Source organism: Perognathus longimembris, chromosome 2, assembly GCF_023159225.1.
Source record: "Perognathus longimembris pacificus isolate PPM17 chromosome 2, ASM2315922v1, whole genome shotgun sequence".
Classification (NCBI taxonomy): domain Eukaryota; kingdom Metazoa; phylum Chordata; class Mammalia; order Rodentia; family Heteromyidae; genus Perognathus; species Perognathus longimembris.
Window position 1 is genome coordinate 37,569,124 of NC_063162.1, and position 271,307 is coordinate 37,840,430.

Consider the following 271,307-nt stretch of genomic DNA (forward strand, 5'->3'; position numbering starts at 1 on the left):
TCTCCATACTGCTTTCCAGAGTGGGTGAACAAGTTAACATTCCCACCAACAATGAAGTAGGGTTCCCTTTTGGCCACATCCCCTCCAGCATTTGTTACTGTTAGTTTTCCTGATAATGGACATTCTTACTGGGGTGATGTGGAATCTCAATGTTGTTTTGATTTGCATTTCTTTTATGGCCAGTGACGTAGAGCACTTTTTGATGTGTCTCTTGTCCATTCTCATTTCCTCTTCAGAGAAGTCTCTTTTTAAGTCTTTAGCCCACTTGTTGAGTGGGCTGTTGGTTCTTTGAGGTTTTGTTTTGGAGGAATTTAATTTTTTTATTTTTGCATATATTTTAGATATGAGGCCTTTGTCCGTTGTATGGCTGGCTAAGATCTTTTCCCAATCTGTGGGCTTTCTGTTTATCTTGCAAGCTATGTCCTTTGCCCTGAGGAAGCTCTGCAGTTTGATGCAGTCCCATTTGTCCATACTTTCTTTGATTTGTTCCATTTCTGGGCCTTTGTTAAGAAAGTTCCATCCTGTGCTAAGGAGCCCAAGTGTTTCTCCTACTCCTTCTTTTAGTGTTTTCAGGGTATCTGTTTTATTTTGAGGTCTTTGATCCATTTCGAATTGATTTTGGTGCAGGGTGATATATAAGGATCTAGTTTTAGTTTGTTGCATGTGTTGAACCAGTTTTTCCAGCACTATTTGTTAAAGAGGCTATCTTTCTTCCATCCTATTTTTTTTAGCTCCTTTATCAAAGATTAAGTAGGCATAGTTCTGTGGGTTCATTTCTGGGTCTTCAATTCTGTTCCATTGGTTCAGGCCTGTTCCGGTGCCAATACCAAGCTGTTTTTACTACTATAGCTTTATAATACAGCTTGAAGTTGGGTATTGTAATTCCTCTAGCATTGTTCTTTCTGTGCTTAGGATTGTTTTTGCTCTTTGGGGTCATTTAGTGTTCCATATGGATTACGGGGTTGTGTCCTCTATTTCATTAAAAAATGGTGTTGGGATATTAATGGGTATTGCATTGAATTTGTAGAGAGCCTTTGGTAATATTGCCATTTTGACAATATTAATCCTCCCAATCCAGGAGCCTGGGAGTTTTTTTTTCCATTTCCTTGTATCTAAAGACTCTTTCACTCTTAAGCTCACTGACCCACTCAACTTCACATGGCTGTACTGACCACTTCCTTCTTGAGAGTTTCAGTATCTTGACTTTTGAAACAATTCTTGCTCATGGTTCTTCATGCTCCCTGTTTCTTTGCTACCTTCTTTGTGAGATCTTCTGCCCATACTTAAAGTGTATACCCAGGGTTACATCCAAACCTTGATGTTTTCCTTCATATTCTTCTCCTGTAGGGTGAAGAAGACTCTCTACTATCTGTTTTTCTAGCCCTGAGATTCAGACACATATACGCAGTTACATAAATACCCAATACACATATTGGAGACAACACAGTCTTAAGATTACAGCTTGTTAAATTTGGAAAGGGAACACAGTAGTGTAGGTAGAACCACATCAAGAAATAGTATATTATAGCTGGATTTGGTGAGAAATATTTATAATTCCAGCTACATAGAGGATGGAGGTCAGGAGGTTAACAATCTAAGGCTACTCCTGGGCAAAACCATAAGACTCGATCTGAAAAATAACTAAAGCAAAAAGGGACATAACTATAGCTCAAGTGTAGTGTGTCTGTCTAACAAATGAATCCCTGATTTCAAACCCCATATTCATTTTTAGTTATTATTCTCTTACTCTAAAAGTAATACTATCTTAAGTTCTAATAACATTGATTACTTTCATTTGTTTTTAAATGTCTTGTGAATGGAATCATACAATGTATTTGTGTCTGGCTTCTTTAGCACAATATTATATTTTTGAGATTATCCATGTTGTTTAGCATGATCATTCACATAAATTTGATATTTATACTATTATATATAAGTATACTATTATACAAATAAACTACAAATTATGTTTGTAGTTTACTGGTAGAATTTTTGGTTATTTTGTTCATGTATAGTAAGCTAATATGTATAGTAAGGCTATAATTTCGTTGTTATGTCCATGTTTTTGTTTCTAAAAGAACACATTTTGTTAGCTATGCAACTAAGTAGGGTTGTTAGGTTAAAGTTACGCACAAATTTACTTTCATACACATACCTAAACAGTTTTCCAAAGTACTATTTCAATTTACACTTCTAGTAGTAGCATATGAGAGTTTTAAATTTTCCATTCTTACCTACAATTGATATTATCAGTTTTTTTTTCTATTTTAACTATGTAAGCACATGTGTGAATGTATTTGCAACTTCCTAGGGACCAATCAGTAAATATATTTGAATTCTCATTTTCATTATGTTGGTACCATCATTGACTCTGTCAAAACTACAAATCTGGATATCAAATTTAGCTCCCCTCTTTCTTTACACTCACATAGTAATTATGCCACATAATTATCCAATCTCTTAGCTTATTACCACCAACTTCTACAAAAACCCTTATTCACAGCCTTATTATTTCTCAATTTTTCTTAAGTGAATTCTTCTTCTCTTTGCCCACAGTAAATTATCCACAAGCCTTCAACCAAATCTGCCATGTTTAGCCATCCCCCCAGTTCTCACCTGTTTGCACAGATTAAACTAGGACTCATAGAATAGTGTGTACGACCTGACAGCACCTGGCTCCCACCTTCCCATTTGGCATTATCACTCATCATTTTCTGCCACCGGCTTCACAGTTTAGCAATGCCAAGTTTTTGTGTTAGTGCTTCTTTTCCTGCAGAAGTATTGCTTTATCCAATTCCTTACTCCAGACTCTGCCCCACACAACCTGCATTGCTCTTGAAAGTCTCAATTTACACTAAGTCAAGGAAATGATTGCCAAACCTTAAGGTATTTCCTCCCCACAGGATATTTTTATTTTAATAGTAGGTGAAATACCAGACCCTGAGCTAGAATTTCTAACATTTATGTGTACATAAACAATACAACATTGCCCCATGAAACTTGTAGTCAATGCATAGAAACAGCCCATTAAAATTAAAATTCTTGAATACATTTCAGAAATAATAAATCTGTTTACTTATGCAAATCCTTACATTAAATTACATTTCAAATTGATCAAAAGTTTGAATACAAAAATAACATGTGTGCTGTAAGAAAATACCTTTTAAAATAATGTTATGGTAGAAAAAAGCCTTTCTCAACATTAAAGTAAAACTATAAGAGGAAATATGAAGAAGTTTAATTCCATAGAAAAATGTCAAAATATGAATGTAAAAATATCAGTTTAAACATGGTTGAAAAGTAAGGGTAATAAACAAGGTAACGCGCGCTAATTTTTTTGTGTTTGGTATTGTCCGCTAAAATTGCTATTGTCTTTGTAGTAACGACGTGACACTTTTGCAAAACATAAAATGAAAATACTTCAGTGGATAATCTTATCCTGGAGCTATTAACAATCATGATAAATATTGACAAAATGTGCAATATTCATTTTTAGAGAGAGAAGTAAATATTCCATTGATATTTATTTTTTAATAATTAAATTTTATTGACAAGGTGATATACAGAGGGGATACAGTTACATAATAAGGTAGTGAGTACATTTCTTGTCATATTTGTTACACTCTGACTTATTTTTCTTTTTTTTTCTTTTCAAACTGATGTACAGAGAGGTTATAGTTTCATACGTTAGGCATTAGATACATTTCTTTTAGTGTTTGTTACCATTGATATTTAAACATTGTTTATGGTATAGAACATTTAAAAATTAATATACTATAACATACATTTGAGTGTTTATAAAGAGGCAGAGATCTCAAAGGCCATGTGCATTCTAGCACTCTAGCCTTTTTCCTCTTTCAAATACATTTGCATCTCTAGTGACTGTCACATGGTAGATGTTCAATAACTATTTGAAGATGAAAATGACTCCCAAAGAATGCAGGCAGGATGAAAGAATAAAAATATATTTTTTGCCAAAATGTTTACAACATATGATGGATTTGGGAGTTCTTTTTACTGTTAATATTGTAGTACTTTTGTTTCTTTTATTTTTTCCTTCATGGAGCATGCAATTAGAAAAACAGTAATAAAGTTATTTTTAATAAATAGAAAACTTTATACGTGGAGGTGCATTGGCCAGATTTTGAGAGCTGTGAGAGGTTACTGAGTAGTATGAGACTGAGGAGAAAGGACATTCATATGATCAATGGGCAAGAACTGGCTGCTATTTCAGTGGCAGTTTTAGGGCTCTCTTGCCAGTGAGAAGGTAATAATTTCATCTTCAGATTAAAAATAGTAGACCAGGGGCTGGGAATATGGCCAAGTGGTACAGTGCTTACCTCGTATACATGAAGCCTTGGGTTCTATTCCTCAGCACCCCATACATAGAAAAAGCCAGAAGTGGCACTGTAGCTAGAGACAGTGTTCACGCCCTGAGTTCATGCCCCAGGACTGGCAGGCAAAAGAAAAGAGAGAGAGACTAAATATGGCTGGTGGTGCCTAAATTCTGAAAGGCAGCTTTCCTCTGCCAAAGAAGCATGAAGAAAATCCCATTGCAGTCATCTCTTAGAGGACCTTCCTTGGTATTAGAGTGATTATGGTATTTGCATTGTTGACCTAAATTAATGAGTCTTCTATGCCCTCTGTTCCCTCTCTCTGGCCTCCTCACACAACATTTCCAATTTTTCCCTCAGTCACTGATTTTCATCTTGTGGTGTCCTAGGCATATGATCCAGCTCTCGTTTCTGCACTAGACAAAAAGAAAAATGCCTGGCTGCCAGAAGAGGAAACAGGATGCTAAAGTGCCTGGTTTGTCCTACATAAAGTGCTTCTGTCTGGATCTTCTCCCAGAATTCTTAGGAGAACAAGCTGCCGCCATTGGAGATGCTTTTTCAGATGAGTTTTGGCAAGTCAGATAGTCTCAGTTCCCTCTGTGCTGTGGGGATATTCAGGCTAGATTACAGAAGTGTAGCCACTTTGGAGTTTGCCCTCAAAAATACCTCTTCAAGCTGAGGTGATGCTCTACTGTTATCTGGCTGGGTTGGAGACAGCCAGGCTCCAGCCAGCTCATTTAAACTAATCAGGACTACTTACAAAGGCATTTCAACTTTGCTCCTCATGTTCACATAGACTACTTATTTCTTTCTAAATGAATAGAAACTGAGTTTAGTTTAGGAACAATTTTTTTCCAAGCTGTTGATCTTAGGACTAGAGAATTGATGTCCATGTTTTTAATTTGATAACTTCATGTTTTATTTTGGAAATAAGCATGGTTTCTACTTCTAACCATACCCTGTACAAATTCACTTTACACCCACTTTGAAGCATAATGGCACATATATTCTCCAAGCATCAAACTGAAAGAATCGTATTAAAATGCTCCACTGACCATTTCACTAGTTTGGTGCAAATAAAGCCACAGACTTAACCTACTAAATTAGATTTCTACTATCATTAACATGATAGACAAAATGGAAGACATTTACAAACAGCAACATATCCACAATATCTGCTTGGTGTTTGCAGATACTGTTCTCTTTGCTGATTTATGCAATGGGCTTAGTAATTTAAGTAAATGGTGAATCTTATTCCTATTACAGCTATCTTTGTTTGTGTGTGTGTGTGTGTGTGTGTGTGTGTGTGTGTGTGTGTGTGTAAGAGAGAGAGACTCTATGTGTTTGTAGTACTTTTTTATTATTTTATCTAAGTAAAAGGTTTGGGTTTTATTTGGGCATGAGATTTTTGGACAAGGCTTTATTAATATGAGGGGGCTTTAGGCAGAACCTCTTTTCCATAGCTAAGGGCAATTCCAACGGGCATTTCTGATAGAGGAGAGGTGAATAGAAGACTTAATCATTAATCAGTGTGGCTGGGTACCTGGGCCAACAATCTGATTCAACATAGCTCAAACAATTAGAAAGCTAATGGGGAAGAGCAGGTCCTGAATATAAATAAACCCTGAAGAAGCATGTTTTAGGAAAAGGGATTCATAGAAGCTTTTATAGGACTACCCTGAAGAAGCATGTTTTACGAAGAGGGATTTTATAGGACTCAAGAGTCTGAGGACAACAATGAAAGCTTTCACATTTTTTCTCTTTCTCAGTGATTCACATTTCTGTTTCTCTCTGAGTTGTATAGTCTCTTTGATATAAACAATATATACAGTTGTCCCTCAGTATGGTAACAGTATTGATTTCAGGATCCCTTATGGATATGAAAATCTAAAGATGCTCAGTCCCTTATATAAGTATAGTATATAACTCACATACATTCTTCTATATACTTTAAATCATCTCAATATTCTTTTTAATACCCAGTACAGTGCAAATGCCCTTGTATCTCCCAATAACAAATGGAAAAACCCTCTCTTTTAACCTTCTATAGGTTACCTAACAAGCCTCTGGCCAATCAGTGACAGAGCTCAGGTGCCCTGATTGGTCCACCTGTGGTACTTTTTCCATAACCAAACCAATCACTGTGATCAGGGTTACAACTCTCTTGCAGATCACTTCAGTGGCTCATAATTCTCAGAAGTCCACTGATGATGAAGTTATATTTATTGTATCTTGCCTTGCTCTGCCATTTTGAATGAATATTAATCTTTTACTAAGCTGTTCATTCCTTTTGGCACTGGACTACATAGGAAACTCATGCCTCTTTCAAAATCCCATTCTAATGTCACCTGCTTAGAGATACATTCCCTCACTGTCACCACGTAATTTCTACCTGTATGTCTTTACAAATCTTTCTTATACTTACTGTTGTTCACAGAATACATCTACAATTAACATGGCAATAATCATTTATTTACATATTAATAGTCTCTTCTCCAGATATAGAGATAGATTGGGCTCTCTTCATATTTATCCTTAGCTTCTAGTAGAATAGTGTGTTACAGATTTTTTTGTAGAATGAACAGGTAAATAAATGAGTGAGTGGGAGGGAAACAAGAAGGGAGTAGTTTCTATAGCTTCTCTAACTCTGAAGCCTTTTTCATAATCAAGGTTGTATTGGAAACTGTTAGTAAACTACAGGGTAGTAGTTGTGGAATAAGCCTTTTTTCCAGGCAGTCTAGATACTAAATGTTTCCTTAAGCCTACTAAATTTTGTCAGATTGCTGCTCTGATTTCTGGGTATAGAAATATGGTAACTATGTGTAAAATTAATCTATTCAGTTACTAACACAAAAGAGAGGCCAGAAAAGGAAAACATATAGGAATTGAGTGGATTGATAAGGATTTCTCCTAATTTTAACCTTTCAGCCTAATAGAACAAGTTGGTAATATTAGTCAGAGAAAAGAAAATCTATACAAATGATTAAACATTTACCATTATCATTTAAAGATGAAACATCAGGTTACAAAATTTTGTTGAAATACTTGGTATCGTAAATAAATATTAGTTTTCACTGAGGAAAACCTATTGTTCTTTTGTTAGACTTATGAGAAGCCTGACTATCATAAAAATCATTATTTTCATAATGATTTTCAGAAAAACTAAACCTTTTGTTCTTAACTATAGATGATCTTTTAAATCTACCTCAGTGATATTCTAGCCTTCTCCTTTTCTTTCTAGATTCAGACTCAAAATAGTTCTGAAGTGGAATCTATGTGAAAGCTATTTAAAGAATATCTTGCCAGTCAGCTCAAATTTAGAAGACTGAGCTTGTAGACTAGTGTTTCTTAGTATATGATTTTGGCTTAACCTATCCAAAGTCATTTGGATGTTTAAGAAAAAGCTGATTCTTATCGGGCTAGAACCTGTGGATGGAAAGGTCAAGGATATGCATTAGAAATGTGTTCCCCAGATTACTCTATTGCACAACAAACTTTGAGAGCTACAATTAGTTCTGTTTGAGAATAAGTATTGATGACTGCTAATACATGCCCTGTAATGTCTATATAACAATATCTTGATTAATTCAAGTGCTCAGAGAGATAGAATTATTGTAGATTTAATTTTTTGAAAAACTCATCCTTCAGTACTTATGAGAGTTCTTATTTTCACAGCCTCATCACAAATTCTGAAATTTCCAGAAAGGTGATGTTAAAAAAAACCCACATGGTTTGTAGCCTTTCTCTGTCTTTGTTAAGGAAGTTCCGTCCTGCGCCAAGGAGCCCAAGTGTTTCTCCTACTCCTTCCTTTAGTGTTTTCAGGGTGTCTGTTTTGATTTCAAGGTCTTTAATCCATTTGGAATTGATTTTGGTGCAGGGTGATATATAAGGATCTAGTTTTAGTTTGTTGCATGTGTTGAGCCAGTTTTGCCAGCACCACTTGTTAAAGAGGCTATCTTTCTTCCATACTATTGTTTTAGCTCCTTTATCAAAGATTAAGTAGGCGTAGTTCTGTGGGTTCATTTCTGGGTCTTCAATTCTGTTCCACTAGTCTTCAGGCCTGTTCCGGTGCCAATACCAAGCTGTTTTTACTACTATAGCTTTATAATACAGCTTGAAGTTGGGTATTGTAATTCCTCCAGCACTGTTCTTTCTGCTTAGGATTGTTTTTGCTATTCTAGGTCTTTTATTGTTCCATATGAATTTCTGGATTGCTTCCTCTATTTCATTAAAGAATGATGTTGGGATATTAATGGGTATTGCATTGAATTTGTAGATAGCCTTTGGCAATATTGCCATTTTGATTATATTAATCCTCCCAAGCCAGGAGCATGGGAGGTTTTTCCATTTTTTTAGTTGTGACTTAATTTGAGCTTCTTCACGGCTAAGGACATAGCTCGCAAGATAAACAGAAAGCCCACAGACTGGGAGAAGATCTTTACCGGACATTCAACAGACAAAGGCCTCATCTCTAAAATATATGCAGAACTAAAAAAACTACCTTCTCCCAAAACAAAACCGCAAAGAACCAATAGCCCCCTCATCAAGTGGGCTAAAGACCTACAAAGAGACTTCTCTGATGATGAAATGAGAATGGCCAAGAGACATATGAAAAAATGCTCTACATCACTTGCCATAAAGGAAATGCAAATCAAAACAACATTGAGATTCCATCTCACCCCAGCAAGAATGTCATATATCAAGAAAACTAATAATAACAATTGTTGGAGGGGATGTGGCCAAAAGGGAACCCTACTTCATTGTTGGTGGGAATGTAAACTGGTTCAGCCACTCTGGCAAGCAGTATGGAGATTCCTCAGAAGGCTCAATATAGAACTCCCCTATGACCCAGCAGCCCCACTTTTGGGTATCTATCCAAAAGACCACAAACAAAATCACAGTAATGCCACCAGCACGACAATGTTCATCGCAGCACAATTTGTCATAGCGAGAATCTGGAACCAACCCAGATGCCCCTCAGTAGACAAATGGATCAGGAAAATGTGGTACATGTACACAATGGAATTTTATGCCTCTATCAGAAAGAATGACATTGCCCTATTTGTAAGGAAATGGAAGGACTTGGAAAAAATTATACTAAGTGAAGTGAGCCAGACCCAAAGAAACATGGACTCTATGGTCTCCCTTATTGGGAATAATTAGTACAAGTTTAGGCAATTCATAGCAGAGCATCACAAGGCCCAATAGCTATACCCTTATGAACACATAAGATGATGCTAAGAGAAATGAACTCCGTGTTGTGGAAACAATTGTTATATCACAGTTGTAACTACTTTCAACGTCCTATGTTTATCTGTAGCTTCTATTATTGATGATGTTCTTGTATCACCTTCCTGTGGTTTTACCTACACTATCGCTGTAATCTTATCTGAGTATATTGGAAACAGTGTTTATGGGTATTGGAAGTAGGAAATTCAAAGGGAATACCAAATTTGAGAGACGCAGGGTAAAAAAAGAGAAACAACTACAAAAGCAATACTTGCAAAACTGTTTGGTGTAAGTGAACTGAACACCTGGGGGGGGGAAGGGAAAGAGGGGAGGGAGGGGGGTATGAGGGACAAGGTAACAAACAGTACAAGAAATGTATCCAATGCCTAACGTATGAAACTGTAACCTCTATGTACATCAGTTTTATAATAAAAACTTAAAAAAAAAAACCCACATGGTTTTGTTTGTACCTGGGACCCATGAGCCTCCTGAGGAAGACCAATATAAGAGAAGTTGAAAAGACACTTTCTTTCTTTCTTTCTTAGAAATAGAAGTTGTGTTTTTTTTTTTGTTTTTTGGGTTGTTGTTTTTTGCCAGTCCTGGGCCTTGAACTCAGGGCCTCAGCACTGTCCCTGGCTTCTTTCTGCTCAAGGTTAGCACTCTGCCACTTTTTCTATACATGTAATGCTGAGGAATTGAACCCAGGGCTTCATGTATGTGAGGCAAGCACTCTTGCCACTAGGCCATATTCCCAGCCCGAGGATTTCTTAAATTCACTTCATTTTTGGAGTGAATAGGTTTCTTGTAGTTTATAGAGATATATGCAACTAAAGAAATACTCATTTGCTGCTGTTTTCATGGCAATCATAGTGCTTAAAAAACAGGGATCGTGTATAGTTTCTTCCTTAAGAGTTTATTTTAAAATATCACATTTCTGCCAGTATCCAGGAGTAGAGAGAGTGAGAGAGAGAGAGAGAGAGCAGAGGAGTAGAGAGAGTAGTGCTGTGACAAGAAAGGGAAATTGGGTGGATATTCTAGCCCAGTATTCTCTACTTCTGGGGCTTGTTTTCTGCTGTATGATTTTGAGAAAGCTTTAGTTTCTTTTGTGTCCTCCACCACCGAATACTGTGCAGTGCTTGAATTAAATAATAAAGAGGAAAGTGCTGAACAAATCTAGAAGAATTGATTGTAATTAATTTTTCATTTGATTAAGGCGCCTTATTAGTTAGTATATTGTTGAATAGTTCTAGGGGTTGTACCTCAGAGCTTGCAGAACCTTAAAACATATAAAATACAATGTATGTATGTATATACATATATCCAAGAGTAATAAAATATATCTACAGAAAGCTACTCACCCCTGTTCTTAGCTGTGTTATTCATAATAGTCAAAGATCAGAAACAACCTAAAGATCCATCAACTGGAAAATGGATAAACAAAATGTGTATATCCATACAATGAACCACTAGTCAGCAGTAAAAAAGGAACAAACTACTGATACATCTTACAACACTAATAGACTTCAAGAACATTATACTAGGTGAAAGATGGCAAAGACAAGACCATGTATTTTATCCATTTATTTAAAAGGCAAGTCTATAGCTATGTGAATTAGTGATTGTCTGGAATGGGAATAAGTTATGAGGTATGGATGATAAAGTTTACCCATAAGATGGGTATGATACAATTTACTGGGGAGATGCAAATGTTCTAAAACATCATTTATAGTCTAAGGATGCATGGTTCTGTGGTAGAATGCTTGCTAGTATTTCTAAGGCTTTGGTATTGACCCTCAGTACCCAAGAAAGAAAATTTATTATGATGATTCTTGCTCAACTTAAAAAATATACTAAGAAATCACTGAAATGTACCCTTGATACGAGTGAATGTAAAATACACCCCAGCAGTCTTTTTTTTTAAAACAAAAGCAGCAGCACTGCCATTAAGAAAACAAACACTGTATCAGCTTTCAACTACGTGATCAGATTGTCTGATTCTATGTTGTTTTAAATCAACTTTCATTGCAAAACAATGCTTTGTTTTTAATGGGCCATTAGCTTGGATGTTCAGGATATTAAACTCCCACCATTACACAACTCCTATATGGACTAGAAGCTGGTAGTCTAATACCAGTTCCTACCAGAGGTTTGCAGTTGTATAAGCTGGTGCCAGATAGTCTGCACCAGAGGTTTGGAAGAGAATGCTTGCCTTTGTTCTCAGCACGTTAGCTGGGAGATAGGTGATCAACAAATGCTTTTAAACATAATTTTTTGCCCAACATGGGATCACTTTAATTTATGTGATCTAAAACATAAGAGGCCCTGTTTATCTTGCTGTGTTGTGGCAATAAGGTGCTTGCTGTGAAGGGCTGCTGCTCAATGACTTGCATAATAATCTATTGATTCTTCCCAGACTGAGTTTGTCATTACCTCTGGCTTAAAGCCCCTTTCTGACTTCAGTGTTCATAGATCTGCCATCCACAGCACATTGAGTATCAGACCATGATCTTTGAAATAGCTGAGCTGGATATTTTCTTCCTTAGTTGTTTTATTCCATCATGCTTTCTTTGGAAAGGAAATATACCACTCCGTATCCTAACTTGTATCCCTGCATGGCTACATGAGGCAAGATTACTCATTTAGCTATAGCTCAATCATTAGTTGAACTACCTCAGGAAAATTACTAGATCTTAGATTCTTTATCTATAACACTAAGATTATCCACAGTGTCTGTCTCTAGGAGCATGGTTAAAATGAAGAAATGTAGTAAATGCAGTCTTTTCCTTTATCTTTTTTTGGAAAGGTAAACATTTACTGGAGGGTAGAGTCTAGCTAGACCTTTTGATTCTTGGCTGAAATCAAGTTGACTTTCATGCCTTTTAAGTGACAGAGGAGAAAAAAATTAATCTGAAAATTCAAGAGATGCATCACTATTAGGCTATGAATGCTCACAATTTGTGTATATGCATGTGTGTATGCATGTTTGTGTGTGTGTATGATTGTGTGTGTATGACTGTGTATTTGTGTGTGTGTGTGTGTGTGTGTGTGTGTGTGTGTGTGTGTGTGGTAGTGGGGCTTGAATCCAGGCCTGGGAGCTGTCCTTGAGCTCTTTTTTTTTAAGATGATAATCAAGGTTTATTACTTTGTAACCTGAAGTAAAATACTAATAGCAGATGATTTTGAAAGCATCATTAGGAGTAAATTCTTTTTTTCAAATTTATTTATTAATTAAACAATTTTTTGACAAGGTGTCGTGCAAAAGGGGTACAGTTACATAATAGGGCAGTGTGTACATTTCTTGTGATATCTTACACCCTGTTTTTCTTTCCCTTCCCTAGATCAGGTAGACATATATACATTACACAGTGTACCAAAAACATATACAGTACCCACATGGCCTACGTCAAAGGAAATTCACCTAGGACTTTAAATGTAACGTCAACAATAGAGTTTGCTTATCCTTGTCTTATATGAACATACATACATAGCTTTTGAGCTATTGTGATCCACAGAGAGGTCTATTTTTGGCCTTTATATGTTGAGTAGTTGTTTGGTTTTAGTTACATAATGTAGGATTGCTGACCCAAACCTGTGGGAAATACCATTTGACAAGAAGTTTTTGGTTTCGCAGACCTGGTCTCTACTGTCTCCCCCTCCCCCCACCTTAACAGTCATATACCTTGAGCTCTTTTGATCAAGGCTAGTGCTTCACCACTTTGAGCCACAAAAACAGATTTGTGAGTGGTTAATTGGAGATTAGTTTCACCAGGGTTTCTCTGCCTGGCTGGCTTTGAACTGCGATCCTCAGATCTCAGCCTCCTGAGGATCTAGGATTATAAGTGTGAACTACCAACACTCAAGTTCTCTCGGAGATCTTTACCATTGCCTGGAGTAAAGGACCAATAGCTATAGGTCCTTTGGTAACTGAATCTTTTTTTTTTTTTTTTTGGCCAGTCCTGGGGCTTGGACTCAGGGCCTGAGCACTGTCCCTGGCTTCTTTTTGCTCAAGGCTAGCACTCTGCCACTTGAGCCACAGCGCCACCTCTGGCTGTTTTCTGTATATGTGGTGCTGGGGAATTGAACCCAGGGCCTCATGTATACGAGGCAAGCACTCTTGCCACTAGGCCATATCCCCAGCCCCTGGTAACTGAATCTTAGGACAATAGATGGCATTATATTCCCTAAAGCCACATGTTACTATCACTAGCAAGAAGATGTTCATCCCCAGTCCAAACTCTGTCCACTGCACTCTTCATGGCTTCTCTTCTCTCCTGCCATATCAAATATTCTTTTCATCTCCCCTTAATAGATGCCTAAATGTCTGACATGTGACAGCAGTGCCCGTTCCCATGGTACCCGCTGCTTCTGAGAAAGCTCAAAACAGACAAAGAACCAGGCAAAAACAGCCTCACCACTGGAGACGAAAAGAAGCTGCCCCAAGGGAATCAGTTCCCAGTTCCTGCTATTAAAATTCCACTCGTCTGCTTCTGCTTTTTTATTTTTATTGTGCACCCTACAAGCAATTGCTCCCTCACACAGCAACACACACTATAAAGGAAATATTGATTCTATGTTCCAATTTGAGCAAATGTGGCAAAAGTAGAATAATCCATACAAGGACAGGGCTTCCTTATTAAGACACTAATATTTCATCTCTAGTTATGCATTTGGATTGTTAGGAGAATCCTACCCATGTAAGCTATATTTTTGACCATTTGCAAGAAAACAATATCAATACATATTTAAGCCACTCAGGTTGCAGGACTTTGTTATGGTAACTCCCCTCCCCACTACCAATGCATACTCCTATTGTGCATATACTATTCCTCCATATTGGGTTAGCTAGGCATTTTGTTTGTCTTTCTTTCTCCTTGAAAAGTGATATTGAATCTTAGATATTTGTAAAATACATATATCAGTCCCTAGGAAATAATGGCTGCAGAGTAGATAAATGATGAATAGTGTTAGATGAAGAGATGAATGATAAATCTAGTGTTATAAAAATAAACTGCAATATAATTAAAAACTCTAGTCAAGTATCTGAAGTGGCAAAGTACTTGGTGTTGGTTGTTTTTTATTTTCACCACCCTAACGGGTGAATATCTTATCAGAGGCAGAAAATTACTGAGAAATATTCTTTATGTCGCTTCTCATCACCTGGTCAAATAGAGACCAATGGGGCTCAAGAATCACAATACCTGCTTCCTAAGTGTTCATGATCATGTGCTAGATTCTAATTTGCATTCTAAAATAAAAATATTAGCTAGATCCATTCTGCTTGTTTGTCCTTCCTTCCTTCCTTCCTTCCTTCCTTCCTTCCTTCCTTCCTTCCTTCCTTCCTTCCTTCCTTCCTTCCTTCTTTCCTCCCTCCCTCCCTCCCTCCCTCCCTCCCTCCCTCCCTCCCTCCCTCCCTCCCTCCCTCCCTCCCTCCCTCCCTCCCTCCCTCCCTCCCTCCCTCCCTTCCTTCCTTCTTTCCTTCCTTTCTTTGCCGATCCTGAGGCTGGAACTCAGGACTTGAGCACTGTCCCTGAGCTTCTTTTTCTCAAGGCTACAATTCTAACCACTTGAGCCACAGCACCACTTCTGGCATTTTCTGTTTATATGTTACTAAGGAATTGAACCCAGGGCTTCATGCATGCTAGGCAAGCATTCTCCCACTAAGTCACATTCCAAGTCCCATTCTGATTATTTCTCTGGGGAACTTCTTCCCATGCCATAGTGACTTTAAAGGCATGATAACCTAGACTGAATAGCTACATATGAAGAACAGTGGACCACCCTGTGTAGGATTCTACATGAGTGGAAAGTAAGTCTTCAATATATTAGCCTATACTTTTTTGTGGGATTATTTATGACCACAGTAAAGTATAGCCTGTTTTGACTATTATACAAAGTGCTGTGGACACATGGGAGGTACTAAGAAGTGCCTGTTGGTGGGCTAATTAAATCATCACAACAAATAAAGATATTTGAGTGTTCTGACTAAATAAGGACCATTTGAGAAATACAGGCATCTTTGTGTTTCCCTTTGGCAGTTTTAAAAAGTGTCTGGAGCTTGAATGTTTTGATTGAGAAGAAGCTACCCAGCTAAGACAGCTGCTTTGGTAAGAATGCCTCACCATGACACAGAGGACTCATCCACGTGCTTGAGCTTAAAAATAAATTAGTTCAGTGGGACCAACGCAATCAAATGTGCCTGCTTTGCTTTTATATTATAAAGCATGTTTTTGTAAGGGATGTTACACTGCAGCTCTTGCCATAAAATTACTAAGAATAGTTAATGAGGACATTAAAATCTAAGCTGCAGCAATTATCTGGAAGTAAAGTAAATGTGTAGGTAAGCTAAAAAAAACCCATCACCAATAAAAGACACAAATTGAACAGATGTAATCTAGTAACACAACAAAAATTTCACAATGCAAATAGCTGTTTGTTATTCAAGTGTGAATTTAAGGCTTTATTTGCACAGACTTACACCTCAGAAATCTGTGTAAAAGTACCAGTGATAAGTTGGTAGACTAGATCCCCCTATCTTGATTGTACATCAATGTCCCCAGAATAAAAGGGGGATTTGTTCATCTCAGAGGCTCATTAATAACCACAGGACAAGAGCTGTCAGCATTCATGTGTTATGAACAACTTAAAAAAGGCAATTATGAACATCCCATGATGATTGCTCACTCTTGGTAAGAACTAGGACTATAATGATAATCGTTAATCCAACATTTTTTTTCTAGTTCATTTTCTCTCACATATACATAGTGACTATTCTCTACTTTTCTTCTCTCGAATACTTCTAACACTCCCCCATCTCTTGCTTAGCCAAGGCTTTTTGAGAGCAATGACAACAGAATGCTGCACATGCCCATGACCATATTTTTTTCCAACACCTGCTTCCTAATCTCTTGCACAGCCAATGACAATGTTTTATTTTATTGGTGACATAAGCACTTTACACAAGCATAAATATATGAGTTTATGTAAAAATGTCTAGGGAGAAGCTTCACATAATGCACAATGAGAGGTCTTACTGTTCAAAAATGTTAGGAATAAATTCTTAAAGGAATCTTAGGCAGTTGCTTGACCATTCGAGTTTTAGAGTTTCTAACACCTCAATGTTTTAGAGCACTGAAATCTCTGATTGAAGCAAAGATTTCTCAAATACTGAGCAGTTAAATCCAGGTTAGGATCTATGAGATGGTTTTTTGAATAAACTTCACAGGAGAATCTGATGTAGCTAATTCTACAGAGAATTCATCTGAATCCTTAAGTTGTAAAGATATGGCTCTCTCCATTGTTTTGATCAGATAAATGATTTCATTGTGTTGGGAAGTAGTTCCAAAGTTTGCTAGACACAAAATTCACTCAGTAAGGTGATGTTAGTGATGCTGGTAGCCCAACTTTTAAAACACAAGTCCCCTGGTCACTGTCTGAAAACTAGAACTATGGGGGGAGGGGGTACTACAATTCTATACTTTCAAACATCTCCCAAAGTTATGCTAAACACAATTATGATTAGAACCAGAAAGTAGAAGCCAGAACCTAAAGCACCTGCTGTTAATGCCACATAAAGCAAGAAACTTGTTGTGGACTTGGTCCCAGAAACAAACTGGAAGTTAAACATTAAAAGCAAGCTTCACTAAGAAAACATTTCCACCCTATTAACTTTTGGATTCCTATTAAAAAGGCAAGGTAGAAAGTAATAGTTTAATACTGTCTATACTTTCAAAAAATTCCCAAGGTTATTCTAAACACAGTTATGATTAGGACCAGGAAGTAGAAGCTAGAACCTAAAGAATCTGCTGTTAATGCCACATAAAGCAGGAAACTTGTGGGCTTGGTCCCAGAAACAAACTGGAAGTTAAACATTAAAAGCAAGCTCCACTAAGAAAACATTTCCACCTTATTAACTTTTGGATTCCTATTAAAAAGGCAAGTCAGAAAGTAACAGTTTAATACTTATTAATGTTTTACTTGCTCTGTAATCAGTGAAGAGACACAAACCCATGCACTGAATTTCAAAATGGAGTATTGCCCAGCACAAGCTAAAGTGAGATTCATACTAGGACTTTCTCTGGCAGTACCATAGCTCCAAGCAACAATCTGATTAAAACAAAAATGATTCAATTAAGGAGCTGAGCAAAATCCCAGAAGGAACAATGATGTCAGAAACTCCAACTTTTTAGAACAGTTAGTTCTCTAAACACCGAATAAAAACACCTCAAATGCATCACTAATACTTAAAATCACCTTCAGTTATATATAAAGATTCTTTTGTAATTACTTTTCACTCTCATATTCTCTAAACAGTCAATACTCAGTAATAAAGGAAAAGACTGACTAAAATTAAAGTCTGAGAAAGGTTTTAGCATTATTCTATAAGATATTCAGTTCAACAAAGAAGACACTCGATCCTTTTGTACTGCAATTCAAATACATTAGTACATATAGAGACCTTATCATATACTTGTTGTATAAGTATGTATTTAATGAGTTACCGAAATATTTGAGGATTCTGGAATCTTATGCCATGTATAACGTGCATGAAAACTCCCAGGTACTTTAGACAGCTCTTTGTAACTTATAGCCAGCCTTCTACATACCATGGTTAAAGTTTTCAAAGCAAAGAGAGGTTTAAAAAAAAACCCTCCCCGTTCTTAGTTTTGGTGAAAAAAATAGGGTTAAGTGGCTTTGACTTTTATTTCTGAGATCCTTGGAAATTTGATATAAAGTATCTAGGCAGAGAGAAAATACAAACCACAAAAAACAAGTGAAATGATAGGGTCCCCTGCCCCACTCAACTTTTTCTTTTTCTTTGTTTAAAATACTTTTTATTGTTTTGTTATTTATTAAGTAGTCATACAAATGGGTTATAATTCTATAAATCAGACTATGAGTACAATGCTGTTTGGTCATTTCTACCTCTTTCGTTCATCTTCCCCCTTATTCCCTTTCTGTCCCTACCCACAGGTTAGAGTCCATTCTTTAAACAGTATACATTGAATACAATGACTGCATTTGCTCACCTTTCCTCCCTTCATTCCTGTGCCCACCTGGATTTTTCTGAAAGCATATTGCATTTGGAGAGAGAATACCTTGAGAAACTCACCAGTATTCTTTTTTCTCCCTCCTATTTCCACTAAAGCCCATCTCTGGCTTGTTCCACACAAGCAGGATTTAATGCTTAAGTTGGTCCTTCCTTATCACTTAAGGTCTTGTGCTGCTCTTACTCAGAATGACAGTGCTTCAGGTCTAATGAATCAGAATCACCTTCACATTTTCTCAACATTTTTAGGTCTATACATGTATATTAAAATTTGAGAAGCACTAGAGTTCTTTTTTTTTCTCCATAGTGCCTTTGGAGAAACTTAAATTGTACACTATTTGTAGTTAATTCAGCAATCAATGGGAAGCTACAGAATATTTTGAGCAGGCATAGGAAAAAATACCTACCTGAAGTTTATTAATTTTGGTGACCAAAGATGATTTGAGCAAAAACTTTATAAATGAAACCAGAATATAGCCATGTCAAGTTTTGTGCTTTAGTTAAGCCAATATTTACCCTCCTGTCATAAGCATCTTTATAATAGTGTGCTAATCATTTTTAACTGCAATGTGAACTGGTTGTAATAGTTATATTTTCTGACATGCTTGTGATTTAAGCCTTCTGAGTCATCCCTTTCAGTAAAACAAACTGGATCCAAAGCCATGGAATTATACAGAAATAGCTCCGGTTGAGAGACCAGATTTATCATTGGGCTTTAACTTTTTTGAGAAGCAAATGATCTATAATTTTTGTCCCTGAAAATGATCAGATCTAGGTTCATACCACAGAACTTTTGACCTTCTTCCAATAAACTGACCATTTGGTTCAACAAAAAAATGTCAAACCAACATGTAACAAACAAGAAGAGATATTTAGAGATAGAAATAACATTTAAAACCATGTGAAAAACATGAAGCAACAGGGAAATTAAAAATACCTGGAGACAAGTGGATGAGAATATCCTCAACTTAGGCAAAAGCCAAAATAAGAGAAGTAGTAATCATACGGTAAAAAATTTCAAACCTCCTAAAGTAAAATTAACAACTACAATTTATTGCTTAAGCATTATAAACAATATATTTTATTTACAATTCAAAAATCCTGCAAAGTAGGATTATTATTTATTGTTCAGAGATGAACAAGGCACACTGAAACCCCAGATAACCTCACTTGTCCCACATCATCAAGGTAGTGGCTCCAGTTGCCTGTCTCTGAAGCCATGACCTGTCTAGTGTACAACATGGCCTCCTTTGAGGAAAAAGGACTTTCTTAACTTTTTGTGATAATAGTGTTAGCACGCTGCTAAAGAAATTTTGCTCCTGAATCAGAACTTCCCAGGATGTATGTATTCAGTGGAGCAAAATGGGGAATCTTCCATTAAAAAGAGACTCTATGGTAAGGTAATTAGGCAACAATATATTTTTTAGGTGATCTCAGTGCACATTTAGAAAGATTGAGAACTTAACTTGTGAAAAATAGAACACTGTGGAAAGCTTTGTCTTAGTCTCATGAGGTATCTATGATTACATGCTCAATATCAACATACAACAAAAAGAAAATATTAAATGTTTCAGGAAGCATTAACCCTTAAGCCAGATAAAAGACTCACATCTGCAAAGGACCTTCAAGATAAAAATCCCTAATATTTGTGTATCCCCTCTCTTTCATATCCTACATCCAGTTGGACTTCAGAGTCTGTTTTTCCTTTGCCTGTGAGTCTAGCTTCTTCAACAGGGAGCAAGTGCTGCTGTGGATTTGTTTTAGAACCTTCATTTCTACATTTTGTCTTTGACACTTCTTGTTTCTCTAACGAACTTCATTTGCTATACTCCAAACAGAAATATTTCTAAAAAGTTAAATAATAAGTCTGCCTGTGCAAAATATTAGAGGATCAAATTTTCTGCTAGGTATGTGATACTTATTAGATAAAATGAAAAAGTTTAGCTGTCATATAAAAACATCAGTCAGGTTCCATAACATTCTAGGATAATCTGTAGCTCATCCGACTGCAATATTGTTCCCCAATGATTTCTTGCTGGTGTTGCTTCTGCCCAGAAGACTTTCCCTCTCTTCTTCGCAAGGGAAATTCTGTTTCTCCTTTAAACAGCTTAATTACCATCTTCTAATGGAAATGTTTTTCAGGTTTTTGAGACAAAGTTTTGTTAATTTCTTTACTATGCAATGCCAGTTTTATTTTTATTATTATTATTATTTTATTTTTTTTTTTTTTGGCCAGTCCTGGGCCTTGGACTCAGGGCCTGAGCACTGTCCCTGGCTTCTTTTTGCTCAAGGCTAGCACTCTGCCACTTGAGCCACAGCGCCGCTTCTGGCCGTTTTCTGTATATGTGGTGCTGGGGAATCGAACCTAGGGCCTCGTGTATCCGAGGCAGGCACTCTTGCCACTAGGCTATATCCCCAGCCCCCAGTTTTATTATTTTATCTAAAAGTTTACCAGATCATTTTAATTACTTTCTTGTTTCTACTAATCACTAGATTGCAAATTTCTTTGAAGTAGGAAGATATTCATATTTTTCAGTCTTGTATCTAATAGGTACTCACTAAATGTAGAAAATAATTGAGAGCTTATCACAAAAAACTTGCTTGAATAGCTATTCTGTTTTCATTTCCATGTTTCACCATTTGAAGTTATACTTCATCAAACTCCAAACTTTTTGGACTTTCATGACAGTTTGCAATTATTTGTTTAGTGTTCTTTCCTGAAGTGACAGTCTCTCATAACATCTATGTTCATTTCTTGTCTCTTAAAACAAGCTTATTTCTTGCATGTTTATGATCTAAACCTTGTATTTCCTTGGTAAGAGTAGCTTTTCCTCTTCAGAGTCTCATTAAGCTGCTTTGAAAGAACTCCAAAGTCACTGAGCTGGATATAGTTTCTCTTCATAGTGATGAATCTTTCGTCTGCTGTTCTTGGAAATCCTTAGTTCTCAAGATGTGGTCTCTGGACCAGTATTGTCAATATCACTCTGGTTCTACTTCTAACCAGCATAATGAGAAACTCTAGAGGGAGACTGTTTCAACAGTCCTCTGAACGAAGCTGATACACAAAGTTGAGAATCACTGCTGTAACAGTACAAGTGGACTTGAGTCAGAACACTTGGATTTAAATCTAGTTCTGACTGAACCTTGAACACCTATGTGCTCCATTTTACCTCTTCTTGGCCGATATGCTTTTTACTCAAGCCAATGCTATGATGACTATCCTGATCATTCTTTTTTTCTTAACTGTACTCATGTCTCTGATATCTGCTCTATCACCACCACATGAAACATGCAGGAATCTGATCAACAGTCTGGTATGGTGTATGTGCAAACCTAAAAGTTCAAGAACATTATCAACTTGTGGGTAAAACTTTTGACCAATGGGGATGGAAGGCATTTAGTTATTCAATAACTTCTTCTTGTCCCTTGAAGCAAAATTTTTTAACTTCTTTCCAGCTCCTTAAAGAGTTGTAGGAGGGCTGCATACCTTTGTCTATTCAGCAACCATCGGCTATACAGTTTATATTGGCTTTCCCTACCTCTTTCACTCTTTCCAATTCCCCATTTCTGTTCCTTTGGATCATTTCTCAAAATTAACTAGTTGGCAGCCAGACGTTGTGCCAAGACTTTATGGGAACTCAAGGTAAGACATTAAGTGAGTACCTTCCTTATTTCAAATAAGCCTCAGCTGAATGACTATGATAACTGCACTTACCAGGTAAGATACAAAATGTGATTATAAAAGTAAACTGCTTAGAACATCATAAAGGACAAAGTAAGTATTAACACAAGCTAGGATTGCTAAAATTTCTTTATTCCATGAATTTTTCATAGCCATTTTATCTCTATTTGACACCATTTTAAATCTCTTATACTAGAAATCATCTTTGTCTTTTTTGAAAGATAGCAGCATTAAGACCACCTTTTCTTCTTTGATTTTCAAGAGAACGAATGTTAAAGTGGAAATTTTGACTATACATTGCTTAGTGGCTTTCTGTAAGTTTTAGTTCTTCTGTAGACTTGGAATACTGTTACTTACCTTTCAAGGTGGTCATGATCAGTAAATATGTAATGATCAGGCACAAGATAGGTGTTCAATTTGTTGCTTCCTATCTTTACCATCAACATTTAGTTGGACCCTAAGTGAAATTCTTCACCTCTTCATGTCATCTCTTTTTAACTTTCATAGAGATATAGATAGCAATAGCTCATGCCTATAATCCTATCTGTTCCAAAGGCTGAGATCCTGGCCCAGGAAAGACCATCATAAGACCTCTATCTCCAAGTAACTACCAAAAATACCAAAAAGGAGAGCTATAGCTCATATGAAAGAGGATCATCCTTGAGTGGTAAAAAAAAAAAACCTAAGGGACAGCACCTGGGTGCTGAGCTCAATCCCTAGTATCGGCATAAATTTTTTTTAAAATCTATAAGCCTTTATAAAAACACTTTTGCGGGCTGGGGATATAGCCTAGTGGCAAGAGTGCCTGCCTCAGATACACGAGGCCCTAGGTTCGATTCCCCAGCACCACATATACAGAAAACGGCCAGAAGCGGCGCTGTGGCTCAAGTGGCAGAGTGCTAGCCTTGAGCGGGAAGAAGCCAGGGACAGTGCTCAGGCCCTGAGTCCAAGGCCCAGGACTGGCCAAAAAAAAACAAAACAAAACAAAACAAAAAAAAACACTTTTGCATTTTATGGCCTTTGATTATATAGTCACAGCCTTATATGCAGTCTTTTTTAACTCTCATTCAATTTTTTTCATAACTGTTCAATACCTTTCATATCAGGTACTAGAATTCTGTATGCTCATCCTTACTCTTCTGCCATATTTATTTAAAACCATTCTCTCTTCAAGCTCCCTTATCAGGAGTGTTCTTTCTCTTCCCTCTCAAATAATAGCTTTTATATTTCTCTATTGCTACAATCTCCAAATATTCCATGTCAGTGTCAGAGAATTGAGGGAGACCAAAGAACAACGGCAAGAGATCATCTAAATGTAAGTTGAGTAATTTATCCTTACTGTCATTTTGATCTCAAACAGCCATTCAGTCGAATGGTTGGAGTAGGTAGAGGAAAAGGTTGCTCACTGAACAAAAACATCCCAAGGAGAGCTGTCTAAACTGAAGAACATTTCAGTTATTGCTCTCATTCTAGCCTCACTCATCTCAAGAGGCATCTTTAGATTCATCTCTTTAGACTGAGTAACTGTTGGTATTTGAGAAGCTAAAGCCACATTTTTTTCTGCTTCCTTTACAGAGCAAAAAGTTAAAATGTGCAACTTCTTGGATTTCTCACTGTGCTTACCTAGGTCACTGTATCTAAGTACCATCCAGAGTACGAATGATTTGTTTACAGAGCAAGAGCCAGAGCAGCTTACTGCTTATTGCTCCTCCTTCATGGCCACTTTGTTGCTGCGATGGCTTTAATGCATGTCTTAGGGAGATAACTATGATTGCTGAAACCTTAAGGCCAAATATTTATAATTCATGGCCATATATAATTCACAATCTTTCTTTTTTGAAAAGTAACTTCAAGTATCTTGCAATAAAATGAATTTATTTCTTCATGAGTTTAAAATCAATAAGACAAAGAAATAAAATATTACAAGGAAGAAGGTCCCAAGTCTCACAGGATAACATCGATGAAAGCGTAAAACCTGTCTCACATTAGTTAGTATGATCTTCCTATAACACTTCCACTCCTGGGATCCTGGCTGATCACCAAACTCACTGGTTTCTCCACAGAAGAGCTCTTCTTCACTCTAGTAATTTGGAAAGTTAGTGGGGATCAAATCAAACATAGAAACTTAATGCAAGATGAGGCAGTGACAGTCATAGAGAGTTAACTCTGAGTTCCTGATAGCCAAAGAGAAAAGAAAAGGTAAATAATGTTAGATAAAAGTAAAAAAAAAATACTCAGGGGCTGGGGATATGGCCTAGTGGCAAGAGTGCCTGCCTCGGATACACAAGGCCCTAGGTTTGATTCCCCAGCACCACATATACAGAAAACCGCCAGAAGCGGTGCCGTGGCTCATGCGGCAGAGTGCTAGCCTGGAGCGAGAAGAAGCCAGGGACAGTGCTCAGGCCCTGAGTCCAAGGCCCAGGACTGGCAAAAATAAATAAATAAATAAATAAATAAATAAAAAATACTCAATTTTTATAAGAGACCAAACTTTCTTTCTGGTGTTAAGTTTTAGAGAAGTTTAGTCAAGAATACATATAATAAAAGTAAATAATGGGCAATATATTCAATAGTAGACTGCAGAAAATGTTCTTTTAAATGGCCCTTTCTCAAGTAAGCCCATAATTTAGGAAATATAATATTAAGTTATAATTTAATAAATGCATTTTTATAAGGAAAGTTAGAGCACTTTGGCAAACTCTCCAAACATGGCCCATGTAACAGCAGACTTTCAAGTAAAACATGGAAATAACACATTTTTTTTCTCAAATTTTTATTATCAAACTGATGTACAGAGAGGTTACAGTATCATACGTTGGGCATTGGATACATTTCTTGTACTGTTTGTTGCCTTGTCCCTCATGCCCCCCTCCCTCCCCCCTTTCCCTCCTCCCCCAGGTGTTCAGTTCACTTACACCAAACAGTTTTGCAAGTATTGCTTTTGTAGTTATTTCTCTTTTTTTTTACCCTGTGTCTCTCAAATTTGGTATTCCCTTTGAATTTCCTACTTCCAATACCAGTAAACACGGTTTCCAATATACTCAGATAAGATTACAGAGATAGTGTAGGTACAACCATAGGAAGGTGATACAAGAACATCATCAATAATAGAAACTACACATACACATAGGACGTTGAAAGTAGTTACAACTGTGATATATCAATTGTTTCCATAACATGGAGTTCATTTCACTTAGCATCATCTTATGTGTTCCTAAGGGTATAGCTATTGGGCCTTGTGATGCTCTGCTATGGCTTGCCTAAACCTGTACTAATTATTCCCAATAAGGGAGGCCATAGAGTCCATGTTTCTTTGGGTCTGGCTCACTTCACTTAGTATAACTTTTTCCAAGTCCTTCCATTTCCTTACAAATGGAACAATGTCATTCTTTCTGATAGAGGCATAAAATTCCATTGTGTATATGTACCACATTTTCCTGATCCATTCATCTATGGAGGGGCATCTGGGTTGGTTCCAGATTCTCGCTATGATAAATTGTGCTGCGATGAACATTGTTGTGCTGGTGGCATTACTGTGATTTTGTTTGTGGGCTTTTGGATAGATACCCAACAGTGGGGCTGCTGGGTCATAGGGGAGTTCTATATTGAGCCTTCTGAGGAATCTCCATACTGCTTGCCAGAGTGGCTGAACCAGTTTACATTCCCACCAACAATGAAGTAGGGTTCCCTTTTGGCCACATCCCCTCCAACAATTGTTATTATTAGTTTTCTTGATATATGACATTCTTACTGGGGTGAGATGGAATCTCAATGTTGTTTTGATTTGCATTTCTTTTATGGCCAGTGATGTAGAGCATTTTTTTCATATGTCTATTGGCCATTCTCATTTCCTCATCAGAGAAGTTTCTTTGTAAGTCTTTAGCCCACTTGATGAGGGGGCTATTGGTTCTTTGCGGTTTTGTTTTGGAAGAAGGTAATTTTTTTAGTTCTGCATATATTTTAGAGATGAGGCCTTTGTCTGTTGAATGTCCGGTAAAGATCTTCTCCCAGTCTGTGGGCTTTCTGTTTATCTTGAGAGCTATGTCCTTTGCCGTGCAGAAGCTCTGGAGTTTGATGCAGTCCCATTTGTCCAACCTTTCTTTGATTTGTAGCCTTTCAGGGTCTTTGTTAAGGAAGTTCTGTCCTGTGCCAAGGAGCCCAAGTGTTTCTCCTACTCCTTCCTTTAGTGTTTTCAGGGTGCCTGTTTTGATTTCAAGGTCTTTAATCCATTTGGAATTGATTTTGGTGGAAATAACACATTGATTCCAGATGTATTTGTTCATAGTGTTGAACAACAAGATGTTGGGAAAGAAACCATTGTCTCTTGAATTGACTTGTATTTTCTAATTTTTATGTAGATGTTTGTCAATGGGGGAAGATTGAAGTGGAATGCCTACTGCAATCTCTCTTCTTCTCTAATCAGCATTTGCATGCTACATAGAGTAAAAATGGAAGAGGCAAAATTAAACTGAAAATGAACCAATGTAAGAAGAGACACTTCAGTGCTGTGTTATGTCATTCCAGAGAACTATTGTATTACTCTGCCTGGAATATTCTTTTTCTGTGTTTTTCACATTTCTAACTCTTATCCATTTTTAGGCTGTAATTTAGATACTACTTCCTAGCAGATACTTCCATAACGTTCTCCATCATTCATCTTTCTCCTCCTAGCATCTTACCTAGCTAACAATGACACTTTATCAAGTTTCAGCCAGAAAAAGATGAGATATTCCAACAGGGTAATTTGAGAAGAGTTTAATGGAAGAAAAATTGACAGAGTTTAGGGCAAGTGATAGTTTGGTACTTTGAGGCCGATAATGCTAATAGACTCAGAATGTGTCATCACCATAAGCCTAGAGAAGGAAGAAAAAGCAGTTAGCACAGCTCAAAGAGAGTGTTCAATGAAAAGTGTCACTTTTTTAAGGGTGTAGTCTTTGGCAAATTCATGGACGCCTAGGAAATAGATACTTCTACTTCATATTAATGCTCTCCAATCTACTGTCAATGATTCAAATTGGCCAAGGCCAGCCAGAAGCTGAAGAGTGAATAAAGAAAACAGATTTCACATATGAAATCTATAAAGGTCAGCTTCCTTTGTCTTGGAATAGGTTCAAGAGAAGTAAAGTGTGACTCTAGAAGGAAAAATAAGATGTTCAGCATAGATTATGCCTATTTAGTGAACACCAGCTTTATGTGACAAATGGCATACTTAATTCACAAAAATGCCTCAGATCATGTATAAAGTTATTTCTGTTTTACAGTTGAGAAAGCAAGGTAACAATAGTCATCTCAGGTTAGCTTAAAACTATGTTACAGCTTTGATATTAAATGTCCCCGAAAAGCTCATGCCTTAAAGGTTTGGTCCAGGATAGCACTATTGGGAAATACAGTCTTTTAGGAAAAATTAGGTCATTGAGGCTATGCTCTTGAAGATTGTATTGGGACACCAGTATCTTTTCCAGCTACAACAAGGCAAGTAGCTTTCTTCAAACTTGTGTCTAGGGTAAGCAGCATTCCTCCATCTTGTGTTTTCTCCGTGATGCTCTGTCTTGTCACAGGACCTAAAGCAATGGAATGCACGCCCAATTGCTGACTGAAGCCAGTTAATCCATGATTCAAAATAAATCGTTCCTTTTTTTTTGTTGTCAAACTGATCTACAGAGCGGTTACAGTTTCATACTTTAGGCACTGAATATATTTCTTGTACTGTTTGTTACCTCCTCCCTCATTCTCCCCTCCCCCTCCCCCTTTCCCTTTCCCCCCAAGAGTTGTTCAGTAGATTTACACTAAACAGTTTTGCAAGCATTCCTTTTGTAACCATTTGTCTTTTTACCCTGTGTCTCTCGATTTTGGTATTCCCTTACAGTTTCCTAGTTCTAATACCTGTATACACGGTTTCCAATGTTCTCAGCTAAGATACAGAGATAGTGAAGGTACAATCACAGGAAGGGCATACAAGAGGATCATCAATAATAGAAGCTACGGTTTCACATTGCATGTTGAAAGTAATTACAACAGTGATATAATAGTTATTTCCATAACATGGAGTTCATTTCACTGAGCATCATCTTTTATGTTCATAAGGGTATAGCTATTGGGCTCCTGTGATTCTCTGCTGTGACTAGCCTAAATCTGTGCTAATTATTCCCTATGAGGGAGACCATAGAGTCCATGTTTCTTTGGGTCTGGCTCACTTAACTTAATATAATTTTTTCCAAGTCCTTCCATTTCCTTACAAATGGGGCAATGTCATTCTTTCTGATAGAGACATAAAATTCCATTGTGTGTATGTACCACATTTTCCTGATCCATTCATCATGAGGGGCATCTGAGTTGGTTCCAGATTCTAGCTATGACAAATTGTGCTGCGATGAACATTGTTGTGCTGGTGGCTTCAGTGTGTTCTTGTTTGTGGTCTTTTGGGTAGATGCCCAAAAGTGGGGCTGCTGGGTCATAGGGGAACTCTATTCCTCTGAGGAATCTCCATACGTCTTTCCAGAGTGGCTGAACCAGTTTACATTCCCACCAACAATGAAGTAGGGTTCCCTTTTGGCCACATCCTCTCCAACATTTGTCATTGTTAGTTTTCTTGATATAGGTCATTCTTACTAGGGTGAGATGTGTCGGGGTCTTTTAGCCCCCCCGCACTCCCCCAACCCGCGTGAGAGACAGGGAAGGCATGCCCCGACCAGACGAGCCAAGAAAGGAGAAGGGTCGGCAGGCCACCCACACCCAGCCCTCCCTCACCGGAGGACAATCAGACGGCCTGGGAGACAAGTCGGCGCAAGATCTCGTTTATTGGGGAAGTACGTGCCACTAATATAAGGCACAGGAGCCAATCAGGTCTAAGATCAGCAGGAAGGGGAGGCATGAGCTGTCCATCAAGGGCAGAAGAGCCGGGGCGTCACAGCCTACAGAACTGCCTCCGGGTTATAACCAAAGACACTTGTAGCAGCTGCGCATTGTTGTTAGGTGCCGCCATCTTAGCTACACGTGGCCCCAAGACTGAGAAACAGGTAAGGCCAGCTAGTTGACTTCCAGATGGAATCTCAATGTTGTTTTGATTTGCATTTCTTTTATGGCCAGTGATGTAGAACACTTTTTCATATGTCTCTTGGCCATTCTCGTTTCCTCAGAGAAATCCTTCTCCTTCAGAGAAGTCTCTTTTTAAGTCTTTAGCCCACTTTTTGATAGGGCTATTGGTTCTTTGCGGTTTTGTTTTGGAGGAATTTAATTTTTTTTATTTCTGCATATATTTTAGATATGAGGCCTTTGTCCATTTTATGACTGGTAAAGATCTTTTCCCAATCTGTGGGCTTTCTGTTTATCTTGCAAGCTATGTCCTTTGCCCTGCAGAAGCTCTGCAGTTTGATTCAGTCCCATTTGTCCATCCTTTCTTTGATTTGTTGCATTTCTGGGTCTTTGTTAAGGAAGTTCCGTCCTGTGCCAAGGAGCCCAAGTGTTTCTCTTACTCCTTCCTTTAGTGTTTTCAGGGTATCTGTTTTAATTTTGAGGTCTCTGATCCATTTGGAATTGATTTTGGTGCAGGGTGATATATAAGGATCAAGTTTTAGTTTGTTGCATGTGTTGAACCAGTTTTTCCAGCACCATTTGTTAAAGAGGCTGTCTTCCATCCTATTTTTTTAGCTCCTTTACCAAAGATTAAGTAGGCATAGTTCTGTGGATTCATTTCTGGTTCTTCAATTCTGTTCCATTGCTTTTCAGGCCTGTTCCGGTACCAATACCAAGCTGTTTTTATTACTATAGCTTTATAATACAGCTTGAAGTTGGGTATTGTAATTCCTCCAGCACTGTTCTTTCTGAATATAAAGGGGATCCAAATAGGAAAAGATGAAGTTAAACTTTCTCTCTTTGCAGATGACATGATCCTGTTCCTAAAAAACCCCATTGACTCAACTCCCAAGCTACTAGAGCTGATCCAAAACTTTGGCAAAGTTGCAGGATATAAAATAAACTCTCAGAAATCAATGGCATTTCTATATGCTAATGACCCGAATGCCGAGGCTGAAATCAGGAAAGCAACTCCTTTTGCAATAGCCTCAAAAAACATAAAATATCTTGGAATAACCTTAACGAAAGTAGTGAAAGACCTCTATGTTGAGAACTTTAAGAACATGAAAAACGAAATTAAGGCAGAACTAAGGAAATGGAAAAACCTCCCATGCTCCTGGATTGGGAGGATTAATATAATCAAAATGGCAATATTGCCAAAGGCTATCTACAAATGCAATGCAATACCCATTAATATCCCAACACAATTTTTTAATGAAATAGAGGAAGCAATCCAGAACTTTATATGGAACAATAAAAGACCCAGAATAGCAAAAACAATCCTAAATCGTTCCTTTTAAGTTCCTTACCTCAGATATTGCAATTGTCTCAGGCAATGCAAAATTAATTAGCACAGACAATTGGTACTAAGATGTTGGGTCCCTGCTGTGACTACACCTGAACAAAGTTACTCAGAAGCCTTTTCTTGGCATGAAGGATTTGAAAAGATTTGATGAATTGGGTTAGAGACAGCACTGTAAGCAGAGTTTCATTAATAGGTCTTTTGTCACTGAAATGGAAGCTGACTAACACATGTTGGCAGGGTGAAGATTCAAATCCAGCTCCATCTTGATTTGAAGGCTAAGCTATTTCCATTTTTCCCATATTGTCATTATTGGTGTAACATTGTGTCTGATCTACTACACAGAAAATGGTCTAGTTGACTAGAAAATTAATATTTTATTTATTTTTATATCACCAATGCCTTGTGCAATGGCTTAAACACAGAAGATAAAAGAGGTAGTAGATATTTGCAGGAATGATTAATGTAATTAACAGAATGATTTTGTATTTTAATTTATGTGAAGATTGGGTAGTGGAAGCATGCCAGGGGATGATAGTGAGTTATATTTAACATTAAAGCACCTCTCTGTAATATCCTTTATAAATAATTGCCATCAGCTTAGTATCAAAAGAAGAAAGATTTATCTCTTGTTAATTATAATGGAGTATAACAAAAATGGACAACAGTGGAGTTCTCTGTATACTGATCATCTTCAATCTTCCCCTTGACTTGTCTAAGAGCTGAGGGGAACAGACAATGGAGCATACTCTCTAACCAGTTATTCCTCTGTGACTTTTCTTCTGAGTTTCCATGCCTCGTTCTTATGGTTCATTTCTCTTTCCCTTTCACTTAACTTAGCTTTTATATATCTGTCCATCACCAATTTTCTAACTACAGCTAGGATGGCCTGGCTCATTTTTTAACTTTAAAAGGAAGCTGCCTGCTCTGAATGAATGTATGATGCCTGAAAGAAGGTTTTGGTAAGTTCTTAAGAACAACTAGTTGTTTATGTTCTTTCAAAGATTGCCAAGTAATAGTTGTTTGAAAGTAAAGGGTAAAGAGTGTTTCATCATCCTGTTCTCTGCTGTTTTTGTGGTGTCTCAAGTCATAAAACACTGTGTTCTGACCTTCATAGGGAGAATCTCACCAGTTTGCAGTTATTGAGTGAGCAGGGCTACTCTCTTTCCTACTCAGTACCCTGGGCACTGTGCAATCCTAGCCCTGTTGGAACTACACTGTTTGAACCTTTGAAACTCTGAAGCTGATTGAAGTTTCTGAGCCAACAAAAAAGGCAAAGGGCCTTTGTGCTTCAGCAAGGAAATGTTCCACTTCTTTTCACTTTCCTAATGAGGGCTGGCCCAAGAGCCCTGATGTCTCTTGTACGCAGAGGGGAGTTATAGGGAAAAAAAGACAACTAGACTCTTGGGGTCACTCCTCTCTTGTCAAGGACTTTTATGGATGGTCTTCTAGCCATTCAGAGGTTTTCTCTTCATTCAGATCTTATAGTTTTGGATTTAGATGAGAACATAAAAATAGCTCAGTTGTGGTTTGCTGAATTGTATCAGATATTCCAGTATGTGAACTTTCAGATATTCCTTATCTCATTTACCAGAATCCTCATTCAGTTTTGTTTTCCTAGCTTGCTTAACTGACCTTGTAGGGATTTTAATTTAGCATCCCAACTTTTATTTGTAACTTTCAGTACTGTGCTGATGTGCCATTTTGTAGTGCTATAGATTGTTATAAGTGTTACATATGAGTTCAAGTATTAAATTTCATTACCATGTCATGCCTCTGTAAGCTGAGTGAAGAGATGAGTCTTCTCTCCTGACATGACTTTAGAAAGTGTAAGATTTTTTTTGTGTATGTGTTTTAAGTTTTATTTTAAAGATGATATACAGAGGGGTTACAGTTTTATAAGTCAGGTAATAAGTATATTTGGTTTTGAACAGTGTAACCCACTCCCTCACTTTCTCTCAGTTTTTCCCTCCCAACCCTCCTAACCACAAGTTGTATAGTTCATATTCTATATAGGGTCTACTGAGTATCACTGCCACACTTATTTACCTTTTTCCCACCATCTCTGTGCCTCCTTACCCTCCCCCAAACAAACAAACAAACATACAAACAAAACAAAACATACAAAAACAAAAAGCAACAAAGGAGAAAACAAAAACAAAAAAAATCTTCTTCCCATTTCTTAGAGTTAATTTGATAAACATACTTCTATATGATCATATGCACACAGCCATTGAGCCTTTGTAATCCTTTCCTAAGAATATTCTCCTTTGGTATCATTGTGTGAATATTTAGAATCCTGTATAATTCATCATGTTGAAGTGTATTTTTTGTCTTTTACCATCCAGTATATTTACCTGTAGGTAGATAAAGAGGCACATTCTAGTTACAACAAATGAATGAAACCATGCAACCTATGTTTCTTTGGGTCTAGCTTGCTTTGCTTAATATAATTTTTTCTATTTCCTTACAAATGGTAAAATGCCATTTTTTTCTGATGAAAGAGTAGAATTCATATATATACATATATATATATATATATATATATATTCTTGGTCCAGTTGTACATTTAGGGCCACCTTGGTTGATTCCATATCTATTCCATATCGATAGTAAAGCTGCAATGAACATGGCTGGGCTGGTAGCTCTAATGTGGCCTTGTTTATGGTCTATTGGAAAAATACCTAGGAGTTGAATTGCTGGGTCATAAGGAAGCTCCATGTTCAATCTTTTGAGGAACCTCCATGCTGCTTTTTAGAGTGGTTGAACAAGTTTACATTCCCACCAACAGTGTAGTAGAGTTCCTTTTAGCCATATCCTTGCCAGCATCTATTATTGTTAGTTTCCCTGATAGTGGCCATTCTAGGGTGAGATAGAATCTCAGTATTATTTGATTTGCATTCCTTTTATGCATCAGACAAGGATCTCATATCAAAAATATACTTAGAGCTCAAAAAATTACCCCTCAAAATAAACTCTCAAAAAAGACAACTACCCAGTTCATAAATGGCCTAAACACTTAAAGAGAGATTTCTCAGAAGAAGAAGTAAGAATGGCCAGTAGACACATGAAGAAATGTTCAACATCTCTGGGCATGACATTTTTTTTTAAGCCCAGGACATGAATTCCAAATTCCATTATGACCTACTGAGACTTAACGTAAGCAGAATTGTAAGCAGCAGACCTAATAAAAAAGGCTTTGCAATTGGATCTCTAATCTTCAATTTTAATATGAGGTATTTGGGACCCAAGTAAGTGATTTCAGGTTTTAGCATGATTATTTGGCACAGTGTGTAAGATGATAACAACATCCCACTGGTCATGAACTAGAAATGTGGATTAATTATGTCATAGTATCTGAGCCTATAATGAAAAAGTACAGTGTGAAAGATGATTCTGATACCACTTGGAAGCATCTGACTCAAGTCAGACTTCAATTTTAGACCTAATCCTACCTAATGGTTTCTATAATTTATTACATCTGAGAACTAAGAGAGTTATTTTATAAGGAGGATAGTAAACTCAAATAAAAGTTATTTTCATCACTTTGTCTAATTACAAGGCTGAACACAGATTATAACTATTCAAAGATGATACAGACATAATAAAGGGAGTTAACAGAAATGAAATGAAATGTCTTGACTTGCTGCCAAGGTAAGCAAATATAGTCTCGTTTCGACTAATGAGTCTCTGTCTCTCTCTCTCTCTCTCTCTCTCTCTCTCTCTCTCTCTCTCTCTCTCTCTCTCTCTCTCTCTCTCTCTCTCTCCCCTTTCCTCTTATTTCCTTTTCCCCAGCCCTTCTTTCTTTCTTTTTGTGCTAGGATATGAATGTAGGACCTGATAATGCTAAGCATGCCTCTACTGTTGACTTGTATTCCTAGCTCAGAAGCAGTTATTTCTTCTCAGAATGGCCATATTAAGATTTTTAACTCTGATTTTGACAATATTTTAGCACTATGTACTTTGCTTCAGCAATTAACTATGTTTTTGTTGTAATTGTCTTTAAAAACTAACCACTGAGAAACACAGCAAATGAAAGAAAGGTTGGAAAAATGGTTTTGCATCAAACTGTAGAGCTGATGCATGGAAAAGGACATACCTTTCAAGATAAATAGAAAGCCTAAAGATTGGGAGAAGATCTTCACTGGCACGTGTAACAGACAAGGGCCTCATATCTAAAATATACTTAGAATTCAAAAAATTAAGTTCCCCCAAAACAAATCCTCAAAGAAACAACTGTCCCCTTAATAAATGGGCTAAAGATCTAAAAAGAGACTTCTCTGAAGAGGAAATGAGAATGGCCAGGAGACACAGGAAGAAGTGCTCAACATCACTGGCTATAAAAGAAATGCAAATCAAAATAACACTGAGATTCTACCTCACACCAGTAAGAATGTCCTGTATCAAGAAAACTAATAATAACAGATGCTGGTGAGGATGTGGCCAAAAGGGAACTCTACTACACCATTAGTGGAGTGTAAACTTGTTCAACCACTGTGGAATGCAATGTGGAGGTTCCTCAAAAGGCTAAACATAGAGCTCCCCTATGACCCAGGAGCCCTACTTTGGGGCATATACCCAAAAGATTACAAACAATACCACAGTAAAGCCACCAGTACAACTATGTTTATCTCAGCACAGTTTACCATCACTAAAACATGGAACCAACTCAGATGTCCCTCAGTAGATGAATGGATTAAGAAAATGTGGCACATATAGACGATGGAATTCTATGCCTCTATCATAAAAAATGACACTGCCCCATTTGTAAGGAAATGGAAGGACTTGGAAAAAATTATCCTAAGTGAAGTGAGCAGGCCCAAAGAAATGTGGCCTCTATGGTTTCCCTTATTGGTAATAGTTAGTACTTGTCTAGGCTAGTCCTAGCAGATCACAATAGCTCAATAGTACATATGAACACATAAGATGATACTAAGTGAAATGAACTCCAAGTTATGGAAATATGTGGCTTACCATTGTCATTATTTTCAATATACCACATGAAATAATGCCATTTTCTTTTGTCTTTTCCCCCCATGGTTTTACCCCTGATGTCACTGTTTCTGATTTTAGTACCCTGGGTATTGTATATATGTTTAGTAGAACTAGGGAAGAAAAGGGGAACATCAAAATGGAGAAACAGAGGGTAAAAGGTGAACCAATGCAACAGCAATACTTACAAAACTATATGCTGTAATCCAACTGTACAACTCATTGAGGGAGGAGGGAAATGGGGAGGACAGATGGAAAGAGAAAAATGAAGGAGGAGGTAACAAGTTGAATAAGAAATATACTCACTGCCTTATTAAGAAATTTTAACCCCTCTGTACATCACTTTGACAATAAATAAATTAATAAAAAAGGGAAAAAAAACCTAACCACTGAGGTAAAAAAAGTGAGAAAGATATGACTTTAGGCTATGTGATGTAATTTAAACATACATAGTTTAGATTTAGACTATAGTGCATATTTCTTTAGGTGAGGAAAATTAGACAAAAATAATACTCTGGGTTTGAAAAGGAGCAAAGAAAAATTTTAGTATAATTAGAAAGGGCTCATAAGTTAGGCTAAATTCTAGCACTTAAGCTACATCCCTAGCCCATTTCACATTGGTTATTTTCAAGGTAAGTCTTGTTTTATGCCCTGAATATCCTGAACTACAATCTTCCTGCCTGTGCTTCTTCATGTCCTGAGGATAACAGGTGCATACCACTGTAGCCATCCATTGGTTCAGAGCGAGTCTCACAAACTTTCATACTCTTTTATACTTTCATAGTTTTATACTGGCCTCGATGAACAGAATAATATACGTAATGTCAGAATGTTTAAAGGTCAATACTGTTTGCCTGTCTACATTGTCTATGGGAGTGACTAGTGTTTGTTTAGTTTCTGTTACTGCACAGAGATGAAACAACTAAGAAAAATGCTACTTCTACACAGAGATTTGCTCTAGTCCAAAATATATGATTTCTCTGAAAATAGAAGGGATGGTAAAGAGGTTGGCACAAATCATTTCTAGGCTCCTGTGACTAGAGCTTATTATATATTAATTCTGAAATTTTTTAGGATGTAAAAAAAAGTTATATAAATATTATGGAAACATAATTACCTGAGGTGGTAGTGAAAGACAATACCACATGCACAGTAATATCTTCATTTTCTTGTTTTGTTTTGGTTTAAAAAATTGTTGTAAAGGTGATGTACAGAAGAAGAGTTACAGTTAAATAAGTCAGGTAATGAGTACATTTCTTTTTCTTTTTCTTTTTTCTTTTTTTCTTGCCAGTCCTGGGGCTTGAACTCAGGGCCTGAGCACTGTCCCTGGCTTCATTTCACTCAAGGCTAGCACTTTACCACTTGAGCCACAACAGAACCACTTCTGGCTTTTTCTATATATCATGGTGAGGAATCAAAACTAGGGCTACATGTATACAAGGCAAGCTCTCTACCACTAGGCCATATTCCTAGCCCCTGAGTCCATTTCTTTTTCAACAATGTGTTTTACATTTTTACTATTGAATACCTATCTGTTTACCTCTGCTTTTGATGCTGTGTATGGGTCTCTTCATTTAGTTGTCACCATTATTCTAGGTAATATGTATTTTCTTAATTTTTCAGTTGATAGAACTAATACTCAGAGCATCAGTTTGAATTTATAAGCAATGTGTACAGTATAAAGTAGACATAGAGAGATCAGTGAAAATACAGTTCACTAGTTGAGAGTAGTTATTGGTTTGTGAGAATAAAAAGTGAATCTCTAGAAAGCATCTATGATTTTATTGGTTTACCCAAAATGGCATATAATGAAAATCAATTTATTTAAACAATTATATGTACAAAGATGTTCTTATTACTCTTTTGAGTCTTATCTTAAATTTTTAATATTGATTTAAAAATAAGATAAATATACTTTAATTCCAAGATAATATCTGAATCTTCTCCTTTATGTTAAAGATCTTTAGATCATGAGATTGAAAAACCTCCCTTGTGAAATGTTCAGTCATACTAAATACCTGTTTGGGATATCTGCCTAATAAAAGTGAATCTTTGCTTAGTCAGCATGAAGTTGGCTGTGAAGGGATCATATGTCAAAAATTCACTCTTACCTGAATGTACTAGTAAAAATAGCCAAATGAATTTTGTTTTAATTGATTGCTTCTGTTCTATCACCTCTCCCTTTCCATACTGTATCATATATACACTGCAATAATACCAAAGAGATATCTTTAAAGTATATTTTTAGAACTCAATTTTGAATACGTGCTAATTGTCTTTAACCACAATGAACAGTTACATGTTTGGAAACTCAAAAACATCCCCTAATCTGAAATTGAATTCATATCCGAGCATTTTTGAGCATAAAAATGATAATTACTGTAGTACAGGGTTTCACAACCTCAATTTTGGCACTTTGAACTAGATAATTCTTGGTTGCTGGGGAATTGTCCTTTGCTATGAAGATATTCAGCAGTATTTCTGGCTTCTACTCATTACATCCCAGTGCCAACTCTTATACCCCAGTCATTGCCAAATTCTCCTTAGATGTGAAAATTCTCTTCAATTAGAATCACAACTCCAGAAATAAATATTATGTTGCTTCATTTTCCATCATAAAAATGACCTTATTTATTTTATGCATGGACAACAATTTGAAAGAGAGAAGAACTATAATTATTATTAAAAATAAATGTATCCTCATTCTAAAAAGTCAATTATATTCACTATAGAGAAAAATTAGGAAAAATACACATGCGGCTATTAGAAAAGAACAGCAAATCATACTCATTCCCATATTCTAGAGACAACCATCATCATTATTGAAATACTAACCTTTTTGATCAGAGCCTTTAAAACCATACCTACTATGTAATAACCTTAATGTTTTAAGGTTAATAATATAGGAAGAATAATGATCCACTTTTGGTATAATTTAAAATAGAATAGCATTTCACTGTATGGCTTTACAATTGGTGAGTCATTCATTCAATAAACATAGTAAGCTTCTGTCAGGCACTGTTCTAGAATAAAACAGTGGAGAAGTTGGTAAAAAAAAAAAAACTCTTCTCAAAGTAAGAGAAAAAAGAAAATGCTTAATTTTCTCTAGACAGGTCTTGATGGCCAAGAGTTGATCATGATAGATAAAAACAGAAAAGCAAAAATTATACATTAGAATCAAAGCTTTTATAGAAGCTAGAATATCCCCAATCTTCCCTTCCCCAAGTTTAATCTTTCTGCTATCATTCCTTCACCTAAATGTCTGACATCTCATAGCTGTGTTTTTTCAACTAGTCTAGATTACATACAAAGAGCCCCTCTAAACCTGTTTGAAGCAACCAATGGGTAGAAAATGTAAAACAAATAATAGCATTCTATTTTTTCTAATGCTGTGTATTGTTCTCACATTCCTACCCTTACAAGAGCTAAAGCAGCACAGTTCATAAATGTTTCTATATTTAGTGGTTTAGCTTAGCTTCCTTAAGTTTCTTTGATTATTGCAATGGCATCAGGATCATAAACAAAAGAAATTTTAATGGAATAACTTACTATAATGTCGAGTGTTTTTCACATGGCAGTTTTATATTTTAATTTAAGATGTTTTTGTTGTTTCACCATCCACAATTATCACACTTATTCTGACTTGATTTTATTTTATTTTTGAGACATTTCATGTAACCTTTGTCTTTATTGTATCAACTCAAATATGCAACTTTAAAAATATAAGCCATCATTCATGCTGAGAAGACACCACGAGAAGACATAATTGAGAAGACACTATGTTCTTTAATGAGCTCTTTTCCTCCTTTTACCTTGAAGTCCTTCCAATAGCATTCCAATTCTTCCCATCGGAATTTTCGTAGATAATAAAAAGTATAGCATATATATTGTTTGTAACAATTTTCATTGCCTTTATCTAACTAAATGTTTAAGTTCCTTGAGAGATTGTTTCTTCAGGATGCATTCCTTTCTTGAAAATTAAAATTTACATCATATATATAAAAAGAGATAATATTCTATGCTGTTGAGGACAGCTGTACCTTTAAGAGGCCACAGCTGGCTTTAGCCCGTCCCCTCTTCTTCCGCCTTTAACAGGAAGAGAAGCCCCTGCCCCTGGGGGGCAAACACGTGCATGCCATCATGGCGGGGACTTCTACAGAGACCCAGCTCTTGGGGGGCTGTAGCCTGCGCCCATAGAGGAAGTTCGTGACATCACCGTGATGGACACGGTCTTTAGCCTATGACTGGCCCTTTGGCCAGTCCCCCTCCTTTCCCGCCATTACCGTTATATAAACCCCCTCCCAATTAAATCCTGTGAGACCCGTTCAACCATCAGGCTGTCTCCCCGGAATTTTCTTCCTGCGTCGGACACATGAGGGGGGCTGACCGGGAAGGGGATTTTGGCATTTCTCCTCAACTCAGCAGAGTCCACAAAGATATGCCTTACTCCTTCTGCCGGTGGGAGGGGTAGGGCTGAGTGTCTTTCATAGTTTGGGTTCAGGCATTTCCCCCTGGGAGATAGGGGAAAAGGGGATCCAGAGCCCCCCGACACTATGCTATCTTTCTGTTTTATAGCACTTCCTCTAAGTACAAGAATAGTAACATTTCCTCTAATAAATTCCTCTTTTTAAGTTTCAATTATGTATTTTTTAAATTTTATTTTAATTTGTTGTAAAGGTGATGTACAGAGGGGTTACAGTTACATAAGTAAGATAATGAGTACATTTGTTGCCAAACATCATGACCTCCTCCCTCATTTTTTTCCTAATTTCCCTCCCCTCCTTCTCCCCCCTCTCAAATTGTAAAGTTCATTTCCAATATAGTTTCTGGTATCACTGTTACATCGGTTCACCTTTAGTCTTCGTTTCAGCATTTTGTTACTCCCCTTCTCTTCTCTGTGGTAAATACTACTGCAATTAACATGGTTGTGCTGGTGCCTTGTTTGTGATCCTTTTGGTAAGAAGTGAGATAGGGGAGCTCTATGTTTAGTCTTTATTGACTACCATTTCTGAGGTGGCACCTTGTCAGATAGTACTGTTAATCTGCAAGCCTGAAGTTCCTAGTCCTAGTACAATCTGAGAAGATCAGTAGATTATTTTGTCATAGACAATCTGCTATGCTTCTTTTTACTTTAAAATATGTCTCCTGATCAGTGCAATATATGAACAGTGGGTCACTTCTATATTTTTGTAAGTTACTGTCTGTGTACCTATAGATTCACATCAATATTAAAAGGCAATTATCAGCAAAAATAAACCTTAATCCTATCATTCAACATTGTACTAAGACTAGAGGTAAGACTCAAGTGGTGGAGCATATGGAGTGAGCATGAAAGAACACAAGTCTATGAGTTCAAGCCTCAGAATCTGCACTCACAAAACAAATAAACAAATATTGTATTATATGTTCTACTCAATGTAACATGGCAAGAATAAAACAACTCATGTTTATCTGTGTAGTACATTCATGTTTATCCATGTAGTAAATCCTAAAGTATCTATAAAATCAAAATCTATGACAACCAAATAAAGTTATAAAGGCAACTGTATTCCCTTAACTTATGCATTTGTATAACATGGGGATCAAAACACATTTGCAAATTAAAGATAAACAAAAATTACAAAATTACATCATATTGTGTGAGGGTTCTTTTTCTCTTACATGAATGAGACCTACTATAATAAATTTAAAATGAGCACACCTGTTGTAACCTTGTCCATGACTCAAAGTTTTCTTCCATTCTTTTTCTATTTCAAATATTCATGAAGCCTTTTGATATCAATTTGCATTTTAGTGGGCTTAAATACTTCATTTACTTGTTAATTTTAATTAATAAGCACAAGTAAAAGTGATATAACACAACTCTACCTGATCCTAGTCATAATTCCAAATGTAAATTATAGCATTCAAATGTGGCAGGTACTCATGTATGTGTCATCACTAAAGTGATCTAAACATGTTTATCTTAATTAGCAATTTTTTTACAAATATCTTGCTTACTTGCTTGTTTTTTTTGTACCAGTATCCAGTAGAACACAAAGCCTCATACTCTGGTTCAGCTTGCTTGCCCATAGTTGATATTCTACCACTTGACCCCTGATTCCAGTTCACCATTTTTGCTAGTGGGTTGGATATAAAGTCTCACAAATTTTCTGCCCAGAGATATTTCTGAATCCTGATTCTCTGAATCCAGTTTCTTGAGTAGCTGGGATTATAGGTGTGAACCAATAGCATCCACTATAAATAGCTTAAAAAATCACAGAGAGGCCTTTTACATATTATATGTTGACTTTATAATAGACTTTCATGGATCCTAGTTTTGAGGAACACCAATAAATTCCTCTCACTTGGCAACAGACTCCATAAAGTCTTATACTGTCTGATAAAAATGAATATCTAAAAGAAGCAATCAATCAAGACAACATACAGTCTTACTAATCACTGGTATAACAGCTGTAAAACAAATGTTAGAAAAATAAGCTCCATTTATTTATTTGTTATAGTTAACATGCCACAATTATATACATGCATGCGGTTCCATGTGATGTTTCAGTGTCTACAGTGTATATAACATTCAAATCAGAGTAAGAAAATTTATCTCCTCAAACATTTGACCATTATTTGTATTGAAAATACATAAAGTTTTTTTTTAAGAAGCATATAAAGTAGTTCTGACAAAGATACAGTTTATTCTCTTCATTTACAGGGTTCCTGGCCAGTACATACACATTGTTTGAGGAACACCCTTTTAGGTTACCCAGTTCTATAGGAACTGAGCTTCTGATTGTATATGAATTATTTTTTCTACAACAAATAAGTTGTAGACAAATGATACAAAAATTGTTACTTGTAGACACAGATAAATATTGTCTGGTGGAATTTCAAAAGTTTTCTTCATTATTGTAAGTGCAGCCATTTCTGTATCAATTTGCCAATTGAATTCAAGATTCCTGATCTTAACCATGTCTGTTTCTGGATACTCCTTGGAATTAATTATCATTTTACAGATCATTCATGATACGAGTGAAATAAAATGTTTACTATACATCAGCTTTATTTATGTGTGAATCATAAGTTTAAGAAATAATCCATGATCATGAATTTAAGCTCTAGTTTCAGTTAAGAATAAGTCTAAATGCTAATTGATTGTTCATTAGCTTTTGAACATTAGGCAAAATACTTAGATTTTTATTAATAAGACCGGCCTTATTGGATTGTTATAGGAATTAATTAATAAGTTACTTTGATTCTGAATAAACTAAATAATATAAATATAAAATAATATAAATAATAGCTCAATAAATACTTGAGTTGTATTGGTTGTTTTTTATAAAAGTCCGTGGAGTACTGACGTTATAGTAAAATAGCAATAAATTGGATCTATTTAATCAACATCCCATAAAGTACAAAAAAAATATTTTTTTGCTTTAAAGTTCCTCTTTCATATAACTCTCTAAATAGGCCAAAGTGTTTTCCAGTACCATGTAAATAAAGTACACTCATGACTTTCAAATTCCAGTTAGGCATATTTAATATGCAAAGGTTAATCAGTGACTAATCTTTGCAATCATATTGGTACTGAAAAACATTTATAATAGTCAATTTCATCTATTTCCACTCTAAAAACTTTTTCTAAAGTTCTTCCTCTAAAATGTAATTTTCATCTAGTGAACACTACTGATCCTTTTGTAGCAGATCAAAAACACAAGCTGCCCTCAAAAAGATTAGTAATTCTTAGCTTTTTAATTCTAGCTCAAATCACGAATGTAATTAATTCCGCCTGCATTTTTATTTTCCTTTTAACATTTAGAAATGTTGAAAGAAGCTCTTTTTTGTAGAAACTCAGATAAATAACAAATACCTTTTTAAAGTGATTGAGTCAATTGACAAAACTGAACATATTTGTGTGCATTATCACATGCCATTTTTGTAAGCATCCATTCATTCTAATTTGAAGTTCCTTTCAAAACCCTGCAGAGATTAAGAAGATTTCTTTTAGGAAATCTATTACCAATCTTCTTAACTTCTAAAACAAAATTATTCTACCTGCTCTACTTTTTCCTCCCCTCTACTTCAGTCTATGCTTAAATATATACAAGTAATATTTTTAATTATTTTATTGTCAAAGTAATGTACAGAGGGGTTACAGTTACATATGTAAAGCAGTGAGTACATTTCTTTCTTTTTTTTTTTTTTTTTGGCCAGTCCTGGGCCTTGGACTCAGGGCCTGAGCACTGTCCCTGGCTTCTTCCCGCTCAAGGCTAGCACTCTGCCACTTGAGCCACAGCGCCGCTTCTGGCCGTTTTCTATATATGTGGTGCTGGGGAATCGAACCTAGGGCCTCGTGTATCCGAGGCAGGCACTCTTGCCACTAGGCTATATCCCCAGCCCATTGAGTACATTTCTTATCAAATATTACCTCCTCCATTTTTCTCCTATCTTCCCCCCCCCCTCCCAGAATCCCTCCTCACCCTCCCCTGAGATGTATAGTTTACAGCATATTATCTTGTAAGTATTGCTGTTGCATTGTTTCGCCTTTTACCCTTTGTCTCTCCATTTTGATGTTTCCCTCCCCTAGTTCCAATAAACCTACTTAAAATACCCAGTCTACCAAAGTCAGTAACAGTGACATGGGGGGGCAAAACCATGGGGAAGAAAGACAAAAGAAAAAGGCATAATTTCATAGGATACATTGGAAATAACAACAACAAAGATAAACCACTTATTTCCAAATCTTGTAGTTAATTTCATTTAGGATTATCCTATGTGGTCATATGTACATTGCTATTGCGCTATTGTGCTCCTCTGCTAGTACTGTCCTAGACAAGTACTAATTATTTCGAATGAGTAAAACCACAGGGTTTATGTTTCTTTGGGTCTGGCTCACTTCACTTACTATGCTTTTTTTCCAAGTCTTTCCATTTGCTCAAGAATGGGACCAACTCATTCCTTCTAACTGATGCATAGAATTCCATTTTGCATATATGCCACATTTTCTTAATCCATTCATCTACTGAAGAGTATCTGGGTTTGTTCCATATTTTAGCAATGGTAGGTTGTGTTGATGCCATGATCCTGTTTTTAAAGAACCCCATGGACTCTACTTCCAAGTTACTTGAGCTAATCCAAAACTTTGGCAAAGTAGCATGATATAAAATAAATCCTCAAAAATCAATCGCTTTTCTGTATGCAAACAATGTGAACAGCAAGGTTGAAATCAGGAAAACAACTCCTTTTGCAATAGTCTCAGAAAAAAAATACTTAGGAATAATCTTAACCAAAGAAGTGAAAGATCTCTATCATGAAAACTGTAAAATGATGAAAAAGGAAATTAAAGCAGAACTAAGGAAATGGAAAAACCTCCCATGCTCCTGGATTGGGAGGATTAACATCGTGAAAATGGCAATACTGCCAAAGGCTATGTACAAATTCAATGCAATACCCATTAGTATCCAAACACTATTCTTCAATGAAATAGAGGAAGCAATCCAAAAATTTAATGGAACAATGAAAGACCTCGAATGGCAAAAACAATCCTAATCAGGAAGAACAGTGCTGGAAGAATATCAATACCAAACTTCAAATTATATTACAAAGATATAGTAATAAAAACAGCTCGCTACTGGCACAAGAGCAGGCCTGAGGACCAATGGAATAGAATTGGAAACCCAGATATGAACCCACAGACCTATGGCCACCTAATCTTTGATAAGGAAGCAAAAAAAGTAGGATGGAAGAAAGACAGCCTCTTCAACAAAGGGTTAATTTGGTTAAACACCTGTAAAACACTAAAGCTAGATCCTTATATATCACCAGAATCAATTCCAAATGGATCAAAGACCTCAAAGTAAAATCAGATACTTGAAAACATTGCTGGAAGGAATAGGAGATACACTAAGGATCTTTGGCACAGGTCAAACTTTCTTAATAAAGTCCCAGAGACACAGCAAATCAAAGAAAGGTTGGACAAATGGGATTACATCAAACTTCAGAGCTTCTGTACAGCAAATGATATAGCTAACAAGATAAATAGAAAGCACTCAGACTAGGAGAAGATTTTTAATTGGCCATAAAATAGACAAGGGCCTCATATCTAAAATATACACAATTCAAAAAAAATAAGTTCCCCTAAAACAAATTCTGAAAGAAACAACTTCCCCCTTACTAAATGGGCTAAATACTTAAAGAGAGACTTCTCTGAAGAGGAAATGAGAATGGCTAAAAGGCAGTTGAAGAAGGGCTGTTGAGCCCTTCACTGGCCATAAAAGAAATGCAAATCAAAACAACAGTGAGATTCCACTTCACCCCAGTTAGCATGGCCATTATCAAGAAAACTAATGACAACAGATGCTGGAGAGGATGTGGCCAAAAGGGAACCCTACTACACTTTTGGTGGGAGTGTAATCTTGTTCAACCACTCTGGAAAGGAATGTGGAGGTTCCTCAAAAGGCTAAAACATAGAGCTCCCCTATGACCCAGCAACCCCACTTTTGGGCATTTACCCAAAGGATTACAAGCCAGATCACACTAAAGGTACCAGCACAACTATGTTTATCATGGCACAATTTACTATCGCTAAAATATGGGTAAAATAATACTTCTTTAAACTAGAAAGAAGAAGGTCTAAATGTGCTCTGCAAAAAGCAACCTAAGGGTATGTATATACATTAGATGACTGAAGATTCTACAAAGGCTTGTTTTGCTTGTTTTTAATCCAGTATTTACCAAATCTCAGTCCATATTCTACACAATGTACCTTTTGGTACCTTCCTATTTTTCCCATATTTTCCTATATTTTTCTTTTTATATTCCCTTGTATGTGTTTCTATAGAGTTTATATAAAATACTGTGTTTTTACAAGACTCACAATGGATCTCAACTCTGGTACATATTAGTTTCCCATTTTCCAGTTTAAGTGCACCAGAATACCAATATATTTAGTTAAAGTATCTTAGGTGATTCAGTCACTAACCTGGGCTGTAACTTCATGGAGACAGAGACTGTTTTTTGCTCATTATTGCTATTCACAGAGTAAAGAAACTCAGTAAAAATAATTGACAAATAAAGGGAAGAGTGAAAGAATAAACACCAAATCATATTTTCCAACATGTACTTTTGTTTGTACATGAGGAAGGCTGGTCCAATATTCTCACTTCAAGAAAAATTTAAACATTCTTAGACTTTCTGCTGCATTTATACTAGATTAAAATACTCTCATGTTAGCTCAAAATCTAGGGCAAAACATGATCCTAGACTTGGTCTGGAGTTGAGGTTGCTGTCAGAACTGATCTTAGGCATTCTCTGCATTCAGCTTTGATCGAGTTTCCTTCAGGGCTGTTAAAGAATGTGATGAAATTCCCAAGATCACCGTTGTGTGTGTATCTCTATGAGTCAATCAGAAACTAGAAGCTGTAGAAATTTAAAGGCTGGAAGTCAATGAAGGCTAGGATGTTCAAGAATTCCATGGCAGAGGAGGCATATAACCAAAGATTTAGAAACATAAAATACAATAAAGGCCCTTGACTTTTCTACATTGAATTTGGGACATATTTTCATGAATGTAGAAAGTTGTCAAGACACTTTATGCTGTGGCCTGAAATTCATAAGAGATTGCACAAACTCTGTGAGTACAATTTATTATGTCTATAAAGTTTTGGTTCTCAGAACAATTCATTTATATATATATATTTTATTATCAAACTGAATTACAGAGAGGTTACAGTTTCATACATTAGGCACTGGATACATTTCTTGTACTGTTTGTTACCTCGTCCTTCATTCCCCCCTCCCCCTTTCCTCCCCCCCCCCATGAGTTGTTCAGTTCATTTACACCAGTTTTGCAAGTATTGCTTTTGTAGTTGATTGTCTTTTTTTACCCTGTGTCTCTCGATTTTGGTATTCCCTTCCAATTTCCTAGTTCTAATACCAGTATACCCGGTTTCCAATATACTCAGATAAGACACAGAGAAAGTGTAGGTACAACCACAGGAAGGTGATACAAGAAGATTATCAATAATAGAGGCTACGATTATATATGACACGTTGAAAGTAGTTAAAACAATCGTTTCCATAACATGGAGTTCATTTCACTTAGTATTATCTTATGTATTCATAAGGGTATAGATATTGGGCTCCTGTGATCCTCTGCTGTGACTTGCCTAAACCTGTGCTAATTATTCCCTATAAGGGAGACCATACAGTCCCTGTTTCTTTGGGTCTGGCTCACTTCACTTAGTATAACTTTTTCCAAGTCCTTCCATTTCCTTACAAATGGGGCAATGTCATTATTTCAGAACAACTCTTGAAGGTAATGATGTTGTTATTTTTCAGATTATAAAACTGACACTTAAGGGCTGGGAGTGTGGTTTAGTGGTAGAGTGCTTGCTTAGCATGCAATATGCCCTGGGTTCGATTCCTCAGCAACACATAAACAGAAAAAGCCAGAAGCGGAGGTATGGCTCAATTGGTAGAGTGCTAGCATTGAGCAAAAAGAAGCCAGGGATAGTGCTCAGGCCCTGAGTTCAAACTCCAGGACTGGCAAAAAAAAAAAAAAGAAAAAGAAAAAAGAAAAGAAAACTGACACCTAGAGAAACTACGTGGCGGCTTTAAGGAAGTGTAAGACAAATGACTCCAAAAGCAATACTTGCAAAGCCATTTGGTTTAAACCAACTAAACAACTCATAGGGGGAGAGGGAAAGGGGGAGGGGGGAAGGAGGAATGAGGGAGGAGGTAACAAATAGTACAAGAAATGTACCCATGCTCTTACGTATAAAACTGTAACCCCTCTGTACATCACTTTGACAATAAATAAGTAATTATTATTTTTTAAAAATATGCTGAAGATACATATTAAAAAAAGAAGTGTGGTACATCTCTAGGTACATGTTGGAGTCAAAGGAACCAGCAGGCAACTTCTGAGCAACAGACAGTCAAGTTGTTTATCAGCATTTCTCAGAAAAGTCACTGCTTCTTCTGACCACCTGGTTTCTTCCTAGGTCACATACGAAGCAAAGACTTCATGACAAACTAAGCAAAACACCAGTGCCCTGATCCCCAGTCTAGGTGCCTGTATAGTTTCCTTTACATAGGACATTGAGCTTTGTTCTTGAGTATTTAAGAGTTTCTCAGGAAGAATTTCATCTTTGCCTTTTTTGGCAGCTTTTCCCCCTATTGGCCTTAAGAGATTTACCTGACCTTTTTAATAGTTTAAAAAGGCATTGGAGTTAATGTACATTTTATCACTTCTAAAAAGTATCTTTTTAACTAACACATGGAATTTAAGGTATCTAGATTTTCATTTCTGAGAATCATACTCTCATGGCTCTTTAGTCAAAAGAAACTCATTAACTTCACATAATGGAAAAGTTAGAGGCATCACATACTTATTTGAAGCCAAAGTTTTATTTTAACAGAGTACACTGTACACAATGTACATTGGTTGGTTTGAGATCCTGTTTGGGGATCTGACTGAACATTGACCCTAATTACTGGCATTTTTTTAATGCTCCAGTGCTGTTGATTTGGAACAAAAAGCAATAACTAAATCCTGTAGAGAAGGTTTTAGTGAGTTTGTAGTCCATTTCTCTTTCTTTCATGGTCACAGAATTGATTTTTCCTTGTTACTTGTACAGGTATTCAATTATAGTGAATTGCAAAAATCAGGTGACAATCAGCTACTAGAAAAACTCTGAAATTTGAGGGAAAATATAGTTTCAAGCCTTTGCCATTGGTAACACCAGCCTTTGTTTTTCTCATGTAGAGACCTTATGGGTATATGTAAGTTGCTTTGTGAGGTTACTTAGATTTTTTTTTTTCTATTTGTGAGGCGATATCAGTTGCCACCATTCAGGGTAATGTCTAAATTAGTTTAATTTTTGACTTTTGAGTATTTTTAAAACACAAATAGAAATTTTTTCCTTCCCAAAGTTATTTGGGATGGATTTAAAAAATCTATCCACTAAAAATGAGCTAATTCATGTTTCTTTTGGAAAATAAAAGAATAAAATACACCCCGAAAGTCTGATCCAGGACCACTATACATTTAGGAAACAATCCCCATTGAAATATAAGGCTCAAGTAGAGTCTAGAAAGAAAGTTTCCAGGAGAAGTAGAATTTAACATAGTTATTTTTGTAGGCAATTATACTGAAATGCTGGCTATTGGAGAATGCAGAAAGATTGAGGAGCAAATACAGATAAAAATTAAGTGAATGCTTTTAAAAGGACATAACATATAACTGTAGGAAAAAATATGTTCAGGAAAAGAAACAAAATATAATATGTGATAGGGTTTTGTAGTGACTCCTCTTTACCTAGTTCGAAAAGTTAAACCTAAAGTTATTCAGAAGCATGGAGACAAATACTAGGGAAAAGAAAAAAACAGATGAGATATTTGATAGTAGTTGCCTTTGGAGAATAGTGTCAATATTACTAGGGATGAAGGAAGAAATGTTCATTAATATTTTACTGTGAGTCGACTTTTAAAATTGGGTAACTATATAGTTTTGATAAAAGTAAGAATTAAATGCTTAAGTATAATTTCTATTGTTGGATCTTTTTAAAGTATAACTAAAAGCTAGGATATTTTCCAGTGCGTTTTTTTAGAGTAGTGCTAAATGCCTTTTTCAGCTGCAGATTAGGAAAGTTTTAATGGGTTTTGCAGAATGGCCTTTGACCATGAAAGGGTTCTCTCTAGAAGGTTCATGGTCAAATCTTGTTTATACTCTCTTTTAGCTTTGATTAAGCCCTGATAAAATGGACAGAGAGAGAGAGAGAGAGAGAGAGAGAGAGAGAGATTCTTCAAATAATTGAGTGCTGTGTTATTAGAAATGCTGAGCTTCTCATTAGCATTATTGGTTATTAGCCCCAACATAATTCTCATTTTGTAAAATGTTCCTCTGTGCTGCCTGAGTAGGTACTGGACTTGTGTTTAAACCCTATATTTGTCAAAGAATCTTGTTGAATCTCCGGCCTTTGGATGAACATGAAAACAAGAGGAAGTGGAGAAAGAGTATGCACGTAAAAAGCAGACAAGGATTTATCCTGAGCCCATTCCATGAGCAGAAAAGTTCTGTCCCTTGTAATTCACTCTTAATGGAATAACTTTTCTCAATTCAGAAAAATAAGATTGTCAGTACAGGTTTGGAATTACATTTTTTACTTCAATAAGTTTCAAATTCTTATATATGCTGGCACTTATATCATGCCAAATTATATGCATGAATCGGCATTCTATCATGTCACTCATGTAACCATAGCTAAAATACTTCTTGGACTGCCACCAGTAATTTGACTTGAGGTATCCTAAATATGTGTATTTTTAAATACTCAGGTCAAGAATTAAGGGAGAAATAAATTTCAATTTAGGTTCAGATTAAGAAGGAATATGGCATGTGCTTGGGAGTAGAAACAAGCATTAGGTAAGCATCTACTGTGTACCAGATATTTTACCTACATTACCTCATTAATTCTGCTCAGATCCTGCTTTATTCTTTATATTTTAAATATGAGATACAGAAAAAGTATATGGCTTTTCTCAGGGCTGCTGGCTAGTAAATAGTGGCACTGGTGCTATAAGGTTCTGCTAGCAAGAAAAAGAGAGTTAGAGCTGGCCAAATTTTGTAGACATAAACCAATTTGAAACAATATCACATATGAAACTTGTTGAAAGTAGAAACTAAAACTTCATTTCAAACTTATTAAGTCAGAAATCTGAGAGAAGAGCCAGGGAATACCATCCTAGAGTTTGGAATACAGTTTGCCATAGCACAGTGGCAAATTGTGTTCCAATTATTTTGTAGGATTAATCCCCTCCATGATGTTCAAATCTTTCTTGTCACACTCTAATTCTCATTCCTATGGATTCAATTACAATTTCTGAAAAGTCTGCATAAAATATATGAGATAATCAATTTTTTTTAGTTGAGTCACAGAGAACCGGAATTTTTCTCCTTATACCATATTTTTTGAATGGTCATACAAAAATGATAGAATAGTAAGAACAAGGGCTGAGAAATAGTTCACATGTTCATTCATGGATAAAACTACAACTTTCTGTATCTGTTTACTCTGATTGACAGTGATGACTGACAGGTTGTGAAAACATACAGATCCCTCTCAATATCCATTTTTGTGGATTGGTGGTATGGACTAATACTTCTCTTTCTCCCTTTCTTCCTCCTCCAACGAAAACTCTCCCTCTTCCTTTCCTTTTGTTCTCCACACCCCTTCCTTTTCCTTCCCCCTTATCTCTCTCTTTTTAACTCTTATGCATTTATGCTTTGAATCCCTCTGAAAAGACAGTGAATGTTGCCAGCAATATAATAAAAGAAATATAGGCAAAAATCCAGTGAAATACAAAATTAAGAAAACAGAAATACATAGAGATACTAGTCAGTTTTCCATTAACTCAAATAAATGGGCCATGCCCTAAATATAACAGAGCAGAAATGACAGACTATAAAGAGATGAGAGCAGTTTAGGCTCTTCCTACTGTGTCCCTTTCCAAAAATAGAAACTTGTTCATTTAGGAAGACAAGAGTTATGAAGTTTGGCACCAGAATAACTTTCTCTGTGATAATACCTCAATAGAGTTTAAAACAGAAGAGTATAATTTTAGGAGTTCAGTTGAGGATGTTCACTTTGAGTTTAACAAGTATTTATTGAATGTGCTCTGTATTAAATCCTTCTACACTTTGAAATAGTAAACTCTTACTCATAGAGTCAGAAAATGTAAATTGTATGATTATCCCCATCTAGTTAAAGCCAGTCATATATCTCCTCCACAATCTCTTTCATTAGAAGATTGCTTGCAAGATATTTCTGAGTTTGTTTCAAACTATTAGTCTCTGACTTTATTTACAAACATGTCATAAGCAAAGCCTGAAATTTTTCTCTGGTGGCTGTGGAGTATTTTGAATGAAGTTATCATAGTTTTGTTTAAAATGGTGAAAGGTTATAATCTCACAGACAGCTTCTTAAAGCTAACACAATAGTCATTATATAGTCATTAATAGTGAATATGGGTCTAGTTCAGGTTCCTAGTTAACATCTGACTATTTCTGAGATAGTTGTCAAGTTAGTTATTCTGCTGATAAAACAAAATGCTGATGTGCAAGGTGCAAACTAGAGAAGAGAGTAGTAAAACATTTGCATCCTAATCACCCTTGAGCTATCTTCTATGAATACTATAACATTCCACTTATTTTGAGACACCTTTACTTTAAATTGATATATAGTGAACTGCACTTTTAAAAAGTATATAATTTTATAAGTTTTTGTGGATGACATATATACATGTTCTATGTGACCTATGAATCTATCTCCACAGTTGGAAATAATGAACATGTACAGAACGCCCAAACATTTCCTGTGCCTCTTACTGATTCTGTCCTTCCTCCCCTGCTTACAACACCACTCCTGCCTACACACCTTGTTGTTTCCAGGCAACCATTGATCTGCCTTTTGTCACTATACATTAGTTTACGTTTTCTAGAATTTTGTATGAATAGAATTAGACAGGATTTAGAAATACAGCTGTTATGAATTTTTGTATACAAATGTTTCAATGGATATATGCTTGCATTTTCTCTTAGGTAGTGCTCAAGGAGTAGAATGGCTGGATCATATGACAAGTGTACATTTAATTTTTTTTTTTTTTTTGGCCAGTCCTGGGCCTTGGACTCAGGGCCCGAGCACGGTCCCTGACTTCTTCCCGCTCAAGGCTAGCACTCTGCCACTTGAGCCACAGTGCCGCTTCTGGCCGTTTTCTGTATATGTGGTGCTGGGGAATCGAACCTAGGGCCTCGTGTATCCGAGGCAGGCACTCTTGCCACTAGGCTATATCCCCAGCCCCTGTACATTTAATTTTATAAGGAACTTCCAAACTACTTTCAAAGAGGTTGCCCCTGTTAGAAAACACTAACAACAGGCACTTTATTATATAAAATAACTTATTTATCTTTTAACTCTGAAATTTACTTAGTGTGAAAACCATCTTAACTTTGCTTTTTTGGTTAATATTAGCCTGGCATTTGGTTACTATTAACCTGGGTATCAACATTAAATATGTTCAATTTTTACTGACTTTTGCATTTTTATTTGAAGTGAGTTTTTGGAAGGCCTCATATATGTATAAAAGGTCTTAACCTTTTGTTGCAAATAATAACCTCAACCTTTTCCTTAAGGGTATTTAGGCCATTTATATATCATGTGATTATGATTATCATAAGATTAAAATTAACCTGTTTGTTTTCTTTGTTCTATATGTTCTTTATTTCTCCTTTTCTTCTTCTGTTTTGAATAAACTATTTTTTGATAGCAGCTAGTTATAATTTAGTTTAGACTTTTCTCTTCATTCTTTCTTTCTGCTCTTTTTAACATTTTACAAGTTTTTGGTTGTTTACAAGATAGTGTATGTTTTTCCTTGATGGGATATGTGTGTGTGTGTGTGTGTGTATACATACATATATACACATATATGTTCTAATAGCTATTCTTGATCAATGTTCTGAGACAAGTTTAAATAATTTAGAAATTAACTGATCCTTTTGGCTATCATTTTTTAGGATTTATTAATCTAGGCAGTTTTTCTCTCTCTCTCTCTTTTTTTTTTTTTGCCAGTCCTGGGGCTTGAACTCAGGACCTGAGCACTACTAACCTTGGCTTCTTTTTGCTCAAGGTTAGCACTCTACCACGTGAGCCACAGCACCACTTCTGGCTTTTCTATATATGTAGTGCTGAGGAGTCTAACCCAGGGCTTCATGTATGCAAGGCAACCACTCTACCTCTAGGCCATATTCCCAGCCCTTAGGCAGTTTTTCTCTTTAAGTCTCGTTATTACCCTTACGGAGACAAGAATCTTTGTATCCTGTAGCCAAGGGTTCATGACTCATGAAGTTTTCCTCACAGGCAGAAACTGAACACTATTCCTAGTCTTATATGGGATCTAAGTACTCATGCTTCTAATGTTTTGAAGTATTTTTTTACCTAGGCTAAAATAATTTCTGTCCATGTGCATTCTGAACATTTTTGGTTGAATAATTGAGAATGATCTGCTGATCTTGAGTACTCTCTCTCCAGTTCAAAAGAGTTTCTCTAAACTCTGCCCGTGTTTCCCTTCACTGCACCATGGCCTAGAAACCCTCTTTAAACAACGAGTTTTTTGTTTTGGGGTTTTTTTTTTTTGTTTTTTTTTTGGCCAGTCCTGGGCCTTGGACTCAGGGCCTGAGCACCCTCCCAGGCTTCTTCCCAATCAAGGCTAGCTAGCACTTTGCTACCTGAGCCACAGCGCCCCTTCTGGCCGTTTTCCATATATGTGGTGCTGGGGAATCAAACCGAGAGCTTCATGTGTAGGAGGCAAGCACTCTTGCCACTAGGCCATATTCCCAGCCCTAGACAATGAGTTTTGACAGTCACCGTGCTTCCTTCTTTTGTTTACTACATCTAAAAATTACTCTTCATTGTCTGATATCCAGTGTCTGGGAAACATTTTTCCATTTTCTTTGACATTTTAATTGTTTGAAGCAAGAGATTAAATTCAATTCCTGCTACTTCCTCTTAGTCAAATGAGGTCTTCTTGGGACTTGTTTCAGTACTCAGATTTGAACTAGGGCCTTGTGCCTGCGACGCTTGCATTCTATGTGAGCCTTGTGAGTTTGCTGGTAATTTTTAATTTTTATATCATTTTTGTCAGCCCAGGGACTTGAACTAAGGGCCTAGGTATTATCTCTTAGTAGTTTTTGTGCTAATGGCTAGCACTCTACACTTAAGCCATAGTTCCACTTCAGGCCTTTTGGTGGTTAATTCAAGATAAGAGTCTCATGAAATTTCCAGCATGGGCTGACTTCAAATAGTGATTCTCAAATCTGAGGCTCCCAAGTAGCTACGATCATAGGCATGAGCCATTGGCATCAGGCTCTTCCTTTTGTAAAGAATCTTATAGCACCCTAACACTACTCAGAAGAGAAGGAAAGAGAACACAAATCACTGGGGAAACAGCTTTAACAATATTTGAGAGAGAGGAAAAACAATAAGCAATAAACAATTTAAATGTATAAATGAAAATGTTAATGCGGGCTTTAAAATCTATCTTGCAGAAAAGCTCAAGAATACCTTCAAGAAATATATTATTTACAAGCATGCCTTGTAAATTTCTTCTCCATCTCATTTTTACATTTAATGCAAAACATAAGAGCAAGAATACCATTCCAGTCACAAAACGGTAGTCTTAGGATGTGTGACTATTTCCCCTCTCCCAATTTTGCTGGGCTGAACTATTTATTATGCTCTGAGTAACTTGCATTTAAGAGACTGTGAAAGCTTTCACATGAGGGCCAAGTCATACATTGTGTGGATGATGCAAGTGCTCGTTTCTGTTGGTGAATTTTAAATAGAACAATCATTTTGATTGCTTTGCTAAAAAGTCTGCCTCAGTAAGACAGCAAAAGTATTTATCTCTCGTCACACAGAATCCTCAACAAAAATCAGGATTCTACTCAACATTTTCATCTTTTGCCATGCTCTATGGGTATTAAATGGAAAGAGCATTAGAACACTAAAGAAATAATAGTAGTCTAAAATCAAGTCTTGAACTTCATTAGCTTTTATGCTTCCTTTCTCCTTTTATATTTCACTTTTCTTCTCTGTTATGAATTCCTTTTAAAAATGGGTACATCCAATTCGTTTGGAAAGGAACAGGCAGCAACACATTCACTATATATAAATGGAAATCTATTCCGCTATTGAAGATGGTTGACCTGCTTGGAAGACAGACATTTCCCATCTTCAGCAAGTAGAGAATCAATCAGCCTGATGTCATGCTAGAACTGGAAAAACTTTAGAGATTGACTAGTGCAGAGGAGGGAGGCTTCTTTTGTGAAAGGCCTAGTTGTATAACATGTTTGTGGGTAACTTCTCATTAAACATAACTCTATCGCAAAGAAAAAAGCATCTCAGCTCTCTTAGTTCAGTACCTTAGGTACCAATGGTAATCTCTAAAAGTAGGACTACAAAGAAAACCCTAGCTGCTTGTGTTGGTTCTTGCACAACTATAATCTTAACTACTCAGAAGGCAGAGGCAGGAAGATCTTAAGCTCAAAGACAGCTGGGTTACTTAGACCTTGTATCAAAATAAAATTTAAAATAAAAGGTTTGGGGATATATCCCAGTGGTAGTGTGTTTGCATTAGGCTTTCAGTTCAAATTCCAGTAGTGTCATTTCCTCCCACCTTAGTCTTATTTGCAATTAGGGATTTGCTGCATTTTCTTAATTTTATGGATATGGAAACTCATGCTTCCAACCAGCTTCAGCACTAAGACTGGAGTCAGGGATCTCACTCTGAGTAAATTATTCCAGAATATCTCCATATTATTAGAGGGCTAAACATATTTTGTATGTCACAGAATGGCATAGCTGGCCTGGAAAGATTATCTTTCATCATTCTGTTGTCAGACTGAGCTCATGATTAAACTAGAAAATTGTATCAAATGTTCCTTTGTGTTTCTTCTTGTAATATACCCTTTCCTTACCTCACCTTAATTTTCCACATACAATATCAGCCTCTGATCTGTTTTGGTGTGTTTTTTTTTTGTTGTTGTTATTTTTAATGTTTTGTCTTTAGGAAAATGTCATGGAAATCAGTGATTATGTAATCATTTCAGAATGGTTTGTTTTGCCTACATAAATGTGATTGAAATTTATCAATGTTTTTACATGTATCAGTTGTTTAATTGGTAATATTTTATTGCATGCATTTATAATAGTCTAGTTATTCATCTATTGAATAAAGTTTGAGTGGTTTCCTACTTAGTCCAATTATGAGTATGCTGATTAAATATTCTTGTATGTGTTTGTGTGTGACTTTAACTTTCCTTTTCTCTAGGACATTTAGCAATGGGATTGCAGGGCTATATGATAATTATAGGTATAACTCCTTAAAACTAGTCCAATAACCTTCTAGAGACATGGTATTTTTAGATGAGTATGCAATTAAGCATTGTTACAAGAAACCCTGAAAATCCATAGGTCTCCACATTGTCACTAAAACTGGATAATGCCAGTACTGAAAAAGATGCAGAATATTATTTGTCATTTGGAAAACATAAATAAATTTAGAAATTTCTATTTGATATGAACTCTGGGTAGGATAACTTAACAAAAGAATAACAAGAATTGACCTTAACCAAAAAGGTAATAATTGAACTGAGATATTTAAAAAAAATCTCTTTTAAAACTCTTATATAAAAAATAAAACTCTTATATAAAAGGTGGTAGGGGCAGGTATGCTGACACATTCCTATAACCCCAGGATTTGGGAGGCTGAGATAGGAAGATCATGAGTTTGAGGCCAGTCAGGGCTACACAGCCAGAACCTGTTTTAAAAACAAACAACACAAAACAAGAAAAAAATACATAAATTGTAAAAGGGTTTTATTTGAAAGAGATTGGAAATACTTCTTGGAGGGAAATAGTTTAATGATGTGTGATTCATGGAGATACTACAGAAAAGTTATGAGGAAAGAAAAATGAAACAATAAGATTCAGTAAAGATTCTGGAAGAATGCCTGGTCTAAAAGTAACAATAAACACTCCACAGTGTTCTGAAAGTCACTTGCAGAGTATCTCTAATCTGTTGTTGGAAATCAGGTGCAGAATTGATTTTTCAATAATGGATTTTTGACAGTTGTTAAAAAAAAAGGACACTGTGTTTTCTTTCAGTTGAAATGTGTAATTTTTCGGGGCTATTTGAACATTCAATGGCCCCTTCACTATAGGGAACAATGTGTTCCATACAGATAAACAGAAGAAACCTGAATCATAAGGCATCAGTCCCACCAAAGCCTTCCAGATAACTGAGAAAGTTAGTGTTTGTGGAAATGCCAGAAACGTGAAGTGAAAGTTTAGCCACTCATATAAGATCTTGCCCAAAGACTTGTCCTCCACAAGTTATCTTCCCTGGGGAGTTTCAGAAGCCGCTGTTCCCTTAACCTTCTTTAGTTTCTCCTCAGCTATTTGAACTATGAAATTTCTCCTCTATTTGCTTCTGAAGAACTCACAAGAGGTGAAGATCTCACCTCTGGTCTTCCTTTGTACTGTCTCTCCTTTAACTCTTTCCAAACCTCAACCTCAGGCTTTTAGCCAAAAAAGCTTCCCACTCTTTCAGCCAGACAAGCTTCCCAGAGTTGAAGGGGCCATTTTTCTCTGTGGGGCTTCTGAAGGCTCCCACAGAGCTCCTCCAATTTGGCCTTCCTACTCTGACTTTTATTTTTCCTCCCTTTGTCAGCCTTGAGAACATGTTTCTCTGCTTTGGTTTGGCAGCACTGTTAGCTAAACTCAGAAGTTCACATTTGAGTTTTGCTTGAGTTATTTTTTTCCCACCAGATTGCAATGAGTTTCTAATTTGTTTATTTCTGACTTATTTCATTCCCCCTCAGCTTTCTTGACCACCTCTGTATCAATACAAAAAATGAATTATTTATTTAAAGCCATTTAATTCCAACCCTATATTAAGACACCCTACTGTTCAATGAATTATTAGCATCTAGGATACTTAAGTTTTCCATTTGCTTCACTATAGGGCTGTTTCTATGGTACAGGGCATCAGGAAAGCACTTTAGAGTCAATTATTTTGATCTATTCATTCTGGAAATGAAAGGAAGGATGGCCTGAGAAAAATTATGATTAAAGGTTTGGCATTCAGGCATATACACACTTGAATTCCTTATTCTGCTGTTGACACAGAATAGGATCACAGAAAAGCCATTTAGAAGTGTGCTTCTCAGTTAAGTGAGGATGAACTTCTTATTGAGTTTCAGATGAGGAAAAAATTGTTAAATACCTTTCCCAATACATCAAACTTTGTATCATATCCATTGTCAGTGACCTGAGCCAAAAGACCTGTACGTATGGAAACTGCCATATATCCATCATAGCTGACTTAATTCTTCTAAGCAAAAAAATAAAAAAACCCTCACATGTGGAATAAAAAATAAGAGATCATAGATTTTTAAGGCAGTTGTTTATATATGAAAACTGGGAAAAATAAACAAAAAACCTTAACCTCAGTTTAATATACTTTGAAATGTTGGTTATCTAGACTGGAGCCCATAAGGTCAAAGAATTTAGGGATATTTCTCCTTTACCACAGAATGGCACAGTGATTAACGAACCAATGATTTAATACTAGCATCAGAGCCAAGATGTTTTCCTGTGTTTGATATATATATATACATATATATACTTTAAAAAATAAATATGAGAATAAATTATCTTACAATTAAGCATCCAAAATATGATTTAAACATGGCACTAATGTCAGCATTTTGTCTGGCAAAGTAGGGAGTTAAAAAAGCAACTCCATTTGTCATGTGTTATGGATACAGATGACTATCGTTTGGTGTGTGCGGGCAACAGCAGACCTTTAGCATTCGTTGTTGTTTCTTAATGAGATGGAAAAATCCCTTCCCACTTCCTAATTGAATCCTTCTAAGTAGAACTTATTTAATGGCCTATCAGCATTGGGCCTGAGGTATAAAAAAAATAAAAGCTTGTATTTACATGGGCAAATTACATGGATCTAAATCAATAAACTACTCCCTATGAACTTGGTCTCCTGTAAATAGTATTCCTCCAGTCTCTCTTATAAAATGATCTTTTCCTCTTTTCTCTGATGTGTACTTGAGAGTATATTCTAGCAATGGTCTGTTTTGTTGACTTCTAAACCTTGTTCTTTTCTGTCACTCTAACTATATGATATTGCAACTGTAGCTATTGTTCTCACTCTGGACATGACTCAGGCACTCTGAGGATCAGAGCCAGGTTTGTATTAGTGTTACTGCTACGGAAGTCACTGGCTTGGTAGCTCAGGGAATAACCTCTTCCATGTGATCTGTAATGTCAATCTCATATCAAAGCAGAATCCTCACTTTGTTGTGTATTGATCTCCAGGACAATTTTTCATCTTGTTCAAATGCCTTCAGCAGGTGGCTCAAATTTTGCCTCTCCCAGTCATCATCCCTTTCATCTTCATAAGAACTCTTGATAACACTACCAACTCACCAGTGTGAACCATCTAAATTGTAACCCCCAATTTACAGATCAAAACAACTTAAAATTGCTTCAGAGCCAGAACCTCAAACTCTAGCACAAGTGTTATTTGTGTTAGATGGAAAGAATGAAAACAGAAAGAGAGGCAAAATAGAAAAGTGATCTTTTGATCACTGACAGAAATCAGCATGTACTTATAGAGAGCTAAAGACATTCAGTCTGTAAGAGGTAGGCAGTTCGGGTCATTAGGAACCTTGGAAACCACACCACAGAGTATGTATTTTATCTCACAACTATTAAAAGATTTTTTGGCATATTTGTAATGTGACAAAGTTGTGTCACATTAACATGGGAGCATTTATCTGAACACAAATGGTTGAGAGGAAATTTACCATTCTTCATTGCCCTAATTTCTACTTGTCTCCTTCCAATGACTGTAAAATATGTTTTATTCAATGAAAAGGGAAAGTATTTTCTTTATGGTTAAATTTAGTTCCATGTTATAAATTTCCAACTCCATCAGGGACATGGGCTGCTTACTATTGAAAAGATCCCACAAAAGAGCATGGCTAATGTTTTCCCAAGACTTGGGCTTTTGGTATGCTGTTAGCACTGACAGTCCCTATGGTTACACATTCTGCTAGCTAGAGCATTTCCTTCAAGCAAGCAGAGGTGTAGAAAACAGAGTAGGGGTGATGGAAAGAAAACATCCAACTAGCAGTCTTGTTGGGGTAAATAATGGTGTTCAAAATGATATATGAAACATCTCTTGTGAAACGTGAGAGGTAAAAGCAGAAAGAATGCTGAAAAGGATTCCAGAACTAAGAGGGAGCGGGGAAAGAATAGAAGGGTAGTAAATTAATAAAAGAAGACATCACAATGAAATTTATGTTCCTAAATTTTTATGTGGAGAAGGAAGAACATTTACTTCATGAAGGCATTTAGTGCTTATTTTAGTGTTCCAAATAGTTTTTGCACTACAATTTAGATGTCAAACCTATCTGATGATAAAGATTTGCTAACATTGCCTGCCCTAGAAAATGGTTCTTTAGCATTTTGAAATCATGAGATAATCTTATACCTAAGGAACCTGATGAGATTTGTGTTCCTCTTCCCTGGGGAGCTGGAGGGCCACACTGATAAGCAAATATTGTATGTATAATTTAGTAGTTTATGGATATAGACACATAAATCATATTTACTGTCAGTAATGTTCTCTATTGGGGAGACTAATCAGATTTTTTACCTTGTTTAACTGATAGATCAGCTAAAATCATTATTTTTCAGAAAACATGTGTAACATCCTCAACAGGTAAACATTAATAGGTTGAAGTTTTCTATTCCAAGAAATTATTTTACACTCCAAGAAATTATTATAGCTTTCACTCTGTTATAAAAAAATTAAATATAACATTAACAGGGCTGTCAGACCAACTTGACAACTTCTGTTTATGTGTTTTCTCTGAGGGCCAAAGCACATAAGAGAAAGAGAAAATGGTACATTTTTAGTTGGTACAGATTATGCAAATGTCTTGTTGGTCAGAAGCAAGATGTCTTCAGAAAGAACCATGCACAAAGGTGGGGGAGGGTGTTAGAAAGAAGCAGAGTAGAGAAAGACAGCCAGAGAGAAACTAAGATTTAATATTTCTCCTGTGCATGGTGAATATATTATGAATGTAAGAAATACAACAATTAAATCCAGGAAATAGCCAAACACATACCTGGCTCAATATAAAAACTTTGTACAGTATAATTTTAAGACTCAAAAGTAAAATTTACAGAAAATTGCTTCCTCGGTGAAGAAGCTGGGGAAATTTGAAGTCTGTAGTTTTATTGTATTGTACTATATCTGTGTTTATTTCTGTATTTCCATAAATGTATCAGGTTTATATAAGATGTTGACATGGGAAAAAGTTGGATGACAGGGATATCAGAACTCTGTTATCTTTGCAACACTTCTGTAAAACTAATAATTCAAAATAAAAGGTAAAAATGAATCTTAAATAGATGAACTAAAACAGAGCTTTAAAATGTATCAAATCATCAAATATAACTTTAGAAAACTAAGTGACATCTCAACACATTTCAATTCCAACTGGATGCTTTGTACCTTGGCATTTTATTTTTGTTGTTGTACTCTTACTTGACATTTAATCCCTTTTACTAAATGTTGATCCAGTCACAAGGAAAGACGAATGCCTGGTTGAGTATGCTTTAGCCTTTCATGGCTCTTAGTGCTTCCATTTCCTGAAGTAAAAAACATCACTCTATATCCCACCATTTGGGTGAACAAATGCAGCAGTGACACTCACTAGATACTATGTTGAAAATGAACTATACAATTTATGGGAGGAGAGTCAGGAGGGAAAAACTGGGATAAACTGAAGGAAGAGGTGACACTATTCAAAAAGAAATAGAATCGTTACCTGACTTATGTAACTGTAACCATTCTGTACATCACCTTTACAATAAAAAAGGAAAGACCATGTATACTGGTATTAGAACTAGGAAATTGAAAGAGAATACCAAAATTGAGAGACACCGGGTAAAAAAAGAAAAACAACTACAAAAGCAATACTTGCAAAACTGTTTGTTCTAAGTGAACTGAACACCTCATGGGGGGAAAGGGAAAGGGGGAGGAAGAAGGGGGGTATGAGGGATGAGGTAACAAACAGTACAAGTAATGTATCCAATGCCTAAAGTATGAAACTGTAACCTCTCTGTACATCAGTTTGATAATAAAAATGTGAAAAAAATGTAAAAAGAAAGTGAAGAGAAAAAGTGAAAAAAGATTACTATATCCCCACCAATGAAACTAATCCAGAAATTAATCATTTCTGTTCTATTCAACTGCCTCAAAATTTCAGTTCCTTCCAAGATACTACATATGCATACCCAGTTTGTGTGGAATAATAATGTGGACTAGGAAGTAGCACTGTGGCTCAAGTGATACAATGCTAGCCTTGAGCACAAAGATGCTCAGGGATAGCACCCAGGCCCTGAGTTCAAGTCCCACAACTGACAAAATATTAGTAATGTGTACTAGTAAGTGGAATGTCTTGGCTTCTCAATAGAAGTGGGAAAATACTGCTTTTCTAAACTGCTTACTGAATTGTAACTGTTGGCTTAATAAAACACAAATTTTCCAAACATTTTTTATATAATCCAGTACAGCAAATGTGCTAAAAGTGATAAGCTTCATGATGGGCAAACAAAGCTAAATGAAATCACTGCTTCCAGAGAGATTCCATTCTAGAGAGACAACAGCCAGGTAAAGAGATAATTTTAGTGTAATAAGTGTGACTAGAGAAGTATTCACAAGGTTTTGTGATTTTACAAATGATTGTACCAAAAAAAGTATAAAATGTATATGCAACCATTCTTTTTCCCAGTGTTAAATGTCTATAAAACAGACTAACATGTTACTTTCCCTGGCTTAAAAACAACAAAAACAGATGTTTTTTTCCTCTATACACAACAGATCTTTTAAATTGTTCTAGAAACAATACATCTATGACATCCATTTTCTGTGAAACACTTTGTTGCATTTTTGTTTAACATGTTATTTTTCCCAATGACTATTAATCATCTGCTCTATATTTGTCTAATGAACAAAAAGTACAAAGCTATGAGCTAAACCTGAGCAAAACGATAAAAAGGCAATTGTGCATCAATTTAAAGGGGAGAAAAGAGACAAATAAAAATAGCATACACTCGGTTGCTTCTAAATATAAGGAAACAGAATCTGTGTTTCTCAAGTTAATAGCATCAACTGTGCCAACTAGATCAAACAAAAGAGCAAGAAAAAGAAGAGAATGTTAATGTTTTAATGCAAAGCAACAGCAAACTCTTCAAAACAGCAGCAACAACAAAAGAAACTAATCAATTAAATTCAGATGTATCAGGCTGCAGCAAATTAAAATGTTAATAAATAGCAAGAACAAGCATTCCACCTGTGTCTACAAACAATACATATAATAATTTGTCTTACCATTACTACTTCAATGGAGAGAAAGGGTTTAATACATAATACATACAACTTATATGTTAATGGGCACAGGTTGTCATAATAAAATGCTGGTCAACTAGGTGGCTTAAACAACAGAATTTTATTGCTCAGAGTTCTACTAATGCAAATCATCAGCAAAAAACAATATAAAACCTTAGTTACTTCCTACATACACATCTTCTAAAAAGCAGTGTCAACCACAGCAACATTTGCAGAGATGTCAGTGCCTTAGGCATACTTTCCTGATTGTCAAACTGAATAGCTTCTCCTGGGAAACTAGCTTATCACAGATGATAGGAAATAATGTAGTGGTTGGATTAGGACAAGGAAAAAGGAAGCAAATGCAAAGAAGGTGATAATATGTGAATTTTATTCTCTAGGAGAGAGAACTTAAAATACAAGAAATAATAATTTCATATGCTAATTTTTGAATTACAATATATTGATGACTTTCTATATGTAGCTTAGGCACACATTTAAAGACAAAGAAATATGGGACTGGGGTGTGTGTGTGTGTGTGTGTGTGTGTGTGTGTGTGTGTGTGTCCTCAGCTCTATCATAAATATATGGATTAACTTAAGGCAGAATGTTTTAACTTCTTATGGCTCCATGTTATTTATGAAATGCTATTGACAAATGTTTTTCCATAAATTATCATAGTGAAATGGTATACCATATAAAATACTTGAATGAGTAAATATCTAATTTAAGCAAAGGCATTATAGCACAAACACAAACCTAGCTCATACATTTGGATAATTTACTTAATATAACCATTCATCAGATTTCTGAATTGCATATTGGGGAATTAAACTGATACTTTATCTCTAAGAGGTCTTTGAATATGAGAGTTATGTTATCAAATTTCTATGTGTAGACTATTTAGAATACATAGGTAAGTACAAATATACACATAAATGCATATGTATGCACACAATTATACATACAGCAATTTGTGTATACATACATATACATATGTGTGCATGTATATACATACACACAAACAGCTGGTACTCTACTACTTGAGCTACACATCCACTACTGACTTTTTGCTGATTAATTTGAAGATAAGGGTCTTACAGACTTTTCTATTTTGAACTGTGATTCTCAGTTCTCAGCCATCTGAGTAGCTAGGATTACAGGCATGAGTCACCAGCACTTGGGTTCTTATTTTCTTATTATTCTAGTCTTAAAAAACCCCTTTCTTTTCAAATATGCATTGACCTGAAGAGATGGCAAGAGCTAAATATGAAGGGAAAAGGTATAGTATTACAGTAGCACTACAATATTTTGTGTGTGTGGCTTTTTGGTACAAATACATGGGAAGTCGCTGCTTTGTGCTGAAAGACTATGGAATAATAATATGGCTAAAAATAATTGTAAAACAATGGGACATAGAGTATTGCTTTCTATACAAATAAGAGTTCTAAAGATGGTAGATAGAAAAATTCGAATCAAATATTGCTATTTCTGCTATGTGAGCTATATACTTTTTATATTTTTATTTTATTTTTTATTTTTCAAATTTTCATTATCAAACTGATGTACAGAGAGGTTACAGTTTCATACGATAGGCATTGGATACATTTCTCGTACTGTTTGTTACCTCGTCCCTCATTCCCCCCTCCCCACACCCCCTTTCCCTTTCCCCCCATGAGGTGTTCAGTTCACTTACACCAAACAGTTTTGCAAGTATTGCTTTTGCAGTTGTTTGTCTTTTTTTACCGTGTCTCTCGATTTTGGAATTCCCTTTCAATTTCCTAGTTCTACTACCAGTATACACGGTTTTCCAATATACTCAGATAAGATTACAGAGATAAAGAGCCCAATAACTATACCCTTATGATCACATAAGATGATGCTAAGTGAAATGAACTCCATGTTATGGAAACGATTGTTATATCACAGATGTGACTACTTTCAACGTCCCGTGTGTATCTGTAGCTTCTATTATTGATGATGTTCTTGTATCACCTACCTGTGGTTGTAGCTATATAATTTTGTTTCTGGAACAAGTTTTGAAAGACATTCTAAGTAATATTTCTCCTTAGTACTAATAGATAACTAAAAATGTGAGGACTTGAACAACGAGCATAGCTTGGTAGTGAATGGTACTAAATGAGGGCACAATGACATTTAAAAAAATCAGATCGGAAGACAGCTGAATTTGGACATGAAAGACTGAATTCAAGACAAGAATAATAAACTAAGGAGACAGAATGCTATCTATGTACAGAATAGGTGTGTGGTTTTAGGACTGAGAGAAATGGATGGTTGAAACTTGACAGAATAGCTGATGACACTGCAACTTAGTCTTTTCAGAATTCTTCAATTAATCATTTATTAAAATTGATTAATAATATCCACATTCTGTTCAAATGTCCCTAAATATGTAAGCCAAGCTTTCACACGGGTTCTATTTCCAAGTCCTTCAGGGGAGACAATCACATTCCTACTTATATTAAATTGGCAACTTAAGTGGAGAAGTAGTTCCTTGGGAGTCTTGGGGTCAGAAAATATGTACTTGGATTTTGGCTTAAAGAACTCTTCATATTAAAATGAACTCTTGGCTTTGTTTGTAGAAAAAGAATAAGAATTATTTAACACAAATGCCATTCATCTGTACTTCATCCGTGGGTTTACATATATTTAAAGATACAGTTAAAATATCAATGGAATATTTTAAAATTCAAATAATCCAAAAGAGCTAGGAAAGGAAGAAAAAGGTAAACAAAATAGAGGACAAATAAAAATCAAATAGTAAACCATAAAGTCTAAATCTACCCACAGTGATTTTAAGTACTTAGCTAGCATATTTAGCTAATTGATACCAATTATCTAAATATATTAAACATATTTCTTAAACATATTTAGCTAATTTGTAACAATAAAGTCGATTAAATATGTTATTAAAATAATATTAAACTAATGTTATTAAAATAACATAAGTATTATTAAACTTTTTAAATAAATGAGTCTCATATACTTTAAACATAAAGATACAGGTAGGTTGAATGTAAATATAATAGGAGAGATACTGAAAGAGTAAACAGGAGGGAAGTGGTGCTGTGACTCAAGTGGTAGAGTGTGAGCCTTGAGCAAAAGGAGCTCAAGGACAGTGCCCAGGCCTTGAGTTCAAGCCCCAGGACTGGCAAAAAAAAAAAAAAGTGTAAACAGAAGAAAGTGAAAAGTGAGAAATCAATATTAATAACCAATAAAGTAAGTCTTAAAGATAAAATTCAATCAGATAAAAAGGAAATATTTTATAATGGCAAAAGTTCCATTCACAAGAAAGAAAAAACAATCATAAATGTATGTGTACCTAATAACGGACTTCTGAAACACTTGAAAGAATTAAAGAGAGAACAAATGATTTCATTATCAGAGAGATATTAACACTCTCCCACCAGCCATTAATACAAGATCTAGGAAAAATGTAGTAAAGACATAAATTATCTGAACAACCACTTGAACAAAAATGATGATGCAACCACAAAGTAGATGTTAGTTTTTCAAATATACATGGTTTTGTTACCAAAAAAAAAAAACCATACAAAGTATACCTTTTGTTTGGTTATTTGCTATCATATCACTGTAGTTTACAGATTACAGTGTAATTAAATAAGAAATCAATAACAATAATACATCTAAGAATTTGTTAGAGGCAGATCAGAAGTATATAAAAGACAAACTTATTCCATGATGGATTAGGAAGATAATAGTGTTGAAACATATGTAAACCCTATTACATAGAGATAATTATTAAAAGAATACACAGGTGCTCCAGTGGCACAATCGGTTAGCGCGCGGTACTTATATAAAATGATACATAAAAACAGATTTGAAAAATGTCTATATTATGAGTTGTGGGCAGTAGAGCTTGCAAAAAAAAAAAAAGAATGCAGATGTGAAGATTCCCCCCAAAATGGGGAAGGTGAAGAAACAAACTATTAAATAGATTAATTAGGTTAATTACATTTACAGTCTAATTTAATTTAATTTAAGGTGGAAATCCACAGTTCTTGGAAAAACTCTTCAGAAGTCTAGTTTCTGTTCAACTTAAGGACCCCAGAATGTCTCAATTCAACCCTGTATTTTAGCTTCCTGTTTATTCTTACCAAACTTGGCCCTGGGTTCATAGAAAGATTAATGAGTTAACAATCTGAAACCATTTGGGTAATTTAAAAATACAGTATTCATTTGAGTGTTATGTCATTACAGTATTAGTACTAGTGGACATGCAGTGGTTACACTGTAGGCTTTACTGTAGAGTAGAAGTTTATAAGGACAAATCTTGTCTAATCAGTCTCTCCTATCTGGTAGTGCACAAAGCTACTGAGAAATAGAAAAGGAAAATCCTAGGGAGTAAAGGCACAGACTTTAATCACCTGGCTGACAGGCTGTGAGTGATACTTTCAAACCTAGGAACGTAGGGGGTGGTTAAATCTTCCTATTTCGAATGTGTTCCACCTACCAGTGATCTTGTTAGGCAGTTCTTAACCAAAACCTGCAGCACATAAAAACCTTATTCAATAAATACCAGCACAGTATGGAACATAAGTGCAAATTTTATGTTTACTTTGCATTGTTTAATGTAAATGGTTTGAAAATGCTTTATTCCTTAACATAAAATCATATTTGGGTGAAATAGATGCATAAAACAAATGCAAACAAGTTAACTTTTCATTGTGTTTGGTAAAATGTCTGTAATCAAAACAACCTTAGGGGCTGGGGATATGGCCTAGTGGCAAGAATGATTGCCTCATATACATGAAGTCCTGGGTTCGATTCCCCAGCACCACATATATATAAAACAGCCAGAAGCGGCGCTGTGGCTCAAGTGGCAGAGTGCTAGCCTTGAGCAAAAAGAAGCCAGGGACAGTGCTCATGCCCTGAGTCTCAAGCCCCAGGACTGGCAAAAACAAAACAACAACAACAACAAAAAACAGTCTGATTACATCAGCTCTTTCCTTCTATGTGTCACAGGACCATGATCATGAATTTGTTGCATTTTTACAGCTATTTTTTTATGATTTGGAATGATGCTTTTCTCTATACTAGGTGGAAAGTTATGCGAGAAGATATCAGGTTTTGTTTGTTTCTTTGTTTTGCTTAACAACATTTCCAGAATGTAGTATAGTTATTGTCACAAAGTGGGATTAAATATTTTAATGAAAAAATGTAATGACTAGCTTGGATTTTCTGATGTAATATAAGTAATAAAACATAATCATGAGCTATAAAGATTCTAATTTCATTATAATAGTAAGTTCTCATGTACTACAAACAAAACTACACTAGAAATCTGTGCAGTATATAATTTTACTCTTGATACTTCCTTTACATTTCATTATATGGCTTAACCTGTACCTCCTTCTAATTTGAGGCAATTTCTTTCTTCTCATTGTAAGGGTGATATACAGAAGGTTTACAGTTACATAAGTAAGGTAATGAGTATATTTCTTGTCCAACACTGTTACCCTCGCCCTCTTTTCCTCCCACTTTCCCTCCTTCCCAGGCTCCTCTCTCCTCCTCCAAGTTGTAAAGTTCATTTCCAATATAGTGTCCTGTTGCATTAGTTTACCCTTTGTCCTTTGCCTCACCATTTTATTGTTCTCATTCCCTTTCCCATTTCAGATAAACATACATACAAGATACAAGGTACCAAAATCAAAACCAGTGACAAAACGGGATAAACCAAAGGGGAAATTTAAAGGAAAAAATTTCACACAGTACATTAAAAAACAAAACCAACAAAAACCTCTTGTTTCTATAGAGTTAATTTTGATTAATATCATTTTATATGGTCATATGTTTACAGCTATTGAGCTATTGTGCTCTTTTGCTAGAAGAGAATTTTTTTTTATAGCCACAGATCCCTTTCAATTACATGCTACTCTGTAATACTAGAGTTAAATCTACATAAAGACCATGTCATTCACTGAAACCCAAACAGTAAATCTTTGCAGAGTGGTTTTGGGTTAGCATGATAGTATTTTTTAAAATCTTTGTTGAAAAGGTATGAGCAGGGAGGGTTACAGTTATATAAGCAATGAGTATGTTTGTTTTTAAATACTGTTACCCTGTCCCTCATTTTCTCCCGCTCCCCCCACTCCCCTCTCTTCCTCCAAGTTATAAGGTTAATATCTAACAAGTGAGTATCAATGTTGCATTGGTTCATTTTTGTCCTGCTGTTTCTGTGATTCCCTTTCCCTTACACCGATAGAATAATCTTATATACAAGACACAGATACAGAAAACTAAGAGAAAAGACAAAAATAAAATCCAACTACATACAGGGCATAGTGAGAACCTCTTGTTTCCATATGTTGGAGTTCATGTTGATACACTTCATTATATATGCTATTACATATATTATATATTATATTAATACATATATTATATATATATGTCCTATGCACATAGTAATATGGTTATTGAGATCCCCTGTTAAGAATATCATAGACATACATATTCTAGTTCTTACAAATGAGGGAAACCCATGCGGCCTACTTTTCTTTGGGTCTGGCTTACTTCACTTAATATACTTTTTGCACGTCTTTCCATTTCTTTATGAATGGGGAAATGTCATTCTTTCTGATGGAAAAATAGAACTCCACTCTTGATCCATTCATCTACTGAGGGGCATCTGGGTTCATTCCATATCCTAGCTATGGTAAACAGTGCTTGCAATGAACATGATTGTGCTGGATCATAGGGGAGCTCTATATTTAGTTTTTTGAGGAACCTCCATACTACTTTCCAGAGTGGTTGGACATGTTTCCACTACTACCAACATTGCAGTAGTGTTCCCTTTTCACCATATCCCTGTCAGCATCCATGGTTATTAGGTTTCTTGATAATGGCCATTCTAACTGGGATAATCTTTTATAATGGAGCCCCCCCCAAAAAAATAGGATGAATGAAAGACAACCACTTCAACAGACAGTAATGGCAGAATTGGCTAAACATGTAAAGAAAACTACAGTTAGATCCTTATACATCACTCTGCACCAGAATCAATTCCAAATGGATCAAAGACCATGAGGTAAAAGCAGATACCCTGAAAATATTACAAGAAGGAATAGGAGAAACACTAGGGCTCCTTGGCACAGGTAAAAACTTTCTTAATAAAGGCCCAGAAACACAATAAATCAAATAAAGGTTGGATAAATGGTATTGCATTAAACTAGCATGGTAGTTCTTTCCTCAGTTTCATGTATCTTCAGCTACTTAGATAGTAAAACCAACTCTTATTGTGTATAATTCTGGGTTCATTGGTTTACTGCCATTCTTGTGTTTTTAAAATCAAAATTAAAAGTACAAAGGTTTTTAGAGATCAGGACTATATCTGATTTTAATCGTGGCTATATCAAGTTATAAATTGCTAAATGGCAAATTAGTGACTTAAAGTGACAACCTCTAAATTTTCCCAGGAATTCATGTAGAATTTAGTCAAGTAGTTCTTCTTCCCCATATGGTATCAGCTAAGGTCTACCCCATAGTTGCAGCATTCAGCTCATTGCTCAGTTGGATCCTGGACTCAAGTGTACCCCTGATGTAGCTGTGAGGCTTTAATGGCCAAAAGGGCTTCATTGTATCTGGTAGCTTTGCTGGTCTGGCTGGGACAGATCGATGCTACATATATGCTTTGTTTGGTATATTTCTTAATATAAGTTTGAAATCCTTAAGAAGTTATCATAACCTAGTATCTCAACCAACCAGCAATCTTAAATATAACACTCCAGCAGAATGACAACCTTTCAATATTCATGACAGGGCACACAGCACTTAAGGGAGCAGCTTGTTTTTGGACTATCCTAGCTTCCAGTAATTTTCTTAATCAGGATTCAAACAAGATCTTGTAATTGCATTTAGTCAAAAAGTACCTCCGACATTTTTTAATCAATAACAGAAATGATTTTTACCTTCTTTATAACTTTCCATTTACTTGCTTTAAAAAAGCTGGCTAATTTCAATTTGCCTCAGTCTGCACTTGGCTTGTTTCATCCTTTGAGGTTTAAATATTCTATTATTTGCTTTTCCTGAAGAATGATAGTTGAGCTCAGATTCAATTCTCTTGTCAAGCAGGCATAAAATGTCCTATTGCATGTTTGGGGGAATTCAAAATGGAGCTTATGGATTTGGATGATATCAGTTTAATCTCCCTAACATAAAGTCCTCTAATGCTATCACTTGTTTTAGTAGTTGAAATATAATCTTTCATTATATGTTGTAACTTAATTATTTCCTGAATGTTCCAAGTTTGTTACCTGAAATTCTTCTATTAAGAACTATTGATCTGCTACATGATTAAACAGAAATAAAATAAAGTATTTGTTTTTCAATTGCTTATAAACATTATTTTCAGAGTAATGACTTGGTGCCAAGAAATCTTTTAGAATGAGAAATGTTTTGTTTTAACCTACGCATTTTAATAAATTTGCTTCAATACGTTAGTGTTCTTATTTTTCAATGCACAAAGGCTCATCTTTGGTGTAGCCTTTAAAATGTGTTTCTAGCCTCTTCTTGACTCTACCACAGTGGTCTTCATCATATCTTTTTTTTTTTTTTGCCAGTCCTGGGCCTTGGACTCAGGGACTGAGCACTGTCCCTGGCTTCCTTTTGCTCAAGGCTAGCACTCTGCCACTTGAGCCACAGCGCCACTTCTGGCCGTTTTCCATATATGTGGTACTGGGGAATTGAACCCAGGGCTTCATGTATATGAGGCAAGCTCTCTTGCCACTAGGCCATATTCCCAGCCCTCTTCATCATATCTGTCATTATTTTTTCTTAGAAAATGCCTTATTTAAAGGGTTACTTTGACCTATCTACCTTCTTTATATGATTATCTTCCAAAAACAGATCTGCTGAGATGTATGTCACAAAATACATAATTTGCCTGTCTAAAATATAGAGTAAAATGCTTTGAGCATATACACAGTTTTCCAAACAACATAGTCTTAGTTCAGATGATTTGTTCCTCTATAATAACACCAAAAACCTCATACTCATTAGCAATATCTTCTTATTCCCTAATGCATCCTTGTCCCCAGATTTCAATCAATGATTAATATACTTTCCATCTCTAAATAGTTTCTCATTCTGGATATTTCATATATATGGAATTATATAGTATCTAACCTGTGGTAACTGATTTCTTTAATTTAGCATAAAGTACTCAGGTTTAATTTATGTAAGGGTGTACTAATACTGCACTCTTTTTCACTGGTGCATAATATTCTATTGTATGGATATGACTTTTTATTTATTTATACATCGATTTATACATTCATTTCATACCATTCATAAGTATAGTTTGTTTTTTTCCTTTTTTGACATATGATTTTTGTGTGCACATATATTTTCCTTTTCCTTCATTATGTGTTAGAGTATAATATGCTCATCTTGCTAAGGTTCATTTTTTTTCTTTTTAATATATTAGTATTCATGCTTTATCTTGCAATGGTCTAGTTTTAAGAATAAATATGTATCATCTTATGAAATATTTCATAAGAAGTACCTCAGAGGTATTTTACTATCTGATCTTTCTATGATTTAGTCAGAATCCAAAGAAGAGATTCCATTAGATCATCTATGCCTCCTGTGGTTTCCTCTTGGAACTTCATACCTTGTTTCAACTTTGCTTGCTAATTTTAGCTTTCTACCCATAGATCAAGAATACCTTTGTTTTGTTTTGTTTTTTTTTTTGCCAGTCCTGGGCCTTGGACTCAGGGTCTGAGCACTGTCCCTGGCTTCTTTTTGCTCAAAGCTAGCACTCTGCCACTTGAGCCACAGCACCACTTCTGGCCATTTTCTGTATATGTGGTGCTGGGGAATCGAACCCAGGGCCTCATGTATACGAGGCAAGCACTCTTGCCACTAGGCCATATCCCCAGGCCCTCAAGAATACCTTTGATGGGTATTCATTTGTGTATTTCTTTTTGATCATCCTAAGGTATTAAAGGTAGAAAATAAGAGGAAATGGAGAATGATGGGAAAAAAGCCCATACATGGCTGTAAGTCCAGAGAGCTGAACTTATTTGACTCATTGACTCAATGTCACTCAGAACAAACCTCAGTACTGACCTTTTCAATGCTAGCTTTCTTCTGTGTAAAATATAAATGCACAATACAAACTAGTGATTTTGTGAGAAATAAATTTAAATGGTAGAAAGTATACAACATGGATATGGTTATTTTTAGTATATAATCTGAACTTAAAAGTAAATGATTTTATAATTAAGTGAAAAGAGCTTAATATCTTCAGTAAATTCTCTTTCTTCAGGTTATATATTGTTGCCAATTCAACAGAGATTTGGAACTAGTTGGCAGTGTGTTACACTGAATTGCTTTGACAAATCATAATGGCAAATTTGTAAATGCACTTTTAGCAATTTCCCCCTTAGTTTTATATACCACAATAAAGAACTTGGAATGTTCAAGGGTACAAATGAGAAAAGGATGTTTTTAAAGCTGACTACAAATAAGAATAAGGCAGCTTGAGTCTGCAGTTTCCTCATTAGTTAAATGTAAATATACACATTCAGCTTTCTCCATTGGGACTTAAGCCTCTCCTTGTAATAAAGTAAAATTAATTTCTCTAGATTGAGTTTCTAATAATATCACAGTAATAGGTCCCTGTATTCAATGATTGAATCTAAGTCCGACAGTCATGGCCCAGCCCCATTTGTTTCACTATAATCACATTTGCTAAGTTAAGTTTATTGATATCTTTCCAGGTGTCCAGAGGTCTACATTATAGTTGTAAACTTGTTAAGAACTGGAATGCAAATTTAAGCATACTATTAGTTTAGATAACATTTTAATTTATTTCATCAAAACTGTGCACTACAGAACTGGCAATAAGCCAAAATATCTTATATAGTCTGACAAAAATTACCAAATTGCTTTGTGGTCAACATTTCTGTTTGGTAATCAAAAATAACATAAGCTTTTATGAAACAAAAATTATTCTACAGAAATAAACTATTCAGAGACCTTGTTTATCACTATTTTTGTTTTCTACATTACATATAAAGGGGCTGGGGTATGGCCTAGTGGCAAGAGCGCTTGCCTCATATACATGAAGTCCTCGGTTCGATTCCCCAGCACCACATATACAGAAAATGGCCAGAAGTGGCGTTGCGGCTCAAGTGGCAGAGTGCTAGCCTTGAGCAAAAAGAAGCCAGGGACAGTGCTCAGGCCCTGAGTCCAAGTCCCAGGACTGGCAAAAAAAAAAAAAGTGATTTTTGGGCTGGGGATATGGCCTAGTGGCAAGAGAGCTTGCCTCGTATACATTACATATAAAAATAAATTTAAGCCCTAATAAATAAATCTATGCCCTGTAACTTGTGTTCACTTAACTAGTCAGTTTACCTTCTACAAAGTTTCTAATTTAAAATAACAATATTTGGCAAGATAGAAATGCAAAACTTTTACTTTTGTGGAGTACAGTCAACAAACACACTAAGTATGTATTTGATACACAATTTCATATACCTTGACATATAATAATGTACCACCATAAAACCATCAACTTAGTGAAATTAATAAACACATCTATGACTCAAGGTAGTTTCCAGGTACTTCTTTGTAATGTTTCCTTCTTTATTGTAGATAGAAATGTCTTCTTACTGTTACTCATCCCCAGGCAATCACAAATATTCATTCTGTCCCTGTGGATTCATTTGTAACATAAATACATTATATAAAATCAGTACACTTGTGCATTATATGTAATTATTTTGAGATTTTCTTATGTTCATTCCTCCAATTGCTGAGCCCATTGTACAGATACATTACAGTTTGTCCACTCCTCCCCTGCCCTCCCATCTTCTGTTGAGGAAGATTTTGAGCTGCTTTTATTTTGAGCTAATAAAAACAATGCTACTGTGAACATTTATTACAAGTCTTTACATATTTTGTTCCCACTTTGGTAAATGGGAGTAAAGTGTCTGGATAATATGATTCATAGTGGACTTCACAACACACACACACACACACACACACACACACATATACACCACAAAAATTGCCCAATTGCTTATCAAATGGTAGTTGTCATTTTACAATTCCATTGATTTACAAATTCTAATATATCAATATACAATTACAACACTTATCAATTTGAGTATAGAAATATGCCTGCCAGCTATAATTTGGTAAATTTAGTACTTAATTTTAGCCATTCTACTAGGTAGGTAGGGATAACACATTGTGTTTTGAATTTACACTTGCTTGACAATTAATAATGCAGAGCATATTTTAAAATTCTATTATTAAGTAGTTTTATAATAAGGATAAAATTCTATAAGTTAGGTTAGGAGTACAATGCTTCTTGATCAAGGTCACCTCTTCTAGTGTCTTTCCTCATTTTCCTCCTCCTATCCCTATCCTCAAGTTATGTAATTCAATTTTTACATAATGTACATTGAATACAATGACTATAACTGCTGAGCATGTTATTATTTATTATCTATTATCTTTATTGAGTTGTTTTCATCCTTAGTACTTCATTTTAGAGTTATGTATATACTTTTATACAGGTCCTTTATCATGAATATGCATTTGTGGCTTTCATTTCCCAATAGCAACTTTTGAAAAGCAGTTTTTAATTGTACTGAAACTCAGTTTCCATTAATCATGGGTTTAGTATCTTGTTGAAGAGATCTTGACTAATATTGAAATACATAGAATCTTCTCTTGGTTTATTTTTCAGAAAGTTTATAGTTTTACATTTTTATTTAATTTTTAAAATAACTTTATGTATGATATTAGTTAGCCTATAACCCCATATATAAATTTTAAACTGGCCTGCTTTCTTTATTGATAATTTTATTTTATTGGAAATGTGATGTATAGAGGGTTTATAATTACTAAGTAAAGGTATCTAAAATCAATTTCCCAAATATATATGGGTATATTTCTTTTTTTCAAAGCAGAATTGCTGACACGCTTTATGATTTTCCACTAGGCCCTCATTTCATTCTGTAAATACACTAATTATTTCAGTTATTATGCTATTCCTGGTCATAATAAATGATGAATAAGAATCAATGTTTAATGTGGTTTAATATTCTGTTGTTGTTGTTTGTAATATTCCAGTGACTGTAGTCTGTATCCATAATAGTAACAGCTAGCATACTAGACTTCTATCATTCAATGTCTATGAGACACAAACTAAACTGTGGTATCAAAAGCCACCAATGATTCCTAATCAGGAAAAAAAATACAGTCTGATATGACAGGGCAGGCATTTCTGTTTTTAAAATTTTTATTATCAAACTGATGTACAGAGAGGTTACAGTTTCATAGGTTAGGCATTGGATACATTTCTTGTACTGTTTGTTACCTTGTCCCTCATGCCCCCCTCTCTCCCCCCCGGAGGTGTTCAGTTCACTTACACCAAACAGTTCTGCAAGTATTGCTTTTGTAGTCGTTTGTCTTTTTACCCTGTGTCTCTCGATTTCGGTATTCCCTTTCAGTTTCCTAGTTCTAATACCAGTATACACAGTTTCCAATATACTCAGATAAGATACAGAGATAGTGTAGGTACAACCACAGGAAGGGGATACAAGAAGATCATCAATAATAGAAGCTACAGTTACACATAGCACGTTGAAAGTAGTTACAACATAACAATCGTTTCCATAACATGGAGTTCATTTCACTTAACATCATCTTATGTGATCATAAGGGTATAGCTATTGGGCTCTTGTGATCCTCTGCTGTGACTTGCCTAAACCTGTGATAATTATTCCCAATAAGAGAGACCATAGAGTCCATGTTTCTTTGGGTCTGGCTCACTTCACTTAGTGTAATTTTTTCCAAGTCCTTCCATTTCCTTACAAATGGGGCAATGTCATTCTTTCTGATAGAGGCATAAAATTCCATTGTGTATATATACCACACTTTCCTGGTTCATTCGTCTACTGAGGGGCATCTGGGTTGGTTCCAGATTCTAGCTATGACAAATTGTGCTGCGATGAACATTGTTGTGCTGGTGGCTTTAGTGTGATTTTGTTTATGGTCTTTTGGATAGATACCCAAAAGTGGGGCTGCTGAGTCATATGGGAGCTCTATGTTTACAGGGCAGGCATTTCAAAGACTATTTTTATATGGCTAAATTGCCTGAACTATATATGTACATAAATCCTTTGAGATGATGGTAGGACATAATGGCAGTCAGAAGAAAAACAAAAAATGAAAAGAAGTGAAAAGAAAAGAAATGTGTAAAGAAAGGAAAAAAGAAGATGCTAAAAAGAGAAGTGCAAGATTGTTCCTACTCCTAACCTACATGTTTCTGTAATGTGTTATCCATAGGGAATCAACAGTCGCTGATACTAGAATTTTCTGTCATTCAAAAGGCAATGAAAATAGTCTAAAGCTACTCTAAGACCTCTACCACACCATTTGTGCTACATACCAGGGAGGGCTGCCCTTTGAAACTCCACGTTTAGTTTTGATTCACAAGAAGTCTATTCAATGGCCTAAGAGAAACACATTCTCATGATAACACTGAACTGATAAATAAATCATTGGGTTTTCAGGACTTTGTCATACTCCTATAATACATTTGTATATAAAAATTTTTCTTCTTACCCTGAAACCACTACTTGATGGGGGACAAGGAAAAAGTAAAACAATTCAAGAGATGAGACATATTAAACAATTTGCTTAATTTTGTTTGCCAAATGTCTCTTATAAGAGATGTCAAATAAATGGTATTACTAACTTTTCCTAAGTCAGTTACATACTCCTGCACTCTAATACTCCATACTGGCTGTTCATACATCCAGTCCCAAACTAAATGCACGATTTTATTATTCAAAGTAATTTTGCACCTTAGTATAAAAAGTTGATAGTTGGTGTTAGAATGAAAAACTCTGGCATCATTATTTTAAAACAGTAGCAATATAATGAATTAGACTAGTATTTTTATATATAGACTTGGTCAGATGGAACATACCAGCTAAGAAGCTATATACACTCAAGATATATTAATAATCTATAGAAGAATATAATTTAAAACAGATTATCGAGGAAGCCAATGAGTTTCTCTCTAACCTAGACTGAAAGGAAACAGTATAATCCATTGTGGTTAGTATTCCATAAAACACCGTTAAACTGTAGTTGGCTTTATATAGATTTTCATATTTTTAAACTTTGGTTACATCTAAAAGCTTAAATCAAATTATTATTAACCATAATTACTTCTGAGACTGTAGATAATAGATACATGTTTAAAAATAAGGCCATTTCCTTTGGGATCATACATATTTAATTCTACAATAATTATTAGATAAAGATTAGCAGATCTTTAATCACATTTTAAAATACTAGTGCTTCACAATTAGAACAAGTCCAATATGTTCTTTCAGTTTTTAGTCCCAAGTAGGTTATTCCAAGAGCTCCATTTCCATATGGCCACATGATCACCTAGGCACACAGAATGTCAGATATCTAGCTCTCTTAATGATACAAGGAGGTCACTGAACAATTTATACATAGTACAAATCTCTTATTTTATTGTGTCTAGCAAGTTTTCTCAACTGTAACAGCATATGTAATATATACATAATTTAAAAATTTTAAATAACTGGACTCATCTCAAAGTTTAAAAGTTTTCAGTAGAGTAGTTATACAAACTATTTAGATATTATTAAAGTCTCAAATAAAAGTATAATAAATGAAGAACACACTTGTCTAGTTTTTCGTTTTGTTTTCTTCTGATGGGAGCAGAAACCCTTATCTTGTTATATACAGAGGGAATAAGTAGAAATATTTATATAATACATACAATGTGCCATGTAATTTTCCATATATTATACATCCATTAACTTATTTGTTCCACAGCAACTGTATGAAATGGGTCCAATTTTTTTCCTATACTACAGAGGTGAAAACTAAGGCACAGACAGGTTAAATCATGTTTAAAGTTACATTCTAGCAATTGCCAGAGAAGATTCTGTCAGTCTGACTTCAGAACCTGTGTCCTTGGCCAACTGGCTATATTAACACTTCTTCCATTGGTTTCTGACTTAGACCCTTTCACTTGCTAAGTTTCATCTTTCCACTGATTTTCAGGAAGATTTCTCATCCTTACTATCTCTTTCTCAGAGTGGTTTCCTGCACATAGGTTGTAATGAAGATGCACAAGAAAATAGTTGAGAAAAATTTGATTAGTAACCAAAAGTAACTGGATTTGACAGTAAATTGGAAACTGTATATACTGGTATTAGAACTAGGAAAGCGAAAGGGAATACCAAAATCGAGAGACACAGGATAAAAAGACAAACGAATACAAAAGCAATACTTGCAAAAGTGTTTGGTGTAAACCAAATGAACAACTCATGGGGGGAGAGAGAAAGGGTAGGGGGGAGGTAAGAATGAGGGAGGAGGTAACAAACAGTACAAGAAATGTATCCAGGGGCTGGGTGCTTGCCTCGTATACATGAAGCCCTGGGTTCGATTCCCCAGCACCACATATATAGAAAATGGCCAGAAGTGGCGCTGTGGCTCAAGTGGCAGAGCACAAGCCTTGAGCAAAAAGAAGCCAGGGACAGTGCTCAGGCCCTGAGACAAAGCCCCAAGACTGGCAAAAAAAAAAAAAAAAAAAAAAAAGAAATGTATCCAATGCCTAATGTATGAAACTGTAACCTCTTGTAACCTCTCTGCACATCACTTTGACAATAAATAAGAAAAAAATTTTAAAAGGGGCAATTTAATAATCTAAGAGACCCAAGTTTGGCTTGAAAGCAGTTTGTATGTCTAATAAGCCTAACTACTGTTAAATCTCGTGTATGTGTGTGTGTGCGCACGCACATGCACATGCACATGTGCACACCAGTACAGTGCCTGCGTTCTTGTTTGCCTTTTTTGTATAAGGCTGGTTGGTGCTCTACAGTTTGACTCACACCTCCACTTCTGGCTTTGTACTGGTTAATTGGAGATAAGAATCTCATAGACATTCCTGCCCAGGCTGGCTTCCAAACACAACCATCAGAATTCACCCTCCTGAGTTACTAGGATAAGTCATATTTCAAATATATATCTGAGGTTCTACAAATGGCAGTTCAAGTGATAGTTGTAGGGCATAGGATTTGCAGCAGGGTGAAGCTATGGTTTATTACCTTTGAAGAAGTATGGTGATAAAACCTTGATTGAGAGCGGGATCTCTGATTGGCAGCAGTGACTAACCAATTTTCTACTATGGCCAATTTCAAGCTGTTATATTAAAGTCATTGTACATAGAATTTGGAAGAGATGGGTAATGTCATAGTATTATGTTTTCTTCACAGAGATAAAATAGATGTAGGTAATCTCACAAACACAGAAGTAAAATAATTCAGGAACAATGCCTTATGAGTACTTACAAGCCAAGTTTACATATAAATTATTTAGTCATATGTTACATAATTTAAGGTTTAGCAATGGCTGTGTTTACAAACCAGCTTACACATTTCCTGAAAATTTAACATTTGGCTTTTGTGAGCAAAAATGAGCTGGCTGTATACCAGAAAAATGTTTAGATGGCTTTGCATTTCATGAGGTAGTAAAGTAAAATTGTAATGTTTCTCAGGCCTGATATTAAGTAATGAGCTGAATTGTTACTCACATCTTCCTCCAAGAAGTGTCAACTGGAATTCATACACCTATCATGGTCCATAGTTCTCGCTCAGTCTCTTGGAGGTCTGTGAAAGGAAGAATGCCGAGTCATCCACAGAGTGCAGAGATTCATAGTTAATTACACTGAATTTCTACTGCTCTTTCTACTTTGTGGTGGCTTCCATAATATGTGACTCTCTCGGCACTGCATTTGATTAGTTTTTATCTTCTTGGGCCTTTATTCTTTGTGACTGACTTTTTTTCATATTATCTCAAATCCTTTCCCTGACACATAAACCAAGGCATTGGGAGACATTCTTCACCTTATTCAGTTTATACTCTAACTGAGGAGTTAATTTGTATGACAATGCTGGATAGGAAGAGAGAAATGTTCAATCCCTCCTGGCACCTTACATTGATGTCCCAAACATATTAATAGCTTTCAAGTTAAAATTAATGTTTTTTAGAATGATCGAATGGGCACATTTTCTAGAGATTAAGTGATCACTTATAAATATTGCCTTATCCTTCCCTGGGAACTCTGATCCTCTCCCAAATAAATCTCCATTAGTTTTAAATATATATATATATATATATACATATATATGTATATATATATGTATATATATATATATATATTTTTTTTTTTTGCCAGTCCTAGGCCTTAGCACTGTCCCTGGCTTCTTTTTGCTCAAGGCTAGCACTCTGCCACTTGAGCCACAGCGCCACTTCTGGCCATTTTCTGTATATGTAGTGCTAGGGAATTGAACCTAGGACCTAATGTATATGAGGCAAGCACCCTTGCCACTAGGCCATATCCCCAGCCCTAAAAATAATTTTATCAGGATAACAAGTTTGTTTTCCCTCAATAAACAAATAGCAGTGGCATGTAAAATATTTACCATTTAATGGGTCCCTATAGTATGCTAAGTGCTATATTTTATTTATCCAATTCAGGTAGAGATGATTCCTACAATATATGGCATAAAGTACAAAATACATACTTAAAAATGCTTTCAAATACTAAAATGGTCAGCTGCAAATCAATATTAGGGAGTCTGATTCCAGATCTGTGTTCTTAAATCACTGCTATGAATATATACTTAAACTGCTTCATAACTCTGTAAGTTTAGTCATGTAGAATTTTAAAATGAAAAATATAAGCACACAAAAATTAAATCAATTTCTCAGGGTTCTCCTTTTATAAGTTAGATCTTAGGTTCAAACTCAGGCTCCAACATGACTCATAAACTACATTGCCTTTTGTTTAAATTCTCTTCTAGCTAACACTTGTCAAATAATATTATTGTATCAGTTATCTACTGACAAAAACAACACATACAAAAAACAACCACAAAACTTCAATGAATAATAATTTTAACAATGTGATACCTACATGTCTTTGAGTCTCATTGTACTTGGGCTTGTCTTGGCTAACTCTGTCTAGATTTGTGCATCACCTGCACTGAACAGTAGATCAGACAGGCAGATTTGCTGATTCTGACTGATTGCAATGTTTTTGGATGGTTTGACTGTCAACTGATTTAGGAAGGTATTAATTGTAATGACAGGAGCAATTTGGCTCAGCTTTTCCAGATATGCTGAAGCAATGGCAGAAGTTCAAGAGATACAGTAAAAATACAGAAGACTTTTTAGTCTTCCACTTGTGCCATGTATGCTAGTATCCCACTGGCAAAAAGAAGTTACTTGGCTGGATCCAGAAAATCAGTGGGAAGACAGTACAAGGTTATAAGCACAGGAGATGGATGTATATGGATGAGGTATAAAGAACTGAGACGTTAATGTAATTAATCGACTGCATTTATCATGTTTGAGACTAAGTAAGTCACAGACTCAGTCATTTAATTGTGCTTGAGGGCTGAGGAGTAAATTCTCAGGAAATTTTTTGTACCAGTTGTTAAACCACTAGTGGCTTGAAACTAGTCACTGGGAATATTTATACCACAAAAACTGGCAAGTCTGTTTACCAGAACACCACTCTATGCATGTCAAAACTTTTAATCTAATGCTTTTCCTTTGGATATAAAATTATAAGTGATTATATAATCAAGTTGCAGTTTTTTAGTTTACATCAAAGAAAATAACACAGGCACAGTGATCAGGATGAAGTTTTGTTTTCCTTAGTAACCCACCATGTATGCAAATAGCCTAAAATTAATTGTTCTAAAGATAGATGGCTCATCATTTCTTCAACAGGTACAGTAAGGTTGTAATTAAGTAAATATCATCAAAGAAATTACTTATGAGTCTAAAGATCCCAATTTGCTATTTTAAGAGTATTTTAAATCTCATTCATTTTATATTTTTCATAAATTTGTTTTAGCTAATCCTGAGGCAGCATCAAGTAACTGAATTCTGTCTGTAGACAGCTGAAGATGTAAACTAGGTTAATTAAAATTATGGATTATATGGGGAGTTTCTTTTACCCCTCAAAGAATTTTAATATCAGTATGTCTTTGCTTCATAAAAAAAAATAAAATTCTATTTCAAAGAGAAGTAAGATTGTACCATAACACCCTGATAGTGATGAAGATGGAGATACAGGAAAAGCAAATCTTTCTAGCCTTCCTCCAAATCCTTAGTCTCATATCACTGTCACTATCCAAAAGAAAAAAAGTTTACCACCAAGTCATACTTTAAGAAGCTAAATGATTCTGGTAAGAGTTGGAAGTGATATTGTTAGTTTTCCTGATAATGGACATTGTTACTGGGTGAAGTAATGTTGTTTTGATTAGTATTTCTTTTATGGCCAGTAAGTGATCAGACAAAAGAAATTCTTCTGATGAAAAATGTTAAGATATTGAGACTGTCAGTCGAGTATCTGTGGGCTTAGAAACATCTCAGAGAAATATGTTTTATTTTGATGGTATTCTTAATTTTTTGGTTTTATGTGATTATACGACTTGTAACTGCCAAATAATCATTAGACATGGGGCATATTATGATAACTCAAACTAAACTGAAACTATTATAAATGACTATGTAGTACTCTAAAATGTTATGATTTAAGATGAATTTTGAAACTATTTTGATAGTATTGGGGCTATATAACTGAGAGTATCCATTCTATATTCTAATCCTCTAAGGCATTTTACATGATGTGCATTGTCCAAAAAGGTTTGTACTCATTAACTGACTTATGGAATGGTAACGCCTTTGTATAACATCTTAAAACATCTTAATAATAATAATAAAGTATGTTGTAAAAAGTAAAAAGCATACAATACAATAAAAAACTTACAACTCAAGAAAAAAAGAGTTGGAAATGATAAGGTATTAGTATTTTTCTTTACTCAGAGGACAAGGAAAGTATAAAATGATTTTTCTAGGGAAAGTTTTAATTCTTATACCTACAGAACAAATGGCCTCAAATATTTTCAATGTAATAGTCATAGAATATATATAAAAGAAACAGTATCAGTATAACTTTAATGATATTCATATATGTGTATGTATGTATATGTATATATGTATTATATATGTATATATATATGGGTATGGGTATGGGTATGGGTATGGGTATGGGTATGTGTGTGTGTTGCAATGTTAGGGATTGGATACAGGAACTATGTACTCTAGTCAAGCACTTCACTATGAGCCACATCATCTAGACCTAATTTAAAAACTAAAATTTGTTATGATAAATACTCAATACTAACCAGCATGAAATTAAGATTCAGAAGCTCAGATTTTTCAAGCAAGAGCACTGCTAAATTAGACCAATTCTTATATTTACGTGAAAGGTTAAAGACAATATTTATCATTAAAATAAATAATATGGATTTATTTGATCATATATACATTTGTTACATGCATGAAATGAAAGCTATTTATTTTCCTGGTCTTATATTCATTACTGTTAAATGACATTGCATGTAATACACTCCTACTGTCTGATCATTAAAAGAAAACAACCTTTCTTTGATAAATCTACAGAAAAAAAGAAAAGTGATTTTAGGAGTAAGATGATTTCTTTTGTGTATCTCACTACAGAAATAAAAGGTTGACTCAGCGGCATTCAAGTAGGGCCTGGAGAAGCAACCTGATAGTACTCTGGTTTATTGTACATACAGTGCTCAGGGCAAGTGTCTTATTCACACAGATTTCCATGAGCTGAAAATAATTTCCGCCTTGTTTGTGCTTACAAATGATTTCTCCTCTCCTACAGCTTTTGTTATGTTTTACCTTATTCTAAACCCTCCTCTTGTATGTAAAATATGAAAAATTAATATTTACAAATACCATTTTTTGGTTGTAGTATTGGTGTTTGAACTCAAGGCCTTGCACTGGCTAGGCTGGCATTCTTAAGAGTTAATCCATACCTCCAGCCATAAATTGTTTTAAATCTTGTTTTCTGTAGGTCTCACACATTGTTTCTGTCTGGGCAGGCCTTAAATGGCAATCTTCACACTCTCTACCTCTCAAGTAGCCAGACATACAGGCATAAGCCTCCAGTGACCAGCTATATTAACAAATACCTTGACAAAAAGGTCAATATTCTTCTTTACCTTGCTTCTCTAAATAAGTAATCCAAAGCATGTGATTACTACTCAAATTTTCAGCATCAGTGGGAACCATTATGAAACAAATGTAAAATGAAAGAGCAATGTGAAATCAAATGAACAACTACACACATACCACACAAACACACACACACAAACACACACATGTCTAGATAATTCTATGCCAGAAAACTCGATGTTTGTGTCTTTTTGAACAAAAAATGTATGTAGTGCATACCATATTATAAAGAACAGACTATTTTTGTAAAGACAATGTTTCTTCTTCATTGGTAAACTCACTTTCAGAATCATTCTTATATTCCTCTGCATACTAGCACTTCGTGTCTGCAATAGGAAGTACAAAAAAAATCTTTGCTAAAGTCCATTACTCAAACCAATACTGTTAACATTAGTTAATTCTACCCTTTAAGCCAATGATGTAGCACACCTTCCCCCAGCTGTGAAACAGTCCTACAGTGAAACGGAAAACATCAAATCATCTTATAACTCAAAACATACTTTTAAAAAATTGACAAATTTATACTCTGTGTTCATTTGCAAAGTATTACCTTCATGAAGGCATCGAGGCCTTAGGAATAGAAAAGGAAAGACAAAAAAGCCTTTAAACACAAACTTATTTTCAAATTAACTATACCTACAAAGTGAGGGTGGTGCAGAAACAAAAAAATACAATGACAGACTTTGGCCCATATAGATTTTGCTGTTCATCCATAGCAAGGTAAGACCAGTAAAATTCATTTGTATTTGTATAATCTACTATTATGGACACTCACAGCCTTTTATAAAAATGTGGAACAAAGTCATCCTGATCGGTATCTTACAAAGCTGATTCATTGAATGGTAATTCCTTTGTACAACTACTTAGAAATAACAAAAATATATTTTAAAAGAAAATTCTACCAAGGTTTCAACAAGACACTAAAAACATTTAAAAGTATATTTATGTGACAGCAGACACATTGGCTTCACATATATATGCATATATGCACACACTTACGTGTATATGTATATATATGCAATATATGTAATAGGGAGACACTCTTGTCTGGAGTCACAAGATATTATTAAAAGAGAAATAGGTAATGTAAGGTAAGGTGACTACTGAGAGCTTATAATATCCAATTGACTTTACTGTCTCTTTTGTTTTGTTTTCTTTTCTTGCCTCTACCTGCTTTCCCAGATATTATCAAACAAGAAATAAAAAACAAAATAATCTAAAAAGAAAGACTGGTCCAATAAAGTAGGAGTGATGGTCATATGGAACAGAAACCTGGCCAAGAGAATGAAGTAATGTGTTTATCAAGAATAAACAAAGTGACCTCAGTCTATTCCTTGAAGCTTAATTTTACAAATTGAATTCTGTATCTTTATCAGTCAGCTTTCCTGCAGTACCATTTCTGTGGGCTTAGTGTCTACTTAGTCTTTCTTTGGCTATTTAAGTAAGGGCTCTTTATTCTCAGTTTTCTGATATCCTAAAGAGTAGAATCATGATTTCATTTCCTTTTTGAGAAGGAAAACTTAAAGGTGACACTGACCTGCACTGTAATAAGAGAAGTATCACATGAGAAACCAAAGAAATAATATCCTTTATCACTATTGCAACTTTAACTAAATCCATCCAAGACTATCAGGTTTTCTCTGTGAATATCTGGAATAAGATTTCTTTGTTGTTCTCTCAAGAACTGTCAACACCTTCTACACCACAGTAGATTAGCTCATGATCTGTCTCATAAAATATTAGAATACACAGTTATTTTGTGATTATAGGACACTTCTCATAAATATAAAATCTTATTATGAAACATCATGATACAACCCAATTTAAGACTATACAGTAACTAAGAGACTATGTAAAATGTAACTAACTTTTAGTAATTATTTCATTTATGGAAGTTTTACATATATATAACTATATATAAAATTAATTTCAATACCATCCTTAATTTGTAAAAATGAGATTGTTGACATTTTTTTCAGCTTAGAAATACAAAACTTCCAGCCAGATGCTAGTGGCTCAAATTGAAATCCAAGCTACTCTCAAGGTGGAGATCAGAAGGATCTTGGTTTGAGGCCATCTAGGGTATTAAGTCCACAAGACCCGATCTCAGTCAATAGCTGGACGTGATGGGATAGGCCTATCAACACAGCTATGCTGGAGATAGATATCCGGAGATTTGCAGTACAGGCCACCCTGGGCAAAAAGCAAAATCCTACCTCAAAAATAACTAGAACAAAAGGGAATGGAGGTGTTGCTCAAGCTGCAGAACACCTGCACAGCAAGTGAAAAGTCCCACATTCAAACTTCAGTCCCACATTGCCCTCAAAAAAGAAATGTAAAGCTTCAAGAAGTCTGTTGTGTGGAATAATACTTATTATTAAAGACTTCATCAAAAAGCCATACTCTAACAAAAAAGAAAAAACATTTTTGAATGTGAATTAACTGATAATAGTTTTCAAAAGCCTTTTTTGCAATCAAATACTATAGAACTGCTATTTAGCTACCAGAACACTTTCATTATAATATGTTTAGCTTGTAACACTGTATTTTCAATAGAAACATGAAATTTTAGAGCATATTTGGAAGAAAATTTTGAGACAAAAGCTGCAGCATTTGGGAGAAGTCAGAAGAAAAAAAATAAGATGAGATCTTATACTCTGCGTGTCCTATCTATCTATCTATCTATCTACCTGGGGTGTGTCTTTCATGTAAAGAATTAACTGTTTTCAATGTCTTCATATTCAGTAAGGAAATTAGTAGTAACACTGATCCCATACAGAAAACTCATTATAAAGAAGCTATCTCAAGGGGAAACTATTTTCAAGTTGTTAGAACATTGACATACAACTTGGCTTAAAATTTATGGGTAAATTTCTTATAAAGGAAAGACAGTGATAAAATAAATCTAATATTGAGAACATTTGAAATGTTTATGAATGTCATACAGTGTATCTGAATACATTGCTACAATAATCTCTTTTACATTTCCCCCAAATGGGATGTGATAATCATGTCTATATAACCTTCACTATTTCCATTCTTAGGCTCCTTCTATGAATAGCTACTGAGTTAATATTTATGACACCATCTCTCCTTGCTAAGAATAGTTAACCAGAAGTAACTCCATTTATTTCCATTTTAAGGTAATAGCAAAAACTAAGGGTAGAGCAAAATGTAGGCCAAAAAAAGTCATTGTGTCATCACAGAGAACATAATGGCAAATAATATTCATTGACTTTCTAAGATATACCACATACTACACACACATACACACACACACATACACACATACACGGTATTGAATCATCACACAGGTATTATTAACTGAGTAATCGCCTTAATATAACTCTAACAACACAATTTTTCTCATTATGGATTTTGGGGCAGGCCTACTTTCGATAGGGTCTGAAAAGTAACTTAATTTCAACTGAGATATGGTAGCTTTAGTTACATAAATATTACAGAGAAAGTTTCAGGCAAGATGTGGTTTTTTTGGTCTTCTTATCATACCAAAAAGTGTATGTCAGATGTTAGTTGTGTCATTGATACTACAGTACACTTTGAAAGCATTTCGCAGAATTCTCAGAAAAATGAGAAGCTTTTAGAGATCACATCGACATTTGTTGGAGTTTAAAAAGTATGTTGGAAACTAAATGTGTTCATCATTATAAATTTAACAACTGTAACCCTACTAAGCTAAATCCATCCTTGAGAAAGGTTCATTCATTCGGACACTTCCATGGTTATATGTGAGGGACACTAAGTCAGGACTTCAGGGGAACAGCTTTTAACAGTGTTCAAGGAGAATGCACTTAAAAGGGTTATTTATAAGTATTGTAAAAAATGAAGAGAATTGGTTTTGAGTCAAATTTTAAAAAACAAAGCTCAAAAGATGTATCTGTGAAGGCAAAAACTACCTAAATGTCATACAAATTAATTGTAACTATATACTTACAGCTTTGCTTATCATTCAGATTTTATTAGCAAAATTCCCTTACAAAGTCTTTTTATCAATTATTTTTTTATAATATTAGATTTTTATTTTAGATCTTTTCTGTGGTTTTTGTTGTTGTTGTTATTTTGTTTTGTTTTGTTTTTTGCCAGTCCCGGGCCTTGGACTCAAGGCCTGAACACTATCCCTGCCTTCTTTTTGCTCAAGGCTAGTACTCTGCCACTTGAGCCACAGCGCCACTTCTGGCCGTTTTCTGTATACGTGGTGCTGGGGAATTGAACCCAGGGCTTCATATTTAGGAGGAAAGCACTCTTGCCACTAGGCCATATCCCCAGCCCCCTTGCAAAGTCTTAAGGATGACTACACATGAGCATATTCCAATACTACCTTTCTGCAACAGAAATGGAAAAACCAGAGAGGAGAAGAGGAGAAAAACAGTGCTTTTGTCTACAGAGAAGTTTCTTCTCTATTTCTTTCCCCATGATTTCTTCCTCCTAACAAACACCTTTCAAATTTTGACTGTCTATACAGGCTATATCAAGATAGGATATTCTGAGAGCTGTGTTTTGTTTAGCTTTATTTATTCACAAATTTGGAACAGCAACAACTAAAAATTTTTCTTTAGTTCTTAAGGATAGTCTACTTATATATCATTTGAAAATAACTATTGGGCTTTATGCATTGGGAAAATATATACACATTTTTATTTGTCTACTTTATTATGCTGTACTGTATAACATTGGTGTTAATAGCATATAAATATCAGTATTATAAGAGTGAATAATATTTTATATTACAAGAAAGTAAAGGACTTCTCTGTTCTGTAATTGTTTTCACAATCTCAGAAACATAATAGTTTAACAATACCTTCTCATATCCACTTTCTTTTCTATCCCTAATTATACTTTCCTAGTCAATCTTACTTTCTTTCCTGAACTCTATCTCCTAAGTTTCACTCTCCATTCCATTCATCTAATGAAACACACACAGATTAGTCTTATAAAACTACTTTGCAATTGGCATATGCCTGCTTAAAAGGCTTGGTAGCTTGGCATTAACTAATATAAATAGGAGGTCGTTGTAATTTATTAAGCAACTTCTGATTAAAGAAGAATGCACTGATCTTAGTAGTAGCATCGATTAAACAACAGGTAAAAATATGGTAAGTTCTATAATTTGGTAAAAAAAAAATAATGAGTATTTACCAGAGTATTTACTACTAATTCAGGAAAACACAGGTATTTATGAAATATTACAAAACTGAAATGGTTTTGGTGTTTTATTTTAAATCAGAAAATAAAGATGTTGTTTTGAAAATATTGGTAACTAATTGGATGTTGCTGCCACTGAGTATCATGGAAAAAATTAGAAAAGTGAATCAATTTGAGGATAAACTGATTAATTAGAAAGGATGATAAAAAATGTAAATGAACTTATCTATTGGGCAGGTGGAAATAGAGAAAAGGCTTTTGTTTAGATTTAGGGACTTAAAATAGAATCTGAAAATAAAAGCAGGAATCTAAACTTGAAGAAGAAATTAAAACAGCCTAGCATTGGTGGCTCTGCCCATACTCCTAGCTACTAAAGAGGCTGAGATCTGAGGATCAAGGTTCAAGCCAACCCAGGCAGAAAAGTCTCTTCCGACTCTTATCTCCAATTATCCACTCAAAATTCTGAAGAGGACCCGTGGTTCAAAGTGGTAGAGCACTACCCTTGAGTTCAAGCCTCAAAACTAACCAAAAAAAGAAAAAAAAGAAGAAGAAGAAAGAGATTAAAATTCATGAGAATTAATGAATTCCCAGATGATGTAGCTTTAAACAGACAAGAACTTAATGGCAAAGGCTGAACTTTAAGAACACCTACCCTCAAGAGGGCTGCAGAGATGCTATAGTTAAGGAGCATTAACTCACAAGTAAGAAGAGATATAGTAGAATCCAGCAATACAAATACCAAAAACAAACTGCTAAAACATCAAACAAGATGTAGATCATAAAACCTTTATATTTTGTGATAATAAAATCTTACCAAATCTAAGTGATATTTGAAATCTAAGCATCCATATTCTATAGATTGGTGATTGTATTGTATAATGTTTAGAAGTAAATAAATGCTATAGATATCCTTTATAGTAGTTCACAATTTAGAATAAATACTAAGAAACTGGATAAGGCATGTTTAAGTAACATCATTTTAAGATCAGAGATTTGATGACGTGAAAAGAAAGAAGAGTCAGGAAAAAAAGATTGAAGATGCTAGAGGTCACAAAAGTAGGATGATAACTATCCTGTGGTAAGACACAGGGAAGAGGAGGCACATGTAAGAGATAGAGTAGTTAAATTCTACTGAGATAACTGAAAGTTAAAGATAAGAACAAGTGAGAAACTTCAACCTTTTTCTTCTCCCAGGGAAAAAAAGGTAAGATCACTTACTTTCATTTTTTAAACTTAAAAACAATCTAGTTCTAATGAACTATGATTGACAAATGTTTTAGATACATATACAAATATAAAAACATCTATATGTTCCTATATAATATACACACATGTGTGTATATATACATACATACAAAATATGGATATATTACTGGGCACCAGTGGCTCACACCTGTAATTCTAGCTACTCAGGAGGCTGAGATCTGAGGATCACAGTACCAAGCCAACTTGAACGGAAAAGTCCTTGTGAGACTCATTTCCAATTAACCACTCAAAAAACAGAAGTTCTTTGACTCAAGTGGTACAGCAATAGCCTTGAGCACAATGAGGCTCAGGGACTACATTGAGGCCTTGACTTCAAGCCCCACAACTGACCAAAAAAAAGTATAAATTGTGATTACCAAAGTTAGACTAATTAACACAGACAGTACCTCACATGTTTATCTTTTGTAAGTTAAAAGCATTGTTTATTGTTTAGCACTTACTAAGACTGTAGAACACAAAAACTTTACAGTCTTAGCAAATTTCAAGTATAGCATACATTAATATTAACTATATCCTCATGCTTTATATTAAATCTCCAAAACTCATTTATCACACAGCTAAAGTCTTAAATTGTGTGTGTGAGAGAGAGAGAGAAAGAGAGAGAGACAGAGACAGAGACAGAGACAGAGACAGAGTCAGAGAGACAGAGAAACAGACAGAGAGACAGACAGAGACAGAGATGGTGGTACTGGGGCTTGAAATCAAGTGTTCAAATATTTAAGCCATGTCTCCAGCCTTTTGTACTTTATTTCTTACATACAGCCTTGTACTTTTGGCCCAGTTTGATCTTGGATTGTGAGCCTTCTACCTTTACCTCCAAAGTGGTTAGGATTACAGACATGTACCATTTACAGCTAGTTTGTTCACTGGGATATGGTTTTGTGAACTGCCTTTGAACTATGTCTTCACCATATCTTCACATCCCAAGTAGCTACAATTATTGGTCTGAGCCCCTATGCTTAGCCCAAGACTTGGCCACTTTGACCAATGTCCCTTTTTCCTCTACTTCTGAGTTCCTAATATAAATTCTGTTGCCCTTAGAAAAAAAATCCATGTAAGTGAATCATGTAACATTTATCTTTCATTGTCCAGCCTATTTTACTTAGCAGAATGTCCTCAAGTCATATTGATAAAAATGACAGTGTTTCCTTTTAAAAGGTTGAAGGTAAATATCCAGTAGTGGGATTGCTGTTTTACACAATAGTTTTACTTTTACCATTTGGAGGAACCTCCACACAAATTTACATTCTTATATTTTCTTGCCAAAGTTTGTTATCTTTGGTTTTTATAACTGTCATTCTAAAAAACATGAGATGCTAATTTATGGTAGTTTTACTTCCCTGATGATTGGCGACATGGAACATCTTATTTCATTTATTTGTTGACAACTTGTATGTCTTCTTTGGAAAAAAATGTCTACCAGGTTATTTGCTCACTTTTTAATTGGGCTATTTGTAGTTTACTATTGAGTTTATGTGACTTTTGGGGTAGTAGCCCTTTTTCCAGATAAATGATTTATAAATATTTTCTTCCATTCTGTAAGATGCCTTTTTACTGTTACTTCCTTTTCTGTGAAGAAATTTTGACTGTATTTTGAGTGCCAAATTGAAAATTCATTGCTAAGATCCATGTCATCTTCCATATTTTCTTCTAATTTTATAGTTTCATGTTTAAATTGTTGGTCTATTTTGAGCTGATTTTGTGTATAAGAAAAGCTCACATTCCATTTTCTTTGTAGATGATCATCATTTTTTTTAGTCTCTCCTTTCCTAATTGTGTATGCTTGGCACTTTTGTAAACAATCAGACAACTGGATATATGTTTATTTCTTAGTCCTCTTTCTGTTTCCTTTGTCTATGCATGCATCTGTTTTTATGCCAATATAAGAGTTTTGAACACTATGGTTTTTTAATATAAGCTAGAAATCAGAAAGTGTGATACTTTCAGCTTTCTTGTTGGTCAATATTGCTTTCACTCTTTGGAATTTTTTGTGATTTCATATGAATTTTAGAAACTTGTTTTCTAATTTCTGTGTGAAAAACACTGGAATTTTGTTTTTGTGCTGTGACAAGAGGTTGAACCCAGGGGCCGGGAATATGGCCTAGAGGCAAGAGTGCTTGCCTCCTACACATGAAGCTCTCGGTTCGATTCCCCAGCACCACATATATGGAAAATGGCCAGAAGGGGCGCTGTGGCTTAGGTGGCAGAGTGCTAGCCTTGAGTGGGAAGAAGCCAGGGAAGGGTCCAAGGCCCAGGACTGGCAAAAAAAAAAAAAAAAAGAGGTTGAACCAGTACCTCACTCTCTCACTCAGCAGCTTTTTCGCTCAGACCTAGCACTTATCATTTGAGTCATGCCTCTAGTCTACCTATTGCTGGTTAATTGGAAATAGAATATGTTGGACTTTTCTATTCAGGCTGGCTTTGAGTCTCTATCCTCAGATCTTCTGAGTCTTCTAAGTAGTTAGGATGACAAGTATGAGCCACTAGAATTTTGATGGGATTGCATTGGATCACACTGGTGGACATTTTTTAAATACCTTTCCAATATATAAACAAAGGCTATTTTCCATTTATTTGTGTCTTCTATACTTTCAATATTTTTTATTTTACTGTAGAGATCTTTTACTATATTGGTAAAATTTATTCCTAAGAATTTTATTCCTTTATTGCATTTGAAAGTGAGATGGTTTTCTTCTTTGAGTTGTTCATTACTATTGTGCACAACTTATTTTTTTGTGTTGATTTGTAGCGTGCAAATTTATCAAATTTGTTAGTTCTAAGAGTTTTATTTGGTAAAATCTTTAGCTTTCTGTATATAAAGACCGTATCACTTGTAAATAGACAACTTAAGCTTCTTCTTTTCCACTTTGAATGTCCTTTATTTATTTTTCTTGCTTAATTGTCCTGGCTAAGATATCTAGTACTATGTGAAAGACATGATGGTAATGGGCATTCTTGTCATGTCTTACAGTGAAAGCTCTCAACTTCTCACTGTTCAGTTTGATATTGTCTGTGGTTTTGTGATATATGGTCTTGATTTGTTGAGATATATTTCTTTGATATCTATTTTTAACTGTGGGGACTGCTTTCTCTGCTCCGGCTCAAATGCTTATTTTCTCTCTTATTACCCTCGCATCACCTTCTCCCCCAACCCTCGGCCTGCAGGTTTGTCGGGGTGAGACGTGGGGGTGTCTCCGTCCTGGCGGGCGCGCGACCCGCGTGGCAATGTGACCGCTATCCTACTCTGGGAGCCACGGACATAGACCACGGGTCAGCTTCTGAGAGCGAACTAACTTTATTGAGAGAGGGACAAGGGTAGATGATCCGGGGAAAGGGGGTTGGCCAGGATTCCCATAGGCCACGAGCTGTCAGGTGACCTCCAAGGGGCTGGTCACTTGACCTCCAAGGGGCTACGTCACTCTGAGCGCGCCAAACCAGGGCGGGGCTGGTAGGCGCCAGGCTGGCTGCCAGCTAAGTCGGGGGTCTCTTATCGGACCGGTTTCTCCAGATTCCAATGTAGAGAGGATGGAAGGGCTGCATTCCCCAGCTGGGGGAGGTGCCTCAGGCCCCTTCCATCTAGGGGGGAAGATGGACCCCAACATTTAACCACAAAAAATGTTAAATATGGTTGAATATTTTCCTTGTGACTGCTGAGATAAGCATATGATTTTTCTTTTATTATGTAGATGTGTTGTGTCATAATCATTGTTTTGTAGATGTTGAATCATCTTCCTATTTAAAACTTCAACATATTAAATCAGTATGGCATTCTAAATATAGAAGGTATTAGTAACTTAAAGGTTACTATAGTATTTCCAGCTGTGTGTGTGTGTTGGGATTGGGCCTTGAACTCAGGGCCTGGAGGCTGTCTCTTAGCTTTTATGCCCAAGGCTAGCTCTTCACTTGACCCAAAGCTCCACTTCTGGATTTCTGGTGGCTAATTGAACATATATGAGTCTCACAAACTTTCCTGCCTGGGCTGGCTTCCAATCACAATCATCAGATCATAGCTTTCTTAGTAGCTAGAATTATAACAGTGAGCCACTGGTGCCCAGCAGAATTTTGTATTGTAAAATTGATCAAATACTTTTTTAGTAGGCTGTTAGTATCCCACAATAAAACAATATTTTAATTTTGTTAGGTTCTTTTCACTTCATACGATACTTTCATCTGCATTAAACTTGGCCTTCACAAATCCAGACACTACTTGATTTGAATCAAGACAAATAATTTAGAATGTTTGAGTTACTTTTAACTTTTTCAATTATGAATTTTCCCACTACTTACAATAAGGGCTTAGGAAAGGTTATAGTAGTGTTATGAGACAAAATTTTAAAGTACTCTTTCATTTATTATGCATTTGAGTTTGCTTTTACCTATGATTCTGGTTCCTGTTCTTTGACTTCTGCCTAACCATAAAAACCTGGCTTGCACGTAGGGCTATGGATCATATAAGATGGGCTTCTGCAGTAGCCTATCACAGAACTTTGTTGCCTATTTCTCTGGCTTTAATAAAAATTCTAAGCAAGTAGCTGATGTGTAACTAAACATACTCAAAGTACTGAAATTCAACAAATGTTAAAGTATCTTTGTGCAAATAGTAAAATGTGTACTTAAAATTTATAGTATCACAGGAAAAATAGGAAATGTGAAATGCTATAGGCTTGTGTGTGTTTACAAGTTCAACATATGTGAGCAGAGTGTACCACTAACAGAAAAGCTAATATGCTCCTAATTTTCATTACAGGATATCTGGTACAAAGAGCAGATGGTAGGATCATGATGGCCTACTTTGTTTTCCTTCATTTTCTTAGTGTATTTTCAAATCTGCTGCTATTTACCTATGAACTCTTAGAAAAAACTACAGCCATCCAAAGTATGTAGGAATAAAAAGACTTAAAATAATGTGATTTCAGAATTGACTGAAAAAACTAGGAGTATCCTGTCAAATACTGGAATATACATGGGCAAAAAGAGGAAGAAGTACTGTTGTATATTATTTTCAGAGAAGAAAAAGACTCTTTTAGTGTTCTAACAACATGTTTAGGCTCACAGTGGAAAAGACATTGGAGTTGTTCATGTGGATTTTGGTTTACCACTTATAGAAAATAGCATGTGGGGTCTCAATAAATTGAAAAAAGGCAGAATTTTCATTTTATCTAAAAATTATTTTGTCATCATGAAATCTAAACTCATGAAAAATATGAAATATTTTTAGTCTAATCCTGGAATGAGAAAATGTGTTTGGTATAATTCAGGAACACAAATCCAATTAGTATTTTAATCATGAAAAATTAAAATATAAACTTTCGTTTAGGAAAACTTTAGCTTTGTTGGGTTAAAGATCTCTGCTCTAAAAATTAAACTTTCCTCTTATACTCTATTTTAGCTAGTCTCTGCAATGATTAAAGTAGAGGACCTTCTATTACCATGAAGCAGTGGACCAGAGTTATTGGATTTGAATGCTAACTTCTACTTCTAATCAGGCCTTGGACAAAACCCCTCTATATGCCTAGTCCCTTTTGGTCTTCACCCTTAAGTTGGTGGCCATACATAGTCATAGTGTGTGCTTTGTCAGTTTGATCTGGGGCCTCTGACAAATCTCTTCTGTGATACTTCAGATATTCCTGGTCTGGAAGGCTACTCCCAAGTCTTTGCTAAAGGATCATCTTGCTCTTTTAACATAAGGGTTCATGGGAAGTACACTAACTCTTGACATAGTTACCTCCTAAGTACAAAGGAACTTTCAGAATTATGGAATATTAACTCCTAGACTGGGGTCATGGCTTGAGCAATTGAGTATCTGCTTTTCAAGTGCAAGACAAGAGTTTAAACCCCAGTACTGCCAAAATAAACAAAGAAAAGAAAGGAACCAAGGGAGGGAGGGAGGAAGAAAATCTTCTATCTTCACTCTGCCTAAGTAGGATGACCTGTTCAAAGTTACTTAAATGTGGTCCTTGACCAGCTTATCCAGAAAATGTCCTTGAGTTTCCCATAATAGTGTGAATATTCTAAATTTATAACTCCTAGTATCATCTCCTTGAGGTAAGAGGAAAGAATTTTTGGTTCTCTTCTTCTAGTTCATCCATCCCCATTGCACAGTTTTCTGAAGAACTGTGTAAGAGAATGAATTTTCTTCTGTTTGACAGCCACCACTATCCTTAGTTTCCTATAGTTATCATTATAGTGAACTGGGATATTTTAGCTTTTATGTAATAGAAACTATCATAGTCCATAAGACCTGGCTTTGGTATAATTAAACATAAATAAGTATGCATTTTTATCCCAGCATTTGAGGTCTTAACAACTTGCTTAAAGATTCTATACTGACCGACTTCAAATTTAATTACCCAATCCTCAGCAGACAGTTCCTTGGACTAAATTGGTCTTAGTATCTTCCCAAATATTACCCATTTCTTGACTGTACAGATATTGTCATCTATATATTATGATGCTAATTCCCTGCTTTAGGCCTTTCCAAAATTTCTTATTCCCATAAAACAAAATCATTCTAGGCATTTCCCTGGCAATCCAGACCAGGTTATAACCTCTGCATGCACTTCCACACTTTTTAAAAAATCATTTCTTTATTAACAGCTAAGAATCATATTTACTTTTTTTTTTTTTTCTGGTGCCAGTCCTGGGGCTTGGACTCAGGGCCTGAGCACTCTCCCTGGCTTCTTTTTGCTCAAGGCCATTTGAGCCACAGCACCACTTCTGGCCATTTTCTATATATGTGGTGCTGAGGAACTGAACCCAGGGCTTCATATATACAAGGCGAGCACTTTACCACTAGGCCATATTCCCAGCCCCCTTTCACACTCTTATATTTCCTATTTCTTAACACCCATAGACTTACTTTTCTAATGTTTACCTCTTCTGGTAGATTTAAACTCTGTATTTCCATGCCTAGTGTATTGCCTGGACACAGCATGTGACTAGGACATTTGTAAGAGTTATAACTGTAATTATATCCACGTTATATTTCTCAGTTGTAAATAATTAGCCTCCTTTACACAGACCCCTTTTAGACTTGAAGTTGTAGTATATTGTGAAAGATGAACTCACTGTGGTTGGGCTGATAGTGTCAATTTCTACTTCTAGAGAGCTAGGCTTTGAACACAGGAAACATACTGGCAACTGTTTTCGATAACTTTTGATAGGTAATTATCCTCTCCTTAGGCATAGCCCTACCTGAAATTTTCAAACTTCAAAAAGCTCTAGCTTCATTAGCACCCAAGTTCATAATTGGGATGTTTCACTTTATGATACCTAATTATCTTTCACAGATTTTTATCAAGTTGCAGTTGTGCCAAGTTTTGTACAGGCTTATTTTACCTAAAGCTGATCCTTCCATTTTATGTGGCATCAATTAACTACATTACAGTCATGTAACGGCTAAATGGATGTGACTAGAAAGGGTAGCATATAGCAATCTATATGTAAATTATTTCTTTATTGGCTAACATTTATGTTTGAAATTGGAAAATCAATAAGGAGGAACATAAATTAATTCCAAACACCACAAAAGGGGAAAGGGCACTATTTTTTTTTAAATCACGAGATAGCAATAAGACTAAAAACTATTCCAAAGCAACAAATAAATGGGAACAGAGGTCAATTTTTATTTATTTTTCTAAAGACATTTGCACAATCACTAAGTGCTCCGTAGAATTCTAAGTGCAATTGGGTGCAATGGGCATACAAATTCAGCGTAACTTAAGAACACACAGGTCATTCATTTTTGTAGTGTCGTTAAAGGTTCTTTCTAGACATACATGGGAGAGAGCAGGTGCTGCCACACACCCCTTCATCAGCGGCCAGAACAATGCTTGGCCCAGAGTGCACATCTGTACTTGTTTGTTGAATGAATGAGTGAGTGAAGCTGGAATGCCAAGCTTCAAGCTGATACGTGGCTGTCTCACAGAAGCACGTCTGCTGCCTTTTTGGGCAGGCTAGAAGACAACTTGTCATTTCCTCACCTTTTTAGTAGTCACCTTGCCGCTGGCCCTCCCAGAGGAGTGGCCACAACGCACCCCTAAAGCCGTCCGCTCTTCCCATAGCCCCCTGGTTTCTCACACAGCTACAGCTCCTGTCAATAAGATGCGGGCTGAGGTCTTGAGATGCCGGCCGGGCCCACAAGATGCGGGCCAAGCCGGCAAGGTGCGGGCGGACCCCCGGGGCCTGGCGGGGCTGAGGCGAGGCAGCCCACAGGCGGGCTCCAGAGCCCGAAGCAAAGGGCTGGAGTCACTGTTTTTTCCAATCCTTGATAAACAACCAACCTGCTCTCCCTCGCCTCCCCTGGCGACGCATCAGTGTCAACCACTCGGGCTCCGCCTGAGACCGTGAAGAACAAGCGAGCGAGGAAAAAAAAACAAAAACAAAAAAAAAAACAACGCCAAGCCGCCATCGTGGCTAGCCGAACGTGAGGCGAGCGCTCGACGTCCAAAGCGGCGCCCCTCAGTTCCCCCGCGCTCCCTCATCCGACGCCTCCAGCGTGAGGTGGCTTGGGGGCCGTGGCAGCCAGGGCAGCTGGGGGGAGGGGGGGAGGCGCTCGCGGACGCCTTCGCGCGAGGGCGGGCGGGCGTAGTGGTGGTGGTGGTGATGGTAGTATTGGAAAGGCCGCCTCGCGCCAGGCAGTGGGCGCGTGCCCCGGCGCGCGCGCGCGTGCGCGCCTCCGTCCTCACGTTTCGCGTGCGCCGCGTCCCCTCCCCTTCGAGAGCGCGCGCCACCCGCCCTCGCGCCGGGTCCCGCTCGGTGTCTCAGGGAGCCGCACACTCCGCGGAGCTCCAGTCACGGCGGTCGCCTCAGCCGCGGCTTCCCACAGCCCGGAGGCTCAGCTTCGGCGCCCCACGCCGCCCGCCGCGTCCCAGGCCTCCCCTTTTCCCCTCGGCCACTCCCCCCCCATTCCCTTTCCCGCCCTTCTCACCCAACTGGGCCCGCCGAGGGAGCCTGGGTTCGAAGCAGGCGGGCTGGAGTCGGGGCTTGGAAAGATGGAGGTGCCGCGCCTGGATCATGCCCTCAGCAGCCCCACCAGCCCCTGCGAGGAGGTGATCAAGAATCTCAGCCTGGAGGCCATTCAGCTGTGCGACCGGGACGGTAAGAGCGGCTGGGACCCGCCGCGAGGACTGGGGCCGAGCTCGCGCGCCCAGGCGCCGCGGCCGCTTGGGCCCCCGCCGACGCCATCCGTTCGGGGCTCCAGGGTCTTTTGTTGTTCCCCTCCCCACCTTCCGAGTGCGAGTAAGTGCAGGGTTCCCACCGTCCGCCCCTCACCCCAGAAACAAAAGAAGCCCCCCGGGAGGGCGAGGGGGCGGGCACCTTGGGGCGGAAAGTCGCGGTCGCCCGCGGCGCCCTCTCCGCCTTCGCCCGCCCGGCCGCCCAGCCCAGGCGAGGGCGCCCTGCGCCGTGGACCCGGCGTGGTGCCCGGCTTTGCCGCAGTCCGGATTTCCTGGGTCTCTGGCACCAAAGGGGAAAGGCCACCCTCCCCCCACCCCCCATCACCATCATCATCACCACCTCCGCTACCACTAGCACCACCACACCGGGTGATTCTAGTCCCCACTCCCACCACCGCACAATCTAGTTAGCTTCCGCTGACTGGAAACTTGCCGGTCCACCTTGCCCAGTCCCTGCACTCCCCACGTTTAACAAGTCTTTTTATCCTCCCTAACCCGGGTGAGCCCGACAGCTCCTTTATCCGGCCAGAGGGCAGAAAAACTGCATTTCAGCACCAAGGACAGACACTAGCTTCCGCGATTCCAGGCTTGTGATTCAGACAAATTAATAATAGTAATAACAATTCTGCAAAGGAATTGGCCCAATCTATCTGCTGTAATCCCGAATATGTGGCCAGTACGTACCATTGTGCATTGATGGATATTGTGTGGTGTATTCTATTGTTAAAGTTGGCAGGCTCCAAAGACAGCAAATTGGAGCGCTAAAGGCAGAAGCTTACTGCTGTGTGCAGTGTTGGGGATAGGGATGTTGGACTACTTGGAGAATCAGCGCTATTTAGTAATGCGGAATAAAACTTCATTTGTAAAGAAGTAATCTGATTACTAATGGGTTGGCCAAGTAATTATAAAATTCTTGTACGATAAAAAGAAAAACAACTCACATGTTGGCAAAAAGACCTTGAACACTTCTGGCTATAAATGAAAGTAGCCTTTAATTGCATATATATGTAGGGATTGTAAAGTATTTTTAACAGAAGTTATGTAGAGAGATCAAGATACTCAGATCATAAAATTTATTTGTGTAATGCAAACAGGGAGTAGAGGTCTTGTTTTCAAAGTCATTTATGTGGCAATAACTTGTTTAGGCATTGGTATTCAGTAATTTGCGTCAAACAAGCATCACTTTTTTGTTTATTAATAAAATTACTTATGGTTGTTAATATACATTTATATTTAGTGGTTTTAAAACTCAAATTCAAACTCTGAAAGTAAGAGACTTTAATATCTGAAACAGGTGTACTCTGATGTAATATTTTTGCAAAGGCTGCTTGTATTTTTTTCATCCATATAATATATTATGGTCGTGGTAGTAGAAAGAGCATATATTTACAACATCTAAATCATTTTTTTATGTATAAGCTTGCCTAGTTAGACTGAACATTGTAATATTCTACATAGGCATTTTGATTTTAATTTTTTCTTCCATAAGATGGGGTTTTTTGTAAAGTTGCCATTTTAATTTCAGATATTTTTGCTTTCTTAAATTAGTTTGAGACAAAAACTAATGAAAGTAGTTTTTAAAATTTACTTCAATGATTAATCAAAAGCTCATTCTTAAAGTAATAGGAAACAGGTAATTTTGTCCCCCAGAATCCAATAATCTTAGTATTTAGGGGAAATATAGATTGGTGGGGGAGATTAAATAAGCTTTACAAAGAGTTTTTGTCGAATGCAAAAATTAATGTGTCATTTACTGTGATCACTTCTGCCAATATAGTAGCTGTTTTATTTTGGTGATACTATTTAATTCTTTCTGTTCACCTGAATCCCACAAAATGAACAAATTATGTAACATGTAGTGGGAGAGGTTTGTTGACAATAAGCAGAGCTCTAGAAATTACTGGTTGCAGACCTCTTGATTTAACAGACTAATTCGATTTTATTTTGTAAAGTAGCTTATACTGATGAAGAGTTGAGTCTTCAATTACAAAATGTGTAAAAATTTGGAAAAGTGGTATAGAGAGGTTACTCTAAGCTTAACTTTGTTACTTTAACTTACAGGTCAATCAAAGCATGAAGTTGGCTTCAGAGGAATAATTGAGAGGGGGTAAAATAGTTGTTTTTACAGAACAATGTTACATTAACTTTGTCAACCAGACCTTCTTTAGCATCATTTTATAGTAATTTTCAGCCAAATAATACTTACTCCATTCACTTCTTTCACTTTGGTCCCTCTCAGGTCCCATTATTTTACTTCATTGTTTAATAAATAGCACAGGAAGGCAAGGATGTAGCAATGTATGTGGTAGAAGATATGTGCTGTGGTACATAGTAAGAGCTGTATTTCCATTGTATGATCACAGAAGTGTGTTTGTCTTGTTTGCTCTTTGCTTCTCTCAGCTTTATTCTACTGTTTGGTAGTGAAAAGAGTAAGAGAAATCATTTCTTTGATGTTTAATAGGGGAAAAATAACTGTGATTGTTAAATATAGATTCCTATTACTCTGTGTTGCAAATTTTGTAGTGTTTTGCATATTTTATGAACTGAAGGCTATAGATGTTAATTGAACATAACTTTAATGTATTCTTGCTGTCCTCTTGATTTTGCTTGTTGCTTATTATTTTCCTTTAGATTGATGTGATATTTACATTACCATCAATTCATAACATTTGTTTAATTTTGTCAAAATATTTAATTGTCGTGAAAGAACATAAGAGTTCAACTCATTATATAATTGTATTTTTAATTGAGCAAGAGGGTTCTTATAAGTTTTATCTCATACATAGTCTTCCTTAGGCATGTGTACTTTTTTTTGCTAGTAAATGGGCCTTATTCAGGGATTAGTTACTTGTAGGTCAAAATGAGAAGTCTGGGTTTCTACTAGGAATCCTTGGGAAGATGAATTATAAATAGCAGGGGTTTTTAGTAACCCTACTGCAAGTAGATTATTCCTACTATACTGTGTTAATGTGTATACTCAAGTTAAATATATGATGTACTTTTATAATAACTTTTCAAGAAATTGAAGGGGAAAAAAAGCATTTTTTCATCCATTTCTAGTTTCTTTGTGTAGATGCCTAAGTGCTTACTGACCTGTGACAAGAAAAATAACTACCCATTCCCTGAATCCTATGTTCTCTTTATCTTTTTCAGCAAAGTACGTGTGAATGTGTGTTATGTGTATGAGAGAACGAGGGATTCTTTGTGTTAAAAAATAAAGTATTATTTACATGTTGTCATACACCCTTGTTACATAGTAAGGTAGAAAATACAAAATTAAATTATTTTGTAATATTCATACCACTTCAAGGCTTTAATAATTATTTCTATGAGTAGGACATTTTGTGGCTGCCGGATATGATTTATGGATTTTATAATGCTAGTTCAGTGAAGGAAAACATTTTAAAGAAATTATATAAACTGACAGGTTCCATGTCTTTGTCTTTAATGATAGATTTGAGGTGAAAATGCTTTCTATCTTGCACATTTAAAAAATAGATTTTTTTAGATGAAGACTTTTTCATATCTATTTAAATTACAAATCAGTTGGGGGCCTCCTTGTTTATACTTTTATTTATTTATTTATTGGGTGCTAGTCCTAGGGCTTGAATTCATGGCCTGGGCACAGTCCCTGAGTTTTTTTCTCAATGTTAGCATTCTTACCACTTTAGCTACAGCTTTACTTTCTGAGTTTTTTGGCAAGGAGGGGGTCATTGGAGATAAGACTCTCTGAGACTCTTATTTCTAGGCTGGCTTCAAAGCCATTAACCTCAGTTCTCAGCCTCCTGAGTAGCTAGAATTAAGCATGAGCCCCTGGTGTCCAGCTCTTATGTATGCTTATTGATGTGTGAATTAAGCAAATTAACTATGGAATATAAATTACCCAAATACTTAGCAGCACAGTGCCATATTGGATAATTCCTAATAACATTTCCTGAAAGAAACAGTATCTACTTTTACTTTTTTTCTTTTTTGGTGCTGGTTCTGCAGCGTGAACTCAGCCTGGGAACTGTCCCTGAGCATCTTTACTCAAGGCTGGTGTTCTACTACTTGACCCACAATTTCACTTCCAGCTTTTTGACCCACAGCTTCACTTCCAGCTTTTTTTTGGGGGGTGGGGGGGCCTAATTGGAGTTAAAAGTCTTATGGACTTTCCTGTCTGGGCTAACTATGAACCACTGTCCTCAGAGCTCAGACTCCTGAGTAACTAAGATTACAGGTGTGAGCCACTATCACCAGTCTCCACTTGTACTTTCAATGCCTATTACAAGAATGTAAGGTCATTGGCAAGCAATGTATGGCATAGTAATAATGGCATTTTAGATCAATTACTATTATTAGAATATTGACTAGATAGCTGTGTAACAGGCAAATTACTAAACCTGTTTTAGCCTGAAACTTTTTCATGTAAAATGGGTATGAGAATGTAAATCTTATGAGACTGTGAATTACTTATAAAATAGTTTTTATATCTCACATATCACAATTATTGGTTCAAATTAGTAATGATTACTTTGAATGGAATATTGCTCTTCATATGCTTTCTTAAGTTGGACCAGTGCTTGTTGTCCTGATGTTTGACAATATTTAGATTTTTGTTGTTTTATACAATTTCAGCTTTGTGTAATTAATAAATTGTGTCATGTCTATTTTACAAGTAATTGAAGAAAGTGTAAATTCTGAATCTTAAAAGAACAGCAAATTTGAAAAATCACAGTTGCAATATTTTTATCTGTTTCCTGTCACTAAAACAGTCAACCTTAGTTCTGACAATTCCTTTCAGCTTCTGATTCAAATCTACTGTGTGATGCCTTTCATATGTCTTGTGACCATGATGTCTATATTGAGTCAATATTTGCGTCATTGCTCTTCCTTATTCTTGTTTGAAGTATTTTTCTTTGTGATTTTCTAAGGATATGTCTGCTTTATGTCATGTGACTTCTGGATTCATTGATTATAAATATGTATGATTTTAAACAGACTGTAAATTTTCATTCGTGATCATAGAGCAAAAAAACTAAAGGAAATATTCAAAGAACTTGAAAACCATGAAATTAAACCACTTCGTATTCTTTTTTTTTTGGCCAGTCCTGGGCCTTGGACTCAGGGCCTGAGCACTGTCCCTGGCTTCTTCCCGCTCAAGGCTAGCACTCTGCCACTTGAGCCACAGCGCCGCTTCTGGCCGTTTTCTGTATATGTGGTGCTGGGGAATCGAACCTAGGGCCTCGTGTATCCGAGGCAGGCACTCTTGCCACTAGGCTATATCCCCAGCCCCACTTCGTATTCTTGATTGGGATTCTAATTCATTCCCAAGGAAGATGAAGTTGTTAGTGAAAGTCACATCAATGGGTATGTGATCAGACTCCCTCCAGTGGCAAAAGAACTGATGTGTCATAAGTAGTTAAACTGGCAACTTGCTATGCTGCCCAGGTAGGCTGGTTAGAAACTCACTCACTATAGAGCTTCATTTATACAACTTCCCAGTTACTTGGTTTTTAACTCTACCAATATATTTTTCTCATTTAGGCCCAGACCTGATATACTTTTTCTCTAACTCATATGAACATACTTTCTGACTTAATTTTATATTTTGGGTTTCAGTGATAACATCAGCTATATTACTTAATGCAGTAAGAATAGCCCTAGCTTCTGCGTCTCCTCCGCTCTTATAATTTTTGTGTTGTAGAATGTGCTTCTTTCTTGGGTTTATTTTCCATCATATTACATAGCTTGAGTTTATTTTCTATCATATTACATATCTCTGTAGGAATTTTACCTACTCTAAAATGTACATTTTATTTATTAACTGTTCAAAATATCTTATTACCAGACAGTAGTTAAACTTTTTCTAAGCAGAGTATATTTTATGTAAACACATATATTTGAAGTAAAATCAGTCTTTTAGAAGACTTCCAGCAAAAGTATTGAGAAGTAGAGTTTAGAAAGAAAAAATAGGTTGAAAAATAGAGATTGTCCTCTGTAATGACAGTGGTATAAAATAAACTCACAAGTGACTACTGGTCTTCGAAAAAGAGTTCTAGAATGGAGAGAAAATGCCTCATAGAAATATATGTGTTACCAAGGAGACTAGAACTGAAGTGGAAAGGGAAAGGTTAGGATTTGAGTTGAGGTGAGTTTCAGAGTAGTCTACAATCAGTCTTGTTTGTATCTTACAACCTTGGAGGAAAAGAGTGAACACATACAGGGTAAGACTAACTTTGCCCCAGAGATGAAATAAATCTATAATACAGGTTTGTTAAAAATGTAAAGAGTAGCTGGGTGCCAGTGGCTCAAACCTGCAATCCTAGCTACTCAAGAGGCTGAGATCTGAAGATCGTAGTTCGAAGCTGGCCAGGGCAGAAAAGTCCTCATGACCCTTTTTTTAAAAATGCAATTTTATTGTCAAGGTGATATACAGAGGGGTTACAGTTATATATGTAAGATAGTGAGTATATTTCTTGTCAAACTTGTTCCTCCTGAGACTCTTTAGTTAACTACTCAGAAACTGGAATTAAGGGGTAGAGCTCTAGTCTTGAACACAAAGAGGTTCAGGGACACGCCCAGGCCATGAGTTCAAGACCCACAACAGACAAAAAACAAAAACAGAGAGCCCTGTATTTTGTAACTGTTGTAATGGTGTGAACTGCACAAGGAATATTTACTTTTGGAATTGTAGTTATCACTTATCATAAAAACTTGAGCCAAATTTGTGGCTCATTCAAAAGCTACTCTGGGGATTTTTACATGCATACTATTTTGTTTTGGCAGCTTCTGTAAATAAATCTGTCTTTTTGTTTTCTACAGCTTGTGGGAGTGTTATCTAATAATACTGTGAAAAGCTTATAGCTTCCTAAGACATATGTCACTAAAGTCAATATGAAAAAGATTTTTCAATATACTTTAGTTCTTTGAAAAATGGTATACCATCTTCCATGAACCTGAATGCTGACAAATTTCTTAGTCTTTAAAATTTTTTTAAACAGGCATCAGAACTAATGACTAATACCAACAATAAACTAATTTTGAGTGTCATGTTATAGGTTCCATTTTAGGATTATATATGTAGACTAGAACTCAACATTTTATAATCATTTGGCCACATCCACAAGTCTGCTGTCTATTTTCATAGTTAAAAAATTATTGGAACATAATCATACCTATTTATTTACATATTATCTGTAGTTACTATCTTGTCACAACTAGTGGTGACAATACTACATAGTTCATGAACCTCAAAATACTTATGGTTTGGCCTTTTATTGAAAAAATACGTTTTAGTGACACCTAATACAAAATACTTAGACTATGAGTTAAACCCTCTTGACAGGAATAACAATATTGAAAACAGTGTTTCTGAAAGAAAATTGCTTTTATACGTTACTAGTTTTGAGACTATGCAGGTCATGCAGAGAACTAAGGACAACAGAATAATATTCCATGAAGTAAGTTAGTTCCATATGGGGTTAGTCCAGCGTAGGTGGCTTTCTAGGATATTGTCTGAGGCAGTGAGATAAACAAGGCCTAATTTTACCTTGAAGTCTGTCCTTCATATAAATTCAGAAAGAAATGGTATTTTTCAGTCAAGAGTGGTGGTACAACCATGTATCTCAGGATAAAGGAGGTAGAAACAAGAGGATCACAAACTCAAGGTCATGCTATTCAGTATAGTAAGGGGAAAAGAAACAAATTTTACTTATGCACAGGTATTTTCAGGTACAGTTATAAGGCTATTAATAGATATGTTTTAAAATGCCAGAGATGATATGGACTCTGAGAAAATGTAAAGTTATACTAATGTATAGTGCAAAAATGTATATAGGTATCATATCATTGCTTCTAAATCAAACTGTCATTTGATTTAAAGTCAACGTCTAATTCATCTTTCTGTTGTTCATATTCTATCTCAAATTCTTTGTAGTAAAAAAAGTTTCCTGTGATTGATACTTAATAAAATACAAGGAAAGTATTAAAAATTAAATTGAAGATAAAGATTTGAATAGACATTAAAATCAGCTAAATTCCCTTAAAAGTTTCAAAATAATTCTTTTTTTTTCTCTTCTTTATTGTCAAAGTATAGTACAGAGGGGTTACAGTTTCATATGTAAGGCAAGTACATTTCTTTTTTTTTTTTTTTTTCCCCTCAAATTTTTATTATCAAACTGACGTTTAAAATCTTTTTTTTTTTTTTTTTTTTTGGCCAGTCCTGGGCCTTGGACTCAGGGCCTGAGCACTGTCCCTGGCTTCTTCCCGCTCAAGGCTAGCACTCTGCCACTTGAGCCACAGCGCTGCTTCTGGCCGTTTTCTGTATATGTGGTGCTGGGGAATCGAACCTAGGGCCTCGTGTATCCGAGGCAGGCACTCTTGCCACTAGGCTATATCCCCAGCCCAGGCAAGTACATTTCTTATCCAACTTGTTACTTCCTCCCTCATTTTTCCACCATCTTTCCCCTCCCCTTTTCTTCTCCCCGCCATGAGTTGTACAGTTGGTTTAAACCAAATGGTTTTGGAATGGTTTGTCTTTTTATCCTTTGTCTCTCCATTTTGGTATTCCCTTTACTTTCCCTAGTTCTAATACACATATATACAGTATCCAGGGTACTAAGACCAGATACAGTGATAACATCTCTTTCTGGACTAGTAGTGTACAAATCTTCACTTGAAGCTAGAGAACAAGTGCCATTTTGTTCTCACTTGATGATTCATTTATAGGTACTAACCTTAACATTCTCTATTTACTTGTATACTTACGTGCTATTTTTGTTTGTATGTGTACATACATTCTATCTTTAAGGTCCTTACTCAGAACAGCAAGAACAGAGAGCCTAAAAGTAACTTGGATCCTACAATCAAAATATTTAAAAAAATCCAATTTATTTGGGGAGAAAATGCATTTAAACATTTAAATATATTAATTTATATTAAGGAGTTTAAAGGAAAAAAGGTGGTTTATCTGTCTTGAGCTTGGGAAACAACATTTTTCTGGATATTAAAAGCAAAATAAAAACTCAGCAGAAGTAGAAGAAGAAAATAATTGGTAGAGGTAAGAGCACATCAATAGTCACAAAATCATGTATGTTCTGGGTATACATAATTGATATTACTGATGGAAAAATGTGTGCCTGGTAGGAAATAAGGCCAAAAGCTAATTAGGACTACTTATTCTATGGTTAGGAATATAGATTTCAAATGCTCTAATTTGAAGAAAATCTTTATTTGAGATTTTTTTCAGAAGTCTATTTAAACAAGTAAAAAATAGCATTTCATTAGTGCTTATTTATCCTGTAATTCTAAACTTAATTTTAAGCATTTTTTAAATAAGTGACTGAGTGGTATAATTGAGTTATATTAGCAGTTATGCTTGATATTAGTTGTTTTATATCAGCCTTAATGTCCACTTTTGTTTCTTTAATTTATGATTATTTATTTTTGATATTTCATATTATTTTTGTGTCACTACCAGGGCTTGGACCTAGGGCCTTGAGCTTTTACTACTAGGCTTTTGTGTTCAAGGTTGGCACTCTACCACTTGAGCCACACCGCCACCTCATGCTTTCTGCTACTTAATGTGCGATAAGAGTCAGGAACTTTTCAGCCAGGACTAGCTTGAAACCTTGATCCTCAGTTATCAACCTCATTAGTAGCTAAGATTATGGGCATGAGCCACCATTTCCTGGCTTCTATTTTATCTTTATTGAATTAGGTGTATAGAGCTGTGGTTTGTCTTTTTAAAAATAAATAATAGCAAACTGACTTTAAACTCATTTTTTCTTCTCTGAATAATATTCAGAAAAATTGATCCATAGTTGATAAGAAGTAGTAAGATTCTGTGTTGTGTGTCTCTCTCCTTTTCCTTTTTTTTCAGAAGTAAATGTTATTTTTGGAAGGAAGTAATAAAATGAATTTACTGCTTACTTTTTTTTATTCTTTCATAATAAAGTGGTATATCCTGTGACAGAGATATCTCCTGAAACCTCACTTTTAAAAAGTCATCCTTTTGTGCTGATATTTATTAAAATATTAGACAATTAAGTTTATTTTACATTCATGATGAATCTTTTTGTTGCCTGTCGTTTCAGTTGATCCTATTCTTTTATTTTTTTAATTAATTAATTAATTTATTTATTGCCGAAGTGTTGTACAGGGGTTACAGTTTCATCTGTAAGGCAGTGAGTACATTTCTTATCAGATTTGTTACCTCCTCCCTCATTTTTCTCCCACCTTCTCCCCTCCACTGTTCCTTCCCCCTTCTTCAGAGTTGTATAGTTGGTTTACTGAATATTGTCTTGTAAGTATTACTGTTGAATTGGTTGGCCTTTTACCCTTTGTCTCTCCATTTTGATGTTCCCCTTCCCTTCCCTAGTTCCGATAAACATATACAATACCCAGGGTACCAAAATCAGTTACAGGGCATGAGGGGTAAAACCATGGGAAAGAAAGAAAAAGGCCTAATTTCACATGGTACATTGAAAATAACAACAATGATAAACCACTTATTTCCATAACTTGGAGTTCATTTTGCTTAGCATCATCTTATATGTTCATATGTACATAGCTATTGAGCTATTGTGATCGTTTGCTAGGACTATTCTAGATATGTACTAATTGTTACCAGTGAACAAAATCATAGACTATGTTCCTTTGTGTCTGGCTCACTTCACTTAGTATGATTTTTTTCCATCTTTCATTTCCTTATGAAATGAGGCAATGCCATTTTTTTCTGATAGAAGCATAGAATTCCGCTTTCTTTCTTTCTTTTTTTTTTTTTTTTTTTTGGGCCTTGGACTCAGGGCCTGAGCACTGTCCCTGGCTTCTTCCCGCTCAAGGCTAGCACTCTGCCACTTGAGCCACAGCGCCGCTTCTGGCCGTTTTCTGTATATGTGGTGCTGGGGAATCGAACCTAGGGCCTCGTGTATCCGAGGCAGGCACTCTTGCCACTAGGCTATATCCCCAGCCCGAATTCCGCTTTCTTGATCCATTCATCTACTGAGGGGCTTCTGGCTTGGTTCCATATTTTAGCAATAGTAAATTGTGTTGCGATGAACATACTTATACTGATAGCTTTAGTGTGGTCTTGCTTGTAATCCTTTGGGTAAATGCCCAAACGGGGTTGCTGGGTCATATTGGAGGTGTGTGTGTATAGTCTTTTGAGGAACCTCCACACTTCTTTCCAGAGTGGTTGAAAAAGTTTACACTCCCACCAACATTGTAGTAGTGTTCCCTTTTGGCCACATCCCACCAGCATCATGATGAATCTTTAAGGTCCAATTTTTTACTGTAACTTATTTGCATTTATAAAGTTAGTAGTATTGTGACCACTTTATCAAATTGAACTTCTTTAGTTTATTAAAAAGCTAAATACAACAGTTTACCTAAAATTATTTATTTGAAAATTGTTATAAACAATTTTAATTCTTAAGAATATTTTTTAAGTAGTTGTTTGTCTTTTTTTACCCTGTGTCTCTCAAATTTGGTATTCCCTTTCAATTTTCTGCATCCAATACCAGTAACAACTACAAAAGCAATACTTGCAAAACTGTTTGGTGTAAGTGAACTGAACACCTGGGGGGGGGGAGGGAAAGGGGGAGGAGGGAAGGGGGGTATGAGGGACAAGGTAACAAACAGTACAAGAAATTTATCCAATGCCTAATGTATGAAACTGTAACCTCTCTGTACATCAGTTTGATAATAAAAATTTGGAAAAAAAATATTTTTTAAGTGATGTCTTGCTTCAGATCCTCAGCTGGTGAATTTTCAAAATTTCTATCCATAACATACTGTTATCTCAGGAACCCAAACAATTATTTTGAAATACCGTAATATCTATTCTTCACTAATGTCCAATTAAATTATATATTACCTTTGGCAGCAGATTTTATAGGAACTAACACTATTGTGAAAATTTAGTTGATTGTATGGAAAATTTTGATCATACGTTCAAATTTTCTTCTACTGAATATTGTTTCACTACTTTAAATTTACCAGTTTACATAAAAGCAAATGAAAAAAACTGCTATAGTTCATATTCCCATTCAGTTAAATAAAACAGATGTTCTATGATTTTTAACATTTGAATTAATAAGCTCTATATAGTGAATAATTTTTGAGTTCTCTTAATTTTTGGAGAACAAGGCATACCATTCTTTTTTTTTTTTTATCAGTAGTAGGGTTTCAACTCATAGAGATATCACTTGCTAGGAAGGTAACTTAATTTGGACCATGCTTCAAGGTCTTTTGCTTTATTTTCCAGTCAGGGCCTACATTTTTTTTCCCCTATGCCAGCTTGAACTGCAGCCTTCTTGCCATGCCTACCTAGGAACTATATTTACTTGTATCATTTGCAGGTGACGGTTAAAGTTTTACACTGATATAATATGTTAGCTTACAAATTTTATAAATTGAGTCATACTCTCTATAGTTCAATATCATACTCTGTATATGATTCAATATATAAGTTTTGCTTAATAATTGGCCGAATAATTTAGAATGTGTAGTAAGGCCTTCAAATGCATTTTAATTCAAGTGTTGTATGTTTTAGAAAAAAAACTGAAAATCCTCCAGTTCCCTTTTTTAATTAATGCAAAGTAATCCTTAGAACTAGGAAAGTGAAAGGGAATGCCAAAGTCGAGAGACACAGGATAAAAAGACAAACGACTACAAAGGCAATGCTTGCAAAACTGTTTGGTGTAAACCAACTGAACAACTCATAGAGGAAGAGGGAAAGGGGGAGGGGGAAGGGGGTAATGCAGGAGGAGGTAACAAACAGTACAAGAAATGTATCCAATGCCTAACATATGAAACTGTAACCTCTCTGTACATCACTTGGACAATAAAAAAAAAAAGAAAAAAAAAAGAAAGCTAGTCATGTCATTCACTGGCTTTTCAACCATGTTATTGATAATTATAAGTTGTTCATGCTAATTATTCATTCTCTAATATTTACTTTTTGCCTCTTAGTCTAGCCTTATTTCTCATTATTCCTCTTACCTTTTCTAACCCATATTGTTTGAAAGTTTGGGAATGTTTATAGAAAACTGTTTAAGTGCTAGCTTTGTGTGTTAGGTTAACTGAGGGATGATAAGGAATAGTTTTGAAAAAAACTGGGCATAAAGCATTATAAGATAGGGGACAGGCCAGTCACTGGCAGCTTACATGGGTAATCTTAGTTACTCTGGAGGCTGAGATCTGAAGATTGCTGTTGGAAACCAACCATGGCAGGAAAGACTGTGAGACTCTGATCTCCAATTAAATTAAGAAGCCAGAGGTGGAGCTGTAGCTGAGATGGTAGAGGACAAGCCTTGAGCAAAAAAGCTCAGGGACAGATTAACATGAGAAAAGCATGCCTATTTAGTTGATATACATTTTATATGACATGATGCTTTCAGAAATGAAAAAACTTCAATGGACGTTGATTTATATTATGCTAAGTCTGATGAAGAAATGGGTACTTGTGGAGTAATGTGTGATTGGATAAAGGAATAGGATAGCATCTTTTTAAACCGGTAACTTATCAACACTTGTTTGTTCAGATTCTCCTCTATTCCCTTTGTCTTTAGACCAAAAAAAGACTTTTTTTTTCCTTTCAGATACACGGAAGATTTCTTGGGAATGAGAGTTTAGGATCTACTTTAAAGGCACAGCAGAATTCTTCTCATGTCCTGTTTCAGGGAGAAAAGGGTTGTTTCAACTGTTTTTCTCTTGCCAAGATTCCATATATGAGGGGAGCATATCTTAAACCTTATTAGGAAAGTCATATGAGAATTGACTAGTAAACACATACCTGTTACCATGCAATTTGTGGTAGTCTGTAAAAAGACTGCTGTTGGAGTGGTAAAGATGGAACTAAATTCTATTGAGTTTAAGAGGTAGCATTTGGTAAGTGTTTGGAGAAGTTTGGTATGAAGGGAAGAAAAGAATTATCTGAACCCGTATGCAGAAGGGATTAACATTTTGAATGTACACACACACCTTCACACATACTTCTGTACACATATATACATACAAATGTAACTACCTTGTAAACTTCTTGAAAGCAACAGAAATATGTTCTTTTTATTTAGAAATTAAGTTTCGGTGATCAATTTCATAGGAGTTCTGTAAATACAAATAAGCCTCAATTTTAAAAGAAATATAGGCAGTATTGCCTATTGTTTATAAGCATACTTGGTGAAAGTTGGAATAATATAAAATAACCAATTTGTCAACAACAGCTATTATTTATGTTTTAACATGCAATGTTTTGAATTTCTGCTTCAGAGAAATGTTTATTTTTCTCTGTAATATATAGTTGTGGTATTTACATTTCAAATCACTGTGTTTGAAATGTTTTATCTGCTTCTGTGCATTTTGTTATCTGGGATGTTAGTATATTGCCAGTATACAATGCATTTAAAAATTTTTTAGTATAAATTTATTGTTATAGAATGAAGGAGCAATGTGAATAGCTAGCTAAAATGTGATGCATGGGTGAATTGCATTTTATGAATCATTCAATTTAAAAATGAAATTTAAACAACTTCAGTTTATTTGTGACTCATAACCAAAAACTTAGGGTAATGTATATTAATTCTTTCTTGCTGGGTAGATGTAGTAGCATTCCATCATTCTTACCTTCAGTACAGAATTATTTCAAGGATGTTTACTAGAGTTGAGAGAAATATTTTATCTTTATACAGGAATTCTGATGTTCTGCCAGTGTAAAATTTTGACTAAGAACTTTTACCCTCTTTCACTTATTGTTACTTTACGGTTGGCAATCCAAAGAAAAGTATTCAGTAAGTTTTCTTTTATTTCTTTCTTTGTGCTAGTCCTGGCACTTGGACTCAGAGCCTGAGCACTGCCCCTGGCTTCTTTTTGTTCAAGACTACCACTCTGCCAGTTGAGCCATAGCACCTCTTCTGGCCTTTTCTATATATGTGGTGTTGAGGAATTGAACCCCGGCTTCATATATATGAGGCAAGCACTCTTGCCACTAGGTCATATTCCCAGCCCCTTCAGTAAGTTTTACATTTGGTGCTTGCTTATCAGTATATTAGTTTCAACCTTAGGGGCACTAATTAGACAGCTTGTAATTTAATACTGTATATGACTAAGAGAGAAGTTTATATAAACAAATTTGAAGCATTAATCTTATACTGCTTCTTAAGTTAGTGAATATAGACATTTGTTTTTTTTTTCTGTAAACTGGAGAATCCAATGGCTATACATGAAGGCTCAACACTACAGGGATAAACAGATTTTCGTGGTTTCTAGTAAAAGCTCCAAACTCTCAAATTCATAAACATTGTAAATCAACTACATTCAGAATCAACTGTTGGTAGTTTGAGTATGGGTTATACTCCCAAGCTTTGGACCATATAGTTTGGCTTTATAGAGAGGAAAGTTTTTCATTTACACACAGGTCTCAGATTATTCCCTAAGGAATGATTTTCCTAATTTTGTGAGCTTACTTCCATAAATTCCTAACCTCTGGAGTTAGAAGTTGTGACAAAATATTTTCATTAGGAAGTGTTGTAAGCTCTGCTTGTTTAATAAATGTAGTGTCACTATTGGTGAGGAATAAAATAGTAATTCAGTTTACTGAATTTCACAGTTTTTTATGTCCTTTTAGTTTGGTGATCTCTTGCAGATTACATAAGACTTTAATGTCTGTTATATTTTTCTGTTCCTTAGATTGCAGGTATAGGTATGTTAAATTGCTAAATAATCATTCCCATTGCTCAGGACACTGTGTGAGGTACTGTGCTTCACTTTAGATGAAGATACTTGGTTACAAAAGCTATTGCAGTTGAAAACCCACTATCTGGTATCGTGGCAGTCCCTAATGAATACTACTTATCACTATTGCTCCAGTATTTTTAGATGAATTTAGAATCACACAGATGAATCTTTGGGAAGTACTGATAATCACCAGGATGGTAATAGGAAGGATATAGTGAGGCTAACACTAACAAGTAATACTAGGTTTGGGTTTATATAGAGAAGGAAGGAGCAGAAGCTAAACCTAGTTGGTAAGATTAATGAGAAAATGGAGTGAGCTAGTAGAAAAAATTCAACTAACATTGCATTGAGATAGGGAGAGACTGGATACATAGCCGCACACATACACACACATATGTACATGTACATACATACATATATATCTGCAGGGTGTAGAAAACTATGGATATCATGTGATTTTGATTTTGGTGGGAGGGCTGTCTGCCTCAACAATCTTCACAACATCAAGGGGCAGGCCCAAAGATTTGTTGCTGCATTCTCCTCAAGTTAACATGACTTTTTCCCAGCCAGGGTGGGTAGAGCCACAGACAGCTGCCATGCCCATACCTTCTGTTTTTAATAATCCTACAGATAGAATCCACAGACTGTGGTATCTCCCTTGCCTCTTCAGGCAACCTCTGTTTGTTGGTGACCCATAAGTCCCTAAACCTCACCTATTTTTCTGATCTCTAAGCCTCCTGGTTGGGGCTCATTCCCAAAGCCTGTCTGGCCTCAGATTTTTCAGTCAGTGTAAACTGATCACTCTACAGTCTGGCAGTTTACCAAGGGAGGCAACAAGTTTTCTTAAATGGTCACAGAGAATAAAGTTGTTGGATGAGGCTGGAGCTTGCCCAACAGCAATCAATGTTAGTTGATCTTTCAGTAATCAGAACTACCAGCAGAGACTAGGTCTTTTGTACTTACACAAAGGTATAATTGGCTTAGAACTTGGAAATAGCACTCACTCCCCTCTCCTTCTCTCTCCTCTCCCTCCCTTTTTCCATCTTTCATGACTCTTAGCTACCTGCACAATGGCAAGGTGTCCTAGATGGTGCTGATCATAGATTCTTTGCTTCCAATTCCCTAATTGTCTCTGATGCTTACATAGTATGTTGAATATTACATTGAACATTCTACAACACAACCCTAAAACAAAGATGTAAACACTATAATGAATAATGTTTGTGTAGAACAGGTAAAAATTATTTTTTAATTTTTAAAGAAAGCTTCCAAGTAGTTTTTGAAAAGAGCATCTTGATTACTTACCCTTAGACTAAAGACCAAAGTAATTGTAAGTCAGTATTACACTAATTAGTAGATTTGTTTTCTATACTGGAATGAATTGGCACTTTAGAATATCTGAATGATTTATAAATATTTATAATATCTGGATTGGTGATATATTTGTATTAAGCAAATAAGAGAATATATTATAAATATTTGAGCTAGTTTTCTTTACTGAAGTATTTATAGGCATTTGAGGAGGAAGACTGGGATGAACTCTTCACCATTGGAAAATTGCAAGCATCAATGTAAACATGGATGACCCAGAAGTCCCTAAAGTATAGAAACATAGATGAGGATTTACAAATGTATTCATGTATTTTCTACCTGTCGTAGCCAGTTAGAAGTCCTAACATTCATACTCTAGTTATACTAGCATTCATAGTACTCAAGATCTTAATCTCTGACTTCTTCCCTAGTAAATAAATGAATAGTATAGCTCCTGGAAAAGAGAGTGATGCCAGGGCTAACACAGAAAAGTGTAAAATCTGCTGGGATACCATGTAGGGTATCAAAAGGACCTGGGAACTAGCTCCCAGCGTTTCTAATAGCTAAACATGAAGCAAGTTGAATAACAAAATAAGTAATAGTATTGATAGATTATTTTAGTGTGCTTTTGCTGTTATAACAAAATTCTTGAGGCCAGGTAATATACACAATAGAAACTTATTTTTCACAGTTTTTCAGATTGAGCATTCTGAGATCAAGGCACCATGAAGTTTAGTATCTAGTAAGAGCTGTTTTCTGCTTCAAGATGGCTTCTTATTTTGTCCTCCAGAAAGATTGAATGCTTTATCCTAAAGTGGAAGATATCATTTGTAGACAGGCAAATGATTATTATAATAAAAATGACATAATAAAAAGCTTTAAGAATCCTCACACATTGTTGAATGGATTGTCAAGTAGTACTGGTTTTTTTCGAAAATAGTCTGGCAGTTTCTAAGTAAGTAAAAAAGAGTCACCAAATATATACACGCTCAGGAGCTCCACTCCTCGGTATATACTCAAAAAGACTTAAAATAATTGCACACAAAACTTGTACATGAAATTCATAGCAGCCTTCTTTATAACAGTCCCAAAGTGTAAGCATCTGAGATGTCCATCAACTAATCAGTAAAGATAGCTATACATTATGGTGTTGAATGTCATGTAGCTTCCTATTTCGTTAGTTTTGTACTCAGAATCTTTTCTGTCACTTACCTCAAAATTTCAGTTAAAACTGATTTTAGGTATATGAGGAAGAAGTAAGTTACATATGTATACTCAGAATTCTTTAAATTCTTTGTCACACAACTATGAAAACTGCGTAATAGAGTATAAGTCTAGTAGATTTGTTAAGAACTAGGACTAGGGGCTGGGGATATGGCCTAGTGGCAAGAGTGCTTGCCTCGTATACATGAGGCCCTGGTTTCAATTCCCCAGCACCACATATACAGGAAATGGCCAGAAGTGGCGCTGTGGCTCAAGTGGCAGAGTGCTAGCCTTGAGCAAAAAGAAGCCAGGGACAGTGCTCAGGCCCTGAGTCCCCCCCACCCAGGACTGCCAAAAAAAAAAAAAAAAAAAAAAAAGAACTAGACAAAGTAACTTGAAAATGACACTTGTTTTTGGCAGTACTGGGGTTTGAACTGCTTGTTCAGCAGTTTTCATGCCACTTGAGCCACAATTACAGCCCTTTTGTGCTTTCTTTATTTTCCAGATAGGTTCTTGTGTTTTTGTCCCATACTGGCTTCTGATACCGATCCTCTTACCTATGCCTCCTGTATCTATAGTATGGAACACAGGTGTGCATAAGCAAGCTTAGCTATTGTTTAAAATGATGGGATCTTCTTTCTGCTTATTCTGGCCTCAAATCATAATCCAATTTCTACCTCCAGAATAGCTGGGATTGCAGACATGAGCTAATGAGCTACTATGCCCAGCTAAAATTACTCTTTTTTTTTTTTTTTTTTGCCAGTCCTGGGGCTTGAACTCAGGGACTGAGCACTGTCCCTGGCTTCTTCTTTACTCAAGGCTAGCACTCTGCCACTTGAGCCACAGCACCACTTCTGGCCATTTTCTGTATATGTGGTGCTGGGGAATTGAACCCAGAGCTTCATGTATATAAGGCAAACACTTTTGCCACTAGGCCATATCCCCAGCCTGCCCCTGAGCTCTTAAACTCAAGTTTGGGGCTGCCACTTCCAGTTTTCTGGTGGTTAATTGGAGATAAGAGTCTCACAGACTTTCCTGCCCGGGCCGGCTTTGAACCGTGATCCTCAGATCTCAGCTTCCTGAGTAGCTAGAATTACAGGTATGAGCCACTGGCACCTAGTGATTTCCATATTTTAATTATAACTTTTTTTTTACATTACAACAGTTGAAGAAAATAGAGCAAAATTATTTGAAATTCATGTCACATATTTGTAATTTAGCAAATAATAGAAATGTATATGGAACAAATAGTGTTGATATTGACATTGTATTTCCATTAAGTTGGGTCAAATATAAAATCGAATTTTTTTGTGACTGTAAACAGTTTTAATTCTGTTTCACATATTTGTGAAATTGCATGGACATTTCTAATGCAGATGAAATAGAAAACATTATATTAGAGTCCTGAAAGTTTTTCAATAGTGTTATTAATATTTTGAAGGTATTTCCATAGTAATAGAATGAAATAATAAACTTTGTAAGAAAAACAAAACAAAACACTAGTGTTTAAGTGTTACTACCTCCCCCCCTTCCCAACACCATTAAAAAAAAAATGCTTTCTTGCGTTCCTTGATTTGTAAAAATCTTTAACCCAGAAAAAATTGGGTATTTTCTGAGGCCAAATGGGAAGGAAAATAGAAAGTATGGTAGCAATTTTTCTGAGAGTCTTGTAAAGAGGGAATCAAGAGAGACTGGGTTGTGAAGGAAATTACAGGAGAAGAAAGGAAAAGTCCAATTGTTCAAGAAGGAAAAGTGAAGACATTTACGTTATTCTGAAGGTAGTTTTCAGTTTCCATCAGGTCCCTCTGGCCACAGTGCAATTTAAGATGAGACAATATGGGTCAAGCATGTAATAAAATTGTAAATTTTAGATGTTTCATATCAGTAATAGATAGGTGTGGAATAGAGTAGACGAATCTAATCTGGAGATCCATCAACATGGCCATCATCTCAGTATCCAAGGAACTATTTTTATAGTCTTTCATTGCTACTGCATATGCTTTTTTTCTAACATAAAGGCAGAGTTGACTGATTATATAGGGAGAACAAAATGATCCTTTGAAGCTTTTCAAAGGAAATCTAACCATGAAAGATAATCTTTCATAGATTGTAAAGATGGAAGGAACATCAGTGTTTGTTTTTACTCTATAAAGCAAAATTTGGAAATAAAATAGAAGATGTAAGTCATCGATACTTTTAAAAAATTGGTCATGTGAATCTAAAACATTCTTTGCTATCATTAGCATTTAAATTTTATTAACAAAATTAAATTGTAGAGTAAGTAGCTGGTTGAATTTAGAAATATGTTTACCACTTAAAATTAGAAAAATTCATTAGTTGAAAGTTAATTTTCTGTGTATTGTATCATGGCAGGTAACAAATCACAAGACAGTGGTATAGCAGAGATGGAAGAACTTCCTGTACCACATAATATAAAAATAAGCAATATTACATGTGATTCATTCAAGATTTCATGGGAAATGGATTCAAAATCAAAGGACCGTATTACACACTATTTCATTGACCTCAACAAGAAAGAGAACAAGAACTCCAACAAATTTAAACACAAGGTAAACATCAAACAAATACATTTATTTGCATCTTAAAAAATTTTTTCTAAGAGCTTTCTTTAAAAAAGTGGAAATTGCTAATAATGATTTAAATGCTTTGACATTGAGGAGAATCAAATTTATATGTGATTTTAAGACAATTTTGAAAGAAAATTAAATATGCTTAATAAAAATAATTTTCAAAAGGTAAAATTATGACTTTATACAGACAAAAATCAGTATGTTAAATTAGGCTAACTTCTTAATGAGGAAATTGTTGAACTGTTACCTAATAATTTAAATGGTAATGCAATAGTAACCCATTTATATGTCAGATATGTTGAAATCAATACAAGTGGAGTCAAAACTGATTTGGAAGGGGCAGCTGAGTTCGGAGAGGATAGACAAGCTCTCTCTAGCATGTATTTAGATAAAAATTCAGTTGCCATGAGTGTAAAGTATACTCCACAGAGAATCCAAAGCAGATAGCCAGAAAAATGTGCAGTACATAATTTGCTATGGACTCTCGTCTCCCTCTCTGTAATGATAACTGCCCAAAGAGGAATTTTATAAAACTTAAAAATGTCTAGATAATTTTTTAAAATGGTCTTTGGCTGAAAAATGCTTTAATATGTCAATTTTGTTTTAGAATTAAACTTACTAATTTTTAGATAAATAGTATATAACATTTCTCCTGTATTTGTCGTATTACACATATTATTTCTTGTCCACATCTACCTCCATATGTAGCTATTGAGTATAAGAATTATCTGAGTTAAGTATTCTTAAATAGTTCATTATGTTCCTTAATTATTGTTTTTAAAAATGACCAAAAATATTAATACTAATTTGTAACTTGGCAAATATTTTGGAAGAATTTCTTTTTCTCATTTGAAAATTTTTCATTTTTCTATGTGTCATTATGCATTGAGTAAAATTGAGTATCTTATATACTATAGATAAATATAAAAAGGACAATATTGGTCAGTTATTATCCCAAATTTAAGTTCTATTTGTGGATATTATCTTTCCAACATTTGCCTTGTTGGAAGCATTATCTTTCTAACATTTGCCTCCTTGAAGCATTACATTCTAACATTGCCCCCTTGAAGCATTACATTAAATGATGAGTTCAAGATTTGACTCCCTTTCTTTACTGCATATATTTGGAAATTAGTAGTGAGTTTATTGGTCTTATTAACCATTATTTGAAAATGACTAAACTTTTCTCTTGAGAGACTCCATACTTGAGTAAAAGTGAATGAAGCAAATGTCACTTTAACATTCAAAACAGATCCAATCGAAATATGTCACATACTTAATAATAAACTAATCTGGTAAAATTATTGAATCATATATATTTTAATAATACATTGAATTTTATCTTTTTTCTTTTTTCTCTTAAGTTTTTAAAATTTTCTCACAATGAGAATGTTATATTTTGAGGAGTACATGGTTTTACAGAAATGAACAGTATACTAAAAAAAAGTACAATATTAGGCATGTCTGTTGATCATTATAGAACAACAGATTTAGATATAATTGCCAAATGTTTATAAAAGCATGAACATTTTGTTGTTTATTAAAGTTCCATTTTAATGTCCTTCCCTCCCTCGCTCTCTTCTTCCCTTTTGTTATTTCCTTCTCTCCCTCCCTTTCTTTTCCTTCCTAATGTTGCTTTTCCTCTTCTTAGGATGTTCCAACAAAATTGGTGGCAAAAGCTGTTCCCTTGCCTATGACTGTTCGTGGACACTGGTTTTTAAGCCCAAGAACTGAATATACAGTAGCAGTGCAGACTGCCTCAAAACAAGTTGATGGTGATTATGTTGTTTCTGAATGGAGTGAAATTATAGAATTCTGTACAGCAGGTAAGAGAACTATATTCAAATATTTTTAAAGTTTCTTAGTTAACCTTAGGTTTATTATCAAAAAACATTTTGCTTCTTTGTAATCATAAGGCATATAAGGATTGCATTGGTAGTTTTGCCTTATCAGCATGTGTAACACAGTAAACAATATATCTATAGTACAATGAGTGAGCGTGAAATTACTTTTATGCTGCATGCATAGCTTGACTTTTCCAAGTGAAAGCTTGGCAAATAACAATTTGTGTCATTTGAAAATATATTTAGCATACTTTGAGCTTTGTTTTGTGAGAGTCTTTTTGTAAGTTTTCTAATTTGTTGATTTTTATAGACATTGAAGGAAGGAAACCAGGAGTAATGGAGGCAGATCTCAATAACTGTGCCTAATGGAAATGTTATTGGATTTTTTTTCACTTGAGTGCTGAAAAAGCTTTAGAACATTTATCTCTAAATTGTGGTCCTGTACTTGTGTGTGTCTTTGATTCATTAAAAAAACAATCATTGTTTGGAATTGGGAAATTTGATGTGGATAGTCTGTGTCCTTTATTGGAGAAATTACTATTCTATTAGAATATTCCAGTATTTCCTTTGGAAATGTTATTCATCTCATTCATCTGTTTATTCATTACTCATTCAAGAAGCAAGTATTTATTGAGCATGTAGTTCAGCAGTTGTGTAACCTTCTCCTTTCTCTTTTAGAATGGGACTTGGTTTTCTCCTCTTTGCATTGATGATTATTTCTTAATCCAAAAAAAAAAAACTAAGTGGTAAAAAGAGACTTTCAAAATAAAAGAGGTTGTAGAAAATCTTTTTTAAAAAAACAATTCGCTTCACTTGTTGCAGGTTGTTTATCCCCCTCATCCCCTTATATTGACATTATTTTGGTCCTTGTATCATTAACTGCTGCTTTATTTCTCTACCTTCTATTGCTTGTAAATCTTAATTAAGCTCAGTGTAAAACTTCCATGGACATGTTAAATGGATAAAATTCTAATTCTGCATGATCAAAGAACATTATATACATGCATGAAAAGATCACAATAAAACATCTTTGAAATCTCAGGATAAATAAGGAACATAAGAGCTTTTAAATGAACTACAAATATTTTTCTATAAATTATTTTGCTTTGTTATTTTCATCAGTAAAATCTAAGAGGAATTCTGCACTTTATAAACCCGACTGTAAATTTTGGGAAAGCTATTTGGTTTTTAAATCAGGACAGCTGATTCACTCATTTATTAAGCCATATGACCTACATATTGGAAAGAAAAGGAAATAGAATACCACAGGTAGTTTACATTTAATGTATAACAAAGGCAGCACCTTAACAATACGATTATTGTCTGGTCTTAGACTTTCAGATATTTCCAAAGAAGTACGATTATTGTCTGGTCTTAGACTTTCAGATATTTCCAAAGAAGAATTATTTATTTATTTTGTTGGTCACTGGAGCTTAAACTGAGGGCCTGGCTAGTACTCTACTACTTTGAGCCACAGCACTACTTTTGGTTTTCTGGTGGCTAATTAGAGTCTCACAGACTTTCTTTCCTTAGCTAGCTTTGAACTACGATCAACAAATCTCAGCCTCCTGAATAGCTAGGATTACAAGCATGAGCCCACCACCATCCTGCAGAATAATATATTTTGATCTGTGAATCTGATCATCTAATTTTTCATAGTGCTCTTCATAGGTTATATATTCTAAGTAATTTTGGGTTGTGTTGAGGATGCAGTACAGTTTTATTTGATCTGTTTAGATCTTATTGATCTTAGATACACAGATTTTTCCTTAGTTTCTGATGCATTAGTTTGACAGCAGTCCTGCATTGGAAAGCAAAAAGTTGGTTTATCAAAACAGACTAATTTGACAGTTAACATTTAATTTTCAAGTCTTTTTGTTCCCAAAGACCATCAACTAGGAGACAAGGACCATGTCTTGAAGTTACTATATGAACACTGGGAGAAAACCATTAAATTTAGACAAGTCTCAGTATCCTTATCAATAAAGTGGCTATGTTTACTCTACACTGTCAACTTCAGAGATTTAGAGAACAAAAACAAGCAATATTATTCCTGCTTTCCAATTTTGCTTATTCAATTAATCTGCTGACTATAGATAAGCTGGTATGTCATTGATAGTATTACTTGAGTCATGAAGAGTTAGTTATTGAAAATGTTCCAGAATCTTTCATTTCAAAGAGTAAAATGGTGCACAGATATTCTAAGAAACAATTATAAATCATAAATTTTTTTTGAGTTTGTTTTTTTTATTTATTTTTATTTTTTATTTTTTTTCAAATTTTTATTATCAAACTGATGTACAGAGAGGTTACAGTTTCATACATTAGGCAATGGATACATTTCTTGTACTGTTTGTTACCCTGTCCCTTATACCCCCCTCCCTCCTCCCCCTTTCCCTCCCCCCCCCCGGAGGTGTTCAGTTCACTTACACCAAACAGTTTTGCAAGTACTGCTTTTGTAGTTGTTTGTCCTTTTTTACTCTGTGTCTCTCAAATTTGGTATTCCCTTTCAATGTCCTACTTCCAATACCAGTATACACGGTTTCCAATATACTCAGATAAGATTACAGAGATAGTGTAGGTACAACCACAGGAAGGTGATACAAGAACATCATCAATAATAGAAGCTACAGATACACATAGGACATTGAAAGTAGTTACAACTGTGATATAACAATCATTTCCATAACATGGAGTTCATTTCACTTAGCATCATCTTATGTGTTCATAAGGGTATAGCTATTGGGCCTTGTGATGCTCTGCTATGACTTGCCTAAACCTGTACTAATTATTCCCAATAAGGGAGACCATAGAGTCCATGTTTCTTTGGGTCTGGCTCACTTCACTTAGTATAACTTTTTCCAAGTCCTTCCATTTCCTTACAGATGGAACAATGTCATTCTTTCTGACGGAGGCATAAAATTCCATTGTGTATATGTACCACATTTTCCTGATCCATTCATCTATGGAGGGGCATCTGGGTTGGTTCCAGATTCTCGCTATGACAAATTGTGCTGAAATGAACATTGTTGTGCTGGTGGCATTACTGTGATTTTGTTTGTGGTCTTTTGGATAGATACCCAAAAGTGGGGCTGCTGGGTCATAGGGGAGTTCTATATTTAGCCTTCTGAGGAATCTCCATACTGTTTGCCAGAGTGGCTGAACCAGTTTACATTCCCACTAACAATGAAGTAGGGTTCCCTTTTGGCCACATCCCCTCCAACAATTGTTATTGTTAGTTTTCTTGATATATGACATTCTTACTGGGGTGAGATGGAATCTCAATGTTGTTTTGATTTGCATTTCTTTTATAGCCAGTAATGTAGAGCATTTTTTCATATGTCTCTTGGCCATTCTCATTTCCTCATCAGAGAAGTCTCTTTGTAAGTCTTTAGCCCACTTGATGAGGGGGCTATTGGTTCTTTGCGGTTTTGTTTTGGAAGAAGGTGATTTTTTTAGTTCTGCATATATTTTAGAGATGAGGCCTTTGTCTGTTGAATGTCCGGTAAATATCTTCTCCCAGTCTGTGGGCTTTCTGTTTATCTTGCGAGCTATATCCTTTGCCGTGCAGAAGCTCTGCAGTTTGATGCAGTCCCATTTGATTTGTAGCCTTTCTTGGTCTTTGTTAAGGAAGTTCCGTCCTGCGCCAAGGAGCCCAAGTGTTTCTCCTACTCCTTCCTTCAGTGTTTTCAGGGTGTCTGTAAATCATAAAAATTTTAAAGCAAGAAAAATGGGTCACACAAAAATAGAATATTTTAATTATAAAATATAATTTCCTATACACTAAATTGAATTTCTTAGAGGTGATTTTTAATAATAATAGTTTATTACATATTGCTCATTTTAGATGCTATATTTTTGAGTGTCTTTCTTATCTAAGTAATTGTACAAAGGAGTTTATTAAATAAAGCAATTTATGAAAACAGTGCACTTGACCAATGTTGCCCCTTTCAGCATTCTCACCCACACTTTCCAGCCTATCCCTCCCTCATTTTTCTTAATTTTTAGGTTGTATATTGAATTTTTTGCCACTTACCAGTCTATGTATACAGTGAATTTTGATTTGTGTCATCCCTTCAACATCTTCAGCCCCCTTTAATCCACTCCTTCCCTTATTTTTCTCAATTCTGTGGTATGTACAATGAGTTCTTGCCTGCATTGGGTGCTACTTTTTTTTCACCTTTTTTTTCTCTAATTTATTGTCAAAGTGATGTATAGAGAGGTTACAGTTTCATACGTTAGGTATTGGATACATTTCTTGTACTGTTTGTTACCTCCTCCCGCATTCCACCTCTTCCCCCTCCCCCTTACCCTCTCCCCCCATGAGTTGTTGAGTTGGTTTACACCAAACAGTTTTGCAAGTATTGCTTTTGTAGTCGTTTGTCTTTTTGTCCTGTGTCTCTCGATTTTGGTATTCCCTTTCACTTTCCTAGGTGCCACATTTTTAATGACAAACTTTTAAAAATATTTCAGACTATTCAAAAGTTCATCTAACACAACTGTTGGAGAAGGCTGAAGTGATTGGAGGACGTATGCTTAAGTTTTCTGTTTTTTATCGTAACCAGCACAAAGAATATTTTGACTATATTAGGTAAGAGTAAAAATATTTTATGATTTCTTTTCTAGGTTTGAATCTACATTCTTAGCCCATGTTTTCCTGGAAACTAGTTCTATCGAATTTCATTTCCAGGTTTCTTTTCAAAATGGTTAATTATACTGATTTTTATTTCCCAGAAAAAGTCATATATGTATTGTTTTTCCATTTCACTTAGATTCCTTAACAAAATCATGTAAAGATTCCTATGTATTTGGTTGGAAGACACTAAACTTCTGGTGTTGAGATTTATGACCATTTAATGTAAACATTTCCCTAATTTCTAATGCAAATGTCCTCTGTTTTATAATGAATCCTAAATTTTCTATTCTTATTGGTCCCTTTAAGACAGAATGAAAGGAGAAAAAGTTAAACATTTTGTACAGTACTGCAGTAAAACAGGACTTGCAGGGTTTTACCTAAGTGAAAATCTTTTAGTTATCCCTAATTGACTGCTCATGAAGATGATTGCCTTTGTTTGCTTTAGAATTTTAATGATTCAATTAATTTATTTTTCTAAGATGTCCAATGTTTGTTTATCTCTTGAATCAGTCATCAAAAAGTTAAAAAACTCTCTCCTAGGTAGTTTTGATACTCGCAGTACTTCTGTATTCGTAGGAAAAAAATGAGGAGGATAAATAGACAGGAGTTTTAAAGTGAGACTAAGGCTTTTAAGATGGCAAATACTCTATTCTAATATCTCTCTACTCTCTCTCCCCCCTCTCCTCTTTCCTCTCTCTCTCCTATCTCCTCTCTTCTCTCTCTCTCATCTCCTTCATCTCCCTGTCTCTCTTTTCCTCCTTCTCTCCTCTCCTCCTCTCTCCCTCTCTTACTCTCTCTCCCTTCTTCTCCCTCCTTCCTTCTCTCTATCCTCTTCTCTCCCTCTCTCCTTTCCTTTTCTCTTTCCTTCTCTTTCCCTCTCTCTCTCCCTCTCTCCTCTCTCCCTCTCTCACCTTTCTGTCTCTGTGTGTGTGTCTGTCTCTGTCTGTCTGTCTGCCCCCCCAGCCCCCTGTTTAGGCAAGCATTCTACTGCTTGAGCCTAGGCTGCAGTCCTCACGTGTGGTGGAGCTTATAGATTCACACTACTGCACACAGCCATTGTTTATTTCTTGTAGTTAAGTAACTAGAATGTGCCACACACCCAAGCCATTAGTTATAAAAGAGTCTTGGGAAGTACTTGTCCCAGGCCAGACTCAAACTGTTGGTTCCTCCAGGGTCCACCTCCCAAGTATCTGGGTTTGAGCTATCATACCTGTCTTTAGGGTTGTTGTTTTTTTTAATCTTTGGTCTCACTTGAGACTCTTAGGGTATTCTTGATAGCAATTAAGAAGCAGCCAGGTGCCAGTGGCTCAGGCCTGTAAACCTAGCTACTCAGGAGACTGAGATCTGAGGCCCACGGTTCAAAGCTAGCCAAGCAGGAAAGTCTGTGAGACTCATATCTCCAATTAACCACCAGAAAACTTGAAGTGGCACTGTAGCTCAAGTGGTAGAGTGCTAGCCTTGAGCAGAAGAGCTCAGCGACAGTGTCCAGGCCCAGAGTTCAAGCCCCATGACCAACAGTAAACAAATTAATTAAGAAGCTTTGATGCTGTTTTTATTCATACATACTTCTCTAGTTTCTTCTCTTAAATCAAAATTGTGCTTCCATGTTTATATAAGCTCCAAGCTATGGAAAATGCAAAGGGAATCATAGAGAAAGTACTCCTTAATATAAGTTTTTACCTATTTTGATAGTAAAAACTATTTCTGCCTTTTATTTGAATATCTTATAAATGTAGAGTTTAGTTTTGCATTCTCTAAACTACTAAAATATTTACTATAGATTGTGTATAATTATGGTAGAAACTAATCACCCAAGTTTGAGAATAATTTTTTTAAATATCAAAGTTTATTGAAATAAAATATAATCTATAATAAAAAATACTACAGGCGTTATTCACTGGTTACAATTTTAAGGATATTAACACAACATTTTAACCCAACAAGGACACTATATTTGTGGTATAACAGACATGAAATTAAGTTCTGCTTAATACTGAATAATTTCATCAGAAGTATATTATACTTTCCCACTTATTCAATAGGTCTTTTTAGGAATATCTTCCAAAAGTGAACTTTTGAAACTTTTTTAAGACATAATTTTTAAAGTAGGTTTAGCATAATTAGTATTCAAAGCAAATTTATTTCATAGAAATCAGTTCAACCCTAAGCTATAGGTAGATGCATTTAGGTAAGTTAGAGAATAATTTGAGTAACATAAGTTGTTGTGCTCATCAGCTGTTAATTGGGAATTATACACTCAGGCATTTGAACATAAAATTTGAAAATAAAATCCTACTATTGCTTTTGTCTTCAGTAAGCAATACATTAACAAGATGAATGTTACTTTGAATTCCTGGAATATTTGCAAATGTCTGTTTTGGCTGGCCACTGGAGGTCAGTGTTTCTCTATGATTTTCTGTATTTTTCAGATGGAAAGTGGCTCTCAATACAGTGAAATTTGGTTGTTTTAAAAATTGCTTCCAAGAAGAGGGGCATGAGGGAGATAAAGACAAGGGTACCTGGACTAGGAGTAGTTATTGTACATATTGTATAATTTCATCCCAATTTATCAGCATGAAAGAGGTGTTTTCTAATAAGGAAATTAATCTTTAGTGGATTTTCAAAAATGATAGCAGTGAAATCCATGTAAATTTTATCTTGAGCCATTATACAGAAGTATGTATGCTTGCTAAGGCATGCACACAATTTCTTAACAGTGCTTTGTTTTCAACAGATATTTTTTTTTCATTGCTTGAAATTCTTTGAATCTTCAGATGTTATGCAGTGGGGTTTCAGCTTAACATGTCTGTTTAAATGTACAGTGCATCTTGATCATTGTCACCTCTTTCATCATTCTCCTTCCCTCTTCTATCTATCCCAATCCACACTTGTTTCCTCAAGTTTCCTAGTTCTATTTTTACTGATGCTCACCATCCCTGCCTGTTCTTCTCATTGCTTAAAATTTTTAGCTTCAGGGTTTCTAACTTTTTTTTTTTTTTTTGCCAGTCCTGGACCTTGGACTCAGGACCTGAGCACTGTCCCTGGCTTCTTTTTGCTCAAGGCTAGCACTCTGCCACTTGAGCTGCAGCGCCACTTCTGGCCATTTTCTGTATCTGTGGTGCTGGGGAATCGAACCAAGGGCTTCATGTATATGAGGCAAGCACTCTTGCCACTAGGCCATATCCCCAGCCCCAGGGTTTCTAACTTTTTAAAATTTATGTTTTCATGAATTTCTCACTAATATCCTGAATTTTTTCTCATTTTTTTGTATTTTATCTATATAATCTTGCACCTCACTGAGCTTCTTTTGGATTCTTATTTTGAAATGTTTTTCAGATATTTTATAGATTCCTTCAAGGTGGAATTTATTCCTTTTTTATTTATTTATTTTTTTGTGTGTACTGGTCCTGGGGCTTAAACTCAAGACCTGGATGCTGTCTCTGAGCCTTTTTGCTCAATTACCTGAGCCATAGTCTCACTTCCAATTTTTTCATAGTTAATTGGAGATAATAGTCTCACAGGCTTTCCTCCCAGACTGGCTCCAAACCACAGTTCTCAGATCTCAGCCTCCTAAGTAGGTAGGATTACAGGTGTGAGCTGCCAGCACGCTCTTGGTAGCATGTTTCTGAAGAATTTGTTTTCCTGGGGAGTTGTCTTACTCCATTTCATGCTGTATCATTCATTATTTAGTGTTCTTGTGTCTGTTTGCTCTTCTTATTTTATAAAGATCTTGTAAGAAAAGATTTTCTCATTTAATGGGATATGTACCATAGGATGTCAGCTGTCTAGGTGTCATATATTTGGTTATAGAGGATCTCAAAAGCTTTGTCTATATATGATTTGCATTTTATTAATATCCACAATGTCTATGAGTGCCTCAGTAGTCTAGACTGCATTACTTTATGAAAATAGTTGAGCGATTTTACAGTGGCCAAAGGCTTCTAAAGGTGTGTGACCTAAGTCGTATGATAGCAGCTGCCACTCTCTGTAGAATAAAATGTGTAGAGGACTGTCCCTGAGTGCCTCAGGGAAAGCATGTGTGACATCAAGGGTTGTGTTGCCTGCAGCCACTATCCCCAAGCCACAGGATATAAATGATTTGTTCCCTAGTATTCTCAGGATGGTTGTGGAAGATTCGTGAGCATCTAACACCAGCAGATATTTTATTCTGGAGACACAGGATGGGTCTTATTTTGAAACTAAATTGTGGCACACCTTAAAGAAACATTCAACGTATTTACCAGCATTCAGATACTCAAATATTTATCAATATTTTCAGTCCAATTTTCTCTTCAGAAAGCCAGTCATGAAAACCAGTGAAAACAAAAGGATGTGATTTCCCTCAATTTTTCTGTTCAGAAAATACACTTTAAAGGTTTCTAGGGTCTGTAGCAGGCTAGAATTTAGTCGTTGTCAAAAAATGGATAATATCAAAAGGTGTATTTCCTTGATGTTGTAATAGAATGATAATTCAGGTTTATCACAGTAGATGGTTGTCTTTTAGGTTGTTGAAATCAGTAAATCAGGAACTTCACCATCATTGTACTAAGTACTCGTCATTCCTTTTTCTTTGGCAGAGAACACCATGGGAATGCTATGCAGCCCTCAGTCAAGGATAATAGTGGTAGCCATGGCTCCCCTATCAGTGGAAAATTAGAAGGCATCTTCTTCAGCTGCAGCACTGAATTCAATACTGGGAAGCCACCCCAGGATTCACCTTATGGAAGATACAGGTTTGAAATTGCAGCAGAGAAACTTTTTAACCCCAATACTAACTTATACTTTGGGGACTTCTACTGTATGTACACTGCTTACCATTATGTGATTCTTGTTATTGCCCCTGTGGGATCACCAGGAGATGAATTTTGTAAGCAGCGCCTTCCTCAACTAAATTCCAAGGATAATAAATTTTTGACCTGTACAGAAGAAGACGGGGTACTGGTTTACCACCATGCCCAGGATGTCATTTTAGAAGTCATTTACACTGACCCTGTGGATCTTTCTCTGGGCACCGTGGCAGAAATTACTGGTCATCAGCTCATGAGTTTGTCTACTGCAAATGCAAAGAAAGATCCCAGCTGCAAAACCTGTAATATAAGTGTTGGACGTTAATGCCCACTTTTCTTATTCTTACTCAGTCCCTTGTCTTCCCCTAGGAGCATTGATCCTCTGTTGTTCATTTTTATCATCAAATGTTTTCCATGAAGCATGCACATGCCGCTGTCACCAAAAGCAAACCACCACTTTTCAAATTTCATCAGAACCATTTTAGTGTTTCCTATTCCCCACTCTTTCCACTACTTTCAGTGATGGAATATCCTAAGTTCTCCTTCTGACACTTTATTTGCCTAGATGCTGCAAAGTTTTTATTTTTCCTTTATGCCAAACATAACAAAACAATTATATAGGCCGCTTTAGCAGAACACAAAATAATGGCTTATAAATGGTGTTTAAATATGTGTTCATTTTAATCTACTGAACAAATTCTGGGATAACTCCAAATCGCATGAAAGGGTGTAATTGCAGCATGAGTTAAATCTTGAAGCCTAGAATGGTCAGCACTTCCAACTTGTTGTTTGACAGTGTTATTTATGTTATTTATATTAGCTAACAGGAAGAAACTACTGTGTTTCAACATAATAAATATAATAGAAAAATATTTTATTTGTATTGTTGTATAAAATATTTACAATCATATAGAATATATAGTTACATTTTAATAGCAACTGTATCATGTCATGAAACCATTTCCCTTATCAAAGATGTAATTTGTAAACCTCAAATAGTTGTGTATCTGTCCTGTTCCAAGTAGATGACTTCAATTAAACAAATTTATGGAGGACATTAATTATTCTGATTCATAAAAGTTATAAAATATTAGGTAAATACAGAGAAAATATTAAGCCTCTGAAATAGTCTGCTTCTGAAACCAACAATATTCTCATCTAAGCTATATGAAAATGTGAGTTTCTTCAACATCATGCTTAAACATTACAGAAAATAGAAATACAAACATGGTTGGTAATGAGAGAAAATATCTAGTTTTTACAAAAGCAAAAATAATAAATGTCTTTTAGTATGAAATAACAAAACAAGATACACAAAGGTAATGAAGCAAATAAAATGTTCCAGCTTCTTTTCCAAGGTGTCATTTTGGACAATTGTCAAACCTTTCTTTTTATACAGAATGAATAACTACAGTTCATGAGAAAAAGACTATTTTACTTTACAAAGAATAGACCTTGTAACATTAAGAAAAATGCATATTCCAAATGGAAAAATAGTTATATAATTTTAGATATAGTAAACAAAAAGATTAGCAATAATACTATGGTCACATCAGATTATACTATAGACACATCTATCCAAAATACCTATTTTAAAACTTTAATACAGTATTTTAATATAAACATCTGTCAGAGACAAAGATATTTCACAATGTACATGCTATCAGAATGAACTTTGGTAACCAGAAATGTAAAATTTCCAAAAAACAAATAAAATAATGTGCTATTTTTATAGAAATAAAAAATTAGCAGTGACACATTCTATTATATTTCAAGGTACTAAAAGCCTAACAGACTTAAGAGACAAGGTAGTAGATGTATCACTTTAAAATCATTTCAAAATTTCAAGTTAATTATTTTCTCTTACTAGCTGTTTTCCTTCCTATATGAGATGAGAAGCAGATTTTCCTTTCTCACTGATTTAAGTCATACTGTTTTCCATATATAACCAAAAATAATCTTTAGACACTAAACGTCCCCTAACAAGTGTTCTGGCTATGTGTCATTTAGATTTAGTAAAATACTAGATTTTTTTAATAACTATTGGATCATGAATTCTCCCAAGTAGCCAGATGCCTGTTACATTTGCCCATTTAAATCCCTCTTGTATGTAATTATATTTACTATTCCTTCTTAAAAATAGCTAATATACACTAAAGTGCTTCCATTTTCATTGTATCAAAATTTCTTAGCAGGAATGGCAGAAGAACGTAAGTTGAACTTGAATGAAAGTGACAGATTTCATGAACTTCAAATAGTTTTGGCCACATCTTGCTTGCTAATGAGGACCTCTAATAGTCTCAGTTTAGCTTTTATGTGCTTGTATTCATAGTATTCATCTGCCATTGGTATCCTGTCCTCCTTTTGTGGACTTCTGCAAAACACAAAATATAATCATGTTCATAATGAATGGTCATTAAGTATATTTTTATAATCCTTACATAAAAAGTATAAGAGAGCACCTCTACTTTTCTTTTGCATTATGTCTTTTTTATCTCCTCTTCACTCTCATTATTCCCTCTTCCATTTTTCTAAACAATAATACCCCGAAAAACTGAATGTAATAGCTGTTTTGTAAATATGTGGTCCAGTGCTGAGACATATATAGATGAAGCAAGAAAAAAGATCTAAGAAAGAAAGGCTAGAACCTTTAAAGTATTATTTGTCATTTTTCTATTAGTTGCCAAGATTCCATACCTATGAAGGTTGGTTTGCCCACATATTGAAAATGTTGTCTAAAATAGCAACTATTTTGAAAAATTACAGAAATTTTAATGTAATTCATAGTAATGTTGATAAGAGATGTTTAATGCTATCTTGTAAGCTTAAAACATTTCCAATTTTTCTTGTAATTATAATACTTGTCTGCTGATGTGAAGTACACTCCTTGAGCTGTTTCTTGATTGACTTTTGAGTCTAAATTACAGTTTTCTTCTGCACACTAATTATAAACTAGGACTAGACATATATCAATGCATAGATTTTAATAAATAAATAAAAATACACAGTCTACTATATGAAATGAATGTTCCTACCATACTACGAACAACCTTTACAATGACTTAAAACTTTTAGCATGGTCTGGGGATGTGGCTTAGCGGTAGAGTGCTTGCCTTGCATGCATAAAGCCCTGAGTTTGATTCCTTACCACCACATAAACAGAAAAAGCCAGAAGTGGCGCTGTGGCTCAAGAGGTAGAATGCTAGCCTTGAGCAAAAAAAAAAAAAAAAAAGCAGAGACAGTGCTCCAGCCCTGAGTTCAAGCCCCAGGATTAGCAAAAAAAAAAAACAAAAAACAAAAAAACAAAAACAAACAAACAAACTTTTAGCAATTCATTTGCATGGTTATTTCACTTTATAGGTATTCCCAGTTAAAAAAACAAACATCTTAGGGAAACAAGAAAATAGGCCATATTTCTAAGCCATTCAAATGTTTTATTTGTAATAACTCACTACTTTACATCTAAATGAACTGTAGCACCACAAGAGGCATACAACCTCACCTGTCACCTGTAACATAAAAGCATATCTAAAGTGGGTTTAGGTGTTGAAATTACATTGGAATACTGTGTGTGTGTATAACTTGTCAGAAAGCTTGCCAAGGAATACTGTATATTCACTAGGCAGAAGTACTAGCTCATTAGGAACCTCTCAAACTCATGAAGGTGAACTTGTGGGTTCAAACGGATAAAAATGGAAATTTGTTGTGAAAAGAATGTGCACATTTTAAAGTAACTCATTTCTGATTTGAAAAGGCTATTTAGATTTAGGATTCTGAAAAAACATCTCCCCACATATTTACCCAGTGGAAAACATCAGAAACTTGAAGGTAAATCACATCTGTACTCATAATATAGCAGAGAGTCCAGACAAAGTCACTATTCCAATGAATGTTTTGTAGGAAAGGTTTTGTGAATGTTCCACCAAAGAAGAATATATGGAAAAGGAAAACAAAGTAAATTTAACTCATAACATTTCTTAGTACCTTAGCTACCATCACCAGTAATATAAATAAGTTGGACTTGTAGGAATCAATTGGAAAGCAAGAGTCTTAAGTGGAAAACAAAGTATATTATATTTGTTCAATTTCTCACTTAATAGTTACACTCATTGAATAGCCTGATGAGCTGGGGAAATGCTGCCAAGACTTAAGAAGTGAGTAGACCAAACTTGGATGTTTTAAGGTACCTTTCGGAAACAGTCCCCCTCTGTCAGGGCAATCCTGAGGTTGCTGAATTAAAGCAGTCCCACATGATAGCTGTAGCTTCCCTGGTTATACCAGGAGTCAAGGCGTTTCATCGTACAAAAGTATGTCAGGAAAGCTAGGTGATATATTGTCTATCTCTTTAAAAGTAGATTATTGTCCTTTAGCTCTTGGTTATAGATGCATGATTTTGTTGGTCAGACACTAAAAGTTAGAAGAAACTAAGGGAGCATATAAGATTTGGATTGACACAGATAGAGGACCAAAAGATACAACTGACGATTTAAGGGACTGATAAATGGCTATAAGTTTTACTAAATCCTGAAGTAAAATAACTAGGGACAGGTCCTGAATTTTAAAGGGGATATTTAAAGGAAGAATTATTATTTTATAGGTATGGAATAACTGGTGCAACTAAAACATCAAAGATCAAAGTTATTAAATAAACAAAAATACATTTTAAAACATTAAATTCAGTAGTTACAGTAAAATTTATTATGTAAAATTAGGGAGTTTTAGTCCTTAAAGTGATTGTTTCTGCAAAAATATTACAATTCATTTGGAATAATAGTTCTCTAGTAAATATTATCTTTAAAAAAAAATCTCTGTACACACTTACCTTCCTGTTTGTTTAAAGAACTGTTCTTCAAATTCTCTGAGGGCTTTCCGAAGTCTTTTCTTGTCTGCCCTAGTTTCTCGGAGATGATCAAGAAGTACAGGCCTATATCAAGCAACATACATATATTCACTGTTACTCATCACTAGCATACTTGAAAGATTACGAGCATATTACCTATTCAAAAGGTTTCTTGTCATTTGAAAAGTATTCTTAAAGAAATGTGTCAAACATAAACCTTGACTGTAAGTTCATTTTGTTAGTATGAGAAATTTTCTCGTGGAAACAGGTAATCATGGAAAAGGAGAAAGAACAGAGGCAAATTCATCAAGTTTATTTTAAGGAATGATGAGAATAATGGTTCTATGATTAGATGAAGGTATAGACATTTTGATGCAATACACCAGTATTTGGAAAGACAGTAAATTATAAAAATCACTATAAGGATTTCAAAAAATTTAGAAAAGAATTTAGAGAATGGGTGAAGAGAATACAAAACTTTTGGAAATGAAATTTCAACCCAATCAAAAGCTGTAATTCCATTGTGAATTCTACTCATGATTACAGATCTTATATATGCTTATGGGACTCTGAAGTTTGAAATTAAACAAGGACGTTTTCCATAAGAATATTCCATAGATTTTACAAAAAACATCTCACAAAGTCGGGCACTTGGTGGCTCATGCCTGTAATCCTAGCTACTCAGGAGGCTGAGATCCGAGGATCACAGTTCAAAGCAAACCCGGGCAGGAAAGACCATGAGACAGAGTGCCCAGGCTGAGAGTTCAAGCCTCACAGCTGACAAAAAAAAAAAAAAGCCTCACACTCAGACTGTCTAATTAAGAACTCCCCCTAAAAAAAATCCAAAAATTTAAAAAGTCTGCTTCCAGTCTTTGTTAGCACCTCACCCCTCTTTGAGACACTGTCTACAATGCTTTTTAAAGAAGTTTTCATAATCTGGGCTATAATATATAATCCAAACAAGACTACCCTATCAAAAGTATGCCAGGTACCAAATAATGGTAATATTAAAGAAAATCTAAATTTCTCTTGATTGAGGAACCCGGAGAAACCTTTTCATTAAAATGCAGTGGACTAGGATTAAGGTTCTGACAATTGTTGATCTACACAGGATCTTAAGTCCCCTGTCTCAAATATTTTCAGTGGCCATCTGTGCTTCTCACAATGTGTAAAGGATTAGAACTGTGTCAGAGTCCTATTGAAAAAGAGGTATGATTAAAGCAAATTGAACATTCACATATATGGCATTTTTAAGATATTACTAAAAGCTGTGGTTCTTCATGGCCTTACCATCTATGTTCTCTAACTTAAGAGATATATAAATGGCTATGAATTTTACCAAATCCTGAAACAAAATAACTAGGGACAGATCCAATTGTGCTTTTAGGGCTATTCTCTTCTAGATAGCACTTTTTAGAGTGTGCAACATATCTCCTGAACTTTTTGCATTCATATAAAGTACACGGACCTGATGGAGTTAAAAAAAAAAAAAGACTCCACACTTAGGATTTACACTCACATGGTTGCCTCATGTAAATTAGACATGGAAAGAGCAGGCTGTTTTATTTCTTTCTTCTCATCGGCTAGCAGGGTCCTCACAGGCTCAGTCTCACTAGAGTAGGTGAGGTGATCACCAGCAGGAAGGTGAGACACTGAATCTGGCAAAGAAGGTTGTTGGTTTCCCTGTGGACAGTCTTCATCGGAGTCTTCTTCCTCCTGCTTATAACAGGCAGAATTCAATAAAGTTACTAAATGCTGTGTATCTCTGGAGAGAGCAAAAACTGCAGAGAAGAACCATAAAAGACATCATGAAAACCAGTAGGTAATCCACTGAGAACTGGGATGGAAACTACATAGAGCTGAAGATATACTGTATTCATAAACTGCTTTGCTAAATGGCAACTGCTTTGTACAATTAAAGATAACTAATAATAAACTGCATAAATCAGAGTACAAAGAGGCAACCATGTTTGGCTAAAATGCTTATTACTTTGTTCCTTTGTATTTGCTGGAGAAGGAATACACTGACATTTAGGATATGGTCCAGTCTGGACTTCACTAACAGGTTATTGTGTACCCTCTTACTCAAGACTAAAGCTCTAGCTTTACACCAGTGATGTAGGTTAGGAGGAGATGGACTACAGACACTCAGTTGGGTCCCAGTGACGGTCACATTCACTTATAAACTTGACAAATTCAAGGAAGAGCTATTTGAAGACCAAAGTAGGATTACTTCTAAACCTGTTCCAGTAAATTATCACAATCAAAAAAAATGTCTTGCAGGGAATTCTAAATATTCCATTTTAAATGATGTTTCCTCAATATAAAGCATTATTCTCTTAAAATACTTTAAAAATACAAAAGTGTAAATGTACTCATATGTTAACATGCTTTTTTATGCTGATAACTATAACAAGTGGCTGCTTTGATATTAATGGAGGAGGATTTATTAAACCTATGCTAGTTCCATATTTCCAATCTTTATTAAAAGTAGCCTAACTCAAGTTCAGTACTCCATATTTCTGCTTCTAAAAATAACAACTGGTATCAGTGATATATATGGGCAAGAAGGCCACTTTATAACTCTCATAGTGCTATCACATGATACTAACTAAACTTTAATGCAAACCACCAGTAAAGATTTCAGTTGATGCAATTATCGTTACTTACAATTGTTGGGATAAGGGAAGGTGTGGACAGGATTTGCTTGATGATTCTGTATCGATCATAAAGAGGCTTAATTAGATTCTTGTCTTGCTTAGTTACCTGAAAAACAAGATATTTTGGTTAAGAGATGAAGTTTCTCCTGAAAAAAGGGCTCATCTGTTGAAGGTTTGGTCCCCAGCTGATGACACTGTTAGGAGGTGACTGTATCATGAGGGTACTACTCCCATCTATGGATTAATCCATTGATTGACTTATAGCTACATGGATTATTGGGAGGTGAAGCCTAGCTTGAGGAAGTTTCTTGCTCTCTCTCTCCTTCCTGGACACCATATGGTCCCCACAATTAAATTATCCCCCCTCATGCCTCCTCAGTCAAGTGACCAAAGTGATCCAAAATAAGCTTTCCTCCTCTGTTTTTCTCAGGCGTTTTATCACAATAACAAAAAATGGCTAACATGATAGGCATCTCCCTTTATTGTCACATGATTACATAACTTACCTGTTTTTCATATATACGAAAGTTGAATCTCAGATAATTCATTCACTTGTCAACTGCATGTTATTAGAAAGGCGCTAGTCAAGCATTAAGTCATATTCTAAGTTTCTTATACCAGTCCTAACTCCCCCTCACTATCCTGGCTAATTTTAGTAAAATACATTTAGGATGTGGGTATCAGTCAAGCTACTTGTATGAATATGGTCAATGTACTTGTAAAATACAGAATGACCCCAGAAGCACTAAAGGATAGAAAACTCCAGATGTGTCTGATTATGAACATACAGAGATTACCCACTAGCTATTAAAACAGTATGCTTGCAGACTCCAAGTTCTAATGTAAAACACTAACATGAACCTTTTGGAATTTGGTACATGTCACCTTATTAAGATGAGATATTGTACAATAGGCAAGGCCATCATCATCTTAAAGATTTCATCCTGAAGTTAGATGTGCTCATTTTTTCATCTTTCTAGTTGCCCACTCGCTTGGGAAACATATATCCCATACTATCTACTATGTACAGACACTAGGGGATTTATAAGAAGTTTAAAGCTTAGAGTCAGGAAATAACTTATAGAATAGTTAGAGCTATGTCAAAGCATCTTCAATTCTTAGGAACTAAAAGGCAGCTACACCATTATTAAGGTTGATAAAGGACTACAGAAAAACTTCCCTGGTATAAGTAAATGAAACTAAGCAGGATGAGGGAGGATTGGTCAAATAAACACTAATCATTATTCTTCGTAAAATATAATACATTTTTTCTTTAACCTCCAGTCTTATATGTCCTAATGCAGCATTGACACCTCTATATTGTTTCATAGCTATTTCCAAACTAAGATGGCTAAACTAGAAATCTTAAATTCCAACCCAACAGTCCCCAAGAAACTATACCTCTCTATTCTTATGTAGATATAAAAACAGTTTATTTACTATTTATGCTTCATCTCTGTTTTGTTACATTTTAACATACAGAGAAGGGATTGTAATTGAAGCTCTGCCCTATCAGACAGTAATATTTGTTCCTTAGTATCAAGTTCATTTGCTTATTTGAGGAAGAAATGGACATAAAATACCCTCATTTCTTTACCATTTTCTTTCTATCAACATAAAACCTTATAACCTCTAGAACAGAAGACCATCTCAACAGCCTTAGTCATGGCCAGGAACTCATCAGGCTGAAAATTGGGCATCAGTCTCCTAAAGATGTTTTTGTGTTGGCAAAATGCTCTAACTGGTCAAATGCATTATCTCTTTGGTACTGTGCAGAATGTTGGACCCCTATAATGATATGGTGTAAGGTACCTTAGAATCTTCCTGGGAAGGAAGCTGCTCTCTCTCCTCCTTCAGGCTTGTCAACATTGTATCTGAAGTCTCTTCTCCAGAGGAGCTTGGCTCTGGGCCTGCAGCTTCTGGCTTTCCATTTTCAGCTGGGACTGTGGGTTGTTCACAGGACAGGTTTCTAGTTGGGCCTTTGGGAGCACTCCCTTGTTCTTCTGACAGCTTCAGCTTTAGTTCTAAGAGAAATTCCATGGATTACCATAAGCTAGAAGAAATCAGTGGTCCTAATGATAACAGGCACCCTTTCAAGAATGTGCTCCCCTGGTGCTAAATAGTTGGAAATGAACAATGCTCTTCATGGCTTTCTATGGGACAAGGGAAGCCTCAGCCAAAGTAATAAGTGCTCAATCAAGTTTCCAAAGCAAAGTACTCTTGAGGCTGGGATCTCACAGAGGTGGAGGATCGTGTGGCAGTAACTATTTTAGATTTCAGTGGAACAGTACTGTAGGAAAGCCAGTGGTATCTGACCCCAGAGTTCCCACCAGTTACCTATCTTAGCATCTGAAATTCTATATTCAACAATAATAAAAGCTTTGAAAGTTGTGTGCTTAGCAAGAGCCCCTGTGGAAATGCAAATACTTCTGGAAGGTATACTCACACAGACTCCTACAGAAACACGGAAGGTAAAGGAAAGGGGATTTGAGAATGTCAGCCTCAATTTCTCAAATTTCACAGTTGTCTAACATCAGTTTTTTAAACCCAGGAAACAATATGACTTTATATAAACCTAAAGAATTAAAAATAAAGAAATAAAGCCCCACCTGGGACTTACCAGAGAATTACATTTCAGACTCATGTGAATAAAGCTGTTTATATCGATTTCTCAACTACACAGCTCATTTTCATTGGTCTTAGGCTCTGGCTAACTTTAAACACTGCATAGTTTATTAATGTATTTCATCATTACAATTTAATAACACTGAATTAATATTTCCTCCTAGTGCTTAATCACTACCCTTTCAGAAATTTAGAGAGGAAAGAAACTCCCATGTCTAAAAATATTAGAGTACATTAGATGAAAATAATTCTTATTGATAAATAGTGAGAGCCCTTTGTGTGTGTGTGTATGTGTGCTGGTCCTGGGGCTTGAACTAGGATTACAAGCATGAACTACCAATGCCCCACTGATCATTCTTTGTAAGTGGATTGTAAAGTTCATTGACCCACTACCTTCTCCAGAAAGGGACATGGAAAGAAAAGCAGTGAACTGGGAAGCAGAAGAACCACATCATCCATGGCATTTCCCTCTGGGCATAAACATTGTCATCTGTGTGGCAAGGACAATGATTTCTCAGGCCCCTTTTGTTTTCAACATCCAAGAATCCAATAACCAAGTGAATTTGTCTACTTAAAGGCTGGAGGGCCTCATCTTTTCATAAGGAGGTTTGTTAAGTGGTGGGGCTTTATAATAAAGGAGATCTGGGACCTCTCTTTATTTCAAAAGGGCCTCCACTCTAAGCAGCAAACTAAGATCTAGAGAGCATAGCGGGAAATGAATCAAAAATGCCCTACAGCACATTATCCTATTTTTAACTGCTTTTCTGGGAAAAGAGACCTTTGGCTGGCATTTACCTTTGAGCTGTTTACGACCTTTAGCCAAATCGTTCATCCATTTCAGGACTTCAGGATTAGAAGTCTTGTCACCATGGGAAGGCTACCAAAGGAAGGAAATGGAGAGAGAGAAGAAGGTAGGGAGAGAAAGAGAACAAAGGAAAAACAAAATTTTAAGTAGCCAAATACAAAGATATTCCAGGAACAAACAGGACTGGGAGAAACATGAAAATCTGAGCAGACTGAATTGCCTTCAGAAAACAAGAACAAATATTCTTGACCTTCTACTCTTTAACCTTTACCATAGGCATTATTTCTAAACATGCGTGGTCACCCCAGAATTTTATATAGTCCTAGTCATGCCAGAGCACTCATGCCCCATAGCTTATTACCAAGCCATTTTCTGTATCAGTGTAGTCAATAACATGGAGACTACCTTGTCTGTGGCTACATCCATGGTTTAGGATGATAACCTGATGGAGAATAATGACAAACTCTGAGGTGTCATTTCCCAAGCCAAAGGAGACTTCAAGTTACTAAAACCTAACAAGTTTTCTTTGTAAGTCAGAGAGATAGATTTCTAATCCTCTTTGTAGACTCAAGGTCTTATGTGAGGGACAAGCATTAATGTGAAAATTAATCACGTGCGTGACCTTGTGCAGATTACTTAGTTTCTCTGTGCCTCATAGTCTCATTTATTAAATGAGAATTATGATATTATCTTCTTTGCAGAGTTTCTGTGATGGTCTGATTGGTTAATCTGAAAATAGTTCCAGGCACATGCTAACGACTATAAAAGTATTACCTAGAATTACAAACACTACTACTAGTAGTAGTATTACTACTACTATTACTAGTACTTGTAGTACTATCACTACTACTATTAATGATACTGATTTTATTTTTCACTAGCAGAGGTATTGGTGGTAGTAATGTTTCTAGCAGAATAGTGATATGTCTTCACCAACAAATATACATTGAGGGGATTCATGTCCTACAGGAGCTAATCACACCTCAAATGTGATGGTGATATTTGACTTTAGAAAAATATGACTGTTTCATCACTAGTAATTCACTTGGCTTCTGAATTCCTGCTCAGATCACAAAGGAAGACTTTGTACACAGGTGAGACACTAGGAAAGAAGGGTACCAATTACAATAACTGTCCACCTCATAGATCAGCAAGAACATTCATAAATAAGCAAAAGCTACCATGACAGCTTAAATGCAGGCTGAAGATTACTGGGTATGTTAAGAATATACAAGGAACTATATAGTAATGCTCAAAATTACATGATCACAAATATGCAGTATGAAATGTGTATTCTTCATGACCAATTCTTAGGACTCTGACATGTTTCCTTTGGGATCCACAAAGTCCATATCATGAACAAGGCTGTAATGAGAGAGAGGCATAGGAAGATGGAAAACATTCTTTCCAAGTTCAAAGGAAGAAAAGCAATACTTATACGGCACAATCATCAAATATACATGGGATTAGTAATATTTATCCCACATACTGTGGAATTGTTCTAGATTGGTATTAAAAAAATCACACATTTTAAAATCAAAATGGAAGAAAATGTTTTTTTTTCCTAACAGTTTAAAGAGAGTAGTTTCGTGACTGGTTTCAGCACCATGGACACTGACAAATGGGCCACTGGAGCTCTCAGGACTAGTCCCACCAGTCCATGGTCTAGAATAGTGCATTGTGCTACTTGTTGGTACAGAACATAGTACTTTGTCTTTGAGTAGCAGTTTGGCTATATAGGCAGTCAATATTTTATATTTGGTTTCTCAAGATACATAAGAGAATTCCTTCATGTGAGAACACATCTTGTTGAGCAGCAAGCACATCACCAATCAGCCCTATGCTGCTAATTCTATCGTTGAAATATAGTTTTCATCATTCCCACAGAACATAAGGGAAGTTTAATGGTACATTTCTAGGCAAAGTAATTTAAAGCCCGGAATCTGTTTTAGAATTTTTTTTTTTCTTTTTTTGCCTGTCCTGGGCATTGGACTCAGGGCCTCAGCACTGTCCCTGGCCTCTTTTTGCTCAAGGCTAGCACTCTGCCACTTGAGCCACAGCGCCCCCTCTGGCCGTTTTCCATATATGTGATGCTGGGGAATCGAACTGAGAGCTTCATGTGTAGGAGGCAAGCACTCTTGCCACTAGGCCATACTCCCAGCCCAGAATTTTTTTTTTTTTAATTTTCTCTCCTCAGAAGAGCTTTTAAAAGAAGTTAGGTCAACGCTCACCTGAAATTGAAATATATTTGCTTAGTAGATCTCAACAATCCTTTAGCCAAAAATTTAAATAGTTAGAATTTTATCCAATATAATTAAAATGGTATGCCCAGATGACATTACTGAAAATACCATTGGGTAGGATGGTGGTCTACAAAACATGGTTCACAGGACACATTACAAAGACCCTGGTTTGGTCATGTAAAGACCTGAATTATTTTTGTCAAGGTGATGTACATAGGGGTTACAGTTACATACGGAAGGTAGTGAGTACATTTCTTGTCAAACTTGTTAACTCCTTCCTCATTTTCTCTCCCTTCCCTCTTCCCCAACCCCCCCCCACCCGAGTTGTACAGTTGGTTTACAACATATTGTCTTGTAAGTATTGGTAATGCATTGGTTAACCTGAATTGTTATTTTGATTAGATTCATTTCTGTGTGATTCTGGGAAAAACACTTCCCCTCTCTGGGCTTCAGTTTCATCATTCACTAGAATGAAAGAGGACTGGCAAGAACACCTTTCCAGTTCTGATATTTTTCTGATTCCACTGAAACCAACCATGTGGCTGAATTCTTTTTCTGTGCTCAGGAACAAATGAACAAAGTTGTAGAGAACAGCACAATTTTGAGTAGGGGTATATAAAACGGTTACATTCAACAGAGGTAGGAAGATGTAGATTACCTGCAAGCATAAGAAAAGCACAAAAGTCCAACAGGCTCTTGTATCCAAAAATTAGCAGTAGAGGCTATTAATTCCACAATCAGATTTCCAGGAAGAGAAGCTTTATGAAGAACAACCAATTAAAGCCATTGACAAGTCAAACCTCTTCAGCACAGCCTGGCAGCCTGAGAGGAAGGGCAAGGGGAAGTCCTATATCCTGGGATATGTAAGGCTCTGATTTTATCAAAGGCCAAGAGACATATTGAAGCACTAACAAGCATGAACCTCCTCCCCTAAATGCCCCACTCTGTCCTTCTGCTTCAGTATTTAAATATGTGTTGTCTGCTCCAATTTTAAACCTCAAGACAAAGGCATCCAGAGAATTCTCTTAGAAAATAGGCAATTCTGGGTGGCTGTTACAGTTGAAATAATCCAAGGAATATGGCAGCAGTTGTAATAATCCAGTGGAGCAGAAATGTTTATAATTTCACTTTCTGACAAGTAACAGACTGCTATGGGGTAGCTAGTTCAAATAACACCCAAACAGATCAAAAGATTAACAATACCTAAGACCACCTACTCTCTTTGGGCCAAACAATGTCATAAGCATTACACATGTAATCTTTATTTAATACCCTGAAACTTGATATCAACCTCACTTTAAAGATAGACAACCAGACTCAGAACATGAATTAAATCCAAAGGTACAAAGTTCCTAAATTTACATGTGTTATATTTAATATCACAACATTCTGACTCAAGAACTACCAGATCAGAAGTGTTAACAAGGCCTGGACCTAGAACCCCTAGTTGTTATTCTGCAGTATTCCATATGTGGACATCGTAAATACAGTAACACTGAAACAGCCATCAAAACAGCTTTTCCTAGGGTAAGTGAAGCCCTCAATATATGCATATCTTGGAATTTCACCTCTATTCTTCCATGGCAAAATTTATTCATCTTTATTTCACTGCTCGAAACCTGAGCTGACAGAACACAACCTTATAACTTAGGTAAATTATATATAAGTCTTCACTGGGACTCAAATACTTATCCATAGAGAAAAACCTAGACTAAGAGTGTGTAGATCCCCAAAACATACAATGTGCAGCTATGACAACCTGACTCTGCAAAAGAGAGGAATCTTTAATATCCTGACTAAAATTGTATTGAAAGCCAATCTGATTATTTTTCCTTTTTGCAAAATTGAAAGCCACTCCTTAATACTGATGTGTGTGTGACAGACAGAGAAAAAGAGAAAGAGAGAGAGAGAGAGAAATTGTATTTGCATAAGACAGGAAGAATGGAGGAGTGGAGTATTACCCACTCTTGGTTTCCCTCTGGAATTTTTCACAGTCATAGGAAACTTCTGTTTGCCTCTCTATCAAGTGCTTGGTGAGCCTTTACATATTTCAAGATATAGGAGAGATTATTCCCTGTACTCTTTTATTCTGATAACCAACTTTTCTAGGCCTTCTGCCAAAGATCCAATATCTCTGAGCATTTCTATGTGAATATGATTTTTATTTATGTCATAGTCATCACAAAAGAAAATAAAAGTAGCTTTGTCCATCAAGACACTTACCAATGACTAGTGTGTGTCTTGTGTAAGAAAAGACAAAGCTCTTGTTTGCATCACTGTATAACCAGCACAAAGACTAATGTCTAACGAGAGATGATGGTATAAATTTTCTTCTGAGTTCTCTGAACAGTGGTGAGAAGTCTTCTCTTATTGAGATAGTGCTTCAATGACAAACCACTGCTCCCTCCTTATACTCCATAATTAAGACTTCTGCCTCTTATGTCCTTAATAGGTTCTTATCAAAATGCAGATGGGAGAGATTAAAGTAAAAACATAAAACTAGGATTCAAAAGCTTTCCAAAGTTTGACCCTAGTGTTAATAGGGTTTCTCAGAAAGGAGAGGAAAGGGGCGGGCAAAAGGGGAGGAAAGGGGAGTAATCAAAAAGTTCAGAAATAGGGCTGGGGATATAGCCTAGTGGCAAGAGTGCCTGCCTCGGATACACGAGGCCCTAGGTTCGATTCCCCAGCACCACATATACAGAAAACGGCCAGAAGCAGCGCTGTGGCTTAAGTGGCAGAGTGCTAGCCTTGAGCGGGAAGAAGCCAGGGACAGGGCTCAGGCCCTGAGTCCAAGGCCCAGGACTGGCCAAAAAAAAAAAAAACAAAAAAGTTCAGAAATAACACTTGAGGCTATCCCTAAGAAATATATTAGCAAAGATCAATTGCCAACATTTGAGAATAAAACAAATTTAGGATGAGAACTCAAATTATGATAACCCCTAAACTTAGAGAAATAAAGGTTACCTTGTTTTCCTCATTTGTGGTAGACAAAATGTACCTATAAGTCTGTAAGTAAACGTGTGTTACGCAAGTGATTATAAATGAATTAACTGAAGTACAATAGACTCAATGGTGGAGAGCTCAAATAGTATAATTTTTTAAAGATGATGTCCAACCCAAAGAAAATAAGCACTAGGAAAGGGATACATACAAGGGGGTCAGGTCAAGGGGAGAGAGGTAGACAAATACAGGGAGAATGCAGTCATTAATTCATTGTAAATACCATAGAACTAAGAAAAGTAAGGGAAGGGATGGACCAAAGAGGGATGAGAATGTTTAAGGGTGGCACTGATCAAGATGCACTGTATTCATAACTGCTTTGCTAAATGGCATCTCCTTTATACAACTACTTAAAGATGATAATTTTTAAGTACCTGGTTGGGGGGGGGTGTCAAGGAAGGAGTGTGCACTGAATTGTCCACTGACAGTTACTCGCAAAAGGAGAGATGTGGGGAAATCCATTAACTACTATTGGACACAATATAGATTCCTTACCCGGTATTTCTTTTCTTGTTCAAATTTTTCTTCAAATTTCCGAATTTTCCTCTTGAGGCTCTGGATATGCTTGGTGAGTTGGGTAATGGTCTGTGGCTCTTTGCCATCACCACAGCTGCACCGTGAAGAACTTCTGGGCCTGCCAGGATTTCAGAGAGGAAAAGAACATTAAATATGATGGCCTTCCAGTAAACACTGTTGCCTGGTCTGCCAGAGAAGATGATTGTCACCATCCAAAGTGCAGCTCTGACAGATGTCTACAGAACAGCATTCTGGGCCGAGATAATCTGGTTCTTTGGTATTCATATCAGTCCAAAATATCAGTCCAAAAGCTAAATTTCTCAAAACTTAAGAGTAACCAGTGTAAGACAGAATGGACAGCTGAGGTGTTGTCTCCAATGGAATGCACAAGCCATTCAAGGATTTAAAATGTGTGTCTCACTACACTTGACATAACACCTTCTCAAATAGAATGAAGTTTTTTTTTCTCCAGAAAATGTGTACTTTCTTTATACCTGGCATAATTTACATGCAATATGAATAGTTCAGGTTTGGATAAATTTAGCAATAACATCATGAGTTGTGAGGAAGAACCTCAAGATTTCCTGAGCCTATATTAGAACAAGAGATTCTCAATTTTATTATGTATCAAAATTTATGAAATCTCAACACAGAGCACGACAATCTGATTTTAATCTTAATCTCTAGAGACTGAAATGCAATCATCTCATTTCATATATGGAGATAGATAGCTCTACCCATCTAATGGTGAGAGGGGGCATGCATTGTGACAACTTTTCTAGAATCTTGGAAATTGAAGTAGACAACTGTATTCCTAATCCAGCCACTGAAACCACTCTTAGACATAGAATCATGAGCTTATTATACCTGTATTTGGAAAAACTATGAAATGGAGATGACATAAGAGGGTTTTCTTACATCATAAACTGCTGAGTACTGGGTGGAGAGGGGGCTGATTCCGGGTCTAAGTTAAATCTCTGGCTTTGGCTGAATATGGAGCATCGTGGTGACAGCAAAGGGTTGTCACCATCAGTGATATGATAGAGCAGCCTGCTGGTCCCCAAAGACTGGAGGTCTTCAGGTGCACTGTCGGCCTCATTCTGCCCATCTTTGTGAGCTGATCCAAGATCTGCAGAAACAAGATAAATGATCATGGTTTAGAAGTGGCATAGGGCTTGGAACTGTCATGATCCGAAATAAAGATCATAAACATTCATTATAATGAGCTGCCTCTTTGTCATTTCTTCCTTCGGGGGATATGAAAAGCTTTCAAAATACTGTCATGTTTGTTCTCACAGAACATGGATAGAAAATATGACAAAGCTGCCAATAAAACAAATGCAAACAAATTATTTTAGTTTGAGTTTTTCAGTCATCAGCATGCCAAACTACAAAAATCTGTTTCATATTATTTTATATGTTATAGAATATATTTTGTAAAGCATTAGAGCAAATAAAAAATTAAATAGAGCTGGAACAAAAGATAATAAATTTTGAAGAAGCAAAGGGATACCAGATTTGCCAGTGGAGGGAGGGGGAGACAAACATGGGGAGGGAGGCAGAAAACGGGAAGAAGGGGAAAGGACATGCCCAAAGAGAAAATTATGCAACAGCCCTCAAAAAAATGATGGAGAATTCTGCTTATCAACATAGAATGATATTCAAAATACGCTAAAGGAAAATCACGTTTCAAAACAACACTCATGATTCCATTTTATATCAAAGTTTACATCCATGTGTATCAATAAATGCACTAAAAGACCGAAGGGGTTACATAATAACCACAAACTTCATAGAATTAGTAATGATTGATTTTACCTCTGGAGTTTTTTATATGGCATTTTGTTTCCAACAAACAAAGGTGAAAACAAAACCCGCTCCAAACTAACTTTTCTCCCCAGCCAACTCTATGCTTAAATTCTCACCATCATCATCCTTTTTAAGTTAGCTCATCAACCTGGCCCTAGTCAGCCCAAGAGAAGGGGAGCCCCATGCTATGAAAGTGAGGGGTGACAGATAAAGGGGTGAGACCCGTCAGTAGATCACTAGAACAGTTAACATAGTCAGCCTATGGTTTTTCTTAGCAGAGTTATCCCAGAAGCAGCCCAAACCTCTCCATTTTGCCTAGCAGACAAGCCAGGACAATCCAAAGCTTTCTTGAATGTCTAGTACTGTTTGGAAAGTAGGAAGCAACGTTTTCTGGGTGAATAAACAGAATCAACATACTGACAATTCACATTTACAAAACAAATATTCATCACAATTTGGTACCAGATGAATCTTAATCCAATTTAGAATGGCTCCTTGTTCTTTAGAGCCTGAAATGCAATTTGCATTGTGTAACATCAAAGATCTGATTAGGTCCTCATGTGTTTTCAGCTGGCTTCTCCCCTGGTGAGCTGTAGACTCAGAGTGGATAATGCTTCCTGTTTTGCCTTCGAAGCCAACCAACAACACTGTCAGTGGCTGAGACTGGTGAGGGAAGAGTTGGAATCAGGTGAATGCCAGTGACTATGGCAGGAGCCCTGAGGAGTAATAGAAATGACTTACAAATCATGGCAGTAAATAACAAATGCCTTCAAAGTTAACCAAGTAATATACAGGTTCCCATCATACCTTTCATTTATACCATTACGTTTTAGGAAGAAATACATTGTAATCATGTTCCCTATTTTATACCCTTCAGGGAGAATAATGGAGAAGAAAATAATCCTCAGCAAGCAGCTAGGTCTTGATTCTTGAAATAGGAAAGGTCTGAGACTGTCAACCCTTCAGCCCAGTTGTGGCCCAGGGACCAAATTAATACAAGTGACTTGGTGTATCCAAATGGAAGCTCATGATTGTGATGACAGGAGTTCCGTTTCTGAAGCCCACTGAGTCCTAAGACATGCATCACTAGGAATACCTTTTGTGAACTGTATTGCTGTATCAATTTTAAGCTGCATTTATATGGCATCTGTTTTCTGTGGGTACTTGAATAATTTTACCAGTACTGCCTAATTAACATCCTAACCTCACTTCACTCCAATTCATTACTGAAGGAAGCTATGAGACGAAAGATCCCAAACAACCAGTTGGAAAAGCAACAGAGTCAAGAACTGGTAATTTGGTAAAGCCTCAGTTCTTTGTTCAAACTCACCATTAGAGTTGAGAACTTTAATTAAATCAGCTGGCACATGTGCCTTTGGGTTGACAAAATCATTGAGCTCTTTGCTTGGAAGAGGCCAATGTGGGCTCAGAGCCAGTGCTGCTGTCGTCCTGGGAACAGAGCCCAGGCCACCACTTCCACATGCCATTCACTGATAGGGAATAGTGTGTGGCATAATTAAACATGGGTGGTTTATGACAGTTCCCTGGGGGTGCCTTACCTTTACAAGAGAAAGAGAGATTTCCAGGCCCCATGGGTGTGAGGCTTCCTCTGTGATGTACAGAGGAGGAGATTGGAAGTTGATATCTAGAATACCTAGACAGTCTATGGGGCCTCAGTCATTTTCCTGACCTTTGACTTCCCTGTTTGGAATGTCTGTGACAAGAAAAAAAAAAAGAGGGGGTTCTCTGTACACCTTGTGCCTGAAGTTTACAAAATATGTAAACATCAGCTAAGATTAAAACTCGTGATAATCTTAAAAAATCTTTTTTATGTTTCCTACAATTTCTGTACTAAATAGATCTTAACTTGAAAGAAAGAAGAACTAATTTAAGCCAGACACTGGTGGCTCACACCTGTAATCCTAGCTACTCAGGAGACTGAGATCTGAGGATATAGTTTCAGCCTGGGGAAAGAAAGTCTGTGAGACTCTCATCTCCAACTACCCACCACAAAATAAAATGGAAAGGACACTATGGCTTAAAGTGGTAGAGCATGAGCCTTGAGCAAAAATGCTCAGGGACAGTGCCCAGGCCACAAGTTCAAGCCCCATGACTGACAGGGGGAAAAAAGCAGTATGGTACTGCACAAAAACAGATACTAAGACCAATGGGACAGATCAGAAAACTCAGAACAGAGCCCACACAGAAACAGCCTCATGATTTTTAAGAGCCCCAAGCATACGCTGGAGAAAAGATAGCCACTTCAACAGATAGAAAAATTGGATATCCAGATTCAGAAGGTTGAAACTAGATCCCTACCTCTCATTCTATACTAATGCCAACTCAAAGTGGATCAAAGATCTTAATGTAAGACATGAAACTTTAAAACTACCTTAGGAAAGGATAGGAAAAACACTAGAACCTATTGGTATAGGCAGCAACTTCCTCAATATAACTTCAATAGCTGAGCAAATAGGAGACTTGTCAAATGGGATTTCATCTAAATAAAAAGCTTCTGCACAGCAAAGGAAACATTTACTAGGATATACATATATTACATACATACATACATACATACATATATAATGATATATATACATACACACATATAAAAAATGATATATACACACATATGCATATATATGTTTGTATATGCTATAATTATTCCTATGACATGATTCTCAAATCCTAAGTCAATCTGAATCAACTCAACTGCACATAGTTAAAATAAAAGACTAAATCTACTAGAAGCTTGGGTTCTAGAATTAGTGTCAGAGTCCTGGTTTGATATGTGATATAAATCAAGTAATTCCTTGGTCAGTCAGTTCTCTTCTCATTTGTAAAGAGTTATATCAAGGACAAATGAGATACATGGTGCAGGTTAATATTTGACTTTAAAACAAAAATTTTAATTTTTTTGTAAATTTTGTCTGTAGGATTAATGTTTTCTCCTTCCTATATGGTGGCTATAGAAATGGCTTAGAGGATTACATTGCCATTTATAAATTTTTAAATCATTTAAAAATGTTTTCTTCTGGGGCGAGCCATCCTAGTAACAAGCACTGAGACTCCTGGACCTAAGCCAGTTCAGGGAACAAGAGGAGAATGATGTCACATCCTAAATGGAGTCACTTTATCTCGCCCTTTCAAAACTAACCAGCCGGGGGATCAAGAAATAGTAGCTTGTCCATCTAATGTCCATCTAAGTATAAGAACTAGCTGAACAAGCCAAGTCATCCAATTTTTAATTTTGTGCCCTAAACCCTTCCTTTTGCCTTCATATTTTTTATTGTCCAGCCCTGCCTCATGAGACTTCGTCCAGGCTTCATTCAAGGACTGGCATCTATCACCAAGGGTGCTGCTGCTCACCTTCTCCCAAAGGGGCCACATTTCTGCCTTTCACCCCTAATGTTGATGCCCCTTGCCAGCAGGGAGCAGCCAGAGAGAGTCTTCCTCCTTTTTCATAACTATTAAAAGGCTGGAATGTAAGGTTCGCCCACGGAGGGCTCCATGCAGATGCACCCCCAACCTGGTTAAGTCTCCACCCAGTTACCAGGGTAATCAGCATACCTGGAAGCAGTTACTTCCCCTTTCCCTGAGGTCATATCCTAATCCAACTGGCCACACACACTTGCCCCTGCCCTAAATAAGGCAGGGCCAAATGGAGGTCGCCACCATGCATCACCTTGGCCACAGGCCAGCAGCTTGGTAATAAACTTTCTCCTGCCTGAAAAAAAAATGTTTTCTTAAACAAGCAAAAAGTTAATGTGATGCTCCTTCCTTTAGAAAACTATGAAGACGTTATAAAGGCGTCAGAGAAAGCTATTAATACAACTTTTCTAGCCATTATATCATTAGTAGAATCGATTTTATTGTACAATTATAGTTTTAACTTTAATAGATGGTAATTATTCAACCATCATCTCTACAGATTATTGTTGTTCTAAATACCTTTTACTTAAGGGAACTAGCATAGTATCAGTCATATGCAGAGTTTATGCAACAGTTCAAATGGGATCTAGAAACTGGACAGTTTGAAATGTAGTTTTCACACCCAGAAAGTAGGTAGCAACTGTAATAGAATAGGTATGTAAAGACAAATGTAAGCATTATGAACTGGAGAATAGGCAATATAAATTCTGTACAGGGCAAGAACATGCAACTTTAAAAAAAAAGTTACTTAAGGAGCTGGGAATATGACCTAGTGGCAAGAGTGCTTGCCTGGTATACATGAAGCCCTGGGTTCGATTCCTCAGCACCACATAGATAGAAAAGGCCAGAAGTGGCGCTGTGGCTCAAGTGGCAGAGTGCTAGCCTTGAGCAAAAAGAAGCCAGGGATAGTGTGCTGAGGCCCTGAGTCCAAGCCCAGGACTGGCAAAAAAAATTTAAAAAAAAAGTTACTTAAGGTTTATTGTTAATTTACCATTAGCAATATGCTAAGAGAATCATATATATATATATATATATATATATATATGCCATATAATTCCCACAATAAATCTAGGACTGTCATATGTTTTACCTTTTAAAGAAGAGAAGGACTATGCTACTTCTGATCATACTTAGGAATAAAATTCTACTAATTGACTCAATATGGAATATACTTGCAAGTCAGATGATATAATCAGGACAGGCAGAGGGGTCAATAGGTCATTTAGACTGGATGAGATAAATGGTTGTGGGAAAACTGAGCCAAAGTGGAAGAATCAACTATAAATCTAGGTCTTTTAGTCTAAGAATAAGTTTCTAAATTAATTTTCAAAACAAATTATAAAGAGTGTTGATAAAATAAATAAAGTTGGTAGACTATCAACTTTCAAATTCTAGAGTATTAGAAATGTGAGTACTCAACATTTAGACAGGATGGCAAATCCCTAGCAGTGCCATTTAGCCTGTACAGGCAGAGTGGGAAAGTCCAGACTCCCACTTTCTGTTCATCCAAACCCCTCCCTACTCCTTGTACCATAAACAAGTTGCATTAAGTATCCAATTTATTTCCTAATCTTTAATCTGGAGATAAAACCTACTGGACTCTTAGTAATTATAAAATAAAATCCACGCACTAATATTTAAGTTGTATATCACTGAATTTTTAATTGTTTTAAAGTCTATTATTTTAAGTAGTTGTACAAAGAAGGTGCTATTAAAGCAGCTTATGAATACAATGCATCATGATCAACATCATCCCCTTCAACATGCTCACCCCCCTTCAAGCCACACCTTCCCTTAATTTTCTTAATTTTATGGAATATACAATGAATTCTTCACTGCATTCTCCCTCCATCCCTCCTTTGTTCATCGACTCCTCTTCCCTCAACCCCACCCCTCTAGCAGATGCCCCTTTTCTTATGCTAAATTTGTTGGGCTTTGACCTAGTCTTTCTAAAATCATATACTATTTGAGCTCTCCATAAACTCTATTATGCTTCAGTTAATTCATTTGTAACCACTTACATACAACCCAGTGTGTTTACTTATAGATTTACAGGTACATTCTGTCTACAACAAATAAGAGAAACCATGCAGCCTTCACTTCTCTGGATCTGGCTTACTTTACTTAACACAATTTTTTTCAAGTCTTTCCATTTCCTTACAAATGGTATAATATCATCTTTCCTAATTGATGAATAACATTTCATTGTGTATATATATCACATTTTCTTGAGGGACATCTGGGCTGATTACATATCTTGCCTATTGTGAATAGTACTGCAATGGACATGGTTATGCTGGTAGCTTTAGTGTGGCCTTATTTGTGATCTATTTGATAAATGCCCCGATATGGAATTGCTGGGTCATGCAGTAGTTCTATGTTTAGTTCTTTTGAGGAACCTCCATACTGCTTATTAGAGTTATTGAACAAGATTATATCTCCACCAACAGTATATTAGAATTCCCTTTTGGCCACCTCCTTGCCAGAATTTGTTGTTGTTTGTTTTCTTAATAGTGTCCATTCTAATTGCGGTGAGGTAGAATCTCAATGTTATTTTTATTTGCATGGTCATTGTTGATGTTATTCATTTTAAAACCCCATCTCAAATAGGAAAATTGAGGGATAGGATGAGAAAGATGGGGAAAATGACAAAAGGGGTGATGTTGATCAAGATCTATTGTACTTATGAATTGAAAGGTTGTATAACTACTTAAAATAATTTTTTAAAACATAATGTATGGTGATTCATGTGTATATCTTCAGGAATGGGGGAGAGTACAGAACTCAAGGGAAAAGGGGTTAAAAAAAAAGTGCATCAGTAGAGCTCACTGGACACTGATAAAAGTGAACTATACAACTCATGGATGGTGACTGGAAGAGAGTGAGAGAAGGGAAACCCAGTATGAAAGGGAACATACTCATTATCTGGCTTATGTAATTGTAATCCCTCTGTATATTACTTTTATAACAACAATAAAGTAAGTTGGAAAAAATAATAAGAACCCCATTTAAGGTGGGATTTCTGAATCCCAGCACTCTCGACATTTTATATTGGAAAATTCTTTGTTGGGAGAGCAAACTCATCCAAAGCATTTTAGACTATTTAGCAGAAATAGTAGGCCGAGTAGGGATGCCAAGTGGCACCCCTTCTCCCATTGAGGACTAAACATGTCCCCAAATATTTGAGAATGTCCCCAGTGTCCCCAACTGAGGCAACAAGAAGAATAGATGGTAATTGAAATGAAGAATGTTACAACAGATTGACCATTTTCCACAGTAGTAGTCTTTTTAGTTAAATCAACGGGTAGTATATGTGGAAAACACAAAATGGCTCAAGATGGATATGAAACCACACTGGCAAAATAATGTCCCATTCATAACCCCTCAAGGAATAAAACTTCTTAAACTTCATAAAGCTTCAGGAATTGTTTCCATTTCTGAGGTTGATATAATGGAGACCTTTCTAACTGACTTTCAAAGCCTATATGGAGCTATGGACAGGATGAAGAACAAAGTCATATTTATGATCAGAACTACCTAGTAGGATACTTGAGATACTTTCCTGTCCTGGAAATCCAATTATCAACTCTATCAAGAAAAGACTTCATGGCATCCCAGGAGTAGTGCTGTGACCTGTTATGCTTTCCTGAACCACCTTACATGTAAGAACCACAAGGGGAGTTTTCAATACTGAAAGTCTAAAGCCTCATGGCTACATTTTAATGTTGCATTTTAAGGAGAGTCCAGGCATCTCTCAGTTTAATTAGCACTTCCAAGTAATCAAAAACTTCTGAACCTATGGAGCCATGGTTTCCCTCATTTTTAATAATTAGTATACTCCTAGGATAGTCCTGGCAGAGGATCACAATAGCCCAAAAGCTATGTACATATGACCATATAAAGTGATGCTAACCGAAATGAACTCCATTATATGGAAACAAGAGGATTTTTTTTCCTTAGTGTATTCTTTGCAGTTATTTCTTTTATCTTTCTTTCTTTTCCTCTAGTGTATTTCCTTTGATCACTGTTTATGATTTCAGTATCTTTTGTCTTATATATGTTTATCAGATTTGGGGAAGGAAAAGGGAATAGTAAAAACAGTAGTGAAAGGGTGAACCAATACAACAGTGGTACTCACTAGACATTATGCTGGAAATGAACTTCACAACTTGGGGCAAGGAGAGGAGTTGAGGGAAGGAAAAGTGCAAGAAAACAAGGGAGGAGATAACAGTATTAGAAAAGAAATCTATTCATTATACACACTCATTGTTTATGTAACTGTAACCCCTCTGTACATCACCTTTACAATAAAATTAAAAAAAAACTTCTGATCTAGTGGACAGTCTTAAAATATGAGGGTAGAAGATCAAGTTCTTCTTAAAATTCAACAATGAGGAGACTTACAGATGAAACAAACAACGTGATGAGAAACAGACTAAATAGACATACTACACTAGTATATTACCCAAATGGAAATTTTGATTTTTAAATCAAGATTTAGGGGGGAAAGGAATTAAACAGGTACTATTGCAGAACTATTGTTTCTTGTAATAGATCTCCAGTAATCTCTGATAAATTTCTCTAAATCCTCCATACCATCAATCATCCTCAGTGAGACAGAACAAGGGTTATGTGTAGTCATGTGGAATGCCAAACAGTCCTTCTGCACATTTGGAAATGACAAGCAGTTGAAAAGACAATTCCCATTCCATTTTCTATTCAATGGCAGCAGAATAAATGCTCCCTAATGCCACACAGGAAACATTTATTTCAGCGGTAAGAGGCCATTGATCCAGTGTGCGGGATTTAGGGGCATATTGTGTAGGTTTCTGTCTCAATTGGTTTGGGCTATTGTAACAAACTACTATAAGACTAGATAGTTTATAAAAAAGAGAAATTGATATCTCAAAGTTTAGGAGGCTGTGAGTCTGTGGTGAGGGTGTCAGCTGGTTCAGTTTCTGGGGAGGGACCTCTTTCTGTCAGCAGGGTGGCTGACTTCATTGTATCCTCATATCATGGAAAGAGACAAAGTCATTTTTCTGACCTTTTCTAATAACAGTACGAACACCAGTCAGGATGGCTGCATTCCCAGACCCTCCACTCTAATAATCTACACAAGGGATTGAGATTTCAACATATATATTTGGAGGAGACACAAAGATTTAGGTTGTTAACAGTTTCTATCTCTCATTATGCAGTTCTCAAACCCCATTTCCGGACTATGAATTTAGTACATGAGTACCTTACTCTTTATCATGTAAATGGATTAAGCTGGTTTACATCAGACATTGAGTTTTAAGTTCCATATGGTCTGCCAGCTTCTTACCATTGATAAAATTGAGGTAGAACAGAGTTACAGAAAACTTGACATTCCCTTCTAATTCATGACACTATCCACTTTTCTAGTGGATCTCAATAATCATGAGTGTTTATGAAATATACAGACTCTAAGATATCTACCCCAGATCTGGCTAAAAATGAAGTCTATGAGTCTTCATGTTGGAAAAGCTTCCTGGTGATTATATTCTATAGGAAGGCTCTGGAACCCACTCAAAAACACAGTGTTCCTATAGGGGTGCCATAAAATGTGATCTTGCTGCAGGCAGAGTTTGTAATTTGATTTCTAAAATAGTAGGGCATTTAAGGTATCTTACTAAATAGGAAACATCTTTACAATTCATAAATCCCAGCTAAATATCAATATTTTATTTTAAGACATACACCTCATTATGCTTTGCTTTTTGTTTTGGTTATACTAATCAGTGGCATCAACTATTAACAAATGAATATTTATGTATATATTAGGTTTAGTGTTAGATTCTAGACTTTCAGAAGGAAAATCTTTCAGGTTCTTATCATTTTTTACAGACTCAAGGCCATCTGTACTAATCTTATACAATCGCACTCACTCTCTTCAGGTACTTAAACACACACAGCCATTCCATGTGGTTGATTCAGATGGTTTCTGCCTGTAATCCTAGCTACTCAGGAAGCTGAAGTCTGAGGATCAGGGTTTAAAGCCAATCTGGGCAGGAAAAGTCCCTGAGTCTCTTATCTCCAATTAACCAATAGAAAGACAGAAATAGAGCGATTGCTCAAGTCATAACTCTAACCTTGAATGAAAAAGCTAACAGATAATGCCCCAATCCTGAATTCAAGCACATTACTGGCATCTGCATACACAAATAAACACACGTGCACTATACTACATAATAAATCATACATACACATATATAATGTGAAATAATTATACAATACATATATAATATATAATGCATATAATACATAATATGTAATATAATATAATGCAATACATATGTGATATATAATATATAATTCCAGAAAGCCATTTAAAGCTCTAGCAACCCATTAAGAACTAGTAATCTAAGCATGAAGTTCTCTTTTCTGAGAGACTTATAGATTAGGGAATGTATGGCCTTTCTCTTCTAAAAGTACATCTTAGAAGCCAGTGAGACCAAACCATTCCATAATATAAATCATGAAAGCAGCTCACAAATGTTTGTCAATTTGATAATATCCTTGCCAAATGAAGAAATTCTTTATGTCTCTTCTAATGCTTCTCTACACTCCCATGGAAAGGTTTGGGGATGCCTCAGGTTTGTCTACATTTTGAAAATACAGCACCCAATCCACAAACCTCCCTCTGTAAGGAGCCTCCAACCCATTTCTTCAATTTGATATTTAACATGAAAAATACTGTTGGCTCTTTTGTGTCAATAATCTCTACATAAACTCACAATTTCCCCATTATAAGGAAGACTAATAAACATGTTCAAAATCCTGTTCATCTAGAATAAAACATGCAAAATATTTTGATGCACATAGTGGTTTTTAAAAATAAAAATGTATCTATATCCAACATACAACAAATATTGAATATTTTTGCCAGATATTTTTTGTTTTTTTTTCTTGCTACACATTCTTATATATATAATCCAAAACATCAGGTGATTCTGAAGTTCATCTGTACGTGGCTGAAGACTTTTTAGGCATATTTTGTATGCTATTTGTTTGAAAGAGTTAGAATTTAGGGTTTGTGGGAAAAAAGTATTCCTGGCTAAAAAAAAAATCTGACTTGAATCTCTAAATGGGACCTTGCTAAGTTTTATTTACATCTTATCCAAACATAGCGTTCAACAGAGTAGAGTAGCTTACCATGCAACACAAACAGCTAGCTCGCCAAAGATGCTTATTCGCAGAATAAACTATCACTTACCAGCAACATTATTCTAAACCCCAATATCCTTACTATGACAAATAATTATTTCACAGGTCATTTTTATGGGCTTAATACACTATATAGGAAGTACTTAATTTAAGAGTGCTTAGATTTTAAACAATAATAATAGCTACTCTTAGGAATTATTAGTAATATACATTCCTATCTTGGAGAGGACTGTTTTGACGGCTTTGGTCATGTGGAACTGTTTTAAATAGTGGTGACTTAAATTAACCATACTGTTCTTGGTACCGAAATAGTAAATGTCTACTTTTAACTCCTGGAGATTATGATCATTTCATGAAGTAAACTCACCTAAGTCTCATTCTTCTGCCATTCAGAGAGCAGCCTGAAAGCCTCTGACCCATTTGTTAGAAAATGTAAGTTGTACTGTCTGTCATTTCCACTCGTGAAAAAGTGAGTGATTCTTTCCTCCTGAAGTCTTCTAGGAGCATTAATTGGCCTTCTGTTTGTGAGCCAAACTACCATCCCCAGGATTAAAATCAGAGAAACTAACCCAAACAAACAAAAATACTGAAATTCAATGTTGAGACTTTATGATATGGAACTCAATGGAAGGAAAGAAAAACAGAAGGCAAAGAGGGAGGAGAAAGAAGAAGAAAGAATGAAACAGAAACAGAACAAGAAACAGAAAGAAACCATCAAGAGAGAATCAGCAATGCAGGCACAGTGGAGCAATCATCTGCACTTTGCCGGTATGCACGGATCCTCTTACAAACAGTTAACTGAAGAGAGGGAGTAGCTGTGTTGGGATTCAGTTCTCAACACCTTAAAAAAAAAAAAAAAAAAAAAAAAAAAGCCAAGCACAGAAGATCCAGGTCCGGTGATATATAAAATAACAGATCACATTTCTTTGTTACAGTGGACCAAATAAGAAGATGAAAAGCTGTAACAGATGCTTTCACCTAACCCCCATTTACATTATGCCCGACTCTTGACTGTAGCCAGAGAGGTCTGGCTTGTAGCACATCCCAATTCTTCTTGCTACCTTTCAGCTCCCTCCGGGGCAATACTTGGTCTTTCATATTATACCATTTCCCTCTGGAGTCAGGTGGAGCATGAAGCAGCAAGAGGCTGAACTATCTGGAGAGTTTGATTTGGGACACCCCCTGACCCTGCCCTCTTACCTGCAGAATCTTCCCCACCGGCAGCCACACTCTGGGTTGATGCTGGAACGGGGTCCTTGATTCCATGCACCTGAGCAGCTTCTTCCTGGTTTGTCAAAAATGCAGAGCACACATCAGATTCGAGGGCTTGGAGCTTCAGCAAGGAATTCTGCCAGCAAAAACAGAACATCAGGCCAGCTAAGTGGATGCCTATCACACAACGGTGGGTCTGCAGCTCCTGCCGGCCTCTTTCTTCAGGGCTTGGCAAAAAGAGGATCGCAACTGGCCACAGCTGCTTCAAGGAGAGGGAATAAAAAGAGCTGGTGGTGCTTGAATCAGATGCGTATGAGTCCACACGCAGTCCCAATTTCTGTTTCATTTAAATCCTAATGTATACGGATTATCTCTGACACATGGGACTGGTGATTTCGTCAGCAAAAGACGCTGCATCTGGAAAACCAATCTCAGAAGGTATCTGTTTCCCAAGTGCTGAGGCTTTACGCTTCGCAAGTGTTTCATTCATTGTGCTGACATCAGTAACCGATGCCATTAGGCCCCTCCCAGCCTACCATTCATAAAAGCCATCGTCCCTCCAGTGAACAGACTGCAGCAAACCGCAGTGCACAAAGAGTTACTGCTGCAGAGGCCGCCTGGCATATGGGAGGGGCTTCTGAGCTCCTTATCCAGACTGCGCTGCGTGTCTCCTAAAGTTACTTCTCTTCCGTGGGATGGTGCACCTATCTTACATCAAGAGCAGAGCTGAGAGATAACCCTGGGCTTTTAGTATCAGCCAAACTCTGAAGGAGAAGAAATTTCTCTTTCACAGCCCCCCCCAGCAAAACCTCCTTCCCACCCACTTCACTCACCTCCTTCATTGCTCAATTGTGATTTCTCCTGTGCTCTTAGTACGAATAAGTCATACGGACTGACGCACATAGCCTGCCATGATGCAGATGCCTAGTAAATTCCTTCTCCCAACTAGGTGAGAGTGAGTCATACCTGGGTCTCTGGCTGGGAGCTGCTCCCCCACAGTGGGAAAACTCTGCAGGTCTTTGAGGCTCTTCCACCCACCTGGTTCCTGATCCAACCAGGGAAATCACCAGTGGGGTGGGGTGTAGAGCAATTGCTCTCTTTCCTACCTAACTTTCACACACACACATGCTCCTATTCACAGTGCATGCTCCACATATCCTATTCCTCTCAAATCCAAGCATCCAACTCCACTGCTTCACCTCTTACCCCATGGACATCTCCATCCCTCACCCTGTTCCCTGTTCCACACACGTACATCCCCAACTTCTCACACCTTTACCATGACTACTATTACTACTACTCTACTACTTGCACTCCTACTATTCCAAATCTTCCAAAGAACAACTTCACACACCTTAACTCTCAAATGCCCCTCTTTCAACAAACACCTTCATCTCTCAAACCCTACCCATAAACACCATCATACTCAACCCACATTCTCACACCGTTACACACACACACACACACACACTCATGCATATATCCCCCTACTCTTCCTTTTACTCTCAGACCAATATCCACTTTCCTTATCCTATTCCAAATATACACCCCTCTTATACACTGCCACACAATCCACTTCTACCTTATGTGAAACCCCTCCTACCCTCCACCTCATACCATATACACATACACCCCACCCCATATATACTCTCACTTACCTCAAGTAAGCAAATGCCCTAAATTTCTTCACACCCTCAACTCCCCACTTGTACACATTACCAACTCCCACCCACATACCTTTATCTACTGGGCTACCATGAGTGTTTTAAAACACAGGGTTTTAATAGCTGCTCACTGAAGGGTGTCTTAAACCTTTATTCTCAGCCATTGTGAAAACAGCAGACACTTCAGCAGCTAAGCATCCTTCATCTGCTGTGCCCAGAAAAGGGACAGAATCTGACACAAACATTGTCAGAGCTCAGAGGCTGCTTCCTGAGAGTCACAGCTCAGATGAAATGCCTGCTGGAGACCAGGGGATTTTTGTGGCTCCTTCTCCCTTTCTGGGATGGTTTCCCAGTAGCTGAGCATAAGAGTGAGGACTACAGATTTTTCACGGGAGATGCAGAGTTGAGCAAGGGCAAGGATTTAGTAACTAACCAGCTGTCAGCAAGGAAAAATAATTTTAGGCAAGGAGGGCCTTCGAAATTAGTGATCTTTCAAAAAGATTTATCAAAAAGATTTAGAAATAATATGATGGGATATATGTAACATGGTACAAACGCTATGGAAAACAGTATGATAGGCCCTGATATTATTAAAAATAGAACTAGCAAATAATATATCAATTCCACTGCTAGGTATATACCCCAAAAAACTAAAGGCAGAACTTGGATAGTCGTATATCCATGCTCATACTTTCATCAGCCAATAGCTGTTTCATGAGTTGAATTATATCACTCCAAAATTCTTCTGTGGAATCTTCCCAGTGTGACTACATTAGGAGTTAGGGCCATTGTATATACCATAGAATTGAGAAGTATAAGGTAAAGGATAGGTGGAAGGAAGGGGTAACCATGTTGAAGTGATGACACAAATCAAGGTGTACTGTACACATAAACTGCTTTGTTAAATGGCAAAAAATACATAACCTAAAATTAAGATAAATAATGGGAGGGGTAGTTTGGGTGCCATGGGTGAGAATGTTGAAGTGGGTGTTGCACAGTTTTTATAAACTACTTTGGTGAATGGCAACTCACTTGTATAACTTCTAAAAGATAATAAAAAATATTCAGAAAAGGCCGTGGGAATGTGAATTAGTGGTAGTGTGCTTGCTTAGCATGAATGAGGCACTAGGTTCGATTCCTTGGTACCACATTAAAAAAAAAAAAAGAAAGAAAGAAAGATAAGAAAACATTAAAAATTAGTTTTAAAATTAATTTTTAAAAAGTAATTAAGGTTAAATGAGGTCCTAAGGTGGAGACTTAATTCAATATAGCTGGTATCCTCACAAGAGGAAAATGCTAGGAATGCTCACATAGAGGACACTGTCAGAATGCAACCATCTGCAACCCAAGGAGAGAAGGAGAAACTAAGGAGAAAGGAGAAACTTGCATTGCCATCTTGGATTTACAACCTCCTGAACTTGGAGAAAATTGATTTTTGTGTATAAAGCCCCCAGTCTGTCATATATTGTTATGACAGCCTTCACAAATGAATACAGTGTACAGACAGCCCAACTGTCTGTGGACAGATGAGTGTATAAGCAAAATAGGATGTATGATTACAATGGCACATTCTTTGGTATGAAGAAGGAAGGGAATTCTGACATGTGTTAATACACAGATGACCTCTGAGGACATTATGCTTAGCGAAATAAGCCAGACACCAAAGGATAAATGCCACCTAATTCTAATTACACAAGATATTTAGAGCAGTAAAATACAGACAGACAGAAAGTGGAATGGTGGTTGCCAGTGGCTGGCAATGGGGGAATCTAGGAAGTTATGCTTTAATAGGTACAGAGTCCTGGTTTTAAACAATAGAGATAGAAAAATGGCTATTAGAGATGATTGCACAACAATGTACGCATAGTTAATGCCAATAAATTGTACACTTACAGATAGTTAAATGGGCAATTTTATATTGTATATATTTCAAAACACTTTTTAAAAGAATGGTAGGTAAAAGGAGATATGTGGGCCTTTTGCTTTACTTCATTTCTTAAAACAAAAACAAAGCTGTAGTACCAGCAGCCTGGCTCAAACTCCTGTAACATGTGCTCTTACATATTCTGCAAACTGAGAGAGGCCATCACCTTTTATCTTCCCACAGAAACAGCAAGGATGTGAGGTCAGCTCTGCTGTATACTGTGGTTGTACTTTAGGCAGGCATCTTAGTATTCCAAGCCTGGATTTCTTATCTATAAAAATAGTCAAATATAGCAGTATCAATGGCACCTGCAGTGAGGGTAGCTGCAAGAACAACATGATGGAAGGCATGGAAAGCACTACAGAGCACCTGCATGTAGCAGGACTGGATGTGGAGTCAGGACAAATACCTCTATACCTAACAGGGTACTGCAAAGAGCTGGGCCATACAGCAATGCTAGACTCCCTATCTGCCTAGCAAGGGCCTCAGGCTAGATGACTTCTGGGAGACAGAAACAACTATGCACTTCTACTGAGGATGAAAGCAAAGAATTAGCAAAAAGTGGAGGCTTAGACAGTTTGCGAAACTAAACCTAATGCTCAGGCAATCTAAATAAATATCAATGACTTTCCTTGCAGAAAAGTATAGAACGGTATTTCATATTCAAAGGCTCCTGGAAAGCTGTTGGGAGTGAGGTAGAGTGCTGTGCCCCATCCAGTGATATCTAGAAGTATTATCTGTTTGTTCTCATCTGTCTCCCTCTGCTACATTCTCCCCCACTTGTACTCATCTCAACAAGACCATCACAGGAGATTTAGCATGGCTGGTTTATTTCCCTTTGAGATATATTAGATAGAAGTAAACTTAAAGAAATGGAGAAAGAAAAGAACTCATTAAGTGAAACTGCAACAAGGAGATGAGTCCAAAACCGACAAAGATCTCCAGGTACAAGGGGAAACAAATGGCTACAAATGGAGTGCAAAAGGCAGAAGGAAAGAAATTTTGTAGATCATCTGTCCTCAAGTATAGCTCCTCCCCACCCTGCATGTTCCATTACCTGAGGATATTTGGCATTACAGGGAACTTTTAACTCCTCCTGAACACAGGGTAAGGATCTAGACATTCTTCAGAGTGTAAGTCCCTAAAGGGATACCTTCTGACTAAGGAATTTGGGACCAGAGAGTAGAGAGATTTACCTATGATTAGTCTATGCCATATGTCCTTCAGAGGATGATGGGAAGCCTCTGACCTTTCCTATCAACAATGAGCCCCAAAGAGTCACTCTAAGAAGGACTATGGACATGCAGGGTTCATGTGCCCCTCCCAGATGTGATGGCCACACAAAGCTAAAATGTCCAAGCAGCAATCAGTGCAGACAGCTGGCTGTAGGGTTTAAGACTGACATTAAATCCTTCCTCAGGAAGCTTTCAATCTAGTGAGGAAATAGCTAATATGCAAATAAACAAGTAATGTCAGTTATTTTCATAAAGTCATGGAAGAAATAAAAGGCAAGCCTGGCTGATAAATCCATCTCACTATTCAATCATGCCTACTGACCTTTCATGCAGGAATGTACTTTTCCTATTGCAGGGACATTTTTTTAAAGACAGCAATCTCCTGCGGTCAGCATGCTCCCCAAACCCATACCTTCTCTTATATGGTTTTCAATCCTAGTGAAATTGCTGCCCCCAACCAATCACTAAGGCCCAGCCTTATAGCCAAAGCTCAATGGACGAATGCCTCAAACCTGTAAGAAAACTGAGCAAGAGCTAACGGATCCTCTAAAGAACTACATCTACCCTTGCTTCTCCAATTCTCCCATCTGTGGGAGAAAGACGCTAGAGAGAAGTCTGAAGAACCTAGGTGTGGTTTTTCTAAATGCTAAATTTTCTTTTATACAATAGAGGATATGCTTCTTGTTTCAGAAGATACTCATTTTCTCTTCTCTAAAATTAGCCAGGTCCCACTTTGGTTGGTTTGGGATAGAGAACACCCACACAGGCTGGATGGTTGAAAACTATTTTAGGGTGCTTTTGTTTGCAGATCACCATTTACAGAGTGGAGATAGTTCACACATAGTTTCTGTTAAGAGATTGAGCAACTCTCTCCTGTCCCTTTATTTTTTCAAGGACTGTCAATAACCTCTCTATGGTGAAACAAATAAGAAATTTGCTCAAAATTAGGGACAGAATTGTGTCTCAAGCATGTACTTACTACTTTTATCACATGAGTATTTATGTTCACTCAGCATAAACTCCCTGCACCCAAACCCTCACATACACAACCCTACGAACACATAATCTTGTCTTTTTCCTCTGATTCATCTGCTCCTACATCCCATATCATTTTCATCTAATTATTGAGCCAATTCTGATTACCTTAAACAGAGAGGCCCGCTTCCTAATTTCTCTCTTAGCATTTTGTTTCCTCCCTTGATACCAGATACAAATGTTGTTTATGGGCTCTTTCTAACTCCACAAGTTCTGGAACCTCACCTTGCTGTTCATGGCTGTATCTGAGGACACTATATGAAACTAGAACCAACTGACAAAATGACTATCATTACATATTAGTATTATTTTTTGGACCCATTATCTGATGCTGGGGGGGGAACATCTGAATATCTAATTTCAAGCATCTCTATTGTCCTAGTCAAGAATTTAACTTGCTTGAACATCATCAGGGTGTAATGAGGTATGTGGGAATCCCCAACCAGGAAATATAAAGTATGAAATGCTTGGACTCAAGCTGTTGGTGGACTCTGGATGGTCTTGCCAATAAACAAATAAATAAATGAAACTACTTCCAAAGTTGATGGCTATAAGAGAAAGCCCCATTCATCCTTCCCCTAGGAAACTGGGTTTTGGCTAATCCTTCCATAGACTGTGTGCTTATGTGCCAGCATGTTTTACAGAAACACGCTGCCAGGATGGTACTTCCCAGCTTTCCTCAGTGCAGGATCTCAACCCTCACTTCTGGTTCTTACCAACAGAAAAATTCAATGTCAAATCACCAGCTATTCATGCCAAGGGCCCACTGTTGACTTAAAGGATCCAAGATCCATCTGAATCTTTAAAACAAAGACAGCCACAACGCACAGTAACTCAAACTCCGTTTCCTTTCAGCCAAAACATTTTAACCTGGGAAGAAAGAGTCCTGAATTTAGTTTCACTTCCATGACATTTGGGAAAGAATAATACAGTTTTATTACTTTGTCTTTTAAATCAATACTTTATGCTTTTCTCCATGATAGCGTTGATTTAGTTCTAAAAATGGACCATGCTTCATTTGCAACTCATAGAATGAACTTCAGTGGTTTCTCACTGGAGTTACTAGTTCCTAACTACGGAGAAACACACATGATAAAGTGTATATTTCCCCTAGCTAATGTTTTCTAAAATATTAATTATATCTCATGGGCTGAGTTACACAAAGCTATTTACTCAGTGTTGCTCATATGGTTACTTTTTTTGCAGTTATTTTTGTTCCATATACTTTTCACTGCAAAAAGTACTCAGCTTAAAAACTAAATTTAGTAAGATGTGAGCATAGTAGAGGCCAATTGAGGTCTGGCTCATTCTGGGTCACTGGGTAAAGCCAAATAACTCTATTAACTCATAGATTCTCTATTATTTCTAATGATATTAACTTAACATCTTTGATAACTAAATTCCAATGAATATGTGAAATCAATAGCTAATAAAATTGAAATTATATGCCATGTGAAGTATATTAATCTACTTATGTCCTAGAAGATGTCTTGTCACTGGACAATATTAGCCATTTCCTCAAATACTAATATTTTGTTAGAACATGCAATCCAGCTTTTTTTTTTTTACTGCCTTAAAAGTTGACATTTATACCCTTAAGAAAACCAACAGTATCCTAGGAAGCATATAGCATGCCAACACTAGGCAAGCCTGGGTCTTGTATGTTAAGTCTAGAACTTATGCATTTCCCTGCAAATGTCTAGAAACTGGAGCTGGGAAGGCTCACTCTTCATCGGTAGTGCTTGCTCCTCATCCCTGTATCAAGTCTGGAGCTAGGTACATATTTGCTTCAAATATTTCTCCAAATGAGAGTGTGTGATCAACTTCTCTCCCTATTATTTCATGACAAAATGAATTCCTAAGAACAATCTCTGAAGGGTTGGTCCTAGACTTTAGCCTCCTGAAAAAGTCACTGTGTCCACTGTTATTATGTTCTGTTACAAAACAGTGAAAGCCACAACTTAGGATGACCCTTGAGAGCCGCTGAACTAGACACCACCCCATGCAGTCTTCCAATAGAGAGTAAGAAAACGTAAAGAGGAGAAAAAGAAAGAGCAAGCAACACGAAAAGGTCAGGGAATCATGCATGCCTGAAGAGAGAGCCAGTAGACCAGTTGCAATGAAGTGGGGGACCAGGGGAAGGCTGACAAGCAAAAGACAAACACAAATGGGTTGGCTATGACAAGTTCTTACCCTGACTTCTCTACTCAGCCCAACGTGCCCAACGCTTCTCCAATTTAATTTTTGGACAGGGAAGAACATAGATAGTAGCTAGCATGACTTCTCCCTCTTCTGCCAAAGACCACACTAAGGATATCCTTGAGGGTGAATACCATAGACCTGGTTGCCCTGGAAACAAACAGCCAGGTTTGATGGTCGCCTCAGAAAGATCTGGCAAGACCAACCAGGCCTAGAAACAGCTCAGAGTTGCTTTGCTGCACTGTTCATTCATCTGGAACTGAGAACTAGGGCTCATACCGTGACTGTGTTGGCTTCAGGATGTCCTTCTTGACACAGACAACAAAAGATGGCTAAAATTAAATGAATCACTGGACACTGTTCCAGCTGAGAAAAGAACCTTGGTAGGGGAGCAAGGTCATTTTATCTCAATTCCGAAAACCATACCATACCAGCATCCTGCAGGGGTCCAGCAGAGAGGAAAATTACCTTGGAGATTATGCTTCCAGGGCCCATCTTCTGCAAACAATACTCGCAGTTTCAAAGTGGGAAGTATGGTTCAAGACTAGCCAATCAGCTTATTCCAGGCCCCGAGGTCATACTAATTTGTTCAAGCATGGAAAAAAGTGCTTCAAACAAGATCAGATAAATGATTCTAGTACAGGGTGTTAATTTTCAAAGTAGAAAAGGAATAGACTTTAATTACAATAATCTAGGTGCTGCTATGAAAGGATTTTTGCATCAAACGGAGTCCTAAGTCAACTGGCCAAATACAGATGTTATTTTAATAAGTCTGGTTTAATCAGGTAAAGTCTTTAAACACAGAGTTTATTCTAGTTGGTAGCAGAAAGCTTCAAAGAAATTCAAAGCACAGGAAGGATTTAGAGTGCTGTTGTTAGCTCAAAGATAAGAAAAGGTCACAGGTGCATAAATCTGGAAATATCTGCAAGCCAGTTATGCTCAATTGATAGCCAACAAGGGAGATCAGGGACCAAAGTCCTATAACCACCAGGAACTAAATTACTGAAGCAACCATCTGAATGAGCTTGGGTATGGATCCTTCTTCAGAACCTCAAGATAAGAACCTAGCCCAACCAGTTTCTTAATCTCAGTTTTTTGTGACCCTGAGCAGAGAATCCAGTTCACTTCACTCAGATTTCTAAACATTATAGCCTTGAACCAGGAAATAGGTATTTGAAACTGCTACTCTTTTGGTAATTTGTTTCACAATAATAGAAAAGTTATTACTGAATATAAAAATAATGAGTCACTAAAGAGAGACTGGCCACTGAAAAAGGCAATATTAGAAAAAAGACAGAATAACTGGATTTCCAGTTATAATGAATCTTTAATCCTTGAAATCAAGCCATGCATATAGCTGATCTCAATCCCAAACTTATCCGTATGTGTCAATACAACCCTATTATTAATAAAACTATGATGAATTAGCTTTTGTTCTCATGTACAGAATCTCAAAAAATTTTTTAACTCTGCAATCAATCATAAAAGCTAATACTGTAGCCTAGGTTTTCACTTAAAGAGAAAAACATAGCTGCTAATTCTTAGAGAAACAATGCCACTTATCCCAACATATGAGTGTTGGAGGCAAAAAAGAAGAATTTTAGTAGACTATTTTCTCAAAATTAAAACCAATTTTGAGGGAGATACACATTTCGATCAAACAAAAATTGAAATTTTTTATTGTGTCTGACAAGGTATAGAAATTTTCTTTATCATATAATAAATAATGTATAACAAAATCTATATTATATGTAATCTACAGAAAACCTAAATACATAGGGAAATGTGCATAAGATGCATGTAAATACAACACCACATTATCATTATATAAGGAATTTGGGCATACACAGATCTTGAAATCTGTTGTAAACATTCTTCCTTTAAAAAAAGCAAAATTAAAGATGCTCAAGGAGGGTTTCATGTTTGCTGCCCAGGGATAACGTCAGGCAATAATGTTCCTAATATAGCCTCTGCCTTCTCATGGAGCTGGGATTACAGGCACATGCTTATGTGGGCCTTGCTTATGGATTGAGTTAGGAAGACTACACTGACTTTTAGCCTGAGCTGACTTTACCCCTAATCCTCCCTATCTTCACCTTCCAAGGAGTGTCTAGAATTACAAGTGTGAGACATTGTGCCACCTGGACCATCTGGGGATGTAGGGGAGGTGATGGCAATGTCCCTGAGCTTGTACACTCAAAGCTAGCACTCTACCACTTGGGCCACAGCTCCAGTTCCACTCTCTGCTGTTTTGGTAGTTAATTGGAGATAAGCGTCTCACCAACTTTCCTGCCCAGGCTGTCTTTGAACTGCAATCCCCACCAGTACCTGGCTGGATATCCTCCCCACCCCTAACTTGTGAGAATATGTAGGCAAAAGACAACTGTCTCCACATTCTGACTCTGGAATCACAAAATGAGAGGTTTTTTTCATTTTCCTGTTTTAAGATTTAGCATCTTCTTCTTTGTGTTTACACATCTCTCCTGGACCAAAAGAAAAAAGAAAATCCATGGCAATATTTTTTCCCCTTCAAATTTATATACTAACTCCTTAAGCCTGGAGAAAGTAAACTGTAGAGTTATACCATCATGAGCAATGTCATTATCAACAAGCCTCATAGGAGAGAGAAATAAGGAATCCACATATAAGGCACAGATAAAATTTTCGTTAAGGGCTAAGAACCTTCTTGCTGACCTTACCTCTAAGGATCATGGAATTTTAGGTAAAAAGTGAAAACAAATGCACTCAACAGGTACTTGCTTTATCCAAAAGTGAAACACAAAAAAACCTCAAAGTCTATATAAGGAAATGAGTACACAGACCATAGGCACTTTTTGAAGTAATCCTTCTCTTTTGAAAGATATTTACAGGGGTTGGGAATGTGGCTCAGTGGTAGAGTGCTTACCTAGCGTGCATGAAGCCTGGCTTCAATTCCTCAGTACCACATAAACAGGGGGAAAAAAGATATTTACGTAAGAGTTGGGCTAAGCAAACAAAATGACAGAATCAGACATCTCAATCACTCCTATTTTTTTTTACTGATAATACTGTAGTACACCCATAAGATTAATAATTAACTGCTTGGTGCATGCATAATTGTTATAGCACTATTCACTGCTCATTTCCCCAAGGAGCCATTCAGATGGCTAGATATGAGCAGACCTTCATCCTGAGAAACTCTGGGACACTTTTCCCCATCCTTTCTCTGATAAGAACCTATGACTAAATTCTGCAAACACTAGGAAAATAAAAAGAGAGTAAGATCAGTGAGTATTAACATTGGAAGGACTCTTAGAGCAATTTAATTCAAAACCTCCTTCCCAAGGAGTTAATTAAAATTTTTGTAATATGTAGTCAAGGAGTTGGAAAAATAATGGTTTGAGGACCTAGTGGGTCATATTCATAGGGAAAAAGAGATTCATTTGTTTTCTCTACATATCTGTCATTTTTCTTAATTGTAACTGAAGTCAAGAATGGGATTATCAATGGTAGAGTTAAAAATCTTATCTTTCAAGCACTTTCAGTGTGTTTAGTGATTACCAATCTTATACATATAGAAGATTAACTAATACCAAAGATCAAGGTGGGTGAAAAATGAACAGATCTCCAGTCTAGAAAATTTTCCAGTTAAGATTCAGGAGACTCAACAAATAAAACCTCTAGATATCTTATAGAGGAAGAGCAGGGAAGTACAAAGATGCATGGTAGGGTGGGTGATTGAATCTCTTTTTCAGAAACAAACTCCACAAGTATAATTGCTAAGATATCATAAAAACCCACAAAAACAAAACAAAACAAAAAAAACCCACCAAAACAACCCTATAAAATAGACGAAATTTTTCCAGCTACCCAAGGTCGAGACCTGGAATCTCTCTGTTAGTGGAGGAAGAGTGATATTTGCAGGAGTTAAGTGGATACTAATATTAGAAACAAGAAGTGAGTGAGCTTTTCAACTCACTAGGCAAGTATAGAACATACACACACATGCGAGCATGCCACCACAATAGAAATATGTCATATATGTGACTCATAATATGTGTCACCACAGCATAGGAACCATAGATTGCACATGTTATTAGCGCAATTATTATCATTTATATACATTAAAAGGTGTCTGCAAACTACTGGTGGACTGCCTTCTCACATGGCTAAAGGAATACTTTTTTAGTGTAGACCTGTAAGTTGGTATGAACAAAAAATGCAGATGTGACCCTGGTAGGTTTTGTTTAGAGAACTACAAGGCTATATTGGTGGGAGGAGTTGGTAAGTGAAAAAAAAAAAAAAGGAGGTGCAAAGAACAAAAAGAGAGCAATCATAACGAAAAGATCTACCTTACATATCCATTTCAAGATGGAATACTCAAAAAATGAGCTGTACAAAAAGGCAAGAAATAGCTTGTAATAAAAAAATTATACTAACAATCCTAATGGTCAACTATAAAGTGGTTAGAGCAAGGCAAATTAACACTAAATCTCATATAATACTGAGAAAGTAAAACAAGACACAAAATAGTTCATATAACCCATGAATAAAAGACTCAAAAACTAGGCAAAGTGAATCCATATTGGAATAGTAGTTATCCAAAGAGGGAAGTAGTGGGAGGGAGGAAGAGAGGGAGGGAGGGAGGGAAAGGGGGAAAAAATAAAAGGAAGGAAGAACAAAAGAAAAATCACCTAGATTTAAAAGCCTTTTATGAGGGCCCTTGACTGAGGGCAGAGGAAGAATGTGTATTCAAAATGCCAAATAAACTTTCCCAAGGCTCACTTTTTCTGTTCTAAGCATCTGAGGATCAAGGCTACTCATTTCGTTATGTGTTATGATCCTAATCAGGCATACCACATACCCACCCACTTCTCTAATTTAATGAGGAGAAGAAAAATCAGATGGAGTATTTCAAACCAACGTTTTAAACCAAAGCATTCATAATAGTAGGTACCCTTATTATACTACATAGATTCTCAACATTAGAATGCAATTATATATTTCAATGGAATTCCAGAACAAGCTAACTAATGTTTGGTTAAGGAAATACAGCTTCATACCTCAAAGTATATGAAGATCATATTGCAAATGTCAAACTGTATTACATTCAGTGAATAAACTGTAAGCATGAGTATGCTTGAGACTCTAAAAGCTAGTGGGAAAATAAAGAAAGGGAGATGTAGGTAAAATAAAGTTAAAAGAGAAAAATACAAAATGGTTACTATCACAGCCATGGTTATACAATCTTAAAATGAAGTGGAAAATCATGTAATAAAATGGTGAACTTGGGTTAAGTCCCAGACTTGATGAGCTTTCTCAAAAGTAATATTTTAAATATTTTTACACAAGAGCAAGGAACAATATTAGCAATTAAACCATCATGAAAAGTTTACCTTAAAACCAAAAATACTCACAACTTTTAATCAAAAGGAATTTGTAGCATTTCAAAAGCATATTAAATTCCATGATGGGATAACTCATATTCACATAACGAGTAATAATTGCACCTACCTCATTCAAGTCCTGCCGAGTTTCAAAAGCATCCTTTGGCCAAATGGAAGCTCTCTGGTCTAGTCTATAAAATACAAAGGAAAAAAGAATTAAAAGAAAGCTTTTTAAAAGAAACCTTTCAAGAATGGACATTTGAAGCTGGTAGTGATAGATCTGGTCAGGCTTCTGCTAAAAACCCTTATAGTATCTCATTGACCAGAGAAGAAAATCTAGACGCCTTACAATGTCCTGGGACACATTACCATATTTGAGCTCCATCCTGATCTGACCTCACTTCCCACCACTCTCACTCTTGTTTACAAACACCAGTCACATTAGCCTTCCCTGTACTGAACAAATCACACTTGCTTTCTGCTCAAACCTTTGAGTTTTGTATCCCTGGGCCCAGCCTGTTCTCCCCAGATCTGCACACATCTCTGTCATCACATGCACATCAGCTCCGATCACAGGTAACTTCACAAGGAGGCCTTCCTGACCTCTGAAAACAGAAGTAGCCTGCTTGTCACTCTCCAATGTACTGTATTCTTCCTAGCATGTCTCACAATCTGCAATTTGGTCTGTGTATTGCCGTTCCATGCAAAATTGTCTACAGTGGCAAGTCCTCAATCACTCTAGTAAAGTTCAACAAGGTTTTGAAGGAATAAATGTGATTGGACATGACTGTTAGAGGAAGATACACTTTCTGTAACTCTAGACTACTGAAGCCAGCTTGTGAAAGCCATCTTATGTCTTACCTTATGCAATAAATGTCTTATCACAGGCACAGCAAGGTTACTTACTGAAGCTGGATTTTACCACAATAAATTCCCCAATAAAAAACAAAGGACTTAAGAAAAGGCATAACTTTTAGGTTAAAAACAAAACCTCCAACTGTTGGCAGATGCATTGGGACCAAATCATGATTTGTCAAACATTATGACCCAGTGGCACTGTTATGCATAATTCAGGTTTATCTACAGCAATTTGCATGATATTATGTGATAAGCATAGTAAATTATAAAAGGCCAGCTATCTGGCCTTTTATTACATATTCTTATATGTAATAAGAAATTTAATCATTAAGTTGTCTACTAAAAGACATTGGAGAATATCTTTTTTCATGATTTTTATTCTTGGATCTTTAAGGTACATATATTTTTGGTACATATATATTTTTCCTCTGAATGAAGAACAGGACTAATGGTTTCTACATGTCATTATACATTTAGAATTGTACATTTAGAAATGCAAGATATCAAACTTCCTCAAAATAATCTAAAGAATGAAAATTTCTTCAAGCCATGGGTACTACTAACTATTCAAATAATTTGTTTCTAATGAGAAACACAAGAAAATCGAGAGGGTCACAGGGTCAGAACAATGCCTTTCATTTCTAAACAAACCAGCATTTCCTTCCAGAGTGTAACAAGAGTCAACCCCCTGTTCGTTAACTGAGGCATGAGTAGCTCCAGGAAAAAAGGAAGTGAGGCAGAAACATCTAACTCCACCCCTCTTATGTTCATCAGTCTCCCGAGCCACTGACCTGATAATTTCTCAGAATGTTAGAAAATATGAAGTAACTCTGGTCTACAAAATAAACAAAGGTCTCTTGGGGATTTGCTACCCATTAACATAGAAAAGTTCACATGGTTCTTAATTTTTTTTGTCACCCACAGATTCTCAAACTATGTTTCCATGGAATTATGGTGGCATCCAGAAATGGTGTTTTGGTACATTTAATTTGTTTTGTTTATAGATGTAGTGGAGCTTGAATTCAGGGCCCTGCATAACATAAAATTTTCTACAGCTTTGGTCTTAGCTCCCTGTTAATGAGTGGCCACAGATAGTAAAACAAACAGATGACAAATCCTAATAGAAGGATGCAAAACTACACTTTGTTTTTTTTTTTTTTTAAAGTCAGTGTTGGGGACTGTTTTGGCCTTGATGGAGGAAGGGCGCCAAGAGCGAGACACTGCCCTTCCCCCAGCCCTGGGACAGTGTGGGAGGGAGCCCCTCCCACCTTCCGGCCTCAACGGGAAAAGAAGCCCCCCCGCCCCTGAGGGGCGAACATGTGCGTGCCACCATGATGGGGTTGTCCCACCCACAAAGGAAGTTTCATGACATCACCTGATGGACATGGTCTTTAGCTTATGACTGGCCATTTGGCCAGCCCCCTTTCTTTCCCACCATTACCTCCATATAAGTCCCCCTCCCAAATTAAAGCCTTTGAGACACATCCCACCATCCCAGCGTTTCCCCGATGCCTTCTTCCGCCCCCGCTCCTGGTAACATGTGAGGGGATGGGGGAGGGGAGGCTTCAGCAACCTTTCCTCAACTCAGCGCAAGTCCATGAGGGTACACCTTCAGTTCCCGCGGGCGGAGAAATAAGGCTGAGTGCTCTCTCATAGATTTTGGGGCTCAAGCATTTTCCCCGGGAAATTGGGGAGAAAGGGATCGTCCAGGTCCCGACAAGTCAGTATATAATATAAAGATGCAGAAAACAGCCTATTTGTAATAAGTAAATAATGTCACAGAAAAAAAAGGAATACCATTAACAACTAGATAAGCCACCAGAACAAATGGAGAACTAGTCTAAAACACCAAAGATACTTTAATTTGTTAACCATCTGAATAGTTAATATGTGTTTTGTAGTGTGTTCGGGAGATAATGATGAAAAGAGTCTATGCCATAAGGAAGTGAAATTATTATTATTTTTTTTTTGCCATTCCTGGGGTTTTAATTCAGGGCCTGGGTTCTGACTCTGACTGTACTCAGAGCTAGCACTCTACCATTTCAGCTTTTTCTATGTAGTTTATTGGAGATAAGAATTTCGTGGATTTTTCTTTTTTTTTTTTTTTTTTGGCCTGTGATGTCTTCAAACTGTGATCCCCAGATCTCAGCATCTTGAGAAGCTAGAATTATAGGTGTGGCTGGAAGTGAAATATTAAGCAGAAGAGAAAACTAATATACACACAGCCTTGAGGACATTTGAGCAAATTGAATATCAGCATATAGGAACTGACTGCTTATGTGGACCCATAAATTAACTAGGAGAAGGATACAGACTAAGCATTCCAGACTTCTCCATTTTGTACTTAAGTCCTTTATCTTGAGCCATTATCTTCTGCAGTCACTTTATAGCTGTTGTAGAATTGAGGAAGATCTGGACCATCTGCCAGGCATCAATGAGTCTTAGAGAAGCAAGGCCTCTCATGACTAATCCCAACACAATGAACCACCAAACCACCTGATGTCACTTTCACCTGCTCTAAACAAGCCTGGGACTTGAGACTTTTAAAACTACATATAACTTCACTCGCAACCCCAGTTTTCCCCCATTTGACCTATGGGAACTATCTATACTCCTGAACGATGAACGAAATTATTGTCTTCCCGTAGCTGTCCCATAAAAAGCCTCCTTTCTCCACCCTTCACTATGTCTTTTTATGTGGCCTACCGGGATGACTGTCAGGACCTGACATGTGTAACTCCTGGAGTTTGGGCCTGGGATCTGAAAATCTAGTTTCACACATGCCATTTTGAATGGGTATATAAATGAAGAAACAGAAGAAACCAGATCTAAGAATGAATCTTACTCTGTCATTTACTGAGTATATGCTGGAAGGTAACAGATTAATCTTTCTAATCTTCAATTTTCTCATCTGCCAAGTGAAGATTTACCTCACAGTTTATAATGTGGAGGATAGTTCATGTAATAATCTTACTATTACTATTAATAGTATATGGATTACAAAATCATATATAATGCCATATTAAGCTGGGTGCCAGTAGCTCATGCCTGTAATCCTAGCTACTCAGGAGGCTGAGATCTGAGAAATATGACTCAAAGCCAACCCAGGCAGGCAAGTGGTGAGACTCTTATCTCCAATTAACCACCAAAACCTGGAAGTAGAGCTGTGGCTCAAAGTGGTAGAGAACTAGCCTTGAGCAAAAGAGCTCAAGTACAGCACCCAGTCCCTGAGTTTAAGCCCCACAACTGACAAACAAAAAAAAGCTATAGTAGAATTGGCATATATTATAATTGATTATTATACTATTTTATATTTTATTAAGAATTATGGTCAAAGTATTGTTAATAAGCTGAAAGAATCAACCAGAGCCAACTGAGCAGGTCTTTGGAATTAGCCAATTAACAAACAATAATAAAAGAAGCTATGAATAAATTACAAAAGCATCATTAGGGAAACAGACACTAGCCAGAATTTGCACTCTAATTAACACAGAGAAAAGTTCTAAGAAAGAAAAGTGTCAGGAGGAACCTAAAAATTCAGCAGAGGGGGTGAGCCAGGCAATTAACTTACATCATTTCATTTATTCCCCAAGATAATCACAGGAGATAAGCACTAACACACTCATTTCACCTTATAGGAAGAAGGGAAACTAAATAATGTCATCACTCAGTCAACACATACTTCTCAAGCATTAACTATGTGCCAGATATTAAAGGTATTGAGAATAAAGGAATAAATGAAATAAAATCTGCCCTCCTGGCATAAGTGTTCTCCTGAGAGGAGATGGAACATAAGACATAAATCAGTAGTAATCTATGATTCACTGGATGCTCTGTATTATGAACAAGAGCAGCAAGAAAAGAAAAGCACTGGGAACAGGGCCTACAGGAGAAATGCCCAATGCTATCGAGTATTAGTCACCTAGAAACAATGAAAATGAAAGCTCTGGATTCAGAAAGATAATGGTCCTGGTAGAAGAGGAAAAACAAACAGACGTTTCTCACTGGGAAAGTTTAACATAAATGGAAGAGAACCAGAACACTGGATAATTGTGTTGAATTTCTCTCTTTCTCATATCTTTAAAGATGCTCAAACCATGTGCAATGCTGCCAGGAAGCTGGCTTACTTTCAAAAACTGATTCACATCAAACAGTCCCTCCAACCCTCACCACCCACCACCGACCTCAGCAATAACATCGATGTCAAATGTATGCTTCTGAAAGGGCAAGGATGAGTAAGCCAGCCAGAATATTCTGCCAACTTTATAACAACTTTGCCCTCTGAACCAGGCCTAAGCAATGGAAAATACAGCCTATACTCCTTGGACTCAGTACTGATGATAATGTCATGCCTCCACCACTGTAATTGTTACCACCATCACCATCACCACCAACACCATACCCACAAGCAATCCCACCACCACTGCCACCAAAGCAACAGTGTTGCCATCGACCCCCCTGCCACTGCTACCATTTTCACCACCACCATCACCATTAGGCAACCCAGAATAGTAACTTTTCAGCAGAGAAATCCAAGGCTTAATGATGTGGTGATATTAAAAAGTGTCTCTCTGTATTCTTTGATTGCAAAATTGCAGAAAGCCCACCGAAGAATAACTTTTCTAAAAATTTTTGCTATCCCCAGTAATGCTGGATCCCTAAAATGTGTGCTGAGTCAAGCTGCAGAGGAGCTCTCTTGGGAGGTGTACTGGAATTCAAAACAGATAAACCAAGTAAGCATTAAAATGTTTTGCTTGGCCTAACGACAGTTTTAAACTACAGGATGTGATAATTTGTGAGAAAGCCATGTTTTATCTTAGGATTTTATTTTTATATCAACAGTTTAACTATGATTAAATTAGTGGAGGAAAATATTCCCTATCTCAGTGAAAATCTTCCCATCTTACCAGTGGCTCTTGGGAGACATTGGAGAGTCATCTGAACAGTTCAAATTCCTCAAGCCCAATGACCAATTATTTTTTTAACCTTCAAATTTTTATCCACAATAACTTTCTCATCTGGCTCCTCCCTTCCCCATCCTCACAACTGCCATTTTAGGTCAAGCCATCATCATCATCTCTCAGTTGAACTATCCAGATGACAAGTTTCTTCCCCCCCACCCCCCCACCCCCTCACCCCCCCACCCCCGTCTACCTGCCTTCCCTTTCCCTTCCCCTAGACCATTTCCACACAAGAGCTTGCCACTTGTTGCACCTTGCACCCTGAACTTAAAGACCAAAATTCCCAAAGTACCTTCTGATGTCTTGAAGGTTTTAGTGTCTACTGAACTGCTCAAACTCCACTTTATCATGCTCCTTTCTCTTTACTCTGACAATGCCACAGAACTTTCAGTTCCTCAGATACAACCTTGCTCCTTTCCAGTTTGTACCTTCAGGTAGTCTGTTCCTGCACCCATCATTTTCTTCCTAACCCACTTTCTCTGCCAACTCATTCATCCTTTACATACCAGGTAGCCTTCCAACCAAGTTCCCCCTAATGAGATTGTAGTGTCCTTACCTAATCTTCCATTTATTGGTGTTATATTTCTGTAATTATTTATCTCTCATGATTGTAATCCCTGTGGGACAGGGGATATACGAGTTAGCATAGGACATGAAGTAATAAAGCATTCATCCTTGGATCAAGAAAATGTGGCACACACACACACACACACACACACACACACACACAATGGGATTTTACTCATCCATTAGAAAGAATGATATTGTACCATTTGTGAAGTAATGGAAAGACTTGGGAAAATTTATGTTAAGTGAAGTAACTTAGGCCCAGAGAGACAAAGAAGCCATGTTTTCCCGTATATGTGGAAGCTAGATTTAGCTTAAAAACTCATAAGTAAATATGTTGGGTAGTATGCAAATGTATTAAATGAAATGTTGTAGATTCAAGGGAGATCTCAAATAGTGTAATTCCTTAGAAAGCTAAAATCAATGTTCAGCAAAATAAAACACCAAGAAGCAGGTACTTCAAAGGGGTGGGGTAAGGTGGAAGGGAAATGAAGAGGGGAAAATGCAGACAAGAATCCAATGTATATCCTACACAATTAAGAAGAATGACAGAGGAGTTGGTAAGGGAAGGATGGGTGAGACCTTGATCAAGACATATTGTTTTCCTAAACTGATTTGTTTTAACTTATCATTTATGACAAGTCCTTTGTATAACTACTTAAAGGAAATAACAAAAACTAAATAAACCACTCATCCTTTGCTTATAGATAGCTTCCAATTCTGATATATCTCTGAGTGTGTAGACAACTAATACAACTGACATGGCTTCATATACCTGGCCTAGCATGCTAGCAGAGGCAGGAAGATGAAATGACCCTCATTGTCATCCAGAAATATATTCCTTCCCTAAGAAGACTAACAGAAGATTTTCAAGTGGCCAATTTAGAAATTTAATTACAAAAAAATCAGAAGGAATAAGTGAGGACTTAGAGGACTTTTTGAATGTTTCATACAGAATCATGGCTTTAAGGCTTACCAGTGCCCACCTCGTGTCACATCCAAAGATCTACAGTATTCCACTGTATTAAATTGAGCCTTTGTATTAGAAAGCAACACTTGAAATAGACTAATGTATACCAGGATGACTGCTGGCTGCTGCTTTCACTGTTGTTTCCTGAAACTGTTGTGAAAACAAAAGGTAAAGCCCAAGAGAATAACTCTCTAGGCAAACAATTCTTTAAATCCAAACAATAGTTCTATATGCAGACACAGACATGATGCCAATAAATCTTGATGCTATTATTAGCAACAATAACAACCCTCAATACCAGTAAATATAAGGTTCATTTTCCTATGGAGTTTAAGGCACAATGAAGACATTGTCTCACTGATTCTTGACCAAATTTCTATGCTAAAAGATGAGGTCAAATATCGGACAGCCAACTTCCAAGACAAAGAAAGTGAGGCATAGAGTTTGAAATGATGCCCAAGAGACACTGACAGACATCGAACAGACATTCATAAGCTGGTTTCCAACTCATTTGTCCATTTTTCCTGGTCAGTGAAGTCCAAGATATGGTCCTTCTACTAGGAGCAGAATATTGATCCCCAATCACAGACCCCGCCCTCGCTGGCTGGGACCCAAGGCCCACCTCACCTCTACCTCTTACCTTGTATAGATGTTAGATTACTAAAACAGATTCCTGGTCACCCTATTCACACCTGCAGAATCAGAATTTCCAGAGAAGCAGAATGGTAAAGGGATAATTAGAAAGCACTCCAAGGGGCTCTCTGAATTGAAAGTCCAAAGGCAACAATCTGAGAGAATACTAACATTTAAAGGACATAATTGAGGACTGACCTAGCCTGGCCTTCTAGGAGTACTTTACTAAAGATGGAAAGGCTGGAATTGAGATGCTATGAGAAACCTCAAACACAAGACAGCCCAGCTTCCTGGGCATTGGTACTGTGCCTCACTTTGGTGGACTAGAACAGAACAAAACACCAATGATTAGAGAATAGGTGAGCAAGTCAAACCCTCTAGGCCTGCACAGAAAGAAGAGTTCTGACTAGGACATGAAGGGCATAAGAATCTAGCAAGATAATTTATGGGGATTGAGAGCAGACACCCTAATAATGCATTATTAATAGTAACAATCATTCTAGCATTTGGTTTCCTGAGCAGGCTACAAAGCAATTTTCCTTCATCACTCACTCATTCATTCCTCTCATTAGTAAATAATCACCAACACCTGCTCCTGATACCAGGCAGGGCTCACCCAGGAGACAGAATGGTCCCAGCCAACGCTTCATCTTCACCGACAGTTCTGCTCACTTGCATCCTCCCACCTTAAGTACCTGTCAAATCACTCCATTTATGTGTCTCATGATATTTGTGCTTGCTCTCTGAAGGTGGAAGTTGTGACAGAGTCCATGCCCCTGCCAGTGAATAAAGGAATGTGTGGGTAAACAATGAAGAGAATAAGTTAGGTACTTTCTACACAGTTCCTCGAAAGGACCTCAGTAAAAACCTATGCATTACACATATGTAGTGGGCGATTCTGCTTTTCCAATTTCCTATTTCCTGGGACAATCTTCTGGCATCCCATTCCTCCTCCATCCTAGAGTCTTCTTTCAGGAAGAACTTAAAAGTTAGATAGTAAATATTTTGACAAAATAGACACAATCACTGTGTTTCTGGACCTTTCAGCTAGGCAAAGAGAAAACAAACTAATAACACAAATGAAGACTTATCTCCAGGGCAGATGCAGTGATGGGAGGAAATTCAATGACAGGTGAGTATTTAATTAATACTTATAAATATTCATTACCCTCAGCATTGATATTAGAGCAACACACAGACTCTGCAACACTCTTCCATTTTATTTATAGTAGTGAGAATCCAACCATGGGCCTCACATGTGTGAGAAAAGTGCTCTGCCACTAAGCTATATCCAGAAGTCCCTACAAAATTTTTAACGTGTGCTAGACCCTATGTTGGAAATGAATTATACAACTTGGGGTGGGGGAGGGCATTGGGAGGGAAAGCACTGGGAGAAAAATGAGGGAGGGGTGACATTGTTCAAGAAGAAATGTACTCAGTACCTGAGTTATGTAACTGTAACCCTTCTGTACATCACCTTTACAACAAAAATAATAAAATAAAATGTTAACATGCAAATAAGAGTAGCTCTTTAGCTGGGTAGCAGTGGCTCACATCTATAATCCTAGCTACTCAGAAGGCTGAGATTTGAGGATCACAATTCAAAGCCAGTCCAGGCAAAGAAGTCTGTGAGACGTTTATCTCCAATTAACCACCAGAAAACTGGAAGTGGTTCTGTGGCTTAAAGTGGTAGACCAATAACCTTGACAGAAAAAGCTCAGGGACAATGCCCAAGCTCTAAGTTCAAGCCCCACAAACACCACTACCAACAACAAAAATTAGGTCTGTGAATAAAAGAGCTTTGGGCCACATTTCCAATTTTGCAATTTGATGGTTAATTGAAGATGGAATTTCAGGAACTTTTCTTCCCAGGCTGGTTTCAGATTGCCATCCTTCAGACAGCCTCTTGAGTAACTAGGATTATAGGTGTGAGCCACTTGTATCTGTCCTCTGTCCAGCCTTTTTAATCTCAGCCAACCTTTTCTAATACTAACTTTCTTTGCCATATGGAATTAGTGCTCCCCTTTTGCATAAGCAAAGGTGATCATGTGGTCTGAGTTGGGCCTATTACTTTTGATATTTCAGAAGGAATGGAAAGCTATTAGAGCTATTATCACTAGATCATCATACGGTACACCAGAGGAACAAATCCCTGTCACTGAAATTCTAGAAAATTCAGGTGCCAGGCGTAGTTTTCTTCCCTTCCTTGGTTGTTCAATTTTGTAAGTGGCTCCTTCACCCTTCTATTAGACCTTCTTTCTTTGCCTGAGTCAAACTGTCAAGGTCATAATAAAATATGACCAAGATAGTCATAGGACTGTAGAGAGCAACCCAGAATTCCAACATCTTGCCTCCCTAAGAAAAAACAAGCCTCATGAGGAGACCATCACTATGCTGAGAACTATGTATTCATAATTAGAGAAAAACTGACTTGTATTTTATTTGAAGATATAAATAAAAAAAACTCTCCAGGTTAACCAAGTACCTAATTTTTTTAAAGTACAGAGATTGCTGTTGGATGTAAGGAAGGAAAAAATACAGGAAAAGCTAGGAAAGAACTGGGCTCTTCAATAGTGTTAGAATATAGATAAATCAAGCCCCAGTGAGGAGAGACCCCAGAGGTAAGAGGGACGTATGAGCAATCACAGATGAGTACTTAGGAGCTCCTTTAATTTATTAAACATCTGCTGCTGGCCAGGCTCTGAATGAAGCTGCACATCTAATGTCCACATTTTTACTGTTCATCTGAAGATGGCAAAGCCCCCAGAGGTTAGCAGATTTGTCCAACGATGTCATATCCAAGATGGTATAAGCAATCAAGTCTGCCGATTGCCAAGGCCCTTCCTTGTATAGTACAGTAGGTTGGATACTTTCTTAGGCCCTTCTGGAGATTCTGTTTATGGGTTTGCAAGTATTCAATAGGCTGAGTGTGACTAAAATTGTTTTGTTGCTCAGTTCAAGGCATTGTCTAAGAACCATGAGACAACTTGTTTACTCTTGCTACAGATTCTCAACCTTTCTGATCTTGGACCCCACCCATTTGAAAGTACCTTTGAATTTCCTTAGTTCCTGGTCCCTGCTGGGTGATGGGGTGCTTAGCAAGAACTCTGTTAGTAGACTCCTGAAAGGCTTAGTGCTTCAAGGGTATGAGAAGTGGCATTTTCTGCTTTCCTCCATAAAATTAAGCACTCGGGGAAAGAGGTGGTTGCTACACAAATTCTGGTTTTAAGTATCAACTGACTATAAAAGTCATTTAATTTTTGTCTACTGAACCCAACTAAGTAAAATCATAAAAATCACAGATTCTCCAATATAAAAAAATTCTATACAAAAATAAAGTCATTTTCTCCTAACATGATCTCAATAACCTGTATTCACCAAATTGAGATATAATAATAAATAGGTAAGTAAAGCTAGAGAAAATAGCACATACTATTTTTACTCTATAGTTATAAACTTTCCTATATGTATCACTTTCTTTAATTCCAAACTTAATAAGAGCTTAATGGGAAAAATTTTTTAAAGCAAAACCACATTTTGAATCACTGACAATCATCCTACCCCATGGGACATTACCACCAATAATATAATGATTTATATCTTTTTCAGTATGTTCCTGTAGATAATCATACATTAAGCAAAAAAGGCTTGCATATCTTATTATATGTTTTTCTACTTTTAATAGATGAAGAATATGTGTCTTTGATAATAAAGACTCATATAAAACATGGTTTTAAAGGAGGTATTTGTCATGCAAATTGGCATGTCTTAACGAGGTAGTAACAGGGTCCGTAAAAGACATATGGAAATTTTGAGACCTATTTGTGACTGTCACAGAGACTGGAGAAGTTCACTGACATTGTGTGAGCTCAAGCCAAAGATGTCAGAGCTCTTATAATTCATAAAACAAATATTTTTTCACTTGCACAACTGAACTTCAAATTCCCTCAGGGAATGTTCCAGCCTGAAATATTTTGTTCCTTAGAACAATGTGAACAAGGGAATTGTAGGGATTTCAGGTAAAATAGGAGTATCTACTGAATATATAATCAGGAGGAAAGAAATAGGATTGAATTGATCTCAGACATTTCACTTACAGCCACTGTTTTACTTTTCTAATGCACACAGAAATACACTCACATTATTTTCTACCTGGTTTTTCAACACCCTATATTCCTATTTTCTTCCATGGTCTGAAAAACTTACATTTTAAGTCATATATCAGTTAATATTTTCAAACCCTATGCACAGACAGCTTTGACCCTTTGGCAAAAAATGAAAGAAATTATAATAGATATAATACAAAAATAATTTTTAGAAGATTCTTACTTCAACAACATCTACAAATATTACAGTAATCCTAAATACCAAGTAATAAAGTATACTGCCAAGTCAATGATAGTATATCCTCAGCATGGACTATTTTACAGCCATTGAATATAATACAGAGTATTTTATAATATGGGAAAATATATTAAGTGGGTCAACAGTTACATAGCAATATATCTCAACAGATTATAAATATATATAAATTTAATCAAGCAATTCTAACCCTGCACTGGTTAAAGATGGAAAAGAAAAAAACTGCATATAAAGGGGTGATGGGAGCTATGTTATAGAAATTGTTGACAAATATTTATAACAGAGATACAAGAGTCATCACCTCACTAAAAGATTAAGATTAAAGCATTGACTCATTCTAGTGGCCTTAAGAACACCAAACACTTAACCAGCTGAAAAATTAAGCTTAAGTTTATGTCTGATGTCGCCTACACTTATTATTAAAATTTCGTCTCTTAAATCTAACTCAAGAAGCTTTCCAAGATATACAGATGTAAAGGACAATGTTTTCTGTTTTGTCTTCTAGAAATATTTCTCACCCAGGATTCTGACACCAAACCTTGTTATGAGGAATTGAATTTTTTCACTTTAGCCACCAATGAACTCACCTTGTGACAATCAACCTATTTCTTTTTGTGTGTGTGTGTGTGTGTGTGTTTCTTTATTGTCAAAATGAAGTACAGAGGATTACAGTTTCATACGTAAGACAGTGAGTACATTTCTTATCCAAATTGTTATACCCCCACACCCGCTCCCCCCTCCCCACTTCCTTCTCCCCCCTCATGAGCTGTACAGTTGGTTTACACCATATAGTTTTGCTGTTGTATTGGTTTGTCTTTTTATCCTTTGTGTTTTATCTTTGATTTTTTATTTTTTTCAAATTTTTATTATTAAACTGATGTACAAAGAGGTTAGTTTCATACGATAGGCATTGGATACATTTCCGGTACTGTTTGTTACATCGTCCCTCATTCCCCCCTCCCCATACCCCCTTTCCCTTTCCCCCCATGAGGTGTTCAGTTCACTTACACCAAACAGTTTTACAAGTATTGCTTTTGTAATTGTTTGTCTTTTTTTACCCTGTGTCTCTCAATTTTGGTATTCCCTTTCAATTTCCTAGTTCTAATACCAATATAGATGGTTTCCAATATACTCAGATAAGATTACAGAGATAGTGTAGATACAACCACAGGAAGGTGATACAAGAACATCATCAATAGTAGAAGCTACAGATACACATGGGACATTGAAAGTAGTTACAACTGTGATATAACAATCGTTTCCATAACATGGAGTTCATATCACTTAGCATCATCTTATGTGATCATAAAGGTATAGCTATTGGGCTCTTGTGATCCTCTGCTATGACTTGCCTAAACCTGTGCTAATTATTCCCAATAAGGGAGACCACAGAGTCTTTGGGTCTGGCTCACTTCACTTAGTATAATTTTTTCCAAGTCCTTCTATTTCCTTACAAATGGGGCAATGTCATTCTTTCTGAGAGGCATAAAATTCCATTGTGAATATATGTGTGTGTGTGTGTGTGTGTGTGTGTGTGTGTGTGTGTGTGTGTGTGTGCGTGTGTACCACATTTTCCTGATCCATTCGTCTACTGAGGGGCATCTGGATTGGCTCCAGATTCTAGCTAAGACAAATTGCGCTGCGATGAACATTGTTGTGCTGGTGGCTTTACTGTGATTTTGTTTGTGTTCTTTTGGATAGATACCCAAAAATGGGGCTGCTGGGTCATAGGGTAGTTCTATATTCAGCCTTCTGAGGAATCTCCATACTGCTTGCCAGAGTGGCTGAACCAGTTCCCACCAACAATGAAGTAGGGTTTCCTTTTGGCCACATCCCCTCCAACAATTGTTATTGTTAGTTTTCTTGATATATGACATTCTTACTGGGGTGAGATGGAATCTCAATGTTGTTTTGATTTGCATTTCTTTTATGGCCAGTGATGTAGAGCACTTTTTCATATGTCTCTTGGCCATCCTCATTTCCTCATCAGAGAAGTCTCTTTGTAAGTCTTTAGCCCACTTGATGAGGGGGCTATTGGTTCTTTGCGGTTTTGTTTTGGAGGAAGGTAATTTTTTTAGTTCTGCATATATTTTAGATATGAGGCTTTTGTCTGTTGAATGGCCGGTAAAGATCTTCTCCCAGTCTGTGGGCTTTCTGTTTATTTTGCGAGCTATGTCCTCTGCCGTGCAGAAGCTCTGCAGTTTGATGCAGTCCCATTTGTCCAACCTTTCTTTGATTTGTAGCCTTTCTGGGTCTTTGTTAAGGAAGTTCCGTCCTGCGCCAAAGAGCCCAAGTGTTTCTCCTACTCCTTCCTTTAGTGTTTTCAGGGTGTCTGTTTTGATTTTGAGGTCTTTAATCCATTTGGAATTGATTTTGGTACAGAGTGATATATAAGGATCTAGTTTTAGTTTGTTGCATGTGTTGAACCAGTTTTGCCAGCACCATTTGTTAAAGAGGCTATCTTTCTTCCAAACTATTGTTTTAGCTCCTTTATCAAAGATTAAGTAGGCATAGTTCTGTGGGTTCATTTCTGGGTCTTCAGTTCTGTTCCATTGGTCTTCAGGTTTGTTCCAGTGCCAATACCAAGCTGTTTTTATTACTATAGCTTTATAATACAGCTTGAAGTTGGGTATTGTAATTCCTCCAGCACTGTTCTTTCTGCTTAGGATTGTTTTTGCTATTCTAGTTCTTTTATTGTTCCATATGAATTTCTGGATTGCTTCCTCTATTTCATTAAAAAATTGTGTTGGGATATTAATGGGCATTGCATTGAATTTGTAGATAGCCTTTGGCAATATTGCCATTTTGATTATATTAATCCTCCCAATCCAGGAGCATAATCAACCTATTTCTGTCATGCACACTTTTCTGATCTGACACTGAACAAGCAAACTGTTGTATAAAATTATTGTGTGATCGACATTAGTTCTACTTTGGGGTTTGAAATCAAGAGTGCTTCTAGCAGACCCCCAGTGCAACAGGAAGCCTCTTTTATACACATTTCCTTTTTGTGCTGACGTTGAAACAACAGTAACAATATAAGAAAGTACACTAAATGCTAACAGTGGTTTTGTATGGGTGGTAAAATTACAAAATTTCTTTTTTTTCGGATTTTTCTGTGTTTCCAATAGTTTCACGTAATGTTATTATTAATAAGAGAACCTCTCTGAGCTTTCCTTTTATCCTTATGCATAGACATGAGAGTTATAACATTTGTTAAATTGTCAAGGACAGACTCCAAAGAAGCAGAAAGAGAGGAGGGGGAAAGGGAGGGTAAGGAAGAGGAGGAAGGAGAAAGAGGATGAGGAGAAGGAGGAGGAGGAGAAAGAAGAGGAAGATTATTTCATTTCTAAACAATGGAGTGTGTGCTCTTGTTTTTCAGGATTAATGTAATATTTTATCTACAGGAGGGTAGATAAAATAGATTTTATCTATGTCTACAAGAGCTATATTCTTAAAGTCTACTTATATCTGTTCCTTTAAACATCTAAAGTCTAGAGCATTTTCAGTGTCAGGAGCCAAAAGGGGACCTGGAAATCACTTGATGCCAAATTCTTTACATTAGACCGCAGACTAAGAATTTGGGAGAAATTCCCAAGGTCATCTGAGGGACAAAACCCTGAGTTTCTTAATTCAAACGTATATATTTTTTTCATTCCATCATTCTGTGCCCTTTGTGGGGAGTAAGTAGTGAAGGGCAACAAATAAGTGCTGTCATTCTATGGTTCCCTTCCTGTGCAATGCACTCTAAGCTATGTTGAAACCTCTACTCACTACCCGGCTGTATATTAAGAAGTCCTAAAACACTGTCAAGATAAGCTAGTTTTTATCTCAACTTCATCTCTGCCCCTCTCATTAAAAAAAAAAAGAAAAGAAACCTTAGGAGCACACTAATGAGGAAGAAAAGCATGAAGGAAACATGAAAAGCTGAAGGAAGATCATGTCCTTGTAAAAATGTCCTATGTAAAAATCTCTGGCTGTTCATTCTTATTTAATTTTTTTTTCTCTTTTGAGCAGAACTCATTAAGACTCTGGTTACTTCAATGAAATGCATTTCAATAAGAAACAGTCAGCTAACCACACACACACACACACACACACACACACACACACACACACACACACTCAAGCTGTCTGGAAGGATAAAAGGATTTATCCCCCAAGGAAAAATTGTAGCCAAAAAAGAAAAGACACTTCCGCTTTCTATAAAGCAACAAAGCCTTTCCTTTTATTGGGAATATCATAAAAATAGTGGAAGCCAACAAAGGCCATTATTCTTGCAAAGGATCTTCAACCTCCTCTAGCAGGGGACTTCCAGATAAAGAAGTCAATGAACTAGAACTTGCAAATGTAACCACCAACCTAATTAGTAATGAGACAATGCAATGAAATCGCTCCTACTTATACAGAGGTGCTCTGTAATGACATTAAAGGTTTAATTCTGTCATAAATTTTAATACAATATTTTAAATATGAGTGAGTTAATCACTCTAAAAAGTAAATTTACTTAGCTAAGTTAAAAAAAAACATACCTCATTAGTATTCTCTAACATTCATATATTCCCCTTTGAGGGTTTACAGGATTGGCACTGGCTCTAGTAATAAAAAATCAGTCAAACTGATACATATTTATCAAGTTGCTTCTCTAAACAGATTCATGGTGTTTGTCTAGGTTCTATTACTAAGGAGAGTGAGAACATAAGCAAATCAGAGCCTCATTGGGTGCCAAACTAGAAAATGAGAGTGTTGTATTCATTACTTTTCCCAGTACTAACTAAAGATGATTCTATGATTTTACAAATTTTGAGAAGCACCAGATATTGATGCACATGCTATAATATAACACTCTCCATGCGTCTGCACAAAAAGTCCTTGCTGAAAGGTAAATATTACCAGCCAACACCAATTTAGCAGTCAGCTTCAGCCAGCTTCCAGGATGAGCAGTTGCTCAGATGATAAGGATTAAAACAGGCATTATAAATCAAATTTCAGGCAGAAGTATAAATAGGTGCAGAGAGCTAGTGTAGAAAAAAAAATAGAGAACTGCCCTTCAGGTCCAGCTGATTTCTGCCTTTTAGGAATGTAGGCTCAAAGGTAGCCTGTCTTCAAATGTTTGCAAAATTAAAACCCTAAAAATGCTTCATTTCTAAATATTCAGTCAAATTATTTCAAAATACTCTACAAGGCAAATAGGTCTCCACAGTAGATAATCCTCTATGTAATATATATTTATGATATGCACGTCATATATATGCAATGTGCTTTCTTTTCCCTCCACTCCCTCTGGCCTGTGATGTAGCATGCTGTACAGTATATTACCTTTACCTATCTATGATCCAAATTCCTGACATAAACAACTTAACAGAGAGGAGTTCTGTTGGCTCACAGCTTCAGAGGGCTCCAGGCTATATGTTGGGAAGGGCATAGTGGAGTTCACATCATGGCAGCAGAGAGGCCAGGATAAGATATAATCCCCAAGGACAGGTACCTTACTTCCTCTAATCAGGCTTCACTTCCTACCTTTCATCACCTTGCATGTGTAGAAAGATCAATTACATCCCCCTCCTTGTGACCCCAATCAGCTCCGACTTCTACTAGGATAGACTCTTTCTCTAAAGACTATGTTCCCATCAAGTAAGAGAGGCCGACATTTTATACCTATTGAGATTGTGAGCCAGATTGCAGTCTGATGTGTCCCATTATAATATCAAGATTCCAAGGTCTTGGTGTGTTCCATTACAGTATTAAGTCTCCATCAAGATTCCATCAGGCACGACGAATCTGGGACTATATAGTGGCTTACAGCATAAGAGAAACATTATGAAGAATGTGGCTACCTGCTCAAAGTTATTCTTAGCCTCCTATCTTGTTGCATCAATTCATCAAATTTCACAATCCACATACAAACCTGAGAACCTGAGAGATCACTCTCTATATACTTAACATTCTATTACAATGCCATCAGGTCATAATAACATGGTTGTTACAGTTTAAAGGTTACCAGCCTATTTTAAATACTAAACCTAACATTATTAGTCAAAATTGGCCTAACACTAGTCAGTCCTAAACTATTTTTCACCAGATTCTGCAATTACTGACACTGAGGCACAAAATATTCTGGAATGCTGTTTATTCGGAAAGATATTCCCTGTGAAAATGTTGATATTCAGAATGATATTCCCTGTGAAAATGAGGCATGGTGGGGGGCGGGGTACTGGGAATATGGCCTAGTTATGGTAGAGTGCTTGCCTTGCATACATGAAGCCCTGGGTTCGATTCCTCAGCAACACATATGCAGAAAAAGCCAGAAGTGGAGCTGTGGCTCAAATGGTGGAGTGCCAGCCTTGACCAAAAAGAAGCCCCAGAACTGGCCAAAACAAAAAGAGGAAAGAAAAGAAAAGAAAATGAGGCATGGAAGCTAGAAGTTGAAAACAATGACAAGGAATTAGAGATCCGTTGGAGGATTGCAAGGGGTTGTGGAAGACAAGCCAAGTCAATTTCTTCAAAGGAAAGGCTGCTAGTCTACTACAGACTGGAATGTAGCCCTGACTTCATAAGAGGAAGCCTTAGTGGTGACTTGGTATCTGGCTTCTTTTCCTGGTATGCAGAGGTCTAACAACCTCCTAAAATTTTACACAATTGTGTGTGTGTGTGTGTGTGTTTGCATCTTTTAAAAAAAAACTATAAACATCTGAGGATCTCAAGGAGAGCTCCCCTTGATAATGCAAGAGTTAATGTTCTTTGTTATCTTCTATTAGAACCATTCTAATTCAATACTATTATTTCTCAAATGCTTTCTACCACCAAATCCTATTCAATTTCTGACTTGCCTTCTAATAGTAAACCTAGTTATGCTCATCATCGTAGGATATAAAATTAAGAAATTAATAACTAATAACCATTCTTCCCTGTTAGCCTCTGCTGAATATTTACCCTGAAAGGATTGCCATATATTCCCCACACAAGCAGGAGTGATTTGGGGGCTTTGTTTGTTTTGTTTTGCTCTTACACTATTTTGAAATATGCATGAGAAATAGCTGACCTTTTCTTGCTGAGAAAGGCAGTTACTGGGCTGATGGCAGGGTGGAGAAGAGAAGGTTATTGCCTAAATTAACTCTATGCAGCTCTATTACAATAAAGTCTCGTGTAGGTTATAGAGTGTCCTTATCAGTGAGGAAAGACAAGGCTGAGTCTGGCAAGTGGTATCAGAGGTCAGGTAAGAGTAAACATATAAGAGAAGGGAACTCCTGAAGAGAGTCCCAAAAGTGCCCATGATAATGGATTTGCTTACCTTTGGGGTCCCCTCCCTCCCGTTAAAATGCCATGATTCTAAATTGAATATATTAGCTACTAGAGCAGAATGGCATGGCACAGCTAAACTTCTCTATACTTGTTGATTCATTTTGACTGTTCTGACTTCAAAAATTTTTTTCTAAAGGTCACACTCAGAGGCATAGCATTCCCTTCCCACTGAGGGCTATGATTACACTATACACAAGATCTTATAAAGACAGCTGACACAACTCGCAGTGGAATTCTTCTGTTTATTTCCAGAAGAGGCTTTCCACAGACAGCTGCAATACCAGGCTACCATCCGAATGTCATGCCAACCTTTCTTCAATCAGCTTTCCACCCACCTCTTCACCATGCCTCCAGAGATGTCTCTTACAGGTCTACTAGGCTAGAGAAGGCAGGCCTGAGGCTACTTAAGAGATCAGGTCACTGGCTAACACTTGGATCAGCACAGAAGCTGGACTTGGCATGCCATTCTCAGACATTTGTAGGCTCAAATTCTGGCTCAGCCTTTAATTCTCATGCACTACCAACCAAGTGCCTTCATGCATCTCAGCCTCAGGCTCCTCCACAAAATGAGACTATGAGTGACCAGCGTTCTGAGCAAATGGAGAATGTGAGGTGAGATCATAAGAGAAAGGCAACTCACTCATTTATCTTTATCACAGAGGGAAACCAGACCCCCTCTACCATGGAATGAATGAAATTAGAACTTTTGTTTGTTTGTGTTTGTTTTTGGTTTTTTTGCCAGTCCTGGGCCTTGGACTCAGGGCCTGAGCACTGTCCCTGGCTTCTTCCCGCTCAAGGCTAGCACTCTGCCACTTGAGCCACAGCGCCACTTCTGGCCATTTTCTATATATGTGGTGCTGGGGAATCGAACCCAGGGCTTCATGTATAGGAGGCAAGCACTCTTGCCACTAGACCACATTCCCAGCCCCTGAAATTAGAACTTTTCTCTAAAGGCAGCAAGCACCATCTTCACTCCTCTCCCAGCCTTAAGGCTTGTTCTCTTCAAGTCAAAGAGAAAGTAATTTACATTTCTCTTAAAATGAGACCCCTGTAAGAAACTTCTCTGATTATAAGAAATGCCAACAAAAATCATAAAACCCTGCATCCTATAGGGGATTGTAAGCACATAGGATGACTTTTCTGGGAAACAAAGACCAGACACAGTGCAGTTTCTGACAACAAACAGCCTACCTTGGTTGAAGTCGTACTGTTTCTTGGCACCTGAAGGTGTTGTTTTGTGGACTCTCATGAGCTGGTGTTCCCACTCTACCCTGGCACTCCGATTGGCTGGGGACCACATGGTCTGCCTCCTACAAGAACACAAAGTAGATGAACTGTCAGTAGCAATCAGTGCTGCAGCATTCTGCAGCTAGAGGTGGTCTCAGTGCAGCAACACTTCACATATCTACTGATTGTAGTGTAGGAAGGGAGCCTAAAATTTAAACAGCATCTTTCCATCCATCAACCGCTTTAAGCTTATAGGGAAAATACCAAAGATAAAAAAAAAACACACAAAGACATGGAATAGTTACACAATGAGAATTTTGCAGATGCTAAAATAATGTTAGAGGAAAAAGTTTAATGAAGATATATTATAAATACAATAGACAGATCAGTATTTATTGCATAGGCTAATTTTTGGAAAACAAATGTGTGAGTATTCATACATATACAGATTGGAATAAACTGAACCAAAATCTTAACAATGATTAACAATCAGATACCATTTTTGCCTTTCTGAGAGGAATCCATATAATTTTTTTCTGCAAAAAAAAAGATACTACTTCTATAAAAATAAAATAGTTGGGAGCAGCTGAAGTTCTTGATTGGCCCACTACAAATTTCAAAATGGCATGGAAATAGGGGAAGAAAAAGTAAGGACTCTACTGTAAATCATTCTGAATATTGACCAGCACCACAGATTCTAGTGTGAACTAATACGTACGCTGTTAGTAACTGGCTGCCATTTCCAATTCTAAAAAGTTAAATCATGCCTCAATTCTCTACTTTCCAACCTTCCCTTCCCCAGCTCAGAAACTTAAAGGAAGGCTTTTTTGAAAAACAGATAATGCCAAATGTGTTCTTTCTTCAAAACTCACTATAAGCCTGGAAAATCTTGTCTTCATATGAAAAACAAATATTTTTCTGCCTTGTTCCTTTTACTTCTTTATCACTTAAACAAATGATTTTGTGTAGGTCAGCAGGCCCAACAAAGCTCCGCATGAGAATCAATAAGCCTGCAGATGGTTCTGACTTGGAGGCCCTGTCTTCTAGTTGAGGACTGGTGACATAATAGATCAGAAACAAGACTTCCTCACTGTGTCCTGAGTTCCTGGCCCATAGAAGCCACAATAGGCAATAAATATTATTCAAGTTTGGGGTTGTCACACACCAATACAAAAGTAAAAGTTACTACTTTAACACAACTCTTAGATACTGTCAATGGTAAAAGGCAACATTTGCTTGAATAACAGCTTCCTAGGAGAAAACGTTAAATGCATTCATCAATTGTAAAGTACATTTGGATAAGAAAGGTGAAGATCTGAAAAGATGTGTGAATGATGCCATGCCTGATAGAACCTGGAGGGTGAATGAAGAGTTTTATCAGAGAGACAAACTCAGAGTAAAATTAAAATAAGGGAGAAAGCTTTGGTCTCCTAGTTCTCCTCAATGAGAAAATGCCTTGAGGAAAAAAGAAAGATAGCTTACTTAGGCCAGAAGGATGATCTTTCATACAAGAGAGGCCTTCCTGATAACCTTGCAAAACATGAGGGACATTTATGTACATTAAGACCATGCCCATGACAGAAATTAGCAGGTATTTCTGACTGAAGTAGAAATAGGCTGATAAAATAAATAATGTGTATAATTTGCTAGGTTAATTTTTGGGAAAAACTTAATTATTTCAAATTATTTGCATTAAGAGAAATAGTTAAATTGAATAGTTAATTCATAATTTCACAAGTAGGAGCACATTGTATAGTTCAAATAAGCTAGAGATCCCTGATCTCAATTTGAGTCCTCTAAATGCAAATTCACAGGTCTTGTGAACATATGCCTCAACAAACCCAAGTTTACTAGAGAACTGACAGCAAGCCCATGCAAAGCAGCATAAACAGTCACAGTTAACAAAATGTTAACAGTTGGGGTTGGTAGTAGTCAAGTGTAAAATCCACAGAGTATTTGGGTTTTCAGTGGTGAAGTTTTTGTTTTTGTTTCTTTTCTCCTGTGTAATATGTGGCTAACAGACCCAGTGAATGAAATGAAGGAGTCATATAAAGAAACTAAGATCTTCATTTTCAGATGTTTACATGGATAGAGAAAGAGGAAGGATTTGCCAGATGACAGAAAAGCAAGATTAGATTTCAGGGGTTTGGATAATAGATTATACAAAATCCAGCTATCTCTTTCCAGGAATCTTTGCATTTCTTCTTCTACCCTGTTGAGGAGTTAGGACTTACACAAGCCTCAATCTCTGCAGTTAGGTAACTCAATTAAATGTACAAGAGGCCCGAAATGCAGGAAGCATGGGGGGGAAAAAAGCAAAAGGCAAACATCTTCTGGTCATGATCACATGACTTCACACCATGCTGATATCTCTAACTGCCATGCCCAAGCCTGGAGATGTGCTTGATCTGACCTTTGAACCAGACTGACCCCCCTCTAAGCTAATGGGATTTCTTTGGGGAAAGCACTATCAAAGTGCCTGAAGAGATGAAGCAACATCAACTGGAAGAGACAAAGAAATGGGGAGAAAGAATGCTCAGAACAAACTTATATATATATATATATATATATGAACATGGCATGTTCAAGGAACTCACAATGGACATGAGGACCAATGCAGCAGAAAGAACACACGCAAAGGACAGGACACACAAACTTTGCAAATGTGAAGCCTGTTAAAGCTGGAAGACTTTGGGGGTTTGTTTTAAAGTCAATAACAAGTATCTGAATAATGCTTGGATTTGCACAGGATCAAGATCATCTCAAGTTTGTATAGCAATGTATAGCAATGGAACAGAAGGTGGGGGTAGAAGAAGGGAGGATAGCTAAATAATTATAGCACCCTGAACAAGAGATGATGGGCACTTGGACTGCAGAGGAGAGACTCCATATGGACAAAAACTAATTGGTTCAAAAAAGATAATAAAAAGGGAGAGCGAATGGGTGTGATGATTGACAGGATGTGATTAAATAAAAAAGAGGAATGACAGAAGATGATGATAAATCTTTCTGTTTGAAAAATGGGATGAACTTACTGCTGCTTCCTGAGACACAGTTAAAGACACAGTATAGAGGGACAGTTGAGTATGAGGTGCCCATAAAGCATACAATTGGCAGTGATAAGTAGATGAGCTGGCATTTCAAAGGCAAATCAGAAGCTAAACTTACATGTTTGGGAATGAGTGTCAGAGAGACTAAAACCACAGTGGGATAATACCAGTCAGAATGTTCAGGGGGCAAGAGATAACCTAGGAGAATGCCCAGGAAAAACACCTGACAAACCCCAGGATTTATGGGATGGATAATGTGCTGTTATACTGAAAATAAAGATGTAAAGTATTAACAGTAAGATCCCATGGGGAAAGACGGGGAGGAAGATCAGAGGTGTGTGTGCATGTGTGCGTGTGCATGTGAGTGTGAGTGCATGTTTGTGAGTAAGCAAAAGAGAGAAAGGAGAGAGAGAAAAATAGGAGGGGATGTAGGTTTGACAATGTACTTACATTTTTATGTAGAATACATTGATTTATAAATTACTCAATTGCTTGAAATCTTTAATGAGTATGTGTTACTTTTACAATTCAAAATAAGCATATTTACTTTTTTAGTCAAGTGTGATGGTGCTGAGGCAGAAGGCCACAAATTCAAGGCTGTATAGGGTGACCCTGTCCCAAAAAAACAAAGCAAAATGTCAAACAAAAAAAAAAAATTAAGAGACAACAGATGAGTGACCCAGAAATGGTAAAATAATGTTGTTATCATGAAGATTCAAGAATGAAGGTTATTTCCTGAACCTGTCTGTTTCACATTTCAGTAGGACTCTAGAGAATTTAACTCCACAAATAAATGTGTAGCAAAAACAATAACAAAAGAAAACATATATTAGTAAAAGTACACCCAAGCATATGAATTATGTCCTAAGATGCTATAAACAATGTTTTTTAAAGACAGGCTTTACTTTCATAGAGTCTTTCATGCTTTTTGAAAGGTAGTCAATTTTCAAAAGCAAGAAATGAAAACTTTTTTGGCTGAGAAAGCAAATAGTTTGTTGATATGAAATTGCTATCCTGTCTTTATTAAACTTAGTTATTCTTTACTTTTAAAGGATCTCTTGATATTTCATTTCACAAGTTCCACTGGTTTTTTTTTAATGAAGTTTAGAAAGAATCAAATTATTCATCTATTAGCAAAGCATCTATGAGAAAATTCACAAAAATTACCCTGTAGTCAAGTTTCCCCATTAAGGCCAAAAAAAAAACTTTGGGACCCTAAGCATCAGAAAAAGCTCTGCTCTCCAGGGCAAGGGGCAGGAAATTCCAATTGTACTTGTGGATAAAATCTACAGTTCTATGGTGGCTACTTATTCAAATATTTGCTGAATGCTTTCTGCCCTGTCAGAGATAATTACAGCTTAGACTACAGTAGCAAGCAAAACAGATAAAAAGTCAGGAATCAACAACCAACCCACCCCCAAAAGAAAAGTGCTAAGCTTTTGCACATCAGGGAAATTGTCCTTATTTCCTAACTTTTTATAATGTTAATGAACATAAGAGCATTGTGAAACAAACTATCTTCAAAGGAGACTTGGCTGCTCTTGATCACTCCTCTATTCACACTCTTCTTCTCAATGCAGTTTCCCCATTTCCAGAAGGGTGTCTCTTTCCCATCGTATTCAAGTTCCACAGGTCCTGGACAAGTCTACCTCACTCCCCATCTTCCCCCATTGTCGGGCCTTGTTACAGTCCCCTTTCAACCTCCAGCGTAAGCCACCCGTCCCACAGACGGCAAAGCTGGAGTGAGGGCTATGTGCAAGCCTTGGGGTGTGGCCGCGAGATGCTCCCCCCTCCCCCTCATTCACTAAGAATAAGGAGGCAGGACATGCGGGCTGTCTCGGAAAACTTCTGGGAAATCCACCGGTTTACTCAGGGGAGGGGTTTATATGACAGTAATGGTGGCAGGAAGAGGAGGGATGTGGAGTCGCTAGGGATAGGCTGATTTGGGCTGTCCATTACAGTGATATCACTGAACTTCCCCCAGAGGCAGAGATTACAGCCCACAGGACCGCCCCCTGGCCTCCAGCCAGCTCCAGCGCCATTTTGACACACACGTGTGTGCTCCAAGAGGAGAGGCGGGGCTGGTTTGGGCCTCTTCCGGTTCTGACCCGGAATGGGGTAGGAGTGGATAACAGCCAGGCAGCCCCAGGGTGGGAGAAAGGGGTGGTCTCTCAGGGCCTGCCAAGCCGATTCCCCAACACCCCACGACTTCAGCATGTATCTGTCCTCCAAGACTCCCTTCTAATGAGATATTTCATTCTGTGGTTCTTAATTCCATATAGCCTTGTTTTACAGCATAAACAGTATCTGGGTTCTGGGAATATATCCATGCTAAAATGTATGTAGTCTAAACAGAATGTCTCTCCTGCCTTTCTTTCATCCTCTTGGGTGCTTCAACACTTTATAAAACATGACAATTCAGTCTATCCTAACAGGTTCAAGGAGTGCCTGACCACTGTCATTTATGCTTTGGGAAACAATCTCACACACACACACACACACACACACACACACACACACACACATTCTATGACATAAACACTCCAACTACTGGGGCACATTTAGAGGAAAGGCTGTTGAAATATTTCTGGAAAGTGAGAACTACTGAACATTTTTCCTAAAATGACAGCTTCTCCTGCTTTGCCTGCCCATTTCTATAACTGGAATAAAGCTAGGGAAGTTTGGCCTAAGGAAGGGTCTTCAACAGCTGTTTTCCTGAATAAATAAGAAACTGCCAAACAGCAACAGCCGCTTGCATTGGCAGGATGTAAACTTTTCAAACAGCATTCTCATCCATTAGCATAACTTATCAAGTATGTTTTTAAATGAGGGAATTTAGGTATGTGGAAAATATCAGTTTTAAATGTTTCTTCTGTGTATATTATTATTATTATGCCTAACAGTTTTCATAGATGATGATCATGTAAAATTTAAGGCAGACAGTTTTCTTAGAAATTCTGAGCCAATTTCAGTTTGACAGCTTTAGGTTTTCTTATGTAACACTGAACTTCATCCAAGTGCTGAACAAAACAAGACATTAAACAAGGACATCTCATAGCTTTCAGCCCTGGACTGTAAACAAGTTCCTGTTTCAAGGGACATGTCTATCTTTCTTCCTATTTTCACAAATATATAATGTAGAGGCATGCCATTTCCAACATTGCCCTTTAAAAGATTAGGCGATGCATTAGATCTTCCTGACTTTACAAAACATGCAAATTTTCCTTTGCTTCTTTCTTCTGAGTAGGTTACAGAAGGCCTGGGAAGAAAGAGCGGAAATAATATTATCTCAGAAACCAGAAAGGCTTAGATGGATTCCAGTTTCACAGAACAAAAAGAAAATATTTTAATACTAGAATAAAATAGAGTGGAAATCAAATACTATGCATTGTACTATCTCAAATTTAAAATAAACTAAGAAGAGAAAGAAAGTAAATTCTAAAAAGAAGATAACTGTACAATATCTAAAGAGAAGAAACAATTGAAAATTGTAATCTGTTATGAATCTCAGACTCCACTTGGAATTGTGATTTCCTATCCATCTTAATAATAATTCAGAGATACCTAATTTTTGACATTAATGAGATAGTAATGCCTTACTAATACCCTCAACAATACCCAAGGAGATACAAAGGTATAAAATATTAACTTCCTCTTAAAGAACTCCATCTACAATATTAGCACACATTAGGACCAATTATACAGGGATCCCCGCTCCTCTTTGCAAAGGCTACACAAACAACTCTGTGTCCCATCTTCTAATTAAAGTCATTAGGACTGTTTATGTCTTCTACCAGAATCTGCTATAAGTTGTTTGTTGACTGTTCCCTAATGGGTACATATGTAAAAGCTTGATCTCCAGGATGGCAGCACTGGGAGGGGCTACGGACTTTTTTTAAAAGGTGGAGACTCATGGCATCCTCTTAGTCAAAAGGAATTGTGGAGGCCTGTCTGCTCTTTCTTTCTCTGCGCTGCCTTAAGGTGTAACTGTTTTCTCCTATATGTGCTCTTGCCATGATATGCTGACATCCACTGACCTCCCCATAGGTCAAAATAATGGGCCTCCTTCAGGCTCAGCCTTGGACTTTCAATTTCCAAAATTGAGACCTAAATAAACCTCTCTTTGCTTCAAAGGTTAGACTGTTTCCAATATTTCGTTACAATTATAGAATACTAATACAGACTCTTTTGTCACAAGTAGAAGATGTAGAGCTTTTGCTTTGAAGGGGTTTCCCTTTTATACCACAGGATCAGATGATATATTTGAATTGAATTGAATAGTCTAAGCTAAAAAAAAAAAAAAAAAACTTGGAAAAAAACTAGGAAAGATCTCAAAAGGAACTATTTGATCTGAATACTAACAATTCATTGTAAGTAACTTTTTACATATAATATATGCATTATATTATGTAAATATACTATGTTATATAAATTTAAGCATGCAGAACTAAAAAGTGTATTTCCTATAAACCAACCAACCCTGAGCTCAAAAAAGTTAAAAAAAAAAAATGGCTGCTCCTGAAAGAACTTAGCATTATAGTATTTGGAGCTGGCCTGAAGATGGAAGCAACAACATCTCAAACTGAAGCACTACATATCCATGCTTCAAATTAATTTCCATCCAGCTTTTGTGACACAGGAAGTCCAGAGAGAGACCACATTCTACCAATTAAATGACATTGAGAACCATTCAGAAATCCCAGAATGAAAGCATCTACCAGTGGGTGTTGTGAAGGGGAGGTGTGGAGATGCCCTACACGGGTACATGCTGCAGTAAAAACTCCATGAGGGCCAACCTCACAGGAACGATCTCCCCAATAACACACAGAGGTATTGGAGAACTATTTACTGGGTTATTAACATGCCATAATCCCCCGTTACATCAAATTTAATCTGAGAGGTTCCCCCACCTCATTAAAACATATATTATTAAACTTCAGCATTCTCAATGCTTTCTTAAGTTGACATGTACACACCAGTCAGGGTTACTAGCTTCTAACAATATGAATATGAGCATGGCTTTTTCAAGTTACTAATCCAAAGACCATTCTGCTATTATTTTATTTGTTTCTTTGTGAGTAGATGCTGTTTATCAAACTATTACAACAGTAGTCATATGGATCACCCTGATTTCAATGACAGTGAAAGATTGGGAATATATGAGTTTTAGGATGGAACAAAATGTTAATTCTGCAGTATGTAAAGCTCACAGAACACATTGACAATGGGCGCACACCACATTACCAGATAGCATTTCGTGCAGAATTTGCTCCCTTCCCTGTAGCTGACATCTTTGCACTATATGGCCTCAAGCTAAGATTGCAGCAGCTGCATCTGACAAGCCCGACCCAAGTTATCCCCATGTCTTACTTACTTGATAAGGAGCATGGAGAAGCTTTAGCCGCTTCTACAGAGGGAAAAAAAAGAAAAGAAAAAAAAAAGGATTCTGCTTTTTCCACCCTGTCTATAAATTCTTTTTTTTTTTTTTTTTTTTTGGCCAGTCCTGGGCCTTGGACTCAGGGCCTGAGCACTGTCCCTGGCTTCTTCCCGCTCAAGGCTAGCACTCTGCCACCTGAGCCACAGCGCCGCTTCTAGCCGTTTTCTGTATATGTGGTGCTGGGGAATCGAACCTAGGGCCTCGTGTATCCGAGGCAGGCACTCTTGCCACTAGGCTATATCCCCAGCCCTATAAATTCTTTAAGCATAAAACAGCTGAGATGCTTGGCAGACAAAGTAGAATGACACATATCCTTTTCAGAGTGATTTCAATGAAATCTTATGTAACTTCGGACTCCTCTGCTACTAAAAACCTAGAAAATGTATTTTAAAAGAACCATAACAAGAAATCTCCTCTGGATTGACTCCAAGGCTTTTACAATCCAGCCACTACAACTGTTCCAGTCCAGCTGCCTTCACAACATCCTTTCCACATCACCAAGTCTAGGCATGACAAACTGGGTGGGAGCTCTGGGTTGCCATTATTCCTGTGTCTTCACTTACAGTGTACTCCCTGCACTTTGGAAAACTCCCTTCCTGCAATTTTCTCTACTTACATAACTCTCATTGCATAACTTGGATCAAAAATCACCTCTTCTTGTGTAAACATTTCCACCTAACCCCATCTTTGTGATCCTTTATCACTGAAGGAAGCTCCCATCTTAATATCTGAATAACAAGCAGAATCTACTGCTTGGTAAGCCAAGGGGAGCTGAATTTTAACAGACAGGATAGATATAAGAGCTCTGTTCTCTCATACAGAAAATGGAACAGTTTGCTGGCATTTTTAGACATTAAGTCACTATTATCCACAGAGTGAAGCTGGAGTAGAATGCTGTTGACAGGCAGGCTTGGAGAAGCGTGCACACTGTTAAATGTCTTATTTTACAACTGAATATGTAAAACAAATCTGATGGGTACTGACCACCATGGCCACTCTTTTCCTAAGAGGAAAGGGACTTTGCATTCTCATTTTATCATGGTAACAATATATTAGGATATAATAACCATATGACCCAGTTAATATTCTAACATTTTTAAAGTTCTTACCACATTTCAGGTATTACAGCAAATACTTTAGGAGTATTATCTCATATAATCCTACACACAAACTTACAAGTCAGTACTATTATCCCTCATTTTACAGCTGGGTTCCCTAGGCTGCTTCATTGGAATTCAAGTAAGATAAATATGAGAGACTGTTTTCTGACCAGCCAATGATCAGGATTCATTGGCTATTGCTATTTAATCTGAGAGGTTCCTTGTCTCATTGCTTCCTTCCTCATTGGCTGGCTTTCTTCTTCTTTCCCTTTTATTCCACTGGATGGCGCTAGCCTATGTGTCCCACCCACTTTAAGGGTTTTTTTTCCCCCTTAGCTAATTCTATCTGGAAACCTCCTCACAGACACATCTAGAGATGTATTTACTACTCTTGTAGGTGCTCACCAACCCAATGAAGGTGAAAATCAGTAGTAATTATCAGTAGCTCTACTGTCAGTCTGAGCCTCTATCTCTTCATCAAACCCTGGAGGCAACAAAGCTGCACCAACAAAAGGCGAGCTCAGGGGATTCCTGCCCGGCACACAGCCTGAACACATCATAAAGGAACCAATCACTAACTTCTTTCCATCTTGACTTTTAGTATATGAGGGAAAAGAGATAGTTAACAATGTATTCAATAGTCTTTTGCTTTTTCTTTCTTTTTATTTTGCACTTTCGTACTTCACTTCAGGTTAAAAAAGAGGTTAAAAGAAGGAGAATCCCATACTTATTCCAACACTACTCATAATAAGCAAGATATGGAATCAACTTAGATACACATGAACAGATGGATGAATAATGAAAATGTAGTATGTATACACAATAGAATATTAAGTAGCTATAAATGACAAAATCATGTCAACTGCATGGAAATAAGTAGAGCTAGAAAACAGAAAACATCATATTAAGTGAAATAAGCCATACTCAGAAAGATTAATATAACATTTTCCCTTATATGTGGAAGAAAACAAAAAAGCAAGAGACACTATTAGGGCTGGGAAGGATATAGGAGAAAGTGAGAGAAGAGGATAGGAGGAGAAGAGAGAACAGACATAATCAGTACATGACATATGCATGTATAGGAATGTCAGAGTGAATCTCATTAATTTAGCTGGACATAGTAGGGCATGCCTGGAACTGAGGTAGGAGGATTGTGAGATCCAGGGAAGGGAAGGAAAAGAAAAGGAAGGGGAGAGAAGGAAAGGGAGGGAGGGAGGAAAAAAAAAGGGAAAAGAATGAAGGAAGGGAAGGAAAAAATAAAGAAAAAGAAAGAAGGAAAAGGAAGGAAAAGAGTAAGGAGGATAATTAATATGTGCATCAATAATTAAACTATGGAAAGAAAAATATTTTAAAAGGGAACCTCAAATCATCAGTATTTGTCAATTTTGTAGTTAACTAATTCAGTCTTCATTCGTTTCTCTTGTTTTTCAAATAAACAGGTCTTCAAAAGGCCGAGTTGTCTGTTTGTGAGTCAGGTGCCAGTTTCAAGAACGAGGTGGAAGGGATGGTGCCCTCCTGTGGATCATAAGCATAACATTTGATGATGTTCCCTGGTGCCTTTCCATTCTGGTAATTCATGCCTGTAATCTAGTCAGTGTTTTCTGAGTTAAAACACTAAAAAGCCAACCACAACCCCTACCTCACCAGCAAATTGACTTAGCTTTAAATCTTGAGAGTCTCCCTTTGGAAATTTAATATTAGCTACAGCTAAAACCTTGAAAATTTAAGTTCTGAATGACCTTGACCTTTCCAACTAGAAATTTCCCTGGCATATGACATTACCAAGAAAAGCAACCATTAATTGTATTTCAGTACATTAAAGAACAAAAGATGAAAACAGGTGTCAGTGGCTTTCACCTGTAATCATAGCTTCTCAAGAAGTTCAGATCTGAGGATCAAGGTTCAAAGCCAGCTTAGGCACAAAAGTTCTTCAGTCTCTTATTTCCAATTAATCAGCAAAAAGCCAGAAATGATTCTCACTTATGTGGTGGAGTCCTAGACTTGAATTTCTAAGGGACAACCAGGTCCTGAGTTCAAGCCTCAGTACACACACACACACACACACACACACACACACACACACACACACACACGAAAGGAAGGCTGAACATCTCTATTTCTGCACAAAATCCACTAGCTGTTACTAAAACTTAATAAACAATAATACTTCAGAGACTTGTAACAGAACCAAATCCAAGCTTTTAGTGAACAACATACTAAGGTTCTATCATGATCAAAGAACATTAGTTACCTATGCTTAGACATGTATGCAGCAATTTAATTCTTAAAATAGTTTGGCTGTCTTTGTACTTGAGTGTTCACATGTGTGTATGCCCCACTAGTTTCCATGTAATGAGCAATTTACATAGCCACAGTGCTCTGGCTGTCCACTTATCTTCCATAATACATTGTACTATTGTTCTACTTGCTGGCAGCAGAAATGACGTCACTTTTGATCATTTTAACACATAAGTTGCTCACAAAGTCATCCTTCCTATCATTTTACTATCTCAAGAAAGTAAGAAATCATATTTTCCAGGGTATTTCTTGCTGTTTGAATACTAAAAGCAAGTTAAGTACTGCAAGAAGCCTCTTTGACTAGACAGGCTGCTGACTTACCTTCCTTGGTTATCCTTAAGTATTCTCAAAAAACAGAACTAAAAATATTCTGGCATGGCTGGGAATATAGCCTAGTGGCAAGAGTGCTTGCCATCCATACATGAAGCCCTGGGTTCAATTCCCCAGCACCACATATATAGAAAATGGCCAGAAGTGGCGCTGTGGCTCAAGTGGCAGAGTGCTAGCCTTGAACAAAAAGAAGCCAGGGACAGTGCTCAGGCCCTGAGTCCAAGCCCCAGGACTGGCAAAAAAAAAAAAAATATATATATATATATATTCTGGCAGACTTTAGGAGGAGAAGATGAGTTTGGCTAAATGTTCATACTGATCATTTGTCAAAAGGTGACCAGAATCAGAATACGCACACACACACACATACACACACACACAGATATTTAGTTAAATTTAAACTTCAGATGAACAATAAACTTAGGTTTAGTAAGTATAACCTGTGAAATTTTGGGAACATACTTATTTCTAAAAGTATCATTCATTGTCCTTCTGAAATTCAAATTTAATGAGGCATTCCATATTTTATCTGGTAGATTGATCTCCTGACAAATATGGAGGCCCAAGTTTTAGACTTCAGGTTGACAGGTTATATTTTAGTCCCACAGTGAAATTTAGTTACCCAAAATGTCAATTCATGATGTTTCGTATCCAGACTTTCCAAACAGCTTTACTTCTCTGCTCCAAAACAGGCTGTCAAAGTCCTTGCTAAGCTGTTTTCTTTGCTTAAAGAACACTCTGCTCTTGGATAAATATCACCAAGTACATGAGGATGTGAATTTGCATATGTATGTGTATTCATAAGCACAGCTACCACATTTAACAATATCTAAATTGTTAAATCCACTTTCAATAGTGAGTATTTTTGGACCAGATTTTAAAATGCCTCCAAATCATAGCCTAACTCAAGGACTGGGCATAATCCAAAGGTTGGTTGGCATAACTTAGTCACTATGATATAAAAGCTAGGCAAGGAGTTAGGAAATCTGATGGCAGAAAAAGGTAGTTTGGATGTTGATAAGGAATCACATCTTGGGTTGCTGACATTAATGGAATGATTGTGGCATTCAGTAAAGTTAGGCTGACCCACAGTCCCAAAAACCTATGGAAAAACAGAGCAGTCCCAGATGGCTCTGGTCTGACCATTTAAGGCTAAGAATTACCCCTACTTGATATATGGGAGGAGTTGATAGCACAAACCTCAGTCTCCAGAAGTTATTGACACAGTGTTCCACAACTGACCTTTCCCATTTTTGCAGACCTCAATCAACACTGGCAATCTTGGAACTGCCAGGGCAGCCCTCTTGAGCATGCCACTTTGTCATCTGGAGAATGCTTTGCATTTCCATGAATAAATCTGCTCTTGCTTAAGTTTCCTCTGTGCACACCCTTGAATTCTAATTAAAACCAAGAACTTCTGGCTCTCCGACCTTGTGACCTGAATCTAGTAGCATTTACAACCTTCTGTCAATAGCTAGACCACATTTTTGCCTAAATAAAACAGCATAATTTATGAACTCTAAAGTTAAATTAATGCAAAGTCAATATTCCACCTATTCCTTTGTTCCCCACGGTAGTAAAGAAAGTCTTTAATTGAAGTAATGTTTGTACAAAACTTCAGCTCTCATTCAAAACAATAATATAACATGTATATCTTCCAGTGAAACTTAACCTAATTAGTGCTCTTTTTCTCCTTCTGGTCCTTTACATTAATGACATTTGGACTTTGGTATTCTCAAGGACCAGAAGAGAATAAAGAATGAAGAAGCAATTAACTCATTTTGCCTTCGGTTGTGTGCCATTTTGAATGAATAATGTGGAAGTTATTAGTTCTGTTGGCCAGTATTTCACTCTTTCCTTTAGGGTATATTGTAGGATTGTACTTCCTGATCCAGTGTATTATGGGATTGTGATTACTAAGGGAGCATGTAAGCAACTCTGGCCAATTAGGAAAGACTGAAAATACAGTGTACTACCCCAGGCAGTTGATACAGATCCCTCCACAAATCTTTTTCTCTCTGACTCAGGAGTCAGAATCATTCAAAACTAAAAATGCTTTGGTATTCATTTCTTTAATTGACTTCCGTGACTAAAATACCTCCTGGTGTCCAATAATGGCTACATAACACATAAGGAAGGTATTTTTTGCTGGTTTGAATCACAAAAGTTCTGGGTTACTTTTTTTTTAAGTTGTAGGTCAAATTTATTTCAGTATAACAGGATAAAGTCAGGAGACATGGAAAAATTTCTCCTCAGAAATGTTTCTTGCTCTCAATGCAGGAAACACAAGAAATGACTTCCTGGGTTACTTGTAATGGCAGTTCTGGGTTGTTGATTTAGATACCAGCCTAGTACAACTTAGGAACAACACAATTAATGAGATCTTAGAGTCTGTCCAGTCGATTAATATAAAACATTCTGTAAACTACTTTGAGCCTCCTAAAATTTTCTTATGTAACTTATCTTCTTTTCTTATGTAACTATCTTTTTTTAGCCTCAACAACCTCCTAAAACACATACTCTTATCATCTTTACTATATTGAAATGAAAACTGATGCACTAAGAACTATTTAGTTGGTTTTTCTAAATCACACAGAAAGTGACTAGGAAGAAATCTGAACCCATGTCCATTCTTACCTACAGAGAAGGCTCTCTACTACTCAGCTAAGACTTCTCCTATAACTTTCCACATACATGAGATATAACCCTCTGCAGTATATTGTAAAATTTCCCGTTACTTGCTACTTTGATTGCCTCAAGTCAGTTATTATGTTTTAAATGCAAGTTCCATCAGAATATCAATTTTTTCTCAGATCTTACATGTAGGCAAACATTGAATGATGAAACACATCACTTCATTTTAAGATTCCTCCACACCAGTATGTAAACTAAATATATTTGCATATTTTGAAAAAATGACAAAATTATTTCCTAGACATTCTTAGGATCTTTTGTAAAAAAAACAAAAAAAACACTTGTACCATCATAATCATTTAAAACAGGATATTTGCTAATGTTAAGAGGAATGTCAAAATTTGATGAACACAAGAAACCAGCAAACCCAAACCCTGAGTCATAGGGCTTTATTTTCAAAGAACCTGCATGTCACAGAACTCCAGTCTCCTGAATGTTCACCATTTTACTTTAAGGAGAATAAAGGGAAACTTTCTTCCTGATGAGTAAGATCTTCCAGAAAGTTCATCACAACAAAGAAATCAAAGTAAAACCTCTACAATGTAGCTTCACAATTGTGCATGAGAAATCATTCGACATAAAGGAATGGTCAAAACAATGTTCCAAACCAGTTATTGGCACCACAATAAATTCATACTCTGGACACACTGAAAGATGCCACAATTGCACATAAAATAAAGCAGTACTCAGAAGAAGATCCTTTGTGCCTTTTTGTGTGGAGAAATGGCCCAGAATTTGGCCATTGTCTTTATTTCAATATTGAGTATTATCCCTCTTTATTTTTTTATTTAGAGTCTATTGCAGTAACAATTATGCCTGCCAAAGAGAAAAACATACTTCATGGGTTATTTTGCCTGAAAGTATTTGGCGATTTTGATTTCTGCAGAAAGATAAAAATGAAATTTTCACAATCAGACCTGGATCTCTTTCCAGTCTCTTAACATAGCTACTGGAGCCAAGGGGGTGGGGGAGGATGGGGGGAAGAAGCCTTATCTGATGCATGCCAGACAACAACGCAGCTGTTCTCCCCAAGGAAATGGATTACCAAATGGATTCCAGTATACTGTTCACTGCAGAAAGCTTGAGCCTCCTACTTTTTGTAGGAGCTAAAATAGTCAGTGGAGAGGAGGACAGAAAGATGGGGTACAGTGTGATGTCAGGTGGCAGGGAATAAAGATGACTACACTCCATCTACAACTGCTCAAAATGAATGCCCTCTGGACAGTTAGGAGATGCAAGGAAGGAATTTGTTTCTGTGAGTCTAATCTTCCACAAATCAGGTTGTCAAGGATTAATATTATGACTTGCGAGACACTCAATTTGGGCCACTTTTAATTTTTATAGTATATTGCAACACATGCCATGAAGAATCAATTCTTTCTCTTGGAGTGTTTGCCATCTAATTAGACATTCTAAAAAGGGGGAAACTAAAACAACTACAAAAGCAATACTTGCAAAACTGTTTGGTCTAAGTGAACTGAACACCTCATGGGGGGAAAGGGAAAAGGGGAGGAGGGTAGGGGGTATGAAGGACGAGGTAACAAACAGTACAAGTAATGTATCCAATGCCTAACGTATGAAACTGTAACCTCTCTGTACATCAGTTTGATAATAAAAATTTGAAAAAAATAAAAAATAAAAAAGGGGAAACTGTTACTACATTACAAGTTGATCTGCAGTTTATGCTTAGCAGGGACTCAGACATCTTGTTTTAAATTCAAGTTTAACATGCCATTGAATTTTAATTAACAGCTTCCCTAAAACCTGGCCCTATCACAAAAGACAGGTCTTTGAAAGGTCCTTATTCAAATCATTCTTTTCCCAAGCCCATTTTCTAAAGAAGAAAGGGCTAAACAAGCAGAAAGGAAAACTAATTATGCTTCAAATAAACATGTTCCTTATCCCAAATACTGGAGCTTCTTAGAGGACATTCTTGTATTGTCTTCTCGATTCAGATTTTGTTTAATCCATAAACATGCTTAAAATCCTCCTCTTTTAAATCATGCAAAGTGAATACAAAACTGGAATGAGTCTGTCATACAAGCAAACAAATCTCATATTCTGCTATCCTACTTGTGGTTCCTTTTTATAGATGAGGTCAAGGCCAAGATCATAGAAAAGTCACTCAAAGCAACATCTCAGTCTCAACCAATGAAAATGAATGTACAGATAATTCTAGATGTGGGCTTAATTGGTAGAAAGTAGTTTACTAAGACAAACTTTTCAATAGTTTCTATCTGGTTCCTTCCTTATTCCCTGATTAGGATCAATATGCAGAATAACTTTTCATTTTGTCCTGAATGTATTGTGTGGAAAGAGAACTCAGAAAAGGCTCAACATCTACAAAAGTACACTTTAGATTCAAAGAGGAGTGCTTTTAAACTATAAAGGTTGTTGCCAAAGGATCTTCACAGGTACTTTTGGAAAATGATGAGCTTATAACAAATTAGTTAGGACCCAGTATCTTAATGGTGGCAACAATTATCAGGCAGGATTCACAAATGCAGCATAAGCTCAGTTTCAAATTAATCCAGCCCCTATAAAGAGAACCACTCTCTCAATCTCACTATATGGTAAACCTAATGGACATGACATTTTATTTTCCCTGTAATCAAAATTGAGAGATGGAGGAGAATGATGAAAAAAGTGACAGTGGAGGAAGGGAGAAGATGGCGGAAGTGCAACAGTGCCCTAGCTGAGTTCCCTCCAACAGCGCAGTTTTCCCACCCCACAGAAACTTTTAACGCTAGATAGACAGCTCAAATAAGTTCTAACAGTACAGGGATTCAGGACAGGAAGGAAAAATCAACTTAGCTGGTCTGAAAACACAGATTTGAGCTCTAGGCGGAGTCCCAACGCCCCACCAGTGCGGGCGCCAGCACCGCGCTGTGCACCCTGCGCAGCTCAGTGGAGACCAGGGACAAATTCTCCAGACGGCAGCGTACATACAGATCGCAGGCTGAGCACCGATGGGCTGAAATTGCAGAGACAGCGTGAGTACTCCCACAAAAGACAGTCTCACTCACGCCCAAAGAGCAGTTCCTTCCCCAACCTCCAGAGCAGAGCGCCATCTTTGACACTGGCAAAGGGTCAGACCAGACTGGAGCTAAAGCCCGCCTGCAGAAAGCGGGGACAAAGTGGCCATCTTTGAGACGGTCAAGAGGGACCAGTGAGAGCCAGCTCCACCCAGGAGAACGCCCCCTGCCCAGGTGGGAGGCGTGTCCTGGGCCTCCGCTTGGCTAGAGGTGCCCACCCTGCCCGCTGGAATTCCTAAATTAAAAAGCAAAAACGGCAAGCTATTGGTGGCACGGAACAGCCAAACGGGAGAAAAAACTTCCCGAGACAGATAAACGATCCCATTTAGAAGCCCAATTCCCAGCCCGAAACAGAGATGAATTCCATACCCAGCTCTGCCCAGAAGGCCACCCCGCCCAGCAGGGAGGAAACTCCCCAAGGCAAGAGACTCTCATCCCGGTAAAGCAGGCCAGAGGCACCCCACCCTGCTGAGTCCACAGCCTATTCAAAGCCAGGCGTTAAAGGCAGCAGCCCCACAGCAGACGGGAGAAGCCACGGCTCCCAAGACTGCTCGAGACCCCATCTACAGAGCACGCACAAGTCTTACCTGCAAGCTGTGGGAACCACAGAGACCCAGGATTACACCAACAGGGGAGGAGGATCAGAACAGATCCACCCCTGCAAACTGAACGCATGTCAAACCAGCCAAGTGACAGAATAGACTGCAGACCATCACAAGGAATCTGGAGACTGTAGAAAGCCCATCCAAACAAGGAAGACTTTGTTTGTTTGTTTGTTTCTTTGTTTTCTCTCAAAAGTTCTTTAAGCTTTCATTTTTATTTTTTTTCTCTTATATTTTCATTTCTGAAACATCATTGGTTTGTTGTGGTCTCCCCATTTTCGCCTGTTGGTTCTATCATTTTTTTGTGTGTGTGTTGTTGTTGTTGTTGATCATTATTTTTCTTTTTCTGTTTTTTTTTTTGTCTTTTCTTTTTATTTTATTATTTTTTTAAATAAATTTTCTTGGTTATGTGCATGTGTCTTCCAGTATCCTCTCTTTACTTCTCTCTGTGTACTCTCCTTCTGTAAAAACTACTTTCCCATGAATAACATCTCCACTCTTTACTGCTAACTCTCCACTGTCTATCATTTTGACCTTGTTGTTTCTACTGATTCTACACTCCTCCACATTTCCACGTCAATGAAACTAAACCAAAATCATGACCCCCCCCATACATTTTTCTCTAGTTCCTTTATTACCTCTAACTTACCCTCCTGACTTACTACTAGGTCCTCCAGATCCAATTGACTCCTGGTTATTGGATAGAGGGTATCCCCACTTAATTCAAGTGAAACAAAGGGGTTCATAGAGAAAGCCAGTCCAAAAGGAACTTAATATAAGAACAAGAATTGCTCATAGGGTTGTAACAGTAAATAAGTAACTACTGAATACAGAGCTCAGGATTGGGTGTTATATTGAAACTGTATTCTTTAGGAACACCAAATCTAATTTTATACACAGGTATAAAAGGTATGTGTATTTAATTGTGAACTTCTAAGATTTACACAACAGTGCTTGGTTAGGTCTGCTTTGGGTCTTAAACAGTGCTCACAGGTGCTGGTAGGCTGGCATTCCCAATACAGATGGGCAGAAGGAACACAAGAAAGATGGCAAACAATGAAGTCTTATCCCCAACTCAAAACAAGCAGGAAGCAGAGCAGTCAATCAAAGACATAGAAGAGAACCCCCAAAATGCTCTACAAGGTCTACTGATAAACATGATAAATGAAAAGTTTGAATCTCTTCAGTCAATTATTCTAGAGCGTAAGGAGGCAAAGCAAAAAGTAATGGAGAATTTCATGGCATCCACAAATAGAAAGATAAATGAACTTCAAGAGTCAAATAAAAAGACAGCTACCCAGCTTCAAGATTTGAGAGACAACACTCAAAACCAAATTAATGACGTAAATGAAGTAAAAAAGTCCATACAGGACCTAAGAAATGACATGGAAATCATCAGGAAAGACCAGTCAAAAGGAAAAGAGATTCGAAATCAAGTAGCTAGCCTACAGTCCCGACTAACTGAAGCAGAGGATCGAATCTCAGGAGCTGAAGATTCCCTAGCATCTATGAATCTATGGAAAAAGAGAAAAAAAAATACAAATCCAGTCCAATCAACAAAACAGATCGCTACAGGAGATTCAAGACATGATCAGGAAGCCCAATTTAAGAACAATAGGTATTGAGGAAAACTTGGAGAAAGAAGTTAATGGGATAGGCAACCTATTTAACAGAATATTAGCTGAGAACTTCGCAATTATCCAAAAGGAAAGGCTTATACAGATACAAGAAGCATTTAGAACCCCAAACCGACCAGACCAGAATAGGACATCCCACCGACACATAGTGATCAAAACAGGATCAGAAGAGTACAAGGAAAGATCCTTAAAGCTGTTAGGGAGAAAAAAACAATCACATATAAAGGAAAAGCAATCAGAATTACCCCAGACTTCTCAGCAGAGACCATGAAAGCAAGGAGAGCCTGGAATGAGGTATACCAAACACGAAATAAAAATAACTACCAACCAAGAATAGTGTACCCAGCTAAACTCTCATTCATAGCCGAAGGTCAAATAAAAGTCTTCCATAGTAAGGAAAAACTGAAACAATATATCTCCACCAAACCAGCTTTGCAAAAAATCCTTAAAGATGTACTATACAGGGAAAATAATCAAGATCCCAATACAGACAGAGAAATGAACCCTAATTAGTAAACATCAGATCAAGAAATGGGAAGACACAGCTTTTAAGAAGATAGTGACAATGAAAGGAACAAACGATCATCTCGCAATCCTAACTCTCAACATAAATGGACTTAATTCTCCAATCAAACGACATAGGCTCATAAGTTGGATCAAAAATCAAGGTCCATCTTTCTGCTGCCTCCAAGAGATACATCTATCCAGCAAAAGTAAACATCTTCTAAAAGTGAAAGGCTAGAATCAAATATATCAAGCAAATGGCCCCCATAAGCAGGCTGGAGTTGCAATCCTAGTATCAGACAAAATTGACTTCAAATTTAAAAAGGTAAGAAGAGACAAAGAAGGTTACTACATACTAGTAAAGGGATCTCTCCTACAGGAAGATATAACCATTCTAAATATCTACACACCAAATGCAGGAGTACCCAACTTCATCAAACAAACTCTACTGACTCTAAAAACACTCATAGACCCAAACACATTGATAGTTGGGGACTTTAACACTCCATTATCACCTCTGGACAGATCAACACGCCAAAAACTGAACAAAGAAACCACAGAACTAAATAATTGCATAGACCAACTAGACTTAACCGACATCTACAGAATATTCCACCCAGCAACAACAGAATACACATTCTTCTCCGCAGCACATGGAACATTCTCAAAAATAGATCATATCTTAGAACACAAAGAAAATCTGTACAAATTCAAAAGTATCAAAACCATTCCCTGCATTCTCTCAGACCACAATGGAATAAAATTAGAGCTCAACTCAAACAGCCACCACAGAAAATCCTACAATTCATGGAGACTAAACAACACACTGCTGAACCATCAGTGGGTCATCGAAGAAATTAAAACGGAAATTCAAATGTTTATGGAATTCAACCAAGATGAGGACACAAAGTACCAGCTCCTTTGGGACACAGCAAAGGCAGTACACAGAGGAAAATTTTTTATCTCTGAGCGCATACACCAACAAACTGTAGAAACAGCAACTCAATAATTTAAGGAAGCACCTTAATCTCCTAGAAAGAGAACAACAAGCCAAACCCCAAGTCAATAGACGGAAGCAAATAATTAAAATCAAATCAGAATTAAATCAATTAGAGATGAAAAAAACCATCGAAAGAATCAACAAAACAAAGAGGTGGTTCTTTGAAAAAATCAACAAGATAGACAGACCCCTGTCAAACCTGACCAAAAAACGAAGGCAGCACACTCAAATAAACAAGATAAGAGATGAAACAGGTAATATTACCAAAGAAATAACCAAAATTCAGAAAATAATAAGGGACTATTTTGCAAACCTTTATGCCAACAAATTCGAGAACTTGGAAGAAATGGATGATTTCCTAGAAAAAATTCATATCCCCAAACTCAACCATGAAGATTTAAACCTTCTAAACAGACCCATATCCAGTATTGAAACAGCAATAAATGATCTCCCATCCAAGAAAAGCCCAGGTCCAGACGGATTCACTGCAGAATTCTACAAGGCCTTCAAAACAGAACTCACACCAATACTTCTCAAACTCTTCAGTGAAATTGAAAGAGAACGTTCACTACCAGACACATTCTATGAAGCCAGCATAACCCTCATCCCAAAACGAGGCAGGGACTCATCACGGAAAGAGGACTATAGACTGATTTCCCTGATGAACATAGACGCAAAAATTCTTAACAAAATTCTGGCCAATCGACTTCAACAGGTCATCAAAAAAATCATACACCATGATCAAACTGGATTCATCCCAGGGATGCAAAGTTGGTTTAATATACGCAAGTCGAATAATGTAATTCAGCACATCAACCGGAGCAAGGTAAAGAACCACATGGTTTTATCTCTGGATGCGGAAAAAGTGTTCGACAAAATCCAGCACCCATTTATACTAAAAGCCCTGGAAAAACTGGGATTCCAAGGAACATTCCTGAATATAATCAAGGCAGTTTATGACAAACCAACAGCAAGTATAACTCTAAATGGTGAAAAACTAAAGCCATTCCCTTTAAAATCAGGAACAAGGGAGGGATGTCCACTCTCTCCCCTGCTCTTCAACATAGTACTAGAATTCCTAGCCAGAGGAATTAGGCAAGAAGAAAATATAAAGGGGATCCAAATAGGAAAAGATGAAGTTAAACTTTCTCTCTTCGCAGATGACATGATCCTATACCTAAAGAATCCCATAGACTCTACCCCCAAGCTACTAGAGCTGATCCAAAACTTTGGCAAAGTTGCAGGATATAAAATAAACCCTCAAAAATCAACGGCCTTTCTCTATGCCAACGACCCGAAGACCGAGGCGGAAATCAGGAAAGCAACTCCTTTTGCAATAGCCCCCCAAAACATAAAATACCTAGGAATAACCTTAACTAAAGAAGTGAAAGACCTCTTTGATGAGAAATTTAAAAGCTTGAAAAACAAAATTAAGTCAGAACTAAGGAAATGGAAAACATACCATGCTTCTGGATTGGGAGGATTAATATAATCAAAATGGCAATATTGCCAAAAGCTATCTACAAATTCAATGCAATACCCATTAATATCCCAACACCATTTTTTAATGAAATAGAGGAAGGAATCGAGAAATTCATATGGAACAATAAAAGACCTAGAATAGCTAAAACAATCCTAAGCAGAAAGAACAGTGCTGGAGGAATTACAATACCCAACTTCAAGCTGTATTATAAAGCTATAGTAATAAAAACAGCTTGGTATTGGCACTGGAAAAGACCTGAAGACCAATGGAACAGAATTGAAGACCCAGAAATGAACCCATAGAACTACGCCTACTTAATCTTTGATAAAGGAGCTAAAACAATAGTATGGAAGAAAGATAGCCTCTTTAACAATGATGCTGGCAAAACTGGCTCAACACATGCAACAAACTAAAACTAGATCCTTATATATCACCCTGCACCAAAATCAATTCCAAATGGATTAAAGACCTCGAAATCAAAACAGACACCCTGAAAACACTAAAGGAAGGAGTAGGAGAAACACTTGGGCTCCTTGGCGCAGGACAGAACTTCCTTAACAAAGACCCAGAAAGGCTACAATCAAAGAAAGGTTGGACAAATGGGACTGCATCAAACTGCACGGCAAAGGACATAGCTCGCAGGATAAACAGAAAGCCCACAGACTGGGAGAAGATATTTACCGGACATTCAACAGACAAAGGCCTCATATCTAAAATATATGCAGAACTAAAAAAATTACCTTCCTCCAAAACAACACCGCAAAGAACCAATAGCCCCCTCATCAAGTGGTCTAAAGACTTACAAAGAGACTTCTCTGATGAGGAAATAAGAATGGCCAAGAGACATATGAAAAAATGCTCTATATCACTGGCCATAAAAGAAATGCAAATCAAAACAACATTGAGATTCCATCTCACCCCAGTAAGAATGTCATATATAAAGAAAACTAACAATAACAATTGTTGGAAGGGATGTGGCCAAAAGGGAACCCTACTTCATTGTTGGTGGGAATGTAAACTGGTTCAGCCACTCAGGCAAGCAGTATGGAGATTCCTCAGAAGGCTAAATATAGAACTCCCCTATGACCCAGCAGCCCCACTTTTGGGTATCTATCCAAAAGAACACAAACAAAATCACAGTAAAGCCACCAGCACAACAATGTTCATCGCAGCGCAATTTGTCATAGCTAGAATCTGGAACCAACCCAGATAGATGCCCCTCAGTAGACGAATGGATCAGGAAAATGTGGTACATATACACAATGGAATTTTATGCCTCTATCAGAAAGAATGACATTGCCCCATTTGTAAGGAAATGGAAGGGCTTGGAAGAAATTATACTAAGTGAAGTGAGCCAGACCCAAAGAAACATGGACTCTATGGTCTCCCTTATTGGGAATAATTAGTACAGGTTTAGGCAAGTCATAGCAGAAGATCACAAGAGCCCAATAGCTATACCCTTATGATCACATAAGATGATGCTAAGTGAAATGAACTCCATGTTATGGAGACAATTGTTATATCACAGTTGTAACTACTTTCAATGTCCCATATGTATCTGTAGCTTCTATTATTGATGATGTTCTTGTATCACCTTCCTGTGGTTGTACCTACACTATCTCTATAATCTTATCTGAGTATATTGGAAACCAGGTATACTGGTATTAGAAGTAGGAAATTGAAAGGGAATACCAAAATTAAGAGACACAGGGAAAAAAAAGACAAACAGCTACAAAAGGAATACTTGCAAAACTGGTGTAAGTGAACTGAACACCTCGTGGGGGAAAAGGGAAAGGGGGAGGAGAGAAGGGGGTATGAGGGACGAGGTAACAAACAGTACAAGTAATGTATCCAATGCCTAACGTATGAAACTGTAACCTCTCTGTACATCAGTTTGATAATAAAAATTTGCTAAAAAAAAAAAGTGACAGTGATCAAGCTGAATTGTATTCACAAACTGACACGTTGAATTGAAATCCCTTTATGGGTATTTATGGATAATTTTTAATTTTTTTAACTTTTGAAATAGCTCTATCTAATTCTCCAATATTTGTCTAAATTCTGGTGGAGCTATACTAGATATCAGATGATATTACAATGTTATCATTGATAAATATAGTTATTGTTTAAAATCATAATTTATCCAAAGCCTTTGAATCTAGCATTATCTTAGCCACTTATTTTTAATCAGGAATTTCCACCAAAAATAAAATCCCCAGTGGAGTTTAGAGGCTTGCTCTATCTGGTTCAATGAGCTTCATACTCAAATATAACCTTGAAGGCAAAACATTGATTGCATAATGGATTTTCCCAATTATATCCCAGTTAAAAGGGAGACAGATTGCTTATAGAGCTTAATAAAAATACAGATGTCTAGGATGTATTCCAGACTTAATGCATCTTTTTATTTGGTGTTCATGCAATTGTCTGGTAGGATTATTATGTTACATTTTAAGGTTTTGTTCTCAGTTAAACTGTATTCATCCATCTTTATAAAAATCAGAATTAATATTCCCAGATATCTTTGAAAATAGGCTTAGTCATTATCTCACAAGACATTCTGATAACTTGGGTGGAGTGATTTTACTATCTTGTTTTGCATGTCACAAAAATGATTTTACTATCTTGTTTCTCATTCTTATTATGAATTCAAGTTCAGATGTTTCACATTCTAAAATTACTGGCATTTAATCAATCACAAATTTAAGTTTCTGCCGTCTATGGATTTGTTTTCTTTCCATGCTTACTTGAGATTTAACTCAGCTTTAGACCAGTGTTTGTGTCCTTGTCAAAGAAGAATCTCTAGAGCCTTATAGTAAAGGACCAGAGCCTTTAAACAATTGCTTCATCAAAGGGAAGTGCAGACCTTACAAACAGGCATCTGATAATACCAGTGGGCTGAGTCAGGATTTGCAGAACTTTCATGAAGAAGCAGATGGCTTTATGATACACTAATCCTGGATCAGGAGGAACAGGATTAAATGAATAAGAATGAATGAACCTATAAGGGAAGTTTTATTGCAATTATTTGTTAGCGTATTGTCTTAACGTTCTTGTGCTGAAAGTATAGGCAGCCTTCTCTATTTCAAGTATCTATAACAGTGACAGTTTAGCACAAATTGCTGGTGCAAACTGAAATGAAACATTGAAAAATGACATCTGAGTCTCACTGACTCCTAGAGTTCAGAAATTCAGAACCAAAGGTCCTTTCTTTTTCATAGAAATAGGGTTGTTTGTGTGTATTCCATACTACTATGCCTTCCTTTTTACCAGAATACATTATGAGGAAAATCCATTATAAAACTGACATGTTACCTACAAATGAAACTCACTGGATCAGTTACTAGGGGTCAATTAAACTTCACTGGGAATTTTACCTTCAGTCCAGGATCCCAGTGCTGTATTATGACCAAAAACTCTGCGAGTATGTTTCTCTAATCTTCCTGTAAATGAGCAACAGGCTGGAAATTACATGCTGCATTGCTATATTATTACAAGTGACAACTGTATAATATCTGTGAGACCAAACTACAGAATGACAAGAAAGAGGGCATTCTGAGGAGAGAAGGCTAATCACTTCAAAGCCCACAATAACAAAGATGATCCTGGGTAGTAAATTCAAGGTCTGAGCCACCTCAGGATCAGTAAGAGTTGAGGCAACAACCCTTGGGGAATCTGTGCTTCCCAGCAGAGCTCTTCTAAGCAGACAGTGCTGGAGTGAATTCATTACTAGTGCTTCAAGCTTATCATCACTCAATGATATTCAAACTCACCTCTCCACACAATGAGAATTGCACACAGTTTAATATAACCACAACACAGGATCAAGAATGCAAAGGGCATTCACAGATGTATGTATTTAACTCACTAAATAAGATGCCAGGATTCCAAAGATAAACATCACAATCCCTACCAAACAGCAACAATAACAAAACAAAACAAAATCCTGCAAATAAGTAACCCAGCCAACTTTCTAACAAGAGAATCATCTGGTGTTTATTTGCTAAATAAGAATGTACTTAAAATTTACTGCATAATAAACCTACTAGAACTTTCAGAGTTACTTTTAACACTTTAAGCATTAACAAAAAACTCAAAGTTAAAATTTATGTGAATACCACAGTCCAAAAACTGTTAGGTACATTGCAAGTATAATCTCAAAGTTGGAAACATTCACTTCCTAGTAAGATTAAAGTGGATTGAATTTATTTAATCTTTTTTGAAAGCATCATGAAGTATATGAGGGACTTTTAGATTATTTTTAAAATCACTCTTTGCAACATTCCTAGACAATTATGATGAAAGGGGTGATATTGATTAAGATGCACTGCACTCACAAACTGACATATTGAATTTTAACGCCTTTGTACAGCTACTTAAAGATAATAAAAATATAATTTAAGGAAAAAAATTTGTGTGTGTGCTGGCCCTGAAGCTTGAACTCAGGGCTTGGGTACTGTCCCTGAGAAATTTTGCTTGAGCCACGATTCCATCTCTGGCATTTTGGGTAGTTAATAGGAGAAAGGGGTTTCACAGTCTTCCTGCCCAGGCTAGATTTTCAATCCATAAAATGTCAGCCAGGATTTATAATCCCAGTCCTAAGAGGCTGAGGCAAAAGCAGCACAATTATATATATAAAGTTTTTATATAATGCTTATAAATGTTTTATGTAAAGCTTATATATGAAAGTTTATATATAACTATATATTATACATATAATCATCTGTAAAGCTTATGTATGATTTACAAATAATATAAGTATTATATAGTATAAATTTTAAATATGTAGTTTATAATATGTTTACATATATATATATATATAAAGTTTTGATTTATTACCAAAATCTAGTTGGAAAGATATTGATTTACCTGTGAAATACACACACACAAATCCAAGTGTTTATCCAAGGCTGCTAAACTGCGGGCTAAATAGAAGGTTCTAGATCTAACTTGGACTTCTGCTTTGCTGAGTAGAATTTCTGCATCACCATCCTGGATGAATGATGATAGATTCAATTCCCTTCTTCTTCCTAACAAGCAAAGCTGCCCCTTTTAATCAAAGTCCAGTATTTAAGAATGCCAGATTGTTTTTGTTGTTATTTTCAAAGTACCATACAAAATTAAGCCTTTTTCTTTTGTCTTTCCTCCCCAAGGTTTTACCCTTGATGTCACTGTAACTGCTTTTGGTACCCTGGGTCTTGTATATACGTTTATCAGAACTAGGGAAGGGAAACATCAAAATGGAGAGACAAAGGGTAAAAGGAGAACCACACCACAGCAAGACTTACAAGACAATATGCTGTTAACCAACTGTACAACTTGGAGGAGGGTGAGGAGGGGGTGGGGAGAAGGGAAGATGGGAGAAAAATGAAGGGGGAGATAACAAGTTTGATAAGAAATGTACTCACTGCTTTATGTATGATATACTTGCCCAGAGCACCCAATTTCTAGCAAGAGCAGCCATATGGCTCAGGTGGGCAGTGTAGCCTCCAGCCAAGGCACTGCCAGCAAGTACCCACGTCTAAGGCTTCAGCACCCGGAACCATACCTGGTTTTCCCCATGGCTCCTCCCGCTCTCAGTTCTGAAGCTGGACTTGGGCTTGCGGGACTTGAAGTTGCCCATGCTGGGTCGCAGCACACCGTCCACCAGCACGGTCTGCTCTACATGCTGCTGCACCTCGAGGGTCTGCGCCACATGCTCCTCTACGAGTCCTGCATCCGGGTAATTCTCTTTATTGTTTTCATCTCTACAAGAGGAAAGGCTAAATTTAGGCGACAGACCTGTAGTGGAAGGAATGCTTGATGCTTTTCATTGCTACAGTATTTCTAGAGTGCTTAGATTTGTCTAGGCAGCATCAAATTTAAAGGAACAAGGATTTAGAGAATGTGAATTTTACTCTATAAACCACTCTACCTTCCCTTTCAATTTTTATGAGTAGATATATGGTGAGTGATTATATATGTAATATATAATAATATATGTATATTTACACATTATGTGTATATTATATATATACATGTATATATTTACATGGCATATACATATCATTATTTGTTTTTAATTTTCACTTGAATATGCTTTCACCTATTTCCAATTGTTCTCTGACAGTAATGCTGTGTGATAGTCACGTTAGATCATATAATGCCAAGAAAACAGATTGGCTTTAAAATGTAGAGATGAATATCCTTCATTAAAAGTCCACTTTACGCAGACCCAGCCTGGTAAAGGCACTCTGCAGTTTCTCATGTCTCTGTTCTTGATTCAAGGTGTGACAGTTACTTTTCATTGGCAATATCAGTTTATAATCACCTCCCTGTAATTTTCAGAGAAAAATTATAACAGGGTAAAATTGGAAGCAACACACCCAAGTTTTGCAGAGGTGGGCCAACTGAATAATAACCTGAATGAAGAGTCAAAGACCCCAGATTCTGGGTTCCAATAGGATGGAATCACTAAAGCAGACTGAATAGGCTAATGTTGCCTTAATGCACTCACTGTTAGAATGGCACTTGTATTTTTCACTCCACAATCAACTTTAATACATTATCCCCACTCCTGTTTCACTCTTTTTAACACTGACATGGTAATGTTCCTGTCTGAAGTTATTTGTTCCACTTAAATGTGTTTGCATTTTGCCTTTTATTTTGCTTGCTAAGAATCAAGTAAACACTTGGAAGCAGAACTAAATAGGGCTTTCTTTATATATGACCAGTGTTGGAAAAGTAGTTTTACAATTCTAAAATGATTCCTTTGATACCCATCCCATAAGTGCTGCCACAACTGTGTTTTTATGTCTTATTTCCAAGGTGGCCAAAATTTATAAACATGATCTTCACTTGGAAGACAAGAAAAGAATTGAGATAGCCTAAAACAACTTTCTTCTGTTATACAAATGTGTAATCTGATTACAAAAAGCATATTTAGAAACGCATTTTAGTATTATTGTTTCCAATAACCAAAAATATATAAATTAGGTAATTTATGTTGTAACTTATTAGAATAAGTCATGCCTGAATCATGGACAAAACTGTATTCAGAGGAATTCAAAAGATACTTCTACATATAGCTTCTGTGGCCTGGGCCACATCACATCATTTCACCTCTACCATCCTCATCTGTAAAATGGATTCATATCTGCCTCTCAGAGACAAAGCAATCCAGGAAATGCCTGCCATTCAAAGCTGGCTGGAGGCCATAACCCAATAAATGAAAGCTATTGTCTCTCTCTGGCAAGGCCTTCCCCAAGTGGTTATTTGCAAAGAAAAAGATCTGAGGGTTCTTTTGGTTTCCTCAATACCTCCAGGATAAATTCCAAACTACTTAGCAAGATACACAAAAACTAATAAAAATCTAGTCTTTGTTAATCTCTAGAGAGTCCTTTTATTTCTTATCACTCCTTACCTTCCTGCCTAGCTGTTGTTCCATCAGCTCAGACCATTCGCTCTACCTTCTGTTGGCTTGTCAGTAAGTGGCTCCTTCTGCTTGGTGGCATCAAGCTATTTTTAACCTTGCATACACACACACACACACACACACACACACACACACACACACACACCACATCTCACTCTCCCTTTTCAACTTGGATCCTGTTTACTTTCTACCACCCATCTTTTATAGATGGGTTTCTGGGGGCAGGATTAGTTTGACTTTCTCTTGCCTGGCTTTGGTACATAAAAGAGGCCCTCAAAAATGTTATCCAAACTAAAGCTAGATCCTTATATATCACACTGCACCAGAGTCAATTCCAAATGGATCAAAGACCTCGTGGTAAAAGCAGAAACCCTGAAAACGTTGCAGGAAAGGATAGGAGAAACACCTGGGATCCTTAACAGAGGTAGAAACTTTCTTAATAAAGGCCCAGGAACACAACAGATCAAAGAAAGGTTAGACAAATGGTATTTCATCAAACTGCAGAGCTTCTGCATGGCAAAGGACATAGCTAGAAAGATAAATAAAAAGCCCACAGAAAGGGAGAAAGTCTTCACTAGCCATACAACAGACAAGGGCTTCATACCTAAAATCTACTTAGAACTCAAAAAATTAAATTCCCCTGAGACAAATCTTCAAAGAAACAACTGCCCCCTTAATAAGTGGGCTAAAGACTTAGAGACTGCTCTGAAGAGGAAATGAGAATGGCCAAAAGGCACTTGGAAAAGTGTTCAGCATCACTGGCCATAAAAGAAATACAAATCAAAAAACCACTGAGATTCCACCTCACCCCAGTAAGAATGTCCATTATCAAGAAAACTAATAACAACAGATGGTAGCTGGATGTGGCCAAAAGGGAACCCTACTGCATAGTCGGTTTGAGTGTAAACTTGTTCAACCACTCTGGAAAGTGCAGAAGTTCCTCAAAAGGCTCCTTTATGAACCAGCAACCCTGTTTGGGGACATTTACCCAAAGGATTATAAGCAAAACCACACTAAAGCTACCAGCACAACCATGTTCATCACAGCACAATTTACCATTGCTAAAATATGGAACCAACCCTGATGCTCCTAAGTAGATGAATGGATCAAGAATATGTGGTATACATACACAATGGAATTATATGCCTCTGTCTATCAGAAAGAATGACATTGCCCCATTCATAAGGAAATGGAAAGCCTTGAAAAAAATCATACTAAGTGAGCCAGACCTAAAGAGACATAGGCTCTGTTGTTTCCCTCATTGGTAATAATTAGTACATGTCTAGGATAGTCCTAGACGAAGATCACAATAGCTCATTAGCTACTACATATAAACAAATAAAATGATGCTAAGCAAAATGAACTCCAAGTTATGGAAATAAATGGCTTATCGTTGTTGATGTTATTTTCAATGTACAATGTGAAATTATGCCATTTTCTTTTGTCTTTCTTTCCCATGGTTTTACCCTTGATGTCACTGTAACTGATTTTGGTACCCTGTGCATTGTCTATACGTTTATCGAAACTAGGGAAGGGAAGGGGAGCACCAAAATGGAGAGACAAAGAGTAAAAGGCGAACCAATGCAACAGCAATACTTACAAGACAATATGCTATAAACCAACTGTACAACTTGGAGTGAGGGGATTTGGGCAGGGAGAAAGTGGGAGAAAAATGAGGGAAGAGGTAACAAGTTTGATAAGAAAATTACTCACTGCCTTACATATGAAACTGTAATCATACTGTACATCACTATAACAATAAATAATTTGTAAAAAAATGTTTGTTATCCAAAAATTGAACTGTAGAGTCATTAAGACCTGGATTCAAATTCTGCTTTATCTAGGTATAAAGGATGAGCTATAATGCTGCTGAGGATGAGGAGGAAAATGACCAGTTTCCTTTCAGTTGCTTATATCAATGGCCATGGTCACACCTTACATGCCCACTAACATGTTTGGCAGATAATGCGGCATTTTTCCATGGGATATGTGATAGAAATTGTACTCAATCAAATATGAATTTCTTGAGAATTTCCCATATAGCACTGTCCTGGGGGTAAGTGGGGTGGTGGAATCCAAAAGTGTGTGATTCAAAACATAGGATGCAAGTCTAGTAGAGGCGATGTGATAAGAAAACAAATAATTAGAATTCAAAGAAGAGACACTACGCACTGATGGTTCCAACCTCCTTCATACAAGAACCAAGAAATAGTGGATCATACCTGAGACTAGAGCAATCAGTCTGAGCTTCATGTAGAGAGACGGTGTCTTCGTCACACCTGTGGATAGGTGGGAAAAAAAGGCATGTCAGACCCAACTATAGCAGCAATAATCCAGAATGATTTTAAGATTAGCATGGTTCATTATGAAAATGTAACCCTCCTCACCCTGATTCCTAGCCATATAACAGTACCCAGGTTGTCATAGCAGCAAACTTAAAAGGTGAGAGTCAGATATGACTGTTCTTGTACACATCACTGTGCTACAGACATCACATAAGCTAACAAGACATCACTCGGGACACAGGTAGTCTTAGCCGTATGGTTATTTGGCACCAAGAAGTGGATTGTTGTTGGCCCAAATGATTGTACTTTGCAAAAGGTTCCACATTTGCAAAAATAACTCTTTTAATTTTCTCTTTATGTAGTCCCAAACAATGCTAGATCCCAAATGGTTTATTCTATTGGCCTTGGATTTTCTTGATCTTAGGGAAACAATCCAGTTCCTTTTCGCAAATCTTCTGAATTAACTTTATGACAAAGTCTTGACTCTTCCATACTGAAAAATCTTCAATGCTTTGCCTTGCTGAGGGAAATACGGAATGGAACAGTTTTCTTACTCTAGACTTAGTTTTTGTTCTCAGATATTCTTACCATGCTCCCGTCCCAGTTGGGACTGCTTTTCCATCTTCATGGCAATGCATTTTCCCAGAGATATTGATGCAGTGGAGCACAGTACTGCATCAGGTAAATACTTTTAAAAATATAATTGAATTCAAAATTTGTGTTTTTTCAGCAGTTGTCGTCCCTGAAGTAATTCCATAGTCACTGAGCTTTTATTACATGCCAGGTATAATGTTGGAACTCTGCTTTCAAAACTTTCTAGGGCTAAGGACTAGTAATCTTTTTTTTTTTTTTAATTTCCAGTTCACTATGGACAAATACTTAACAATGCCCCAATAGTGTCAAGTTCTTACTAAAGTTACTAAATGCTTATTCCTTATTTCTGCTTTTTTCTGGATTCAGTTAAGATACAAACAATTTAGATACTTATATATTGAATAGCACCACTTATAAAGAACACAAAATTTAGCCAGGTTGTCAGTGGCTCATGCCTGGAATCCTAGCTACTCAGGAGGCTCAGATACAAAGGATAGAGGGTCAAAGCCCTTCTGGGAAGAAAAGTCCATCTGACTCCATTGCAAATTAATGAGCACAAAATCAGACTGGAGGCATGGCTCAAGCAGTAGAGCATCAGTCAAGAAGAATGTGAGGGCCTGAATTTAGGCCCTAGTACTGGCAAATACAATTCTTTCACTACATTAAGATACTTAATTTAAAAAAAATTCTGTACTGGCAATGATGTATAATTAACCCACAAATGAATTGATGATAGCTCTATTTCTCATCCCCTAAGAAGCTCTTTTTAAATTATGGCTTATGTAGTGAGTTAAACAAAGCCCACCTACAGACTCTAACCTTCTTTATCTGCTGAAATATTTTGTTCCTTGTAGCAAGAAAAAAATCACTTGACTTAAAAAAAAATCTCCTTTCAACTGAATAGTCCAAACTTCCTTACTGTCTCATGTCTTTGATTGCCAAACACTCACCCTGTCCATCTCAGGAAAAACAACAATTAAATTCACAAGTGCAACATTCTATTCCAGCAGCAGCATTCCCCTAACAGAGCATCTGGGCTTTATAACATTAATAATAGTAATAATGTTTTCCGATAGCAAAGAATAGAAATCCAGGACTGGAACATGGCTCAAATAATAGAGCAGATGCCTTAACAAGAGTGAGGCCCAGAGTTTAATCCCTTGTACTGCAAAAGGAAGGAAGGGAGGGAGGGAGAAAGGGAGAAATGGAGGAAAGGATGGAGGGAGAGAGAGAAAGAGGAAGAACAAGATAAAATGACAAAGAAAGAAAGAGAGATAGAGAAAGAAAGAAAAGAAAGAAATAGGAGAAGAGAAAAGAGAGGAAGAAAAAGATAAAGAGAGAAGGAAAAAGAAAGAAAGCAGGATTGAGGCAGGGAAGCAGGCAGATGGGAGGGAAGGGGAGGGGAGGGGAGGGGAGGGGAGGGGAGGGGAGGGGAGGGGAGGGGAGGGGAGGGGAAAGGAAGAAAAGAGACAGAATTTTGTCTCCAAGGAACTAGAGGTCAATCTGAACCTGGGATTCAACCCTGGAGCTCAACCATGCCAGTTGTTTGGGAATTTGGCAAGAACTAATTTCCCCCTTCTGATTTGATTTATGAATCTTTCTCCTCAATGTATGATCAGTGAAAACTTATTGATGTGTATTTACTACATTTATAAAACTGATATATGGAATACTAATATCTTTGTACAATAATAACAAAAAAAATTATGGAAAACATACAAAGTTGCCAATGTTTTCTGAAGCTTAACACTAGACCAGATTAATGGATCCAATTGGAATAGTTTCTGAACAACTCCAGTGGCCACTCAGAGAAACACAATTCCAAGATCCCAGATTCATATATTGAAATTGGTCTCTCTATTGGCTTACAAGACAATGAGAAACAGGAACACTTTGTATGGTGTAACACAACTCATCTACTGGTTCATTCCTATATTCTCAAATCAGCCTTGCCAGTACTGAGAGTTGGAATTAGCATCACCTAGATGCTGTTATTGTTCAGGAGTCCAGGCCCTAAAGTGGGGAAGCCTGAATTGTTTCTGTTCCACCCAGCTTTCTCTGCATTCCCAGAGGCTCAAGAGAGTGGAAGACCAATAGGTCACCAAATAATAGTAGCAAAAGAAGTATCCACAAGTTTTCTTTTTAGCTAAATAGGAAGGGAGGTCTCAGACTGGCTGGCAGATAAAATGTCTATTGCTAGAAAGTGATTTCTGTGCCTGTAGTTCCATATCCCCTGAAAGCACAGTTGCAGAGGTAGAGTCCTGTGGGGTTTCTCAGTGTGGGGGCCTTAGAACAACTACCATCCTGGATTACCTGATTAAAATGAGCAGGCACTAGCTGCACTTCTACTTTAGCCCCCACATCAATTCTCTTAGGATAGGGCCAAGGAATGTGTTTTTGTTTTTTTTTTTTTGAGAAGGTAATATTAAGATTTGAACTCAGGGTTCCCATCTTGCTAGACAAGGATTCTACCATTCGAGTCATGCCTACAGCATTTTCATCTTAAGTTATTTCACAATAGTGCCTTGATGTTTTACCCAGAGCCTCAGACTGAGAATCCCCTTCTACTTCCCAAGTAGCCAACTAACCAGAACTACAGGTAGATGCCATCACATATAGCCTTGCTTTTGAGATAGGGTCCCAGCAACTTTTAGGACTGGGCTGGCATCCAACTTCAAGCTTCCTATCTCTGCCTTCCAAGTAGCTGGGATTATAGGCATGATCTACCATACCCAAATCAGGAATATAAGTTTTTGAGCCAGGTTGCCCTGGCTCAAAAAGAGTTTTGAGCTAAACGTTTCCAAAACACAGAGCATCTCTGAGCTGACTTGAACATAATCACCTGTTCCTGATGGCTCTATCACAGTTACTCTGGGAGAAAGTCTAGGAGTTGTAATTCCCACCACCTCCAGTCTCCTTTCCCAGCTGGTAGTGGTGATCATTTGCTTTAGAAAACCAATAGTTTGGATAAGTAGTCTGCATTTTTGTGTCATTTTAAATAACAAATTAGCCAGGGCAACATGGAAAAATAAGAGATTAAAAAATGTTAACGAGACAGAAAAAAAGGCCATGTTAAAAACATTTGAGTAGGAAAATAAATTGACTTGGTCTAGAAGTACACACAGCTCTGGGCCTGGGGAAAACCAAGCAGAGAATAAAATCTATTTTTGAGCCCTGAATTTCACTTCTATTTAACTCTTATAAGACCCATCAATTGGACAAGTGCAACTCTGAATGATTATAGTATCTGATAAAAATAATTCATATTAAAATATTAATTACAACTTGATCATACTTCCCAGAGACAAACTTTTTTTTATTTGTGTATGTATGTGTGTGTGCACGCACGTGCACGTGCACATGTTGTGCCAAGCATGAGCTTGAAGCTTGAACTCAGTGCCTCATGTTCTCACTTGGCTTTTTTGCTCATGGCTGACATTCCCTCACCTGAGCCAGGCCTCCACTTCTGGCTTTCTTTTCTAGTTAGTTGGAGATAAAAGCCTCAAGTACTTGTCTCCCAGAACTGGCTCAGATCTCAAACTCTTGAGAAGTTTGGATTACAAGTGTGAGTCACTGGTGCCTGGCTAGGGACACTGACTCTTAAATTTCCATTTTACTATGGGTTAGGACCAAAGACCTTAATCCAAAAGAAATTATTTCTTCATGGAATTTCAGTGGGTGTGGGTGGAAGAAAATAGAAATGGGATAGGGACAGGGAGAGGAGTTGTTCTCGTCTCTAGGACACACCAGATGGGAAAGTGCCTCCTCAGTGCAGGCTTAAGCATTGGCCTGCAAATATTTACTGAACACCTGCTAAAGTCTCCATATCAGAATAAGCTCCCCAGACCTGTTGGTTAAGGAGTCATTCCCAGGGAACCAAGGGACATGGTTTATGTTATTGAGGGAAGGGAAAAACATTATGTTTAACAGTGACTTCTTTTAATTGACCCTAGTCCGTGCTGTCTTACACCTATGAGGCTTTTGGTATGTTTCCAACATGCTTCTTAGATTCCTATATTAGCCAGATGGCATACCAATTATCACTCAGAGGCTTTTTAAAATAAACCACTGTCACTTCTCTGAAAGTAACAACATGATCTTATGCAATCAGAATTCCCTGGGGAGTGTCCAAAGACAAAGCTCTTCATTCTCCCCCAACATTAAATCAGAAACCTTTACACACACACACAGAGGCACACGTGCACACACACATGTGTGTGTGTGTGTGTAATTGAACTGAAGTCTAGATCTAAATATCTCCATTTTGTAGCTGCTGAGCTCATGGCTGACTCTGGGGATTCAGCCACATAGGACTCCCAAGAGTCCTCCCCAGAAAACACTTGGTGCTTAGAATCACAAAAGGGAAGAGACGTACATGTACCTGGGCACCTGAACCAGGAACTCCAGGCCTCTTGTTAGCCCACAGATTTTGACACATAGTTCTCTTCTTCTTTCAGGCTCTCAGCAAAGCAAAGTTGACGCATGGGTTACTAACAATATCATTAGCAAGATGTGGGTCCCAACCAGTATTTTATAGTGCACCTTCTATTTTGTTTTTAAAGTAATTGCTTCAGTGAACTTAAAGCTTAGCACTAAGACAGTAGCAATTCAAACACAGTAACAAAAGAAACAGAGCCTAGGAAGAAGTGCAGACTCTTGTCTCTCTGTCATTTAGGGAATTAGGGAAAGGTAAGGCCTAAAACTCAAATGGTATTTCTTTCTATATTGTTTTGCATTTTGCGGGGAACTTTAGCAAACTGCTCCGAAGTTAGTTGGGGTTTCTGTAATGTGCTGTTCAATGTAATTGAGGAGTAAACAACTTTACACACACCTTTTTTTTTTCTCCTGAAAAGCCTTCCAGAATGACTTTTGTCAAGAGATCTCAGAAGTAAAACACCATACATTTGCCTAGAGAAATACTACTAATTGACATGTATAGGTTATACCTGTACATATAAATCACATATAGTATTAGCAAAATAAGCTATCCAATGTACAGTACAGCTTTAGGAAAATGTAGCCAGAAAAGGATAACCATCTAAACAATGAACTATAGATATCTAGATAAAACTATAAATCTCTAATAAAATTACTAAGCCTTCTGGCCTGAGGTTAAACCGTCACACTTCTTTATACCATGTTGTAATGGTGTCACCCTTATCAACAGCTTTAACCATACAACCAGATGATTCATTCCTTCTAGAAACAGTTCTTTGAGGTCAGAAGACAAAAATGACAAAGGCCAAGCAAGAAAAGTTCACTCCTCTGTGACTTAAAATCTGTAGACACAGAAAGCAAGCAAGGATAACTTTAGCCTGTTTATCACATGCTGGAATTAAACTCAAGTCATTTCCCATCGATCTGGCATTTGTAGTAAATGTATAGGGCATGAAATGCATGAAAACTGACAGTAATGTTGGCCAAAGACAACCGAGCTCCCTTTCAGCCATGTCAAAAGCAGATGGGGGAAAAAGAGCTTCAAGAACCCATATCTCAGAGCATTGAGCATTTGCAATCAATCTGCTGGCATTAACATCTCTCCTGCTGTTGCTAAAATGCTGATTTCAACCTGTAAAGATTTCTAGGCCACCACAATCAACATCTGTGGGAAAACCCCAGGCTACAAAAGACAATGCCTACCCTGCAGACAGGGGCCGGGGAAGGTGGCTACCTTCATCCTTCATGATAGTTACTTCCACAGGAGATTGCGGGGGGGGGGGGGGGGGGGGGAGGAAGAGGCCGGAATAAAAGCATGCAAGTCTCGTTTTAATGGCAGGAATCACTTACTCTGTTACAGCGGTGCTGCTGAAGGAATTATCCTGAAGGCTGAAACAGAAACAAGAAAACATCAGCCAAGTCTGGCCGGGGAGCCGTCTCCCTGATTGCTCTCCGGGAGTTAGAGCATGCACACAAACATGGCATTGCAAGGCAAGTCTCAGGGCTGGCCTGGCACGCTCGCTCTACCTTGGGCTGCTGTCTGCACATGCTCGTAACGACACCCCCAGCAGGGGCCCAGCCGCACGGGCGAACCACAAAGCCCAGCAGCCCGCGAGGCTGCGGGGGACCCGGCGGGGCGGGGCGGGGCGCGGCGGCGGCGGGCCCCAGCTCCGGGAGATGCAGCCTGAGGAGCACCTGGAGAGTTCCTACAGGACCAACCCTTCGACCTCACCCAGTCCCCCCACCCCACCCCACTCCCCCGTCACGCGTTGGTGGTGCCAGGCGGCAGGTCCTGACGGTTCCTTGCCTAGGTGCCGAAAACACCCGGGAGACCTGCTTTCTTGCAGGCGTCTCTGAACAATTTGACAGAGCTACCTCCCCATCCCCCACCCCACCTCCCAGGGCCGGAGGCTTTGCGGGGATGCACCCCCATTTTCAGATAAACGCCGGGAGGGAGGGAAGGAGGAGAGACACCGAGGTGGTTGCTGTTGTTTTATTTTTATTGTGTGTGGTTTGTGTTTTATTGCCTAACACCGCCCCACCACCCCACACACCCCACCACCACCACCAAGTGCATTGGAAGATGCGCTGGCTGCATAGCCCCAGATCTGCCTGCACTCTTGTTATTTCAGTCCCAGAGAAGAAAGCGCCCAGCCTGGGACCACAGAGCTGTGAATGAGCCCACGCAGGGCGTGTGGAGAGTGTATTCCAGGCATTCTCTGGTGACTAGGACCCGGTGCAAGGGGTGGGGACTTGCTACTCCCAGAGCAGCCCTTCCGAGCTCAGCTCAGCAGCACCTTTCACAAAGGATGACGTGGTTGAACCCACAAACGCCTTCCCCTAAAAAAAAAAAGCAGCCTTGTAGGTGGATATGAAGGCGATCAGCCCCCACTTCCTTTATTTGTCCTGCTCTCTTTCCATTGTTCATCTCTCCTGACCTTGATATGCAATAAACAGTCATCTGTAAAAGATGCCTATATGGATTTTGAAAGATTTCCCACCCCACCTCCCTTTGATGCTCTGCTACCGGAAGGAAGCTGCTGTGAGGGTGGTTTCTAGTCCTAATTATATAATCCAAATGTTGAGTTAAGTTATAAATCCTGCCCCCTCTCAAAGCCTCATTTTTTGCCATTTTTTTAGTAATTAGAAAATGTATCAAAATTTTACAAAAAGGAGGTTTACCACTTTTGTATATCACACTGGTTTTCACAGGTCCACCCAAGGACTTGTTAATTTTTTAGCAAAATTGTACTTGTGTTTGACTACTGACTAGATCTCTCTACCATGCTGAAGTTGCATGCTAATTTGCCCGTTTTATTTATTCTGCCCATAAGGGGGAAAAAGAAACAAACCCTTAATGTTTATGGTTTTATTGCACTGTAGGATGTTTGCCAATTTTACATCAAACCAATCATTTTACATCTAATCAAACTAACTTCTTGGCAAATGTCTCTAAGTATTCAGATCTTCAAAATATTCTTGGAATCAGCTTCACCGTTTTACTTTCCCTCATGAATAGATGAATAGGTCTCTGATGTGTGTCGATATATCTGAATGGAAGTCCTGTTTTTTACTTTTAAAGTGATACTTAGAAAAATCAAGTTGGGTTTTCAAAGCAAAACAGGATTCACCGAAGTTTCCTGTCATTTTTCCTTTCCTCTCCCCAAATAATTTAAAATCAGTTTAATAAAACCCTCAAATGGCCTTGAATTGTATGGATTAAATACATTTAGAAATATTAATCCTTTGAGTGTTTAAATATGTTGTACATAGGTTCTTAAACCACCTACCATGTCATTTGAGCTTGTTTGGAGAGGAACGGAAACAGCCTCTTAGTGTACTGTCACAAATTTAGGTCTTTTCTTATTTTCTGAGTCTGATAAAGCAACAGACTATAGTCAGCATTCTTCCTTCCATGATTTCAGGGTTGTCAGTTTGCAGAAAGCCTGCGCTCTATGGTGTCGATTGCAAATGTTTCAATGTGGAGAAAAACCATGCTTTTCCCATGTGAATGTTCCCAGTGACAAATTTGAAATGGAAAAGAGTAATGTGTTCAAAAATACTTCTGAAATGTAAATACTGTAGAGTCATTGAAAAGAAAATGATATAAAAAATGCACTCAATAGATGCCTATGTTCAATAATGTCCATGGAAAATAAAGAATTCTCAACAATTTGTGAATACAAAAGATGGAATTAGGTTTTGAGTACTACTCATGCACAATGAAAATAATTGGTTGGTATAGCATAGTATAGTTAAAAACCAGAATAAAACCCCATCAGTTAGCAATATATAAGAATTATTTTAATTTTTGCTGCTCACCTCAATTCTTACATATGTTCTCATCATAAACTAGGCATAGAAACTGTCTTTAAAAGTAGTTTTTCAAGTGGCTTTTCAAAAATGTTTGGTACTATACAACCATGATTATCTATTATATGACATGTAGACATTTAAAGACCATCAACCTATCTAAGAAGCACCTCAGATAAAGTTCAAACACAGAAGCAGAAAAATTAATACTGGAGTTTGTGAAGAAGTTCGAAATCAGTATTTCCCAAAGCAACAGTAGAAGCTTAGTTCCCCATATGGGCCAGGAATTTTTTTTAAGTTACATGGCCTAAAATAAGTTTTTGAAAGGAGGTATATTATAAATTCACAATGTACCCTAGGCAGCAAAGAAAAGCATTTCATCTATTTTTAACCAGTGTTTCTCCAGTTCATTGAAGACAAAAATAATAGTATTTTGGCTAAAAATATCAGTTAAGCACCATGCATAGTGAGGAATTCTGAAAAAACAGTTCTTAAGTTTATAAAAAAAAGTGTAAAATGGTTGTTTATGGAACAAATGATGTCATACACTTAACAGTGTCTCATTGTAATAAGCAAGACAGAGCCTCTCTTATAAAGTTTTGGAATATAATATAGATGTAATATAGATATACCAAACATATATATTATAAAGTTTCCTAACATATTATATATAATATATTCCAAACCTATATATTGTATATTTTACACACACAACTGTACTTTATATAAGAACAAGGGGAAAGTAAGGATGTCAAACTTGAATATGACTGTTACATGTTAAAAGTGTCAATGTTTTACTTTTTCTATTAATACTCTTAAAACCAACATCTGAATTTCATATTTAATACCCATAGTTTCTTTATTGTAATTGGGAAAAATGTAATGCTAATGTATTGACTTAGCTATGCACAAAATATATAACAATAGTAGAGTTCTCAATATATTTCCAAAGCTATTAGGGTTCCTTTAATATTTTAGGTGAACAATTACATCTCAGCTTCATCATCTATATGGTGGACAACCATAATCTATTTCTTGGGTTCTTCCAGAGATGAAATGACATTTCTAGAACAAAAAAAATGTTAAACATATTAGTTTCATCATGAATATTCTCATTGTTGTGTTATTAAAAGTTTGGAAGATAAACATAAACTCTGTGCTTGGGTAGCAGGTTTACTGATGGTATTTTCTTTCTTTCTACATCCTAGCTGGCTTTTAAAGAATCATAAACTTTTATAATTTTGCTAAATATGAATTGGCTGAGGTGGCTAAAATGAGCTTTCTCCAGAATGGTTTTATGCTTACTTTATGATTCTTCAGTTCAAAATACTGGCACATCCCTGGAGGAACAGACAATTCTGAGAAATCACTTGCTGCTAGATGCTGGGGCAAGGGGCCAGCGTCTTCACAATGCCTGGAAGTCGGCGGAGGCTTCTGCTCTGTTGGCCTGGACACAATGACCTGTCGCTTCCTGCCAGTGTTCTTGGGAATGAACAGTCCTGTCTGTGAAAAAGAAGACTCTTGCCTGAAAAGATAATTTTCCATTAAAAACGAAATCTAAAATTTCTCTGATTACCTGCCCTCTATTCTTTCCTTTGCCATCCCTACTATTTGATGCCATAACAAAAAGGGGCTCATTATCTGAGTAGTTAATATTTGAGCTGCAAAAGGAGGTGTAAAGAAGTAAAGGTTTGATATAAAAAATGCACAGTTGTCACATTGTTTATGGCATTTAAGCACTTATCCCTTTTTAATGCTGCAGTCTACTTCTATCTGACAATATCTCCCTGATTCATTTAACCCTAAAATGCAGATGTAAAACAATGACTAATTGAAATTTGAATTTTTGTGAAAGAATATCATGAGGTCAATGGAAGTGATATTGGGGATGAACTTAAATAACATTCAAAACCAGTGGCAAATGGAAGTGAAGCCATGGTGCAGTTGGTAGAGTGACAGCTTTGAGGGGCAAAAGCACAAAGCTCTGAGTTTAAGCCCCAGGACCAGCACACAAAAACAGTAGCAAGTGAGGCTTTCCGAATAGCAACCCAACTTCAAATTTGGCCAGGGCCATGCTGGGCCATTTCATAACGGAATGAATCCAATTTCAAAGACTTAGGAGTGATCACTGGAAAAAATTATAAAAACCTTTAGTTAATTTTTATAAATGCTACCTTTTTGTAATTATGTAGCAAGAGTCCAGTCTGAGGTGAGGCTTATCAAATGTTAACTGTTGAAAAAATTTTTAGAAGAAATTGTATAATATCCCTTTAGCTGGCAAGATTTTAAGCTTTATTGTTTCTAGGAATTAGCTCACTATTTCAATTCTTTCCAGAATGTATAATAAGGGGGTATTTTTGTAATTTCATTAGTACTTATCATGGCCTATCAAACTCTATGTGCTCTGCCCTGTTTTATAACTAAGAACCTGTCCCAGAACCTGTGCCACGAACACCAACTGAACTAGGCTCTAGTGTACCTTCTCAAGGAGAAATTCCCTAGCTTACCATCTCCTACCACTCTTTTTGCATTATTTTTTTCATAGGACGTATAACTATCTGATATATCATATATATGCATGTGTCATATAATTGCTATCCCTTCTTCAATAGAAAAAAGACTCTTTACTCTTATTCATGATTATGTATCTCCAGAGCCAAAAAAATGATATTTATCATAGTAACTACCCAATAAATATTTGTGGAATGAACAGAACAGTTAGTTCCATTTTTCTTCAAGATAAAGCTCATTTTTCTCTTTATTATTATTATTCTTTTCCTATTTAGGATGAGGTGCTAGCTTAAATTTATTTTAAATTAATTTCTCAGAGACAAGTTTTTTTTTACATAAGAAGGGTCTCCAATATCTCAAACTGATTTCATGCTGATAAACCTACTCAATTGATGGTTGCCCAAGAGATTTCTGCAATGTATCAGTTCAGCCTGGAAAATATTGGGACTTTTTTTTCCTCAGCAACATTTGCTTTGGAAGTGTATGTAGACATTAATAGTGCAGGTGTAAAGGCAGTGCCTATTAAAATGATTTTTCCCCTTGGGAAAACACATTTTATCTTTAACATCTTAACAATTTTAGATAATCAAATACATTCCTGTTACTGATGCGATTCCTACAAACATAAGTGGTTGTTTGATCTAATCTTTTTGTTTATTTTTCAACAGTTAAGCTTTCGGGAGTTACATGACACTACAAACTTACACTATGAGTTAACTAATGTACCAGGACCACATTGGTCCCTCTAGAAGGAAGCGATTGGTTTGCAGAACTTAGGTATCAGTTTGCATCTCACCCATGCAATTTTATGTGTTATGTATGTATTTTATATTTATCCTTTAATCCAGACTTTGAAATCTTCAAGAATATACATTCCAGCAAAAATTACATTGCTTCTGCCAGTTTCATATAATCAGTGGTATGTGAATACAGGCTTCTGAAAAAGTTGTCACATTTAACAAATACCCTTCAAACCATGTTTTATGACTTATAAAAATTAGAGGAAATTATTAACATTCATTTAATGTATCAGAATTTAGACCATTTGAAATTGTTTTACTCTGGAGGTGGTAAGTGGGAAGTGAAGTGAGTGAAGAGGGCTTAGACTCAAGAGCTGTGGTTCTGTTAAGATAAGAGATCAAAAAATGGGGAGCTCAGGGTTACCAGTAGCATCATGAAGGCACACATCCATGCAAGGTGAATGTGGCATTTCTCTCCTATCTGGCACCATCTTCCTCTCAGCAAAGTGGTACAGCTGCAACTCTGCTCAAACAGATAGCAATTGAATGAATCATCCAGTTGAAGTAGGACAGCTTCACATTTCCTTGGGTACATGTAAATTATACAAATATTTGGGCCCCACTCAGCAAACCTCTATGGCCTATGAAGGAAAAGGATATTTCCCCTCAAATCTTCAAATAGAAATTTTATTTCTTCTCACATGGCTGCATTTAACTACTCTTCTATTTTTAAATTTTGGTGTGCTCTTTACACATGCTAACTGAGCATTGTCCCAAGCAAACCTGTGCACATTCCCACTGGTAATCTCCTTATATAAATGCCTTTTGTCTACTTACAACAGGATAATCTGTATCTCTTTGAAATTTGCAGGCTATGGATATTATTTCAGTTCCCTATTGGTTTAATGGCTTTAGAAAAGAAATAATTTTAGTTTTGAGGGTGAGGCTGACCGATATGGTGTCAGCCGGGGCAGACAGTACTGAAGGACCAACCTTCCAAAACAGCTCCTTCACTCACATAGACAAAAGCTCAATGTTTGTCAGCCTCCCTCTCCATGTGTCATTTCATTATTCAGCTCCTCTCTGTGTGGCTTGAATGCTGCAGAAAAGAATGGTTTTAGGGCAATTTATCTTATGTAACTGACTGACTTTCAAAACTAAAAAGGGTTTCTAACCTGCCCTAGAACTGGTACACACATTCTGATGTATTCCGTATCCTATTGATCAAAGCATATATCAGTAAGCCCAGAATCAAAGGCAGAAGGACTTTACTTGTTGTTGGGAGAAGAGTAAAAAAATCCATAACTGTCTAAAATCTGCTGCCATAGACATTTACAATGATGCCTCTCGAAATAATAGTTGGTTTCCTTGTCTTTTGGATTATGACAGCAAATAGTTATACTTCCAATTTCAGTGGACCATTAATCTACCTTTCTGAAGCATACATATGAATGTTTGAACTGATGGGTGGAGGGAAAAAATCATTACTAAGAAGAGAGATAAAATGTCTGGATTTTTATAGCTGGGGTGCCAGTGGTTCATGCTTGTTGAGACGTTCATCTCCAGCAAACTACTCAGAAAAAAAACAAAAGTGGGGCTGGGGATATGGCCTAGTGGCAAGAGTGCTTGCCTCATATACATGAAGCCCTGGGTTCAATTCCCCAGCACCACATATACAGAAAACAGACAGAAGTGGTGCTGTGGCTCAAGTGGCAGAGCTAGCCTTGAGCAAAAAAAAAAGCCAGGGACAGTGCTCAGGCCCTGAGTCCAAGCCCCAGGACTGGCAAAATAAAATAAGATAAAATAAAATAAAAAAACCAAAAGTGGCACTGTGGCTCAAGTAATAGAACGCTAGTGTTGAACACAAAGAGACATGGAGGCAGCACTTAGACCCTTAATTCAAGCCCCAGGACTGCCTGAATGAATGAATGAAATAAAAATCCTGGTATTTTCAAGGAATAGAAAGTCTCCCTACTGCACAATTTGTCATAGTTAATATGGAACCAACCCAGCTGTCCCTCAGTAGATGGATCAGGAAAATGTGGTACATATACACAATGGAATTTTATGCCTCTATCAGAAAGAATGGCATTGCCCCATTCGTAAGGAAATCGAAGGACTTGGAAAAAAATTATACTAAGTGAAGTGAGCCAGACCCAAAGAAACATGGACTCTATGGTCTCCCTCATAGGGAATAATTAGCACAGGTTTAGGCTAGTCAAAGCAGAGGATCACAAGAACCTAATAGTTATGCCCCTATGAATGCATAAGATAATGCTAAGTGAAATGAACTCCATGTTATGGAAACGACTGTTATATCACTGTTGTAATTACTTTCAACATGCCATGTAAAACTGTAGCTTCTATTGTTGATGATCCTCTTGTATCCCCTTCCTGTGGTTGTACCTGCACTATCACTGTACCTTATCTGAGTACATTGGAAACTGTATATACTGCTATTAGAACTAGGAAAGTGAAAGGGAATACCAAAATCGAGAGACACAGGATAAAAAGAAAAATGACTACAAAGGCAATACTTACAAAACTGTTTGGTGTAAACCAACTGAACAACTCCTGGGGGGAGAGGGAAAGGGGGAGGGAGGAGGGGGGAATGAGGGAGGAGGTAACAAACAGTACAAGAAATGTATCCAATGCCTAGCGCATGAAACTGTAACCTCTCTGTACATCACTTTGAGAGAGAGAGAAAGAAGAGAGAGAAAGAGAATAAAAAGAAAGTCTGCCTACTGTCAGACACTGGTGGCTTACACCTGAATCCTAGCTACTCAGGAGGTTGAGGTCTAAGGATTGTGGTCCAAAGCTAGCCAGGGCAGAAAAGTCCATGTGATTCTTTAAAAAAAAATTTTTTTTATTTTCAAACTGATGTACAGAGAGGTTACAGTTTCATACGTTAGGCATTGGATACATTTCTTGTACTGTTTGTTACCTCATCCCTCATTCCCCCCTCCTCCCCCTTTCCCTTTCCCCTGCCATGAGTTGTTCAGTTGGTTTACACCAAACAGTTTTGCAAGTATTGCTTTTGTAGTTGTTTGTCTTTTTTTACCCTGTTGTTGTAACTACTTTCAATGTGCTATGTGTAACTGTAGCTTCTATTATTGATGATCTTCTTGAATCCCTTTCCTGTGGTTGTACCTACACTATCTGTGTATCTTATCTGAGTATATTGGAAACCATGTATATTGGTATTAGAACTAGGAAATTGAAAGGCAATACCAAAATCCATATGATTCTTTTTTTTTTATCAAACTGAATTACAGAGAGGTTACAGTTTCATACATTAGGCATTGGATACATTTCTTGTACTGTTTGTTACCACATCCCTCATTTCCCCCTCCCCCCTTCCCCTTTCCCTTCCCCTCCCCCAATAGTTGTTTAGTTGTTCAGTTCATTTACACCAAACAGTTTTGCAAGTATTGCTTTTGTAGTTGTTTTTTTGTTTTTTTTTTTACCCTGTGTCTCTCAATTTTGGTATTCCCTTCCAATTTCCTAGTTCTAATACCAGTATACATAGTTTCCAATATACTCAGATAAGATACAGAGATAGTGTAGGTACAACCACAGGAAGGTGATACAGGAAAATCATCAATAATAGAGGCTACAGTTACATATGACATGTTGAAAGTAGTTACAACTGTGATATAACAATCGTTTCCATAACATGGAGTTCATTTCACTTAGCATTATCTTATGTGTTCATAAGGGTATAGCTATTGGGCTCCTGTGATCCATGTGATTCTTGTTTCCAATTAACTACCAGAAAACTGGAAGTGGCGCTGTGGCTCAAAGTGGTAGAGTGAAGTCTGCCTACTTACATGACTTCCAGTAACTATGCTCCAGAGTTTTCACACTCTGGTATGCCATGTGTCACTGTGCAGGGTACTGCAACTTGTAAGTCATTTTTCAAATATTAACATTTGTCAACCATTCATTTTCTAAATAATGAATTAGATCAGAACCAAGTTTTTCTCCCCAATACCATTGTGCACTCTCATAACTGTGCATTTCTAACTGCATTCTTCAGATTAAGGAGTAGACTTGAAGCATCTCTTCCACTGGGAACTCATAACCCCTGGGATGCTGATGGGAACGTTCCACCGTCCATCCATCTAATACAACTTGGAGAAGAAAAGAAGATGATTAAGAACTCCTAGCTTAGAGCATGTTGTTAATGAAGCTAGCATTAGCTAGTTGCATAAGCTGGATAAAATCCAAACATGAGGTCATTTTATCTTCATTCTGTTTGGTAGCAATAGAGAAACACAATCTTCTCTCCTCTCCTCTCCTCTCCTCTCTTCTCCTCTCTTCTCCTCTCCTCTCCTCTCCTCTCCTCTCCTCTCCTCTCCTCTCCTCTCCTCTCCTCTCCTCTCCTCTCCTCTCCTCCCCTCCCCTCCCCTCCCCTCCCCTCCCCTCCCCTCCCCTCCCCTCCTCTCCTCTTCTCTTCTCTCTCTCTGTCTCTTTTCCTTCCTCTCCCTCTCTCCCTCTCTCCTTTCCTCAGCCTTTTGCCTGCAGGGTTCATAAACTGGTCTAACAAGACTGAGAAATGCATATCAGCTACCAATCATACTGCAAAAACAATTCAGTGTCAGATTTTGGCAAAGTTGGGGGCAGAAATATTATTGGCTAACGTTGAATACAGCAATATAGTTATCGTTCCCAAAGCATAGTGCCTTGTTCTACACATATTTCTAATTACTAAGTGAATTTCATTATAAAATAAAATTTTCTTCTTCACCTCCTTGACATAATGATTTGGCTTTTTCTCCATGGACTTGTCAAGTGATCATGGTCTGTCGGTGATTTACATATAGCAGCATTTGCTCAGGCCCTGGAGCACTGGGGTGGCTGTGTTTCTATATTTGCTATCACTTTTTTCCATGCAGGACTCAACTCAGATTAATATTGAGTCTATTTTCACTAGTTGATTTTGTGCCAACTAACTGCTTAATAATCTTTAAGAAATCCCTGAAATCTGAGTGCTACTGTCTCATGCTTATAATCCCACCTACTTAGGAAGCTAAGAATTAGGAGGGTCACCGGCCCAGGTAGAAAAGTTTTTGGAATCGTTCCTGAGATCTGGCTGTGTTTGATACATGCCCATCATTTTAGCTTTGTAGGAGGCTGAGATTGGGAGACCAGCCCAGACAGAAAAGTTCATGAGATTCAATAGCCAAGGGGCAAGCTGGGTGTGATGGCACGCACCCGTCATTCTAGCTACAGTGGGACACCAAAATAGACCATCATAATTCATTTGTGTACCTGAGCAGAAATTGAGAGCTTATCTCAGAAATAACCAGTACAGGACTAGAAGTGTGTAGATAGCCAACCAAGAGGAAGCAAGAGTAAAAGGTCTTGAGTTCAAGCCTTGATCGCAGGACTCAATGGTAGAACACCTGCATCTGATTCTGAGTTCAAATTCTAGTACTACCAAGAATGAAAAGAAAAGGAATCATTACAAACTCCAGTGTGATGTGATTGCTAACCAAATACTATACCACCACAATTCCTACAACAGTAAAATATAAATTGCTACCACAAAAATAATTAGAAATGATCATTCTCCTGAACAGAAAAGAGAATCTTTACAATCAACTTATAAGGAAATAGCAATTTAAAAATGTATATACGTACCTACAATAATGCTAAAAGCATAAAAGCCTAAAGAACAGCATAATACAAGAAAAAGTAAACAGCACAGATGGTTCTGAGATTTCTAATATTGACCCTGAGTTTGAGGGGCTAAGTTTTCCTGGACTCCAGCATAAGGGATGAAACAGCTAGACTTCATGACTTTAATTTATTTGACAACCCTTACAAATTATGTGAATCTAAAAGAAATATAAAAATTCAGTTCTGTTGCTCATTTTTGAAAGGTAGAGGGAAGAGAGAAATCAAGAAGAAAGAAAGGAACAAAAAGAAGAAAGGAGAGAAGGGGAGAAGAGAAGGGAAGGGAAGGAAAAATAAAGGACAACACAAAAAGAAAACTGCAAATGGGGGAAACTCTGACGTTAAAAATCTATCCAGGTAATTCCATTAATATAATGAATTATTTAATGAGTTAAAGGCCCAACCAGCCCATAGTTAAGAATGTGATTTAATGATATTACAACATCAATAAAACATTGGCTAATTTTTTAAGAATGTTACTCTGCAGCTTACTTATACACTTTTAGGAAGCTCAAAAACTTAATTTTAAAAACTGTGTTTTACAAATCCTCAAAGAATCAACTGCCTCCTTAACAAATGGGCTAAAGACCTAAAAAGGGACTTCTCTGAAGAGGAAATGAGAATGGCCAAGAGACACATGAAGAAGTGCTCTACATCACTGGCCATAAATGAAATGCAAATCAAAACAACATTGAGATTCCACCTCACCCCAGTAAGAATGTCCTTTATCAGGTAAACTAATAATAACAAATGCTGGAGGGGGTGTGGCCAAAAGGGAACCCTACTACATTGTTGGTGTGAGTGTAAACTTGTTCAACCACTCTCGAAAGCAGTATGGAAGTTCCTCAGAAGGCTAAATAATAGAGCTCCCCTACGACCCAGCAGCCCCACTTTTGGGCATCTACCCAAAAGATTACAAGCAAGACCACACTCAAGCCACCAGCACAACTATGTTCATCATAGCACAAATTATCATCCCTAAAATATGGAACCAACCCAGATGCCCCTCAGAAGATGAGTGGATCAAGAAAATGTGGTTCATATATACACAATGGAATTCTATGCCTCTATCAGAAAGAATGATACTGCCCCATTCATAAAGAAATAGAAGGGCTTGGAAAAAAATCATACTAAGTGAAGTGATCCACACCCAATGAAACATGGACTCATGGACTCTATGGTTTCCCTCAATGGGAACAATTAGTACATGTCTAGGATAGTCCTAGCAGACTATTACAATAGCTCAATAGCTATGTCCATATGAACACATAAGATGATGCTAAGCAAAATGAACTCCAAGTTATGGAAACAAGTGGTATATCATTGTTGCTGTTATTTTCAACATGCCATATGAAACTGTGTCCTTTTTTGTATTGTTTCCTATTTCCTACCCATAGTTTTTCCCCTTATATCACTGTAACTGATTTTAGTACCCTGGATATTGTATATAGGCGTATTGGAACTAGGGAAGGGAAAGGGAATACCAAAATCAAAAGACAAAGGATAAAAAGACAAACCAAAGCAACAGCAACACTTACAAAACTATCTGGTGTAAACCAACTGGAAAACTCATGAGGGAGAGAGAAAAATGAGGAGGAGGAGGTAGGAGAAAAATGAGGGAAGAGGTGACAAGTTGGATAAGCCTTATCTATGAAACTGTAACCCCTCTGTACTTCACTTTGACAATAAGGGGAAAAAAAAGAAATATGGTAAAAAGCATATAAAATAAAGATTATATAAAAAGAAAAAAATTGTGTTTAGTTTTTGGAAAGAGAATGTGAAAATGAATAGGACTACTTCAGTACAGTTACTTCCATTTCCCAGTGAACAACAACTTAACTTTTAGCAATATAGTGAGTGAACTGTCTTCTGTGGGCTCACCTGGCTACTTAGGCTTCTACCATTCATAAGAGAAAACTGAAAGGTCATGATGATGACTCCTCCCACTATAGTCTCTGAAGGTCTAGGAAAAGTAGTAAAGAGAAAGAACCTGGAGCTACTGGTATCAAGGAGGAGGCTCAGAAAAACAACTGGGGGTAGAGCTGGTCAGGTCTGGCTGAGCGAGCTGGAGTAGCAGTAGAAGAACACTTCCGGCTCTTGGAGACGTAGCCCACAGGCATGTCTGCCCAGAGAGCCGGCCATGATTTGTCCATGCTCCCTACACTCCCCCGGGGGACCAATAGGTGCCCGCCACTAGTGCCTTACATCAACTCCCCGCTAAGTGATTGGCTGGGGAGGACTCAGGAGGTGGGGGTTGCTAGGGGCTATATAATCCCTGATCTGTGCAACAATAAACGATACCTGCTTCAAGCTTGTCCTCCCGGCGTGTGTTCCTGTGCGCGTACTTCACGCTTACCTCCTGCCGGAGATCTAGCCCCGCAAACAACAATAACAAAAAATAACCAGAAGTAAGACAGAAAGGACTAGCAAAGTATGTGTGGGTACTGAGCAATGGTGGTATTTGGACTTCCATTCAAGCCCTGGGATTCTTTAAATTACCTTGATTCCCTTGCTATTTCATACCCTGAAAATCCCTTTGTCTTATACACTTGTTATCCACCATATTCCTACCATTATGAGAAGCAGCATGGGTGGGGAGAGGGGGGAGGTTTTACTTCACACTCTCCAGACTATAGAAAACATACTTCCCACCAATGGATAGATAACTTGAGCTCCTAAGAATGGAGTCTACCTGGTGGCATTCATGAGTGGCTAAGAAGACTTATCTGTCCCTATCTGTCCTGTCTTTGATCAAGAATCCAGTAGGGACTTTCATGTGTACGCTTCTTAAACTAAAAGAAACTATAAAAAGCAAAACAAAGCAAAAGCTAAGAGTAAGGGGGAGTGGAGAAGGGAACATTTAGGAATGGGGAAGAGAGTAGAAAAATAAGGGCACTAATCCCATTCATAAGAGTTAAGATTTCTCCCAAAGCCCTACTTCTTTATACTACCCCACTGGATATTGTTAATTGTATGTGACACCAACCTCTGCACGGAGATATACCATACTAATTTTGTAGAAATACACACACACACACATACACACACACTCCATAGGAAGCTGATACTAGAGATGATACATTTTCTATGATACTTGTCATATTGTCTTGAATTCTCATCCTTTCCTTGGCCTTCAACCCAGCAAGGTTTGAACTGAAAACTTTTAGATTTAAAAAGAAAAACTTTTCCAACACACATAATAATAAAGACTGGTCTATTAAATTCTCATATGTGTATCACTCTGCTTTACAATGATAACCACTAAGCCATTCTTCCAGCTTCCTAAAGGTCATCAAAGCATATTGATAAGACAAAGATGGCCTCCTCATACCTAACAAGGAAAGAAGACTATCTTGTTTGCATTTTCATACCTTGTTGAAGTGAAGATGTCAAGCTTGATATTTGTGAGACTGAAGATGTTCAAGCTTGAGATATTTGGGAGTCTGGTTTAAGACAGTAACTGGTAATGGAAGGGCAAGTATGATCAGGTTAACTGACAGATGTGAACTAATAATGCATGCTCTGTAAAGACAAGGCAAAGATTTGAGACAAAGAAATCAGAGGCTTAGAGTATCAGAAGTTGCTTATCACTACCTTTTGAAGAATTGAACAGTTTGATATTCATTAAAATGTGTGTTATGGGAAGCTCCCAAATAAACAATACCATTATATTTGCAATGTTTATTTTTCTAGGGGAAAAAACACACTAGAATCATGAAATCACACTGATAAAGGCAGTGGAATAGTGTACTGATAATGATTAAAATTGTTTAAATGCACACATTAACTTAGATTGTCGGTGTCAGCTAGCCCCTACTAACTTTTATTGTTATTCCTTAAAATATTGAAAATTATCACTTAACAATGAAAAAAAATTATCAGTTAATATTTTAAAGTTGCCAGTGATATCCAACTCATATATATATATATACTGTAATTATGTAAAATCTGTAATAACCAGGATCTCTATAATCTTGCTCTCCTCCACCCTCAGTTCTATTCTTAGCTTTGTCAGGAAAGCCAACAAAATAACTCTCATGCCAGCAACTTACTGTTATACTCTTTCATAAAAAAAAAAAAAAGCCAAAGACAAATCAGCACCTCAAAAAGCTCTAAACAGAAACCACTGCCTTATTAGGTAAACAGCCAACCTAAACCATCATGTCAGGGACAGAAAGAACCAGAAAGGGCCAGTTCAATGTGGGCTTTGTGAATAGACATCTGGACTGAGTCAGCTCCTTCTTGGTAAATTAGAACATGTTTCCAAACCAAAAGAGAAAAAAGAGCTGTCTTAAAGAAAATGTAAACTATTAATGACTTGGCTTTTGACATCTCCTCCTTTGGGTAAGAGAGAGAACCATAGCAAGAGTGAGAGAGAGAGAGAGCAAGAGAGAGAGACAGAGACAGAGACAGAGAGAGACAGAGACAGTAAGAGAGAGAGAGATAGATAGATAGATAGAGAGAGAGAGAGAGAGAGAGAGAGAGAGAGAGAGAGAGAGAGTGTAATCAGTCCAGAAATTGAGCAAGGTTTTTAATGCAGGGTAGGGAGACACTAGGCAAAAGGGAAAAATTATCCCACTCTTGAAAAATACCTTCAACATGGGAATTCAAATTCCCTGGGTGGGAACTTGAAGAAATAATTTGGCGTCTAATCCCTTAACATCTCTATGTTTCAAAACCTGCTATGCTATAGACAATCTAATACATATTAAAAGACAAGAAGTAATAGAGTATGAACTTGAAAGCTAGGGTATAAAAATATTTCAACTGCAATCTCTGCTCCAGAGGAGATCTAAGGACAAGGAGGAGGGAAGGGCAGCAGGTCCTGTTGGGGTCTGATCTAGGGATGTACAGTGCTGTGCTTGAGTTCAGTCTGTGCATGGGTAGATACTTTGGAGCAGATCAGAGAGGTACATTTCAGAAGTATGAATCTGACAGCCAGTGTCAATGAGAGATGAAGGATCTGTTCTAGGCCCTGAGCTTTAAAAGGCTATTAGCAAACCTGTGGTGACGCTGGCTTTCTGGACTTGGTCTGGCTGAGTATGAACCACAAGCTCTATGTCTAACACTGTCTCAAGAACCAACTCCTCATGGATTACCCTATATGCTTGAAAAGAAAAGTTACTGTGTCCAGTTGGCTTAGTGTTTCTCCACAGATGCTGTTCTCGAGGGCCGGGGAGATTTGAATGACAGAATAGCTTGTGTAAGAAAAAAGACAAATTAGTTAGCATGTCAGTTCTGCCTCTCCAATAGCTCAAATGTACTAGACTCTTGAATAATGAAGTATAAATCCCAGGAGTGCTGAGCATCCACTTTGCCTCCTTTTTATTCCTAGTTTTTGAGAATCTCACAAATCAGTGAAATATTGGCAGCTGAGGAATGTTTCCAATATGAAGCAATTCATATAATTTTCAAATATGTATTAAATTGAACTATATAGAGTTTTCCCTTTTTTGTAGATGAGCCTATATACTTTAAACACACACACGCACACACACACACACACACACACACACACACACTCCCCTCCTCCTTGCTTAAAGAGATAACATGGGTAAAATACGCTGACATGTTTTTACATTCTTATATGGCTCTAAAACTGTGTTGAGAGATGGTGAAAATGGAGGAGTATGTGCTATAATTTATATAATAAAGTTATTTTGTAATATTTTCTGTGATAATATTTTAGCATATGAAACCCTACTGCAGTATTTGAACATGATGCCTAACTTCATGGCTTTGATATGATACACAAATTTCATGATTCTTTTCACCTCAAAATACTGCTTACAGAGATTTTTGGCAGAGTAAGAGAGAATGCAAATTAGTTAAGCCACTATGGAAATCCATATGGAGATTCCACAAAAAAACTAAAAATAGAGCTACTACACCATCCTGCTGCAACATTCATGGGCAAATGCCCCATAGAAATTTACTCAGCATACAACAAAAATCCTTACACACCTGTTTACTGAAGCTCTATTCAAATGAACAGGGCTATTATATCAGTCTAGGTATCCAACTATAAAGATGGGGAAGAAGGATCACCAGATCTTATACTATTTTAAAACAGAAAGTAGATCTGAGATAGTTTCTTACAACTCTGGAAAATGAACAAAAATATGTCTATGGACCAGATTTAACAATAAAATTCCATTTAAAAATCTTAAATTTTAACTTAAAAATAAATTTAGGGGGGCTGGGGATATGGGCTAGTGGCGAGAGAGCTTGCCTTGTATACATGAGGCCCTGGGTTCGATTCCCCAGCACCACATATACAGAAAACGGCCAGAAGTGGTGCTGTGGCTCAAGTGGCAGAGTGCTAGCCTTGAGCGAGAAGAAGCCAGGGACAGTGCTCAGGCCCTGAGTCCAAGGCCCAGGACTGGCCAAAAAAATAAAATAAATAAATAAATAAATAAAATAAATTTAGGTTAGTGTTGCAAGATTGAGTATTTGTCTCCTTACTCCTCCTCCTCCTCCTCCTCCTCCTCCTCCTCCTCCTCCTCCTCCTCCTCCTCCTCCTCCTCCTCCTCCTCCTCCTCCATTTTCTCCTTTCCCTCTCTAATATATTTTCCTCTGTTTTCTCTTGTTTGTTCTTCTTGTACAATGTGATTACCCAATTTTTATTTCGATTAGAAACCAAGCAGGGAGATAAAAGTCTCGTTGTACCACCTGCACCCAAAATATAAGAAGAGTTCTTACAGAAAGTTTTTTAGGGACCAAAGGTTTCCATACAGGGTGATGGTAAATTGACAAATTCAAGATTAAAGTATAAAAACATGTTTTGGCAACCAAATGACAAATCTGTTTCCTATTTCTCTAGGTTACTATTTCACATAAAATGTTTCCAAAGTTTTCAACCTTAGCTCCACTCTCACATTGAAATAACAAAAGCCAATTTCAGATATTAAAAATTATCATTCATTTGTGCACATAATAAATAAAATGGTGTAATTATAATGATGGCAAGCATTCAGAAATAATGTTAATTATCTGAGTTTTATTCTCCATATATTTATATCTGGCAGGACTGAATACCATTAGGAGTAGATTCTGAATGTTAACAGATCACTCCTGCTACACAAAGGCAATGGGACAGAAAGTCAACTGAGGCAAGAATTCAACCATCCTAAAAAAAATCATTAGTGTCACCACAAAAGTCTGCTCCAGGTGGGTAAGCTACACTTTTGCTTGAGGCTATAAAAGTTGGCCTTTTGTAATCCATCTCATCAATTTCTTTTCTGAAATTTCCATTTTCATTGCTTAGCTTCATTTCTCTGAAATAAGCAGCTATTTACAGGTTAGATCTTTAAAATGACAAACAGTATTTGAAACAAAAGTATGGAAACATGAAATACATACTTCATATAATTATTAATCAGAGATTAAAGGATATCCTCACTTGGACATCCCAACTAATGATCCCTGCCTTAAGTATAGTTAATCTGAAACCAGTGTCACCCTAATCTGATCTAGTTAACCAGTCTTCTTCATTGCCTTCAATAAATCAGAAGTTCTTCTACTTAGATGATATCACTCTATCGTATAAAATTTAAATGAATTCCTTATAGTCAGTGTTATGTTTATATAGGTGGAATATGTTCGGTCATCACATTATGGGTCACACTTTTTGTTGTACCTGGGTTTTAAGAATTATATTAATAGAGAATTTTAGCTCTGTAAAATCCTTAGGTGTCTAACCCTTCACATTTTATAAGTAAGGAATCCAAGGATCAAAGATACCAATTTTCTTACCAAGGGTCAAAATCTAAAAACTGGTAGAAACTGGGCTTTGATTCTATCTTAGCTGTACCATTTTTCTTCTAGTTCACATCAAGATTTCCAGTAACATGGAAAGTCCTTTGTGCTTATTTTATGTGTCAACTTGATTTGGCCAAAAGATACCTAAGTAGTTGGGTGTTATCCTGTGCGATTTCTATAATATTTTTTGTTGGATGACATTAACATTTAAATTGATAAAATTGAACATTCAATTAGATTAACTTTTTAATCAAGTAATCAGTCTTCCCTCTGTGATATGGTAGGGCTCGTTTAATCAGCATGACTGAAACAAAAAGACTGATGTACCCACCCCCCACTAAGCCCTATCTGTAAGAGAGAATTTTCTAGCAGATTGCCTTCAGCTTCATCTGCAATATCAGCTCTTCCTGCCTACTGACCTCTGAATTAGAGCGTCAGCTCTCATTGTGTGCCTTTTACCACATTCCTACCCTGCAGTTTATAGGCCTCCATAGTTGTGTGAACCAATATCTTCTACTAAAGCTTTGTGTGTTCCAGTATATCCATTGGTTTTGTTGCTTTGGTAAACTCTGAGTAATGTAGCTTTCTTCTCACAAATGTTTCTGAAAAAATCTATTTCCTGACACACAAACATTTGCCTGTGTCTTCTTTTAAGTAATTTTAAACAACTCTTCCTAAGCTTTCATGATAAGCAAAATTGAACTCTTCTGGCCCATGACCACTGAGCCAGCAGGGAAGCAAGTATCACCTGGCTTCTCATATTTCTTTGATTTTGCTTTTATCTTCACCAACCTACCCACCCAGGCTCATACCTCAAAAATAAAATAAATTTTTCATTTTATTTAGTTTCTAATTAATAATGTTTCTAATGAAACATACCTTTGAATTGGTATCGATAATTGCTCTATAACAGAAAATGAAAATTCAGCAAAATAAAACATAAGAAAATGGGTACTCAACAATGATTGGGTGGGGTCAAAGGGAAAGGGGCAAACTAATGAAGAGAAGATGGTGAGAATCTAATGTATGGCCTTCAAGATTAAGAAGAGAGAGGGAAAGGATGAATAGGGGAGGGAAGGGGTTGGTAGAACAGTGGAGTGAGGGATTAGAATGTTGAAAGGGTGATAATCAAGATATATTGCACATATTCATAAACTGCTTTGCTAAGTGGCAGCTCCTTCATGCAACTACTTAAGATAATAATACAAAATTTAAAACGGAATAGTGAAATTAATCCAACAATCAGCCATTTTTAAATGTAGGATATAATTTGCACTGTATATTTCCATAATAGTCAGATGACAACTTAATAAAATATTTAGAGAATGGAGGATACCATTATATGAAATTTCTGGCTTGCATATACTTAAAATCTTTTCACTTCAAAATAACCTGAAACCCTTCTTTACTCTAGAATTATGAATATAGAGAATATAGAGTATCTAAAAAAAACATTGTTTTGAGCAACATTCCCAATATTAATCCTGAAGGGTCATACCAAACACAGGAAATACTTGAGAGCCTTGTTGGATGAGTATCTTGGGACTGCTTAAGATCTTTACAATCAAACAAATCTGTGTTCTGTCTCCTCTTCAAGTGACAAGTTGGGGTTATAGTCAGATAAGTCCTGGCTAAGCAAGATTTTCCTGATTCTTATGGACTGACTGAATGCCCACCCCTCCACCCCCAATTCCTATGTTAAAGCCTTTACCAGTAATGTGATGGTATTTGGGAATAGAAAGTTTTCAGGTCATTAGGATTAGGTGAGGCTTTGAGCATTGTCCTCATGGTTGGAGAAATGTTCTTTAAGAACACACTAGCCTTCTAGCTCACTCTCCCCATCATGTGAGGCACAGCAAGGACTTGGCTGTCTGGGGCCAAGAAGAGGCTCTCATCAGGAATAGCACTGACCAGCACCTTGGTCTTTGACATCTCAGCCTCCAGGACCAAGGTCACAACAACTAGATGTCTCTGTTTAAGCCACCCAGCTTATGGCATTTTATTATAGTAGACCACACAGATGACTGAATGGGCACGAATAACTAGATTCAAGTTTGACATCCTTCTTTTATTTTCTGTAACCAATCTGCAAAAACAGTGAGAATTAGTGGAGAAAGTTAGAATGAGAAAGGCATATGATCAATGAAGAGCTAAGAGTAAAGTTAAAATGTAATAATCCTGTCTAAAATCTTCTCTAAACACAAAGCACTAAAGAAATAAACTTTCTCTGAAACTCAGAATTGCTGCTGTTGACCTTGGCCTTTCCAAATACCTTAAGACGTCAAAGCTGAACACTTTGGACCCAGTCCCATGGAAACAAGACTTAATAGCTTCATCCAAAGCCACAGTTAGGGCATATTCTGGTCAGCAAAAGGAACAAAAATACCATCTGCAGCCCTTAATTATATTTTCCCCCAAGAGTTAATTTAAATTTGTTTAGTTTATTATGCAGAGGGAAAAAACATTATCTAAAAATCCCAGCTTTTCACAAAGCTAGGGATCATAGAAGTCAAACCACAGATTCAGCCACTTACTTCACCAATAATAGAGATTCTATAATTAGAGATTAGCCAGCTGCAATCATTTCTGATGCTTCACGCAGCTGGATCAAACTGATTTCATTTCAGTAGTGTCAAACTAGAATGTCCCATTTTCAGCAGAGTAGTGTGACTTACACACACCAAGAATCTCTTTCCCCCACCCAAATCTTCCTAACAAAGTAATTTTTTTGGTACTTATACCGTTTCTTTCTAGTGTTAGATCTTTCTCAGCTGAAACATTTCTATTGCAATGTAGCTTCTGGGTGAGATGCCTAGACAATCTTTCATCTTGACTTTAAATTGATATCATTAGGAATGGTTCTTTGGAACTAAGTCCTATATTCTCTCCATTTATTTTTCTTTCACTTTAGTAGATGGTTGAGAAACTTTAAGATGAATAACCCTGGCAAAATCAGAGGCCCTAATGACATCATTACTTACATTATTAATGGAAAAGTAAGCAGTCTAGCCAGCTGCTCCTTCCTCCTTATTTTAAGTCGTGGGAAGTCCTGATCTGGCTGAACTCTGGGCCTCAACATGTTTTCTTCCACTAAGAAGCTGTGATGTTATTGTAGCCATTGTTATCTTCCATTGATATCTTCTTGCTTTGACATGGGAAACAGGCTTTACATTTTAATGTGAATGGCAAAACTAATAGAATAGCAAGAAATCATTACTCAAGTTTGATTACTTCTTACATGGCATCAAAACAGTGAACGGCTTCTAAAATTTGGCCATTTCTCTATTTCACAATTGCTAAAAAATAAATGCATAAACAAACAAACAAACAGGGTTTATAGGAATGTATTCCCCATTCCTTATTTGTCAATTATTAATCTTGTCTGCCACCAAAAATTTTAAAAAAAGACTAAAGAATTATATTTTGACTCAAGGACACAAATACTTTAGGGAAATGAGTTTTTTAAACCAAAATTATTTAAACAGTTGACACCAACAATGAATAGTTGTATTGGGTTGAACTGACTGCTTGAAGACTCTTCCACAGGACCAGATGTTCAAACTAGCTAGCTAATATGGCACCATGGTACCCCTCCCACGAATCTCAAATATCAGTTGTTTGCTTCTAGAATTACAGCATTTCTTGATTCATATGTAACTGGGTTGACATTAGAATCAGAGGCCTGTTCTTCACTGTACAAGTTAGTGTTTCTAAAACTTTATTAGTGTCAAGAGTATTTTTTCACTATTTTTCCCCATTAATCAAGCAGTTTGCAAGATTCTGCCAATTCAACATGATATTTTTAGTATGGACTCATGAATTGTAACAAAACCTATTATACTACTGCAAGACATTAATGATGGCAAAAATTACAAAGTCACTTTGCATTCCACTCCTTTTCTGTAAATCTAGAATCTTCCAGAGACTTAAAGACCACTAGAGCTAGAAAATAACAGAGTGGATATGGGCGCACATGCTTTTAATCTTAGTTACACAGGAGGTAGAGTTGGGAGAATTATGGTCCAAGGCCAGCTGTCTATCCCAAGGGTGAGGAGAAAGGGAACCTGGTATGTTCTTAGCAAGAATGTAAATTAACACATCAATTCTTAGAAAATAATATGAAAGTTCTTAAAAAAACTATAAAAATAGACTTTCCAAATAATCCAACAATCTTACTAAAAGCTATTTATTCAAATGTACATTAAAGCAATGCTCACAATAGCTATGCTACTAAAGCAACCTGAATGTCTATCAACAGATTAACAGATCATGAAAATGCATACTGGAAAACTATATAACCTTTATAAAGAAGAAAAATGTGTCATTTCAAACCACATGGGTGGAAATAGAGAGATTATGTTTAATTAAATAAACAAGGCTCAGTCAGAAAAATATTTATTTATATAGGGAAGTTAAAAAGACTGAATACATAGAAACAGAGCATAGAAAGGTGATTAGCAGGCTATAGGGAGGCAAAAGTGGTAGATATTAGTCAAAAGGTATAAATATTCAGTTAGACCAGGGAAATACGGTCAAGAGATGTATTGGACAATATGGTGACTATAGTTAATAACAATGTATTGTAATCTAGAAATACGCTAGAAGAGTAGATCTTAAGTGTTCTTATCACACAAAAATATGATAAGGTGGTTAAGGGAATAGATATGTTAGCTTCATCAAATATTCCTGGGATGCACACATGGATTCAAATATCATATAGTTACCTGTAAATATACATGATTCTTATTTGTCAGGTAAAAACAAATTAACCCCATATTTTTGTTTCTATACTGATGTCCAGATGCAGGATCTTGTGCTTGCTAGACAGATGCTTTATCCCTTGAGGGATATGGACTCCTAACTCCTACAATGTTTTTAAAAGTGCATAAAAGTCGCATACAAACCATAAAAGTACCACATGCATATGAAATCCAGAATGAAAAATGTATGTAGTCATGAAACCAATATATAAATGTTATTTATTTTAAAAGAAACACTGATCAAGATGCATTATACTTAAAAACTGATTTGTTGAATGGTACCCCTTTGTTCACCTACTGAAAGATAATAGCAATGTAAAAGAAAAAAATGTAGTATTTCTGCATAGACAAATTATGAGATCAGTTTTTAATTTGTATGCATACTTTCTCTATATGCTATAATTCCTTCAAGAAGTATTTATCAGAAGGAAAAATGAAACATCTATCGACACAGCTTCAGTGTAACATTTGAAAGGGAGATTCTAAGGTTTGAATAGACTTGAGAGAGAAGCAAACCACCTGCTTTTGCCTTTGGACAAGGCAAATTTGATGGCTATGTGGGTCGACCATGCATGTACCTGCACAAAGACTGGAGCCCAAAGTTTGCAGTAGGATGGCAGGTACAAGATCGCCATCACCTCAGGCCATGGGAACTGCTTACCACATCACAGATATTCTTGCCTTCCCAACTCCCCTCACAATCAGCTGTTGTGAAGGTGCAGATTTCACCAAGCAGCCATAGGTAGAATTCTAATACAGCAAGGAAAAAAAGGGGGAAAAAAGAGTTAAACAACTTTGAGATTTTGATAAAGGGAGAATTGAAACTGTCAAAACACATTTTTGGACTTATGCCTCTGAATTTACAAAGCACTTTCTACATGTAGTCTTACAACGGTAATGTGGCACCTATAAGACACAAGTTCACTTTACAAATGGACCCACTCTTGTTGAGTACTCCTAGCGTTTCTGGTGGGAGAGTCTGACTTGTGCCTGATCCCACGTTTCTTTCACCAGGCATGATGCAAGTCTTAATGCTTTCAACTAGACCTATATTGACTTACTCATTTTTTTAAAAGACAAAGTACTACATTACCTTATTACATATCAACTTCTAAATTTTTAAGATAATTTTAACTGTCCCAGGCTGTTTCTAATACCAAGCATCCATGTATAACAATAGTACTATATTGGAGCAGCTTCATGTTAGTGGAGGCTGGGATAGATTACCTATCCACTAGGCAATTTTCTGGTTCCACTACATTTTTCAGAGTCTTAATCACACTAAAGTCGGATATGATGATGCTTCCTTTATTAAGCAGTGCAGAAACTTGCTACTAACACAGACCCAATTTTAGCTACTTTGGAATTAGTAGGCTCAGTGGGAAATTACCCAAAGAAAAGAGGGTGCAGCTATACCTTAAAAACAACTATAACCATGGTTCGGTCAACAACCAGGACTGTCTCACTCTGTGCTTTGTTTCTGCTTAGCTTGGAAAAATCACTTTATTATCTCACACTGGCTTCTTTTGCAGTGTGTATGTCCTGGCCAGGGGAAAGCCTTACAATGGCACTTTCAACTTTCATTGTCCTCTCATAAGTTGAAACTTCTTAGAATGACTCTGATGACTTAGTTAAAGTAATGGCCACACATTGGATCAGGAAAGTAGGGGATTAGATAAAACAGTGCCCAGTAGAAAAACGTAGGCGAGCATAAGGGATCTGTACCAGCCAGCAAAGGCTGGAATAACTGAATACCATAGACTGATGGTTTAAACAATAGAAGTTTATTTTTTCATCTTTCTGAAGCTTAGAAGTAGCTGATTCTGTCTCCTATTAAGGTTCTCTTCCTAATTTGCAGGCAGCTGCCATGTTGCTATGTCTTTCCCTAGCCTTTCTTTAGTGTGTGTGCATGAAGACAGGACACACAGCCCACTGGCATCTCCTCTGAGAAGACACTAACCTTATCAGTCCAAGGACACTTTATGACTCATTTAGTCTCAACTCTTCCCCTATAATTCTCATCCATCAATATAGCCACAGAAGGGAGTAGCATTCCAACATATGAATTTTGGAGAACAAAATGTTCCACCTGTAAAAAGATTGACCAGAACTTTCTAATGGAAAGACTCTGCTACCAGAAAAGAAGAGCAATGACATCACTGAGAATGGGTTCTTATCTAAAAGAATGGGTGGCAGGCTAGATGTGGTTGTACACATCTGTAATCCTAGCAGTAGGGAACCTGAGGGAGAAAGACATAGAATTTGATGTCACTCTGAAATACACAGAGTTCAAGGCCAGCTTGGGCCTCATAGTAAGATCTTATCTTTAAAAGGGGGAAGTATACTTTATAGTCCCAAAGTTTCTAGTTAAGTGTGATGACATGGAAGTGGTGCCCTAACTCAAAGTGGTAGAGTACTCTTCTTGAGCAAAAGGACACTTCCGAGGCCCTGAGTTCAAGCCCCATGAACAACAACAACAAAAGATGTGCTCACATATATTTTAACAACCAACAGAGATGATTGATGTGGGACTGATATTATGGTAGGAAATATGTAGACTCTGATAATTCTCCTTTCTACTTCTGACCTGAGAGAATTTTATGCCCACCAGGTGGTTCTCAGGAGGATGTTTGTTTGTATCAAGAACACACATGAAGTAGTTATTGAGCTTTAAATTTCAAACTGGATTATAGCCAAAATAGTTTTAGACTGGAAAACATATATAGCATCAGATATTTATAATATGACTGTCAGAAAAGTCAGAGACTATTTAACTTATATCCTGAAATATACTCTCCAAAATAAAATGCAATTAAAGAGCAAAACTCATTGTATAGAAATGTTGCCTGAAATACAGTTAAACATTAGGATAAATTTCATCTTCCAGTATAATATATTTGATATTAAACTATTAGTCTGATTTTTTCCATTTTAGCAGTATTTTTGCCCTAGTTTGGTTATATATCAGTGTTTCATGATAATAAAATCATGACTTTGTCATACCAAAATATTTATCTTTCTATATTCTATAAGCATGAGACAGTCTCTATCTCATCCCAAAGTAATTTGAGGCAGGAAGCCTTGAATCACAAGGAAAATGTACAAAACACACCTTTGTGACAAAAATTTCTATATGAGTAATCAAAAGAATGTAATCATTTCGCCTGACATATGTAGTCATATTGACACTGAATATGGATTAAACACAAAGGATTTATTTTAAGCTCAACAACCGAGCCTGTAATGGATAGCTGTGCTAGAATCAAAGTCTAGGGAAACATGGATCAAGGCACTGAACTTGTCTGTTAGTTCTAAAGAATTTTCTCAGTAATGATGAGTAAAGCAGCAATGATTTGTTACTAGGTTCAAACCATGGTCCCCAAAGCCCAGGACTGTAACCAAGAAATAAATATATTATAGGAAAAAGGTAAAGTAAATATGTATTTTATTTCTGCATAATAAAGGTCATCCTTTCAAAATATGGAAATTTATGGTTAACATCTGTAATCCCAGCACTCCAAAGGCTGAAGCAGTAGGATCACAAATTCAAGACCAATGTAGGATCTATAAGGAGACCCTGACTGAGAGAGAGAGAGAGAGAGAGAGAGAGAGAGAGACAGAGAGAGAGAGAGACAGAGACAGAGGGAGAGACAGAGAGAGAGACAGAGGGGGGAAAGAATGAGAGAGGAAAGAGAAAATGGTTATTACTTTACAGCATATGCAATATATGTGTTTTTAAAGGATTTTCTTCAAACAGTTACATAAAAAGGTTTCAATTTAACATGTCCAATAGCTGCATTCTTTATAAGCACATTGATTGGCAAATGAGTCATAGACCAGCCTACTCTGGATCTATCTTTTCACATTTAGAAATATAAGCACTACAACCTCCTCTCGCTCACTCCTTCACAGCGGCTGTGCTGGAAGAAACAGCTCTGTTGTATGGATATCTGTGTGTTGCACAGTGCAGCTAACCAATATCGTCTCCACATTCTCACCAAATCTCCATTCTTGCTATCCCTTGCTACACTGCATACGGACGAACAATCCAAAAGCCATAACTAATTTGAAAATAATTTCTTTGAATCTTTGCACTTTTGTAGTCTCTTGTTCCTCTTTCTTTTAAAATTGGATCCTACCATCTCTTGATATATCAGGAAATTCCCAATTGGACACCCACACAAGGACATCAACAAAATTGCCCACATGGACACCCTCTCATGGAATACCTAGATTCTCAGGATGCCTTTCAGGGGCTCTAGATAGAGGTCACATTAAAGATTTTCATATTTATGTGTTTTAACGATTTTCACTGCTTTTGGAAGAAAGAACTTTTATCTTCCCATAGAATTTAAGAGCTTGAGAAACACTGGGAGAGTCCACATTGAATATTTAGCCAAATGGGACTCTGCTCTTACCTGGATATAGATGAATTCATTGGTGAAACATGTTCCCAAGATGTTTCCTGCCGATTGTAAGACTTTCTGTTTGTCTGCTCATTCATTTGGCCAGCCATGTAATGAAAGTGTTAACCAATAAGCAACAAAGTTTGGAATTGTAGATTTAATTTATAAAACAGAGAAACTCAACCTCTCACAGGACCTTGCACCTGCCGGGGAAACTTTGGCCAGCCACACCCAGCATCTGCTTCCCACAAGTTATCATTATGACTAGACATACTATTACAATGCAGTTCTTCCTATGGTGATCTTTTTTTTTTTTTTTTGTCTTTTTGTCTTTTCTTCTGGGGATCGAACCCAAGACATTGCCTTTTGCTAGGCAAGTGCTTTGCCACTGAGCTACATCCCAGCCCCTTATAGTGATCTTTAAAAAAAAAAAAAAAGCACAAGTACTTTATATATAAAATGTACAAAAGCTGGGCACCAGTGGCTCATGCCTGTAATCCTAGCTACTCAGGATATTGAGATCTGAGGATCACCATTCAAAGCCAACCCAGGCAGAAAAGTTTGTGAGACTCTTATCTCCAAGGAACCACCAGGAAATCTGAAGTGGTGCTTGGCTCAAGTGGTAAAGCACTAGCCTTGAGCTGAAGAGCTACCAAAAAAAATGAAGTACAAAAATATTTAAATTTATTTTAAATGCAAGGCTAAGACTATCATTTTTGTTATTCATGTTATTTTTCAAACAGGCACATGAATGAGTCCATTCATGGTGACATAAGCCCATTTATAGTGAATGACGCAATGAGAATTGAGTTACATTATGCTCAAGTGAATCCCCCATAGGGGATAAACTCTTCATGGAGACCTCAAGGGTAGTGTTTTAAGCAGGCTTTGGAAATAACAGGTCGTCACAGGGTTTTAAAGCTCTGGTCCACCTTATTTCCCTCAGCAGCCTAAGCCCCGGGTCTGGGGATGAGTAATGGACTATGGGACAGCTCAGCTGTGTTTATTTTTCATAGAAAACAAATCATTCATTCTGAAAATAATGATAAGTAGAGAGGTAAATGTGCTTCAAAGATGTGCTGACATGCCAGCTGCTGGAGCCATAAAAACTCACCAGGCACCACTGACAATGGTTTACAACTGGTGTGGCTAACCCAGCCTTGCAGGTGACTCAGTGTAAAGGTTCTTGGAGGAAAAACTCTCTGCCATATTTTCTAAGTCATCATATACATCAACATCATCGCCATTCCAAAGTATTGAAGTATCTCAGGTATCTTAAGAGAAATTTTCATTTAAAACATATTTCATATTGCTCATCAATTTTCTTATTCTCTTGGATTCTGAGTGGGACCCTACAGATTATTGCCAATCCCTAAACTCATGTCCCCCAAAATAAAACATTCTACTTTAGTAGATGTATAAATTAAGGTTAAGTGCATTTATGAATCTATTTTTTTAAAAGGGCTAGGTGGATAGTCAAGTAGGAAAATGGACAACCAAAGGGAAATCATGGGAATATAATGATGGACCAAAAGCTTCTACAAATGAGAAAGAAGACACCAGATACACTGTATCACTATCTACTTGTGTCCACCTTATGCCTTGCTTTTCCTCTTTCCTTTCATTTCCTTTTTGTTCCTTCTGTTTCTTCTTGAACTCACAGCCTTGTACATGCTAGGCAAAAGCTCTAAGATACTTCCTCAGTCCTACTATTTCTTGTCAATTATTTATTTGAAGTTTGACCTTTTTAATTTTCAGACCTTTAAACCTGATGTTCCTAAAGCATCCTATTTCTAGCACAAGTCTCCTCTGAGGCTTCTTCCTCTGTCATATTCCTTGTCAGCCATGACAGAAAAGAAAAATAAAGGAAAAGTAACAGAGTTGAAAAAGAGTAGATTATTAAACAACTCTAACATACTGAAAATAACAAGGAAGAAAGGAGAGAAATGAACTACAGATTTAAATCAGATAATAAAACAAGAGATTAACATGTTAAAATAGCAAAAGAAAGTGATATTTAAAATAAAATAAACCCCAGATGTCAATGAGAATAAAGATTAAAAACCTAAAAGCCAAAGAGACAAAGGATAAAAATCAATAAAATAAAATTTTAGACAAAACCCATGTAAGCGTAGAGAGGATTAAGCCTGGAAATTAAGAGGCAAAAAAGTAAAGTAGAAAGAGTATTTTTTTTAATCAATCAGGGGAGGATTTGATTATATTTAAGCAGGAAAATGACTCACATCTATAATCCCAGCCACTTGGATGGTGGAAATTGGGAGGATCAGAGTGTGAGACCAGCCTAAGAGAAAAGTTAATAAGACTCCATCTCAATTAATAATCTGTGCATGGTAATGCATGCCTGCTTTCCCCACTACATGAGATGCTGTAGATAGGAGGACAGAGGTCTGAGGTGTACCCTGGATAAAAACTAGAAAATCTTCCTGAAAAACATAGCAAGGAAGGGGCAAGGGTTTGGGCCCAATTGCTAAACACCTGCCTAGCAAGGATATACTCCATAGTTCAAACTCTAGGAATTCCTATTATGAGAATAAGTATAACAACAGGTGCTGATGGCTCTGTAAGCTTCAGAAAAATAAGCTTCCAATTTGGCTACAAGACTTAAAAGGAGTTATCTTGTATTTATTTATTTTTTCAGTTGAATTATCCTAGTTCCTTACATTGAGGGTTCTCATTTGGTTGCTCTTCATTACCCTGTTGAGGAAAATAATTTTGTGTCCGCAAAATGTCCTTGAGTGTGGAAATTGGCTAAGGTTTGCAAATTGTGGAAGCCCTGGCGTGCGTCTGAGCCAGCTGAGGGACTTGAATGAAATAGACTCTCTACCCATTTAAATACCCAGGTTGTTTATTGTTTTATTTTTCCTCTTGAATTATTAGAGTTTTTCACACTTGTTTTGGATGTTAATCTCTTACTACATTTATTGCCACCCAACAAGTTGCCTTTTCATTTGTTAATTGTTTCTTTAGCTGTGCAGAAGATTTCTTTTTTTTTAATTTGAGGTAGCCCATTTGCCTGAGTTTTCAGGGTTTTATCCGAAATAATCTTTTCCCAGATGAAGTTTTCTTAACTTTCATGTCTTCCATTTAAGACATTGCAATCTTCCTTGAATTGATTTTTGTGCATGGGTATAATATAAAATTCTAATTTTATTATTCCGTGTGTGGAAGTCCAATTTTTATTGAAGAAACTATTTCTTTTCCATATGTGTTCTTGGCACCATCATAAAAAAAATCAATTAACCATAAATACTAGGGATTATTTCCAAGTTTCTATTTAATTCCATTGGTCAATCTGTTTTTGTGATGGTATAATGGGTTTTTAAAATTACAATTAAAATATATATTTTGAAGTCAGATTCTTTCAGCTTTGTTCTTCAAGGCATTTCTCCAAAGAAGACATCAAATGACCAACAGGTTGGAAATGTTAAGCAATATTAAGGATTAGGGAAATGCAAATTAAAACCATAAGGTATCAATTCACATCTGTTAGAATGGCTTTCATCTAGAGATGAAAGATAGCATATGTGAAGCTATAGGGGAAAAAAGAACCTTTGCACACTCACCGTTCATGGAAATGTAAATTAGCCCAACAATTATGGGCAGCACTGTGATGCTTCCACAAAAAAAGAAAATAGAAATACTGTATCAGCTAGTAACCACACTTCTGGGAATGCAGATACAAAGAGGTTGAATCAATAGTTCAAAGGAGTATCAACACTTCATGTTCAGCATGGATTTTTCACAGTAGCCAAGATATAAAATCAACTAAGTGCTGAACACTTGAATGGACACAATAAAACATGTTTGGCATATATAATAGTGAAATGTTATTCAACTTTTGAAAAAATAAAGTTTGGGACAGTATGCATGCATGTTCGCTAAGCTAGAAACAAAGAGACAAATACTATCTGATATCAGTTGTATATAAATTCTAAAAATTAAATTGAATTCCTAAAAGTGGAGAGAAGAGTGATAGTTACAGAAGCCTTAGTGCAAAGTGAAGAAATAGGAAATACTGTTCAAATGGTACAAATATATACCATTCAAGATATTGAGTTAGATAGTAGATACGTAGAAAAATAAATTTTGACATTTATTACATAGCAAGTATAGTCAGTAATGAGACATTAGGTATTTCAAAATAACTAAGAATAATTTTAAATGTATCACCACAATAAAAGCAAGTTAGTGACTTAATGCAATTTGTGAGTGTAAAATGAAGATAATCTATTTAAAATAATATAAATAAAAGAAAAACTCAAAATCATTGAATAATAGAATTAGATTTTTTCTTTTTAGTGCTACAAAAATTTATCTTACAATTCATTTTGATTTAGGTTCAATTAAATGTTTAATTTTGAGTCATTTTGTTATTAAAATTAGTATACAATAATTTTCTCAAATAAGATAATAGCCTTTAAGTTTTATTTGCTGTTTGAACACACACACACGTGCAGACACACATACACACATACACTCACAGATACATAGACACAGACACTAGATACAAATTCTTGCTCAAAAC

General features: G+C 36.8%; 2 protein-coding genes and 1 long non-coding RNA gene across 8 annotated transcripts; 1 reads left to right on the forward strand and 2 right to left on the reverse strand.

Annotated features, from left to right (window-relative positions):
• Positions 1 to 76,043: 76,043 nt before the first annotated feature.
• On the reverse strand, positions 76,044 to 101,809 carry LOC125346343. The gene is made up of 3 exons (XR_007209907.1): positions 101,573 to 101,809; positions 82,330 to 82,405; positions 76,044 to 76,387 (listed from the first exon to the last, which is right to left on the reverse strand). It is a non-coding gene; the product is annotated as an uncharacterized LOC125346343 (long non-coding RNA).
• Positions 101,810 to 101,969: 160 nt separating this feature from the next.
• Positions 101,970 to 135,427, forward strand: Phyhipl (phytanoyl-CoA 2-hydroxylase interacting protein like). The gene is made up of 5 exons (XM_048338816.1): positions 101,970 to 102,389; positions 123,071 to 123,267; positions 124,940 to 125,114; positions 129,606 to 129,723; positions 134,346 to 135,427. Exons 1-5 carry the CDS (start codon positions 102,284 to 102,286, stop codon positions 134,878 to 134,880), a joined length of 1,131 nt encoding a protein of 376 aa, XP_048194773.1. The 5' UTR covers positions 101,970 to 102,283; the 3' UTR covers positions 134,881 to 135,427.
• Positions 135,415 to 238,751, reverse strand: Fam13c (family with sequence similarity 13 member C). Of its 6 annotated transcripts, XM_048338815.1 has the most exons (15): positions 238,616 to 238,751; positions 238,439 to 238,477; positions 231,995 to 232,051; positions 227,907 to 228,105; positions 199,153 to 199,271; positions 178,436 to 178,499; positions 164,874 to 165,021; positions 152,163 to 152,373; positions 151,224 to 151,362; positions 145,476 to 145,557; positions 143,868 to 144,079; positions 142,066 to 142,161; positions 140,915 to 141,114; positions 139,378 to 139,479; positions 135,415 to 136,929 (listed from the first exon to the last, which is right to left on the reverse strand). In XM_048338815.1, the coding sequence occupies exons 4-15, from the start codon at positions 227,979 to 227,981 to the stop codon at positions 136,806 to 136,808; spliced, it is 1,572 nt and encodes a 523-aa protein (XP_048194772.1). In that variant the 5' UTR covers positions 227,982 to 228,105; positions 231,995 to 232,051; positions 238,439 to 238,477; positions 238,616 to 238,751; the 3' UTR covers positions 135,415 to 136,805. The 6 variants fall into 6 exon arrangements, with proteins under 6 accessions (XP_048194772.1, XP_048194770.1, XP_048194769.1 ...); XM_048338813.1 differs by lacking the exon at positions 238,616 to 238,751 and having other exon boundaries at positions 140,915 to 141,111; positions 164,874 to 164,958; positions 238,439 to 238,603; XM_048338812.1 differs by lacking the exon at positions 238,616 to 238,751 and having other exon boundaries at positions 164,874 to 164,958; positions 238,439 to 238,603.
• Between the last annotated feature and the right edge of the window lie 32,556 nt (positions 238,752 to 271,307).

Coding starts and splice junctions, on each gene's coding strand:
- Phyhipl (XM_048338816.1), top strand. CDS start 102,284: ATGGAGGTGCCGCGCCTGGATCATGCCCTCAGCAGCCCCACCAGCCCC. Junction 123,268..124,939: donor CCAACAAATTTAAACACAAG/GTAAACATCAAA, acceptor TCCTCTTCTTAG/GATGTTCCAACAAAATTGGT. Junction 129,724..134,345: donor GAATATTTTGACTATATTAG/GTAAGAGTAAAA, acceptor TTTCTTTGGCAG/AGAACACCATGGGAATGCTA.
- Fam13c (XM_048338809.1), bottom strand. CDS start 238,500: ATGTTTTCTTGTTTCTGTTTCAGCCTTCAGGATAATTCCTTCAGCAGC. Junction 141,115..142,065: donor CTTCCCTTATCCCAACAATT/GTAAGTAACGAT, acceptor GCCTGTTATAAG/CAGGAGGAAGAAGACTCCGA. Junction 136,930..139,377: donor TTCTTTAAACAAACAGGAAG/GTAAGTGTGTAC, acceptor TGTGTTTTGCAG/AAGTCCACAAAAGGAGGACA.